At 43.2% G+C, this 288,358-nt stretch overlaps 2 protein-coding genes across 12 annotated transcripts; both read left to right on the top strand.

Moving 5' to 3' along the window:
* The first annotated feature begins 57,036 nt into the window (after nucleotides 1-57,036).
* Nucleotides 57,037-113,530, top strand: LOC115079872 (START domain-containing protein 10-like). 3 transcript variants are annotated; one of them, XM_029583816.1, is made up of 6 exons: nucleotides 57,037-57,930; nucleotides 97,527-97,770; nucleotides 103,751-103,854; nucleotides 104,225-104,342; nucleotides 106,854-106,906; nucleotides 112,568-113,530. In XM_029583816.1, the coding sequence occupies exons 1-6, from the start codon at nucleotides 57,784-57,786 to the stop codon at nucleotides 112,796-112,798; spliced, it is 897 nt and encodes a 298-aa protein (XP_029439676.1). In that variant the 5' UTR covers nucleotides 57,037-57,783; the 3' UTR covers nucleotides 112,799-113,530. The 3 variants fall into 3 exon arrangements, with proteins under 3 accessions (XP_029439676.1, XP_029439677.1, XP_029439678.1); XM_029583817.1 differs by having other exon boundaries at nucleotides 57,045-57,930; nucleotides 97,527-97,674; XM_029583818.1 differs by lacking the exon at nucleotides 57,037-57,930 and adding an exon at nucleotides 85,994-86,077.
* Nucleotides 113,531-147,085: 33,555 nt separating this feature from the next.
* On the top strand, nucleotides 147,086-272,186 carry ARAP3 (ArfGAP with RhoGAP domain, ankyrin repeat and PH domain 3). Of its 9 annotated transcripts, XM_029583253.1 has the most exons (35): nucleotides 147,089-147,239; nucleotides 163,211-163,565; nucleotides 166,815-167,887; nucleotides 189,227-189,288; nucleotides 191,041-191,111; nucleotides 192,176-192,252; nucleotides 195,676-195,942; nucleotides 199,532-199,601; nucleotides 201,282-201,402; nucleotides 204,798-204,985; nucleotides 209,083-209,189; nucleotides 211,485-211,684; nucleotides 214,826-214,911; nucleotides 216,471-216,653; nucleotides 219,248-219,422; nucleotides 220,586-220,717; nucleotides 221,344-221,497; nucleotides 227,768-227,870; nucleotides 231,603-231,801; nucleotides 232,684-232,747; nucleotides 236,565-236,728; nucleotides 237,353-237,565; nucleotides 254,808-254,913; nucleotides 255,381-255,528; nucleotides 255,921-255,989; nucleotides 259,435-259,509; nucleotides 261,242-261,356; nucleotides 261,657-261,785; nucleotides 262,926-263,059; nucleotides 263,586-263,668; nucleotides 264,279-264,314; nucleotides 265,100-265,163; nucleotides 265,705-265,842; nucleotides 268,495-268,533; nucleotides 269,570-272,186. In XM_029583253.1, the coding sequence occupies exons 3-35, from the start codon at nucleotides 166,869-166,871 to the stop codon at nucleotides 270,191-270,193; spliced, it is 5,415 nt and encodes a 1,804-aa protein (XP_029439113.1). In that variant the 5' UTR covers nucleotides 147,089-147,239; nucleotides 163,211-163,565; nucleotides 166,815-166,868; the 3' UTR covers nucleotides 270,194-272,186. The 9 variants fall into 9 exon arrangements, 4 of the variants coding, with proteins under 4 accessions (XP_029439112.1, XP_029439114.1, XP_029439115.1 ...); XM_029583252.1 differs by lacking the exon at nucleotides 163,211-163,565 and having other exon boundaries at nucleotides 147,086-147,239; XM_029583254.1 differs by lacking the exons at nucleotides 163,211-163,565; nucleotides 268,495-268,533 and having other exon boundaries at nucleotides 147,086-147,239.
* Nucleotides 272,187-288,358: the final 16,172 nt, after the last annotated feature.

Here is a 288,358-nt window from a genome sequence, read left to right as displayed (position 1 = left end):
TTCGCGACAGGAAATCGCTCACGGACCCCCGCTGGACCCCCAGGAACTTTTGGCCAGCTTGGGGGGGCCTCCTGACCCCCACAAGACTTGCCAAAAGTCCAGCGGGGGTCCGGAACGACCTCCAGCAGTCGAATTGTGTTGGTCTATGGCCGCCGCCATTTTGCGGCAGCCATTTTGCAAAATGGCACCGGCTGAAGACGACGCGATTCAATAGCAGGAGGCCGTTTCGGACCGCCGCTCTTCCCCAGGGTAATTTAAGGCATTTGGGGGGGGGGATTTAATTTAAAGGGTCGGGGGTGGATTTTAGGGGGTTTTAGTGTGCCGGTTTCCTGCCCTCCCCCTTCCCCCGATTTAGCTACGGACCGCCGCTGGACCCCAGGGTAATTTAAAGCATTTGGGGGGGTTCGGGAGGGTGGGGGATTTAATTTAAAGGGTCGGGGGTGGGTTTTAGGGGGTTTTAGTGTGCCGGCTCACGATTTTAACGATTTTCACGATACTTTACACACCCAAACGGCAACAATACGATTCCCTCCCCCTCCCAGCCGAAATCGATCGTTAAGACGATCGAGGACACGATTCACATCTCTAGTTTTTAATATGGGTAGGTGATGGTCTAACTCTAACAGCATGTGCAATATAATTATAAGGAATTAATAAAAGCATTTTGATTTGAACATGTGTTTGAAAGTATTATAAGTAATTTGGGGTTGTGTAACCTTTTGTGCATATATCTTGAAATTTTATAGGTGCCGGTGTGGTTTGTTTAAATATATATATATATATATATATATATATATATATATATATATATATAAAACAAAACACAAAAAATATATATAAATCACAAAAAAAATATTTTACGAAAAAATGGGTTTACAAAAAAGTAGCTTACTGAAAAATACTTAAATGATTTCTATTACAAAAAAAACATATATCTAACTAGAAAGTGATATTGAAGTAGGATAAAAGCCAATTCATAACTTGCCATCTAAGTAGCAAGCTAACTTGTTAGTCCATTATATAGTGTGCCCATCAAATACAAGATCTTGTAATCATTACTGACATAAAAAACCCCAGCTTGCAAAATAATATTAAATAAATCACAAAAATTTTTAATGTGATCTATATTGAAATCTGTGAAAAAAATGTTTTAAATTTTTTTGAAATGTTTACCTTTTAGTTTTTTTATGATTCTCTAAAATCACAATCCAGTCTTACCTCATAACCTTAACATTTGACTGATAGAGCTTCACTTCTAAGCTATACTTTATATTAAGTGTTCCTATGTTATCGAAAATGCAGTATATATATATATATATATATATATATATATATATATATATAAATAATTTTAATTGTTTCCCTCTCTGCTTAGTAAGGCTTAATTTAAAGAACAAATGATGACATAAAACAATTCTTTGAAGTCTTGTTTTGTTAATCAATGAGGAAATGTCTAATGGTGCAGGTAGTGAATAGTTCTGTTTTTGGTTTTATTTTGCTTATTTGTTTTTTTTTGCAAGATAAAGGAAGGGTAAACAATGCTTGTTTATGGTGTGTTATTGATAGTTGTACACACTTTTGAAGTCCAACAGAAAGACTCATTCTAACAAGTAATGCTTTTGTCTGGAAGCCATTTGCTGTTCAACACTGACAACATGTGGACAGTACTCTAAATGGAGTGGATACTATAAGTAACTTTTCTTTGATAGTATCAGATACTGCTTTGGATTGAAACTGAAAAATGGCATGCTTTCACTTTATGTAAATGATACATTATGTATTCATCCAGGAAGCTAATAAAAGATAAGTGACCAAATACTAATGAAGCTTAATAACTTAATTCATATAAAATGGTAGGTCTTTATTTTGCATACAGACAATGAAGTAAGTCTTGTATCTCAGTCCTTTTGGCTGAGTGAACATAAAAAGAAATGAATTTTATTTTCTTTTGCGCACATAATTTGATATTTGGTTGCTCTCTAATTCAGTCAGCTGAAACAAGCACAGACTGTATTTTATAGCAACAATAAGATAATTTTTGGATAAATTTTGGTTTATTTATTTTCTAGTTAACAATATTAGGGTACCCTTAAACCCTACTAGTATAAAGCAAACTTAATTTAGAGAATAATCAGAAGATTTCTTATTATTTTATTCAGAAAAGACAGGGAATTTTAATTTCACTTGGTGATATTTTAGACATTTTCTTGGTGACACCAAATTTGATCACCTGGGCAAAGACAATCACTAGACGTCATTCTTTTGCCCATTTTGCGTTTTCTTTCTTTTGTGTTCTTTCCATTTTCTTACCTCAAGCACTCACTCTTCATACTTTCCTCTATCTCAACTCCCTACCCCCTCATGTGCTGTCTCCCCTCCCATCCTCTACCTGCTCTCAACCTTTTCTTTCTGTCCCTCCCTTTTTCCTCCTCTGTTCTACTCTTTCCTCTCTTCCCTCTGCTACTCTACCACACTTCTATTTTCCACTCCTCTTTCATCACTATGCTTCTCATCTTCCTTTTCCCTTTTCTTCTTACTCTTGTCCCTATTCTACTTCCCATTATATCTCATTACCCATCTCTCCGTCCTCTATACTCTACACATCACTCTTCTTCTCCCCATTCTACCTTTTCCCTCTCTTCCCTTTGCTGCACCTCATGTTTCAGCTCACTGCAGAACAGTCTTTAGTCCTATGCAGGTGTGACTGCTTCAGGACTCATTCCAGCGTGGAGCCTGGTTGTACCATTCACACTCTCCTCAAGATGGCTTTGCAGATATTAGCCAGTGGCAGGCCAGTTTTCAAAATACTCAATCTCAATCAATGGTAGGACAGCTTTCAAAATGCTCAATGACATTACAATGTGCTCTGACTGCACTGCATTTTCAACTGAACTGGCATATTTTCCTATAGAAAAGAAAAAAGCAAGGATTGTAAGTGTAGGGGGAATCAAGGGCACATGAAAAGAGTAAACTGGCAGAAATGTGAATTAATGATATTGGAGAAACAGTTCAAAAATTCTTTAGGAAAACAAACTTACAGGATAGGACAGACAGACACAATGGAATGATGAAACAGGGATTCTAAGTGTGATTGCATTGAGAACACATGAAAAGTGTGAGTCAGTTTCATGTGATGCTCTGTCAGTGGCAGAAGCTAAAAATAAATCTCTTTTAAATACATAGGGGAATGGTTAAAATGTATTAGAGAAGTCCTTTTCAGCATAAAGGTTACGAGGTTGCTTTAAGAGAATTAGACAGTTGACAGACAATATGGGCCGGATTTTACGCGCGTAGGGGGGTTACGCGCACCGGGCCTATTTTAAAAAGGCCCTGCGATGTGCGTAAAGCCCTGGGACGCATGTAAGTCCCGGGGCTCGGCACGAGCAAGGTACACAATTGTGCACCCCCCTTGTGCGTGCCGATCTCTGATTTTATAACTTGTGTGCGAAAGTTATAAAATCGGGTGTACATGTATGCGCGCCGGGTAGCACGCATACATCTACACCCACCCACCCTTTTAAAATCACCCCTATGTATTTAAAAGAGATTTATTTTTAATTTTTGCATTGAGCATGAATTACCCCAGTCATAGGCTATAAGGCAAAATTATCAAGCTCCGATCTGTGTTTGAAATGTGGTGATGGCCAAGTTCTTAATCTCATGTTGTTTGGTCACGTCCATTAATAACAAATTTTGGCAGAAAATTGCAAGCTTTGTTGGTCAAATTTTAAGACAAACAATTTCATATAATGTGGATGCGGTGCTATTTGATGATGTTTCTCCCTTAGAAATTATTTGTTGGGGAAAAAGACCATTGTATCAGCTTGGAGGGATGTTTCACAGCCGTCTTTCTGGCACTGATGAAATTTACTTCATAACATGATGCAGATGGAAAATTTGGCTAGCCATGCCAATTTTGCAGAGAAAATCTTTTTTAGCCACTTGGGATAGCTATATTCAGAGTCTGCCCACACATTCACGAAGTCTAGTTTTAAACTTTTAGTACTATTTGCCTAGCAACTGTTTGTTGACTTTGATTTGGGATTGTATGGGTGAGGATCCATGACTTCTAGTTTAGTGGGGCAATATTTAGGGAAATAGGGGTTGTAGGGATAAGCGGGAGAGGGGGGTTGTACTGGGCTGGAAGAACATATACATCTTTGTCATTTGGGGATAGGTTTATGTGCCTTTAAATCTTCATTGACATGGGGGTGGGGATGAATGGGAGAATAAAAAATGGAAAATTGTAGAAATTTTGTAACTGTCTTTGAAGCATGGTATGCATAAGGAACCAATGTATATGATGTGCTTGTTTGTTATTTTTTTATTTCAATAAACAGTTTAAACATAAAATTTATAGGAAGAGAACATATCTACAGCAGGAAGGGGGACACATAGACATGATGATTTTATAAGACCAGTTTTCCTATAAGAAAATGGGCTAAAAGGTCAGGTAGACCGTCATGAACTTTGATCTTATGGTATCGTAGAAGCTAAGCAAGTTTGACCTTGTCCAGTTCCTTCTACAGGAAACTGGAGACAAATACCGGTTGCCGCAGGAAAGGTTCTTGGTGTCTCAGGAGGGAGAATTTATGTTTGCTGCTACGACCAATACTTCTTTCTGTAATTCTAGGGTCTTGCTATAACAGCACTATCCCAGGGGCTTTGGATAACCCTGTATTAACTCCAGCTCGCAAGATTTGACTGGACGTAGCGCTTAAAATTATGCACCTGATTTTGAAAAGCATTTTACATGAGCAAAACTGGGTTTTACTCGAGCAAGTGGGGTTTTGAAAATTGCTACAATATGTGCCATGGAATTGTCCATAGGATTTACTCGCGTACGTGCACTTTACTCAATAAATGGCTTTAAAAAAACTGGTACGATAGTATGTTACACTTTTACAAATGTAATAATGCTTGCTTATCAACTGAGCACACTTTAATTCTCATGTATCATATAAACACTTACAAATAATCTCTTATTGTTGTATTGTCAGTCCTATATGTTATCAGCAGAAACACACACATCATACAAACACACTCACTGACAGCACAAGAACATATATTCTGATGTGTGCTTCTGTCCTCATCAAGACTGAGTCCCCCTCCCTTCTCTTGTTATTAAACAGTTGATTAGGGACCAGCCAAGATGTGCTCAGCACTAGAGAAACCAAAGGCTGCAACTGTGGCGAGAAAATGAGCAGCTTTTAAGTTGCTAATTTACTTTGGCTGGCACGCACTACACTAGCCAATATCTTTGAAATTATGTTGAGATTTGCAGCCAAACACTCTCATAAAGAGATTTAGGAGTGTGAGTGAGATAATTAAACTTCCCTTCTAGGAGTATTGACTTCAAACTGAACAGAGGGAAAAATAAGTACATTTTTCACAGTCCCTATAAATCATTTCAGCTCCTCGGATAAGGGTTTCTTTTTATCCTTGCCTACCATTTGTTAACTTTCTCACAGCCTCATAATCATTTGTTCTAGGTGCTCAGCTCAATGTTTGTTCTGAAAAATAAGGAGGATGTGTGATAAATTTTTACAGCCGTGGATGGCTTAGTGAAACTGTGTTACTCTAAGCTGTCCCTTGGTTATCTAAACTCAGTGACTGCAGTTTCCAGCTCTGAGGTGCTCAGGGTAGAGCAGAGACATTACTAATACTGAAGACTAAAAGAGTTTCTGTCCCTGTGCTAACAGCATAATGATACAACAAGCCCATCCTAAAGGAATCCAGTTCTGTTTTCATGGTCTGTGCTAACAGTTCATTTCAGGTTAGCAGTTTTTTCATGGACCAGAATCCAGATCTGATTCTACCATCTTATCTAGTGTCAGTTCTATGCGGACACTAAACTTCCATTCAGATTCCTCCAGCTCACTGTTTCCCATTCTTTCCATGTCCATGGCACATCTACATTAACAAAAAACATTGTGTGGCACACCAGCTTCCATAGAGCAGGCCATATGGGCATGGAGAGGACTCATAGGGACAAAAGAAGAGCTAAAAAGCACTGAAAACCCACTGGCCTCTCTTCTAAATTTTAAAACAAAGGGAGAGAGGGGGTAAAGACACACTTAAACCTATCATGATGTAGCAACCCCCTCTATATACAAGTCAGTGTGATGTGGGGAGCCAGATCAGTTAGTTATCTTAGCTGCCAAAATAGACTGCCAATGCTCAGTGCATGGCATGCTTTCACCATCTGAAAGCCTGCATATGAAACAAAGGCTGGAAGGACTCAAAAACAGGAAAGATGAGGAGTTTCTGTGTGCAATGTATGTGTTGCAGAAAGGAGATCTCAGACATCTGCTGCCTATTAATTATCATACTCCAGTGTTCGTGCCGTAACTAGGAAGAGGAGGCATGCATGACTACAGATGTTCTCAGAAAGGAGCTCCTACATGTTTACAAGCCATGCATGGTGTTGCTGCAAGGCGCTAAGAGCAGAGCCCGAGTGCTGGTCTGGATCTGAGCATCAGGCAGTGATGGCCTGATCAAATCTGAAAGCGCTCCAGTGTGCAATGGCACACTGGTGGGGAAACACTGCTCCATCTCACAAAGATAAAGCTATCCAAAGTTAATTCAAGGCAGGACAAAAGTCCAAATCAAATTCTTTACTCCATGAGGGTCAGTGATGTAGGCCATTCAAAGAGATAGAGAACTTCAGGACTCCGCTAGGCTACTATTCAACTAATAATAGGGAAAGAAAGAGTGTGAGAAACTGTCTCTTATCCAATGTTCCCTGAGTGGGAACAGGTTCATCTCTTCACATTTACACACGGTTTCTTATAGATCATGAAAACAAGGTCAGTACTTCTCTCCCAACATCTACATTAGTCAGTGTAGAAAAGGGCAGGATCACTTTGCACCCAATGCCAAATGAGGATTTGCAGGAGCATGTTTTATGGCCTTTATGCATTTGTCAAATGTATAAAATGAAGCTCTAATCAAAACCAGTGCTGTTGTCTCATTGATGTTAGCAAAATTTCTAAGGATTAGCAATGTAAGTGAGATTGTTCAGTACTTAAGAACACATCACTGCAGGTGCAAATGATACTTCTCTGCCAAGGAGAGCATGATTTCACTGCTACATGTGGGCTTATTTTTGTGGCCCACACATTGGGATCTTGGAAATGATTGTAAAGTTGGAAGCAGTTGAGAATGATGGTGTTACGGGCTCAGACCATGCACACTGGAGCTCTGACCTGGGGAGGGGGGGGGGTGCTAATCTCACTGAGGTTTATACTGGGGCTACCTGAGGGGCTTATCCCATATAAACACACAATTACTGGGATTATCCCTGTGGGCTTGAACCCAGGAGTTTATCCCCTACACAAAGAGCCACACACAGACTTTGATTCAGTACATCACGGTTCCAGGTATTTAGGAAAGTGAGTTTATTTGAGCAAGAGGAGAACAGAACAAATAAAATCAGATTGCACAGAAGTAATGGTAGATACTAACAACATAAGAACATAAGAAATGCTGGGTCAGACCAAGGGTCCATCAAGCCCAGCATCCTGTTTCCAACAGAGGCCAAACCAGGCCACAAGAACCTGGCAATTACCCAAACACCAAGAAGATCCCAGGCTACTGATGCAATTAATAGCAGTGGCTATTCCCTAAGTAAACTTGATTAATAGCTACATAGATATAAAAAGCTTACATTTCCAAAGGATCAGCCTATACCATCATGTCCAAAGCTTTCTCTCCCCTCTCTCTCTTGCTGTCTCTCCTTACATACTACAAATGTTTGTTGAAACCCTCTGGTTTCTTATGAAATTTCAGGCCCAGCTGTGTGGCCTTCACTTCCTCTCTCAGGATTTCTCATCATAGACCTAGTGGAATAACTAAATAAACAGACTCTTGCCCTGTTCGTAAACATTTTACAGTGCAAGACAGTAAATAGTTCACTCAGAGGTTGGCCTACAGCCTTCAAACTAGTCTGTGTTTGGGTGAAAACTCTGAACCCATACGGCCTAACCTCTATATACATCCTCAGCAAAAGAAACAAAAAATGATTCTAACAGATGGCTTTTGAATAAGTTCTAGCAGGTGATCATTTGTACTAGATGAGTGTAAGGACCACTATGTTTCCTTACTCGCAGGTTTCCATTTCAGAGGTGGTCTGCCTTTTTAGACCATCCCAAGATTTTCCATTGTCTTGAAAAGCGATTGACTGAGCTCCCCTTTATAAGTTTGGGGTGAGCATGAGCACTGTGTGTTTTGATTTTGAGAGGAGTAGAGTTTTTTGCTGGTAATCCCAGTATAACCCACAACCTGCAAAGTGGGATAACCAGGGAGAAATCCTATCTTTTGTGCTCTCACAGACCAGAAGGGGATATTTTTCCTGACATGGAGAAAGTGAGTTTGTTTTTTTTCCATTGACCTGCTGAACCTTGGAAGGGAAGCTGGTGGGCTGGCAGTGCTCTGGAGAGAGATTTTGTTGGCAGAAGTAATGGTTATTCCTGTTTTTGAGGGGAGGAATTATTTTGGCCTTCACCTTCCTATCCCATTACTTGATGCACTCATTCTCTCTTTACAACCATGGGGGAAAGGACACTGTTTTACTGGCAGGGGAAGGGGGACCCCCAACTTCTGTGGTTTTTTTTTAAGTTTTGTTTTGATTTCTATTTCATTTGGTTTATTCCATTTCAAATAAACATAATGAAATAACTAAACACAATTAAAAAAACAAAATGAAGAAGCAAAAAAAATAATGTAGTGAACACCTCTAATAAGAACATCAAAATAAATCTCAGAGAAAATGCATCAGAGAAGTACATCAGGGTAAAGTACTTGTTTTTTTACTCAGCTTGTAACTTTCGTTACAATAAAATATGTTTAGGAAGTAATTTTATTGATGGGAGGGGGTTATTATAATAGAGAATAACCATTAGGTTGTTTGATTAGAGGTTCTTCTAAACATAGTACTTCCATCGTATTCCAACTAACTGACATTCTTATGCAGCATCAAGTCATCTTCATCAAAATATGAAGAGGTGTGCTGAATATTCTGATATTCCGAATAAAAATCAATATCAAGAAGAAATGCCAGAGCAGACAAGAGCTTGAATTAATTGGAGAGGTTCTTATGGCCTGGATTGGCCACTGTTGGAAACAGGATGCTGGGCTTGATGGACCCTTGGTCTGACCCAGTATGGCATGTTCTTATGTTCTAAGAAAATAGGAGACTGAATGGGCAAACAAGGACTAAAGGCAAAGGCTTGCAGTCAGAGATGTTGTGAAAAGTTTTTCTAAAAGTTTTCAAGACAATATGAAGTGTATTTTCAAAACATTTACATGCATAAAATTAGCATATTTGTACACAAGTAGCTTGTACTTAATTACAAACTATTTTATAAACATGAGTGCATGCATATTTTCGGAATTGCATGCACATTTGCATGCAAAAAAGGTGTGATTTCAGGACATTCCAGGGTGGGGCTATGAGGCACACGCACGTTTGCTCTTTCATAAGGCTTATGTGCGTACATTTGCCAACTTATATGCATAATTTTGCACCTGCTAATTATCTTGCATAATTGATATTAGACTCATCTATATTCTACTATCCGTTGAGTGGGGGATCTGGATGAACTGAGGGAGTTCAGAGTGAAGAATGAGGAGGATCTCAATGATCCGAAGAAGAGTTGGGCGAACTGGTAGATGTTTCAATTCCTTTCGCATGTTTTAAACTAGACCAACTTCCGCCTGTAAAACAGGGTTTCATATGAGCAAGGCACAATTTATTTTACGCATAAAATATGAGCATGTATGTTTTTAAAATAGATAAGAAAAGTACACACTTTCAATGCATTGTAGATATTCGTGCATAAGGAGATACACGTATACATTAGGAGATACAAATGTAAATATTAAATAATCTGTGCATACCTGATACGCGCAGGTTATAAACGTGTGTAGTTGATTTCCGGGTGGCCATATACAAATGTATATGGGGCCACGCAGAGTTGTTTGAAAGTTATCCTCTCTGTGTTAAAAGCAAAACATAATTCCAAAGTGGCCTCAATTATACTCTCTGTTATAGCTCCATTAATTAGACAATAACTGCTCTGCAACAGAGACTTAATTACTGTGCATTGCAGTCTTAATATGATTACACAGTATTGGTAATTCGTGCACTGTTGAAAAATATCACAGTAACTTCCTGTATTTTAACCACTATGGAATTTGTTAAAATAGAAAAAGTTTAATTTAGAATAATGTTAAGCTTCTGAAACACATATAATGGAGATATGCTTTCTCGCTTTTATAATCATATCAAACAACTCCTAATTTTTATCCTTGGTCTCACAATTCCAAATCATTAAATATTTGAGCATGCTACACCAATACCTCTTAATCCAGATGTAACCTCAGTTTTTGAAGTCTTCACTCCTATAGAAATAACCGCCAGTTCTTATTTACTTAACCCTATTCTGTAGACGTAAACTTTTCATGAAGACTGTAATCTGTAAACACCTGTATTTATTATAAGAATTTGTATTTACTATTTATATTTATTATTTAGCTATTAACATTGTTCTGTTACCACTTGGTACTATTTCTCTCCTTTACCTCAAACTCTAAGTTCCTACTAAGTTAGCCATGTTATTTATACCCAATTGTTGGATGTAATTGTATATTTGTTTAATTGTTCAATCTGTTTGATGTAATTTTCTGTTCCTTGTTCTGTGTAAACCGAAGTGGTATGCACAAGTGCATGAACTCCGGTATATAAAAGCCTTTAAATAAATAAATAAATAAATATGCAATAAATTTCTAGTGTCACAGAATTGTCAAAATGTCAACAAAAACTGCTAACCATCAAAGAGTAGAAATCAAAATCCTCTGTTAAAATATTACAGTTTCATAACATATTGATCTCAGTTATCAGGTCAGGGCAAAATTGTATCCCTGCAGTGAGTATATCAGTGTTACCATCTTCTCTTTAGCTTCTTCAACAAATCAGATCATTGCGTCACTTCTGTTGGACACTATATTTCTCAAAATATAACTTTAAAAACTATTGCAATAGAATGGATATGAATCAGACGGGTGGATCAGTGGCAACACTGTATCCTACCATGTGGAGGGTCCTTGGTTCATTTCCTGGATCAGGTCTTCTGCATCCCAAGTTGGGATGCTGCAAAGGAGGTGTCCACAGCACCAGGAGTGGGACAAGGAGTCACAGTTATCAATTAGGATGGATCTAGAACCTATGATGCAAGGTTCTGGAAGGCACCCTGGTGCATGGTTCCCAACTTCAAGACTATTGCTAAAAAGGCCATATTAGGAACAGTGAAAGGGAAAGTCTTTTAAAAATAGGCAAAAAATCCTCAGGTAGGGGTGAATGAAGATTCATAATGCCAGGATCCCAGAACTGGCTCCAGTGTAAGGTTTGTTTTTTTTGAGTGTTCAGCTTTTCAATGAAATCCATAGGCTAATGCCTGTTAAAGCAACAGTATCTGTTGTTCACTGCAAATTTCTAATTTGCACCAAGTAGGTAGTTTGTTTCACAGATCTAGAACATAGACTTTGCAAAGCTAGACCTTAAACACCTTGCTGAGCAAACAGGATGGACTATTTCGGTCTTTATCGGTCATCATTTACGCCTGCGGACGTTCAAAAAAAAACTGAAGACCTGGCTCTTCTCAAGAGCATTTACTTAAAGTCCCATGCCTGTCCTTACTTTTTAGAACTTAGGTTCAATCGTGTCTAACCGATCGAATCGTGTCTAACCGATCGAAGTTCCCCGTAACCTCTATAATGTACTCCCTGTGCTGATTATCATGTTTTTCCCTTTTTCGATATTCCCTATATTCCACTCGTTATGCTTGTTCAACTACAGTTCTACTCTAGTACAATTTTGTTAATTATGTTCTTATTGTTTGCTGTACAAGGTTTAGTTAAATTATGTTCTTATTGTTTGATGTAATTTCCAACTGTTGGTTCACTGTAAACCGAACCGATATGTACTTGTACATGATCTTCGGTATAGAAAAGTATTTAAATAAATAAAATAAATAAATAAATAAATGTTACTGTGTTGTAATAAAACATTTCAGACATTAAGTAGGCCAATTCACCAATTGGCAGTATCACGCTGTGTAATACACACCAATAGTTTCCCAGCTTTAGAAGCTGCTCTGTTTAATTCATTAGACTAAACTTGGTGTTCTATCATAGAGTTTACTAATATACTGACAAAACAGAGGTTGCTCAGCTCCCACGAGCACTGGGGAGATATGCCAGCTAGTCGGTGCTTAAGAAACTTTCTCTATCATTGTGGCACTTGAACATTTCATTTATTAAAACTTAATATCCAAACCACCTACATAATCAAGTAGCAAATACACATAAAACCACACTTAATAATACAAACCAACAAAAGGATAAAATTATAATAACACAAGCTAGCTGATGACACTGTAATGCATACAAGAATTTATAAGCCTGGTTAAAAAACAAGTCTTTACTGCTTTCCAGAATCAGATAAATTCTGCACAGGTATCTGGGGGAAGGGAGTTTCAAGCCAGATAACTGAGGGAGATGGAAGATGTAAGTGGCCTTTTTTAGACAAGTGTAAAGTACGACAATGAGAGTAAGGTGTACCTGGCTAACTTAACTAGCTGCTCCACGGCTGAATATCGGCCTCAGTGCTTTTAAGAGGAATAATAGTATCTAGCATTATCAGAGCCACAGATAGAACTGTTGTTCTGTTGCTAAACCAAAGAGCTTCAGATTTATTTGTATTGACTTTTAAATTATGGTCAGCCAGCCAATGAGCCACTTGGTCTAAGCAGTCATTCAGATCAGTTAGCTGGAATGAGGTTTTGGTATTTATGAAAGCTGTGATCTGGATGTCATCAGCAAAAAAAGATGTTCTGAAGTCATAGTCTACAATAAGAGGTGGCCAAGGGATACAGTAAAAAATTAAAGAGAAGGGGGGGATAGAATGGAACCCTGGGGAACCCCAAATGGTAGTGACATGGGTTCAGAGGGCTGTTGTACCCATTCCACCTGAAAAAAATGTAATTGGCTAGATGAGTTAAACCAGCCAGAAACTCTATCAGTGAGTCCAATTTCTTCTAGACAAGAAAGAAGAAAAGTTTGTTGATGGTGTTGAAGGCCATGCTCATGTCTAAAAAGAGAGTGAGCATGCCCTTACCTGTATCAAACTGAAGTCAGATGTCATTAGTCATAAGAACATAAGACGTTGCCTTGGGCCAAGGATCCATCAAGCCCAGCATTGTCGTTTCCAACAATGGCCAAGTCAGGTTACAAGTACCTGGCAAGTATCAAAACATTAAATAGGGAATATCCACTGCTTATTACTGGCATCAGTAGCATGGGATCTAAGTCAACAACATGATTAATAGCAGTTTATGGACTTCTTCTCCAGGAACTTATCCAAACCTTTCTTACATCCATCTGTACTAACTGCTTTAACTACATTTTATGTAACACTTTTTTTTTTTTTTTACATCTTCTGACAGCTTAATTGTGCATTGAATGAAAATTAATTTTCTACAATTTATTTTCTAACTTCATGGATTGCCCCCCCCCCCCCAGTCCTTGTATTATCTGAAAAAGTAAATAACCGATTCACATTTACCCATTCAAATCCTTTCATGGTTTTATAGACCTCAATCTTATACCCTCTCAGCTGTCTCTTCTCAAAGCTGAACAGCCCTAACCTCTTTAGTCTTTCCTCATAGGGGAACTGTTTAATACCCTTTTTCATTTTGCTCACCCTTCTCTGTACCTTCTCCAGTGAAATTATACCATTTTTGAGATGCGGCGACCAGAATTGCACACAGTACTCAAGGGGTGAAACAGAGGCATTATGGCATTCTCTGTTTTATTCACCATTCCCTTTCTAATAATTACTAACATTCTGTTTCTTTTTTTGACTGCCGCAGCACACTGAGCTGATGATTTCAATCCACTATGATGCCTAGATCTTTGTCCTGGGCAATAACTTCAAATATGGAACCTAACATCGTGTAACTACAGCATGGGTTATTTTTCCTTATATGCATCACCTTGCACTTATCCACATTAAATTTCATATGCCATTTGGATGCCCAAACTTACAGTTTTGCAAGGTCCTTCTGCAATTTATCCCAATCCGCTTGTGATTTAACTAATATGAATAATTTTGCATCATCTGTAAATCTGATCGCCTCAATCATCATACCCATTTCCAGATCATTTATAAATATATTAAGAAACACCAGTCCAAGTATAGATCCCTGAGGCACTCCACTATTTACCCTTTTCCCCTAAGAAAACTGACCATTTAATCCTACTAATAGTGTCTCAATTGTTTTCAGTGTATGTTATGCAATATTTGTAATATTCAATTATGGATTCATATACTGATATTATTAAATGTTTCTCTTTTTTTCAGATACAACTTAATGTCTGAAAAACTATTTTCTTGGACAACTAAACAACACTATCAGATAAATAACAATGTTAATGTTTCTATCATTACTATAATTGTTTGTATTACTTTGATAAAAGGATTGTTTCTTTGTGTGAACTTTTATCTTTCAAAGAAAGAGAAAATAGACAGTCTAAGGTATTACTATATGTTATATGTTCTTTCTATATTCTCATCTGTATTTTCTGGGGGTATTCCCATTTCTTCACTTTTCTATTTTCTATGTTTATTTCTTGTCATATATATTTGTATTGCTCAGTTTTAGTTTGTAAGTATGCACTCTGCTTCAGTGTTGGCGTACAAGGCTCGTTAGTGCAGCTAGATATTGTATTACTCCCGAGGCAGTGAAGCTTTAGAGGCAAGAATCAGCAGCTAGTTGGCAAAGCTTGGGAACGCAGGCAGTATCTCCACTCTTGATTATGGTATCCAATAGATTTACCTACTATTCTAACTTTTAAAATCAAATAAGAAATGCTGCCTCCCTTTCAGCAAGGTATCTTCCGCCATCCATGGTGGGCATTCCTTAGTGTTGCAACCTTACGCCCAAATTTGAAAAAGGCCCGTGCACATAAAAATCAGGGGTTACGTGTATAGACGGGCCTTGCATACTCAATTTAGAAAGGGCCCGGCCACACACGTAACCGCCAGTACATGCACAAGTGCTGGGCCTGCTGAAAGGGGCGGGGTGGTAGGCGAGCCTGGAAAGTGCCGTTAGACGCTAACCCAAGGAAGCACTTGCCAGCGGCCAGCCAGTGCGCGGAGTTCACTTCTGCTCTGGAGGAGCAGTAAGTATCAAAACAAAAACATTGGGGTTAGGTAGGGTAGGTTTGGGTGTTGGGGAGGAGAGTGAAAGAGGGAGGAAGGATAGGGTTAGGGAAGTTCCCTCTGAGTCCGCTCCTGAATTGGAGTGAACTGGGAGGGAACTGGGCAAGTGACTTGCGTTGCTGCACCTACTCAAATTATAATTTATTAGCCCTGTCTAGGTAAAAGAACAAAAGTTCAAGATGTGCAAGGTTTATCTTATATATCATATAGCAGAGGCAGGGACCTTCTAATTTCCATCAGGAGCTCATCAGAGAGAAAGTGACACAGGCTTCTCAGGGTCAGAAAAATATTTATAAACCTGTCACTCTTTACTTCTCTCCTAACTTCTTTAATTAGTGTGACCCCAACCGGTTTACTTAACCTCTTGATATTAATCACTATTCTTCCAGAAAATCAATGCGTTCTCATAGCAGGCAGTCATAATCTTGTTTAGATTATCACAGCACTTTAGCTTCTAGAAGTTATGTCTAGAATTTTCTTTTAATCCAGTTATAAGATTCAGGGTATACTTTTCAGTACTTAAGCAGCACTCATTAGTAAATTCCAAATTAACAGGTTTATTCATCAAATTGCATTAGGGCCTTATCGCACAATGAATGGGATTTAACGTGCAATAAATGCACAATTGCATGCAAATACGATAATGGAAAATTATGTTAATTAAGGACTCCTACCGTGCATCATTTATTTATTTATTTATTTTTAATTTTTATATACCGACATTCTTACATCCGATGTAAATCATACCAGTTTACATTAAACAGAATAGCAGGAAATAAATAAATAAATAAATTTCCATAGTCTAATACAATGAACAAATAATAATAATACATGAAAAAATAATGCACACTAACGCGGGAATTAACATCAGATTTAACTACACCTTTTTTTGTGCGGTAGAGGGGAAAAACTGTATTTTATTTCTTATTAATATTTATTTTATTTTATTACCATAAGTTAATATGACTTTAATCTATTTACTATTGTAAACCACTTTGATCAATTTTTGTATTGGTAAAACTGTATATAAATATTTTAAATAAATAAATAAACTGTTTATATTGGACCACAGCAGCCATTATTGCAGCTAATATCATGAGTGATAAAATGAGGGCTTTTCTGACACTCACCTACACAGCCCTGCTGGGTCAAAAAAAACCCTTTTCTTACCTGCCCTGACTTCCTAAATCTTCAAAGTTAGGGAAAAGTGTATTAGTAGTAGGTTACTGGCGGCCTTACTGGCCCACTTATGCAATGGAAGTGGGATTTACATGCACATGTGCACATGCATTTCAAATAGGGTGCACATGTGTGCGCGTACACCCTTTGTTATACCACACACGCATATACACGCTTATGGTCATCATAACAGGCACCTGCTGTCATCACTGATGACATCATCCAGACTCAACCTGCGACTCATTGTGCCAAGGGCTTGCCTAAGGTCCCTAATACCTTGAATAGCCCTCAACACACAGTGCAGCATCCCCAAGACTGCCACTACCTCACTGTGCCTCACCCACATGATAATGCTGATTCTTTAAAACAAATATTTGCCACGACCCCAGCCAACCTCGGAAGCTCAGAGTAGCAATGGTAGCCTTATTAGCTGCTCACTCTGGCTCCCGCCCGTCATGGCCTCTCTTTGTCCTACTGCCACTGGAAGCTCCCCAGATTCCTGCAGCTCACCAGCACCAATGCAGCCGACAGCTACTTTCATTTTTACAAAGTGGCCACAACCACTATAGGCAGCTACCAGCTGCTCCTCCAGGGCCCTTCCCACTTTAAAAATAACTTGAGTCCATTCTTTTTGGGCCTTCCAGGCCCCAGCACAATACTGGGCCACATGACAGCCCTACAGGCCACAACCAGGACCTCAGCATCATCTCATTACTTTTATTTTCACGCTATTTCTATAGCCAACGTAGGAAAAACAACTAACAAATTGCAAGACATATTAAAAAGTTGGCAAAATAACATACAAAAGTCGCAAATAAGTAAATGGCTCAAGGCTTGTTCTCCTTCGGAAATATAAGAGGTGTGTTTTTGTATTATTGTCAATGTATCACAAGCATAATGTTCAAGAAAGCAGTAAATGTTTGTATCATGTCAATATATAATCTGACAGGTGAGCTGAAAGTCCCATGCGCTTCCTGTCCATGAATGTACAACAAAAATTAAAATGTGGTCACTTATCTTCAAGTCATTAAGTGGGGGAAGCCCATTTTAGTCCAGTCCTATAAAAGTTCCTAAATACTTACATTTCAAACTATTATTACATGGTTTTCTTTCAACTGCATTTCTTTAAATCACAATTCCTGGCAGCACATTAGAATTCTTATTAGAGCTGAAAGTTTATTTTCAGCGATACAGCAATTCTCACTGAATAGAATTGCCAGATTGCTTTGTGCTTATTGATTGATTGATTTATATAGTGCTTTTAACTAAAACGCATACATACTTGAATAAATACATGTCTTTATTTTTTATTTGAAAGCCTAGAAGTAAGCCAGCTTGGTGGCTCAGTGGTAGTGCTGTGCACTACCACATGGAAGGTCCCAGGCTCATGTCCCATGTGGACTCAATTACAAATCTTGAATCCTGAAAATATTTATTTGTATAATGCCAGTGTACATAATGCTATAAAGATCATTTATATGCTTAAAATATCCCCATCCCAAATATTGTCCAAAAACTTATGTCGACTTAAGCACAAAAAGGTTAAGTAACCCATTCAAGTTAGCACAATGGGTAGGGTTTTTTTATTGTGGTCTCTAGGTTTCTGGCTTCACCGAATGACGGTATATAAAACTCAACAAATAAATAAATTAGGAGTGACTTTTCAAAAGATTTATCCAGTTAAATCAGAAATATTAAACAAATACTTCAGTAAAGTGTTCACTAAGGGCCAAATTTTAAAAGGTGCACGTGGGCGTAGATTTGTTCGCGCAACCCGGCGCGAACAAATCTATGCCCGATTTTATAATATGCACCTGGAGGCTCCGGCCATGCCCCTGTCCCCGGACCGCCCTCGCCCCTCCCCTTTTTGCTAGCCCCGGGACATACGCGTGTCTCGGGGCTTGCACGCGTCGCCGAGCCTATACAAAATAGGCTCGGTGTGCGAAGAAAGGGTTTTAAAGGGTTATGCGCGTATATTACGTGTGTAACCCTTTTAAAATCTGTTTGGAGAAGAACCACTGCTGGTTGGCAAGAGAATAGATGGGTGTGGAGTGCATACCTCCCATTGACAGAAGAGAAAGTGTTTGAATGGAACACATAAAATTGAAAGTGGACAAGGCCATGGGGTCAAGTGACAAACATCCTAGGACATGAGCTCAGAGAGGCGCTGGCAGGTGCATTGAGACAGGTGTGGTATTACAAGATTGAAGAAGAGCAGTTGTAGTCCCACTTCACAAAAGTTGTAGCAGAAAGGAGTTTGGAAACTACAGGCCGGTTAGCCTTACCTCATGGTGGGAAAATGTATGGAGATTCTGCTTAAGAAAAAGGATAGTGAACTATCTACAGTCCAGTGGGTTTCAGGATCTGTGGATTTACTAGAGGAATAGTAACCCATAACATAAAATAAAACTGAAGGTAACAGTCTACCAAAAATATTAATATACCAAAAAGGTATATGAATACCTTTTTGGTATTCATATACCTTTTTGGTATATTAATTTGGTATATATACGTTTAACAAACAATTGAGCCTCAATATTCTGAGATGAATGGCTATATAAGTTAGCTGGATAAGAGTTATCCGGCTAACTTATATAGGATGTTCAGCAGCATGGCTATGTCAAGTTCTATGATAGTTTTCCCCAGGTCTCACCTATGCAGTGTCTTCTGTACATTCCAGGCTCTCAGAAAGGCATAAATAAATGGGGGTCTCCCTACATATACATTTATCAATATTGATACAGAGACTCACTGCTATATATTTTATATAAATAGTAGTTATTTCAACAGCTCAACAATAATATTTCTATTTAAGTCAACCATAAAATACTTTCATATGCTTCATAATCGAGTCCATATTCCAGAACCACTCAATTCCTGTTGGTCTGAAATAAACCAACCCACCTGCTGAATACTGAAACAATACAGGGCAGATAAGAACATAAGAAGTTGTCAAACTGGGTCAGACCAAGGGTCCATCAAGCCCAGCATCCTGTGTCCAACAGTGGCCAATCCAAGTCACAAGTACCAGGCAAGTATCCAAACATTAAACAGATCCCAAACTACTATTCCTTATTAATTAATAGCAGTTTATGGATTTCTCTTCTTTAAACCCAGTTTAAACCCAATAGATATTTTGGTTCCATTTTTACCCACAATGTGGGCCATAGTAAAGTACATCTCTAAGGTAGCTTCTGTAAATAATCAATATCATACAGTAATGAGGAGCTTAGCACCTTCTTTGGGGACAAACAGAATACATATAGCAAAGGAGACAATCAGCAAATACATATAGCAAATATTTTAAAGCATCAAATAGTTGTTTTTAGTATTAGTAGTTTTCAGGAACATAGAACTGACTTTTATCATTATTTATCCATTTGGAAATGTCTATATTTAATCTCTGTTACCGAATATTACTTGGGTTTTTATTCTGGAAGGAGCAGAGTTTGATAAGGCAAGGAAATGTAATTCTATTACAGAGAGCCCTTTGTTATGGAGCTATGGTCTCATCTTTTTTGGCCTCTCATTAAGAAGGGATATTTGGGCACTGCATGTTGAGCTGTCAGTCCTTCTCTTCTTATGAGAAGGAGTGAGGCAAAGGTTCTGTTATACATGTCCAGAGCAAATCTGAACTACCAGGGAGATCAATATTGGGCAATATTGAATCCGAGAGAGGCCGTTGTGGCTGAAAGACAATTATATTGCCTGAAGTCAAAGGCTGGGAATAATATTGCCTCTGACAGTAAATCTTCCTTAGAGAACCAGTTCCTCCTTGTTAAAACATTCTCCCTCTTTTTAAGGGGGGGGGGAGTGTGAGGCTGGAGCCGCTGCTCCACCAAGGATTATTCAGGGGACTCAGCTCCACCAATATTTTTGAGCCTCAGAAGGAGATGCACTGAGCAGTCTGCTTGTGAGGAGCTGGGGGTGGAAGGGGCTAAGCCAGAAAAAGATCCAGAGAGGAGAATCCACAATTTACTTGCTAGGCCTCAGTCTTCCCCTCTCTCCCCCTAAATCTAGCTGCAATAACTCCCTTTAAAATCTTTTTTCATTAAAGACGAACAGAGTGATATTGTGACTTTGTTCTGCCAGCACAAGAATGGAAACTACACACACACACACAGAGTGTGTGAAGACACACACTGTGTGTGTGTGTGTGTGTGTGTGTATGAGATGCTGTAGTAGAGCCAGCCTCTTTCTTGTCCTGCCGCGTTCCTTATCACTGATAAGCCCTGGAGGCAGATCTCCAGCATCCTCCGTCTGGTCACTGACTTATTGCGTTCTATCCCCGATAAGCAAGACGCTGCCCTGAAAAGTATTTTTCTGTTGGAAGTACACCTACAGAAAATAACTTTATTTTCTATATCACTTAAGGTAGTAATGGTTATCTTCCTGCACAAGGACCAGCAAAAGTGAGTAATGATACTTCTTCTCCAGCTCTTTTCAAATATTCCAGTGGAAGAGTCTGGGGTTGGAAGTAGGAAGAGGAACTGAAAAGTAATTTTTTTAATGCATTTATTTATTTTTTTTACAAGTGTTGACTTACAAACTGCCAGTCATTTGAATGTCCAACTTTCTACGCTAAATCCCAACTATGCCCCCTACCTCTCTACAAGTAGAGCTCTTTATTTGCATCCCTTCTCTTTTACAATTTCAATAGCAGTATTTTGTATATCGGTGCGTATTTTGTATTTGTGTAATTCACAGGATGTCTCTGTAGTCTGCTCTGTTTACTGTTTGTAAATAATGCGCTGTGCACTAAACTAAGGTACTACAAAGTAATAAAAAAACAAACACAAGAAGAAAACTATAATTTTAAATGCCTGCTTGCATACCATAGCCCATTGTTTTGGTTTCCAAAAAAAAGAAACCTATCTCTAGGTATTTAATTATGGGGGCAATTTAAAAACTGTCCACTTTGGGATAAATTTTGAAAATGTTGTGTATTTCTACCCCGAAAATATGCATGCATGTTTGTAATGCAGACACATATTTTCTCTACCCTGGCATGTTATAAAAGTATGAAAATATATTTCACGTGGATAATAACTGTAATATAAGAACTCAGAGTTCTCCAAGGAGGTGTGTATTTAGTAAAAAATGCATGCAATCTGCTTATAAACATGCCTTGCAGTCACCATTTCATTGACACCTCCAGCAGTTCACCCTGACTCCCCACCTCTAAACCCAGACCTCCCACTGAAAAACCGTGTTACGTGCGCCGGCCGCAGCAGACCTGCGGCTCGACCCCCTCACCTCTTTCAAAGTACTCCAGCATCTGATCCCTCATCTCTGGCGGCTGTTGGCCACCGGCTCCGTCCTCGGGCCGCCCCTGATGCCTCCGACTCTGCTACAGCTTCTGATGCTCCACGTCGGGCCTCTCCATGTGGCCCACGAGAGTCCCGATCAGTGCCGTGCTCCTACCTATGCGCAAGCGCGCACATCGCTAGTCTTTAAATAGGGCCCACAGCGGGAACCTGGCCGCAGCCCTGGATGATGACGTCGGCGGAGCTCCGGTATATAAACCCGGGCTCCGCTCTCTCAAATTGCCTTTGCAACAGGTCCCCTCGCTAGTCGAGTGCTCGTTGCCTCTTCAGTTCCTGGTTCCCGATTCTGATTGTCCTCGTTCCAGTTTCCTTGTTCCTGTGTTCCTGTTCTTTCTTCTCTCCTTCGGATTGCTGACCTGGTTTGACCTCTGCATCGCCTGACTACTCCGTTGCCTCTCTCCAGCCCTGGACCTCTGCATTGACTGACTACTCTGTTGCCTCTCTCCAGCCCCGGACCTCTGCATTGCTTGAGTACACCATTGCTTTTCTCCAGCCCTGGACACTACTGTTTCGTCTGACCATTCTTTTGACTCTCCTCGTCTAGACCTCAGCCTTGCTTGCCACTGCTTCCAGATTGCCACCAGCCCTGATCCCAGCTTGCTTAAAGATGCCTCTTCAGCCTTTGTCATGGACGTGGTTCATTCAGGCTTCAGCCTGCTCTTGCTCAAGCGCCCTCTGTCAGACTGTGTTCCTATTGGCACCCGGGTCTGCAGGACTCCGCCTCATCTAGTACAGACTGATACCTCTGGGCTGACCTCGATCCACCCATCAACAACCAGTGACAGAGGCCACCTAAGTCCAGCCGGCCCCGGCACCCAAAGGCTCAGCCTGTGGGGAACGAGGGCTGGTATTGGTGAAGCGCCAGTCGGCCTCCGTCCATCTGCCCTCTCTGCCTGCCAACAGTGGGGACCCGTAGGATCCCTCCTATGGGTAGCGTCAACCCCACCTCAGCCCAAGGGTCCACCTCTGGTGCAACAAACCGTAGGCAAAAGACAAATGCAACTTATTTATTTACAGGCCGATATAGTAAGAAATGTGGGAGAGCGGGCGCTCCATGTTGGTGCACAAATAAGGAGGCTGTAGGGAAAATAGTGTGTCCCTAGCACATCCTTATCAGCGGTAAAGGTGGTTGTCAGCGGGTCCAACAACCGATGCTCAATTTTACCGGCATCGGTTTTCGAACCCGCTGATAGCCACAGGTTAGGAAAACAGACGTGGTAAAATTAATTGTACGTTTTGCTAACTGCTGACCGGTGGGCAGATTTCTTTTACTTTTTTTTTTTACATTTTGGTTCCTCTGACTTAATATCGCTAGGATATTAAGTCGGAGGGTGTACAGAAAAGCAGTATTTGTACTATATAGTACTATGTGGAGTTCTAGTCACTGCATCTCTAAAAAGATATAGCTGTATTGAAAAAGGTACACAGAAAGGTGACCAAAGTGATAAAGGAAATGAAATGGTTCCCCGTCTAGGAAAGGCTAAAGAGGTTGGGTCTGTTCAGCCTGGAGAAGAGACATCTGAGGGAGGATATGATAGAATGAGTAAATATGAGGGGAATAGAATGAATAAATGTAAATCAGTTATTTACACTTTCAAAAAATACAAAGACTAGTGGGCACTCCATGAAGTTATTAAGTAGCACATTAAAAAAAAATCAGAGAAAATAATTTTTCACTCAATGCACAATTAAGCTCTGGAATTCAAACCGGAGGGTTTAAAAAAAGTTTGGACAGATTCCTGGAGGAGAAGTTAATAATCAAACAGACTTAAGGAATGGCCACTACTTATCACTGCACGATAGCAGCATGGGATCTTTTTACTGTTTGAGATCTTGCTAGGTACTTGTGACTTGGATTAGCCGCTGTTGGAAAGAGGATACTTGGCTTGATGGGCCTTCGATCTGAACCAGTATGGCAAATTCTTATGTTATCATTTCAGTGCATGCAGGCATGATCAATATTTAACCCTGTAAACAATATTAAGCCTTCTACACTTGCTCCAATGCAGGCAAAATCCAAAACTTTTTCCATAAGCCATCAACTTCCAAATATTGAAATGTAAGAGGATTTTCATAACCAATAGCACAGGGTAATTCATACCTCCAGGTGCTGTTCAACACCAATGTGCTTGTTTATAATCATTAATCCTCTACTTGCTTTCATTTTTTTCAAATTATGTTTGCATATAAAATCATGAGAGAAAAAATCACTTCCCTTGCATGTAGCCCTTGTGCACAGCCCGACATGGCACGGTGTTTCGAGAATGCCTCCCTGCTTCAGAGGTTTCATTCCACCAACGCCATTTTGTCTTCAGGAGCACTGATCTCAGCATTCTTTTTAAAACAGAGAAACATGCACGTCAGACGCAACTACCACATCACCATCCCGATAGGGAACTGTATTTATACAAACTCTGCTTATAAATGCCTGCATAGACTGGTTCTGCATTATAGCACACGTTCAGTGCGCAGATGCACACGTACAGTAAACTCTGTGTGATATATTTTGTGACCTGTCAATGTATGTAGCAGTGAGGATGATTTATCATGCTATGGTGTTTTGAATACCAATCTCATTTATACCTGCAGTATTTATATATCCCATCAGTGTGCTAAATATGGAGACACGCATCCTTTACAGTAACCAGCCAGCTGTTTTTGTAAGAAGGGCCATAGTGGGGACGGAGGGAGATATTTGGTAGAAACCTGTTTCGATATTAACACATACCTAGAGATCTTCGTTTTCAGTTTTTATTGTTCATGGGAATTTATCTGTGTTTCTTACACTGGGACAGACATGTGGAAAAAGGATGACATTAAATTTCCAGTTAAATATAATTTTTGCTCTTGATGTTATGCACACAGATATATTCCCAGGAAAAATAGAAAACTGAAAACAAAGGTCTCTGCACATACCACAAACTGTCAGTTTCCTCCCTAGCACCTGCTGGATAATTTCAGCTTTCTTTTTTTTTTTTACCTGCTGCTAGCTTAGCATGCAGAGCGAGGTATTGGGTATGTTTGGACTTGATTGACCTCTGGCCTTCTTTCCACAGAATCAGCTACATAGCTGAGTGTGCAAGCATGGATTGTGTTTATCTGTCACTGCTGTGGATACTGTTAAGCACTGTGTGTTAAGCAGCTAAGCCACCCTGACTTCTGCTGCTTCCAGGAGCATCCTTTTTTTTTTTTTTTTTGCCAGAAGCTGACAATCAGTCAGTGATATCAGTCTATCCATCTACTTTATAAGTCACCAAGATAAGCTGACTTCACTAGCGCAGCTGCTGTTGGCATAATGTGAAAGTTTCCAGCGGCACGGCAAGCCTCATGCAAAGTGAAGATTGCTGGAGCCTGCATCATAGGGGCTCAGCCAGGCAGGCATTTCAACATGGCTGCCCTGAAAGAAAGATAAATGGCACTCGGTCTCAATCCTTCCATCAGAGCCGGTGCTGCACTCTCAATACAGATGCAGGCAGCTAACGGAGTACAGGGTATAAAAGCTCAAAGAGCACCTTAATTAGTTTACACCTTAGATATCTCAGGTTGTGCCCCATGCAGCTGTTTGCTCTTTCCTTTGTTGCTGTTTTAACCTGATTAAACAATAAAGCTTTCCTTTATTTTGCCCTGATAATTGTTCTTTATTAAAGCATGCAACCCGTATACATGTGTTTGACAACATCATTCCTAAATGCTAGTCAGAAGGCTGCTGAGCAGGGGAGAGCAGCAGGAATATGCTGTAATCATGAGACTGAACCACATGCAGTAATGAGAAGGTTTATTGTATAGGCAATGAAATCAGTGCTCATCACTTGTGTTTTTCCAAGAGGAGCTTTCATGTATCCATTATAGCAGGGGAAATAATACGAATCCTTCAGCTTGGCTCTGTATGAAAGGCAGGCACAATTATGGGAGGGTTTTTTTTCTATCCAATGGTGCCACCTAGTGAACTTATCAGGTAAAACAAGTTTTTTTCCTTATGTGTCTTCTCTCTCAGGTCCATCTTCGGGCCTTATTCAAAAGCACCTTTTTTTCACATTCTGTACCTATGGAAAAAATGTTTACTGAAGATGAATTGTAATCTCTTCTCTGCTCCGCTTCTTGCTTGTTCTCACTTTTTTTTTTTTTGTCTCTCTCTTCTTCCTTCAATAGCCCCTGTGGTTTTTCCCAGTCTCTATCTATTCCTCTCCTTTTCCACTGTATTCCAGGAAACAGAAAGCCTGCTTCTCTATCACATCGTCATTCACTGTCCCCACGTCCAGTTTGCACCTCACTGCCACCTTGTGATCCATGCAGGATTTGTCTGCCATGTAGGATTTGGTGGTGTTGCTCTGTGCTCTCTCACTGGCACTCAAAAAGGAAGAAACAGAAATATGTGAAAGAGAACTGATAGCAAGATGATCAAGCACTGAGTCAGCGTCACAGCACTGATGGTGACAGAGAGGCAGCTGTGGGCCACAGCACAGCTTCAGGAAAAATGAGTGCATTATATCAGCAGGAAAAGAAATCCCCTGCATTTCCTTCAACAGGAGCAATTAGCAAATGATGGCAGAAAAAGACCAAATTGACCCATCCAGTCTGCCCAGGTGTGATTCTTTTAGAATTTGAGTGTGTAAGTTATTCACCAGTAGAACAAGACTGTAAGGCTAATCTGCATACTGTTCCCAACATCCCCCAGGAGCGGATGCCAGAGATCACAGCGAGCATTCCAGGCTTCGAATTCCACAGCCCCAACTTCCAGAAGCCTTGCACCCTTTGCAGTAGAAGAGGACTGGAAGAGGAGCATGAATCTCAAAACTCTCAATCCTTTGAGTGAAGATCAACTTAATGGGGATTGAAGAGGATTGGTAAGTATAGCTTTTGGAAATCTTAGAACTTAAAGTTTGGAGAGAGGTGAAATAGTAGGGTATATTCTTTAGAGTTTGTGTATATCTGAGATAATAAGCAAGCCAGAGGGAGTTAATTCTAGTGTCCACCTTTCCCTATCACCCACCCCTAACTCGACCCTTGATCTTTAGGCAAGAGACACTTTCTCATTAAAAATAAATCAGGCTTTTATCTAAATCATACTATTGCACAACTCTTATTGAGAGTTTAATAATCTCCTTGTAGGTCACTAGCAGATTAATTAGTGAATACACCTATAAATTTAAAATACTCTAATTCCAACTCCATTAGCAACCTAAACTTAACTAGGAACTCAACAACATTAAGATGAAGGCAGCAGTCCAGCAACAAGAGGGGGGCTTTCTAGTCTATTGCATCGAGTGTCACATGTATGATTTTTTTTACCTGCGGGTGAGAGAATGTTCTGGCTCTCAGAGAATGAGCCTGATCTCTGGAGGCTATAGTGGCAGAGAGAAAGGTACATTGATGAGACTTTCAGAGACATAGTAGCCAAGTCCCAAATCCAGTCTGGCAGCCCCGGTGCTGCCTTGGATAAGAAAGGTCTCCCGGTTGGAGATCATCAGCCTGTGTAGCAGGAAGTAATCCTGTATCAAGGACCTGCTCTCCAGGTAATGCATTCTCTTCTCGCACTGAGGACGTCTCCCAGGTCTACTTCCCAGGAGGAAAGGGTTAGGTTGGCCAACAAAGTTGGTGATTTGATTATTAGAAATGTAGATAGCTGGGTGGCTGGTAGACATGAGGACCACCTGGTAACTTGCCTGACTGGTGTGAAGGACGCAGACCTCATGCATCACCTAGAAGGGTCCAGGGTGGCCAGCAGCCTTCCAGTTGCTGGGAACAACTCTCTTGTCCCCACTATCCCCTTTTCTACTGCAGAGAACCTGTCCAGTTCCTCAAAGGTGGGATTATTGGTTCTCTCAGAAGGCTCAATATAAGGTCTCCTCATTTATATCTGATGACATTCATCAGCCCTCCAGTCAGTCAGGCCCACTTTCCATTCATGGCTATTCCTAAAAAGCAAATAAAACAAAAGCTAAAAGAATAATTTAAAAAAAATAGTCCTCAAGTTTGGGAGCTATAATGACAGAACTGTGACAACTGAAGACCTTCAGCAAATCAGTGATTCTGATAAAACAGCAATAATCAATATAGAGCTGAAGGGACTCCATGCTGACATTGTTAGGCGGACATTGAAACATGGCTTGCATCAACAGGGGAATAGATTATAGGGGTGTGCATGGAAAACATTTTAATTTTGTTTTGTTTCTTTTTTCTATTTATTTCATTTTTCATCTGTTTCAATGTTTTGCTCATATTATTTTATTTTTAGTGCATGCTATTGTTTTGTTTTTTTACAGAATATGCTTTTTTTTTTTACAACACACATATTTATAGAAACATAGAAACATAGAAATAACGACAGAAGAAGACCAAACGGCCCACCCAGTCTGCCCAGCAAGCTTCACACTTTTTTTTTCCTCATACTTATCTGTTACTCTTGGCTCTTAGTAACCTTTTGGTTCTATTTCTCTTCCACCCCCACCATTAATGTAGAGAGCAGTGTTGGAACTGCATCTGAGTGAAATATCTAGCTTAATTAGTTAGGGGTAGTAACCACCGCAATAAGCAAGCTACACCCATGCTTATTTGTTTACTCAGACTATGTAATTCAGTCCTTGTCTGTATATAGATCCACTTTTCTTCATTCCCTCCTGCCGTTGAAGCAGAGAGTTATGCTGGATATGCGTGAAGTATCAGTCTTTCTCCCCTGCCGTTGAAGCAGAGAGCAATGCTGGATATGCGTGAAGTATCACACTTTCTCCCCTGCCGTTGAAGCAGAGAGCTATACTGGATATGCGTGAAGTATCAGTCTTTCTCCCCTGCCGTTGAAGCAGAGAGCAATGCTGGATATGCGTGAAGTATCAGTCTTTCTCCCCTGCAGTTGAAGCAGAATTTTGTGAATAGTATATTGTAAAACATTTTAGCACATGATAAAACAACAGAAGCGACAAAAAGGATATTTTGTTATTTGTGCCATTTCAGATGGGAAGAAACACTGAAAGATATAACAATATCTTTGTTGCTTTTCTTTTGTATTCAAATAACAACACATGCCCAAAGGATTATAATTTAATTTGGCAGGAATAAAATCCTGCAGCACCTAGGGAGCATGAGTCAGTTTTGCTGTTCAAAACACATGGCTAAGGATGACTGAATCACCCATAAAGTGATCAAATAAAATACAGGTACTTTTCTGGTGACTTCTGAGCAAGTGTGCACCAATATTTAGTTCTTTACATGAATCAAAAGACCAATTCTATAATTGACTTAATATCACCATTAGCAAGATCCCCATGAGTGACCATCTTTAAATGCTTCATGATAAAATGAGAGTGAGTGTTGACCACAAAGCTTGACCCACCTGCCTAGGACATAGAGGCCACTGGAAAAATGAATGAAAATAGGCAGATACTCTTGGAACCCTGCCCTTAACATTATCTTTGTCTCCACTGATCTTTGCCAGACCAAACCTTAGCATAAGGTCTCTTGGAGACATATTGAATTGGGTTATTGGCATCATTACAAGACACATTTCAAAGCATGTTCCTTATTGATCACAGTGCTGACTGTGGTATGGTGCCAGGTCAGGCTTCAGCCCAGGGAGGTCCATCACTCTAACCAGAAAAGGAATGGCACAACAAGATACCAGCAAAGCTATGGACCCAGAGAAGGCTCAATTATACGCTGGCAGTCAACTGTATCCCTCCCCCATCCCCTGCCCCTGTTTTGAAACAGTAATTTTCAAGGATGAGAAAGTCTGTGGAATCATTTTAACCTGCAGACTTTCCACAAAGCCTCAGACCAAAAAATGTAGGCCCCCATCCTTTCATTTTGAAAATTCTCAGAAAGTATGCACACAAATTTCCCCGCACAGACTTACACCTGTTACTGACATGGCATAACTCGGGCCCGTGGATTTGCATGGGTACCTTTTAAAGCCAAAAGTTTGCACATGAATCCAAACGGTATCCCATCTCCAAGCCCAGAAAGCATGCACAAATGTGCACATGAAATCAAGTTATGCTCAGCATTTTTGCATGCAAAGGCTGGCAGTTATGCTAATGAGGAATTTATGTTTATAAAACTAAGTTTTATGTGCATAATTGGCTTTGAAAACTCAGCCCTAAGTTTCCAGTAGAAATAGGAACAGCTAAGAGAGACTACCAACTGGTTTCATGCATACTTAAATGATATGATCCTAGACACTGAAGCAAATGGTATTACTTAAATCAACGTTTCCCACCCACTGTGCTGTAGCTGCAGTGCAGGTGTGCTGCAAAAAAAAGCCTAATAGGAAGGTGTTGAGGCACAGCTGCGTCTTCATGTTCTTTCCTTCCTGGTCTGCAGGATGCCCTCCCACCAGTGGAGAGGGGTCAGAGAGCTGCACTTAGCTGCACATAGTTAATATGTATCTGGATATCATCAAACAATTACTGAACCAGATGGAACTAGTGATTAACATAGAGAAAACAGAATTCCTACTCTTGGAACGCAAAAACATTGAAATCATCCAAAACCCTATCACACTCAACAACAACCAAAAAATTAAACTAACTGAGAAAGTGAGAAACCTCTGAGTAATAATTGACACAGAACTGAACCTAAAACAACACATATCATTAAAAGTAAGGGAAGGATACACCAAACTCATGACCCTCAGAAGACTAAAACCTCTACTGACAACAAGTAACTTCCGTTCAGTGTTACAAGCTCTTATTTTCGCAAGTACAGATTACTGTAATGCCCTCCTACTTGGTTTACCATACACAACAATTAGACCACTCCAAATAATGCAGAACACGGCCGCCAGAATTCTGACTGGTAAAAGTAAAAGAGACCACATCATGGAAACCCTGAAGGAATTACACTGGCTACTCATTGAGCAAAGAATACAGTATAAAACCCTTTGTACAATAGATAAGCTAATACATAATGAAAATGCTGATTGGCTGAATACTGCTCTCCACGTACACGTCCCTAACAGAAACCTGAGATCAGCTAATAAAGCTTTACTGTCCATCCCCTCAATCAAAACAGCCAAACTAACCCAAGTAAGGGAAAGAGCGCTCTCCTTAGCAGGTCCTATGCTATGGAACTCCATGCCCGTCGAGATCCACTTACAAAGAGACATCAAAACCGTCAGAAAACATTTAAAAACATGGCTATTTAAACAGGCGTACTACAAAGAGAAAGGAGAGTAGAACACTGGGAAAAAGAAAAGCGATTGGCAGCACACCCTAAACACACTACCCAAATCAACACAGGTACATATTCTATTTTAATCTTTAATCTCAAATATCTAGAATAAGATGACATAGTTTCTCTTTTATTCCCGCTCAAAATAAACAGACATAACATAACACATCCAATTATGAGTTTTTATAACTACTTTGTTACCGTAAAGTCTTGGCACATGTATAATGATAGAATTCATAATCTGTTCCAATATTAATATTTGTGTCTTATTGTAAACCGTTATGATGGTACCTAACTTAGTGACGCTATAGAAAAGTTTTTAAATAAATAAATATTGCTGCTGTTTTCCTTTCTGTCAGCTTTCCTCCATTACTGAAATTGCATAGGGCCTTGTAGTCTGGTGAGACCTGCTGGCCCCCTGCAGTTCCGATTGCAGAGGGAAGCTGGCACAGGAGGGAGCAGCAAGCAGCACCAGGTAAGAACTGCTCACAGACTCTGCAAGTTCCAGGACATGGGAGACAGAAGGTACAGCTGAATATACCAAGGGGTGTGGGAGGAGAGGGAAGGTGAGGATGCTAGAGGGTGGAGAAAGAAGAAGGGGAGGTGATGATTCCAGGTGGAGTGGGTGAGAGGGAAGGTGATGATGCCAGGGAGTAGAGTAGAGGGAAGGTGATGATCATACTAGGAGGTAGGGGAGAGGAAAAGGAAGAGAAGAAAATAGAGAAGTGATGATGCCAAAGGAGAGGAAAGAATAGGTGGAATACCTTCTGTCCTGGGAGGGGTACGGCCCAGAGGAAAATACATGGGAACCTGCCTTGAATATCCTGGACAAGAACCTCCTAAGGGCATTCCATGCGTCACACCCTAAGAAGCCTAAGCCCTTGGGAGGGGTTTAGAGGAAGGGGTATGTTGCATTCGGCCGGTTGTGGGTCCATCCCATGACTAGCTGCTCTTACCTCTCTTTCTGGGCAGTAGGGGGTCTGCCGACACCAGCGGGGCAAAGACAGAGCCAGCCATCGTGAAGGCCCAATGTGCTCAGTTAGGGCTGCTGCTCAGCAGAGGGCGTCCCTAGGCACATGCATGCACAACTAGTGCTCCTGAAAAGGGCCTATGGCGGGAAATCCTCCACAGCGACCTGATGATGTCACAGGCCTTCCCCTACTTAAGATATTAACAACCACTAGCCACTTCTAGGGAACTCTTTGATGTTTATTTATTTGTTTTTTCTATACCGGTGTTCGATTTTACATATCACATCGATTTATATTCAACATGAGTGGTGCAGGAAATCGGGCGTTTCCTTTGTCTAATACAATGAACATTTGTAACATGGAAAAGAATAAAAAGAGAGAAGAACGTTAACAAAAGTCAAAGCGGATGAACTCCTATCTTACAATAGTCAGGCGCAGGAATTATATCTTACAATTAAAAATCAAGGCGGAAGAACTTCTATCTTACAGTGGTTGGGCTCAGAAATTATATCTTACAATAGAACCTCTATGGTTGATAAGAGATTAACCAAATAATAAGGGTGTATGTAGAGTGTATGATGTCGGTTTACAGGAGGCTGGTTATTGACTGGGCTATGGGGGTTTGGTCTGGTGTGGGATTTGGTCACGTTATTGTTGCGAAGGCTATGAAATAGCCAGGTTTTAAGATTTTTCTTGAAAGATTGAGTTGACAGATCTGTTCGAAGTTCAATGGGGAGCTTGTTCCACAAGTTGGGTCCAGCAAGTGTTCGTTCGCTTGTTGATAACTTGTGTGTTTCTTTTGGTGACGGTGTTTGTAGGAGTCCGGTGTTTGATGATCAAAGGTTCCTTGGTGGAGTGTGGAGGTGAAGGGGTGGATTTAGCCAGTTGGATTTGTTGTTTTGGAGAATTTTATGTACAATGGTTAAAGCCTTGTATTGGACTCTTTGATGAATGGGCAGCCAGTGTAGATGTTTGAGTAGAGGTGTTATATGCTCCAATCTTCTGCTGTTGGTGAGAGCTCTGGCAGCGGAGTTTTGAAGGAGTTGGATGGGTTTGAGGGAGGATGCTGGGAGACCTCGTAGTAGGGAGTTGCAGTAATCGAGTTTAGAAATCAGAAGGGCTTGTAAGACTGTTCGAAAGTCGTGTGGGTAGAGAAGTGGTTTAAGTTTGCATAGGATCTGGAGTTTGTGGAAACTGTCTCTTAAGATGTTGTTATGTGTTTTTTGAAGTTTATTTGGCTATTTATGATGATGCCTAGGATTTTTACTGAGGAGACTAATTGGTTGTTTGGTTGGTGTGTGGTGGGGTTTGTGCTGGGAGGTGGTGTAGGTTTGTTGGATATGTAGAGGATTTCCATTTTGCTATGATTGAGCATGAGGGATAGTTGAGAGAGTAGGTGTTTTATTGTGGTTAGGTGGGAGTTCCATAAATTTAGGGTGTGATCAGTCGAGTATTTGATTGGGAGTAAAATTTGGACATTGTTGGCATATAGATAGTATATTAATCCTATTTCGTTTAGTAGTTTGCAAAGTGGGGTCATGTAGATGTTGAACAGTGTGGAAGAAAGGGAAGAGCCTTGTGGAACACCGTGGGGAAGGGGTATCCGCTTGGATTCGGTGTCGTTGATTTTGACTTTGTAGGACCTGTTGGAAAGGTATGAGTTCAACCAGCTGAGGGTTGTGCCATGGAGGCCGATTTCTTTTAGCCTGTGTATTAGTGTTTTGTGATTGACGGTATCGAAGGTGACAGAGATGTCAAGGAGGATGAGTAAGTAGGAGTGATCACAATCCAGTCCTCTGAGAATTGTGACTGATAGTGAAAGTAGGAGGATTTTGGTGCTGAGAGATGTTCTGTGTTGCGTCTGTCGCTTCTCGACGCCCTCCTTACCACTGTGGCGACTCCCTCCGGGCCTGATGGACAGTTTGCTGCCACAGCGTCTTCTTGCCATCTTCCTCCCGCGTCCCCAGAGCAGCCCGACACTGTGGATCCGCCATGTTCCTGATGACGTAGGGCGCGCACGCACACTCTGAATGATATACCAGCAAGGGCACGAACCTTGGGGGCGTCCCCCTGAACTGACGTCATCCGCTTCCAATATAAAAGGTCTCAGAAATTGCTAACGGATTGAGTTAGCAAAGGGTTTTGTTACCTAAGCTTCTCTGCCTCCTCGGACTTACCAGGGGTACCCGCTCCTTGGGGGGCCTCGCTCTCTTTTCTCTATTTCAGATTGCCGATAGGAACCGGTACTCACTCCTCGAGGGCCCATGTTCCTGAACACTCTGAAGGTTCTCTACTCCATGGAAGCGATCACAGATACAGACAATTGTGAGTAACCATCGCTCTCTCAGAGCTTTCCCTGGAACTGCTACTCGCTCCTCAAGGGCCCATGTTCCTGAACACTCTGAAGATTCTCTACTGCATGGAAGCTATCACAGATACAGACAATTGTGAGTTACCATCGCTCTCTCAGAGCTTTCCCTGGAACCAGGTACTCGCTCCTCGAGGACCTAACCCTTTCCAGCTACTGAGCTTTCTAAAGACCTTATGTGAGATCTGCCATCTAGTTCTGGCTATGAACACAGTATACCTGTCTACTCACTATCTATAGTTTCTCTACAGCTCAGCTACCCTGGGATGTGGTTCCAGTACCTGAGGGACTTCAGGCCTGCTGGGCGTAGCAGCTCACTACTGCCACCTCTGGTGGTTCTATTACCTGTCTAATAAAAGAATTCTGTGTCTGTCTCCATACTCAAGCCTAGCCGATGGTCCTTCTCAGGATATCCTCCTGGGGACACAGTCATCTGCCATCAGCCCAAGGATTCACCTAGCTACATTCCTCTACAGCTGAGTGTCCTCTCCAAGCACTCCGCTGGTAACAGATGGCTACTTCTTTCCTACCAAGAGCCTTCAGCAACAGATTCATAACAGCTTACTAACTCCACCTCCTTCTGGAGCTAGTACACAACAGATTGCTTTCCTAGCTCTAACACAGAGCTTTCCTATCAAGATTGCTAATTCCTCCCTTCAAAGGAGTTTAACCATAACAGAGTGCTAGCTCCTCCCTCCAGAGGAGCTCGCACATAACAAGAATGCTAACTCCTCCCCTCTCAGGAGTCGAAGCATAAGAAACTGCAGATTCCTTAACAGATTCTAACTCCTATCTGATGTCTCCGCCCATCCGGCATTAGATCCATTACAGATTGCTAACTCCGCAGTCTAACGCGTAACATTCTGAAACCATGTTGGGCTGGGAATAGTTTATTGTGGATGTCCAGATATTCGGAGAGTTGATGGTTTACTATTTTTTTAAGGATCTTGGCAATGAAGGGGAGATTTGATATTGGCCTGTAGTTGGCTGGGTCGGTTTCATCAAGTTGAGGTTTTTTTGAGGATCAGCTTGATGATGGCACATTTTAGATCATCTGGGAAGGTGCCTTGGTCGAGGGATAGGTTGATTATGCTTGCTATTGGTTTGGCAATGTGGTTCGGTATTTGCTTAAGGAATTTGACAGGAATTGGGTCGATGGGATGAGCAGCAGGATTGATGTTTTGGATGACTGACTCAATTTCGGTAGATGCGACGTTTTTGAAGTGTGTCCATTTGAAATTATTTGTGGTTGAGTCTGTTGTGACTTCATTGTCTGCGGTGGGGTTATTTACGATTAGATTTAGAATTTTGTTGTTAAAGAATTGTGCTAACTCTTTGCAGATGTTTGATTTGCGGTTCTGGGTGAGTTTTGAGTTGGTTGGGTGAGGTTATTGACATATGCAAATAGGGTTCTGGGGTTGAATGTGGTGGTAATGTGCAGGGAACTGAGGTTTGATTGTTGATAGTTGACACTGGGGCTTCCCCTACTTAAGGCCTGCTCTGCCCTGAAGCAGATGCCTTGGCTATAGATCAGACTGAGTTGCTGTTTGCCACAATGTTCCTGATCCTGCCTCTGCTCCTGTGCCTTGCCTACATGTTCCTGTGTCTTCAATGTTCCTTTTCCATCTCCTGTGTCACCCCTGCTCTTTGTTCCTGTCCTTCTTCCTTCAGATTGACTCTGGATTATACCCTTGGCTTTGTCTATTGATTGAATTCCCCGGCTTGACTTCGGACCTCTTCTAGACCATCATGGACCATTGCTTGCTTCTCGTCTTCCAGAACATTGCCTGCCCCGACCTCGGCCTCCTTCTCATTTTGCTGTCCACTGCTGGCCCAGACCTCTGTTTGGATTGTATTGTTTCCCTGCTTGCTGGCCAACCATCGCTCCACCCACGGATTTAGCTCAGCTCAGAGGCCCCTGACTAAGTCCAGCCGGCACCGACACCTGAGGGCTCAACCTAAGGGGAACATGGGCTGGTAGGTAGGTGAAGTTCCTGTTGGGCCTCTGCTCCAGCCTGCTCCACCTGCCGACAACGAGGACCTACAGGGCTCCTCCCTGTGGATAGCATCAACCTCATCTTGGCTCAAGGGTCCACTTCTGCAACAGGTGCCAGGAGTTGGGGAGAGGGAAGGGAAGGTGATGATGATGCCCCAGGGGTGGAGAGAGAAAGGGAAGGGAAGATGATAATGCCAGGAGAGAAGGTGATGATGATGCAGTAAGATGGAGGGAGAGGGAAAGGAAGAGAGGAGAGGAGGAGGGGTTGGAGTGGAGGAGTAGCCTAGTGGTTAGAGCAGCGGACTAAAAACTAAGGAAGCCAGTTTTCAAATCCCTTTTCTGCTTCTTTTACTTTGGGCAAGTCACTTTACCCTCTGTTGCGTCAGGTACAAACTCAGATTGTGAGCTCTCTGGGACCAGGGAAACACCTACAGTACCTGAGTGTAATCCACTTTGAAGTGCCGAAAGGCAGAATATAAAAAAAGAGAAAGAAGGTGACTAATGATGATGCAATAAGAGGAGGGAAGGGAGGAGAAGGTGGTAATGATGCCAGGAAGGTGGAGAAATAGGGAAGGAAAGAAGGTGGTGATGATGCCAGGGGGGTGGAAGAAGAGAGAAAAAAAGATGAGGGGAGAGGAAAGAGAAGATGATGTCAATATTATGATGCCTTGGAATTGGGGGAAAGGACTGGGGAGGGGAGGGAGGATGATAATGCCAAGGTGTGCCACCACCAGGGGCATTGTTAGCTCTGGGCACATGGGGCTCATGCCCCGTATCCAAACATCAGTACCCCAAGTCTCAGCCACGGCTCCCACTAATGTTTGTTTCAATTCCTGATTTATCCTGCCTGCAGGCAACTGCACCATTCATTGTTGCTGCGCTGTTGTACTCTTCTCCGAGATCGGGGATAGATCGAGAGAGTCAAGGCTTCTTGTGCTCTGCTGGGTCCCTACTGTTGCATTGCCTGAGCCTGCACGGCCCAAGGAGGAGACTTCTATGTCAGCTGGACCCATACAGCTCAAGGAGGCTGAAGTTGTGTCAGCTGGGCCTGCATGGATCAAAGAGGAGACTGCTGCATCAGCAGGGCCACACAGCTGAAAAAAGTAGACTGCTGCTGACTGCATCCTACACATTCTAGGGAGAGAGAGAATCTGTGAGTGAGAGAGAGAATATATGTGTGTGTGTGTGTGAGAGAGACAGTCAGAGAGCATGTATGTGTTTGTATGTGTGTGACAGACAGAGCGTGTGTGTGTGTAAATGTGAGTGAGAGAAGACAGCATGTGTGTGTATGCGTGAGAGAGATGCTGCATGGACCCAAGGAGGTGATTACTGTTGTCTGTATGTTTTGGAAACAGAGAGAGCATGTGAAGGAACATATATATGTGTGTGTGTGTGTGTATGTTTGAGAGTACATATAGAAGAACGTGTGTGTGTGTGTATGTGAGAGAGAGAGAGAGAAGAAGAAAATATCTGTTCACCTCCTCCTTCACTAATCCATGGCAATCTTAGGGTGACTGGAAATCAAAAGTTCCCAGATTTGGAGAGTGGGGCGTATTTTTTATCCTCATTTGTTTTCATTATTTGGTGTTATTTGTTTTGTCTTCTGTTTTGAAATATTTTGTGTTTTTTATAGTAATGATTTTACTGTTATAATATTTTGTATTTCATAATATATTTCTTGATTTTATTGTTTGATGTTTTATGTGGAATGAGGATATTTGTGTTTTTTCCATTTTTTGCACTGCATGCAGAGTCTGGCTTATTGCGCTTTCAAGTTGAGTTTATCTGCATGTTTCTATTTATATTTTAAGGTCTCTTTAGTCTGTGCTTGGTGAGGATTTGTCTGTGTTCTGCATGTGTAACCAAGAATTATTCTCCTAGCTTGTAGTTGCTGTGTAGCAGCTTGGTTTGTTCTAGTTTCCTGGTGTAATATTTGCAGTGTTGCCGTAGGGTTGTTATTATTTGAGTGCTAGATTTTAGTGCTATTTTTGTACAGAATGTTCACTATATTATAATTGTAATGTACTATTTTCAGAAGATTCATTGCCAGGATGTTTTCTGCATCAAATTAAAGATAGCATAATTTTCATATCTCTACAAAACTATAACCCGGAGGCAGTTTGTAAGTGGTTGTGCATTGTACTGTGCTGTGGCTGGGTCCCTGCGCCAGCTGTGACTGCACCTTAAGAAGAGGTCTATGAAGGGTATGGATAATTGCTGTACTCATAATATTCTTTTAACATTGGGAAAAATGAACAATGCATCCATAATACACTTGTGCATACACAATTAATGGCATGCATGCATCTATGCAGCTTATGCTCCATCATTCTTATGGTGTTTCAAATAGATTCATGAGTGAATCACTCATGAATCTATTTGAAACATCTGTTGATCCATCTGTTGATCCATCTGTTGATCCATCTTTGATAGTCTTGTTGGTTCTGTTGATCCATTGATAGATTGTTCATTGCCACTGTCCTGGGGATGCTAGAATAGAAGGAACAGAGAGACAAGAGAGAAAAAGTAAATTCAGGGGCAGTGGTGACACATTTATGCAAATTTATGCAAATGATGGGAGGGTCAGGTGTCTCTCCCCTTGCTCCAGTCCTCAAGTGTCCAGTCCTGGTCTCTGTAAAAGTTGAGGGGTGGGGTGTGGAAAGAAGGAAAGGTTCTATGGGCTGTGCACCAGATCTTTGAAATACCTAAAATCACACCTGGCCGCCACACGACAAAAAGGTTGGAAACCACTGACCTAAATCAACTCTAAGCCAAAAGTCTCTGAGAGAATTAAGAGCAGCCAGTAACACTTGTAAATTAGATACTTTGCTAGTTGGGCTCAGATTTTGGTTTTAGGTAGCAGAGGTAACTGCTTCCCATGTCATATTCTGAAAGGCACCAATGCCAAATGGGCCTTCTGCCTCTGTCTCTTAAATCTGGTGCCCACAGAATTAGCAACAACTTGAAAGTAAGCGCAGGGCCTGTGAGCCAGCGTGGCATCGCCTCCCCCTCCTCCCTAGCAGGCCTCCTATTATCACAGAAACCCATGCAAAGGGCAGGAGCACCACAGGGTCTGTGAACATGTGCTGACTCACAGGTGCTGTGCTGACTTTTGTTCACTTTGTTGCTCCTGTTGCAGGCACCCATAGGATCTCCTGAGATGATGGGGGGATGTGATGTGGGAAGAGGGCAAGAGAAGAGAGGAAGTGCTTTCAAATCTCGCTCATGCAAATTAATCCAAAAAATATCATCCTGTCTGGGTAGTCTTTGAAGACAAAGTTGAGAATGATTGCATTAAATTATAGATTAAAAACGTTAAGGTGAATTTTAAGAGAGATGCGCGCGCACAAAGTAGCAGATGCAAACGCATATAGTACATATTCACGCAAGTGTTATTTAATAAGCCTCAGGCATACACACGCAAGTACTGGTGCCCAAAACTTGTGTAAAAAAGGCATTCCTGGAAGGGGCTAACATTTACATGTATAAATTGCTATTTTATAACCAGCGAAAGCAGGTTACCTGCCAGTATTTACACCTGATAATTATCTGGTGTAAGTCAGAATAAAACTCTTTATAGCCAAATACTGAAAAGGTGAGGGGGTCTGTTAAACAGGGGATTTCAAGCAGAAGAATCAGGGGGGACCCTAATGACCTAGAGATAGACTGGGCAAACTGGTGAACTAACTGGTAAAACTGGTGATTTCCTTCATGCATGCATATTATAAAATTGGATGATTTAAACGTGTAAAAGCCGATAACTGCTAAGGAAAATACAACAATTACATTTCCTCATGTAAACGATTAAAATTCGGAGCACAAATATGCACACATAGTAGTTGTCCGCCTCTTCTATGGATAATTTTTACTTATCCGACTAAATGGCAACAAAGCAACCAATTATTCAGATAAGTCTCAGAAAGTGCTACATAGTCAAAAGCTATTCATCTATCTTACTTATCCACCTATGCAGCTCTTATTATTTTAATCTATCCAGCTATTTAAATGGCCAGATAAGTCTTAACAGCTCTACTTAGCCAGATAAGTTGCCACAGCACTACTTAGCTAGACATTTGTCGCCACCTAACCGGATAAGTAAAAACTTATGCGGATATATTTAAAATATATGCCATGTATTTTTTGATACATGAACATTTTGTTGGGTAGACTTATGTGTATTTTATATAGTGTGTGCACATTTGCATTCATGAATAAAATGCATGTGCATTCACACCCTTGTCCATATACCTACATATATGGGTGCACTCACATATTTTTTAAAATTACCCTCCCTATGAATATGAGGGACATGAAAAAACCTTATATAGAGAATTTATCATGAGTAAAAATGCGACTGATTGAGACTAGATTACAGAAACTGAGGTACATGACCTTAAGTCTCACTTACCACTAACTTTTGGTTCCTATGAATTTATGTAAATGGCTTATATGGATTTATATAATGAAAGTGAGACAAAAGAAAGGTATTCTTCAGTTTTTACTGATTTTGAATTAGTAAACGTTTTGCCATTAAAACCTATGCAAAAGTTTTCACATGAAAATTAACATATCGTATTTCTTGTAAGAATATTTGTGAAGACAGGGGATAGAGAAGGTAAAGAGTACAACAAAAGGTCTTTTTTTTTTTTTTTTTAAATGAAAAACCTAATCTGGAAGCTCCCACCTCACCCTCATCTGGAGGATGACGATCTCCGCATCATTTGCCTTCATAAACTTAAGCATCAAATATCAAGATTATTTCACTAAATACTAATATTTAACATGTTTTCTTTTAAAAACAGCCAAAAAAAACCCCACAAAACCAGTATGTTTCATCCCAAAAGAAATGAAAGGAACTATTCTTTCGATCATGCACGTTTGTCTTAGTGGTGTTGGTAGAAATGGATAACTAAAGTTATGATGTTGCCGTTAAATAATCTTTGATTTGATCTTTTTGTTTTGGACAATGTTAACTATTCCTGCAGAAGCCACTAGGTGCCAGTCTCATTCTGTATTGACCAGCAATGATTATTGTGCATTGCATCACTTTATAGTCCCTGAGAGAGGAAACATCTGACCCTTCACAATCCTAACGCATTCAGTTTCTAATAAAAAGCTAAAAGAGAAAAAAAAAAGAGGATAACGTCCTAATCTCCTATTAATATGCATTAGAATAAGGAAAAAGTATAGAAAGAGAAAGCAGAAAATGAATCAATCTAATGAACCAATTTGTAAAGGTGTCCCAGCAAGAGATTAGGAAATTCCAACAATCATGGTCACATAGAAGTAGCTCCTAAATCCAAATGGCTATAAGCAGCAGAAATACCTTCACAAATTAGCATAACCTTTCAGCCTTTCGTATGTATTTATTTATTTGGATTTATTACTCGCCTCTTTGAATAAGAAATTCATTTACAGTGAGCTACAACATATTTTAAAGCAACTGCTTATTAGAAAGCATCATAGCAGGCACTAGAGAGGTAGGTTTCACAGCTTAACAGGTCCAGTCCGAAAGGCAGACAGAACGAAACCTGAAGAGATGAAAACATCACTATAAGAAATGAGGTCAGGGATGGCCAATGCTGGTTCTTGAGAGGACAAATCTATGATTGAGGTAGATATGCATGCGCTGCCTCCATTGTATGCAAATCTATCTCATGCATATTCATTGAGGATGTCTTGAAAACCAGGCCTGTTGTGGCTTTCAAGGACTGGAGCTGGCAATCCCTGCACTAGGTTGCAGCCATAAATTCCAGGTAATCTTTACTGGCGCCGGGCAGTTTATAGTAATCAGTTTAAGGTACTGCGAAATTGTGTAGCACAGTTTGTTAGTCTTTTTAAGGCATGGAGGAAAGTCTATGTATCTGCTTTCCATGGTGGAGGTAGTTGTGGTTTTAGCATTAAAGGCCTGATGGAATGGCCGGGCTGTTACTTGCTTCATGAAGTGGGAGTAGTTCTGCATCTGATGGAGCAGGTGCTGTTCCCAAGAAAGTTCATTGATGGATATCCATTCTTTTGTCAAAGGAATGATTTAAGGAGGCTGTGAATGAGGATCTTAGAGGTCTGGAAGGCATGTAGGAGGCCAGCCTCTCTCATGTAACGTGGTCCATTTTCTCTTAAATCCTTGACGATGAGCTTCAAGGTTTTGAATTTGGTTCTATAGGAGATTAATAGCCAGTGTAGTTTTTGTAAGACGTGTGTGATATGTTCATGTGGTTTGCATCTCTCTATCATTTGCACTGTGTAGTTTTGTATTAACTAGAATTCGAGGGGGGGGGGGGGTTTGGTACTCTAGTCTGGTGTAGTATACCATATATGTATAATATGTAGTATACTACACCGGCCTCGTTATGATTTCTGCAAAACTGCTCACCAGCAGGAGGAAGGCTGTGGTCATGGTGTTTGATATCTTGTGTTGACAGTGCAGTAAAACAGAGCACCTGCTGTGACTCTCACTCCCATAGTGAGCGGGCGGGTCTCCTTAGGGTTTATGGTTCTCTCAGCCTCGGTATTAAAACAGAAACTTGCCCGGCACAGTTTCAGGCTCACAATATACCGTCTATATGTGGCGTTTTCAGTAGTCATGCTATTGCCTGCATAATGAGTCGCTCACTCGAAAGTCAGTTTGTTCAGCGGATTTATAGCTAATTAAATGACTTCAGCATCAACCTTTTAGTCTTCATTCCCAGTGTGTTGTTCAAAGAATAAATTACAACACACTTGAATAGTACTTTACAGGTCCTGCTACAGCTCACAGACAATTAAAAAAAATATTTTACACAATAGATTTTTTGTGATGTCTATAATACCATGGTTCCCCCTGAGGAAGCCTTAATTGGTGAAGCAAGGGCCTTGTCAGGGCTGTTTATCTGCCAACCTGGGACATCAGAGATCACAGTGTATTTTCCGTGTGTGTATGAATGTTAGTATGTATGTGCATGTTTTTGTGTTTATACATTATGAATAATTTGAAAATGTAACATCTTGAAGCAGTGATATGTAACCTACAAACTATTGACCTGTAATACTGTACTTGTCCATATGTAGCATATAATGCACTTTACTAATTAACTGTGTAATTTATATGAGACAGCATTATTGTTAGAGTCCTGTAATGTTGTAGTAGTAGACTTTGTTCATGTAGAGCTTGATACAGCAGGCATTGCTCATTTATTTTAATGTGGTTATTTTTTTGAATATATTTTTTTTAATATTTCCACATTAGTTCATCTTTTTCCTTTTTTGGAAATATTTGTGTACATCACACAGAGCACTTTATTGATTAGATACATTGCCCCATTTCTATCATTTTCTATATATTTATGATATATATTTCACTGTACCACTCCTGCAGCTGAAACTAGCTCACAGTAGTATTTGGAACTAAAGTCTGTAACGTGAGCAAAACATGGGCCTGCCTAACCCAGCCAGGGACTGGAACTGGATTCATTATCTTAGCTACAATTCTGAACTGAATACAGCTAAAGTCTACACATGATTCAAAGAATAAAGACTGGAATCCATAGCAAAGGTCATGAGATCCAGTTATTCATCGCAAACCAAATGTTTTCTGAATAGAAGAAGCAGGACTAAAAATTGTAAAATTATATTCTGGAGAATGTATTTACCATGTTTTCTGAAATAAAAAAAGTACTTATGCTTTCAATTTCTCCATCTGTCCATCTGTAACACAGCATTCACAGGCAGGGAGTAGTGATAGTCAAGTGGATCAAGTGAGAACATAGGGGCTGATAGGGGAAGATGGGACACAGCCAACATGGATTTACCCAAGGGGTGAAGGGGTGAATAAGCATGTGGACAAAGGTGAACAGGTAGATGTGGTGTATTTGGATTTTCAGAAGGCATTCAACAAAATCCCACATGAGAGGTTTATAAGAAAACTAAAAAGTCATTGGATAGGAGGTGAGGTCCTTTTTGTGGATTACAAGCTGATTAAAAGACAGCGAACAGAGAGTAGGATTAAATGGTCAGTTTTCACAGTGGAAAAAGGTAAACAGTGGAATGCCTCAAGGATCTGTACTTGGACCGGTGCTTTCTAATATATTTATAAATGATCTGGAAAGGGGTACAATGAGTGAGGCGATCATATTTGTGGATGACACAAAATTATGCAGAGTAGTTAAATCTCAAGTGGATTGTGATGAATTGCAAGAGGACCTTGCGAGACTAGAAGATTGGGTTTCCAAATGGCAGATGAAATTTAATGTGAACAAGTGCAAAGTGATGCATTTAGGGAAAAATAACCCTTGCTGTAGTTGCACAATGTTAGGTTCTGTCTTAGGAGTTACCACCCAGGAAAGAGATCTAGGCATCATAGTGGATAACACATTAAAATTGTCAGCTCAGTGTGCCTCTGTATCGCTCCATGATGAGATCGTACTTTGAATACTGTGTGCAATTTTGGTCACCACATCTCAAAAAGGATATAGCTGCACTGGAGAAAGTGCAGAGAAGAGCAACCAAAATGATAAGGGGCATGGAATGGCTGCCTTATGAGGAAAGGTTAAAGAAGTTAGGGATGTTCAGTTTGGAGAAGAGACGGCAGAGGGGGATGTGATCGAAGTCTACAAAATTATGAAAGGACTTGAACAAGTTAATGTAATTTGGTTATATACTCTCTCAGATAATAGAAGGACCAGGGGGCACTCCATGAAATTAGCAAGTAGTTCATTTAAAACAAATCAAAGAAAATTCTTTTTCACTCAGCACATAGTTAAGCTCTGGAATTCATTGCCAGAGGATGTGGTTACAGCAGTTAGTGTACCTGGGTTTAAAAAAGATTTGGATAAGTTCCTAGAGGAAAAATCCATGAATTGTTATTAAGTAATTAATAAGCAATAGTAACTTGAGATTTATTTAATGTTTGGGTACTTGCCAGGTATCAGTGACTTGGATTGGCCACTGTTGGAAACAGGATACTGGGCTCGATGGACCTTTGGTCTGACCCAGTATGGCAATTCTTATGTTCTTATGGTCACAGTAGTGGTCCAGCAATAGAAGCAGTGGGGCTGGTAGGATCCCCAGGACCTGCCAACTGAAGAAGAGGAAGAACTACCAGAGGAGGAAGTAGTTGCACTGGCAGGGTTTCCCAGGCTTCACCAACCAAAAATGAGTCACAGCCAGGTGCCTAGGAGGAGGGGTTATAGCTCCCGGAGCCTGATCCTACACCCATGCCCTCTGCTCTTTCTACACATAATCTACACCCCCCCCCCCTCACCCAATTCACATAGCCCACCACACCACACAAACTGTCATACAAACACACACCACCTACATACACTTACACACTCCCACCCACACACCCCTACTCCCCACAAACCATCTACGTACATACACACTCCCTCCATGCCTCACCAAACCTAATACTCATATCCACCCCATCTCCCCACACACTCGCCCCCCTTAGTCTCCTCCTCAAACACACCTTCATCCACACCCCTACACAAACAAAGTCCCATTCAACCATATACCCACCCTCACTCCTACTTCCCCCTTGGAGCAACTGCAAGACATACAGACACCCAAAGCTTTTGTAACACACACACCACACACACACACAGGGAGCAACTGTAATACACACACGTACTCTAATACACATGCAGATCACGGAGTCATAAAATACGCTCTTTTAATTTGCCATGCAATTTTAAACTCATTTTTTTCTTTTAATGCAGGCTCTTAGTGTTGCCAGTTTTTAATCTCTGCATATCTCTACATACTGCAAATTTGCTTTGGATATTATGCATGACTGTGAAAAGTGAAGAATTGCAATGAATAAACACCATTAATGGCACATAAGAAACTTAAATTGATGTCCAACTTCACACCCAGAATCGATTCTGTTTGTACTAAGTTCCATTCCATATGTATAATAAAATCCTAATATATTGTTATAATCCCTGCCTGGTGAAGGTTTTACTAGACTGGTCTCATGGAGTTCCATGGCTACTTTCCAAGTCTTTCTCCCATTAACACAAGGTTCACCAGGGCCCTGAGACAAGCTCTGGATTTGTCAGTAGGCACCCATAAGGCCTGTGCCTAGGGCAACAAACATATAGGGGCAATCGGCTAGCTAAGATTTGCTGCCTTCCATAAGAACATAAGAAATTGCCATGCTGGGTCAGACCAAGGGTCCATCAAGCCCAGCATCCTGTTTCCAACAGAGGCCAAACCAGGCTACAAGAACCTGGCAAGTACCCAAATACCAAGAAGATCCCATGCTTTTGATGCCAGTAATAGCAGAGAAAAGCCCTCTGCTATCCCGTAACAGACCATTACAGGAGGTGGGAGCTTAAAAGCACCAAAAGTGCTTAGCGACAGCAAAATCCTAAATCCATCCCTGCCCGGGACAGGGTTCTTTTTCATTGGAGGATGGGTGGTAGACATAAATCCTCCAAGGCCCAACTCCATTTGTTGCCCTGGGGAGGCAGCAGTTCACTTTCACCTTTTGATAACCCATAAAAAAATGCACTGCTGGCAACTTTTTTACTGAGTGATGAGCCTTCTTTAAAATGCAGACAGTGCTGCTTGACGTGCTTTGCTTATGGACTTGGCCATACAAGCAGTCCTGTGCCTTTTCCCTTATGTCTGTGTATCAGTACCCCAGACCGTAAAGGTCAGGGCCCCGTGTTCGTTGTCGTCTGAATCCAATTCCTCTTCAGGTGGATGAGGTACTAGAGCTTCAATATTTTCGTGATAGGGTGGTCTTGTGCATCCACCCAAAGTTCTTGCCTAAGCTGGTGTCAGAATTCATAATAACGTTAGATATGCCATCCTGGGTCAGACCAAAGGTCCATGAAGCCCAACATCCTGTTTCCCACAGTGGCCAATCCAGGTCACAAGTACCTGCCAGGATCCCAAAAGGTTGATGCAGCGCATGCTGCTTATCCTAGGATCAAATAGTGGATTTTCCTAAGTCCGCCTTAATAATGGTTTATGGACTTTCCTTCCAGGAACTTGCCCAATCCTTTTTTAAAACCCAAGTACAGTAACAGCTTTTACCACATCCACCAACAACGAATTTCCGAGTTCTAATATGTTTGTACTTTTTGAAAGAGTAAACAACCAGTTCACATTTGCCTATTTGACTACACTCATTGTTTTATAGACCTCGATCATATCTTCCCTCAGCTGTCTCTTCTCCGGGCTGGAGTCCTAACCTCTTTAGCTTTTCCTCATAGGGCACTTGTTCCATCCACTTTATCATTTTGGTCACCTTTCTCTTACCTTTTCTAATTCCGCTATATCTCTTTTTTGAGATGCAGTGAGCAGAATTGCACACAATACAGAAGATGCAGTCACACCATGGAGCGATACAGAGGCATTATGAAATTTTCTGGTTTATTCTCCATTCATTTCATACTAATTCCTAGCATTCTATTTGCTTTCTTGGGCACCACTGTACACTGAGCAGAAGATTTAAACATATTATCCATGATGATATTTAGATCTGTTTCATGCATGACGACGCCCAATGTGGATTCTTGCATTATGTAGCTATAATTTGGGCTGCTCTTCCTTATGTGCATCACTTTGTCCACATTAAATGTCATCTGCCATTTGAATGCCCAGTCTACCAGTCTTGCAAGGTTCTCTTGAAATTTCTCACAATCCCCTTGTGATTTATTTATCGAGTTTTATATACCGTCGTTCGGTTTCGCAATCACAACGGTTTACAAAGTTTCGATGTTTAACATAGTGTCCAAAAGAGTCATGCAATTGTTAACATAGATATTGTATGCTTTATAAACGTAGTTTGGATGTCAAACTATACAGGTTCTATTATGTGCTTGCATTGGTTCCACATGTTTGCATAGGGTCAGTAGGAGGGAAGTAATATCTGAGAGTCATTGGGTGTTTTGGTAGGCTTTGGTGAACATCCAAGTTTTTAGTTCTTTTTTGAAGGTTTTTAAATTTTGCTGTGCTCTAAGTTCGGTTGGGAGGGTGTTCCAGAGTTTGGGACTTCCTAGGGATATGGCTCTCTTCTGAGTTGAGGTAAGTTGTTTGGAACGCGCAGGTGGAATCTTTAATAGACCTTTGTTAGCTGAGCGGAGGTTTCGGTTTGGAGAGTGGAGTTTTATAGATGTACTTAGCCAGTTTGTTTGTTTTTCGTATATTATTTTGTGTAATATGGATAGTATTTTGAATTCTATCCTGAATTTTATTGGGAGCCAGTGTAGTGATATAAGTGTTGGAGTAATGTGATCGTGTTTTTTAGTTCCTGTAAGTATTCTGGTGGCTGTATTTTGGAGGATTTGGAGTTGTCAGTTGGTGGTGAGAGGTAAGTTGAATAGCAGGGAGTTGCAGTAGTCTAGGTTGCAGAAGATGAGTAGTTGAAGGACTGTTCTGAAGTCGTTGGGGGAAAGGAAAGGTTTTAGACGACGTAGGGTTAGGAGTTTGTGATATCCATCTTTGATTTTAGTAGTGATGTGGTTCTTGAAGGATAGTTCATTGTCAATTATGACTCCTAGGTTGCAGGCATGAGTGACAGGGGAGATTGCTGCTTTTTGGTTCATTATGTTGAGTGGTGGTAGTTGTTCTTTCTATCCAGTATGATTATTTCTGTCTTATCGAAGTTTAGGATGAGTTTCATGTTGGTTAGTAGTTGCTTTATTTTGGTGAGGTAAGTGGCTGTTTTTTTGTAGGTGTCTTCCAGAGTGTTGTGTATTGGGATTAGTATTTGGATATCATCCGCATATATGAAGTGGGTCAGTTTAAGGTTTGAGAGGAAGTGGCATATCGGGAGAAGATAAATGTTTGAATAATTTTGGATCATCAGCAAATTTGATCATCTCTCTCATTTTTCCTATCTCTAAGTCATTTATAAATACTGTATATTAGAAAGCAATGGCCCCATTACAGATCTCTGGAGGCACTCAACTATTCATCATTGAAAACATTGACCATTTAGCCGTACTTTCTGTTTTCTATCTTGTAACTAGTGCTCAGTCCACAATAGAACATTGTCTCCTATCCCATGACTGTTTTATTTCCTTAAGAATCTCTTATGAGGTACTTTGTCAAATGCTTTCTGAAAATCCAGGTACACTATATCAACTGGCTCAAATTTTCCACCTTTAAAAATGTAGCAGATTGGCAAGGCAAGGCTTCCCTTGGCTAAATCCATGTTGGCTTTGTCCCATTAAACTATGACTTTCTATTTGTTCAGTAATTTTGTTCTTTATAATAGTTTCAACCATTTTTCCCAGCACTGATGTCATCTTAACCAATCAATCGACCTTCCAAACGTTTTTCCTAGGCCACATGTCCACCGAGATAAACAAGCACTGCACAGTTTGGACTGCACTGCACTGCCTTGGCTTTCTACCTGAATCTGACTGAAACCTATAGAAAGTCCACCCAGCTTTTTGTTTCTTTTGAAACTAGCATACTGGGGATAGCCATTGCCAAACAGTCTTTATCTAATTGGCCAAGAGATTGCATTTCCTTTTGTTATGCTTGGACATGATTGAATCTTGTGGGCCATGTCAAGACTCATTCTGATCAAGACATGGCAGCATCAGTGGCTCACCTGTGATCAGTCCCCCATGGAGGAGATCTGCAAGCTGTGATGTGGATTTCTCTCTGCTCATTCACATCTCACTATTGTTTGAACAGAGATGGACGCAACAGTAGGTTTAGACAGTCTGTCCTGCGGAATTGTTTTTGATGTATAGTACCCAACTCCTTTCCCTCCTAGGACCTGTTGTTTTTGTTCGAGGCTGCCCTCATAGAATAAGTATAAATGGAAAAAAAGGTTTGTTGCCGACAAAAATATAGTTGTGCCTGCTGGCACTTATTGTTGTTTCCCCTTTTTTTTCATTGAGGGCAGCCTGTAGCTAGGGATTCCCCACAGGTAAGGATTGCCATCCTGCTTGTCCTTGGAGAAAGCAGAGTTGCTCACCTGTAACAGGTGTTCACCAAGAACAGCAAGATGTCAGTCCTCATGAAACCTGCCCACCTCCCCGTGCAGTTGGTTTCTGTGTTCTCTCTGCTAAAATACAAGATTGAGGGGACTTCTCATGAACCCATGGCATTATGATATGCATGGGCATGCTCAGCGAGACACAGGCAAAGTTCTAAAAACTTTGACTCAAGTTTTCCGAGCCAGGCTCTATCAGATGATGTCGCCTGTGTGACATCATGCTGTCCTCAGAGAACACCTGTTATGAATAAGCATCTCTGCTTTATCCAGACAGACTTTGGGTCTCCATCTATTAACTCTTGGGCAGATCAACATGAAACAGACTTTCATATTAGGATTTCCTGGGCACTTCCAGGTGACACGGACTGGTCACTGTCAGATACAGTATGCTGAAATCAGTGTTAATTCACAAACACTAATTGGGATTTGAAACCAGTCTTTCCAAGCTAAATTGCCACATCTTAATAAAAATAAATCAGTCTTTTTTAAAAAGCAGTGTCCATGAATTGCTTTATTCTTACACAAAATCAAAGTTATAGTACAAGAACCAGCAGTGTCTTCCTCACCAATGTGCATAAAGGAGCTATCAGTATGGGTGAGCGAGTTGGGATTTTTTTTTTTTTTTTACAGTCCCCAGGAAATCTTTGTTTTGGCTTGTCCACTTAGAACCACTAGTCTGCCGGTTTGTAGGCAATTGTCGACTGGAAATCAAACTGAGACCAGCATCCCATATATATATGCATATTGAAGCCTGTGCAAGGATGGGGAAATACTGTGAAGTGTAGGAAGTGCACAATACAGATGTGTGGTAGTAGTGATAAAGTATATTATGACGACCTAGTGACTAAAATGAGAAGGTTATTGAAGTGAAACTTAAGTATAACAAACTACTGTCCTAGCCTCTAATTACCTTATATCTGATGTGGTGTTGACCTAGAACATGTATTTGCTGTTGGGTAGACCAAGATTAAGAATAGTGACCAAAAATATGAATACTGCTTTTCTAAACCGTTGTGATCTTCATTTGGAACGACGGTATATAAAATGCCTAAATAAAGAAATAGAGACTATAAGAACATAAGAACATAAGAAAATGCCATACTGGGTCGGACCAAGGGTCCATCAAGCCCAGCATCCTGTTTCCAACAGTGGCCAATCCAGGCCATAAGAACCTGGCAAGTACCCAAAAACTAAGTCTATTCCATGTAACCATTGCTAATGGCAGTGGCTATTCTCTAAGTGAACTTAATAGCAGGTAATGGACTTCTCCTCCAAGAACTTATCCAATCCTTTTTTAAACACAGCTATACTAACTGCACTAACCACATTCTCTGACAACAAATTCCAGAGTTTAATTGTGCGATGAGTAAAAAAGAACTTTCTCCGATTAGTTTTAAATGTGCCCCATGCTAACTTCATGGAGTGCCCCCTAATCTTTCTACTATCCGAAAGACTATATGCTAAGCTCGGGTGTATTATGTGGTAGTAGAGAATGGATTTACTTTTCAGAGAGACAGGGGCGGAGCTGGAGAATACAGCCAGATGGAGGGGCGGAGCTCAATTTCCAAATGTGAAAGCAGAAAGTGAAATGGAAAATACAGAGAGAGAGGGGTGGAGCTGGATAGTGGGGCAGAACTGAGGAGTACAGGAAGAAGAAGGCCAAAGCTCAATTCCCATACAGACAGAGATGGGCAGGAGGGAGGGAGGTGGAGCTCAGTTTGCATACCAGCTCTGCAGGTGAGAGGTAACTTTCCTCTTTATTATAGTTATATATAGTATAGCTATAAATGGATAGATAGATAGATTTGCTGCCAGCCATGTCTTGAAGAAGTTGAACTGGTGACCTAAAGTGCAGACTGCACATTCCTGTTCAGTCCACTGAACCCTGCTCCTATGCATGCTCGTGACCACTCAATGTAAAATATTGACTTTAGAAAGATATGTACTTTGTAAACATGTCCAGCATCAGACTTTACTGCAGAATCAGTTACTAACATATAGTTTTCAAGGTTGAAGAACACTAGTCAAGACTGCTCCTGGAGCTTTTTTCATTTGGCAATGTGGCTACCTGCCTAACCTTTTGCAATATTTATTCACAGAAGGGCTGGAGACTGCATGAGCTGGCCTCCCAGTGGAGGTGGCAGGGGTATAAACAGTCACAGAATTCAAGGGGTAATCACAGAAGATCTTTCGTTGAGAAGAAAGGAAGGGAATGCCAGAAATCAGCTTAGTATTGTGGCACCGCACCATGAAACGTATTGTGGGCAAACAGGATGGGCCTTGTGGTTCTTATCTGCCATCCCATTTTCTGTTTCTGTGAATTGCCTCCAGCACTTCTTAGTTTCTCCTCTTGTCTTTTCAACTTGCTGCAGGACTGCTTGCTACAGACGAGGTATTGTGATTACACTAAGGGCCAGATTTAAGAAGCAGGCAAAAACTTTTACACTGTTTTTCCTCAAAATGCTTTCTTATACTTTTTTTTCGCTGTCTCTCTTTGTTGGAACTTTTTTACCTTCCAGAAGTTATAGGAAAGGGAAAAAGATGCACCATGATTCTTTTTTGCATTTTGTGGCCTAAAGGTTCTTTCATGTAATCCCTGCACGTTGGGGCATTAAAACAGTTTGACAACTTCTGTGTTTGTTAGAACTGGGGAAGAGGGATCGAACCAATAAAATAAAAGTTGAGAAACCTATTGACTTTTGATTCCTCAAGAGAAAGCTCCAAGTGGTCTTCCATTATTAAAACACCTCCAATCAGACTCAAAGAACTTTGAAGTGGAAAAGGAGGCAAAAGCGCTTTCCTGTCCCATTTGGTTCGGCTGAAACATCTGACACTCGACGGGCAATTCATTTCCTCCTCATTAGAGGGGAAAGTTAGGCTGCGACCATATTGAGCTTGTTATTAAATGCAACCCAATATTTTCTTGAGCCGAAACAAGGTGAGGCTACAAATAGCCTGTCCACAATCCAACAAGAGATTAGAGGGAAAAGCCAATTAATAACTGGCCCGAAACAACAAATTGAGCGTCTTTTGAAAGCTGCTGTGTATCAGAATTCCAATTAAAGCCATTCCAGGCATTGCGCAGCCTCCTCGGGAGAGAGCGATCTTTCTAATTCTAAACCATTTTCTCAGTGATACTGGCAGCACAGAGCAATTGATGAACCTTTTTCTTTCCATGCTTCATTCTTGTGCATGCACAGTAGGTGTAGTTTGCTGCTGGTTTTAAGGAAGCAAGGTACAGGAGTCTCACAAGTGTGAAGCGTTTGGGAGGCTGGGGGGGGGGGACGGGGGACTGCCAGAGGTGCGCCAAAATCCTTTAGGAGGGCAAGCGGGAAAAGACATTTCCATGAGTAAAACAAGAGTTGTATAGAAACAGAGGTGCCTTCATGTGTTTTTGAGATGTGTTTTACTCATATTTTGATGCTTTGTACTGTATTCTGATTATGTTTGCACCTCTGTCACCCGCTGAAATTTGTGCGTCAATGGAATTCAAATTGTATAAATAAATAAATAAATAAATAAATAGGTGGGCTTGAAGACAAGAGCCCGCCCTCTACGTGGGTAAACTTACAATCGCAGCTCCATTACCCCTGGAACTTTACCCATAGGGAGAAGAAACATTCCCGGAGGCAGGGGCTGGAGAGGGGCCCTGCACTTATTTGTTTATTTTTTATTTTATTTAACAAACTTATGTGGCCCCCGTCCTGGACAGCTCTTGGGTACTAGGGGGGAGTATGGACCACGCCCGTCCTCATGACCTCCTGGGGTTTCCCACACAAGAGGGGGGGGAAAAAAAGAGTCTTTTCAAGGCCCTTAGAGTTTTAGCTCTCTCTGTGGCTCTTCTGCACGCAACTCCAGTAGCACAAATGCCCCCTCCCCCACTCAAAACTGTTGTTCAGAATAAAAAAATCTTTACCGCAGACTCATTGCAGGCGAATAAAACAAAAAAATCCAGCAATACCCTGGAGAGTAGTGCATCACTCTGTACACAAAGTCCACGGAATACAAAACCAGACTTCAGTCTCTTCCATGTGCTTCTTCTCAAACAGATCAGCTCTTGGGGGTAGGTACCATTCCCATCTGGGCACTCCCAGTACCGTTGGAATAGCTGAATCTTCTTCACTTCTCTGTTTTTCTCACCTGGTTCCTCAATTTCTTGATCGCTCTTTTAACTCTGTGGATTTTCCTAACGCTCCCTGGGACCCTCATTCGGCAGGCGCTGTGGAATCATTTTCTTTAAGGGGCTCCTCAGCAGCAGAATTTCCTCAGGAACACTTCTTGCGGGGACTCGTGCACAATGGTGGAAGGGTTCCTCCACTGCTACACGCCGCAGACTTACTGTATGTGGCTCTGAACTAAACGTGGACTCCCCAGGTGCTAAAAAGACTTAAAACACTTCTACATTTCCACGACTTCAGGACTGTCCTGCAAGCCATTCTATTTTCCAAGATAGACTACTGTAACTCCCTACTTCTGAGTCTCCCCGCTTCCACAACCAAACCTCTTCAGATGCTCCAAAACGCGGCCACTAGAATCTTGACAAATACCAACAGAAGAGACCACATCACGCCCATTTTCAGAAATTTGCACTGGCTACCAATAAATTTTAGAATACTACACAAATCCCTCACCATCATTCACAAAACCATTCACAACCAGGTCCCTATCGACCTTCATTTCCCACTCAGACTCCACACATCTTCAAGACCTATCAGAGAAGCTTACAAAGGAACTCTGCATGCCCCAACAACCAAATCCACCCATCATGCAGCCACTAGAGATCGGGCCTTCTCAACATCGGGACCAGCCATCTGGAATGCTACCCCCCAGATCTCAGACAGGAACCATGCCTTCTGACTTTCAGAAAAAAAACTCAAGACCTGGCTGTTTCAACAAGCCTTCCCCTAACCCAATCCACCCCTGTCCAATCCCTTGATCCTGGCAAGCCGCTATGCTCCCACATTAGTCCTCGCCTCGCCTTCTCAGCCATTCTACAGCTCGTATACAAGTGCCACCTAATCAGTGCACTCCATTTCTGACCCCGTATATTCTTGTTATAGTTACTACGTTTATCTTCTGCTTCTGGCTTCTTCATCTCCCAAGTTTCCATGCCCCTGTTTTATTGTAACTTTTTGCCTCTTCTTCTATGTTAATGATATAACCCCTTGTTCCATGTATACCGATATGATATGATCTGTATCATGAATGTCAGTATTAAATAAATAAATAAACAAATAAATAAATAAATAAATAAATAATTCTGCTGAAATCTAAAGCTCTCAAAACCCCATAGGCCCCACATTGAATGCCATTTTTGTGTAGCCCCCTCATCCCGGTCATCTCTTGGGCACAGGATCTCATAGGGCCACACCTTCCAGGAATCCCACCTGGGGGGGAGACAGTATTTTTAAAGCCCTTAGGGTTTTATCTCTCTCTGGGGTTCTTCTGCACACCAGTCCAGTCACACCCAAACCCCCCCCCCCCCCCCAATCCTCTCCAAATAAAAAGTTTATAGTGCAAACTGGTGGCAGGCAAACAAAACAGAGTCCGACAGTACCCTAGAGGGTAATGCACCACACTGTACGGAACGTCCAAAAATACAAAACCAGATCTCAGTCACTTCCACACACACTCCTTCCCAAACAGGTCAGCTCTTGGGGAAGGTACCCTTTCACATCCCAGTACCTGTTGGGTAACTGAATCTTCTCTCCTCTTTCTATGGACATTCCCAGGCAGACTGCTCTGCCCTAGGACTCCCTGATGCACTCATCCAGAAGACGCTGTGGAATCTCCTCGGGAACGTGGTCTTTCTAACTCTCTCTCTCTCGAATCTCAGAACTTCTTCCTTCTGGATCCCTTCCTCTCCCAGGTTCCTCCTTCCATGGAACCCTGAACTTCTCCTTCTCCTCTTCTCAAGGCCTTCTCCATGGAGGGATAAGGCCTCCCAAGTGCCCTCCGCAAGGAGAGACACCTGCACCCTTTCAGCCCTGTTCTGAGGATGCAGCCTTTTCATTCAGACTTGCAACTCCTCCTAGGGCACACCGACCTCACACTTAGGGGCAGGGTCTCGGTGGAGACCTTTGACTCTCACAGCTGGCAACCAATCTGTTTAGGCCACTAATGCTATTCCACTAAGGGGCAACCCTGGTAGTAAAGAGTCAGACTTGGGCACTCCATCAAACGTATATACCGCATAACCAGTAAAAACGATTTTCTAAAGTATGCGTGTATTTTTTTGTGGGGAAAACTACCTGCGCAAATTAGCAGGCGTAAACGTGTGTGGATAGTTCTCCTGGGATCCTTTTCACCCATGCTTTCTCTTTGAAAACTGGTGCAAAGGCCACAGGTATAACAACAAAACAAGGATTTGGGGCAAACGTATTTAGAAAGTCACCCGTTTAATGAGCACTCTAGTCTGTGCTACTGTGCACTTATCAAATCTTAAAAAAGAAAATTACCAATTAATTGCTTTTGATTTAACAAATTAACTAATAATCTTTCTTTTTCATGATGAGCTAGACTCAGCCCTTTGCCATGGGTTTGCACCTCTCGCACAGAATACATGTGTGCCGGAAAGGAAATCAAAAGATTTGGTAGTAACAGGACATGCACATGTCTGGATGGATCACAATCCTTCATGTCTTGCAGTAACAAGTCACCGTGGGTCCTGCAGATTAAGGGCTCTGCTTATCCTGCAGTCATGAGCCTGGCATCACATGGTGCAATTTACAGAACTTGCTGATGCTCCTAGATGGAGATTAGTTGGATTCAATAACTCTGGGCTGCTCAGTCAGAAATCGTGTTAGAAAGAAAGAGGGAGAGAGAACCGACGGAGGGATGGGAGGAAGTGGGAGAAATGGGCCAGTGGAGAAATGCTAGACACCTGTGTGATGTTACCTACTGAATAATATAAGACTAGAGCTTCTGGTAACAAGGGGAATGAGATACAAGTCAACAAAGACCCGCGGGACATCTGAGTGCACAGCAGCTTCATTAAGAAGGGCAGGGAAAGGAGCCGTTCATATCATTGCAGAGTGCATGGAGGGGGGAGAGTAGGAGCAGCAGGCAAGACCCTCCAGCCTGCCCGGGAGTTCCTGAGGTGAAAGAGCCGGCACTGTTGCAGCCGCTGCTGTCGGTTTTCTCTAGGGAGGAGCCCCCCAGAGGAAGGTGTGCAGGCAAACTGCAAGAGTAGGGAAGAAATGGAGTGAAGCAAATCGGAAATGAGCTGAGGTCTGACTTCAAAAGTATAAGCGGGGCCAGGGAAAATACTCATTTGGAAACGGAGTCTTAAAAAACTCTTGCTGTTTTTGGAGGAAAAGGTTTTTTGTTTTTTTTTTAATAGAAAAAAAGTAAATTAGCAAAAGAGAATCCAAGGGACCTGCTCTAAGTTGTGAAAGAGGCCAGAGAGGAAGAGAAGAAAGAAAAACTATTCTGAACAGCTGAGGCTGGTTATACTCCTCACACCTTTTTTTGGACCCCGTCGTCTGCTTTCTCAGTGGCCGGCAGGCTTCCCTGGATCTGGTGGGCTCCGCATTGGGAAGAGGAAGGGGAAATGGTGCACATCCCAGACGATGCAGACTTCAACTCCTTCAGGGAGCAGTGCGAGAGCCTGGAGGGCTGGCACATCCAGTACAACAAGGGGGGAGTGACGGTCTGGAACCAGCAGGAAGAGGAGAGCAAAGCCGTCCAAAAACTGAAGGTAGGAGGTCAAACTGCAGGGGTGCAGCGCTGACTGGCAGCCTTACAGTGCAGATAAGTGCGGTAACAGAGGCTGTTTTTTTTTTTTTTTGCGCGCTGCGTTGGCTTGTTTTCATAGCAGATGTTCCGCTTGATGTACAGTGGTCGTTGCGCATGCAAGGCTGCTTTCGGGTTTTGTTTTTTCTTTTCTTTTCTTACTGCTGTCAGTGTATCCAAAATATCCAACTGCGCCTGAGGCCGCAGCACTGCATGCGTGCTCTCCCAGCCTCGGTGTGCGGTTCCGGTCCGTTTGGGGCTCATAGCTGTCTTTAAAGCATTCAGCTGGTTTGCAGGCTTTCCCCAGAGCTCAGGAGCTGCTCGCTCTCCATGGAGCAGGGATGGTGAACTCCAGTCCTTCAGTACTGCAAGTTAGTCTGGGTTTCGGGACAAACGCAGCTTGACTACCCCCCAATAAAAGTCAGCGGTATAGTTTGGTAATATCCCTAGAACCAGGTTTGCTCCTGTCATTCCAGGACCAGAGTTCAAGTTCATCCACCCTGTTGGACCGGATAGACCATGCCTTTTCCCCCCAGAGAATTCCTTACCATGCCTGGCCCGTAGTTTCAGTTTGTAGACAGCCCAGGTGTCCTTTTGTTGACCATTTCACTTGTTTTTCTTTTTCTGGCTCCTTTTCAATGGGCTTTGTCTTTTCGGTTGTGTGTGTGTGTGTGTGTGTGTGACCATACTGTAAAAATTAATTCCAGCTCCGTTACTGCTCCCTTCTGTTCTTTGCATTTACAGCCACGGCTCTCTCTCTCTCCTAATGTACAAAACGCTGGTGACATTTTAGTTTGCTGACTGATTGGTTTCTGGGTCAGTGGGAAAACTCAATTCAATAATCAGTACTGAAAGTAATGCAATTATTGTTGGTACTACAGGGCTCCTCTGAGATTAAGATACAAAAGCTCCATATTTTATCCTCATAATATTTGTTTAGCAGACATTCCTTTTGAGTTTAGTGGGTTTTAAAATTTGTAGATAATCTATCCCCCAGGGGTTCTTCCGAGACTGACTGTAGGGGACGACTTTTTTTTTTTTTTTTTTCAGTAACATCAGCTCTAGCTATTGTTCTCTGCTTTGAAGAATAGCTAATAAATAAGTTAGCACATAGCAAAGCCCTACTCAGCATCTCCGATGCACAAAAATTGCCTTTCCTAAGCCAGACACACCAGTTCCCTGGTGTCAGGATTCACATTCTCGGGTTTCAAGGGCTGCAACCTCTATACACTGGCACTGATGTTACAGTTCTTTTTTTTTGACCTGGCAGTTTCCTCCTGCTATTTGGGGCTTCCAGCCCAAACAGAACCGACTTCTTTTGAGCTATGGCTTTATGTCCCTTCATTCATAAGTGCATGGAGATTTTTTTTCCTATTTCTATAGTTCCCCCCCCCCCCCCCCCCCCCCCCCCCAATCCCCAATCCATCGCAGTAACAGTGGGCCCGGAAAATGCAGCTCCTGATGGAACCGCAGATAATGTGGCCCCTAACTAAAGCCACTGGGTGCTGCCACTGAGTGATGGCTGAGACTCCCTCCCCCTTCCCTTGCCTCCACCGCATCCTAAGCCAAGGACCAGAAGCCAGGCCCAGGGATGAAACCCAAGCCTTCTCCATGGCCAGTCTTACTGCCACAATTCACACGATTATTGTTTATTTATATTCTGTGTATTCAGTAAAGCATTTGACACCGGTTAGACATAAGCAGAAATGACGCCAAATCCACTGACAGAAGGGAGGTAGTTTCCTGTCTCAAAGAGAAATTATTGTATCATCAAAGAAGTTATAGGGTTAAAGTTGGAACATCTGAAAGAAGTAGGATGCAAACAATAGTATGATGTTGTATGGGATTTAATTACTCACCTTCCCAAAGTCATGCTCATGGCAAGTTACAATTCAGGTAGAGTAGGTAGATCCTTACCCCAGGGTCGTAGGATCTAACAGGCCGATACTGTAAAGTGTGCTCCAGCGGAGCGCGCTGTTAGCCCGCGTTTGGCAGTGCGTTTTTGACGTGCTAGTTTTACCCCTTATACAGTAAGGGGTAATAGCACGTCGAAAACGTGCGGGCAACCCCCCCGGAACTAATAGCACCCACAACATGCAAATGCATGTTGATAGGCCTATTAGTTATTCCTGCGCAATACAGAAAGTAAAATGTGCAGCCAAGCCACACATTTTACTTTCAGAAATTAATGCCTGCCAAAGGCTGGCATTAATTTTGGCCAGCATCGGAGGCCCCAAAATTTTAAAAAAATCAAAGATTAAAAATAAAAATAATAAAAATCTGCCCGCAGCCCATGGGTTGGAAGACGGACGCTCAATTTAGCTGGCGTCCGTTTTCCGAACCGACACCGGTAAACTTGAGCGTTGGCTGTCAAACCCGCTGACGGCCGCCACTTCTGTCAAAAAGGAGGCGTTAGGGACGCACTAGTGTCCCTAGCACTTCCTTTTACCGTGGGCCCTAATTTACATACCTGGGCTTTCTGAATCACGCGCCCAGAAGAGTGGCCTGTGCGCGCGTCGGGAAAGCGAGTGCTTGCCAGCTCTCCCATGCGTTTTTCTGTATCGGCCTGATTGTTTATACCTGGAGTAATGGAAGGCAAGGTCATTTGCCCAAATTCACAAGGAGGGTCAGGGGGAGAAGTAGGATCTGAAATTGTCTTCTCTGCTTCTAACCACAAGGCCACCCTTCCACGCCATGGTTCATTCATCTAGGTTCAGGCAATAAAATACCAGTGCACTGGACTGTACAACCAGCTGAAGTACAGCAAAGAAAGGAGGATGTTCAAATATTAGAACATTTACTGATGAGAGTGTGTGTGCCATAGTTCTGGGGGTACCATGACGATCACACCTCTTTCTTCTTCCTGCCTACATTACCCAGAATAATAAGTTGTGTCACATGGGCTTAGCCAGATGGAAAGGAGGAGTTGCAATTGATGCGGCCAGAAAGAGTAGGAGCAGTGCCAATGTGCGTGGCAAGAAGGAACAGGAACAGTGTTGGCCCACGCCCTTGGAAAAAAGAGTTCCATCAGCTGCATGTGCTGAAGGTGGAGGTTACTGCCACTTGTGTGTTCCAGAGGGAGGGAAGAGTGAGTGAGTGTGAGTGTATAAGAATAAATACGTGTCATACAGTGTGTGTGTATATATGAGAGAAAACAGTTTGTGTGCAACTTTCTTCCCCAACTAATCAATGACAATCCCTAGGTGAATGGGAATAAAAACTTCCCTGGTATGGAGAATTTTTTAAATTCTTATTAATTTTAATTCTTGGGTATTATTTGATGAGTCTGCTTTTTGAAAAATTTTCTTGGTTTTTGAGATCTTTTTAAAAAGTTTTATGAGTTTAAATATTGAATGATCTATTCAGCAGCTGTTTTGAAATATTTATTATTTTTATTATTATGGTTTTATTATTATGTTTGATGCGTTATATTTCCTGATTTTTTTTTTTATTGCTTTATGAGGAATGGTGGCATTTCTGTTTTTCCATTGTTGTGCTGCATACAGTCTGGCTTGTTTCAGTTTCCAGTTCAGTTTTTGTTTCCATTCTTCTGTTTATACTTTATGGTCTCTTTTTTCTGTATAGGATGAGGAACTGTCTGTGTTCTGCATGTGTGACTGAGGTTAGGTATTTGCTAGCTTTTAGTTTCTGCATAATCTATAGCAGCTTGGTTTGTACTGTTTTCCTAATAAGAGGTGCATTGGTTTTTAGGGCCTTGTGTAATATTTGCAATATTTCCTTTTCATAGTAGGGTTGTTGCTGTTGGAGTCTAGCAGTTAGTGCTGTTTTGGCATGGGAAATTTACTGTATTGAATTGTAATCCAGTTTGCTCATGGCTTTCTGTGGACAGAACCCACACCCAAGGTGCTTCACAACAGGCCTAATACCATATTGGTTCCAAGTATCTATATGTAGGGGGTTTTGGTTGGTACCACATCGGTGCAAGTCCTTTTTCATGTAAAATTGGTTATTATAAATGCATAATTTTTGTGTCCAGTGAGGACTGGGAGGGGAGGGGTGCAAGGCTATAAGGTTTGCCTAGGGTGCCTAATACCCAGAGAAAGTATGCCACACCTTCACCCATCTCTCACTTCTCCAGGGGGGCAAATACTGGAAAAAAGAGTGAGTTGCAGGTCATAGGGTTACTGGGAGGTAGTAGGGAAGCTAACTTCCTAGAAGAAATATCACTGACAATCTATTTGCCACTCCTCTGGGAACTCTGACCCTTGCTTTCTCCCTTCCCTGCCATTTCAAGTCACCAAAAGAGTCAGACTCCAAGAGGAACCCCCTCTCTCCTCCTTGATGATTTGACCTGTGCTGTGCCGTTCCTTGGGGAGGTGAGGTGGTGGCGCGCCATCTCATCCCTCGCCTCAAGCCACAGATTTCCTTCAGCCACCCCTGATACAACATAACACACTCAAAATGTATCTTTAGAGGTGAAATGCACAAAAACATAGGGCATGTACCCTAAGGAAGGAAAAATTATTTTGTGATGAAAAACTTGGGACTTTTCCCTCTAGTCGCCAGCTGGCCCATTCTGCTGACCATTTAAGGAAGTGATTTAAAAGTAAAAGGGCCCCCAACTAGGTTGATCAGGAGGGAGCACTCCAAGGAAGGAAACATTCTCTTCCACGTAAACCACGCTCCAGTTTCAAGAGAACATAGATCAGGGGTGGCGAACTCCAGTCCTCGAGGGCCGCAAACAGGCCAGGTTTTCAAGATATCCACAATGAATATGCATGAGAGAGATCTGCGTGCCCTGCCTCCATTGGATGCAAATCTTTCTCAGGCGTGCTCATTGTGGATATCCTGAAAACCAGGCCCGTTTGCGGCCCTCGAGGGCTGGAGTTCGCCATCCCTGACATAGATTATTTTATGAAAGCTTTTTCTCTTCTTCTCAGGAATAGCTGATCAAGCTATTCCTGAGAATAGTTTGTCAAAACTATTGTTTTGTCGAAGGGTTTGTCAAAAATAATCAAAGCAAAATTACATGGATAGTTGTGCTTTGTTGATTGCCCAAGAAAAAGTATCCACACAAGTCAGAGGCTGCGTTTTTGCTTGAGTACTTTTCTGAGGCAAACTTACTTGAGTTGTTTTGATTATTCGAAACTACCTGCCCAGTGCCTCTCCCAACCAAACCCCAGCCCGGGACTCCTCCAGACATACCTGGGTAAAATTACCCACATTAGTGACATACATGTAGAAGGCAGATAATAACCAAAAAGCCCATTTACACATTTTGTCTGCCCTCTAAGGAGGTAATTTTAAAAGGAGTTACATGTGTAAATGTAAAATGCTATCATAGCAATTTTAAAAAGCCATTTACCTACATAAAAGTGCACCTACACATGAATATCCTATGGATAATTCAATGTCATATTCTGTAGCAATTTTCAAAAGCCCACTATATAGGTAAAATGCATTTACATGTGTAACCCCCAATTCTGCATGTAAATGCTTTTTAAACTCAGGTGCTGAGTGTATATAGTGGTGTTCTTTATTGCTAATACCTATCCAGTAATAATTTATATTTTTTGTGCACAATAATGCCCATCATAACAAAGAGGGGTGTGTTTATGGAAATTTGTGAATTACTGCACCTCATGATAACTTACTGCATTTTGAGAGAGAGGGAGAGAGGGAGAATCTATTTACAAGGTGCTCATAGTAGTTAAGTATTTATATCTCTATAGGAGGGCCATCTAATAGGTCGAGGTAAGGTATTAAGGTGGTTTAGGGGCCAGTTTCGCATGTAGAGTGAAACGTATGAACAGCACAATACACCTTGGTGAAGATTTGGAGTGACGAAAGTCTCACAAAGATGAAATTTTGTACTATGTTATCTCGCCCTAACTTGATGGGACAAGTGCAAAGTGATGCATATAGGGAAAAATAACCCATTCTGTAGTTACATATTAGGAGCTACCACCCAGGAAAGAGATCTAGACATAGTGGATAATATATTGTAATCATCAGCTCAGTGTGCTGCAGCAGTCAAAAAAGCAAACAGAATGTTAGGAATTATTAGGAGGGGATGGTGAATAAAACGGAACATGTCATAATGCCTCTGTATCGCACCTTGAGTACAATTCTGGTCGCCACATCTCAAAAAAGATATAGTTGTGATGAAGAAGGTACAAAGAAGGGCGATGAAAATGATAAAGGGGATGGAACAGCTCCCCTATGAGGAAAGGCTGAAGAGGTTAGGGCTGTTCAGCTTAGACAAGAGACAACTGAGGGGGGGATATAATAGAGGTCTTTAACATCATGAGAGGTCTAGAATGGGTAAATGTGAATTGGTTATTTACTCTTTCGGATAATAGAAGGACTCCATAAGTTAGCAAGTAGCACATTTAAAACTAATCAGAGAAAATTCTTTTTCACTCAGTGCACAATTAAGCTCTGGAATTTGTTACCAGTTAGTATAGCTGGGTTTAAAAACGTTTTGCATAAGTAGTTGGAGGAGACGTCCATTGCTATTAATCAAATTGACTTGGAGAATAGACACTGCTATTACTGGCATCAGTAGCATGGGACCTACTTAGTGTTTGGGTATTTGCCAGGTATTTATAGCCTGGATTGGCCACTGTTGGAAACAGGTTGCTGGGCTTGATGAACCCTTGGTCTGACCCAATATGGCAATTTCATATGTTCTTAACAAATATGTTAAATAAATAAATAAGCACATACATAGCACCCTATTTATAAACAGTGTACTCTAAAATGTAAAATGAAATTCATTTGTAATATTTTTTTCATTTTGTTTTGAAACAGTACAAAATGAAGCAGCCTGCTTTGTTGCATTTTTTTGTGTCATTTCAAAATGAATACACATCTCTGTCATATATATCAATGTTTTAACAAGAAATGTAATATAAACAGGGAGGGTAACTTTCAAACAATTCTGTGTGCCCCAGTATGCTGCGTGGAGATCTACTATAATATTTTATGACCTGTATGTAGCAGTAATGCGCAGATTGTAAAATACACTTAGGTTTACCCTCTAACACAATGGTTCTCAACCCTGTCCTGGGGACCCCCCCAGCCAGTCGGGTTTTCAGGATATCCACAATGAATATGCATGAGAGAAAATTTGCATGTTATGGAGGCAGTGTATGCACATTTTCTCTCATGCATATTCATTGTGAATATCTTGAAAACCCGACTGGCTGGGGGGTCCCTAGGACAGGGTTGAGAACCACTGCTCTAACATATACGTTTCCCTATGTGCAAATATCTGCAATGCATTGTAAGTGCATACTTTTCTTACTTATTTTAAATACATGCACATATATCTTTTACATGTGATTTGTTCATGTAAAACTCTTTTTTACATGAGAAGAGGCATGGGGGTGGCTTGCGGGAATGACAGCTACTACCTGGAGATTAATACCCTTATTCAATAAACATATACACAGTTAATGCGACTCCAACTTTGCTCTATGCTTCAACGGCAAGAGGAAATGTGAAAAAAAGGATTTGCATTCACAAAAAAGCGGGGGAGTAGCTTGCTTGTTGCGGCGGTTACTACCCCAAACCAAACCAAATAAGCCTGATACTTCACTTGCAATGCATATCCAGCATAGCTTTCTGCTTCAATGGCAGGGGGAATGAAGAAAAGAGGATTTATATTCAGAGCGCAACCAATAAGGACTGAATTACATAGTCTGGGTAAACAAATAAGCGTGGGTGTAGCTTGCTTGTTACGGCAGTTACTACCCTGAATCAATTAAGCCTGATACTTCACTTGGAATACATATCCAGCGCAGCTCACTGCTTTAACAGCAGGGGGAATGAAGAAAAGAGGATTTATATTCAGACAACAACCAACAAGGACTGAATTGCACAGGCTGGGTAAACAAATAAGCGTGGGAGTAGCTTGCTTTTTGCAGCGGTTACTACCCCTAACCAATTGAGCTAGATACTTCACTTAGATGCAGCTCCAGCAGTGCTCTCTACATCAATGGCGGGGGGTGGAAGGTAAATAGAACCAAAAAGTTACTAATAAGGGCCAAGAGTAACAGATAAGTATGAGAAAAAAAAATAAGTGTGACAGCTTGCTGGGCAGACTGGATGGGCCGTTTGGTTTTCTTCTGCTGTCGTTTCTATGTTTCTATATGGAAGTCAGTATATTTTAAAACATGCACATGTAATTGAAATCACCAGTTTGCTGAAGCCTATACCAATTCAGCCAGTCCTTCTCCAGGTCATTGAGACCCTCCTAATTCTTCACTCTGAAATCCTCCTCCCCTTACCCAGACCTTCCATTCAACCAATAGTAGACAATGAACAAGTCAGATATAAATTGCACAAGATAATTAGTAGGTATAAAATTATGTGAATAAGTTGCCAAATGTACGCTCAGCCTTCAGAAGCATTCTCCCTCATAACATAAATATTATTTTATTCAGAAACTATGCATTTCTTTATTTTGGACTCATGAATCACTTGAGGCCATAGCACTAAGTGATGCACAATATAAAACATACATAAAATGTAATTAGACAATACAATAATAAAATAAACATAAAAACCCAACTCTTTCCTGACTAAAACAAAGCCTAACAATTATTCATGACCTGGGTACCGATAAATTAAACTGTTTCCTGACATCAAAATAAAATAGTGCAACCACAGAAGGCATATTTTGAAAGAAATCTAGATGAGCCAAAGTAAATCAGGGGGAGGATAAATTTCAGAGGCATTTTTGTAGATAAACAGAGATTTATCCATTTCAATTGGCTGTCCTAAAATTGCCCTATTAGTGTCCCGCAATGCATGTACTTTTAACCACATTTAGGAGAGGTTTACCTGGCGGATGGCTTTGAGCGGGATTTGGGCATAGACTGTGTTTTTCAAGTCTATGTGAAATATTTTCCTTACAAAATCTTACCCACCCAAAAAGGAAGTGCAAAGGTCTGTGCATAGTTTGCACCCGCAGCAAGATTCAAATGGAAAGTCCATTGTGTGGCTTCCTCTTTGAAACTAGGCCTAAAGTCCACAAAGCAGAGAGTCTGAAGATTGCTCCACATGTTAACCACCTTAAGTCTCTCGGTACCTGCAGAGCTGGCAGGAATGGGACTCTACTGGATAATATACATTGCTTGCAACTTCGTCAAGACCTTTTGTGTTGACTTTGCAGAAGACCAGCGAGCCTTGTAACTGGGGATCTACAATTCTTCTTAGAGAATTCCCCAACTGCATAGATGCAACATGTTTACATTAAAGAGCAAATATGTAACAACAGCATTAGCACTGTAATGCAATATAAGCATTTAAAAAGTAATTAGACGCCAATGCTCACATATTAGTGTTTACATTCTGAAACAAGCTCCCGTTTTAATGTGCATTAATTTGGCAAAGGAAATTTGATAAGATCATTATCCAAATGAGTCCATGTTGAGAAAGCAGCAAAAGCAAATGTTGTTTGGCCAGTATTAGTACTGATTGTGGGAGCTATAAAATGCAAATAATTAGAGGGATGCAATGTAATTAAGAAATTTCATTTGGTACAGCAATTATATGCCATGGATAATGGAAAGGTAATTAGTGCAATATTTGTGGACTTAGCAAAATTAGTTGACCTTGTAGAGACATTTCAAAATACCGTTGAGTAAAATGAGTATCTCAGGCATGAATATTTCACATTCTGTATTGCCAATATTCTAGTAGCTTTATTGGTGCTGGGGAAGTTTAAATTCTCTGTAGGATGTCACACCATTTATTGCACCAACATGAAAATTATCCAGTGATGTTGTCTCTGGGCTTTCATGACCACTTTGGACCTTTCTTTTGATGTTTTCTTCACTTCTGAAGGTGGCAGCAACATAGTCTTAAAAGATCACAATATTATCTTTGGAGTCTGGACACTTTTTTTATGTTGGCTCAATAAAAGACATAACAAAAACAAGTGAGTATGCCACAATTTCCTGCCTCCCAACTCAAATTCTTCTACAGCACAGCTTTTAGAAAAGAGATGACATCAGACGTGGTGCTTGACCAAATTTATTTCACATGATCAAGAAACTACTACCCTCTTGGCATCATTTGCCAGTCTCTGGTGTTTTAAAACATTTTTCTTCTCTTTTTTTTTTCTCTTTATCTTGCACATAACATTGAATCATACAGAAACTGCAAAAGCAATGCCACCTGTCAGTCAGTAAAACAATGACTCAGCTATGTAGCTTTGAAGTCATCCTTTATAAACGGATAATCCTGCTCTAGTCGCTCATAAAGGTCTTCCAACAGAAGATATCACATTCTGCAAAGAATTCAGCATAACTATCTCTAAACTAGTTGCTTCCATTTACATAAGAATCACATTAGCAAAAACCTATTCTGAGGAACACCTGACAATAATAAACACTTGTTATTAAGGCCAAGGACACTCTTTGGATGTACCAGTTTATTAACAGATTTTACTGTACTAAATATTTTCAATATTTTATTTTGAACACATACAGAAGACAAATCTCATAGGAAACAATTTACAGAAAAAAGCCTTTGGTGAACTAGGTCTATAACTCACAGATTACCACTGCAAACAATGATCACACAAGTGGTAATTAATGGCCTGTAGTTGCAATCTGCACAATTCCAGAGAATCCCAGAAGTAATAGAGATACTAGTGGCCAACAGATAATTTTCATTTTTCCTTTTACTATTGATATAAAACTTATTGTAAATTGGTATGATCTAACTTAGTCTGTACTAATGATGTACTCTTGCTTTATATGTAAATGTCAAATAATCAAGTTACATGAGGCAGTAGAGTATATACGTAGAAAGGTTTGGCTGCTGGCATTCCTCATGGCTCAACATTATTTTCGGCACTGTTTAATATATACTTATAACTACTGTGCAAAGTTCTTTCCACTATGGGAGTGCAATATATGATCTACGTGGTCAATATTCAGTTTCTCATTCCTCGTGAGGTAGGAGGGCAGTTCTTTTGTAAAGGCTGTTAAGATGTTTCAAGCAGATGTGCAATTGGATGATAACTAATGGATTGATATTAAATTCGCAAAAAATAATGCTGGTATGCTTTGGGCAGGCAGGTCCTTCAGCAGCAGAGATTGAGTTAAATTTAGAAGCTCAAAAAAACTATGCTGCATATAGTAACTGAGGCATGTGACTTAGGTTTTATACTAGATTCTCAGCTGAGTATGAAAACTCAGGGTATTCTCTGTAGGATGTGACACCTTTTATTGCATATCATATATTATGAGTCCTCAACCAGATTTTAGGTAAGTAATTCAGGTTGTGATATCCCCTATGTTTGATGATTGTAATTCATAGGTTCTCTCTCTCCAGAAACAATCTACAATGCCCTTCTAGTAGTTAGCTATTTACATCTCTATAGGAGGCCCACCTAGAAACTCGAGGTGAGATTTAGGTAGTAGTGTAGGGGTTGGGGCCACTTTTACATGCAGAGTGAGATGTACGAACAGAACAGTGCGCTCTTGTGAAGATTTGATGTCCTTCAGAGTGAGGAAACTCACACAAAGATGAGATTTGTACAATGTTCTCACCCTAGCTTGATGGACTCTCTACCTGGGTAACATCAAACTAGGTGAACTCGTTTTATTATATTGTATTGTCTGTAATTTTATGTATGTTGATTTGTAATCCACATTGGACATAATTAATGGAGCTTTAGAATAAATACTTTTAAGGAAAGAAAGGAGAAAGCCACCACTGTGCAACAAAATTTCAGCATGATATTTTAGAATACATTTTTTTAATATAATTATTTTTATTAGAAACAAACTAAATGCCCTTCCTTAGAATGGTATAATCAACAAATTGGAAATCCTGGAATTAATCTAAAATGGATTGAAAGCTAACCAGGTACACTTTTGTACTCCCAGCAGCTAGGCAATGTAGATTCCAGGTCGCACTGCTATTGGCCAGTGCCAGCGATGCTGGGGCTTGCCAAGGGAAGAGGCTAGTGGACATAAAAGGAGGAACTAAGTGATGTGTTTGTTTTCATGCCTCTTGACCCCGCACTATCACCTTATGTATTGCCACAGAGTGGCTTTGGCTGAGGGCTCTCACCACCAGAACCCCCATTGCATCTGAAGCCATGCTTCGGTCCCCCTTTCTGCCTTCTCACTGTTACAGCCCTGGTGGTGTTGCATCACTGCAAAGCATGGCCCATCCTGACTTGTTAGGCCTAGCTCTCTTTAGTAGAGCTAAGGACAGCTGCTGCTGATCTGTTCACCACTCCTGCCTGTGCTGCCAGTTCACTTCCCCTTCTGGCTGGGCTGCCTCATAGGCTCATTAAGGTAAAGAGTTGTACCCTTTGCCATTAGCAGCAGCTCCAGAATACTGACACCTGGCTAGAAAGGTGGTTGATCAGGAAACATCCTTCCTAGAAGGGGTGTGAAAGCTGTTGCTTCCCTACACTTTTGCATGACTTCCCCAATACACTGATAGAAGAACAAAGTGGCATGAAAATCCCAAGGCACCATGAGAGGAGCAAAGCAGTACCCACAGTGGCAGGAACACCTCTTGGCTCCAAGTGAGGGGCAAGGGGTACCAACCAAAGTTGTATGACCACACCAAAACACTCCAGTATAATCTAGAGAGAGGCAGATAGGGAGGAGCAGGCAGAACACAACAATGGAACAACAGCACAGCAAGGACCTAATCCAGGAGAGAAGCAAGGAACGAACAGCAGACCAGGCAACAGCAGCAAGAATGGCAACTAGCAATAACACAGCAAGGTGCTCAGGCTAAAAACTGTGCGCATTGGTTCCCTGTAGCTGTGCATTCAGTCTTCCTGCCGTCTACATGGAAATTCAGGGAAACTAAGCAGAGGGAGGTTTATTTTAATGAAGGACAACTTTTCTACCAAGTCTGGCACCAGATTTTCAGTCTGACTACTCATTACATGATTCATCTGAATCGGTACTTTCTCTGAATATCTGGGGCAAACACGGCTCAGGAGGAGTCATGAGGAGCATGGTGCTGATTTTGGGTGCTCCACTCCTACTGCCCCTGCTCCTCCATTGATGATGCCATCCTCCACTGACCGCCTTCTTCTACCCTGCACCATAGGAACAGAGATGGGAGTGTGAGCAACTGGTAGACGCTCTTCCAGCTTCAGCTTCTTCCTACCTGACCATACCACTGGTTTCCCTCTGCTATAAAGATCTATTTTTATCTTGGGCACAAGACTCCTAGTATTTGCACTAATGCCGTCATCAGTGACTTTGCTTGTGCTGGTCTTTTCTCCTTGTGGATGAGATTGAAATCCTTCCTTCTTCCTTTGCATTGTTGTTTCTACTACATAAGAACATGCCAATCTGGGTCAGACAGCATCCTGTTTCCAACAGTGGCCAATCCAGGCCATAAGAACCTGGCAAGAACCCAAAAACTAAGTCTATTCCATGTTACCGTTGCTAGTAATAGCAGTGGCTATTTTCTAAGTCAACTTAATTAATAGCAGGTAATGGACTTCTCCTCCAAGAACTTATCCAATCCTTTTTTAAACACAGCTATACTAACTGCACTAACCACATCCTCTGGCAACAAATTCCAGAGTTTAATTGTGCATTGAGTGAAAAAGAACTTTCTCCAATTAGTTTTAAATGTGCCACACGCTAACTTCATGGAGTGCCCCCCCCCCCCCTAGTCTTTCTATAATCCTAGTGATACATTTTATCTTTTTCTCCCTGTGGCTTGATGGAATTTGAAACACTCAGTCACTAACAGCACCTAGGAGTTTTTAGTGTTACAAAATAGTATACTGTAGTAGTGTGTACATCAGTACTAGTATAGAAACATATGGACAGCAGAAAAAAATCAGACACTTTTACTGCAAAGCGTGCCACATATTATTCTACTTGCTGACTATGACAGTGTAGACTTCCACTAGTAAATGATACTGGCTATGGAAAATGGGTCACAAACACTATAGCCAGTGTATACTGTCTCCTTTTTCCATACACAGAAAGTCAGAGAGAACATAGAAAAGAAAGGATGGTGTTCTCCCTGGCCAGTAGACACTGCAACTGGTAAAAACAGATCTCTCTCTGCACTGCACACAGAAGCACGCTCATAGTAATGCTCGTTCAATGATACAGTAACTCTGTAGCAGTGAAATGGCAGATTGAATTGCAGAGTCTCCTCTAACACAGTAACACTGTGGCCACACTTTGCTCTGTTTCCAAGTCTTCTTTTAAACTTTTTCTTTGGCTGTGAGAGAGAACTTTGGAAGCACCTGCCCACATGGCCAGAACAAAGAGGAGTCCAGTCAGCCACACAGGTCAAAGGAGGAGGCTCTGCCGCTTGCACATTCTGGAGGGGGAGAGTGTGTGTGTGAAAAGACAGTGAGAGACTGTTGGAGTGTGTGGCAATGTGCATATGTAACAGAAATAATGTGTGTGAGTGAACACATATGAGGGTGAGTGTTCATTTGAGAATGAGAGAGAGCATATGTGTCTGTGAGCATGTGTGAGTGTGTGAAAGTTAGAGAGAGAGAGCATATGTATGACAGTAAGCATGCATGTGTTTTAGAGGGTGTGTGTATGTGAGAAAGAGAAGAGAAAGTTTGTGCAACCCCACTCCCATCCAATCCATGACAATCTCAGGGTGACTGGAAATCAAGAGCTCCTGGGTATGAAGAGCAGGGGATTTTTTTTAGCTTTATTAATTTGAATTATTGGTTATTATTTGATGTCTCTTATTTTGAAATATTTTATTGCTGTTTGGGAAATTAAAAAAAATTTATTGAGTTTTTTTTTATTATTGATGTCATTCTATTAGCTGTTTTGAAATAATGTTATTACTATTCTGATTGATATTTATTGTTTGATGTTTTCTGAAGAATAATGATGTTTCTGGTTTTCCATTGTTGCACTACCTATAGAGTCTGGCTTGTTGCGGTTTTCTATTTATACTTGATTGCCTCTTCTGTATTTAGAGAGGGTGTGTGTGTTCTGTATGTGTGACAGAGATAAACTATTCTGCTATTGTGTAGTTTCAGTTCAGGGATCTATAGCAGTCTGGTTTGTTCTGCTTTCCTAATAGGATACATTGGTGTTTTAGGGAATGGTGTAATATTTGCTGTGTTGCTTTTTCATAAGTAGGGCGGTTATTGTTTGAGTACTGGCAGTTAGTGATGTTTTGGTATGGGAGGTTTACTGTATTGTAATTATAATTCATTTTACTCATGACTTTCAGTCAAGCCCACACCCAACACGTCACAATAGGGTAAGAAACCTACACCAAAAACTCGATACGATACAAGTAAAAGAGGTGTACTGTGTAGTTTCACTCTTGAGTTTGAACATCCTCCTTCAAAACTGCTGTTCGGACTTTAAATTGTTTTTAGTTGTACAATAGGGTTACTACCATATGGATTCCAAGTGTCTTTTCTTTCCCTTTTTTTCAAGGTTTTCTGGTTGGTGCCATGCCCCGCATCAGTTAGAACGATATCACTGATGACAGGAAGATCAGGCCTGCAGGCCCACACAGGATTATTTTTTTTGGGGGGGGGGGGTTGTTTGTTTTTCCTCCACTTAACTGGCTATGTAATTTGAATATAGACAGTTGGGGATAAAGTTATCTGCATAAGTGCATCCGGATAATTTTAGATCTGCTCTCATCACTAATAGCCAGCTAAACTTAGCTGGATAGCACTGATATTTACTGCTATTCAGCTAAGTTAAAGCCCTGCGCCTGGAATACCTCCTTATTTATCCCGATAAGTTATAGCCAGTAATGACTTACCCAGCTAAAATCTGGACAGCAGGGGGTGAAGGACATATTCAAACCCCCAGGTTTGTCCAGCTAAGTACTCTTTTGAATCCTGACCTCAAGATGTTTCTCCTGCTTGGTGCGTATCGGTATCTCACGTCCATCCCCTCTGACCCCCATTATATACCGTTGGCTTTCTTGGTTTTATGCACTCTAAATGTCAATGAATATTTCCAGATAAATTTTTGCACATATCTTTACCTGGCGAAGTTCAGGATAGCTATTTTTCTGACCAGTCTTACAAGTATAATTTTATCAGGCTGCACGTAAAGCTTAACCACACCCTGGGAATGCCTCCAGCCCCACCTCATTTTAGGGAAGTACATTTTGTGCGTACAATGAGTTACACATGTCAGGGAGACTCCAGATGTGCCCCTTGTTAGTATGACAGCAGTGGCCTCCGCAGGCCTGGTCGCTAGTAGTGATGTCAGTGTTGGTAGATGTGATTAGTGAATCTCGGCACTCCCCAAAGGAAGGTTCCCTGCGATGATAACAGTCCTATGTCCAGATGAGTGCAGGGGAGAATTGTGAGTGCCTTTCGAACAGGAAGATGCTGGTGGTGATAAGTGCCTCTCCCACTAGGGAGGTGCTGATAGAGTTTCTGTCCACAGGGAAAGGACCCAGAGTTGGGCCCCTCTCTCGACCAGAGGGGTGCTGGAGCAGGAGTGTTCCTGTTCTAGGAAGGTGGCTGGAGCTCAGGCTCAGGGCTGCCCAGGTCTTCAGGGAAAGAAGGATCTTTGCATTCAAGCGAGGGGATTCCTGTTTCTATTGCAGTTCTGTGTTCCGGAGATCCAAAGAAGATGGATTGCTTCAGACAGAGGGAGCCCTAGAGGCTTGCCCTTTGGGAAGTTCAAAGAGAGAAACTGCCTGCCAGAGGAATTTCCTACCTAGTAGCTGACTGACCAACCAGAGGCTCATCTGGTTGGGAAGGTGGAAGAATTAACCTGAAAGATGAGCCTCTGGTTGGGAATTAACCTTCCCAACCAGAGGCTCATCTGGTTGGGAAGGTGGAAGAATTAACCTGAAAGAAAGGAAGGAGAGTAGCATCTCAATACAGATTCTGGGGAAGAGCCAGGAGAGGAGGGTCCCTGTCCCATAGAGCTTACCTGTTGAGCATGTGAGGTATTAGTGATAATGTGAGAGAGGGAGTTGTTTGTGCTTTAGACTTTGATTTTGGAGTCAGTGTGCTTTGGGTCAGTGTGGTGATTTTCTGATGAGCAGAAGAGCACCTGAGAGAAAAAAAAACCCCTAATGATTTTGAAGAGTTCAAATGTCGTCACCCCTCACCCCCATGCGGGAACCCCAGGTGGCCTTGTGGCTATGCCTGGCCCAAAAGCTGACTGGGATGGGGGTTGCACAAGCACAAAATGTACTCACCGAACAGAAGGGGAATTTCATCCCTGAAGATTTGTCCAGCTCACTTCCAAAGTTAGCCACACAATTCTTTAGAATATTGACCTCTCTGTTTCTAACAACTTGAGCATGATTGACCTTGATTCTCATTCATAAGTTGTTGGGTTTTCTTTTTTTTGTATGAATCATCTCTAATTTCCATCTGCCATTTTCTTTTTGAAACCATTAACGTGCTTTTCAGTTAGGGTCTTTACTGTGTTGAGCTGCTGCAGATTTGGGACTTGTATGACTCAGGTTAGAGTGAAGCCCACTCGAACGAATTTGGGGGTAAATGATCAATTTGACTTGATTTGCATCCAGCTCAGCACCCTAGGTCAGCAAAGAGTCATAAATCCCATGCTTCCAAGAGGCTCTGTTCTCAAAAGGGTTTTTTTTTCCAGTTCGTGTCTGTGACACAACTCTGACAATAGGACTCTTGTCGTCTAACTGCTGAAAAGATATTTTTCATCATAACTGAGTGGGATGTCTAATACAAGGAGCTACAGAGAGCTCATTATGTCTTTCTGAAGCCTTAAAGGGGAAGCTGGAAGGGAAGGACACACATAGTCTAGTCAGCGTATTCTCAAGCCAGTATTTCAGTGCAAAGTGAACTTTCGTTATCCCCCGTGGAATGCATTTAAAAGTAATTCCATGCTTGCTTTGTGGGGAATTTAAAAAACGACTGCATCATAAATAAATATAGATAGAGGGAGAATAATTAAGGGGAACACATCTGTTACAGGCAGTAATCCTAATTTTCTACTGTTTAACCCTGAGTATTACTGAGTGAGACAAATATCAAAAAGAAATGTAGTCTGCTCACAGGTAAAGTGTCTATGCAAGAGGTCAGAAGAAACTTTTATATAAAACTTCTAGAGGCTTAGCCATGCTAGTCTGATGTAGCAAACATGGCATAGCTGGTAGCACCTTGTACACTAAAAAGATTTATTGAGGTTTAAGCTCTTCAGGACTAGAATCCACTTTGTCTGACTTGCAAGGTCACTCCTGATAATTCAGGGAATCCACCCAGTCTTGACTTCTTGAATATTTTCAATATGGACGTCAGTTACATGTGTCTAGAAAGGTATGTATTATCTAATGTGGGCCTGGTCGCAATTATACTGCAGGTCACATAAGAGCAAAAGAGGTGCCATGCCGGGCCATGCCAAGGTCCAGTGAGCCCAGAATCCTACCTCACACAGTGGCCAGTCTGGATCATAAATACCCGGCAGATCCCAAAAGTAGCCCTATTGAGTTACTCACTCCCATGCATAGCAATAGCTTTCTAATAATGTTGTATAGACTTTTCCTCCAGGAACTTGACCCTGCTGTGCTTGTCGCTTTGACCACATCCTCTGCCAGCAGATTCAACAGCTTGATTGTGTCAATTTGTTTCAAATCTGTTGGGTTTTAGTTTTGTGGTATGTCCCCTTGTTCTAGTATTATTTGAAAGGGTAAATAGTTGTCGTTTGTGTTCCCATTCCATCTCACTCGTGACCTTACAAACTCGTATCATGTCCTCTCTCAGCTGTCGTTTCCAAGCTGAAGAGCCCTAACCAGCACAGCTTCTCATCATAAGGGATGCATTCAAATCCCTTTATCATTTTAGTTGCCCTCCTCTGCAGCTTTTCTAGTTCTGCTATGTCTATTTTTCAGATGGGGTGACCAGAACAGCACACAATACTCAATGTGCAATCGCATCATGGCGCGATATAGAGACCATATGATGTTTTCTGTTTTATTCTCCATTCCTTTTCAGATCATTCCTAACATTCTGTTTGCTTTTATGACCTTCGCCACACACTGAGCCAAGGATTATTATTATTATTATCCACAAGGACTCCAGGTTCCTTTTCCTGGATAGTGACTCCCAATACAGAACCCTGGAGTTGGTATTAATTTTCCCTATGTGCATCACTTTTCTCTTTTCCACATAGGGAGGATAACCTTAAAACATGTGCAAGCCTGCCCATATGCACGGCAATATGGATGTGCACGTACATGCACGTGTATTTTATACCGTGCAAGCAAATGTGTGCACACTAAATGAAATACATGTACTGTAAATCGACCCCAACATATTTGCATTACAAAAAATGCATGGCATGTTTTTAAACATAGCTGCCCAAGTTTTGACTTATCTGGCTAAGTGACAACAAATATCCAGCTATATAGGGCTATGGTGATTTATCCAGCTAAATAGAGCTGTTTAAGACTTGTCTGGCTAAGTAAGATAGCTGAATAAGTAAAAGAAAAGTGCTATTTAGATGGACAGGTAAAACAGGGGATAACTAGTGTTTGACGACTTATCTGAAAAAGTGGCGGTCATCTGCTATGCGTGTGTATTTGTGCTCCTAATTTTAATCATTTACCCAAGGAAATTTAAGTTGCGTAATTTCCTTAGCACTTGTCGGCTTTTATGCATGTAAATTATCAAGGGAATGACCAGTTTTACCATTTAGTCCACCAGTTTGCCCAGTCTGTCTCTGGGTCATCAAAACCCTCCAGGTTCTTCAGCCTGAACTCCTCCCAGTTTACCTGGACTCCTCACCTGGCCAGTATTTGGCTATAAAGAATGCCATTCTGACTTACATCCGATAATTAGCAGGTGTAAATATGCGCAGGTAACAGCTTTACGCACGTCACATTTGCAGATTTTAAAATAGCATTTTTATATGATCATATTTATTCATGTACCGTTATTTGTGCGAGTATGTTTGAGGTTTATAAAACAGCACTTGCGTGAATATGCACTACCTGTGCACACGTGCTCATTTTTATGCACGCAACTCTTTTAAAATTCACCTTTAAATGTCCTCTGCTATTCAAATGCCCGGACTCCTAGCCTCAAAGATCTTTCTGTCCTTTGAATAATTGTTGTCATCTGCAGATTTGATCACCGCACTCATTATGTGTCCTATATAGCAGGATGCACAGCAGCTGGCAGAATTAGGACTTCAGGTTCAAAAGTGCTGAATACAAGATGTGCTATTGGATCAGTTACTGCTGCAGGAGAAGAAAGTCTTCATATGACAAACCAATCATTTGTGTCATTAGGGAGAAAGTGTCTCTGTCCTAAAATTTCTGACAAATTGGGTTGCAGATATTCTGTTTAATTAGGAATATCCAGTTACCCTTACAAGTTGAATCCTGCCTGATTCTCAAGGACCTTCGCTTTCAATTTTTATGTCACTTTTCCTGCAAATGTTTCAGTGTTTATAACAATAAAAACAAAAAAACAGGGAAAATATGTGGAAAATAATGACTCATTTTTCCAGGTAAATATCATTTATTTTCTTGTTTGTAATAAACGCTGATAAGTTCCAAGGAAAAATAAAATGAAATCTGCAAGCGAAGGTGCCTGCTGATTTGAGTTGGCCCAAAATCCAATCTGAATTAGGCAGTACACAACCTCCATTAAAACTGGTTTGCTCTTCCCTAACTTTTATGAGTTAAGAAGGTTCTTTTCACTTTATTTGCACTCTGAATTGTTTTCTCTAACAGTGTAAAAGATAGAATCAAGCTCTGCATATGAACTGTCAGCATCTTTGCTTAAACTTTTCCGTTTTAAAGAATACTGGTTGATAGCTATAATCAGTTATTATGACAACCGCAATCGTTAGCACCAGTCAGCTTACAGCTAACCATTCCCAAAATGTGTCAGCTGGATTCCTTCTTGGTTCACAGCTAGGAAGAGTCCCACCTGCTTTTATGAAATAATGGCACCATGAAAGATTGTGTGCAAGAGCTATTGTGGCAACAAGAGTTGAGACTGGCTTTCATTTTATTTCCCCAAGTATATGGAAGTGAAAATCCTTCGTGTGTGGTTTGATTTGTCTTTAACTATAAGAAAGCATATTAGTGCTGTAGTTGAAGCCTGTTTTTCCCATCTCTGGAATATCGTTGTTTTCTGGATCTAGATGATCGTCATACCCTAGCATAAGCATTCGTTATTTCGTTCACTGCTTATTGCAATTCTCTGCTGCTTAGGTTACAGAAGCATCAAATTCATAGACTTCAATAGATCCAAAACACTGCTGTCCAAATGATCACTAATATGAAAAATTGCATCCTTATACAGCCAGTACTCAAGAGACTTCATTGGCTACCAGTTGCCTGTAGCTTGGATTTTAAATTGTCATGTATCTTTCGTAATATAGAAACATAGAAGTGATGGCAGAAGAAAACCAAATGGCCCATCCAGTCTGCCCAGCAAGCTTTCACACCTATTTGTTTTCATACTTATCTGTTACTCTGACCGCTGAGGTCAGGGCCCTTATTGGTAACTTTTTGGTTCCATTTCCCTTCCACCCTCACCATCGATGCAGACAGCAGTGCTGGAGCTGCATCTAAGTGAAGTATCTAGCTAATTGGTTTGGGGTAGTAACCCTACTCCCGTTTGTTTACCCTGCCTGTGCAATTCAGTCCTTGTTTGTTGTCTGAATATGAATCCTCTTTACTTCATTCCCCCTGTTGTTGAAGCAGTGAGCTGCACTGGCTATGTATTCCAAGTGAAGTATCATGCTTAATTGATTTGGGTTAGTAGCCGCCGTAACAAGCAAGCTACACCCATGCTTATTTGTTTACCCAGACTATGTAATTCATTCCTTGTTGGTTGTTGCTGAATATAAATCATCTTTTCTTCATTTTCCCTGCCGTTGAAGCAGAGAGCTATGCTGGATGTGCATTGAAAGTGAAGTATCAGGCTTATTTGGTTTGGGGTAGTAACTGCCGTATCAAGCAAGCTACTCCCCTGCTTTTTTTATGGATGCAAATCCTTTTTTCCACATTTCCTCTTGCCGTTGAAGCATAGAGCAATGTTGGAGTCACATTAACTGAGTGTATGTTTATTGAATAAGGATATTAATCTCCAGGTAGTAGCTGTCATTCCCGCAAGCAAGCCACCCCCTTGCCTCTTCTCTTCATTCACATCCTCTAGACTTTATGGATCAACAGTGTTTATCGCAAGCCCCTTTGAAATCCTTCACAGTTTTGGTCTTCACCACTTCCTCCGGAAGGGCATTCCAGGCATCCACCACCCTCTCCATGAAGAAATACTTCCTGACATTGGTTCTGAGTCTTCCTCCCTGGAGTTTTAAATCGTGACCCCTGGTTCTGCTGATTTTTTTGCAACGGAAAAGGTTTGTTGTTGTCTTTGGATCATTAAAACCTTTCAAGTATCTGAAAGTTTGAATCATATCACTCCTGCTCCTCCTTTCCTCCAGGGTGTACACATTTAGATTCTTCAATCTCTCCTCATAAGTCATTCGATGAAGACCCTCCACCTTTTTGGTCACCCTTCTCTGGACCGCCTGGACCGTAATATTCATGATCAGGCACTACAATACTTAACAGACATCATTTCTTATTATCAGCCAGTCCAAACTCTTTGATCTTCACAGCAAGCAATACTTGTTAATGCATAGGCTAATTTAATTTAAATTAAACATAGAGCATGCTCATGTATTGGTCCCACCTTGTGAAATGTGTTACCATTGAACCTCAGACTGGAAAAAGATTGCCTGACTTTCCAAAAGCAATCTAAAATATTATCCTTTCAAAAAGAATTTACTGAATTGTAGTTTTTGTTGGGTGTAATGTTTGTTATGACTTATTTGTTTACTTTGGTTATTATATTCTATTGTATTTATGCTACTGCTGCACATCACCTATGGAAAAAGGCAATTTATAAATCCAATAAATAAATGTAAATAATAAACATGATACTGTGCATGCACAAACATACCTATGGTGTGCGCAATGTTCCAGATCATTCTGCTTTTTGGCACTTCAATGCATATTACATCCAGGTAGTGTAGGTATTTCCCTATCCCCAGAGGGCTTACATTGAGGGAGGGTAACTTTAAAACAAGCGCGCGGGCACCCATACGCATAGTTTTCACTCATCCACTACAGGCCCTCTGGACTGCCTCTCCCCTTCTCACCTTCTGCAGCCCCTCCCCCCGGATGCCCCATTTGCCAAAAAGCAAACCTTCAGTCTTGCATCCCCACCCCAGATATTTTGATAAACTCTACAATCATAACGTTCTCCACCACCACCCATCCCAGGACAATCCTGTAAAAACACATAATTGAACATCATGCTTTAAAATATTAAACATTTATTTATTGATTGATTTTAGACATTTATACCCCTCTAGACCCAAGGTTATCAGTAGCTTACAGAGAAAACATCCATAGTAAAAAATAAACAATAAATAAACATATGATGTCAACGTTAAAAACAGTAAAATTAGATAAAAATAAGTGATACAAAATAAAAACAGATAAAAAGAATAAAATAGGTAAAGTGACCATTTCCATTAGCCTGACTGCCTCAGAAAAGAGCAGTGCCTTAAGCTGAAAGATTTTACACACGTTTCTTTCCTCAGAGCCTCTGGTAAATTGTTCCACAGTGTTGGGGGGCCATTGTAGCAAACATCCTTTGCTGAGACTCATGAAGCTTGCGGTAGCGGGATTAGGGGGTGTCCAAAAGTGATTTGTCTGCCGAGCGCAGGGCCCTTGAAGGCGGTATATTTTTAAACGTGAGCGGACACGTGCTGAGAGCTTTATATCTCGGAATCAGAACCTGAAATCAAACTCTCCAAGCGACAGGGAGCCCGTGTCCATTATACAGAACGGGTGTAATGTGCTCATAGCATGATGTCCTGGTCAAAAGTCCAGCAGGCGAGTTCTGAACTGCCTGGAGAGCTTTAATAGAATAATGGGAGAGCCCTAGATAAAGTGAATTCCAATAATCCAACCCATTAATAACACATGCCTGATGTATGGCTCCAAAGTCTGCAAACTCAAGATATGGTTTTAGTTTTCTCAAAATAAGTCTTTATAACCGCATCTTTAATCTGGAGTTTGAAAGACAAGTCAGAGTTCTAAGTTCTTAACTCTATTGACAATCCGCCCCTTCAAAGTGAAATGTGGCAGGAAAAGTAGAAGATGAACAGCTCAACCTAATGATCTCACTTTTAGCAAGATTAAGACTCAGCTGGAAGATATACATGTAATCTGTAATTTTGGGGGGTAAACTCCAAAACAAAATCAAGAATTACATAAATGTGTAAATTAAAAGAATTCCATACTACAATGGATGAACAAAATCTCTGTAATGACTGGCTAGGCTGAACTCGGATGTTTCTCCTTACTACTCACCATAAATATAAATTCAAATTCTATTGTCACCTCAGTAATAGCGATTGCATTGGCCCACATAAGCCAGAAGAAAGTAGAGGTAAGCTTGCAATGATCTGCACAGGCCAAAATGAGGAGGTGGCATGTGGCTGCCCTCCCGTCAGCTGGTGCAGAGGGGGGAAGAGAAGAAGGAGAGTGTTGGGGGTGGGAAGGCAAGAGGATATAGCAGTCACTAGTAGCCTAATGGTTAGAGTGGAGGGCTGAGAACCAGGGAAATCAGGATTCAAATCCTGCTTCCCCACTAATGCACCTTGTGACCTTGGGAAAGTTACTTTACCTTCCGTTGTCTCAGATACAAACTTAGGGCCTGATTTATTAAGGCTTTTTGCCTGTTCTGTGTCTATGGGAAAAATGTTTAGTAAATGAGGCCCTTAGATTGTAAGTTCTCTGGGGAAAGGAACTCACCTAGGCTTGGATTTGTAAAGGCAAGTAATTAAATCTGAAATCCAAATATGGAAAAAATAAAAGAAGGCTCATCCACAAAAGTTTGCTTACAGCCTTAAAGTGGCCGGGGTCATGTTCGCACCTTTGAGATATTGCAGCAGGGATGGATCACCTCAGGAGATTGCTGGGAGCTCTCTCTCTCTCTCTGCCTTCTACCTGACCAACAGGCCGATACAGTAAAGCGCAGCCGTGGTTACCCGGGTTTTAACCTGCTTTGGACGCACGTTTTGGACGCGTAAGGCTTACCTGCGATTCAGTATCGGCTTTTACGCGGCCTTACCGCTTGCCGAAAAGGGTGTGTATCCTTTTCCGCCCGCCGCATGTATATGACATGTTAATGATCGGATTAGCTATTCCCTCCGATACAGTAACGTGCACCCAAATTGTCACCCTGTTAACCAGCTCATTTACCGCGTCTTTAACCTGAATATTTACTGCCTACCCTGTCCCTGGCGTTAGTATAGTGTTCAGTCAGCTTCGTACCGGACAGCGGTTGAGAAATGCTTGAAATGCTCGGCAAGGTCGTGGCTTGGATGTCCGAGGTCGGGCACTCAAGGCAGCGGTGCCTACAGCTGCCTACAGCATTGCCTACAGCGGCTTGGATGTCCGCTGCCTTGAGCGCCCAGCTGGACATCCAAGCCGCGACCTCGGACGTCCAAGGTCGCAGTGTCCATGATCAGAGGCACCGCTGCCTTGAGCGCCCGGCCGGACGTCCGAGGTCGCGGCTTGGACGTCCGGCCGGACGCTCAAGGCAGCGGTGCCTACAGGCGGGAAGGTCCATGAACAGAAGCCACGACCTCAGACGTCCAAGGTCGTGGCGTCCGTTCATGGACATTCCCGCCAGTTCTACCATAAAGGGTTTCAGTCTCCTTTGCTTTCAGATTATTCTCACCTCAGTATTCGGGGAAGGAACCCAGAACAGAAATTACAAAAACTCTCACCTCTGTTGTAGAGGAGCTTACATCCCAGATATAAAGCCCCATCTCCTTTGATCGACACCTCTCCCAAATCAATCAGGATTCGGAAAAGGCTTCGACCCGAAGGCAGCAGCAGCCAATCAGAGTTAAGGGGTGGGTTTGGCTGCTTGAGTGAAGCGCGTGGGTAGTATGGCGGCCGGAGGTACTGCTGTGTTTGTGGGCATTCAGCACGCAGTGTGAAGAAATGTGTAGCAGCTTTAGCGTCGTGGGAATGCTGGAGTTATAGAAACGTGTTTTAAATACTGTAGCCGACCAGGTAACGCTCGAGGGAGAAATGTATTTTTGATGAACAGAGGCAGCTGGTGTGGCCTTCTCACCTGTAATCAGCCACAGCCTGAGGACCTCTTTATCAGGCGAATACATCCGGGCGTCCATGATCGGAGGCACCACCCACGCAAAGAAGACTTACCACGCCGCAGGACTGACTAAGACTGAAGAGGACTCCACATGGACGCATGGAGTAAGGCATGCTGGGCATGCTCAGTGTGCCAGTCAAAGTTCTAGAAACTTTGACAGAAGTTTTCTGTGCCAGGCTCCATCTGATGATGTCACCCATGTGTGAGGACTACCATCCTGCTTGTCCTAGGAGAACAGGTTCTGCAGGCCTGTGGCAAATATCGAGGCAGCACAAGAAACCAAAGATTTACCACCTTCTTCTACTCAGAAGGGGATTTTTCCCATACAGAGGCTGAAAAGTTCAGCCACCAGTGCTATCCTTGATGTGACCATTGGGGCCTAAACCAACACTCCCCTTACCTTGATTCTGTTAGGGCTGAAGCCTGTGTCATCCCTGCCACCCTAAAGTGGTCCAATGGGCAAACGTCTGCCCTACCCCTTCCCAGTGTGGCCTGTGTGAGCAGAAGACCTTTGACTGGCCACCCTCCCTGATCCGTCTGTCACTCCTGATAACTGGCTCACCTCCTCTACATCTCAAGGCCCAACTAGCACTTTGAACTGTGCAGAACAGTATAGTGCAACACAGTTCAAAGAACATCAGGCCCTGGGCAGCAAAGAAGGATGCAGCCCAAGGCACTGTCATGCACTGCCTCCTCCTGGGCTGGGAAGGCAATCTTTGGGGGAGTAAAGAGGGGCTGGGAGATAAGGAGAATCAGCTTGGGAAGGTGGGGCGTGTTATAGATGGAACAGCTGTATCTCTTTTATAAGTTAGGGGAATGTGAAGGGTAAGTTAGGAGTTTTGCCTCAGAGTTGGCAGACCTACTCTGATGACGCTGGTTTTCCTCTTCTGATTCTAATAGTAAGCTGTAATTTCTACCCTATTCCAAACCATGACCCTATTCCAAATCATAGCAAAACTGCATCAGCTTCTTCATCTTCACTCTCCAGAAGCTGTGTTAGTTTTTGTTTCCTGCTGGCTGTGCTTAATTGTGTTAGACACAGTCCATGCCTTCATAGGGCTCATCTCAAGTTCTAGTAAATTATGAATGAAAGATAATGAGCCGAGGAGATTGAGTTTCTGCCCCATTGGAACATGGGGCATTTACTTACTCAGAGACAAACCGGATCTTGTCCAGTCAAATCATTCCATCATTGCAAGGGATGTCTCTCCCTCATTTACAATCCTGTGTCCCACACAGACCCACTATTATGCTAGATTAGCACTGAAAAGTTTCTTACAAAAAAATTTTTGAATCATAAAACTAAGGTTCTGGAAAACTTTACTCAACTTTACTCAGATCATTTAAAGATTTCCCATTTATTATTTTATTAAAATATATTTTATCTTGGCTTGCTGTCTTAAGTGCACTTAAGCAGAGTAAGAGCATAGTAAACCGAAAACTCAAATGTTGACTGTTGCTCATAGACTAAAGTCTATGCTACCATCTATCTGCTGACAAGCATTCTATTTTTTAGCCTAATCGTGCCTTTTCCCAGCAGTAGTGGTCTTCATTGTGGATTCTCTGTAAAAGACATTAAAATGAGAATGGATTCTAAGAAAAATCGATAAGTTTAGCAGTTCTCTGACTTATATCTTCCATGTCAGTGCTTCTCAATCTTTTCTGTTTTGTGACACACATTCAAGTTTGCTCAGTCCTCATGGCACATGGCAATTTTGCACGATTTTTCCATCGACAGGAGGAATGTAGCACTTTTTACCTGTATCTGGTGCATCTCATGTTTTAAATTTTATTATGACTGTGCTCTTGTAACCCGCCCCGAACTTTGGAGGGTGCGGGATATAAATACTTTTAAATAAATACAATAAATAAATTCTTCCAGCTTCAATCTGACATCTGAAACCTGCGAGATTAAAGGGCCCCAACACTCATTCAGACATCATATTGAAGCTGACAGAGGAGGCACACACAGGTAAGAAATTCTGCTCTTCTCCTGCCAGTGGGAAGGAAGGAGGGAGGGTAAGGTTCTGGCGGGTGAATCTGGGACACTTGTTCCCTGCAATGTGAGTAATGAGTGAGCACTTCATTTTGGCAGGAAGGAGAAATTCCGTTGGACTGTACCCTTCGAAAATTATAGTAATCTACTTTCAAAATACACCTGCAGGCACACTCTTAAGTTTTGCTATCACAAAATATTTTTAGGCCCACTACAAAGCCTCTGTGCTGGTGGGTACATTCTGCTTAAAATCCAACTCTTCCCAACATGAAAATTCTATGTGGGAGACATGTCCAGGTCAGGCATTTTGAACTGTGTCCCAAACATTTCATACTGATTAAAGTTCTCTGTCAGGCAATAAGATTCCAGCCTTTGGTGTACCTGGCTTGCTTTTCAGACTCAGTGTTTCTTTTTCTCATTCACTGATTCTCTCTCTGGTGTCCTCTTTCCTTCTTCTTTCCTTCAGACTGGATGTGGTAATATGTCCTCTTCCTTCAGCCATTCTGCTCTTTCCTTGATGATCTCCTTCCCTCATTCCTCCTCCTCCTCTCCTTCCTCCATGCCTCTTTCCGTTTCTACATCATCTCCCAGGATTCCCCCACCCACAAAGCCAAGGTCTTCTCTCTCTCTCTCTCTCTCTCTCTCTCTCTCTCTCACCCCATCCCCAGCTCACTCTCCTCTTTCTTTGTCTCCACCATTACAGGTTCTTTGTCCCTCTCTGTCTACATAATAGTCCTCTCTCCCTCCAGCCTGGGTCCCTTCTCCCTTTGTGCCCCCTCCCATCCCTGGATCTCTCCTCTGAGACATTTCTCCATCTTCCCAGTACCTAGTTTCCCTCTTTCTCTATCACCCTGTCCTTTATATCGTAGTAAATGAGGGCAAAAAAAGAGCCAAGTAGTCCATCCAATCTGCCCTGCAGGATTTGATTGATTGATTATGGGTAGCAATTGCCACTCCATGCAGGTTACTCCCATACTAGGTCCTCCCTCTCTCTCTCTCTCTCTCTCCCTTCTCCTGCTCCTTCATATCCCATCCTCTTTCTCTCTCCCGCCTTTTTCCCTCCATTGATATGGCCCAGCTTGCCTTTCCAATTCTCTCTCTGTCCACAGTCGGTGGGAGTAGCAGTGCATAATATTGGAATCTGCACACCTCTTCCCCCAGGCATTCACCCTCTTCTCCTCTCACCTCCTTCCTCTTCTCTCCCTTTCCCACAAATCAGTTTTGCCTGATTGGAGTTCTGGGTGATTCCCTCCATTGCTGTCAGCTGAGTTTCAAGTCCCTGCAGCACAGACCTCTTAAGGCCTGTGGCTAATGACTCTCTCCATGTAAACAGAGCACAGCAAAGAAGAGCCCTGTATGTATACCTGGCAGCACCGTAGAGATGTGAATCGGAACTGAAATCCAAACCGATTCTGGTTCCGATTCACATCTATAGAGATGTGAATCGGAACTGAAATCCGAACCGATTCTGGTTCCGATTCACATCTCTAGCAGGCAAGGGTGGAGAGTGCACAGGTGTGGAGGGGCAGGGGCCGGGAGCAGAGGATCTTCTCTGCAATTCACCACAGCTGTGTGGGCTCCTTGCCCCTCCCCTCCAGTTTTCATTAGCGCTGTCCAGGTTGTCATGGAGACAGGAAGGCGGGGCTGACGCAGCCAGGAGGAGGTTTGGCGCACTGTCCAATAGAATCAGAGCTTGAGCCCAGGGAGGAGGATCATCCTGGGGCTGCCAGCACTGTAGCACAGGAAGAACTTTCCAAAAGCACACTGCGAGAGAAGCGCTGCTCTAGAGAGATAACAGTATTTACAAAACTTATTACAGTCAGAACCCTCTTGGGAATACTGATAAAATCAGATGACCCATCACTAAAGAAATGCACTGCTAAATGTTTTTACAGCTTGAATGCTGTAGATTTTTATTTTGTTTTAATAATTATTATTATTATTATTACTTACCAACTTATCTGTCTTGCATTTTCATTCATGGGCTAAGCAGTGACTCATCTGTAAGTCTCACATGGCTATAGCTCTGATTTATATCCCAAATGGGCAGGAAAAAAAGAGTGCAAAGATTGCTCAAAGCCATCTCCGGATCTTCAAATAAGCTGTCCGTTCAGTTGTTTGTACCCAGCCAGGCAGCAGGCCTCCGCTGCAGATGAAGCCAATGAACAAACAGACTGGGCATTCACAGAAAAAAAACAGAAGCTTAGTAAAGGGCAGAGTCCTAATTACTTGCTATCAGGTCTAAGATCTTATCAAAAATTCAAGGCCCCTAATGAGGGCCTGATGACACTGCATTCATAACAGCTTGGCGCTTCCTGCAAAGCAGCAATCAGCCCCAACCTTAGCAGAGCAGGGGAGAACAGCATGAATAATAAACTGCCTCACTGAAGACCTGATATCTTGCTTCAGTTCAAGGTGCCAGGTTACTGGCTCCAGTTACCGCTCATCTAACGCACGAACTTTTTTCCGTGCAGTGAGGGGATGGCAAGGCAAGGGTTGATTGGAATGGAAATTTGCCCCTCCCATGACCTGACTGAGTTCTGGGTTTGGTTTAAAAGGAATTATTTTCTATATTGCAATTTACTAAGAAAATATCATTACGTTCTGAGTGTCTGCTGACATGCATTGTAGGTAAAAAAACAAAACAAAAATGCTATCAGAGCAAGGCTGGCGGCTGCAGGGAGTGGTCGTGATCTTGGCAGCTGGAAGTGCTTGTCATTGGTACCGGGTGGGTGGGGAGGGTGGGGAGAGGAGTCGGCCTTCCTGCTCAATTTTCACCAAAAGAGAGGGGAAAGGGGGAGGCTGGTGACCAATGGTAAAGGTTTTCAAGTGTTAAACTTTAGTTGGGAGGGGTTTTGAGGGATGGAGATGCTAAGCTCAGTGGAGCCCATATTTCAAATATTGGGTTGGGTCAGAGATCTGGGCCTCTGGGCACTCTCTGCACTATTGTTTTTTTTTTTTTTTACACCAAAGCTACTTAACTGGCTATGTTCCTTTGATTACAGCTAGTTAGGCCTCAATTTTACCAGGATAACTTTTAACCTAACTGTCTATATTTAAATATAGCCAGTTAGCTTTAAAAGTTATCTGGCTGAAGGTAGCTGCATAATTTTATTTGGGGAAAGTCAGCAGGACGTTTATCCCGCTGAATATTCAAGACAAGTTATCTGGCTTAAGACAAGAATATTCAAGACAAGTTAATTATCTAGCCACATACCTTGTCCGCTTGCCAGATTATTGAATATTGGACTCTCAGGCATTTCCAGACCTGCACCAAAACCTGTTGACACTCAGGGATGCATAAAAGTCCTTGAATTCTCCCACAAAAGGATAGCATGATTTTTTTACTTTTCCTCTCCTTGTTCTCATGTTTCATCAACATTTCTGCACTGTCTTATGCCTGCTACAAGGCCTTGGGTTCCTTCAGTGCTGAAGCAGGACTTCTGATCATTCCCAAAGCCTGTTATAAGCTTCCTGGACATGACCTCATTATTTTAGTAGAATTCTTAAATTTCCCATGTACTTGTGCAGCCTGGGGCTAAAGTAAATATTTGCAAGACTTACTCCCAGGACCTGAGTCAGGAGTTAAATAGGAAAATGCTGCAGTAGCTGAATAGGCAGGGGAAAAAAAGGATAAGGAGGAAGGACCCTGCAGAGCTGTTCATTTCACAGAGGTGGCAGCAGGAACTGGCGCCATGCTGCAAGAAGAGAGGAGCACTGGGGTAGTGTTGCCAACTCCTAGAAGAAAGTCACTAGAAGGACTGTAAACAGTCTCCAGACTGGGTAAAAAGTAGCTAATGCCATATTGTGCAGTGACATCAGCATAGCTGGTGAGCCTAAGATAGGTGGGGAAAGAAATGGATGACACTAACACATACATTCTCCTGCTCTCTCAGAAACTGGCCCACACATATTTTCATTCTCTCAGTTACGCACATTTCCTTAGACATGCTCAGATACCGATGCGCTCTCAGACACAGACACATGCTTACTCAGACACACACACTGTGTCTCAGATACACACATGCTTCTACTACAGCTTATGTGCTCACTTGCAGGCTGATGCAATGTCCGCGCGGGGAAAAAACAGGCGCTCATGATCGAGCGCCTGCTTTCCTAACACGTGCCCATCCACCTCTCCCTGGCGCATGATGCAGTAGGCTGACGAGCCGCTGCGTTAAAAAGGAGGCGCTAGGGGAAATTGTGTGTCCCTAGCACCTCCTCGACATCAGGCACCCAGGACAAGAAGCTGTGCGCGGGTTAGGAAAACGACTGCTCAATTTAAAAGCGTCTGTTTTCCTAACCCGTGCACAGTCACAAGTTAGAAAATAGTCACTCGTAAATTGAGAGTTCGTTTTCCTAACCTGGCCGCTGTCAAGACATTTTTTTTTTTCACATTGCTGCTTTCGGTAGCTCTGGGACTAGTGATAAATTTTGAGAGTTAAAATGCATACATCGGGTGCATTTTTTACATAAGGGGGTAATAGCTAATAGCCTCATCAACATGGCATTTACATGTGATAAGCACTGTTAGCTCTGCGCTTGTTTGGTTGCGCGTTTTCGACACGCTGATCTCCTTATTATATAAGTGTTTATGGACGCGCGTCAACCGGTGTGCTAGCCTGAGCGCATGGTATTGCATCGCCCTGTTAGTGAGCGTCCTTTCTTTTGGACTGGCTAATCAAGAGCCTCTAACATTATTATGCAAAGTTCCTCACTCGCTGCTAGCCTTTATCCAGCTTGCAGTACCCACGTTACCCTTCCTCCTCCCTCTTCAAGATCGGCGGAAGTGAGAGGGAAATAGTGCATTCCTGAGGTGCATTGATCATGGTCCCAGCCAGCATGTTGCTTCAAGTGAGGAGTTTGTGTGGCCAACATAAGATCAGAGTCTTGCAGGAGCCTGACCAGTATATAATAAACAAAAGAGTATTCTGGCACTAATACACTTTAGATAAGTCAGGAAGTAGGAGGGCATGCTTTTGTGGTACATAGAAATCATGTGAAACTCTTGTTGTTTCCTCTCTTTCATTCTGAGGTGTTTTTTTTAGATTGAGAACATGGGGACAAATTGGAACCTGAACTAAACCTTCAGCACCATGATGCTGGGGTCGCCACTGGAGTGTTACATTTGTTAAAGTCTTTATATTCTCCTGTGCTTATGGCATAAATCCTAGCTTCTTTCAGCAGATATGTAGCAACAAAGTAATGACGGCAGCTAAAGACCAAATGGTCCATCTAGTCTGCCTACTCTAGAATTTTTTTAAAGAAATACCTTTAGCAGAAAGCATGGGGATTGCTACTCTTAATCAATAAACCTTGATGCTTTTAATGCAATTTGTTATTTAAAAAAAAATGTTTTTCAGCTAGAGACGTTGTCCATTATAGCATTCAGTTAAGACTGAGTAACACCACGGTGTAACAGAAAAACATAAAGATTCAATAAATTAAACAAAGTGAGAATGGAGGGGTCAGGAGTGGCATTGGTTTAATGCAATTGCAGCATTGTTCTCTGCTTCGATGGCAGGGGGGGGGAAAGGAATTGGATTCAGATAACAACCAATGAGGGTCCTGAATTTAGGGCCTGGGGTATTGATAAGCAGGGGGGTAACTTGCACAGAGCAGCAATTACTACTCTTAACAGAAGGCATGGAATTTACTGCCCTTAACCAATAAGCCTTGATGCTTTGACACAACTGCAACATCAATGTGCTTTGGCGGGCAGGTGGGGAAAGGGGAATTGGATTAAGATGACAACCATCACGGGCCCTGACTTTTATGGTCTGTGGTACTGATACACAGACATAAGGGAAAAATCACGGGACTGCTTCTACAGCCAAGTCCATGAGCAAAGCACGTTCAAGCAGCATTGCCTGAATTTTCAAGAAAGCTCAACACACAGTAAAAATGTTGCTAGCATTCATTTTTTTAAGGGTTAACCGCACCGAGCAGCAGTTACTAACCTTAACAGAAACATGGGGGTGGCCTGCATGGAGTGGCAGTTACTACCATAAGAAACTTGCTGGGCAGACTGGATGGACCATTTGGTCCTTTTCTGCTATCATTGCTATGTTACTATATAAAACGGAAAAAAATCCCTGGTTGGTTACACATGAAGCCAGATCCCAGCCCTGGTTCTGTCTGAGCTGGAAGCCCAAAGGAGCAGGAGGAAAACATCAGCTCGACAAAAAAAAAAAAACATGTGTAGTCTGTGAAAGGGTTGCATTATGCCACAGTTATTCCCACTGTAATGGACACGAGCACTGTATTTTTACTAAAAGAAATATATCCCTACTCCTAGCTTTAAGAAGAAGCAAAAATAAAAATGTTTGTAGTTGATAATCCTTTCAACACTCATTGACCCTTTGGACCCTAATGTCCTTTGGAAAATTTCATAACACCAAATATAAATCGGTGATGGATAAATCAGCTGTCAGGCACCGAATGGTTAACAGGTCCATAAAAGCTTGTGTTGACGGACATCGAAAACGTTAGGGCCCTGGTAATACAAAGCTGCTATTGATACGTGTAGCCACCTTATTCCTTTATCAGATGTCCACTGAGGTGATGTTTCTTTGCAACGCAAATAATGGAATTAGGTGGATTAAGATCAAGAACATTATTTCATTTAACAGGACTAATAAGGCTTACTCCATTTGATGCCTAATTGCATTCCTCTCATGTCACTTTCCCAGTCATTGGTTTAAGAGGACGGCCCTCCATCCCTCCAAGCGCAGGGATGAACAGGTAAAAGGTTTATTCTCTTTCAGGCCGATTCAGTAAAAATTGCGGGAGAGCGGGCAAGCGCCCGCTCTCCTGTGTGCGCATTACCGTGCAATACAGTAAGTAAATTTATTTAAATTAGGACCGGCGGTAAAAAGAGGCACTAGGGACAGTAGCGCGTCCCTAGCGCCTCTTTTCAGACAGGAGCGGCGGCTGTCAGCGGGTTTGACAGCCGATGCTCAATTTTGCCGGCTTCGGTTCTCGAGCCCGCTGACAGCCATAGGTTCGGAAACCAGACGCCGGCAAAATTGAGAGTCCGGTTTTTGAGCCACGGGCCTATTTCAAATTTTTTTTTTTTTTTTTACTTTTTTAAACTTTTCGGGACCTCTGACTTAATATCACCATGATATTAAGTTGGAGGGTGCACAGAAAAGCAGTTTTTATTGCTTTCTGTACACTTTCCCGGTGCCCAGAGAAATTAAAGCCTACCTTTGGGTAGGTGCTAATTTCTGAAAGCAAAATGTGTGGCTTGGCTGCACATTTTACTTACTGAATCACGCGGGAATACCTAATAGGGCCATCAACATGCATTTGCATGTTGCGGGCGCTATTAGGTTCGGGGGGGGGAGGGGTTGGACGTGCGTTTTGGATGCGCTATTACCCCTTACTGTATAAGGGGTAAAGCTAGTGTGTCAAACGTGCGTCCAAATGCCGGCTAACAGTGCGGTCCGTCGGAGCGCACTGTACTGTATCGGCCCGTTTATCAGATGCTCAGCACATTAATTCTCAGGCACTTTCTCATCTGATGAAGCCAATTGTTATATCGGAACGTGGCAGTGACTAGGAACCACCCATGCAGAGTCCCTGCAACTCAGATGCTGATTCAGAAAAATGTATTGGCATACCAATTTGTATATGTGGATGCATAAAGTGGTTAAAATAGAAAGGAAAATGAGAGAAAAACATGCATAAACGTGATAACAGTAAAATAAAATGACAGGGTACAGACAGGAGAATAAAGCGGACAGTTTCCAGGTTCTGGTGCTGGTCCCTATTGTCCCTGGTCAGATTACTCTTCTGGCCTGGCGGCAGGGTACAACACACTTTGCTGCTAGAGCTGCTGTTTCTCCTGCTTCTCCCAGGATTATGCAGAGTTTTATCTGCTCATTCGTTACTTTTGGGAAATGTGCATCTCTGTTTCTGTTGCAGAGTCTGGCCCGCAGAGCTTTCTGCTGTTCTAGCTTACCTTTTCAGCAGTCATTGCCTCCTGGCCTCCATCCTTAGCCCTTTTCTCTACAAATCCCATCTCCATTCATTCTCTCTTCCTTTCTCTCCATCTCTCTTGTGTACGCTTGCAGACAGGCCCTCCCTGCCTCTCCCAGGTTTCTCTCATTTCTCTCCTGCTGTTAGGCTTTCTCCCACACAAATAACTAAGGCATCACAGATTCTCCTGAAGGTTTGTACAGTGGAAGGTTTTTAGGGGAAGTGGTACTGCTGGATTTTCAAATTAGGGTGATCTTCAGACTTGTAAAAACATGAAAATATGTTCACATGTGGATATGCATCCTTTTTTGGGACTTTTGGGTGTTAAAATGTAATTGAACCTATCAACAATGAGAATCCATCACGTATACATAGTCTCCCTCTATTGTATGTTATTGACTCCTCGACAAGAATGCTCTATTTGTCCCCGGACTCTTTCACACACACAACATCAGACAGTACAACTCATACCCCAAAAGCCTCTCCTTTTCCTATCCTATATTGCATGTTGAAAGATTTAATTGTCATGGACCTTCCTCCTCACACGCAGAGCTGCATCTTGGCCTGTCTTGTTTTGTTTTGTTTTTTTTTTTTTGTTGTTGTTGTATATCTTTTTATTAAATTTTCCGACATTACATAACCAGGAAGTACAGTCATTTAAACAAAATAGTTCAATATGTGGTATAGACATGCTGCATATTTGAGTTACCCGGCCTCTCCCAATTCATTACAGCCGAGCTGAAAACGAGCAATGAAACAGTCCCTGAGCAGTCTCCACCACTGAGCAAGCAAGATTCATCCTCGATTCCCAAGGGCACCTTCTAATGCAGCTGAGAGAATCAGAGCATCCTTTTCAACCTCAAGCGAAGGGCTACCGCGGCTGTAAACAGGTCCCCTTTGCCCTTACAGCCTTCTGGCCCCAGGGCATCCATTTCTGCCCAGGGACCTTGGCAGGCAGTTCCTGCTGGGGTGTGGAATGTATGGGTTTGCCCTTCCTGTACAGCAAGGTTCACAGGAAGTGGGAGCTGCAGGATGCTGCCGTGGCTCTGGCTTATTGACACAATGCTGCTTATTGATTGGGAACTCTAGTTAGTTCCCCTCGCAATTAATGACGCCATGCTTTGTCCTGCACTGTTTATTATGTCCATTCCTTAATTATGCACTGCCTACCAGTTGGTCTGCATGAGCACATCAAGGTTTTATGTTGCATAAATAAAGCCCTTAGGCATCCAGGTCCTGTTGTTTGCCTGTGGTGACGTCTGTCAGACAATGTCCCATTATGAAACCCCAGAGGTTGAGACTAGCTCAGAGATTGTCTTGTTGCTGGTCTCCACGTTGGGGATATTATCCCCAAGGGGTGTAAGGTTCTGCCCAACATTTGTTGTCACCATTTTAAAGATAAACACATTCTTTACTTTGTTCAAAATAGTTTATAGTTGTTTTTTTTTAGCCTAGTTTGGAAAATTGGATTGTTAGTTTATTTTATGTTAGTTTGGTCATTTACATTGTCAGCCTATCTTTGTTTTATTTCCATTTGTCTTATGCTGTGTTCAAGATTGTGAACATATTGTTGTGGTCCACCAAGCGTTGCGGATTGGTGGAATATAAATGATTTTAAAGTAAAAGGTAACGGGCCTCTCAGAGGGTCGTTTTCAAAGCCCTTTCCACGGAAATGGGATTCGCATGGGGGCCCGTGTACTTTTGCCCACGGTGTGAAGAGGTGTTCTTGGGGGCGGGGTTTGGGATTTACACACATACTTTTTGGCATTTTCCAGTCTGCGCGCATTTTTTACCCAGCAAGTTCTGTGCATAAATCAGCAGGTCGAACTGTGTGCGAGTAGTCTGGATGGGAGAATTTTTAAAAGAGCAAGTACGTCCGTGCTTTCCCTGCTGTCCCTCCTGCATCCCAGAACATCCCTCTTTCACTCCATCCCAGAAGATTCTGCTCTCCATCCTCTTCCCCATCCCCCATCCTCAAGATCTCCTTTTTCTCGTTCTCTCTTTTCTCCCATTCCTGAGATCACCTCTTTCTCCTCTCCCTCCCCCCAACCACTATCTGAGATCTTCCTAACATAAAACCTCAAAAGAACTGACTATATTATACAGATATACAATCAAACTTGGAAAATGACTTCATTTTTATTATGGAAAAATGCATTTGCATTATTTAAATTTATGAACTACTACAGAATTTCACAAACTTTGCTATAGAATTTTCTAATTTTATTACATGAGCCATCCCTGAGCTGCTGCAGTAAACTGAGAGTTGCAGTTTAGCTGTACAACACCTTGAAAATAATTGTAATTAGCATATTCAGTACATAAAAGAGGTCCATTTGCAAAAGATTTGTCCAGCTAAATTTGGAAGTTTGGTGGCAAATGTTCAGAGTTTAAATTAATCCCCTGCTGCATGAAGATATTGTGTCCTGGTAAATTGTCTGCACGAAATGTCCAAAAAAAGAGTTGAGGCTGGAGGCAGCCCCGGGGAACGGTAAAATTGCAGCCAGTCAGCACCTCCCAGTTATAGTTATGCTGGTCGGGGAGAGAGGCTGTCTTGAAGTTACTCAAAGATAACTTTATCTGGATAAGATCCACTGAATATCCAGATAAAGTTATCTGGATAGCTTACCAGCACTTTAAATACGGACCTCTGTTTTAATAAATGATGAAATGCAGAGGCACATGGAGATCTTATAACACGAGTACACAAAACAAATACAGAAATGTAAAGAGCACGTAAACAACACAGCAAAGAAATGCAAGGAGGCACTCACAAAGCACAAGCATGTATGATTACAAGGAGTGCATGCATGTAAACACATGTTTAGGAGAAGGTGTATTTGTTCATAATAAGCAGACTGTTGGTAGTGTAACCACAGAGGAATTTACATATCGGGGTAACTTTGCATAGCCCATATTATTTGCAGTCCACGCGGGCACTTTTAGCCCCGTACATTGCAGCCACTTTCCAAAGGGAAGCAACGTGTGTTAGACCCTTTTGAACATGAGAAGCCACAAGGTGCACCTGCGAAAAGCATCCAAATGCTTGGCACCTGTTCTTTGTGCGGGAGGCTGAGAGGGAGTAACGTTGCGCGCATACATCTGAAAATGTCGAGCACCTGCGCTTTTTCTCCCTCACCTAAATGCACACCACGAGGATGCCTCTTTATAACCCGGTTAGAAGTACGCCCATTGTGAAAGTGATGTGCGTACTTGTGCCCGGCCAGGCGAGGGCGACCGTGCACGCTCTACAAACACGCATATGATGCAACATCAGCACCTATAATCACAGAGGCATATTCGTGCACAAATGCATGCCACCATGGAAAAGCGCTCGTGTAAACGCAGACATATAAACCTACATTACATGCACATCGCCAGGCAGTAGAGTGGGCGGTGCACTAATTGATTAAATCCTAATATCGGCTCTTTTATTTTTCAGATGCGAATCGTATGCAAGGATGTCTCTGCCGAGACTCTCTACGATGTCCTCCACGACACCCCCTACCGCAAGAAATGGGACACTAACATGATTGAGACCTACGATATCGGGAGACTCACAGTCAATGCAGACGTGGGTTATTATTCCTGTAAGGATCCTTTCCCTGAAACTGAGGAGCCTCCAAGAGATATCCAGGCTACACTACTGTTACAGAACTACTACTACTACTACTACTACTACTACTGTAGGCTGAAGCTTGTGTCCTCCTTTTATGTGAGGGAGTCCGGGCACTGAGAGGAAGGGAATTTGTCCCTCAATGTTTGTCAGATCTCTCTCTCTCTCTCTCTCTCTCTCTCATCCTCCTTTCACTTTTACCTTTCTAAGGCTGAAGGAACTAAGAGAACTCATGGATCCACAAAAGAATTTAACATCCTTCCTTGAATAGTCAAGAAATGCTTACTATAATGGGGAAAATCTGAAAGCTAAAGTAGCTTTATACCCAGCTTGCTATCCAAAGCCTTGCAGAGAATTATAATATCACAAAGAGTTTGTTTCACCCACTCTGGGGCAGGAACTGAGGCCCTGGCAAATAAGAATTCAGGGAGACTGGTGAATAAAAAAAGTTGCCTGCTGATACAGTGGCGTACCGAGAGTTTCCGGCGCCCGGGGACCAATGCATTCATGTGCCTCTCCAGCCCCCTCCCTCCCTCCCCCCCCCCCCCCCCCCCCCATCTTTCTTGTACTAATGTTTAAGGTCACATAAAATCAGTGGCGACTCTAGACAGAATTTGTTTTTTGGGGGGGGGGAGCCAAAATGACTTTTCCTCATATCACACTCACCGCCATAGCATGGCCCCCTGCTTTAAAATTGGCTATAAAAAAAAGTCTTAATAAGAAAGTTCATAGGGTCTTCTGTGTAATTTTAAAAAGCTGGCTAGTTCACACTTCTAGTAAAACTACTATTAGAATTTTTTGATAGCCTCATTCAGCTAATCCTATATGGCTATGAGAGTGAAGTCTGGAATGTATACAGGAAGGGACAGAATATCAATATAAACCCTGCATGTCCAGTTCTGTAACTCGCTGTGCATTCACAGACTTTCCCCAACTATGGAGCTTGGATGTTTCCCTTACAGCTCATCATACTAAAAGATATTTTTAAATTCTGGTGTCATCTCACAGTAATAACAGCACAAACACCTTCCACTGCCAGACATGTTGTGAACTAACACGAACCCCGCAAAAAAGACACTCAAAATCTATACAGCAAATCTATCATAACGCAAAAGTAGTAACACCAAGGACTCAAACAACAAGAACCTTACCTGTGAAAAAGTACAGGTAAATTTTACACTTGTCCCAGAATACCAATACACCACCAAATGGGGAAACAAAACAAACCTGATTTCTAAAGATCCCTACACAGACACTACATGCTACAGAATCTCTCTCCTTGGTTACATGCATAGAGCAGACAGATGCTCACCAAATAAAGGATCACAAATTAGAACCAACAATATGCAGACAAAAACTGAAATGGAAACCCCAAGAAGTCAGACTCAGTGTGTAACAGTGGAAAAATAGAACCACGATTCTTCATAAAACAAATAAAATCAAGAAACATGAAGCAGAAATTATAATAGTAAATCCATACTAATAATATTTTAATACTGACAAATAGAATAACTTCTATTAATTAAAATGATATACATTTTTAAAACATTTCCCAAGCACCATAAAATATTTAAAAACAGCACATATATCAAATAGCACCCTTGCTGTCCATACCTTGGAAATCTTGATTTCCAGTCACCCCTGAGATTGTCGAGGATTAGGGGGCCCGCACAAACTTTATTCTCTCTCTCACACATACTCACAGAAGATTGGAAATTCCAGTTCTCACAAAAAAAAATATAAATTCCCCCTCTACTCTACATAAAATCATGATAAATCTTCCCAATTTCCCTGCAACTAAGTCAACCTAATACTGAATGTAAGCAGACACTATTCTAAACACTGTCCCTTCTAGCTATAAATGAAACAAAAGGTCAGGAAATACTTGAAACACACTCATTTCCCTCAGTACAAAATAACAAACCACTTCTTTCTCAGCACTGCTATATAATTACTGTTTAATAGACTATGGCTATGAGAAACCTTCCCATCTATCTGCAACTGCTCTTTCCTTTGTGGTAGCAGCCATGTGGCTGGGGTAGGAACCTCTCCTCATTGGTATGTCCTTCTGTCTTTTCCTCACTCTGCCTGTCTGACTGTACACAAAAGAGAACCATTAACAATCAATCCCCTGCTCCTCATTGGCTCTGATTCCAAGAACTACCATAGGTCCATTCAACTCAATTTTTCTTCTGTGGAAATATCCATTTAATCCTAGCAATTGTAGCAAGGTCCACTTGGTGTCGCTGCAGTTCAGTGTATAATACCACTGGCTTCCAGCCATGGTACCCCCCACCCCCTTGTAGTGGAGCCAGAGGGTAATTTATCATTTGCATAGGTGAGAAGGACTTCTGTAGGCTTCAAAGGAAATAATTTGCATTGGCCCCTCTCTTTCTTGACCAACAAAGGTACTGCCAAGTAATTCACATAACCATTTGCCCTTTACTCTTCTTCCCTTTGCAGTTTAATTCACCTTTGCTAGTCAGAGCAAGAACAATAATCTTAAGCTTCTGGTTTACAATTACACATGGGGATTGGAGAAGACTGGGAGCTGTTGCGCCCCCTCCCCCCCCCCCCCCCCCCCCCCCCCCCCCCCCCCCTTGGTTCACCACTATGCTGACACCTGAAGCAGAGGCTTCACAGGAGGCTGAATAGTGGTGATTTTGGGCAATGATAAGCTTATAAGGAGCAGCAGGGCATGCAGGTAGTTTTGTACAAGGCGAATTTTCAAGAGGAAGCATTTTGCTAAAAGAATGCATGGAAACAGTATCCACCACGTAGATTGGAAAATCCAAATTTTTGTGCACAGTCAATGCTTCCAACCTAAACACTTTTCTGGGAATGATTCTTTGCTATGTTGGGGCTAATTTTCATCAATTGGAATCTAGCTCTATTTTCCCAAGTTAGATCCCTTTGAAAATTGTCCTAATGATGCAGTTCATGCCCGCCCTGCTCTGAACCATGGAATTTTTTTTTCATTTCCCTGTGCATGAGCTTCCTTATCCCTTCGCCTCTCATATACACAGGAAAAAAAACAAACTGTATTACAGAGCAAGTATCTATATGAATTCCATCTCTACCATCGCTATCTTAGATAAAGAGCTGTCCTGTTATAACGTGCCATACTCGGATGGTTAAACACATTTTTTAAATTAATTTGAGGAAGCAGCATTCTACATTCCCATGTAGAGGTCTGACAATTCCAATGCCCTTAAACTAGAGCAAAGTAGCAGGGCGAAAAGATGCTCTGTCTATCGCTAGATGGCATATCATGGAGTACCTTCAACAGAGAAGCTCCTGAAATGAGGATTCTCACAGCGCTGTCACAATAGGCCAGCAACACATACACGGGTAACATATAAAATGATCAGCTTCGTTCTAATAACACTTTCATACCACCCACCTTCTGAGGAGCTGGGACCCTTCGAGGCCAATGAGCTAACCCACAAAAGTTTGCTACGAATGCAAATTACGTTCACAGCAAACACTGGCATAGAAATTAGCTACAGGGCAGCCAGCAAAAAGAATAACTTCACTTCACTGAGAAGTAGCTGCCTTTTTAGCAAAAACCGAATTTAAAGAAACTTTCACCTATAGTGGGTTATGCCTGATAGTTTGCTATTGCAAATTGCCAAATATATGGAAACTTTCACAAATAGGGATTCAGGCAAGCTTTCCATGTGTGGGAGCTTCCACATTTGAGTAAATGAGCCTCTTTGGGGCCGATGTAATAAGCCGCACTGAGTCTACTGCAGGTGTTCATACATGTTTTAGCAAGGGATTTTCTGCACTAGCCTTACTGGGTTTGTAATACGACTTTTAGTGCTAAAAATGCCCACCCTGAAAGACCCGCAGTATGAATAGTGCACTCATGCTAATTGCAGGGTAATAAGCCAGTTAGCTCTTACCCTGCAGTGCAAGGAAGCATGCTGGTGGGGAGGGTGCCTAGCGTGCCTCACGTGCCTCCTGGTCAGAGGCAGGAGTTAAACGTTTCACAGTAGACTAGGATGGCACCAAACCCCACTCAGACGGGCAGGGCAGGTCAAGTCTGCTGGGTTGGCCTGGCGAGTTTCCCCTCCCTTCCCAAACAAGCTAAAACCCTTCTCAGGTCGCTCTCACTTGTAAATAGAAGGTCAGGTTGGATCAAGTTGGCCCTTCTGCCGCTTGGCTTCCACTATAGTTTTCAGCATGAATCTGCAGTTCTATGGGTAAGCAAATAGCCACTGAGTAAAACAAAGGGTGTTTTTTTACTTCAAGCGTGCTTTTTTTAATTCATGGGGCATTTGCATTCCATTAACTTACTGCAGCGCACGGAGACCCCCTTTTTTTTTTTTTTACCACCAGCGCTAAAATTGAACTCCAATTTCAGCATTGGGTTTTATTACGTTGGCCTCTTTGTAAGCTATCTGGCATGCTACGCCTGCAGCGGACCCTTTTCCGTCCTCATCTTTCTAATCTGCTCCCATCTCTCTGGGCTTCACAGCTGTCTCCTCTGGCCCGAGAAAATGCTAATGGACAAGAATGTGGTGCAATGAACACCTTGCTGACATCAGGGTCGGTTCTTCTGTTTGGTGCTCCCGAAGCAACTGCCTAGTTTGTGTAAATATTTGGGGGGGAGGCAGCGAGGCAGCGAGGCAGCGAGAACCCTGGAACCTCCAGACGCCGCCTACTCACTTTTAGAGCACAGCACACCACAAGCAAGTTGGGAATGGGAGGTACGGAGATAGCGAAGAAGCTGGCTGGGTGGAGAAAGAGGAATGCTGAGTAGGAGAGAGTAAGGTGGAGAGTAAGGTGGAGAGAGAGAGAGAGAAAAAGCATTCGAGGCAGGTAGGTAGTAAGAGTGAGGATAAAAGGGCAACTGCATAAAGGGGAGAAAGAGACTGGAGCGATGCTGGTGTGCTGAGCAGAGAGTGAAGGGGAGAAAGAGAAGGATGCTAGTGCGAGAAGAAGAGAACCTGAGTACTGTGGGCAATGCAGGAGTGGCAGAGAGGGAGAGGGAGATGCCAGGCAGGAGCTGCTGTGATAGGCAGGGGTGTAAGGAGGAGGGCTCAAGATTAATGATTCATTTGAGGCACCCGGTACCCTTGGACTGGCCCTGGCTGACATTTATTAGTGCAATGGGTAGAAAGCCTGTGGTGTGGTCATCGGGGTGGGGGGGGGGGGGGGCTAGTGGATGGATAGGTGCAATTGTACAACTCTTCAAAGGCAAAGGAGTGGTGGAAGAAGCAGCCAGGTCAACATGGGGTAGCTATTATTAGCTATCAGCAGGGACAGAAAGTAGCGTGCAATGAAAAGCTGGAAACTATTGAAGGCAACACCTACGCCACTAAGACCACACTGACCCAGAATGGGGCTTTTCTCGGACTCTTTCCTGACCCTTTTTATCTGATTGCATTCCATTCCAGACAGAGTAAAAGCCATGAATGGCCCAGACCGACTCCTGCGATTTTCCATGGGAGCAAAAGAAAAAAATACACTTTTTCTCCCATAGGGAATAATCAGACTTGTGCAGGCCATAGGGAGGATGGCAGAACTTACTTCTGCTTTGAACTGGAGAACAAATATTCAGTGTAGAAGTCTCACGTGGCAGACATAACCTTTTGGGCAGCAGTGGAGGCAGAGAGGAGCCTGATAATTAGAAAGTACAGGAGGGATTTGCAACCTGAGCCCTCCAAATATCTCTATTCAGGCTTTTCTGAATAACATTTTGACACAGCAATTAGCGCTAAACTCCCCCTTTTGTGACTTGGATATTCAAAAACGGCTGATATTTGGCTACTATTTAGCCAGTGGAGGCCTCGACATGAAACAAGCCCAAAGTATCTGAACAGAATCAGAAATCAGACTTATAGGACCCTACATACTAAGCAGGTGTCTCATAGATACAAAATGTCCCTTAAGTGCATGCAGCCCATAGTCTTTATGATGAAACCATTGATTATAACCTTTTTAGATGTCTGGCTTTTTACAGTAGTCTTAAAGGAAGCCTTTCTTCCATGAGCAGCTAAACTGAAAAATCATGGAAATTAATGGAAGTTTCTTGCTTATAGGGAAGTGTCCGAGCCCACTGAAGAACAGGGATTTTGTAACACTGCGGTCCTGGTTACCACTTGGCAATGATTACATGATAATCAATTATTCCGTCAAGCACCCGGTAAGCTTTACCCCATGCATTTTCTAGGGGGTTCCACTTAAATTAGCATCTTCAATAACGTAGTTGCTCGTACATCCATATGTTTTGGTTAGGGTTCCTGGAACTGCTGACTGGATGCCAGACTGAAACTTTTCTGCTTCTACAGAAGCCTGGTTAACACTCGGAGGCATTTAATCCTCCGGCAGGAATACACAATTGCACTTGTATTTTACATTCTCGAGCCTTGCACTGCGCAGTCTTTTAATGCAAAGAAATCCAAGTCAGGATGTGGTTTACGTCCGTCAGAATCAGGCTAAGAAACTAAAATGTTCTTTCTCCATCTTTGGACCATAAAAAGACTGTTTCCTTATCTTTTTTTTTCTTTCTGCAGAAGTACCCTCCCCGAAAAGATTTTGTAAGAGCTGTATCTCTTCAGACAGGCTACCTAATCAAGGCTAATGGATCCAGCGGCTGTGTCCTCTATTATCTGACCCAGGTTGATCCTAAAGGTAAATGTGCCTTTGATTTTTGCAGTGCAGGTCTAAAGGTTATCCACATCCTCATCATAGATGTTCTCTGCACTTTACCATGATCTGGAGCTGTAAGGAACCGGAGGTAGAAGTTTGGGATAGGTACGGTTACGGAGACAGCTGAATCCAAGTGAGTTAAAACCAGAAGCATTACCAAGATGAGGAATAGGGAGTGACCTGATACGGAAGACCCAGGTTTGATTTCCGAGCCCAGCTTCTGCTCCTCGGGCTGGCAAGGGGTGGGGAAGCTGCAGAGGCTTCCCTCACAGCCTACAGGAGAGTGACTCGGATGTCACACAACAGTAACACGTATTGCTGAGATTCAGGACCTATATATAACAGATTGCAGAGAGAGCTCCTATCTGTGGCCATGGGCCAAGAGTCACAATATCTCTGGAAGGAGTGGGCTAAATGCAAGGGTTAACAATGGAAAACACCGACATCTGGCACCATAGTCCCATTTCCAAATGAGCCAAAAGAGCTGTAAGAAGCTGTGGGTCCACAAAATGAGGACTAGGATTTGTATCATTTGGCCACCAGATGGAGATGTTTCTAGACATTTGCCATGCACCTGCTCTTCCTCCTGGTTATTTTATCCATTACTAGCTCCCTTGCTAAAGACGGTGATTATTATGTTGAAATGAACAGGCTAAATGACCCCGAGCATTGCAAATGTAGTATGTGAGAAAACAAGGAAACTGCAGATATGTCATTTCGAGGAAACGTTTGATTAGATTAATCTATTACTACAAAAAGTATGGAACAGCAGTAACGTGAAGGTTGTGCTCCTACCCGCATTGCTGCGATGCTTTTCTTAATGGTGCTTCAACACCGAGCAGTTACAACACTGCTCTGTGTCCACAGAGGCTCTTATCTGCATTATCTACAGGATGCTGGGCTAGATGGACCACTGGTCTGACCCAACTTGGCTATACTTATATTTTAGCTTTACGTGCATAAGTGGTTTGTATTTATTAACAACTGAATTATATTTTCCCCTTTTACTATGCAGCAGAAATGTCCACTGCACACACTGAAAATGTAGAGACATGCTTTTTAAAATGTAGACGTATGTAGGCACATCCAAACTCCTCCCCAGTTCTGCCCCACAAGAATGCGTCCTCTCAGACCGAGTAAACATATGCATACGTGATAAATGCATGTACGTTTACTGGCGTAGCAGGCGGACGATTCTACATGTAACAGACTGCTTTACCTCCAGAAATCCTTTTGAAAATTACCCTTCCTATGCAAAAGGTTCAGTATCAATACTGAATACCAAATTTAAGAGAGTTTAATTTTCAACCATGTGTTCTCTTTGTCTACATCCTTACAGGATTTCAGTGCATTAATCTTCTGAAGTCCATTTCTTTTGTAAAAGACAAAAGGATTTTTTTTCGCCCCAGTAAAATGACCATGGTGTGTCTGCATGCAAGTCTTTTGAAATGCTGACTTAGTTACTGTAGGTGACACCTTTTGAATGTGAGTCAGATGATCTGCTTTCTTCCCTTTCACTCATTTAATATAAAAAAAAATAGAGTTTCCAAGTACAGCAAAGGAAAGATTCTTTGTTAGAGAGCAGATTCTATGATGGTAAGAAAATTATACATTTGCAAAATCAATGAACACTAAAGGCTTTATTTAGGTCTATTGCAGCCATCTTCTGGGGTACTGACTACAAACATTTTATCTCACACTCTGGGAATTAGTACCTGTTTGAAAGCTTCTTTCCCTTCAGCTTTTATTTCCTGATGTACTGTTTACATAACAGATTATATGTGCTTATATAGTCTTTAGTAGTGTCTGTTCATTATTGTTTCTATTGCCATGGTTTCCACTGTTCACTTTTGGAACTGGAATGAAATATGAATTTTTGAATATACATCACATACCTCGTCTGGGGACTGAAGAACTGCAGAAAGAGAATTATTAATCTGCTCATCTAAATCCCCAGCTACTGTGGACTATATATTCCCATTAACACATTTATACCTTGTGGGGCAGATCTTCACATCTACGCCCGATTTTATAACATGCGCACGGCAGCACGCACATGTTATAAAATTCAGGGTCGGCGCGCGCAAGTGGTGCACAATTGTGCAACTTGTGAGTGCCGAGCCACGCAGGCTTCCTCCGTTCATTCTGCCGCCCCCCCAGCCCTATCTAAACCCCCCCCCCCCCCCCACTGTTATCATTGAAATTATGCCTACCGTTATCATTGAAGTTACGAGGCCGGCCTGCTTCGTAACTTGCATGCGCCGGCCGGCCTCTAATTTTGAATGAGAAGCAATCAGCCCAGCTTTGAAGAATTAATTGTGATTTATTGGTTCGTGATCTTGCACATAAAGAAAAAAAAGTCCCACATGGCTCGCTTAGCTAAATGTTTTTAAAGACCTCATGCTATGTGTTTGTAGAATCGGAGCCATTTTTGTCACAGATGTGTCGAATGTGCAGGCCGGTAGTAGTAACAGACATCTTGCTTGCTCACAGGCTCTTTACCAAAATGGGTGGTGAATAAAGTCTCCGAGTTTGTGGCCCCAAAGGTAAGAAAACCTCATTGCTCTTCAGCCTGTTTATTCTAATAAGGAAAAGAGCAATTTCCTACAAAAGTGAAAGCTAGAAACGCTTCTGGAAATGCAGCAGGTGAAAGTGGAGGAGGTACAGGAGATGCTAAGATTCAGCATTAATGGGCAGCGTATGCCACAATAAGGCATCACAGAAGACAAATTAACTTTCTTTTTACATAGACACAGCTGGCATTAAAGAGATACAGAGCTAATTAATGCCCACAGCACATATTTTGACACTTCCTTTCCCACACACACCAACCCCCCTAGTTGCTCTCCAATTTTGTCAGTGGGAAAATCTGACATAGGAGCTAAACAAACAGGATACCCAAGAGATTTGAGGTTTTGAAAGAGATGATTTTCGACTACCAGTTCACAGTAAAACAGAATGGTTTTCCTGTGACAAATTAATCTCATCCTTACAAAATAATGCAACAAAACTTTTCAAAATAAGTTACCTAGTGTCACTATATTTCCATTTATTTTTATATCCTAAATCTAAAGGCAGCCCCCAAGGCAGATGAAAACAATCAAAAAAGAACATAGCATCCAAAACAATCAAACTTTGGCTAACAAACACTAACTCAACCCAAAGAATACCATTTTTTGGCATTTTTAACATTTTATAGATTTAGCCCTGTTCTCCATTTTCTATCTTTTAACCAATTGTCAATCCACAATAGGATGAAATTTAATTTGGAAAACTGCAGTGATGCACATAGGGAAAAATTAATCTCAACTACAGGTACACAATGCTGACTTCTGTATTGGAAGTCACTAACCAGGAATAGGACCTTGGAGTCCTTGTGGTCAATACATTAAAATCCTCAGCTCAGTGCATGGTGGCAGTCAAAAAAGCAAACAGAATGTTAAGAATGATCTGAAAAGGAATGGAGAATAAAACACAATATCATATTGCCTCTGTATTAATCCATGGTGCGACTGCACCTTGAGCATTGTGTGGAGTTCTGCTCACCCCCATCTCAAGAAAGACATAGCAGAACTAGAAAAGATGCAGAGAGCAACAACAATGATAACAGGGTTGGAACATCTCTCCTGTGATGAGAGGCTAAGCCAGCTCGGGCTCCTTAGCTTGGAAAAGAGATGGCTGAGAGGGGACGTGATTGAAATTTATAAAATCATGAGTGGAGTGGAACAGGTAAATAAAGGATGGTTATTTACCCTTTCAGATAGTACCAAAACAAGGGAACACGCCATAAAACTAACACCCAGCACATTTAAATCATAGAAAGCACTTTTTCACTCAGCGCATTATCAAGCTGTGGTATCTGTTGCCAGAGGACATGATCAAGGTGACAAGCATAGCGGTGATTAAAAGAGGTTTGGACAAGTTCCTGAAGGAAAAGTCCATAACACATTATTGGCCAGATAGACTAAAGAAAGCAATTGCTATCCCTGGGAGTAACATGAATTAGATCTACTTTATGGGATCTGCCAGGTCCTTGTGTCTTGGACTGGCCACTGTCGGAGACAGAATGCTGGGCTCGATAGACCTTGGTATGACCCAGCATGGTCATTCTTATGTTCTAAGCTAATTTTCTTTTATTCAGTACTTCTAAAGCTTTTATATTCTTCAAAAATACCAATACTATTGCAATCTTATTTCTACTTTCTTACAACATATATCCAAAAAGATAAGGGGAAGGGAAATAAACTTTTCAGATTCTATTTATTTAAAAAATGTTTCTCATTTGACTTCTTAAAATGGTTTTCATCATAAGGCCCTTTTAACCATTTAATATCAAACTAGTATTGTCAACTTGAAATGTTCATTCTTTTTATTTGTTTGTTTATTTGTTTAACTTCTCCTCCTCATGTAGACTTCAGAACACCAAAATCCACACTGCCCGAAGATACAATTTTAAAAACACAGGACTTAAATCTCAATATACTAAATTACTTGCAGTTACACTGTAAACAAACTGCCTGTTTTGAAGGAAATACATAAAACTCAGTTGCTAACAGACCCAGGTTTTTGGAGGGAGACTATAGGCTTGACCTGAATTCTTGAAATTAAGCTCTTTGCGGAGGCAGGCATTGTACCTGAATTATTAATAGTGCTGCAAGGTGCCGTGAGCATTATTTGGATATCCAGTGTATTTATTAATTTAAGTTGACCCTATAGCTCCATGTTGAAAGGAACAGACTGAGCCAATTCCAGTTGCTATATTGCACGTCTGGACTTGCAGTTCCAGTTTTTCAAGATGCAAAGCAAATAAAACCAGGACTGGCTCTGCCTGTTCCTTTCTTCCTAAAGCTGTACGTCTCCCTAATTTAGATGCATTTAGGTATTCCTAATGCTGATGACCAATGGAAAGGGCAGGACTCAGTGCACTGGAATGTGAATTTGGAAACCCAGAATAGGGTAAAAATTTGTCTCCAAAAATGGTTTCACTTGGCAGCTACGTAAAACCCACGGAACAAGGGGCAAACCCTGTTCCCCCAACCCTGTTTTTTATATTCCCCCCTCCCCCCGCGCCCTTATCATCCCACTCTCACCAGAACAGAGCGGCCTTTTTTCTCACAGTCCCTATGAATTGTCCACGTCTTCTTCATTGGAAATGAAGGAACAGTATGCCGGCTTGATCGCCCTACAAGAAGAGAAAAGGAAAAAAAAAAAAAGAGAGAGAAAGTGATCAGAGCTCGCGGAGAAAATGTTTTTAAAAGTAGGAAAACACAAAAGATCGCTGGCTGGTAAAATGGGATTGAAAGAAAGCAGTTTTCTTCCTCTCTGGGATCTCCTCTTCTCCAGATCAAAGCAGCACTTGAATTTCCATCTTTAGGGAGTAACATCCCAAATCGGTAAAATCAACACGTCTCCTTTCCAAGCCCCTCACGTGACGTATGGCTGTAAAACTACTTTATGAAACTCAATATTGTATCTTAGTTCCTGCCTCGTTAAATGAATGCTGAGCAGACATTCCAAAGGCTTTATATTAGTTTAAGAATGGGAACCTGCTCATGAATTAATTAATGCAATGTTATGCCATATAGGGTGGAAATATCAGGCGGAGGCTGGCAGACTAAATACCCACACACAGTTTGCAATTCTGAATGGAGGTTAAATGTCCAGTGTTTAAATTAACTCCCAGCTGCCTCAGTAAGGCAAACTAAGATAGACTCGATATTGGTTGTGAAGAACAAAGACACACACACACACCCCCACACCCACCCCACTGATATCATTATTATTTGTATTATTATTATTGTTGTTATTTCTCATTTGCAGCTCTCAACACCTAAGACACAAATCGAACCACCAATAAGCATTAAGCAGACACTTGACGCCAATAGTAAAAAGCAGTATAAAAGAACAAGTGTTAGAAATGTTTGGTACAGCACTGAAGAAATGGAATTGAGCATTAAGGGTAGAGAAACTGAAGTGCCCTGCATGGCCAGCTTTTCGGAGCTTCTCCTTTGGTTCACTGCTGAAGGCTTCGGTTTTGACCCAAATTTTTGCAAATCTCTTAAAAACTCTGTGAGACCTGGTTAGAAAAGCAGAGCAGCAGTACAGTGCAGGGCTGCAAAGGGTGGAGCTGGCCCATCCTGTATTACACCAGCAGACGTGAGACCTGCTCAGCCGTGGCGTATCCATCACCAGAGAGCCCAAAATCTAGAAATACTCTGACATTTAGGGAGTAATTCTGTAACATCGCACCTAAGTTAGCCAACAAAATACGTGCAGACATTGAGAACATAAGGACACCATTTTTTTTTTTTTTTTAAAGTGTCATCTGTGCTTTGAGGGACTAGACTCCAAAAATATCACAAAATCCATACTGGAAGTAATCTCTGAAACAACTGGCTAGGCAAATGTTTTCCCCCTATTACTCACCATAAAAAAAAAAAAAAGAAAAAAGATTGTTTCCTTTCTTACCTCAGTAACAGTGACCCATACTGCTTCCATTCCCAGGTATTTTGTGAAGAAGCACAGAACCCTGCAAAACAAACGTCACTCAGAACCTATATAGCAAACCTTCCATCCCAAAACAGCATTGACTCCCAGACATCAAAGAGCATCAATCCTACATATGAAAAGCGGGTACTCGGACATCACTACTCCTACCACTACCAAACATTTTTATGGCACTACAAGGTGTAAGCAGCACAGTACAAATAAACAGAAGGGACAGGCCCTGCTCCGAGGAGCTTACAATCTATTTAAGCAGACCAACACGCGTTTGGGGAGAATAAAGGATAACATTTAAAGTCTCAAAGGTGGGGTAATAGGTGCAGTTTAATTGAAGAGGGAGACCATTTTATCTCATTTCCAGACTGAAGTAATACAAAACCCTGCAAAAAAAAAAACAAAACAAAAACACAGAGCGAATATGTAGCACACTTCCTATTACGAAAACAAAACAAGTAGGACTGGTACAGATCCCTACGCAGAAACTTCATGTTAGCAGAATACCTCACCTCAGTCACACATGCAGAACACTAAATACAGACTGAGAGAGCACAATTAGAAGTAGCAATCTGTAGATAAAAACAGAAGTCTTCTCTGCTCTGCCATCCATTTCAGCCTCACCCCTCCCCTCCTGTTCCCAACACCACAGCCTAAACCATGGGAACAAAACTGAAAGCTTAGGTCGTGTCAGAGGGATAGACACATACAAGACGAGCGCACTGTTTAACCCATGGCTGGACGTGGGTTTTGGATACGCGTATGCAATTCCTTATTCTATAAGGAAATTAGAATGTCCAAAGCGCGCATCCAACCCCCTGTGAAACTAATAGAGCTCACCACGTGCAAATGCATGTTGATGAGGCTATTAGCTATTCTCCCCAGATCAACAACAACCAAAAATGTGTGCCCGACCCTCATAAATTAGCGCCTGCCCAGAGCAGGCGTTAATTTCTGAGCAGCCCAAAAAGCGTACAGAAAAGCAAAAAATACTGCTTTTCTGTACTTCCTCTGACTTAATATTGTGGCTATATTAAGTTAGAGGAACAAAAAGGACAAGAATGTTAAAAAAAAAAAAAAAAAAAAAAAAAAAAAAAAAAAAAAAAATTTTAAATGCGCTGGTGGTTCAATTAACAAGTGTCCGTTTTCCTAACTATGGCTGTGCACAGGTCAGGAAAATGGAAGCTCGTAAAATTGAGCGTCCGTTTTCTTAGCCCGCTGACAGCCGCCTCTCCTGGGCTTCTGCTCCCAAGGAGGTGCTAGGAGGGCACATTTGTCCCTGGCACCTCCTTTGCAGTGTGACACCCCCCCCTCATTTAAATATTTGATTGCGCACCCAGGAGAGGTGGCTGGGCGTGTGTTAGGAAAGCTGGCGCTCAGCCCCGAGCGCCCATTTTCCGTTCCGATTTATTGGCTCGGCCTGAATGCGATTCAAACTGCTTAAAAAAAAACCTAAAATATAAAAAATAAACAAAGCCATGGTGAAAAGCAGTACTTGGTGTGGCTGTTTGTGTGCAGGAAAGACGCGAAGACAAAGTGATTAATAGCACTGACGGCTTTGTGGGATTGCGCAGCTGTCAAAATGTATTGCTGTGCTGGGACTGCTGTGGTTCTTTGCTGCCCCTCAAAAGCTCGCACCCCAGGCAATCTCCTAATCTGTTTAATGGTTAAACCAGCCTGGATTCATCCTGCCTTTACATATTTTGCAGGCCATGAAAAAAATCTATAAAGCTGGATTAAAGTACACGGAGTGGAAGCGAAAGCACAACCCCGAGTTCAAGCCCTGGGTGTACCCGGAGCAGAATACGCTGCCCAGTGTTGACATAGCTGAGCTAGCGATACAGCATGCACATGAATTGGAGAACATTGACGAGAGCGGTGTGTCCGAAGAGAAGATGCACATCAGCGACGAGGAAGACGGCGACTCTAAGGAAGCGTAATGGGAACCAGCTCCGGCTGCCCGTATCCCTCCCAACATCATGCTCTGCTCTTCCAAAGTCTTCTCTTCCTTTACAGGAGTGCTCTGCCGCTTCGAGACCTCTCTGCCAGCCATCTCCAGCCTTCTCCTGTAACTCTCTCTCCGTTCTCTGAAACTCTCCCCTGTCGCAGGCAAGGTTTTAACTCGACATTTCTTCAGTTCTTGCACTCGCTGTTCCCCAACCTCCGTGACTGAAAACCTTTTCCAGGCCTCCATCCCGCTAGCATTCCAGTGTCCATCCATTTCAACCAACCTTGCCTTATTCCAAACCACCTGCACTTTCCTTGGGAAACATTCAGTTCCTGAAATCTTCCTCTGTCCCTTCCCTGCCAATCCAAAACTCCTCCAGTGTTTCTCTGTATCTACAAAGACCATCTAGTTCCCCGCCCCCCCCCCCCCCCCCCCCCCCGCGCCTTCATTCGGCTAATACTTCCCCATTAACCTTCCTCTTCCTTCACAAAACCTCTGTGCTGTCTAATCTCACTTCTCTGAAAGGAGGTGTGAGAAATGGGGAGTTAATTGAAAGGGCAAGCCTGCTCAGAAACCACAAGTAAAAACAATTCTTTCAAACTTTATGTAGACATGTTGGCCTGCAGCAGAAGAGGTCAACCAACTCTGGCCCATGGATGGGCCTGGTTTCCTGTTGCTTTTGTTTATTTTTTTTTAATGTTTGAAATAAATTACTAGTGCGTCACTTCTGGTGTTTCTGCGGGCCGGCTCCTGTACTGCTCGGGGGGGGGGGGGGGTGAGTCACTCATCTAGGCCAGAACTGCTAGTTGCCAGGGGCTCCTAGGTGCAGGGTGCGAGTGACAGGAGAGAAGGGTGAACACTTACTCCAGTCCCACAGTCCCACCGTGAACCCAAGGTTCTGGATTTTCCTCCCTTAAGGAGGGAAAGAGAGTCATTCTCTGAGCTTCTGGAGTTACAGTTTTTTTTTCTCTGATATTGAGAATGGTAAGCTATATTCTTACTTCTGGTCAACAAAACCATATTTTGCAATTACCATGTGTGTACTCCAGAATTTCACTTCAATGGAAGGGTACGGTGTCTGCCACCAGCTGTACTTAATGTGTTAATCCCCATGTTTCCGTTTCTCACAAAATAAAAGGAAAAATGTCAGAGAGAAAAATGTTGTTTGGAGTACATTTGACTATTTTGCTGAACAGGTTAGAGGGGCCATTTAGTTATTCTGTAAATGGGACTGAAAATGGCAATTTCGAGTACGAGTGGCAGTCTGGTTTCTGGAGGAAAGGGGAGTCTTTGTAGGGTGTAATACCTTTTAAAGGACCAACAAGAAAGGGGATCTATTCACCCTGCAAAAAGCGCTGAGCATGGCCCACATTCTTTATTACCTGCTGCTAGCAGATGCAGTATGATCTTGATGATGAGTCTTGCTATCCTTTCTGCTTCCGGACCGAAGCCCATATTTTCTGAAGCAAAAGGAATGGCACGAGGTGGAGCTGGCTCTGTAACAGGTACCCGAAAATTGACAGTGTACCAGCATTCTGGGCCACCAACAGAAATTCTCAGGCCCAAAATAGAAATAAGACCCTTTATATTCTCATAAACCTGTAATCTGTTGCATTCTACTCCTCTCCCCTGCCCTCCAGTGCCCACCTGCCTGAGCCTTCAGTCACTCTGCCTCAGTGCCGTAGCTAGCCCATGGCCAATAGGCGCCAGATACCAAAGGCACCACCGCCACCAGCCACGCCACAGACGCTGCAATCTCCCTCCCTCCCACCCTGCTAAAGCACTGACAGGCATGCAGGCGCAGTGCTAAGCGCCTGGGAAACAGGGGCAGTGCAGGCAGGCAGGCAATGGAGCAGCAAGTAAGGAGGCCGTCTGCCGAAGAGGATCCCGGGCGAGCGGATCAAGCCAGCAGCAGCAGCAGCAGCATGCCCATTCTGTCACTTTCTGTGTCCTCTCCTGCAGCTAAAAAGGAGCAGGTGGCAAACCCTTCGGGCTTCGCAGACATCAGAGAGGCTGAGCAGTGCAGGCAGCAGGTATCAAAACGCTTGGGGAGAGACAAAGCGATCTCGGTATTTGGCTTGAGGGGGGGGGATGTTGATTGCATTGGGGGATGCAAGAGTAGGGGGTACCTGGGGGACAGGGAGAAAGAGGGCAATGTTCATGGCATCCTGGTGCTAGACTAGAGGGTGGCAGGAAAAGAGAGGGGGGAGCATTGTTGGGTTGAGGGGGGAGAAAGGGGAGGATGGTGAGGGCCTGGAGAAGAGGCAGGAGGGACAAAGTGGGAGATATTGGTGCTGGGCTGGGCAACTGCCAGTGTGAGAGCCTACGTGTGTGCGCCTACACATGGGAGTCAGTATGTATGTGGGGGGGGGGGGAGAAAGGGGAGGATGGTGAGGGCCTGGAGAAGAGGCAGGAGGGACAAAGTGGGAGATATTGGTGCTGGGCTGGGCAACTGCCAGTGTGAGAGCCTACGTGTGTGCGCCTACACATGGGAGTCAGTATGTATGTGTGGGGGGGGGGAGGGAGAGTGTGGGTGGGTGTGTATGGGAGAGTGCATGTGTGTGTGTCTGTGTGGAGGATAAAGTTTGTTCACACCCTTCCCCCAAAACCAATCCATAACAATCTCGGGGTCAAAGTGACTGGAAATCCCAAGTTCCTAGGTATGGAGAGTGGGACACTTTTTAAAATCCTATTTAGTTTTCCTTATTGAGTGTTTGTTGTGTCTGGTGTACTGAAATAATTGATGGTGTTTTGGAAATTTTTAAAAAATATGTAAATGAGTTTTTAATTATTGGATGTTATTCTGTTTGTCAGCTGTTTTGAAATATGCATGTTTTATTCATATGGTTTTACTATTAATGATTCATATTTCTTGATTTTATGGTTTTATGTTTTTTTTTGAGGAATGGTGGTGATTCTGTTTCTCCATTGTTACATTGCAAATAAAGTCCATCTTGTCACGGTTTCCAGTTCAGTTTTGTCTGCATGTTTCTATTTAATCTTTACGTTCTCTTTATTCTGTATTTGGTGCATTTATGACTGAGGTGAGCTATTCTGCTAGCATATAGTTTTAATGTAGGGATGTAGAGCAGATTGGCTTGGAGCCTGGTGTGATATTTGCAGTGTTGCCTTTTCATACTCTTTGCGTGCTGGCACTTAGTACTCTTTTGGAATGAGAGGTTTACTATATTGCAATTGTAATTCAGTTTCCTCATGGCATTTTGAAGGTCAAGTCCACACCAGGTGTGTAACAATAGGCCTCGTACCACTATGGGTTCCAAGTCTCTGTCTTTTCTTTTTTTTGCAGAGTATCTGGTTGGCACCACAGTAATGCATGTAAATATAATATACATGTTGTAAGCAATGTTTTTCAAGTACAACCTGTTATAAATGCACAATTTTTCATTAATTACTGTACCTCATAGTTCATGTTATAGCTAGGAAGATGAGGCATGCACGATTCCACATGTCCTCAGAAAGGAGCTGCTATGTGTTGAGACACTTTTGTTGCTGTGAGGTGCTAAGAGTACAACTCAGGTACTGGTCTAGATCTGAGCATCAGCAATGGTAACTTTTCTGTGGCATCAGGTCTGAAGGCACCCCAGTATGCATGGTACACTGCTATAGTTCAGTGTTGCTCAAGCTGGTCCTGCCACCATTGTATGCTCAGATCTCATGGATATTCATGTTTTGAAGTTAATTCTGTATCAGGACATTTTGTAGTGAGGCTTCTTTTAACATGAATGACATCTATCTTCATGAATTCTATCCAGGATAATTATTCAAGGTGGGGTTTTTTGTGATTATATCTGCAGGTCCTTAACTTAAATTACCTGACACTTTTCAAGGACTGTTCTCTTGGAGTGACAGGATGTAAACACCTTGGTCCTTGTCCTGGAACGAATCCAGAAGTATCCTGGATACCTTGGCCAGCATCTCTTTCTGGAAGGATCTGATGATGAAAAGAAACTTCTCTAGGCAGTTTCTAGAGGATTTTCCATAGATAATTGCAGTTAATTGTTTCAGAGGTCTTTTTCAGGTCAATAAAGACTACGTATAGATCTTGGCTTTACTACAAACACTTCTCCAGAAGTGTGTCTTGTAATGGATGGAGTTTGTGTCACTGTTAATAAGGTTACACCAGACTTTGAGCTGGGTAATGGGGTCTGAGTACTGCAATAGTAGGGACTGCCACAGGACGGGACTGAGGAGCATTAGCAGAGCTATTTGTTGGGGGCTTGTTACTAGGATAGCAAAGAGTGCTACAGGGTAGAACTGAGGTTCTGTGTTTGACTCTGCATGCCCAGAAACTTGAAATGCTGTAAAAAGAAGTATGGATAACAATACATTTTATTACGGGAAAAGGGAGCAAAGAAGATAATAAAGGCTGCTGCAGTGTGGACTAAATGGCTTCTTTTAGACAAACCAGGAACATCTACCGAAGTGGAGAACCCATGTCAACCCAGGAACATCTACAGAAGCGGATAACCCATGTCAACCCAGGAACATCTATAGAAGTGGAGAACCCATGACTACTTGAGAGTGAACATCTCTGGAGATCTGCACAAAGCACTGAAGATAAATTTCTACCAGATCAAACTCCAGCTCTGCAAGTGACTGAGATACAGAAAGCATACTCCTTCAAAACACATTGCTAAACCCAGGAAGGTGAGGGACTGGGAATTGATTTCAGTGATCCATCAACATGGCATATATCATCAGACAAAATCAGATGCATTCCCATCAAACATGGGCCAGAGCATAGGAATCTTAAGCAGTATCCCTGTTCCAGCAACGGAAGGTCATTCCATAGTGAATGGATGTTTAAAACACCAAAAACCAATGAAAAACAGCAAAGAAAAAGGCTTTTTTACAGTGAAAGCAGAAAGGCATTATTTTGTTTCCCATGCCTCTTGTTCTCCAAAGATTCATCCTCTTTATTTGCCAAAAAAGTTGAAGGATTTGCAAAATGGAAACAGCTTAATCCCAGAATACCCAATCATGAATCATCAACTGCTGTACATCTTGGAAGATTTTTGAAAAAAAATCTAGTGGCCAGAGGCTTATTGATGATTGCTTGCAACGTCAGTTTGATTCTGAAGTCTCCAAATGGCATCATATTCTGAGAGTCATTCTGTTGGCAATAATTTTTCGTGCCCAAAATAATAATAGCTCTTCGTGGCTCCTGAGAAAAATTGGTGACCCAACATGTGGCATTTCTTTGAACCTTATTGAACTAGTAAGTCAGTATGACAGTACTTTTGAAGGAACACATAGAAAGCACCAGAAAGGTTCTGTTTCATACTTTTCACCCCAGATCCAAAATGAGTTCATCAGCTTCTTCACTTGAGATGTAAGAAGCAACATAATAGAAGAAATAAAATTAGCTAAGCACTTTTCTGTCTTGTTTGACAGCACTCCTGCATGTCACATAAAGATCAAATGTGCCAGATTATAAGATATGTCAAAATTACAGAGCATCAGTGCTTGCTTGAAGAAAGGTTCATTGATTATATTGCTACAACTAGAAAAACAGGAAAGGGGCTTGCAAAGGAAATAAAAACAAAACTGGATGCAGATGGTTTGAATGTTCAAGATATTCGAGGCCAAGCATATGATAACGGAGCAAACATGGCTGGAAAATATGAGGGGGTGCAAGCTGAACTTCTGCAAGAAAATCCTCTGGCTAATTTGTTCCTTCTGCTGCTAGCAGTGCATGCATCTTCTGCATATGTTGCTATGGTGTCATTTTTCGGGACTGCTCAGAAACTCTATACAATGTTCTTGACATCTACTCCTCGATGGAATAAAATGATGGACATTTTGGACATTTCTCTGAAAAGCCACAGGGCCTCATTTTCTAAAGTATCTCAGGCCTGCGATACTTTAGGGAATGAGGGGTGGGGGGCTGAAACGGGGGGCGGGCCTGCGCTAGCTGGCAGCAATCACACCATCGTGGTGTGATCGCTGCCGGTTTCGCACCCAATAGCACCACCATAGAAGGTGCAGCTATTGGGTGCGAACTCGGACGCGAAAAGGGCCTTACCTTTTCATCGTGCGCGGCGTCTTTGCGGCATTGGCCCTGGTGACGCCCCAACTCCTCCTCTTCCGGGGCCAACTCCACCCCCATTTTGGTATCACACACAATAAGGGACGTTTCACGTGTGAAACGTCCCTTATCGCGTGCGATCTGGGTGGAAAATGAGGCCCACTGTGACACGGGTGGTGTACATGCTTTAGAGTCACAACTTCAGGAAGTAGTTGAAGGAGTTGAAGAAATCTCCAAGGATGCAAACTTTGGTGATTCTGTATCAACTGCCCGCTTTCTGCTCCAAGAAATGAAAACCTTCCAATTTGTTGTGCTGTTGACCAATGTGGAACATGTTTTTGAGTAAACTGGCACTTATCAATAAAGAACTTCAGGAAAAATCACAAGACATCAGTCGAACAGCTAAACTTACAAAAGGACTGTGCCGGGCTTTTCAGGATTTTAGAAGCAATGGATTGGAAATGGTAATGAAAAAAGCGGCTTCAGGTTGTGAAAAAATGAACACAGCCTATTTTCAAGCCAGGCGAAAGAGAAAAATCAAACAAATGGCAAGAAAGGAAGCCGAAGGCGAGTTTCCAAATTTCACAGCCCCAGATACGTTCAGATTGCAATTCAGTGACGCAGTGGATGCAATATCTGCCCAAATCAAGAGAAGATTTGAAAATGTTTAATGTGTTGCATCTGATTTTGATTTTTTAACTGGTGGAAAGTTATTCTCACCACCAAGTGTAGATTTCCAAAGGTGTGCCCAGCACTTGTGTGACTCATACACTGAATTTGACAACACTTACTTTCTGAATGAAGTGAATTGCTTCAAACATCAAGCCAAAGAGTTGTTGTCTAGTGACTTTGAAACCTTAAACCACCTGGACATCTTGAATGGTATAGTCAAATGGGATTTCTGTGAGACATGCTCTAACCTATGGGGCGGATTTTAAAAGGCCCCGCGCGCGCCGGCAGCCTATTTTGCATAGGCTGCCGGCGCGCGTAAAGCCCCGGGATGCGCGTAAGTCCCGGGGCTTTCGAAAATGGGAGGGAGGGGGCATGTCCGGGGGCGTTCCCGAAACGACGCGGCGTTTCGGGGGCGGGCCCGGGGGCATGGCGCCGGCCCAGGGGCGAGGTCGAGGCCTCCAGACCAGCCCCCGGGACCGGAGGACAAAGCGGGGCTGCCAGCCGACGCGCACAAAGTTACGCCTGCTTTCAGCAGGCGTAACTTTGCCGACAAAGGTAAGGGGGGGTTTAGATAGGGCCGGGGGGGTGGGTTAGGTAGGGGAAGGTGGGGGGAGGGCGAAGGAAAGTTCTCTCCGAGGCCGCTCCAAAATCGGAGCGGCCTCGGAGGGAACGGAGGCAGGCTGCGCTGCTCGGCGCGCGCAGGCTGCCGATTTTGCGCAGCCTTGCGCGCGCCGACCCCGGATTTTATAAGATACGCGCGGCTACGTGCGTATCTTATAAAATCCAGCGTACTTTTGTTCGCGCTCGCGTATATTTTGAAGATCTACCTCTATGGCATTAAGGATTTTTCTAACTCTACCAGTGACTGTTGCATCTTCTGAAAGGAGTTTTAGCAAACTTAAAATAATCAAGAACTACTTATGGTCAACAATGGGACAGACAAGGCTGATAGGACTGGCTATTCTATCCATAGAAAACGACAAGTTAGAAGAAATTAATTTTGATTCTGTTATAAATGATTTTGCTCAGATGAAGGCCAGAAGGGTTTCCTTTGTAAGAAACTGTACTGCAATCAACAGATCAATAATGTAACTTACTCTGCATAATTCCTTATTTCATTCTTTATTTAAATTTATGTATATTTATTTTGTTTTCTGCATCCTTTATTCCTCGTGTTTCTGAATTTCATTTTTTTTCTCATGTTACATTTATTTCCTGTAACAAGAAAGGAATCATATCCTTACAGACCTTAGGGTCACACTTGTGACTACTTATAGATTATAATGCTAATAGTGTTATGGTTTAAATTTAAAAAAAATTAAGTCTTCCAGCTTTGGGTGTCATGTTATGCATAGGGCGAGGCTGCACTTTTTTACTTGGCTATAGGCGCCAAATTGCCTGGCTACAGCTCTGCTCTGCCTTATTCATCTCCTGCCATGCCTCTGCTCCTTCCCCTCCCTACTACTTCAACTCTTCTGATGCAGTGGAGGCCCCCCCCCCCCCCCAGTGTTCCCAGCACTAACAGCAGGAGCAGTCAGTGGGTAAGCTGGCCTGTGCTCAGTCCCCATAGTGGCCCCTGTCCCCCCATGGCCTTCCTGTTTGGGAGAGGGGCAGTCAACATACACTGCCTCAGTCCTTTGCTCATACTTTTGTCACTCTTCAATGGTTGGAACAGGATTAATTTGCTCGAAGAGGTCTGAACAGGAAAGGAGGAGAAAGTATTGGGGGGACCATAAGGGCGATGGGGTGAAAACCCCCAGGAGGAGGTGGAGGCTGTTTTTATGGAAGGCTCCTGACTTGACAGCTTGAGCTGAGGCCCCAAGAATCGCCAAGCCCAGGATAACTGTATGGGCACTATTCTCCCCCCCCCCCCCCCCCCCATTGCTGGCCCTGTTAATATGTTAGACAGAGCAGCAATGACAAAAATTTTTAAAACGGCTTCTCTTTTCCGATACAAATGCTTGCCTGCTCAGATACTTATCTAAGGGCTTTTCTTTTGCTGTGACATTTATGCTTGCAGTTGGGCCATTCCACTGTACCATATAGGGGTTTCCTCATTTTAAACAAATTTGACATTTATATAGTCAAGCATCTCTGAGTGTAAGATATACTTATCATTAGGTGCCTTTCTGCTATGTCGTTTTAATAGCCTAAACGTCCTATGGCACCAAGTTTAGGAAAGAAATTGCTAGTCTATCAGTCCTAGTTTCCTGTATGCATAGTTCATTCTAAAACATCATAACTTGACATATTCCATTAGAAAAAATGTCATATCCAGCCTCAAGCATTGCAGCACATATTATCTCAGATGACTCCTAGGTATGAGGGAGCCCCACTGCATCTGCAGGCTTGTAATCCTGCTTTTGTAAGAGAAACTGGAACTCATTTCCTGCTTACAATGGGACAAAACCAAGACTGGCTCAGCCTCTCCCTCATGACCTTGAACTATGTGGTAGTTGTGTGCACTTGCTTTCTGTGGGAGCTGGTGAGGGAGAAGTCCTTCTCCCTACTGACCTTGAACTATCTGGTAGTTGTGTGCACTTGCTTTCTGTGGGAGATGGTGAGGGAGAAGTCCTTCTCCCTACGGACCTTGAACTATCTGGTAGTTGTGTGCACTTGCTTCCTGTGGGAGGTGGTGAGGTTGAAGTCCTTCTCCCTTGAACTATCTGGTAGTTGTGAGCACTTGCTTCCTGTGGGAGGTGGTGAGGGAGACCACTGGACTGAGAATCACTTATCTTTCTCCACTGTTCCCATGACCTGAAGTTTCTGTGAGATGAAACATTTAACCAGACTTTGTATTTATCCTCAACTTGGGATGGGGGGTTGTTTCTAATACAAGTAATAGCTTGGAGAAAAATGTCATTTTTTTGTTTTATTTCAAAAAAAATCTAAAGTCGTGTAGTTGTGATAGTCCATTTGGAACCCATTTGGAATCCATAGATATAAAGGTCAAGAAACAGGTTGTAGTCAATACTTTTTTCATTGGACTAACTTAATACGTTTGTTCCTAGCTTCCAAAAGCTCTACTCCCTTCATCAGGTCAGTGCAAAATGAAGAAAGCATGATGTTGCCTGAAGATACAAGTAAGGAAGATGAGTTTGAGTGTTTCCAGAGAGGTAAGAAAGCTGAGGGAGACAAATAGCAGAATTTACAGTTACAGGACGGCTGTCTGGTAAGGGGTGAGGACACCAACATTATCCCTATTAAGGCCCTCTGTGTTTGTCCCATTGTCTCTATTGATGTAGTGTATATTATCCAATGCAGAAAAAAGGAAGAGGGATGCCACGGTGGTGAAATGGATCACTGCAAGAATAAACCTTTTAGACATGAGGCAGCTCATCTCAGAGAAGAATGAGGGGATAGCCCCATGGGAAGACCATTTCTGCAGGCCAGACCCCTGCACCATTCATCAGGACACTGAAAGGAACTTCAAAGCTACCCGAGTACATAACCCGTCCGAAATTAAAATGATCAGACGCTTTGAAGCAAATACAAAGGGACTTAATCGAGACACTGGTTGCCTAATTCTTTACTAGACAGTCCTTTTGTAGCTGTAAATTCTGCTGTCAGTCCCCCTTGGCTTTCTCAACCCTCTGAACACATCACTTCCCTCCCCAGTCCTTTTATTTTACAGCTCCTACAGCTTTGCCAAAAAAAAAAACCACTGCCATTGTAATGCAACCTGTAATTTACTTCTACATTCAGACAACCTCATCCTTAGCTCATTTTGCATTGACCTGATTAAGGGATCCTAGCTTTGTTTCTACAAAAATCAAAACAGAACTGAACCCTTGCTGTTAAAAATAAATAAATAACACCTATGGACATACAGGGCCCAATATTCAGAACTGGCTGGTTAAGTGACTTAGGACTGAGTTTTCTAGGGTCACAGTCTTTAAAGAATGTGGCGGTAACGGGGGGGGGGGGGGGGCTGCGAAAGCCGGCAGCGATCGCACCTCCGCGGTGCTATCGCTGCCGGCTTTCGCACCCAATAGCGCCATCGTAAAGGATGGCGCTATTGGACATGCTACTAGCAGCAAAAAGGGTTCTTACCTTCTCGCCGCCAGCGAAGTGTCCGCCCCGACGACGCCCCGATCTTCTGGGGCCGACTCTGCCCCGATCTAGCTATCGCACGCGAAAAGGGACTTTTCTCGTGCGATACGCTATGAAAATGACCCCCCCATAGCCGGTTATGACTAATCTGGCTAATTCACGATGTATATTCAGCGGCACAGCAAAGCCACTGAATATATTTATTTATTTATTTATTTACTTATTTATTTATTTATTTAGGATTTTTATATACTGACATTCTTGAAAAAAATATCAAATCATATCGGTTTCCATTATAACAGAACAATCGCGGCTAAGCGTTACGTTGAACAAGGCGTCTGATGAAATACAAATAAATAGAACAGCGATATACAAATGAATAGAGCAGCAAAATACAAATAAAAATAAAAATATACACGTATATGCGCGCACTTCGCCAGATAAGTCTACCCGGCTACGTTTAGACCTGCTGCATGGGGCATCTAAACTTAGACGTAAACTTATGTGGCTAACTCCAACATTGAATTGCTGCTCTGTTTAACACACTAGCTGGGCCAGCGATGGGGGCAGGGAGAAATACTGCCCATCCAGTTTTCCTGGGCTTGGCAATTCTTGAGGCCTCAGCTCAAGTAGTCAAGTTAGGAGCCCCATAAAAATGGCTTACTCACTCAGCCCCCCGATCTGCCCAGTACACGCCTGCTTTTTGTGGGTGTTTTAGCCTTATAAGAGACTTATACGGCTAAGTGGCAGCCGCTGATCGTAGGCGATATTCAGCAGCCGCTACTTAGTTGCATAAATCCCACTTACCGGCTAAATAGCCCTGTACACGTTTTGTATATTTGGCCCATATAATAATTTATATGCCTGTCGCTGGGATCTCTGCCCATTTCTTTCTCAGGCAGAGCTGCACGCACTCTTTTGAGGCTGTCATGGCAGCTCATCTCGTAAATGGATGTCCCACAGCAGCGCGACAAGTTGTTAATATTACTGGGAGTTTTTCTTCTCTGTTTAACAGCATGGAAAAGATTCTGCTGTCTAAGAACGGTAATTTTTTAAAAAGGAATTGTTTGAACATTGTGTTTGACTTGCAACGGTTTTAAGTAGGATTCCGCATTTATTCACTGCTGTGACATCTGAGCAAATAAAACCAAATTACGGTGTGATTTCTTTTTTCAATTAGGCAATAAAATGTGTGAAGCAAAGTCAAAGCACTCTGTGTAATTTTTCTACCAATTAATGAAGCATGTCAAGGCTCTTAGTATAAGAAGTCTGAGCACTTCCGCGAAACATCTTACAACCGGCATGGATTCAAAAATCTACTCATTGGTGCTGCTGGCTGCCTAGGAGCTATATTTTTTGATCCGGCAGTTTCGTCCTCTTCCCTGAAGCTTCCATCTCAATCCAGCCAAGCTGCTAGTAAGTTAGGGTCCCGTGATCCTTCATTCTGAACTACTCAGCGCTCTTACAAACTCAGTACTCCAGCAATGGTGGAAATATGACTTTACAAACAGTGCCATGCAAAATAAGATGTACGGGCGAGTAACATACACATATCCACACATAAAATACTATACACCCAGTATATAGCGTAACATCTAAGAATAAAATCCATAAATATTGCACAAGTTGCTATAATCAAATGCATTTAGGCACCATAGTTGGAACCTGGTTATGGTGTAAGGAGTTGCACAATGTTAGATTCCATATTAGGAGTTCCCACCCAGGAAGAAGACCTGGGCATCATGGTGCATAATACATTGAAATCATCAGTGTGCTGCGGCAGTCAAAAAAGCAAGTAGAATGTTAGGAATTGTTAGGAAAGGAAAGGTGAATAAAACAGAAAATATCATAATGCCTCTGTGTCGCTCTATGGCGCTCTCTCATTCCAGCTGTCTCTGTTTTCCCCCAGCCAGGCTCATGCAGTCTGACCCTATTGCATGTACAAGATGAAAGCCTGATTTTCTTCTTAGGTAAACCAGAAGTCCATAAATACAATGTGGCAAAACCAGAATTGGATCACCCTGTTGGGAAAAGCTTGAACTACCGGGCAACCCTTCTTTGATCTCTCATTCTTCTGCCTCCCTCTCTTGGACCTCTCTGTATTTGACACTCCCTCTCTATGCTTCTATTGTCTATTTCCCCTCTTTCTTTTTTCTGCTCAGTTTTCTTCATACAACTGCAGTTTGTACTTATAGTTATAGCATTTCCTTTGCCACAGCAGCTTCCTCCTGTTGCTTTGGGCCTCCAGCTCAATCAGAACCTGCTCTAACTGGGGCTGCTGTGCCAAGAGTCTTCATTTGCCACTACTGGGGGTGGGTTCCAGATTTTTAACCCAACCATGGCAGTGACAGTTCTCAGTGAGGGGTGAAAGACCCTCAGTTGTGCACTCTAATTCATGCCCGTAGCAAAATAGTTTCAGCATGAGGCTTGTGAGAGACTCCATCTGCTGCACCCCAACACCAGCCAGCCTAAGCAGCAGAGGTTGTACCTTGGGATCTGTGCCTGGGACCTTATATGAAATCTATGAGTAGCTGCCATTTGTGCCTTGGCCCTGTTCAGCCTTGGATCATGGTCAGATGGGAGAGGAGTTGCAAACCCAGTGTTTTGGCATGGTGGCCAGAGAGTAGCATGCTGCTGGATGTAGCCACTTGGGCCAGACACCAATGGAATCTTTTCTGCCCTGAGACTCATTACCCAAAACTTTAACTAAACCTATTGGGAAGTCTACACCTCTAATGCAGAGAAGCAGGGAAAGATAAGATACCTGTTCAGCACGGACAGACATATTGATTGTATCTAGACTGTTTTGTCTAAATATGCATAAATATTTACAAAGCCTACCACAGAAAAATAAATTAGAAGTTATTGGGAAGATAAAAATGTCAGTGTGGGGCACTGATTGTTTGACAGAGTAAAACATCAAGAGTTCCCTCCCCATCGTAGGCCCAGGTCAACTTCTCTGTGACCCACTATGACAAGGAACCTTGTGCCTATGTGTAATACCTAAACCAAGCATTGACTATGCTGAAAAGACAGAATAAAAGATGTTGTTAAAGCTGAAAATGTACTATCCTACAGGCATCATTAGTACAGACTAGAGTATCAAAACTGACTTGGCACGTGCTCATGAAGAAGCGCAACAACGAAGCCTGCCACTAGGGCTATGTCGTGCACCTGTCGGCACCAACACACAACTGTAGGGGTGGTCTTCCATAGAATCGCAATTACAATCTTTCATCTACCTCACCACTCTTCCCTATCCCCATAATCACAGGCCAAGGTTGCTACTGTGGTGGAACCATATGGCAACTGTTCTATGCTCCACAAGTGAGAACTCTTACCAACATTAAATTAACCAGCATGCATCCTATCCTCACTACTACTACCACTCTATTCTTTGTACTCATCAATGCACAATCTATCATGAAAAAATCCACCGTCATCTATGACCTCCTTGCCTCCGAAGCCTATGACTGTTTATGTGTCACCAAAACCTGCTTGAAAGACTATGACACCCTGATTCTTAACCACTGCTGCCCACCCAACTTCTCATATTTACATAGACCCAGAATAGGAGGTAGAGGAGGAGATCTGACTGTATTCTTTAAATCCCATCTGAAATTTGTCCCTACCCCGCCCCACTTGAGTTACTATGTCTAAAATCCAAACACATGAACCTTTGTCTGACCTACAGCCCTCCTGGGCTCCTTCCCATAACACTCTCCCCCTGTGTGAAGCAATCCTTAATCTAAACTGGAATCCATCAACAACCATAATCCTAGACAACTTCATTCTCCACCCACCAGCCTCACATATTTCAACTCCCACCAATACTGTGTCCGATACCCTTTGTTCATGTAGCTGGAAGCAAATCATCTCCTCCCTCACTCACAAGAAAGGCAATTGCCTGAACCTAGTATTTGTAGTATTTGTAACCCACCCCCTCCCCAAGACTTTACATTGCCTTTCCTCCCTCTCTATTTCTGTAAATGTTTTATATTGTACCCCGCTCTGAACATAGGAAGGATGGGTGATAAATGTTTTAAATAAAATAAAATAATTAGGTTTTAGTGCTGGCAAGAGGTATCACAGTATTAGCAGTGGAACTAAGAGTCCACATTTTCTACAGGAAATTATTATACTGTAGAGGTGAAACCTTCCTCACAGTGCCTGCCAAGGTGCTCAGTGCTCTGATACGAGTCAAGCTAGGACCGGTAATGAAAGTGGATAGGGACACAGGATAAATGATTTGTATATCTTTGTCTTAATTAAAGCATAAGCTTAGGGATTTCCTCATTTTGTTTATTTATTTTCTGCTTTTACAGACATTTCAAATCAAACTACATTCAGGTACTGTAGGTATTTTCCTATCCACAATGAGCTCACAATCTAAGGGGGTCATTTATCAAAGTGCTATATGGCGTTTTTGCATGCAAAAAATGCCTTTAACGCATGCGAAAACACCATTAACAAGTGCGAAAGCACCATAACACATGGTGCGATGCAAATGAGAAAAAGGGGAGGATATTGGAGCAGGATTTGTGGCCAAGTGAGCTGGACTCACAGTTTTGCGAAGCCGTATTGCAAGGCTTTAACGCAAATTTTAACTACACCTTTTTCATTTGCGTAAAGCCGTGCGATAGGGCTTTATCGTGTGTTGCAATGTTTTCGCAAATGCTGCTTTTAGTGGTTTTAAGCTCCTGGAGAGCCAGCCTAGCTAACAGGGCCCTCCTACAACCACTGGGGGGGAGAGAGAGAGACCCTACACTAATACCTAAACCTCACCTCGAGTTACTAGGTGGGCTTCCCATAAAGATATAAATACCTATCTAGTATGAGAGCATTATGGCTAGGCGCTCTATTGCTCTCTCTCTCCCTCCCCCCTGTCATGGTTGTAGGAGGACCCAGGAGCTGAAAACTACTAAACATGGTCCCTCCAGTGGTTGTATGTGGGAAATACAACAATTCTGGCACTTATCGCAAAGTGCAAAAACATTATTGTAATTTGCGCTAAGCGCTTCACATAGGTATTACCGCAAATTGTGATAAACTGCCTATTACCATAAAACACTCCTCTTTTCCTATCACATGTGATATTTAGTGCATTTTGATAAATCCAGGCCTAAGCTTGTACCTGAGGCAATGGAGGATAGAGCAACTTGTTCAAGGTCACAAGGAATGACAGTGGGATTTGAACTCTGACTAACCTGACTTGCAGCCTGCTGCTTGGACCATCAGGTTACTCCTGGAAAGAAATGTTTAGTCCAGTGGTTCCCAACCTGGGGTCCATGAGACCATCAGAAGGGAGGCAACCAAAGTGCAACTGCTATGTACAAGCAGACTGACTTCCTCTCTGAGGAGCTCTGCTTTAAGGTTGCTGCTGCCTAATCCTTCATTGAGAGGAGGGGAGGAGGATTGCAGCCTCAAGAAACCCACACCAGCACAGAGTGGAGGTTGATTGTCACTATGAAGAGTAGAGGAAGCGAACTGCCACCAGCACATTCATCAGCTATTGCTCCACATGATCAGAGGTGGCATTTCTTCTGGCCTCTCCTACTTTTGTGCTCTGGCTGCCCTGACAGAGGAAGAAAAGCTGCACTGAGTAAGTGGTATAGTCACAGTAGGGGGGTAGAGGGAAGGGGCCACAGTGAGGAGAGGGCAAGAGTGAGAGCATAGGAGTGAATGCACTTGGAAAAGGGCCTTAAGAGGGAGGAGGACAGGAGGGAAAACTCTTGGGGGAGGACCAGAGAATTTGCTGCAAGAGGAAGAAGGCAAGAGGGAAGGCACTTGGCACTCAAGAAGGGGCCTTGGGAGGAGAGAGATGCAGGGAAGCCACTTGGGAAGGGGTCATAGAGAGGAAAGAAGGAAGGAAGGTACACTGGAGGTTAAGCACTTAGGAAGGGGACTTGAAGGGGAGGACCAGAGAAAGGGCCTCATGAGAAAGAGCATGGAAAGGAAGGCATTAGAGAAAGGGACATGGGTGGGAATCAGCAGGGCAGGCAGGCAGGAAGTGGATAGGACAGGAGAGTGAGTACTAAGGAAGGGTTTACGGGGGGAGGGCAAGACAGAGAACCAGAGAAGGGGCTGTAGGAGAAAGAAGGAAGGAGAGCAGTCAGGAAGGGACTATGGATGGAGAATAACAGTGCAAAAGAGAAGACACTTAGGAAGAGGCCATGAATGTGAGTGAGTGTTGTAGCACTCATGAACTGGTCATAGGGGGAGGCAGGAAGGAAAGCACAGTTTATATCAGAAACCATTATTTAATATTAAGATGTGTACATGAGAAATGATTCTGGTGTGCACATTTATTGCATTCATCAGTTTTCTCTATGGCATGTAACTGCATGTAAAAATTAAAGCAGAGCATGTGGGGGTCCACATTATTTTTGGTGGTTGAAAAGGGTTTGGTAACCCCAGTTTAATCCTTAGGCCCCCTCAATTTGTTAAATCTCCATATACAACAAGCAAAAGTAGTTTTATACCTTTCCAATGTGCACATTCACAATTAGCTGTCAGCATAGGAGCTCCCAATGGACCTTTTTCTGTAACCTGCTGATGTTCCACCATAGACTTAAATGAGTGGCATTATCCATCTTGGACACACACACACCCCATCACATTATTTCCATTTTTTGTATAAGCAGCTCTGTGAGTCATAATGAAACTTCCTTTGAAATAAACAGGAAAGCATTAGCTTTGAATGCCTGTTGGGTTTCAAAATAAATAAATAAATAACGCGAAATGTGACCTCTCTGCCTTTAGGAGCCTGTGATGTAAGCACTAAACAGAAGAGAGATAATAAAGTATTGCCAATGAATGAACAGAATTTAGAAGGGAGGATGGGAGATGGCAGGATTGATGGGGGAAGAATTCGGGACTCCGCTGGAAGAAACTCGCTTGGAAACGAGGAACTGAGATACTTGTTTGGGCCGTGGATAACTTGGGACAGTTCCAAGAGGCAACTGATGAGGTTTCCTGTCTGGGATTTTGCATCAAGGACCCACCCTAGTACTGTGGCTCAGGTTGGAGAGGAAATGGGAAGCTGCTGTTCAGCCTCAGATAAGCAAACAGAGCTGACCCAGTGCCAGAAACAAGCAGGGTCCCAGTGCTGATGTATGGATCCATAGGAACTGAAAGGAGATAGGGACAAGAGTGCTCACGCTGGAGACAAGTCATCCAAACAGATTTCTGCTTTGGAGCTTTTCATCTGCTTTGGCATAAATGCTAGGAATACTAGACGGCTTCGTGCCATCAAGGAGAGGTTAAACTAGTGCCAGTTTTAACTTATGGACCTATAGTCCTATGTTTTTGTTTTTTGTTTTTTTTGGGGGGGGGTTCTTTAATAATCTGCAATTATAAGTTGCAATGGAGCAAAATCAGGACTGGATCCATAAGTTCTTAATTACTTGGAGTCATCTGCTTCACAATTCAGTACAGTTATTTCAGTGGGGAAATTCACAGTAGGGTGCTTCCAATGAAAGCACCATCTGACTTGCATTTTGGTGCATGTTCATAGCTAAGGACACTACAAGGTTAGGGCTTAATTTCTTGACCCTTCCTTGCTAACAAATGTCCAGAGTGGTTTACAGTAGATAACAAAGAATGTAAAACACAAAAATAACATAAACACAACATACAAACAAACATGTATATAGCCCTGTAAATAGCCAGTTACAGTCTTAATGCTTTAATTTCATTGCCTCCTGTTCTATGTATACTCCTCCATGTTCGCCCTCCCTGTTGATTGTACTTTCAGCCTTTAAGTTACAATGTGAACCGGTATGATGTATGCTTACTAATACCAGTATATAAGAGTTTTTAAATAAATAAATAAAATAAATACAATATAAAAGCAGATTATAATAATGTAAAATTGGATACATCATAACAAAACCAGCACAACAGGAAATCCCTCTAAACTCCCTTATGAGGGCCTTGCCAGATAGGAGTTCAACTGACAATTTGCTCTGAAAATCATTTTAACAATTTGTCAGCTTATCTTGCCTTCTCTGTCAATAACTATATCTAAATATAGAAACTTAATAAAATAAAAAAATATTTTTATGCTAAAAAAAATCCATGATATGAAATTTAACCTGAATATCTTGTTTTCCATGGTACAAAACTTGATAAAAACTAATTTAGAGATTCAAACAGAAGATAACGAGATATCAATAAAGAAATGTAATGAATTTGCAAACTTCTTTAAAGAAAGCAATCCCAAAACTAACAAATAGATTCACACAAACACAAAATCAAAACTTAGCACTACAAACCTATGACATTACACCTTGGAAATCGTTTGATAACATATCCATCATAGAAATTAAACAAATAATAAATAACATGATTCCAGCAAGCCATCCATTAGATGAGATCTCTATATAATCATTGAAAACAATAACAAATATTGTTTCACCATGTATAACCAAAATGGTGAACCTATTCTTAAAAGAAGATGAATTTCCATCACTATTAAAAAATGTGCATCTGTAAGATCAATTTTAAAGGTTAATAGCACTGATACCAAAACATTAAGTAATTTTAGGCCAGCCTCAACCCTGCCATTTACGCAAAAACAATTGAAAAAGTGGTACAGATACAACTGGCCGAACATCTTGAGTAAATAATATATTATTTCTGTGGCAATTTGGTTTCAGAAAGAACTCCAGTACTGAAACCATACTGCTAGCTGTAGATATTGTTTGCAGATTCATTGCAGGCCAATCATATTTTCTTATATTATTGGATCTGTCCACCGCATTCGATACCATAGACCATGCCATTATGATCCAAAGGCTGAGTGAGATCAGATTAGCCATGAAAATTCTGAATTGGTTTACATCCAATTTAAAAAATCATACTTACCAGATAAGAATAGGTAGTGCATTTTCATACACAATTATTATGGCCTCAGGAGTACCTCTTTGTTTGCTATTCTTTTTAACATTTATATGTTACCATTGTGTATGTTGCTAGAAGGTTTAGGCATTAGTCATTATATCTATGCAAATGATGTCCAATTCCCCATCGAAACAGCAACTGTATAGTCTCCGAAGATGTTAGGAATTTACATATATGTAATACAAAAACTATTATTACATATGAATATGGTTTTAAATAACCAAAAAAACAGAAATCATGCTATTAAACAGGAAAATTTCAACCATGATGCCAATAAAATTCAAAACAGAATCCTTTCAAATAGAATTGACTGCCTAAGCACAAGACATGGGCATAATAATTGACAATAATCATAATATGAAGAAACATATCAATAACAAAATTAGAGATGGATACAATAAATTACATTTGCTAAAGCGTTTAAAACTGTTACTGAATCATGATGATTATCGTTTAGTATTGCAAACTCTAATATTATCCAACCTTGATTACTATAACGCGCTCTTACTTGGTCTACCTGAAAGCACAATAAGACCACTACAGTTATTACAAAATGCTACAGCAAGGGTTTTGACAAGCAACAAAAAATACAATCATATGACGCCAACACTCATATATCTTCATTGATTGCCTGTCAAATATAGAAAACAATATAAAGTATTATGTCTGCTGCATAAAGTAGTTAACACTGAAAATTCTGAATGGCTAAGTGCCTCCCTACATCTGTACACTCCGCAACGGAACTTACGTTCGGCTACCAAAAGACTCCTAGATATACCATCTATACGAACCGCACATCTAAGCAAGCTAAGGAAAGAGTGGTTTCAATAACAGACCCCCAAACTATGGTCCCAAGTGAATTAAGAACACAAAAGGGATCTTAAATTATTTCAGAAAGATCTCAAGACATGGTTATTTCATCTTGCCTAGGAAAGTAATAAGGTATAATGAGAGAGCTGGAATATAGTGGCAAAGTCTTTTAGAGAGAAAAAAAACACATCTGAGTGATAATAGACACTTTGATGATGTTTAGCTCTAAGACAGAAAACTTAAAATTAAGGAATTTATTTTTAGATTGCTATTACATAGATAATGATGATATCTGTACGGTTTACAGATTGGTCTTATTATATGAGCGTGATTTTAATTTTACTGTAAACTGCCATGATTGCTCACAAGGCGACGGTATATAAATAAAATTAATAAATAGCATCTTCAGGGCCACTCTGAAAGATGCTAAGTAAGTAATAGGGAAAGCAGGTACTCACAAGAATCTCTACCAGTCAAGTGAGCCCAATAGCCATAATACAGAAGCCTTTATTTGAGCACCCCCTTCAATAAGCTTCCAAGGTGCATTACTTTAACTGCTAGCAATATTGCATATATTTTTTTTCTTTACTGTGCAGAAAGCCAAAAGTAGACATGGAACCTGGCACTACTCATTATGCAGCACTTAAATAATCTTACAGTTTAGACATTATTTTCTATGATTTTGAGCAGCTCCCCTTCCATTCCTATTTATAGATGCTGTGTGCGCTATTTGAAAAGCACACAGCCAGCTTCCTTTTCAGCACCTCTGTGGAACTGGACTGGAATTCCAAGAGAGACAACTTACTGCCAATCAAATGCAACTGATGTCACATGGCCAGCTGATTTCCCAGTGGCTAGTGGCATCACCAAGGTTTATTGCCACCTGAAACAGCTAGCCATTGTGAATAAATTGCAGTCATTCACATCATAAGCACGCCGATTGTCAATAAAATATAGAGGGGAATTTTCAAAGGAATTTACATGAGTAACCAAGGCGTCGCCTGAGACTGAAAAATTGCCCTCACCTTACTGGCCAAACCTAACCACTGAGTTTTGCAAGGCAGCTCGATTTTGCTGCAGGAAAAAGGGGGTGTTTCCAGGGGGCAGGGAGAAAGTGCAGAGGCTATGTGCGAGGATTTGATTTTCAAATCCCCCTATGTGTGCTTTCCTGTCTGACCCTACCCAGAAGTAAAGCAAGTGCAAAGTTTGTGGATACTTTTCCACCAGCAGATCTTGAAGAAACAAAGTTTTAAAGGGAAACTACCCTGATAAAAAAAAAAAACGTCAAACCAATGACATCTCAGGTACTGTTTGCAGATGACTTGAAGTTTTATAGCTCCTGTGATGGCCATTTAGCAGAACAATTCCGGGTAGTGCAGAGTTTCTCAGATGATATTAAGATGACATTTAGTTTGGACAAAGGTGCAAAGGCACTTTTCATAAAGGAAAACTAAGCAAAACTGAAAACATGTCCCTGACTGAAGATTGCAAAATAAAGAATCTGGAGCAGGAAGGCATAAAAAAGTGCTGAGAAATGATCAGCAAAGAATACTGCAGGAGACTGAAACTGGTATTGAAAAGTGCTTATCAGCACAGAATAAAATATAGCTATTAATCAGTTTGCAATCCTTGCACACTAATATAGCTTTGGAATAGTAGATTAGCTCCATAAAGCTCTTCAAAAATTGGATATAAAAACAAGTAAGCTCCTTCATGCCCATTAGATAATCGATAAGAACCCGTGTATGCTGAGATTGTATATCCCTAGGGCTGAGGGTGGTATGGGTCTTATAGAAATAAATTATACCTACAGAGCTATAATTATAGGCGTTCAGGCATAATATAATGGCATCAACAGACCCAAATGCCCCAAAAGTGCTGAAGTCCACCCTCCCCTATCCCTACTGTTAGGCTTGGTGGCTTGCAGAACCCGCTTCACTCACCCCGGATGCCGCCGATTTCCTCCGATGCTGGGCCCTCCTCTGCGCAGCAGGAATGCCGCCATCGAGTCAAACTCCATTCGTGCCACACTGCTTCCTATATTTTATGGACTCTGTGGCAGAAAACATTGCCACGGCCCCATCCGATGCCATCAGACTTCACTCCCACAGACATTCAGTGCCTCAGCAACGTGTCTCCCTCATTTGCAGTATGTGTTACCCCTGCGTTCTTGGTTTCTCTGCATTCCTGTTGTTTCTGCGTGTTCCTGGTTCCTGTCTCTTCTTCTCCAGCCCTGCCTTGTCCAGTCCTGCCTTCTCCTGCTTGTCTCATCCAGCCTTGTCTTGTGCAGCCTTATCTTGTCCATCTTTGCTCCCCTTCTCCTTGTCTCATCCAGTGCCTTTGTGTGTCCATTCTGGCCTGACCTCCTGGTATTGACTTCTTGCTTTTGACCTGCCTACACTTGCCTGCTGTCTGGACCTGACCTCTTGCTCAGACCTGACCACGTTTGCCTGCCACTCAGACCTGATCACGTTTGCCTGCTGCCTGCCCCTGCCTGTCTCCGTATCTCCAGCATGCTGCCTGTCCTGACCATGGTGCGCTCTTGGCCTCTTGCTCTCTTCACCGCCCTAGGGCCCCACCTAAGTCTTGCTGGCTGCCAGAACTCAAGGGCAGAGTTGGCTGGTATAGGTAAATGTCCAGACTATCCCACTACAGGGCACATTTGCCAGCTGCCAGCATAGGCCTCATGGGTTTATTTATGATGCTGCATCAACTACGCCGTAGCACAAAGGGCTCACTCCCATGCCAATTATTACAGAACATAAGAACATAAGAAATTGCCATGCTGGGTCAGACCAAGGGTCCATCAAGCCCAGCATCCTGTTTCCAACAGAGGCCAAAACCAGGCCACAAGAACCTGGCAATTACCCAAACACTAAGAAGAACCCATGCTACTGATGCAATTAATAGCAGTGGCTATTCCCTAAGTAAAATTGATTTAAAGCCATTAATGGACTTCTCCTCCAAGAACATATCCAAACCTTTTTTGAACCCAGCTACACTAACTGCACTAACCACATCCTCTGGCAACAAATTCCAGAGCTTTATTGTGCGTTGAGTGAAAAAGAATTTTCTCCGATTAGTCTTAAATGTGTTTACTTGCTAACTTCATGGAATGCCCCATAGTCCTTCTATTATTCGAAAGTGTAAATAACCGAGTCACATCTACTCGTTCAAGACCTCTCATGATCTTAAAGACCTCTATCATATCCCCCCTCAGCCGTCTCTTCTCCAAGCTGAACAGCCCTAACCTCTTCAGCCTTTCCTCATAGGGGAGCTGTTCTATCCCCTTTATCATTTTGGTTGCCCTTCTCTGTACCTTCTCCATCGTAACTATATCTTTTTTGAAATGCGGCGACCAGAATTGTACACAGTATTCAAGGTGCGGTCTCACTATGAAGCGATACAGAGGCATTATGACATTTTCCATTCTATTAACCATTCCCTTCCTAATAATTCTTCACATTCTATTTGCTTTTTTGACTGCTGCAGCACACTGAGCCGACGATTTTAAAGTATTATCCACTATGATGCCTAGATCTTTTTCCTGGGTGGTAGCTCCTAATATGGAACCTAACATCGTGTAAATACAGCAAGGGTTATTTTTCCCTATATGCAACACCTTGCACTTGTCCACATTAAATTTCATCTGCCATTTGGATGCCCAATCTTCCAGTCTTGCAAGGTCCTCCTGTAATGTATCATAGTCTGCTTGTGATTTAACTACTCTGAATAATTTTGTATCATCCGTAAATTTGATAACCTCACTCGTCATATTCCTTTCCAGATCATTTATATATATATTGAGGCCATGAGCTCGGCGGACTCTTTCCAGGTCTTCATCATTGCTGGTTAAGCCAGCAATTGAATAAGCTGGCTGGATATTTTCAGGGCATGGCTGTGCGTTCAGCTCCTCCAGTTCCTGCTCCAGCAGCTTCGCCTGCTACTACCACGCTGCACCTGCCTCTACTTCCAACCTGAAGGGAAGTCGGCTAGTATAGGTGAAGCTCCAGTCTGTCCCGCCACAAGGCATGTCTGCCAGCTGATGGGATGGACCTAACAGGTTCGCCTTATAGGTGGTGCCACTCACCCCTCGGCACCAAGGGGTCACCATCATCTATTCCCTTGCCAGTGTTATACCTACATCCTGTCAATAGAATACTTCTCCCATTTAGCCTGCCTCTCCTCCCTACCCCTACCCACTGGCTTATGCAAGACTATCTTGCATCTGACTGCCCATTCTACTGCTTTGCTCCAAATATTTGGAATAAAATGCCAGTATCCCTCCATCTTGAAGCTTCTTAATGTTATGGTTTAAATGGTGTTTGGGTGGATTCTCGGGTACTGTGGCAGATGACCACGCCCATGAGGAGGAGTACTGGGCTAGACGCAGGATGCACAAACACAGTGTTAGTTCTTTTATTGTTCAGCTTGAAGTATACCACCAGAGGTAGCAGTAGTAAGGTAGTCTGGTTGTAGCAGTTTCAGAACCCTCGGCAGAGGGGACCCTTCTCACCCCGTTGATATAGGGGAATTCTGGTGTAGGTTTCCCAGCAAGGCAGTACTGTGGATGAGATGGACTGAGAATTAGATTACTCACTAGATGGTTGCTGTAGGTATGTGATTCCAACAGATTTATTTATTTATTTATTTATAACTTTTATATACCGACATTCAAATGAATATCACATCGGTTTACATTCAACAGGGGTAACAACTTAAGTGAAGGACCGGAAAAATAAAAGTTACATCTAACAGGGGTTTCAGAGGAACTGGGAAGAGGAAGGAAAGATAGGAAGAGCTAGAGAGAGAAGATAAGTGGGTAGATTACCCGGAACTATATTACATCACCAGATTACATCGCTATATATTATATTGTAACACAAATTGTATCACCAGATTATTAAATTACATCACCAAATTACATCGGTATATATTATATTGTATCACATTAAGCTAAAGAGACCATATCTTGGGTTATTGATTAATAATCGAAGAAAAAACAATTGCCATGAGTTGAATTTTGTTAACTGTTGGAATAATACAATTATATTACAGTGCTGACTCTATTATGAATCTAGGTGGTGGTAAATTACAATTATATTACAGTACTGATTCCATTATAATTCTAGATGGTGAGGGTGTGGTAGGGTTAAGTGAAAGCTTGTTTATACTCCGTTATAATTCTAGATGGTGGAGGTAAGGTGGGATTAAGTGAACGCTTGTTTATACAGCCAGGTTTTCAGTTTTTTCTTGAAGGTGGTAGTACAGTGTTCTAGGCGTAGGTCAGGAGGCATCGAGTTCCAAAGAGATGGACCTGCAATTGAAAAGGCTCTTTCTCGAGTGGAGGCGAGATGAGTGTATTTAGGTGAAGGGATTGATAAAGATCCTAAATAGGCGGATCTGGTTGGTCTGTTAGGGGAGAGGTACTGGAGAGAGTCATTGAGCCAGTGCATCTCTTCGTTGTGCAGAGTTTTGTGCAGAGGTTGAAGAAGATGGTACAGGCACCGAGGCAGGGAGAGTAGGCCCTTGAGGAGCGAGTACTTCATCCCTGTAAGGCACCTGAAATAAAGCAGAGGGCCCCCGAGGAGCAGGTACCCAGGTTAGAAATTACCCCGAAGGGCAGAGAGACAGCTTCCAGCAGAGGCAAGGAAGCGGCAGAGTAGCTTAGACCGGCCGAGACCAATCTGTTGCTAACTCAACGAGCTAGCAAATTAGTACAGGCTATATACCCGGATGGCGTGACTTCAGTAGAGGGGAACGCCCCGAGACGTGGATGGCATGCACGCGCGCACCCTAGTAGACCCTTTTACTCAACGCACAATTAAACTCTGGAATTTGTTGCCAGAGAATGAGGTTAGTGCAGTTAGTATAGCTGTGTTTAAAAAAGGATTGGATAAGTTCTTGGAGGAGAAGTCCATTACTTGCTATTAAGTTCACTTACAGAATAGCCACTGCCATTAGCAATGGTAACATGGAATACACTTAGTTTTTGGGAACTTGCCAGGTTCTTATGGCCTGGATTGGCCACTGTTGGAAACAGGATGCTGGGCTTGATGGACCGTTGGTCTGACCCAGTATGGCATTTTCTTATGTTCTTATGAAGAGCATGGCGGGAGGCAGCACCATAGCCATTCTGGGGACACCGGAGAGGTCGGCTTGTAGACGTGGCATTAGCCATTTTCCCAAGGTAAGCGGGAGGAGCTGTGAACAAGGTGAGGCAAATGGTGTGAAGCCATCTAGCACCGACGGATGCAACACTTAACTTCAGAAATAAAGCAAAGGCTTGGCAGTATAACCTTGCTAAACTCATCTTTAAAGTCTATGTCAATGGTGTCCAGACAGCAGCAGAGACTCCCTCTTATCACTTGACTACTGGAATTTGTTCACTTAACTGTATCCTCTATCCTCTGCATCTCTGCCTTTATCAACACATCCATTTGAGGGCATCTTCCATCCCCTTGTTCCCTGATGAATCTAGTAGTCCCCTCCAGTAAGACACCTTGTTACTCCTTTATTTAACCACCTAAATCCTTCTTCAATCTTCCTCATTATACCCTTCTTGAAATACCCCTTTATGCCTATTTACCAAGATACAAGAATTTTAGTACAAATTGATTGTGATCTGTCTTGAGATCAGCTTGGTTTAGATGGAATATCAAATGTTTATAAATAAACACTGTAACAGCAATACACCAAAAGACACTGGGAGCAGAACCTTAATAGAATTGAAGTGAATGAAAAAATTGTGATCACCTGGGACATTCCCATTCCAACCGACAGGAAAACTGATTCTCGAAAACTGGATATTTTGGTAAAGGAGAAGAACATAAGAACAGCATTGTTGATAGAGGTGACGATACCCAGCGACTATTCTGCAGATCATATGGAAAGATCCTTAAGTGCCAAGAGATGCAATTGAGACCAAGAAAATGTAGCAGAAAGATACAGAAATAATTCCAGATACATTGGATGCCACTGGCCTGATTAAGAATTTTTAAGCGCATCTTGCTATGTTTCCTATACAGATTACACCCTATGAACACCAGAAGGAAGCTTTCTTTGACACAATGCAAGTACTAAGAAGGGCATTAGCAGTAAATACAAGAGATTGAGATCATCCCCAATGTGCCATGGCTTACGAATGAGGTTCATTCCTGTCAAGGTAGGCACAAAACAAATCCATTTGGAAACACTGCCCATCGGACATATGCCCTGATAGTGTTTTAAATATTATTAATTGTGTTCTTTTTATAATTTTTGTTTGGCATGTGGGTGCCATGTTTTAAACACATCTCATGTCATTTTGACAGCTTTCTTGTCAGCTGCTTCATCAACATCTGAGGTGTCAGCTGTTTATGCCCTGACATAATGAGGATTTAAATTTGATACACCTAGCTCATTGGACTCCATTCTAAGTTTTCAGACAGATGTAGATGTTGACATGTTGCGGCTATATTTGGCAATACACCAGTTATGTTTTGGTTACAGTTGGATTTCTCCCCCTAACTAAGGCTATTTAGGGTTTGCTATTAAACACTTTTGGCTCATGGGTGTTTTGTTTGCTAAATTTTACAGATATATTTGCTTTTTTTGCACATTCTTAATAACATATTTTTAGGAAGACTGAATGATTGAAATATCCTGGGTTGATTAGGTTGCTAGATGAGCCATGTTCCATTGTGTTTTTCTGATAGCTTCCTTTTCACTTATATATTCTTTATGGGGTGAATATACAGATTTTGTGGATTTTTTTCTTTCCTGTCTGCAGTCTACCACATCAGAAACTTTCTTGTTTCCAATGGCAACAGTAAAATATGGTTGGCCTACATTATCCAATCTCATTGTAACAAATACAGCCATCTGTGAGATACAAAGGTCAACTGTCAGTACCCATTCAGTACTGTATATAAGAGAGATCAACCATTTTGCTAAAGCACAGTAAACTTTAGGAAAATGGTTGATCCCCCTTATATACGAAGCATCATGAAATAGCTTAACTAACAAAAAGGCCACTTGAACAGGCCCTGGCACCCACACCACAGGTTAATCCTTGGAAAGCAGACAGCATGGAAGACCAATTCAGCTTCAAAACATGTATATCCAGAAGTTATACCTGGCTTCTTTCTCATGATGCAGAACACAACCAGGTAAGGAAAGTGTACTGTAAGGAGCTAGCAACCTCCAGGTTATAAGATGGAAATAGGAGAAAGATGGGCATGGACAGAGGAAAGTGCTGGTCTTGTGAATGAGAGTGCCTCCATCTATGTCATGGCCTTCTGCCAGAATGCCTGGCTCTTTCAGTTGGCTGCTTATAAGCAAGGAATCTAGAAGACAGATAAGAGAAGAGGCAGAAGAGGAGCTCTGATCACTGCATCATATACCTCTGCCAAAAAATATGGCCAGGAGTCTAAATGTCTGCAGCCTCTTCACCTGCCTTGACTTGACTATGAGCCATCTAGTGTACAATCAATTTGTGGAACCTGTTGCCAGAGGATATGGTGACAATGACTAGCATAGTGGGGCTTAAAAGGGGTTGGACAAGTTCCTGGAGGAAAAGCCCATAACACATTATTAGCTACATAGACTAAGGAAAGCCATTGCTATCCCTGGCAGTGAGTAACAAGAAATAAATCTACTTTATGGGATGTCAGGTACTTGTGACCTGGACTGGACATGTCGGAGACAGGATGCTGGGCTCAATGGACCTTAGCCTGACCCAGCCTAGCATTTCTGTTCTTATGTACCCCTCATGCATAACACAGTCCATGTTGTTGCTCTAAATGAGCCACCTATTCACATTAGCACTACCAAAACCTTTATCCACACTCTCATCACTTCCTGCATCGACAACTGTAACCTGTTCCTCCCAGGCCTCCACTGAACTATCTCTCTCTACTACAATCTATTCCAAAATTCATCTGTGTGACTTATCTTCATCAAAATTACCCCTCTTCTCAAGTCACTATATTGGCCCCTTAACTGTTCCTACATAAGTTCAGTCTTCTCTTAGTTACCAACAATTGCATTCATTCTGCAGCATCATTGCCTCTCCTCCCTTATCTCTCCCCCTACACCCCACCTGATGAATGCCACTCACTCGGCAAGTCACTCTTATCTATGCCCTTTTCCTCCATTGCCTGCTCCAAGTTGCTGCACCATATGTCCAGAAGACGTCCAAAGTTTCTGCATTATGCGCCTTCTCTGGCCTTATTTATATCCAGTTTAAAAACCAACCTTTTTGAGGCTGCTGTTAAATCTTAAAGCCCTGGCTCTGCTGATCAAACCCTTGTTGGTTTTAATCATTTTCCATAATAAATTAAACTCTCTAAGTCTGTTATTTGTCTTGTTTGCCTGTCTTTTATATATATATATATATATATATATATATATATTTTCAATCTTCCGAAGCCCGATTCACATCCCTATTGGCCACTGTTGGAAACAGGATGCTGGGCTTGATGGACCCTTGGTCTGACCCAGTATGGCATATTCTTATGTTCTTATGTTCTTATACACAGTCCCTTTTTGAGTGTATAATTTGCAATATTACATATTATGTTCTTCTGTTGTTTTCCATCAGGTACTGTTCCTTTTCTCCTCTTCCTGTTTTTCCCTCTCTTCTCTCACCCCTTCTCTCTTCCTCTCTGTTCCCCTCCCCCCACCCTGGTTTTTTGTATTTTCCTCCTTCAGTTATATTGTAAACCAGCATGATGTACCCACGAATGTTGCTATATAAAGCTAATAAATAAATAAATAGTGGAATTTCTACCTTAGCAGTATTCACTTACACACACAGGGGCTGTAGACTGCTTTGCTTCTGGTCAGTGTATACTCACTCCCTTCCGGTTTGGCAGAGCACTTTACAGAAGCTGTCTTCCTCCTGGGGGTGTTGTGATTCTGCCTGCATGCAGCCTCCCAACCACCAGAGACCCTTGCGGAGCTGCTCTTACCCTCTCACCACTCGTAGTCACTGTGATCCTATGACTCAGCAGGGACCAGACTATTTAACCCTGTCTCTGGATATGCTCAGGGCCTTGTCATCCATCAAGTCTGCTCTTCTCCTTGCTTGGCCCCACATCTCTAAATCCTTTGTAGATTTCTTAAGCCTTCATGTTCCAAGTTTGCTCTGTGACTTCCCTAAGCCTTCTTGTTCAAAGTTTTGCTCTGTGGCTTTCTCAAGCCTTCTGCTTTTGCCTTACTCAGTGATCTCACTAGGCCTTCTGCTTTTGCCTTGCTCTGTGGCCACCCTAGGCGTTCTGCTTTTGTCTTGCTTTTGTGTTATCTGGTTGGTCTAGTCTTTGTCTTGTTTGTCCTGCCCTGCTGCAATATCCCAACCTACTCCAGTGCTCCAGGTTCCAGCCAACTCCAGTGTTCCAGGACCCATCCTGTTCCAGTACCCTAGCTTGCTTCAGTTTGCCACCTCTCCCTGCATCTGGTTCCAGATTCCAGTTCCACACCTGCTTTAGTTCCAGCCATGCTTTGGCTCCAGTCTCCAGTCCAGCACTAGCCTTAGTCCAAGCCCCTGTCTGTCCTGCCAGCCGCCAGAACCCAAGGGCTCAACCCGTGGGGGAGGTGGCTGATATAAGTCGAAGATTCCCTAGCTTAGTTATGTCTTGCCCTGTAGCCCTGGACTGGTCCCATAGCGGTTCCCCAGCCTAGCTGGGTCCTCTTTCACAATATGAGACATAGGGGCTTCCTGAACTCAACTGGGTTTGCACTTTTCTCCCAGCCCCAGCTGGGCCCCACCCACAAAGCTCTCTCCCTCTGTGGGATTTAAGGTAGACCAGACCCCATGCCTGGTCCTGCACAGGTTTGAAGGAGGAAAACAGGGTTACTCTGACATACAACTCCACCATTGAAGTGGAGAGCGATGTAACAATTGCATCAAAATTAGGAAAGATAATTGATTAAAGGTAGTAACTACTTTTTTCCAGCCGTTGGCTCTTTACTCAATCAGTCTTTCAGATGTTGACGTGGACTTCAGATGTGTTCACTGTGCATCTGGCATACAAAATAATAACACTGGCCTCGAGTTGATGGATGGCCATTTTGAAAATTTGGAGCAGTGGGGCAGGAGCAACTAAGGATCGTGGACCCATTATGGGATAAGGACTGGGGTGGAGGGAGGTTGGGTGGTCCTGATGGATGGGGGGATCCTGGAGGATAGAGGGATCCTGGTGAATAGGGGGGCAAAGGCGTCTTTGTATAAGCATGTTTGGAGGATGGGAGGGGGGGGGGGGCAGGACCAGGATCTAGACCCAGAGTTCTTTTTTAAACTTTGATTGCAGCGGTGAATCTTCAAAACAAAACAAATGTTCAGAATGAAATTTCATTCATTTTTTTCTTTTCTTCCATTTTGAAAACAAAATGAAATGAAATAGGAAATGTTGATGACATTTCCAATTTCATTTCAAATGACAGCACATCCCTAGCAACTAGGTCTGTGTGGCAGGCTGGAAGTTCCGTATTACCTAGAAGTCCTAGTGGAAATGCAGGCATCCACCTTGCCGAGTTTGTCTGGCAGGCTGTGCAGGGGACCTATGAGGCTGGATGCTTGAAAACTGCCTCATTAGTACTTTTAGCTCTTTAGATTACAGAGCCTTGTAATTAGGCATGGGAAAGGTGGGTGGTGGAGGGAACAAAGTGAGATCTTGTATACTTTTATACAAAGGAGGAAGACAAAAGAGATTGTCCTGGATAAGGAGAAATCTTGCAGGTGATCATGCTGTGTGGCTGGCAGCTGGGATGTAGCCTTAGCAGTATGCATAGAATAACTGGACAGATTGGCTGGACTAGATAGTCTTTTCTGCCATCATTTATATGGTTACTGTACACAGAGGTTTCAGAAACAGGGAAGTGACTCTAATCTAGCTGTTGCATGGCATCCTTGCTCAATGCATGCACTTGACTTCATATTTTGAAATGATCTGAAAGTTGTTACACATGCCAGCATACAGATGTGCACTGAATACTATCAATGCCCCGTACAGAAGCAGTATGTGTTCAGGATTTTTCACCTCTACAGATGGAGAAACTACATTTGTTGGCCTTCAGTACAGACCCCCAACACGATGCATCAGATATAAAATTCCCTATATAGTAATATTCTCTACATGTATGCTCACACAGCAGTGATTTGGTTCTGCCACACCTTCTAGCTGTGAGTGAAGGCTTTGTAAATAGGACGTCTTCCTTACATAGTCAAGCTCAAGGAGTGATCAGCAGCAATGTCCCTGCATCTGCAGTGCTTGGAGAAGCAGGTAAAGTGGCAGAAGGAAGTAGGCTGGAGTCACATGATCACTTTTGAAGCTCAAGTTACTTCCTCTCCTACAAGACAAAAACTATTAAGAAATCATTCTTATTTCTCTCTCTCTCTCTCTCTCTCTCTGTTTCAATGCCTCTGTATTTAAAAAGAAAAAGTCAGATGTGTAATTGTATACAACTGAAATTGCAGGAAGCTAATAGGGCAAAAATAACTAATTGGGTTGGAATTTAGGACTTCCCCCATTAATCCCTTCATCACCTTCTAGCACCATAGTATCCCTTCCTAAAAAACATACACAAACCTTCCCTAGAGCATCATTATCTAGGGGTAAATGAAGAGCTAAGATACAAATCATGAACCTTCTAAAAAAAAAGAAAAAAACATAATTCAGAAATCTATTCATGCCTTTGCTGCAGATGTGTCTCTGGCACTGAGCCAGGTCTGTCTCCAAAATCTAAAAAGAATTACCAGTCGGATACAGTTTGTACCTATTCAAAGTCCTTCCTGGCCTTATTTTATGATTGTATGTGTGTATGTATTTATTTATTTAATCTTGAGATTCTGCCTCATTCCAATTAAAATTGGTCAAAGTTCACAATCCATAAATCCGATAATAAGCGCAGATAAAATGCAAGGCACCTGGGCTGGGAGACAGTTTGACTAGATCTGACCACACTTAGGAATGAGAAAGTGCCAGAGCCAGCACCGGGACTGCTGTACCTTTAATTCGTTGTATTTGTCGTAATGGGTTTTGTTTTATTAGTGGTGGTATTACCTGTGCTTTGTGTTATTCCCTCTGAACAATAATTTGGAAACAGTGAAATATAAGAATGAATACAATAAATACAACATGAACCTTCAGGGAAAAACGACTGAAAAGGGAACTAACAAATGTAGAGGCGCAAAGTGAGCAAGATGAATACTGGAGCAACTGGGACAGGAAGGCACCTTAGAAAGAAACAGCACAAGTACCAAAATAAGTGATCATGGAAGGCAGAACTGGGCAACCTGGCCAACTATTGGATTTGCTCAGTCACTTTCTTTTCCTTAAGAAAGCTGCATGTCCTCGGGGCAGCTTGAGCCATTTCAAGGGATGCAACAGCAGCCAAACCGCCAGATGTGGGCGAAGAAGGTTTCCCCAGGAAAGCTGGCGGGCAGGGATTTGGGAATTTCTCCACTAAAGCAAGAATATGCCCTGGGAATCGGGGAGGGGCAGTGAAAGGCAAGGCAGAGGGTCCGGGCCAGGTGTCTGTGCAGGGGGGGGGAAGGTTGCACTGAAACAGCCTCATCTATTCCTTCCTGGCCCTCCTTTTATTTCTTTCATCGCGCGCTGTCCCTGCCCTGACACAAAACAGGAAGTCCCAAGCCGTAGGCTGTTCCCAGCACAAGCGCGATGGATGGAAAATCCTCTCTCCCGCCTGGGAAGGCGGCTGGGATCCGGCGGGGGGGGGGGAGCATCGCGCCGAGCGCTGAGCTGCAGGAGGAAGTGCGGACGCTGGAGGGGAGGGGAGGAGGGAGCTGGGCGGCCGGCGTTAGCGCCCGTGGGACAGGATGTGCAGGCAGAGCAGCGCCTGAGGCGAGCGGCTCGGGAGCCTCCGCAGCTCGGAGCCGGGGGGGAGAGGAGGACGCCGGGGCTCCGAGCAAGGCTGGATCGGGAGCCGGAGAGACTCCCAGCGGGTAAGGAGCACGGCGGGTCCGGGGGCTTCGCAGTGGGTGCTGGCACGGAAGCCCCGAGCGCCCCATGCTGAAAGCCGCGCAAGGCACCGCGTCGCCCCCCCTCCCCGGAGAGTCTTAGCTCGTCTCCATGCATTGCATGGATCCATGCCCTGGCTCTCTCGGTTCCTTCGGATGCTGCCAGCCCTCTGCTGTCCTTTCTCCGTCGTGGGTGACATTTCCCAGCACGCAGCCGCCTTTCCCGTTTGCAGCCTGTGCGCAGCGCTGGGTCACCTCCTAGCCTGGCACACGGGCTCCCCTTCCCATTCAGCGCGGAGGCGGGCGCGCATAGCCCCCCCCCCCCCCCCACCCAGGGCTGGCACCTAGGATCGCACCACCTGCCCAGAACTCAGAGATGCCTTTGGCAATCTGTGGCCTCCCGTGGCAAGCCTGTGCCTTGCCTGGATCCCCCCCCCCGGTTTGACTGCCTGCAGGAACCTGTTGTGTTTGGGGCTGCAGCACGGACCGATGCAGGGATCCGGCCGCGGCAGAGGCTATCGGGGGGGGGTGCCCGAAGAATTGCTTGTTGTGATGGTGACATTTGCCGACCGCTGGTGTTTTCTTGATTTTTATCACAACCCCCTTGGGATGTGACGCCTTTCACAAATAATTCAGAAAGGCTGGCGGTGGGGTACAAGCTTTCAAGGTTGCATGACTGCCTTCTTTAGATGCGATGAGAGGACCTGGCCTCTGCACAGCTCAGGCACTGCAGCCTCTTCTTACTGTGGTCCAGTAAGAGGCACTGCAGCCCACAGAGAGGGCATTTTCCCTTCTAGGGTGAAGGGCTGGAGTGGACCATAGTTCCATCCATTCGAAGCGCCTGAAAACAGTTCGCCTTGCACTGAATTGCTCTGGTGGGCCTAGTCCAGGGATCTGAAAAAGCGAAGACTGAAAAGTTTTCCCATGTTACGTCTTGGTGAAATATTTCTTATGACAGCAGTGAACCTCTGACCGCTGATGGGACCAAAAGCCTGAAATGTCCCTCCCCCCTCCCCTCCCTTCCCCCCACTCCTAAAAACCAAAAGAAAATCCTGAGCCTGATTTCAGCCGTGTTTTGTTGGAAGAGTTGATACAGGGTCGGGCATCTTCCCCGAGACATTATCAGGACACAAGGTAGGGCAGCATGGGAAGAGTGCTTTAGCAGTACCCTCATTTCACTTTGGATCCTAATTGTAAAGGTCTCATTGTATAGCGTGGTGCGCCTTAGAGAGAGAGAGAGAGAGACTGTTTATTCCATGCTTATACCGTACCAAGCATGTCAGGGTGATGGTTACTGTTTTTATTTCCAGATTCCGCGCTTACAGACTCCTGACGCTGAGAATATAATAGCCAGCACCCAGGCTAGCGTTACTGTATTCCTGGCCGGTTATCACTTCCTGATTGCTCTGGCCAGCATCCTATCACAGCATTGGTGATATATTATTTTCCAGTCCCACAGTCTGTGATTGAGGGGAGAGGGTTTTGGGAAGGAAGAGATTGTTAGTCAGGCTGTGAGAAATCTGACTCAGTCTCTGAGCCCTGGGAGCGGAGATTCCCTTGGGCAGAGCACCTCAAAGACAGCATCGATTTTTGTCTTTAAAATCTCTGATGAGGCTTTGTGTCTGCATGACGTTTCCTTTAGGTGCCATCGCTCTGCAAGCCGTAATTCCTGGGGACTCTTAGGAGGCAACATTTTCAGCTACTGGTGGGCTTGCAAAGTTAGCCAGAGAAACTCATTTGGCTGTTGGGCTATTCAGCGGGGCAGAGTTGCCATTGAAGGTACCCAACTATCCTAAATTCAGCTGGATAACTTTGTCCTGCTAACTTTAGGACTATGCTATAGCAGTGTTTTTCAACCACTAGTCCAGGGTCTGGCAGCCGGTCCCTGGCAGCAATTTTCCTGATCCAGGGAAAACCAGCCAGTGCAGGAGGAAGCCGACCCATGTAACAGCTGCCCTCTGTGGCCACATAGATACCGGCTCCTATCTGGTCGCCTTCAGCCACAAGTGGGTCATTCTCTGCCGCCCTTATTCTACATCTCTAAACCATCGCGTCAAAATGTCCTGACAGTAGCTTCATTCCGGGCCCCATAGCACGGCACACTGCCACCGCTTCTGGGTGTGGGGGCAGACTGCTGGCGCTCTCGGGCACTGACCAGCTGATTGGGCCAGCAGACTGCAAGCATCAATTCCCTTAAAGGGATGGCATCTACCCCCCAAGTCACCAATGTATCTTTATCTGCCAGAATGCAGAGACTCAATTTTCCCCCTCCCCCATGCTCTGCTTCCAAGAGGCACAGTTTGTTTGTCATAATTCTTGTAATTAAAACTTTTTATTGGGGGGGGGGCTGTGTTGAGACTAGGGGAGACTCCTGACAAGGGGAGCGTGTACCCACCCCCCCCCCACACACACACACACACAAACACACATTAACCACTGAGGGGATCCCCATGCTCTTCAGATACAGGAGATAACTCCCCCACTCTTCAGGTGTCTCCCCCATCACTACCAGCTGCCTCCCCCCCACCCGCCGGTCCACATCAGTTTAGGAGGTCCGCCAACCAGTATCTGGCATAAAAAAGGTAGATAATATGCGCTCTATAGCACGATCAGAGTTAGCCGAATAAGTTAGTCAGCTAGCTTGGAATATAAGAATTAGCCAGATGACGCCACCCTGGCTAATTCTTATATTCCGAGGATAGCCTGCCAAATTTTAGCTGGATAATGAGTTATTTGGCTAAAATGTAGCCAGAGAAGTGGCAGAAATATTCCAGAGTCGGCATTTAGCTGGGTAACGCACACTGCCTCTGAATATAGAGTTCTGCTTTCTTTAGAAGATTTTCCTTCTTTCTGTTTTATTTCCTTCTCCTCTCCCAGGTTGCTTTGAATGTGGCTTCATTTTATAACAAAGGAGCAGGTTCTGCTGCCTTGACCCCCCTGGAGTCCACACCATCTCTGCCCTCTGGGGAATGTTACAGCACAGTCCTCACAGATTGTACAGGAATGCTACTCACTGCGTAATTCTGCCAATCCACCTGATTCCATTTTGAATCTTGAAAGTCAGAAGATTTCACAGATCCAAATTTAAAATTGTGAACCCTTTTCTTGGAAATTAAAATACAAAAAGGACTCCAATTTTTAAAGAAAAAAATGGAAGTTAGTTACAGTCACTTCCATATTTTTTGTGCTGTTCGTATATACCATTTTGGGGTATTTATGGTCTCCAGATTAACAGAAGCACAATCTTTGCTCACTCTCACGGGCATGTTTCAGCAGAATTTAATTCCCCTAAAATGTGTTCCCTCATCCTGCCCACTTTCAGAGTGACCGAGAAGGAGCATGGACAAATCCGTTAAGGAGTAGCCCGCCCGTTCAGGACTGGGCTGCCAGGCCACAGGTTTCAATCTAACCTTGGTTTTCTAATTCCTATAAAAATGGAAAAAAAAAAAAAGACAATAAACTAAAATATCAAGACATAATTCTCAAAACCACATCATCAAAATTATAGCCAAAAGTGCTCACATTCATTCATTCATTTCAATAGTATATCACAAAGAACATATCGTGTTCAGATAAATGAGCAGAGAAACAGCTAACAACTCTGGCAGTTCAAAGCAATGGTGGTAATCACCCACTGGGCTGAGTATCCGGACAAAGTTAACTGGACAATGTTGTCTGTTTACTTTGTCTACACATGAGCTCTAATATCTAGCCCCTAAGTAAATAAGTGATGTAAATGGTGTGCAAATGAGACTGTACAGAGGCTGAACTGTGGGCAAGCATTTTTGGCTTCGTGCCCATATTTCATTCTGATCTCAGCTCAAGAATGTTCAGTGTGGGTTTCCAGATTTTTACTATAAGGAATTAATGTCATCCTAGTGTAAGTTCCATGTCCATTGGGTCAAGTTGAGTCCATCCTGGTTTTATGCCATTTCGTGCAGGAAGATATAGTTCTAATTTCATAACTATGTGATAAGGAGATGACCAGAGCCAGAGGAATGCTAGGATGCATAGGGAAAAGAATAACCAATAGAAACAAGGAGATAATAATGCCTTTGTAAAGGGTGTTGGTGCAACTTCACCTATACTATTGTGTCCATTTCTGAAGGCCATGCTTCCGAAAGGATATAGGCATTAGGCAGTGTAAAACAGTCCAGAGAAAGGTTTCCAAAATGATGTAGGGTATATACCAAAAGCCAGATAATGAGTTACATGACATGTAAGGGCCTAAATATGTATTGCTTATTTATTACTTGGATTTCTTACCTGCCTTTTTGAATAACAAAATTCACCCAAAATGGAGTACAGCATATTAGAATGGCAGCTTAACAATTCTGGTCTGAAGAAGGTGCACTGCACAGCAAGAACTAAATGAAAGATAAATCAGGTTAGAAAACGTTAGTTTGGTGACGGTGAAAGGGTATGTAGCATTATCGTATGTTTATTGTTTATGTGTTTTAAGTTTTAATTTTTATATTTTTAAGTTTCCTTGTTTTATGTTGTATTGTTGATTTTATTTTATTGATATTTGTATTTGTTTTTTTTATTATGTTTTTAACAATTATTTTATTTAGTAATCTTATGGATGTTCTTTTGTAGCCTGCCCAGATGTAATCCAATGGAGCGGGAAATAAATGCATTAAATAAATAAATATATAAGTTAAGATAATGATGACTACATTTAAACAACACCTCAGAGAAACAATAGCTTGAGACTGCAAATTCAAGGCACTCATGATGGTGCCAGGCAATTTATTGCAGTCAATTAAATTCAGTGCATCTGAGGGGCAGATTTTGACTGCTGTCTCGGGTGGAGACAGTTATGGGTTCGGCATTAAAGGCTTGAAGCAGGAGTAGTCATGCATTTTTTTGTTTATTTAGCTATGTATTTATTTTTATTTATTCAGTGCATTTGGTAGAACACTCTGGGGAGAGAGTTCCACAGGGTAGGTGCTGCTATCAAGAAGCATCAGCGGCGGGTATCTGTAGCAAAAGCTTTTGAAAATTGCTACTATATATGATATTGAATCATCAATAGGTTTTACCCATGTTACATGCACTTCATGTGGAAAAGTTAGCTTTTGAAGCTTGTTACAATAGTATGTTACATTTACATTTTGCTTTGAAAAATACCCTGAATATGTGCAAGAAAGAATAAAATAAAGAGAAAAGGTAAAGCAAGAACTCCACAGTGGAAGGTTGGACCCTCCCCCCAACCAAAATAGCATTCCGTTGCCCCTAAGTGAGGGATATGTTATAATGGGGAATGGAACATAACAGGCAGGACGATACAGTACAGTACGACGCTCTATTACCCCTTATTCAGTAAGGGGTAATAGCGCGTCAAAAACGCGCATCCAACCCCCCCGAACCTAATAGCGCCCACAACATGCAAATGCATGTTGATGGCCCTATTAGGTATTCCCGCGCGATTCAGTAAGTAAAATGTGCAGCCAAGCTGCACATTTTACTTTCAGAAATTAGCGCCTACCCAAAGGTAGGCGTTAATTTCTGCCGGCGCCGTGGAAGTGCACAGAAAAGCAGTAAAAACTGCTTTTCTGTGCACCCTCTGACTTAATATCATGGTGATATTAAGTCGGAGGTCCCAAAAGTTAAAAAAAGAAAAAAAAAATTGAAATAGGCTCGCGGGTTGAAAACCGGATGCTCGATTTTTGCCGGTGTCCGGTTTCTGAACCCGTGGCTGTCAGCGGGCTCGAGAACCGATGCCGGCAAAATTGAGCGTCGGCTGTCAAACCTGCTGACAGCTGCCGCTCCTGTCCGAAAAGAGGCACTAGGGACGTGCTAGTATCCCTAGCGCCTCTTTTTACCGCCGGCCCTAATTTAAATAAATTAAATTACTGTATCGCGCGCACAGGAGAGTGGGCGCTCGCCTGCTCTCCCGCGATTTTTACTGTATCGGCCCGAAGGTTTGCTGTGATCCCCGGAAGGGCTAGGGATTATTTATATATAAGTTGTATTAGTAATAAGAAAGACATCTGGAACTAGAAAAAATACATTTCTTCTTGATTAAAAGAGCACTCCCACATACAGGAGTGTGAAGAGCTCTTGCTATGCACTGTAATATAAACGTTGGTGAGAGGTATTTATTGGCTGCAGAGCATTCAGTGCTCTGTGGATATTCTTAGACCGATAAATGAGCAGAGAGGTTTCTTTGCTGGCTACTTCCCCTGTTCATCTTCCCAGCCGCCCATTCCTTGGTAAAAGATTGACAGCTCCCCTGTTGGGTGCTTTACATTTATAACAAATAATGTCCTTTGGCAAGTTTGAAAATTAAAACTGAGCAAATCAAAGAGAGATACATGACCTCGGGCTTTCCACTGAGACATAGTCTGGAAATTTAAAATGAGAAAATTGCAAATGAAAAAGAAGGTCTATTGAAGTGATCTGTGGTGATAGCTTTACAGCGCCTCTTGAACGAGGACCTAGAAACTGGTGGACATGGAGAATGAATGACTGGATTTTGATGTTCCAAATGACCTTTGCCCTGACCTCTTCGTAGCCTTTCCCCCGCTGCCATTCCCCAGTTATTGCTTTTCTGTCCTCTAATTTTTATGTATCCTTCTCTTGTTCATCGCCTTCTTGCTCTCAGTGCTGCTTCTTCTTCTATTTCTAAATCAGAAAAATCAGGTCCCCAATTTCACGTGCCAGCTGACCTCCCTCTCAGGGCTCTGTTGGCGAGGAGCAGCATGGGACAGGCGTCTTCTTTCTTTGCTTTTTACCTCTGAAATCCCCTGATAGTAACGCCCAAGGGCCTGGCAGGGCAGCCTGAAAATATTAGAGCATTTCCTGCAGAAACCAAGGAATCCCAGAGGGAAATGAAGGGAGAAGGCTTTTTTTTTTTTTGTTTGGGTGGGGGAGGAGAGGCGGACAGGAACTTTGGAGAAAGGGCCATGTGGGAGAAAGAGAGTGAGGAAGGAAGTATGCACTGAAACAATAGCTGGAAACAGAAAACTTGGAAACTACTAGGAAACTGAAGAGGCAGTACAGACCTTTTCATTTCAGGGCAGCAGTGATTCAGAGGAATAGCACATTACACACGTTCCTGCTCGTCAGATCCCTAAAACACAGGGACCTGCACATGAGCACAAAGGGGACAATGTAATAAGGGGCGCTAACGTTAGCACAGGTTTTTGCTCCTGTTTTAGTGCACACTTTCCTGCAGTAAGTTCATTCTGGTACTTAACAGGGATTTTAACTGCTAAAATATGTGTGTTAAACCAGGAGAAAAAGCCAGCGTTAAAATGAGTGCGGGTTCATGCAAATCCCATTTAAAAGAAGGCATTAACTATTCCCCAGTAATACAGGGAGGTGCATTAGAGGGCAGACAGTTTATAGCACAACGCTGGAAATTTAACTCCTGTGTCAGGACAGGAGTAAAACTTCATTCACATTTCTAGTGGCCATGTTATACTGTTGCTGTGCCCAGTGCGGTAGTGTCTAGCTGCTCCTATTATACTGAACACAGCAATAGAATAACTTTGGGCACTAGAAATATGTTTACTCTACCTCAGATCCAAGAGTTTCATTTCTAGTGTAAGCTCTTGAGGCGGGCACCTACAGTTGAACAGTACACTGGCGCTGGGCATCCCAACTCTACCCTACTAACTGCAGTTCCCAATCCCAGGGAGCTTACACTTTGCTCAGCTAGCTGGAAGTGCCCACTCCAGAGAGAACATTTTTTGCATCCAAGGCCATTCTGGCAAGGACTGGCAAGGAAATCAAAGCATAAGCTCTCTGGGGCATGCACCTACAGCTAGCTTAAAAAAGCATAAACTCTCCAGGGTGGGCGCTGAGGTTTCTAATGTGGAAATGGGTAATTTGTTTAATAGGCTATGTCCGATAACAGGAAATACAATTTAAAATCTTGCACAGAAGCTATTGTGTATCAGATCAATTACATAAAATGGGTCAAATGGCCTCAGATATATGTGTTAAATGCAATATGTTTAAGGCTTCATTGACTCATAACTTTCTGTTATGTGTGAAGTTATTTGATTTCAGGGACGTGGTCCTTACTTGTATAGAGCGTGTGATGTCAGTTAAACTACCTTGCATTGCTTATCTCAAGTGGATTATCAAAATTTGCCTGCATTGCTAATTTGTGAGCATTGGTAACATTCCCCCTCCATGTCACTTGTGATTTACATAGATGCAGGATTGGATATTGTTTTAAATGCAAAAAATATCCAAAAACCACTTCCTAAAAGCTATTTGGAAGCTTGGGATCAGTTCTGTGATCTAGTGCCAAGTCGTCGTAAACTGAGATGATATCTGAGATTGCCAGGATTCATTGCAATTATATTGTGAGTATCTGAGTGGGTGTGTGGATGGGTGTCTTGTTGTGTTCAGTGTTGGCTGTCCTATATGGAAAACTTTATTGTCAAATCTAGCAAACAAGTAACATAATCTCATAAATAAATAAATAAATAGATAGGGCAGCAATGAAGAAAGGCAACAAATGTAACCTGTCACTTTCTAGTTTGTTGTACCAACTGCACTGTTTAAGTGTGTTACATTTAATAAAAACAATATATAAAAAAATATACACTTTCCTTTGCTGCGGGGGCACCTATAGCTGAACAGGACACCAAAGTTGGATGCATGGCGCCACAGTGCATATCGTTCAGCTGAAGATGCCCGTCCCAGAGAGCGTATGCTGTGATTTTTCCTGCCATGCCTTGCGTGTGAGATTGGTGCTGTGCATCCCAGCTTGTGGGCACAATCTCTCATTCAAGGCCATTTTGACAAGGAATGGAAAGTAAAATAAAAGAATAAGCTCTCAGAGACGGCATCTGCAGCTGGATATGCAAAGCATAAGCTGTCTGGGTGGACACCAACAGCTGAACAGTACCCACTTTAGCACTGTGTGCGTACTGTCCAGCTGTTCAGGAGCACAAAGTTAACCTGTGGCCGGTGCCTGCCTCAGAGAGCTTATGTTGGACATTTAACTCCTGGGTCTGAGGTGGAACAAACTCACCTTTCTGGTGGCCAATGTTGGCTGTTGTTGTGCCCATTGTAGTACTCCATCTCAATCCCAGGAAGGTCTTAAATTTCCAATGTAAATTCTCTTCAGCTGAAACCTACAGCTGACCAATGTGTAAGCTCTGTCGGGCAGGTACCTACAGGTGAATAGTACGCCATAGTTAAGATGCACCTCACTAACGTGTATACTATTCAGCTGAAGGTGTCTTCCCCAGAGAGCTTATGTTTTATTTAGCTATAGGTGCCTGCTCCCCGAGAGCTTACACTGCAAACGTAACCCATTCTTTGGTCTGAGGTGGAATAAACTCACATTTCTGGTGGCCAAAGTCATTTCTGTGCTTGGTGTGGGTAGAAACAGCTAGACTCATATGGGCATAGCAATAGAATATCATGGCCACTAGAAATGTGAATTAACTTTTACTCCACCTCAGGCCAAGGAGTTAATAAAACACAGGAGTAAGGAGATAAGTGACTGAAGTTGGAAGGAGTGTGACCAAAATGGCCTTGCATGCAAGATTGGCACTGGACATCCCAACCTGGGCACAATCTCACATGCAAGGCCATTTGGGCAAGGCTTACCAAGTATAACCAAAGGGTAAGGTCCCTGGAATGGGCAACTACAGCCATCAGGGATGCACAGCACCAGCAGTAGTTGCCTATCCTACAGTTTTCCCTTTGATTACACTTAGCATGCTTTGCCTAATGACCTTGCATGTGAGATTGTGCCCAGGTCAGGATGCCCAGTGCCAGTCTTTCCTGCAAGGTCATTTTGGTCACACTCCTTCCAACTTCAAGCACTTACCTCCTCACTCTTGCTTTAAAGCATTTTTTTGCATTAGTGCAAATTTTTCATCTTAACTCAATTTTAGTGTGCTTTTTTTTTTTCATTTAGCTTGCTTTTTTTTTTTTTTTCATTTTTAATTCCTGCTTGATTTTCATCCCGTTAGCTTACTACATCCCATGGGGGCCCCCTGTTTTTAACTCACATGTTAACTAAATTCTGTGCTAAAATTCAACTCTGCTTTTAGTGCAAGTTTTATTACATCAGCCCCAGAGAGAGGTGAACAGGGCAGCCTGACGCTGACTGGCAAGGGAGCTGTCCTGTTCAAAGAAGAGCGTTTGCATACATCTCCAGTTCTAACCTTTCACCAGTTGTGTAATCTGAAGTAAGGCGCTAGTTTCCACAGAAATTAAAAAAAAAAAAATGCCAGCACACATCACAGGACCTGCAATACATGGGAAACATTTAGTACAAGGCGATCCTATCCACATGCCTCCTCCTAATATAGACTACATTATTAGTGCAGAAAACGTGAAGAGGAAAGCTACATTGGTGAAACAGGTCAGAAGTTTAAGACAAGAATAAACCTACACAGACACAAGATTACATATCCCAGAGACGAGAAAGGTAACACTTTTGTGGCTGAACATTTCTCAGAGGCAGACCACTACATCAATGATCTGACAGTGCACTTAGAGGGAAATTTCAGAGCTGCTCAGGAATGTAAGATATTCTAAATTAAAATGATCAAAGAGGCCTAAATGGACATTGGTTCTCCTGTATTTACTGCTTTGAGTTTTAAAACCTCCTTTCTGAGAAGCTTAATGCAGTGAGCTATCAATCAATAATAACAAGAAAAAATTAACAAGATATATAAATATATTAAAACAAACAGGTAACAAGAAATAAAGCATCACTCAGAACTCAATAAAGTCATTAAAACCATAAAACAGCAGAAATAAAAAAAAAATACAGATATAACTATACAATTAAATACAGCTGTAAATTTTTCTTTTTGTCTCTTCACAAACATATCACCACCAACACCCTCCTTTTATTTTCTAACTCTATATGGCTTTAAAAGTAAACCCCACCATGCCACAATTATAGTGCAGCGTGCAATGTATTTATTTATTAAAGCAACGTCATCCTTGCTTCACCCTGCACTGAACTGATGAAGGTAGCAAAGCTCACAAAAGCTATATACTGTTAGTTTAATTTTAAAAAGTGTTTGTTGACTTTTATCTCTATGTGCATGTACAGAAACAAGGTTTAGCCTATGCAAATATCTTTAGGGCTGTCTTGAACTTGAAGTGTAATAGAGTCAGAGTGCCTATGAATGTAGTTAGCACCATGGACATGGTTCCTTCTGAACTTTTCATTCACAATTTCTGTCTTATCTTTAGAATTCAGCTTTCCCTATGTTGTTGAATGGGAAATACAAAGCTTGATCTGTTTATTGGTATAGCTGCAATGGAAAAAGCACAGAAAAGGGCAACCAAAATGATAAAGGGGATGGAATGACTCACCAGGTTAAAGAGGGGAGTCATTTACTAAGGCTTTTCTCCCATTCTGTGTCTATGGGAAAATGCTTAGTGAATCGGGCCTGAGGTTAGGTCTGTTTTAAGCTTGGAGAAGAGACAACTGAGGGGAGATATGATGGAGGTCTATAAAATCATGAGTGGAATAGAATGGGTAAATGTAAATTGGTTAGTTACGCTTTCAAGAAATACAAAGACTTGGGGACACTTCATGACGTTAGTAAGTAGCACATTCAAAACAAATCGGAGAAGTTCTGTTTCACTCATTGCACAGTTAAGCTCTGGAATTCATTACCGGAGGATGTGGTTAAGGCAATTAGTGTAGCTGGGTATAAAAAAAGGTTTGGAGAATTTACTGGAGGTGTCAATAAACTTTTATTAACCAAGTAAACTTAAGAAATTATCACTACTTATCATTGCACAATAGCATGGGATCTGTTTACTGTTTGGGATCTTGCCAGATACATGTGACCTAGATTGGCCACTGTTGAAAATAGGATGCTGGGCATGGTATGACCCAGTATGGCATGTTCTTATGCTGGGGGGGTGGGAATATAGCATCCATACAACACCTTCCTTTGAACATATCTGTGCTGTATTGTTTGTAAAAGCCTGCAACTGCTCTTCTGTTTTCAATGGAATACTTTTTCTGCTTTTATATTATTTAATCTCCCTTCTGGCATTTGTGTTTTATCACTACTTTATTGTATTTGTTTGGCCAATACTGTATATGCTGCTTTATTAATCTCCTTTCCTTTTTTAGGGGCCTATTTACCAAAAGATGCTAATGTGAGTGTTTGACTTAGCAAGTAAATGATAGCTCCAGTCATTAGGTGGCAGCCAAGTGTATTCTAGTTGTGAACTCATAGCTATGTAAGCTACATATGCAGGCCCTAGGACCAGAATAAACCTGTGTTATACCCTCAGCCTCTCCTCATGCTCTCTGGGTGATGACACAAGAGTTGTTGGCAGCACAGATTATATTAAAAGCTTCAAGAGACAGCACTGTTCCAGCTAATTTAACAGAACTATTAAAGTGATTTTTTATTCAAAAATGTTCAACATTCAACAGACTCATAGCCTCACGGAAATGTGAAAAAGCTAAAAATAATATTCTAAAGTTAAGTTATGGTTGGGGCATTGAGAGGTAATGTGAAACATATATATAACTCTTGTCCAGTTTCTACTCTTAGAGACAATAATAGGAATGAGAGATCTGGATCTTAAATTTCTCTTGGAGAGATTTCTCAGTGTATAAAGTCAGGCTTCCATTAGATTGGATTATAGCAAGACGAAGAATATTAAGCAATAGCTTTATGGTCTTAGAGGATCTTGTGGATACTATTATGATAACTTCCAGCCTTTGTTGTGATGAAATGCAGTGGCTTATGTTTATCAGTCTATTTGGTTTATGAGAACATGTCCACCTATGTCTGCTAACCTGCAAAATGGCTCTGTCAGAACTGAAGAGATGGAATTGGAATATACTGTAGGTAGGTGCTGTATTAATATAGTAGAATAGTAATTATGACATAGTAATAAAGACCAAATGGACCATCCAGTCTGTCCAGCAAGTAGCTTATGCTTGTAACTGCTGCTCCATGTAGGTTACCCACAAACCTTCTGTTAAGGATAGTAACTATCACTCCGTGCAGGTTTCCCCCATGCTTTCTGTTAAGGATAGTAAAAACTGTTCCATGCACCTTTTTCTTCATTTCCAACCTGTAGCCTCTAGCAATCTGCAGTACTTATCGCATGCCCTTTTGAATTAATTTACTGTTTTCATCCTCAGCACCTCATCCAGGAAGGCATTCCAGTCACCCACTACCTCCATGAAGAAATATTTCCTGGCGTTGGTTCTGAGTCGGCCCCCCTAGAGTTTCATTTTGTGACTCCCTAGTTCTTCTGATTTCTTTTCCAATGGAAAAGGTTTTTGAAGTTCATGCATCATTGAAACCTTTCAGGTATCTGAAGGTCTGTATCATCTTTCACCTATGGAAGGGAACCTTATGGAAAAGTACTGTAAAAGGAACAAATTTTAGGGCTAGGTAGACCCAATTAAGATAGCCAAATGATAGAAGATTAGATTAGGTGGGCTCTGAAAGGTCCAGGGAGCAGTTAGTCCATTGTCTATGGACCATCTAAAAAATAAATAAATAAATACATCTATCTATCTATCTATCCCGTGCTTGTCCTCTCTTGTTTGCTCACTCCAAGAAATTTCTCTTGGAGTGGAGGAGTAGCTTAGTGGTTAGAGCAGAGGGCTATAAAGTAGGAGACCCGCGTTCAAGTCCTGCTGTCACTCCTTGTGACCTTGGGCAAGTTACTTTACCCTCCATTGCCTCAGGTACAAACTTAGATTATAAGTCTTCTGGGGATATCCACTTTGAAGTGGCTGCAAAAAGTGGAATATAAATCTTACTAATGCCCCTTCCTCAAGCCCAAGCTTTCTGTCATGTGACACAGGCTAATACCTCTTATCTACCCACTTAGTTTTTGGAAGGGAAGGCAAACATAGGTGTGAGCTGAGGTTATTTCCTTTTCCCTTTCCCCTTTCGCAAAAGTTGTGCTCCCCATTTAAAAGGAGCAGCAGCCCTCAGACATGTCGAGTCTCGTGCATTAGGAGGAGTCTCACACTCCCGCGCCGTGACCCCCTCCTCTCACGCACATATCTGAGACGGTTGCGTGGGGGGGAGGTTGCAAAGGCGGCGTTAGCAGCAGCAGCATGTGCAGGCTCTCTTTCACACACACACACACACACATACACATACACACATATACACACACACACACATACACACACACCAACATTGCGAAGCCTCCGGGTCAAATCCGGAGAGTTCCCAGGTATGCGCGTGCATTCGGCCACCGAGAGGAGGGACAGCAAAATCATTAGTGGGAGCCCCTGCCTGCCGGGAGCCCGGCGGACCCCCATCCTGCCATGATCTGAAGAGAGGTCATTGGGACCGCGGCAGACCCCATCCCGCTGCAGCCAAAGGGAGGAAGAGGCCCTGAGAGTGTGAGTGTGTGTGTGATAAGTGAGATGCTATCACACACACAATGTTAAACATCCCTCATTTTTATAAACTCCTAACACGATTTGAAAAATGACCCTGTTAGGAACCTAAATCAAAGCAATTGCAGGTCTAACTCTACACCCCTAATTTTTATGGCCCTAATTTTAGGTGAATTTTCAGTCAAAAACTTTGGCTGCTGAAAATTTAGGAGCTCAGCTTTTTTTGAATATCAGACTTATGAAGTTTAACCCAAACTCAAACAATCTGTGACTTCTACTGAGCATCCTACTGGATATGCCATCCTGGCCTAAACTGGGTTCATTCAGGTCCTTCTCCCCTCTGCCTGGGTATGCTACGTAGAATCCATGAGATCACCAGGGCCTAGGGTTGCTCAGATGTTTTCCATCGAAGACAAGAAGCGAAGGGCGGCAGGAAGAGTGAGTCTGTCAGCTTATGCCCCAGCAGCTTGCAGAGCACACAATGTTATCTTATTTGTTTATTTTAAATTCTGAAAGTACTCTGAGGTTTAATGCTAAGACTGCTTCCTTTGACCTCTGCCTGGGTGTTCAGCTTGTGACCTCTCTCATGCCCTGAATGAGCAGCAGCTCACGTTACAGCCAAGGCCCATCCTTCTGCCTATGCATCTCTCCCCCTCCGGTTCCATCTAATAAGCTCAGCATCTGAGAACTTTCTCCGGTCAGGAGTGTTATATACATCATAAGCAAAGAAAACGGCTTTGAATCAAGGCTTTGATTCTCGTCATGCCTGAAAGAAGAAGCTGGGTGAGCTTTGGAAAGTAAAGGTGGGGAAATGGTGGTGGTTGTTGTTTATCTTTGTACATTGAGAGGAATTTCCTCAAAGATTCACTGCCAAAATAAACAGGAAATGCGGCAGTGGTTTTCTCTGTTTGTCTTTCTTTCAGTTCTTCACGTAAAGTAGAATGACTGTCATGTTATTTCACTTAGATTTATATAAATGTTCAGCAAACAAATTGTAGGAGATATTGTAATCCCCCTCTTTGGAGAGCTCCCGGAAAGCAGGCCCACTGTCTCATCCGAATCTCCTTTCTCCCCCTCTAACACAGCCACAACTTCACTGGGGTGCCAGGGTTCTGCTGGCAGGGAGGACGAGCCCTCAGGGACCTAGGCTCACGGGAGTGGGGACCCTTGATCAGTCTGTCACGTTCTCCTTGGTCACTCCCACTAACGTACCCACTCCTGGATGTCTTGACAGCTGTTTCATTGGACTAGAAAGAAACAGGATGGACACTTGGAATGGTGTTCGAAAATATATATTTGACCAATGTTTTGCTAAGTTGCAGTAAATTGCGTATGGGTTAAACTTCATAAGTCTGATATTCCAAAAAAGCTGAGCTCCTAAATTTAGGCACCTATTAGGAGGAAATTCCAAAATCTTCAACTCTCTTGGTGCAATCCAACAAAACTCCAAGTGCCTTATCCTTCTCACTCCAATCCCTCAGTCAGTGTCACTTCTTGGTGTCAGGAAAGTCAGAAATAATTTGCTTCTCCTTTGGGTGGTAGGAGATTGATGGTAAAAGGTTTCCTTCCAGCAAAAATGAAAAACTAAAGTCTTCTCACTTAATTCTCTCTTCAGGTACAAATTGCTGCTGGCCCTTCCCTCCTCTAGAAGTAGGGGTGAATTCCCTCTTGATCAGGAACAGGCCTGAAAACTCAGCAGAAAAGACAAAAACTTCTTTCAAGAATCTCTTCTCCTCTCTCCACGGATAGTCCCTTCCCATGTCCTGACGGCGCTGGCAAAGAAGGGACCGCACTAATCCACTAATTAGGCCATGAGGACTCTCTCCTTCTCCTCCAAATCAAAAAATACCACTATCAGCACCCTGCACAGCCAAGGCAGAGGTGGCAATCCCAGCAGCCTGGATGAGGGAAATCTTAGGGATGGTCTGAAAAATGCTGGTCCATGTACTGAGCTAAGGGCACCTCTAATGGTAAGGGATCAGAGTATCCTTTCCAATACCTTTTCGTTGGACTAATTTAATACATTTGCAGGTGGGACCATACTGCACACTGCCATTCAGAAGACCCACTTTCTGCTTCCTGGGTCAGGAGGGACTAGCGGGAAGAAAGTCCCAGTCATCGTGCAACACCTAAAACCTGACATCTAATATTTATTTATTTATTTTATTTAAAAACTTTTCTATACCGTCGTTAAGTTAGCTAACCATCACAACGGTTTACATAAGGGCACAACAATGAAACATATGGGTAGTATAGATTACAAATTGGTTATGTGCCATCATAGTACGGTAACATTTCATAATTTTAAACTAAGTGTGTATGTTAAGCTTGTTTGTTGGGAACATGTTAGGCGGTTTGGTTTTACCATTACTATGAATAGGCAGAGTTAAGGCCAATGCTTGCTGGGTTCTGGAAATAGCTCTGGTGTAAGACCCCCAGCCAAGGACTGCTGCTGCAACGACGAGGCGAAGTGAGTTAGAAGGAGATATAAAAGAAGGCTTATGGTGCCATAGTCCAATCATAGTCCAATAGAGAGCAGTCTTGTTTGAGCTTGAGGTCCAAAGGAGAAGGAAAGGTAGATTTTTGTTGGAAAATATGCACTTTCAACCACACTGCAAACTCATTCCTTGGGAGTGGGTGTTTAAGTCAAGGAAGGAAAATGTATGTGCGTGGATGCCATTTTAATATGAAACGCACTTTTCCAGCAACTGCCTACCCACAGAAAAAGCAGATGCAAGTAATCATACGTACTTTGTACCATGGCAAGTTTCAAAGTGAAAGGATGCACATACTTTGGCTTTGGAAATTAGTGCAAAGTCCAGGAATAAAAGGTATGGGTGTGCTAATGTGAACATTTTAAAAATGACCCCCCCCCCCCCCCCCATCCGATGGGGCCTGGCCTATGGATCAATGACGAGTTTTGTGCACTGCAATGCAGAAGATCTGGACTCAAATCCCAGGCTCTTGAGGATGAGGGTGCTGAGGAGGCAGTGTTCACATTCGTGGGGATGGGAGCTTCGGCCATCCTGCAATGGTGACACCTAGTGGCCAGATTTAGAGTTGCTTTTAGGCGGATGTTGGAAGGAGCTGTGGTCTGTGCGGTCTCTGGCTGAAGACGGTTATGGCTAAAGACGGTTACTGCCGTTGCTGGGTTGAGTTGGAAGAAGGATATAAGGATAGTGTGAAAAATGCCAAGTAGTTACAAATTAAGTCTTATGTTGTCATAGCCCAATAGAGCAGTGGGTTCCCAACCTGGGGTCTGTGAGACTATCCCAGAAGGTCCTGCAGAAGAAAGTTTATCTAGGGAGAAAATAAGCAGGCTGCTGCTACCTGTGATTAGTTGAGCTGCTACCACAGGTGAGGCCTATTACGGACCTGAAAATGTCACCCCATGTTGCTGCAGACCAGGAGGGGAAGGGACAGAGAGAGGCTATTCCCAACCATTAGAATCCTAAAAGCCACACTGCCACATGTTTAGCGGAGGTGGGAAAGACAGGCACTGATTGCAGCCCTTGAGAATCATACCCCACTGCTATGCATAGTGAGGATGTGGGGAAGAGAGGGACCGATTGTTGCTATCAGACCCTGTGCAGCCTCTGCTGCACACTGAGGAAAGCAGAGGAAAGCTGGGTTGTCATAGCAACGAGAAGCAATTCCCACTACTGCCACCAGCTCTGCCACTGGCTAAGAGAGGGAGAGGAGAGCTGCACCAAAAGAGTGAGTAGAATGGCTCAAAGGAGGAAATGGGATTTGGGGTGACATTATGAGGGGAACGACAGAGGGGAGAAGGACTGAAGGAAGAAATGGAGGATAAAGAGGGAGACAGGAATCTATTATTGACCTGGTTAAGGGTAGTGAGAATGGATGGCAGCCTATCAGGGGAGAGAGGGATAAGACCCCCAGGAACCATGGTGGAGAGAGAGGGAATAGGACCTCCATGGACCAGGAGGGAAGGAGGGAGAGATGGCTGCTAGAGATCAAGGAGGAGGGAGGGAAAGACAACAGCCAGGTGTTGATATGACATTAAACACAAAACTTATTTAGGAGGCTCACAGGCAGGCATGGAGATCTCCTTAACCTTCTTCCTGTAGAAAAGCAGACTCTTGTTTTGCTTTTTCTAAAATCGAAATTATTTTGTGGCTATCATTTTCTGAATGCATTTGTAAGAATCCTATACGAAAATAAAAATATAAAAGGAAGGCAGGCTAAAAGGAGGTCGATTTTCAGGGAGGGCTTGTTTCAAACGTTTTATGTGGGTAAACACTTGTTTACCTACGTAAAAAGGCCATTTTCAAAATTACTGTTCCCCAACATTGAGGGTAAGAGAGCCTACGCTGTGAACAGCATGCAGATCTTTACCTGCGGGGGAAAAAAGGAGCAGGGCTAGGCTGGGAGAGAGAAAGGACATGCAGAGATTACATTTTGAAATCCTGGTGCACACGTTCATGCATGTACTTAGCACCTGCCTCAAAGCAGACGAAAAGTGCGCAGGAACAAAGGTCCTGGCTTCCTGCGCCAGCCCGAGTTTTCCAATGCTTCCCTTTGAGAATCCGATTGCAGGTCTGCAGGTGCCAGCGCCAATTTTCTGCCAGGCCATACCAAGCTGCCAACCTGGAGCCTTGGCTTCCTGTGCCCCATCGCAGTTGGATTGGAAGGTAGAATGGCCTCAGCCTTCAGTTGTGAGGGTAATTTTAAACAGCTTTGGAAATTCCCATCCCTCTATATTCAGTTTAGATCAAAGGCTTATGCATTCGGAACGATTCTGGAGTGCATCTCATGGCTTCTTTTGTTATGGCACGCAAAAATGAAAGAGAAGCGGGTGGGGTCCACGAAACCTTTTGAAGCTGAAAAGGCAGTTTGCGTTCCCTGAAGGATTGGGAACCCCTGGAAGCCCAAAGGAGCAGCAGGAAGCCGCCAGGTTATAAAACAAACAAAAGCATAAATCCTGGTCTTCTCAGTTAGACCAAGGTTTGTATATTATTCTCATAACTTAGGAGAATCGTTGCAGATGATGGTGGGAATTGGTACATAATCCCCGTGCATGGGTGAGCTATTGCAACTTTATCATTCATCTCATGTGCTTTAATGGACAAGATAGACTCATATTTCTTTATATTTTATTTTTCTCACTTTCTTTAATATTTTGGCTTAGGTCCACTTTGAACTATTTTTGTTTTTTCCCTATGCATTCATTTTCTATTTCTTTTTATTTTCCATAGGGTGAACTGATGATGATCTGCAAAATGACCACTTCTTTCTTCGCTGCTTAAGCCATGTACCTAAGGAGCCTCAAGGCCATGACCTCACTATGCGGTGAGGACATAGACATTGCTGGTTGGCTCTCTGCTATCCATCTGGAAAAGTATCAAAACAACTTCAAACAGCATGGCTACCACACAGTCAAAGATGTCCTCTCCCTGGATAATGAGGCTCTCCAACAGATTGGTATCACAGCTACTGGTCACAGAAAAAGAATCTTAAGTCGTGTACGGCACATTTCTAGGGAAGATGAAACTCAACTGGGTGCTCACTCAGAGAATCTGGAAAATCCAAGTAGTTTCCGGGCATCTGGGGATGATGCGGGTTGTGGCAGTGGTGGTGGTATTGAAGTACTCCCAGCTCCCACTGAAAAGACCGAAAATAATGCCGGTTTTATCATCTCCAGCCTAAATGCAAATATGGAGAAAAAAGCCACGGAACCCATTGCCAAACCCGTTCCAAAACCTAGAACGGTCTTCCATAAACCACTTCCGGCAGTGAAGCAGGAGCAAGTTCTTGCCCCAACCCCGGTTGCACGGACATCGGTACCTTCACAACTAGTTGCTTCTAGCTCTGGAGGTAGCTCTAATGACTCGGTATTACTTGAAGGATTTGCTGCGGACAAAAGCAACACAAATCTCGAGGATTTTGACTGCTACGTGGAACCATTCACTGAGGACATGGAGAGGGGCTCAAATGAGGTCACTGTTCAGGCTGTATCCTCAGGAGATGGGAAACCTTTACATTCTGTCACCTCTGTCCCTTCACAAGCGCAGAAAGCGAGCCACCTGCCTTCTCTACCAAACCACAACCTCTCAGGTCAGACACAGACAAGTGAGCAAGAAATGGTATCAATGTCTTTGTCATCCCCCTCCAGCCCTTCTTCACCTCAATCGATGATACAAATGATATCCAATGAAATTTATTGTGGCATTCCCTACTTGGTCAAATGTTCAGAGGGCGTAGACATCGTAGCGAATGCACTTACTCCTGATCCACCCGGACGAGAAGCAGCCTCATCAGAGAAATCAGAGTAAGTTTCAAAGTTTGGATGTTTATTGAGAAGTGTTCTCCCATCACGCTGTGTAAGTACTTTTGCAAAAATGCATTTAACAGAAAGAGTATAATATGAAGCAGAAAAGAACCTGGCAACCTATAAACAAAGTAACATTTTAATATCTGACACGATATTGAAATCAACCGCCATATAAGGAAATACAGTGTTTGCTCACTATTTTAGAAGGATTATCACTTTTAACTACATTCAAGTGCTGTTTTAAGTCATTAGAGAGAAGATTGGAAAATGCTGTAGGGGTGAATTTGATGAATGTAAGACCAGGGCTTTTTTGTAGGGGATATTTGCTGATACCCACACCTTTTTCCTCCACCTGCTTAACTTGCCCTGTGGTCCCTCAAAAATTAAAAAAATGCACCCTGCATGTGAGTACTGGCACCTTTTGGTCCAGACAGAAATCACTGTGTAAGACTCAAATGCAGTTCTTAGTGTGAGGTCCTGGTCCTTGTTCTTGGTCAGGATTGCCTGCTGTAGTGGCAGTACTCAGAGTCCATGGGAGTGGAGGGAGGATTGTACTGAATCTAGTCATTTTCTTGTTGATGTTTCTTTAAGAGTGATCAATACAAGCAATGATGTTGTGTGTACTTGTTGACGGTACATGACCATGACATTGGTCTTAGTATGTAACGAGATAAAATTGTTTTTCAGTAGGCCATGTTCTGTTAGCAACTCCAAAAAATGGTTTCAGGATCTTTTGTTGAAAAAGCTGATGGCTATGATGGATTGATCCCACTCTTTCCAAAAGAAAAATGTACCTTTTATTTTCAGAGTTAAATTCTTCCATATTGGTGCCTCTAAGGAGAATTTGTATGGGATCTTTGCTATTCCTTGTACCTCCCTATGAAATCATTTTAGTGGCCCACAGCACTGGGTTATTAGTTTTGTTCATTCCATCCAGCACTGTTAGTTTCCAGCAGCTCATGCCCCAGATCCACCCACTGAGGCTTTTCTCCATGTATATTTACCTTTGCACAATGTGCAAGATGAAAAGCCCAGTAGTAGTACCTGGGGCATGATAGGTCCAGGCCTCCTTCCTCCCAGGGTGCCCACAAAATCATTTTTCTAAGTTTTCTTATCCCATAATCATTTAGAATGTAGATTTCTCTATCTGATTAAAATAATTTTGCAGAATATACAAAAGAAAGTGAGAACACACTTGATTTATCTGTACCTGTGGGATCATTTTAATCATATTAATCCTACCTAACAGTGAGGTAGGCAAGTCCACCCGTTTTTCCACATTGATTTTAATTTTTGTATCTTTGATTTAAGCCCTGTGTCAGGAGAATCCCCAAATATTTCGATGTATTTACTGCATTTACTAGAGAGATTCATGGCGTCTCCCTCACACTCCTAGAGCCTCCCAGTTTTAGTTAATTCAGATTTTGACCAGTTAAACAAATAATTCTATTATTTCCTCAGTATGAGGGAGAGAAGAAGGCAAATCCTCCAACATTAACAATAATCCATCTGCACAAAGAAGGAATGCTTGCTCTCCTTCTCCAATCCTGATTCCTGTAATTTGTGCTGTTTGTCTAATTTTAATCACTAATGATTCAATAGCCATGGCAAACAACAGCGATGACAAGTAGCACCCTGGCATGCTCTTCCTAACCTAAAAGTTTGGGATGCTGTTGCATTCGCAGTAACCTTTGCTATTGGCTCCTTTTGCATTGTTTTAATTCAATTGATAAATTGATTTAAAAAAAAAAAAAAAAGACCACATTTTTCCCTAATTCCAAACAGTATGTTGGGAATTATTAGAAAGGGAATGGTGACTAAAACGGAAAATGTCATAATGCCTCTATATCGCTCCATGGTGAGACCGCACCTTGAATACTGTGTACAATTCTGGTCGCCACATCTCAAAAAAGATATAGTTGCGATGGAGAAGGTACAGAGAAGGGCTACCAAAATGATAAGGAGAATGGAACAGCTCCCCTATGAGGAAAGACTAAAGAGGTTAGGACTTTTCAGCTTGGAGAAGAGACGACTGAGGGAGGATATGATAGAGATGTTTAAAATCATGAGAGGTCTAGAACGGGTAGATGTGAATCGGTTATTTACTCTTTCGGATAATAGAAAGACTAGGGGGCACTCCATGAAGTTAGCATGGGGCACATTTAAAACTAATCGGAGAAAGTTCTTTTTTACTCAACGCACAATTAAACTCTGGAATTTGTTGCCAGAGGATGTGGTTAGTGCAGTTAGTATAGCTGTGTTTAAAAAAGGATTGGATAAGTTCTTGGAGGAGAAGTCCATTACCTGCTATTAATTCAGTTGACTTAGAAAATAGCCACTGCTATTACTAGCCACGGTAACATGGAATAGACTTAGTTTTTGGGTACTTGCCAGGTTCTTGTGGCCTCTGTTGGAAACAGGATGCTGGCCATAATGGACCCTTGGTCTGACCCAGTATGGCATGTTCTTATGTTCTTAAACAGGAATTCTACTTTGTCAAGGATAGGAGACCAGTATATCCCTCTGAGACATGCTTGTCTCCCATATCAAATATGATGCACTCTGAGTATGATCTGCAGAGAATCTACCTGCAATAAATCCCACCTCCCCTGGGTGAATTATGTTTGGAGCCTTTGTGCTATTATTTTTGTTAGTATTTTTAAATCCTCATTAGGGAGGGAAGTGGGTCTGTAGCTAGAACACTCTAAGGGGTCTTTCTCTTCTATAGGGATGAGCATCAGAATAGTTTGATGTATAGTTTGAGGGAGATCCTTCCTCTCCATGCAATCATTAAATAGGTTTTGTTATTTCTGGAGCCAGAACACCTTGAAACGCTTTATAATATTCAATTTTAAAAACCCATCCTTCCATGGGGACTTACAATTTGGCATGCATTTAATAACATTCTGTGGCTCAGTTTCCCCAAAAGGAGCCATGAGGTGAGCACTCTTCCCAGGAGAACTATTTAGAAAATTCAGAACCTCGCAAAAGTTGTAAAATCCAAAATTTCTGATGGATTGTTATGGTTTTGAGGTGTTGGAGTGGATTCTTGGGTAATGCGGTGATGACCACTCCCATGGAGAGGAGCCCCGTGAGTAACCGCAGTACTAGGCTGGACTCGAGACACGCAAACACAGAAGCTGTGTCTTTTATTATACAGCTGGATGATACCACCAGAGGTGGCAGTAGTGAGCTGATCCAGTAGTAGCAATCCAGGGACCCTTGGCAGAGGAGATCCATCTCACTATGGTAGATGTTAGCAGCACACGATAGTATAGGGATTTCCGGTTGCAGGGTCCCAGTGCTGAGCTGTAGATGAGACAGATTGACAAAGGTTAGATTACTCACTAACGGGCTGATACAGTAAAGTCCGTGGGAGAGCAAGCAAACGCCCACTCTCCCGGTGTGCGCACAGGCCACTCTCCTGTGCACGCGATTCAGTATTCAAATTAGGGCCGGCAGTAAAAATAGGTAAAAAGAGGTGCTACGGACACTAGCGTGTCACTAGCGTGTCCCTAGCGCCTCTTTTTGGACAGGAGCGGCTGCAGTCAGCGGGTTTGACAGCCGACGCTCAATTTTGCCGGCGTCTGTTCTCAAACCCGCTGACAGCCACGGGTTCGGAAACTGGACGCCGGCAAAATTGAGCATCCAGTTTTCAAGCCGCGAGCCGACTTCAAAATTTTTTTTTTTTTTTAAACTATTTGTAACTTTCGGGACCTCCGACTTAATATCTCCATGATATTAAGTCGGAGGGTGCACAGAAAAGCAGTCTTTACTGCTTTTCTGTGCACTTTCCCGGTGCCCGGAGAAATTAGCGCCTACCTTTGAGTAGGCGCTAATTTCTGAAAGCAAAATGTGCGGCTTGGCTGCACATTTTCCTTTCTGAATCGCGTGGGAATACCTAATAGGGCCATCAACATGCATTTGCATGTTGCGGGCGCTATTAGGTTTGGGGGGGTTGGACGCGCATTTTTGACACCTTACTGAATAAGAGGTAACACTAGCACGTCGAAAATGCGCGTCCAATCACGGGTTAACAGTGTGCTATGCCGGAGCGCACTGTACTGTATTGGCCTGTAATTTGGTAGCTGTATAGATGGAGATCCCAGCAGGCAGAAGTAGTTGGATTACAGGCACCAAGCCAGGGAGAGCAGGCCCTCGAGGAGCGAGTACCTGATCCCAGATAGGTACCTGAAAGAAAGCAAAGGACCCACGAGGAGCAGGTACCCAGGTTAGGTGAATACCCCGAAGGGCAGAGAGAGCTTCCAGCGGCAGCACGGAAGCGGCAGAGTAGCTCAGACTGGAAGCATTCCAATCCTTGCTAACTTGATTCCCGCCATGACGTGGATAAAGACGTGGGTGGAGTGCACGCGCGTGCACCCTAGGAGGCTCTCAGGAGAAACATGGCGGATAGCCTTGCCATTGCCGTTCCGGGGATGCCGGAGAGAGCGGCATGTAGACACGGCAGTAGCCATCTTTCCAAGGCTAGCGGGGGGAGCAGAGAGAAAGGTGAGGCACAGAGGTTGAAGCTGTCTGAGACCCACAGATGCAACACGGATGAAGGATCTGAAACTATTGAACACAAATTTTACTAATCTGCTCTGGATCAGTTTACTTTAGTTTTAAATTAGCATCACTTACTGGAATAATCCTATCCTTCTCCTTAGATAGGCAAGCATTTTACCCCTCTTACAATATTTCTGAAAATATAGTGTTTACATCATGTGCGGAAAGCTGCATATTCCATTTTTCTTTGTAAAAATTCTATTCAGTTCATATTTCAGCTGGATCTGCTTAGTCAAGTGGGCTTGAGATGGAAATCTATGATGCATTCGTTCACTTTACTTCCCTTGTCAAATTTAAAATATCCCCGTTATCCTCCTGCAATATAGCTGAAGCTTGAGATACTAATAGCCCACAATTGACTGCCTTATCTGCTCCCAAATGGTCTGTACACTGCGGTCTTTTTGTATCATTTTCTTTAAAATAATTATCTAGAGCATGAGTCATTGCACCACACACACTTGATATGTTTTGTAGACTGGTATTAAGGCATGATCTTCTGAAGGCTGGGGTGGAATACGTAAACACCAATACACAGAAACCAGAGCACAATCTGAGATTCCCCCTGCTTCACTTTTAATTCCCTCCATACTCCCTTGAATAGAGTCCAATACCATAGCATATCAATTCTTGAAAAAAGATTTATGCCTCCCCGAGAAAAAGGTATAGTCTCTCTGTGTCAGGTGGTACAGTATCATTCATACTTAACATAACAGTACTCCTTGTAAGATCCTTCTTGAAACATGATGTGGTAGTGTATTTTGACCAGATTTATTGACAAAAGAGTCTAACGCTAGGTTAAAGTCCCCCTAATAATAATGTTCTTGCGGTTAATATTTTTAAGTACCCTAAAATGTTTTTCAGCAGGAGAGAGGAGCTACATAATCTGAGCTGGGACTATAATAGGAAACCAGAAATATAATTCTCCCAACAAATATCCCAGCCCAGCTACCTTCTGGATCCATAAATACTTGCTAAGATTGAAAACTCACACAGGGACGATAATTTTTAAACTGGCGTGCAGGCGTGCATGTGCGCATACTCGTTTGCCCACACACAGGGACACCGCTATTTCATAGCATACGCACTTATATGCACACATGTTATAAAACAACCTGGCTGCACGCACAGGTGCTCTGAATTTTAAGCGAGCGCGCGCCTATGCGCGCAAATCCCGCTTGTACTTCATAAGTGGGGAGATTTTAAAGGATCACACACTGATGCATTTGCCAGTTTTACCAGTTAGTTCCCAGTTCACCCAATTAACAGATAGGTCCTCCAACCCCCGCTGGTTTGATAGCCTGTACACCCCCAGTCACCCCAGACCCTTTAAGCCCCTCCGAAATGGCTCGTTTTGGGTTTTTTTTTTTGTTTTGCTGACACACCATCCATAGCAGAAGTAATGTTACGCAGAAGTAATGTTATGCGATCCGGTGCACGCCGGGGGCCTCGGCGTGCACCGGATCGCGTAAGTATTTACGCGCAAATTTCTGATTAGAGTCCTGAAATGCCCAGGCCCCGCCCCTTTTTGAGAAGTTAGGCGATGTGCACGCAGCGGCATTGACGCGCGCTTTTGGGTGCCTTTCAAAATCTGCCCAGCGAGTGCAAGCCTGACATATTCGCGCGGCCCCCTAATTTCAGTGCTCGTCGGGCTTTTACAATTCACCTTTAAACCTATTAAAAATCTCTGTGCCTCTTTTCTTCCTCGTGACGGAGCTGCTATGCATCTGTGGTCACCCACTGATGCCTCAGTTTATGTTCTAGCAGAGTTAGATGCAGTTCATGGAACAAAACTATCTACCACCAAAGAATTTAAGCTCCTTAGGATTGATAATTCCATTCATATTCCAGGAGAAAATTGTATACCTTTGCACACTCATATTGGGTTTTGTCATATATTACTGTTCCCAAGAGCTTCATATTCTTTCTCATATAAGTACAAGATGAAATAAAATGCCAGCTTGGCAACAAGTTTAAACTCTTCCTTCTCTAAATTGGTTTTCCAGCCTTCTGCCCCTTCCTTCCCTTAAACTCTCCCAGCCAGCGCCTTGTAATCCACCCATTCCATGTTCAATTTTTCCTTACATTCTTACGCCCGCACCTCCCAACGGAAGCCGTGCAACCCTTGGAGAGGTATCCTGTCCTCATTTTCTTGATGTTGTTTACAGCTAACATTTCCTGGCACTGAGTCATTTCACAAACTGCAAACCTTAAAATGTATATTTTCATTCACCTACCAAGATGCAACGTTCAACGAATCAGGTAGCTATGTCACATCTAATCTTTGCATTTGCAGTTTCAGCTACCATTTAACAATTTTCATATTGACTTTTAAATTTCAGCTAAACTGGCAACGGTGGTTTATTTGGCTTGCAGTATCTCAAACTCAAGCCCATGAGTTTGTCCACATATGCAGCACTGTGTTTGAAAGGATGTCATGAGCTTTCCTGAATTTGGCTTCAGTCTGATGCTACTTGGTTGTAGTTGCACCCTCAGTGCCAACATCATCTTGACCTTCAGACACGTGACATTACATTTTGTGCCAATTAATCTGAGATTCACAAATCATTTGAATCCTGATGCTCGCATAGTGCCTGAACACTATCATATATGGAAATTGAGCTCCACCCCTCTCTCTGTACTCTCCAGCTCTGTCTGCCCCTCTCTCTCTCTCTGAATTGTCCAATCCCCTGTTACCCAAGCTCAGCCTGCACTCTCTACTACCACACTTCTCAATTTCATACTTCCTACAGTATTTCCCTGTCCTTGGACGGGCTTTTACTACTAATTAAAATATAATTGATTAATATAGTGATTGTTTCAGTGATTAGACACAGTTTCTAAAGTAGCACAGTGGATTATTGACCACAAGTTTGCACAGATTTAATTCAGAGCAGTCAATGTAAATTCAGACCTCTTAATTATGAGTTAAAGTTTGTTTTCTCATCACACTAGCAAGCAAAAGTTGAAGGAGATGAGTAACTTCTTGCTGTGAAGACATTTACATCTGTGTGCAGATCAGGAGGGCTTAGCAGTTGGGCCCTGGTACCTTTGGTTAGTGTCCGTTTGCACTGAAGATCAGGCAGGGATGCAGGAGGGACTCTTCTGGTCCCAATAATATTATCTGTTGGGTGGAAATTCTCTCATGTCAAGCTCTCTCTGATGATGAGCTTTTGGGATCCTTTGTTTCACTTACTTTTATGCAAGTGTATAAGCATACTACATGTACTGTCCATGTATATGGATGAGGGCCAAGCACAGCTCTCTAATTGGGAGTTTTATACTTTTTTTATAAGAAGTGAAGAGTTCTTATGACCTGCATGGTCAAAAAATGACATTAGCGATAAGAGTCCTCCAATCTCTTTGTTTCAAGCTCTTTGTATCCAAGCTGTTTATTTCAAGCAGAGCTAACAGTAGAAAGAGTGGTGGCAGTGCTAAGGATATGTTTTACAACCTAGTTATTCTTTCTGCAAGGCCTGCATTTCTCAGTTTTGTCTCATATAGAAGAATGTCCTTAATGCTTTGCTGTCCTTCTTCGTTTCTTTGGTTAAGAACATAAGAAATTGCCATACTGGGTCATACCAGTATGTTGTGTATTTGGATTTTCAGAAGGCGTTTGACAAAGTCCCTCATGAAAGGCTTCTAAGAAAATGAAAGTCATGGGATGGCAGGCAATGTCCATCAAGCCCCAGCATTCTATTTCCAAACGTGGACAATCCAGGCTACAAGTACCTGGCAAGTACCCAAACGCTAAGTAGATCCTATGCTACTGATGCCAGTAATAGCAGCGGCTATTCCCCAAGTCAACTTGATTAATAACAATTAATGGACTTCTCCTCCAGGAACTTATCCAAACCTTTTCTTAAACACAGCTACACTAACTGCACTAACCACATTCTCTGGCAACAAATTCCAGAGCTTAATTGGGCAGTGAGTGAAAAAGAATTTTCTCCGATTAGTTGTAAATGTGCCACATGCTAACTTCATGGAATGCCCCCAAGTTCTTCCATTATCCAAAAGAGTAAATACCCGATTCACATTCTAGACCTCTTATGATTTTAAAGACCTCTATCATATCCTTCCAAAGCCATCTCCAAGCTGAACAGCCCTACCTCTTTAACCTTTCCTCATAGGGGAGCTGTTCCATCCCCTTTATCATTTTGATCACCCTTCTCTGTACTTTCTCCAGTGCAACTATATCTTTTTTGAGATGTGGCGGCCAGAATTGTATTCAGTGCTCAAGGTGTGGTCTCACCATAGAGCGATACAGAGGCATTATAACATTTTCTGTTTTATTCACCATTCCCTGCCTAATAATTCCTAACATTCTGTTTGCTTTTTTACTGTCACAGCACACTTAGCAGACGATTTCAATGTATTATCCACTAAGATGCCTAGATCTTTTTTCTGGGTGGTAGCTCCTAATATGGAACCTAACATCGTGTAACTATAGCATAGGGGGTTTTTTTTTCCTATATGCATCACCTTGCACTTTTCCACATTAAATTTCCTCTGCCATTTGGATGCCCAATCTTTCAGTCTCGCAAGATCCTCCTGCAATTTATCACAATCCGCTTGTGATTTAACTACTCTGAATAATTTTGTATCATTTGCAAATTTGATTACCTCACTCATCGTATTCCTTTCCAGATCATTTATAAATATATTGAAAAGCACCAGTCCAAGTATAGATCCCTGAGGCACTCCATTGTTTACCTTTTTCCACTGAGGAAATTGACCATTTAATCCTGTTTCCTGTCTTTTAACCAGTTTGTAATCTGCGAAAGGACATTGCCTGCCATCCCATGACTTTCATTTTCTTAGAAGCCTTTCATGAGAGATTTTGTCAAACGCCTTCTGAAAATCCAAATACACAACATCTACCAGTTCACTTTTATCCACATGTTTATTAACCCCGTCAAAAAAATGAAGCAGATTTGTGAGTCAAGACCTCCCTTGGGTAAAACCATGCTGACTGTGTTCCATTAAACCATGTCTTTCTGTATGCTCTGTGATTTTGATCTAAAGATCAAAAGCACTGAAGTCAGGCTCACTGGTCTGTAGTTTCACGGATCGCCCCTGGAGCCCTTTTTAAATATTGGGGTTACACTGGCCACCCTCCAGTCTTCATGTACAATGGATAATTTTAATGATAGATTACAAATTTTAACTAATAGATCTGAAATTTCATTTTTTAATTCCTTTAGAACCCTGGGGTGCATACCATCCAGTCCACACAAAACACCTTTCTTTAAGATATGCACAGAAATTATTCCTACACTTCCATCCTGAAAAAGAAGTTTTGGGGCCTGGGTCCCTGCCGTGGCCTTCCCAACCCCCTGCTGGAGTCCCCATACAGCCATACAATATAAAGGCACAGACCATGCCTGAGGGAGGTGCAAAAGTGAAGTCACTTTGCTGCTGGCCTCAATGTGGCTGGAGTAATTAATAATCCTACCTTGCATTAGGACAGGAGTGAACAGGCATCACGTCTGCTCTTTGGACCCCCAGGGGGATCCACACAGGGGTAAATAGAGGCAGGGATCCTCCCTGGCCCCAGCAATTCTTTCCGGGGCTGGTGGAGTGTTGTAGGGTGGGATGAAGTCAGAGAGGGCTGGGGGGGTGAAGGAGGTCACAAAACCTTGAGGAGGCCTATTTTAATAATTCTTTTTGTTTTGGGATGCTTTTTGGGGGGAAAGTTGTTTTTTTTTTTGTTTTTTGTTAAGCAAACCAAACCAAAATAAAATCATTAAACTAACTGAAAAAATACCCAAAGAAAAACAGCTCTCATAACTAAAAAAACAAACAAACAAAAATCTTAGGCCTCCACATCGCTAATAAATATATTTTTGTGATATTATTTGATAAAGTTAAAGATGAAAGTTTGATTCAGGTGCTGTAGTTTTCCTAGTTTTCCTTAAGGGTATAAAAGTTTTGGTTTTTTTTAAATGTCAAAATCATTGCTTTGTAGCTGTGGTAGCCATCCAGCTTTGACAGCTAGACTAAATATATTCTGTCTGAAAGCTCCTAGAAGCGAGTAAAAGGCACAAAGGTATTTTGGTCACCTTGTGAAAAAGGGAGGGCATTAATGAGTCATTTATAGTGACTCCTAAGCTCCAAATCTTTTTTTCAGGTAACGATAAATACTAAGGGGTTCATTTTAAAAACCATTGGGATCTTGCAGGTCTGAGGGTGCTTGATACCTGCAGGCCTACAGGCACATTTTCAAAGAGAAACTCCCTGAAGGGTTTCCCTTTGAAACTGCAGAGCTGGCTGCCGCCACAGATACTGACTGTGCAAAGCCTGTGCTCTGAATCATGCATGGGAGTTTCCAAATGAAATCCAGGCGCATTGTCTGCCGGCTCCGCCTTTCCCCTTTGCAGCATGGGGAAAGAAGTACCCATGCCGTGAAGCAGAGCTCATGCGTTTCCCACAGAGAGGAAGCATCGTTTTTAGCCTTCACTTTTACCCGGGTAACTGCTTAGTTACTGGGGTAAAATCTTTGAAAAGAAATTGTCCTATAAATATTTTGCCACATATCTCCTTTTCCAATCCGGTTTTTAGCTCTATTCACCCTCCACAGGCCAAAAAAGATTTGGACTGAATTAAGTCTAAAAATGATGAATCTAGTTTTATACAATTTGTAAAATCATGTAACTTCTATTTATTTCTGTTAAGTGGGTTTTCATTGGAAAGTTTACAGCTTAACTTGATTTGAAAACATTTGCTTCCGAGTCCTAAAAGTCTCCTGCTGGAGTAGTTTTCTAATTCAACCTTCGAGTCACATGGTCTAATTACATATCTGGGTCCGACAGGTCCTGGAGTGCTGCCGCTCCGTGTGTCGCTCTTTTCTGTATGCTTGCTCCACAGGACTGTGTGCTGCTTGTGCGGAGTTTGAACTGCGATATTCTGGTAACTATACTGGCCCTCTGCCCCAAACCCATCCTGGGGACACCACGGCCAGTCATATTGTCAGGATTTCCAGCCTGACTGTGGATGAGATAAATTTGCAGATGATGGGTCTCCAGTGCATGCAGGTTTCTCTCGCACATACTCATAGTGGATATCATAAAAACCTGACTGACTCTGCAGTCCCCAGGACTGGTTTGGGAAGCCCTGCTGTAGGTTACGAATCCTTTTATTGGACTAGCAAACTGAGGGCCTCATTTTCTAAAGTTTCGTTGGCCTGCGAAACTTTAGAAAACTGTTCTAATTGGGGGCGGGGGTCGAAGGGGGGGGGCGGTCCTGTGCTAGCCGGCAGCGATCACACCGCCGCGGTGTGATCGCTGCCGGTTTCGCACCCAATAGCACCACCATAAAAGGTGTAGCTATTGGGCGCGAAGTAAGACGCGAAAAGGCCCTTACCTTTTCATCGTCCACAGAGTCTTTGCGGAGTCAGCCCCGGTGACGCCCCGACTCCTCCTCTTCCGGGGCCGACTCCGCCCCGATTTCGGTAGCGCAGGCTGCGATAGCCTTGGTAAATAGGGCCCTAAATTGATATAGTGTAGGAGCTTTTGACGAATACATGGATTCTTTCTTTAGCTGTGTGCACATTTTATTTTTAGGTAAACAAAGCATTTTTCCTATAGATACAGCTGAGTCAGCTGAGTGCATCTGGCCCTCTGAGCCGGATTTATCAGGTATTTTTAAAATGTGAAAAACTCCTAAGCCTTTTACGGGTTGTGCATAGGAAAGTTACCAGGTCGTATGAGGGCAATCTTCAAACAGTTACACCAGGGCAATTAAGCAGTTACCTGGGTAAAATTGGTGGCTGATAATTGCTCTGTAGTTTTCAAAGATCCCCATTTCCATACATAAAACACTGCTTTACCTGCAGAGATGGCTTTACAAGTCGCCCTCAAAGTGAGCAGTGTAGCACGGTAAATAAAATCCTTTCTTTCTCCCTTTGTCGTATGGGCACTTTCCTTTTTGTAATCAGGATGGGTCTGGGTCTCTGGTTTCCACTTTCCTTTTGTTGCTGTTCTGCTAAGTCATATTTCCAAGGAGTGGAGGAGCAGCTTTGTGTTCAGAGCACTGAGCTGGGAACCTCCCTGCTGATCCTGGTGACTTTGCACAAGTCACTAAACCCTCCGTTCCCTTAGGTTGTCAGCCAAAGCCTCCTGTACCTGAGCTTGGATTTAGAAAAGAAAGTAATTGAAGTTAACACCCCTGTCTTCTCTGCTCCTTCCCCACATCTGTCTCTGACATTGATCTTTCCTTTATTTTCTCTCTTTTGTGCTTCTCTTATTTACTCGTAGCTTGATTTCATCTCAGCTCCCTCGCCCTCCCTCTACAGGCTCCCTCTTTCTTCCTGTCACCTGCCTACCAGATTTCCATCTCCCACTCTCTCTCTCTCCTCCCAGTCAAACCAGTCCGAGCTCTCGCTCTGCCGTCTCTTCCCCCTCTATCTTTCATCCCCCTCTCTAGTCTCCCATTTCCACCCCCGCCCCAGCCCTCATCTGCCTTCCTCTGACTTTCATTTTCTCACCAGCCCCAACTCCGTTACTGTCACTCGTCCCCTCCTGGCATCCAGACCCTTTCTTTTTTTCTCACTCCCCACCCGACTTCTCATTCTTCTTCTTTCATCTCCTCCTCAGCTCATTTTTACTTTGCTCTGCCCCCTCATCTCTTCACCAGTGATGCTCCTTCCCTGTCACTCAACCTCTTCATGGCCTCCAGCCCCTTCTTCTGTCTCTTACCCCTTTTCACTATTTCCCTTCTCTCTCTCACTCACTCCCCAGTCCCCCTTCACAGATTCACACCATCTCGACATCCTCTCCCACCTTTCCATACCCTGTCTCACACACTTCATCCCATCTAGCACCCCCTTATAAATACATACTGCCCACCCACCCTTAGTACCCACTGCCCCCAATCCCTGAGTCTCTCAGTCTCTTCCCCCATCCTCATTCAATCACTGAGTTCTCCCCCATCCTCGTCCCCACTTAATTACAATTCTTCAAGCCATATTTTTGGGGGCAGGGACACTTTCTACCTCTGGCCCCCTCTCCCCCATAGCGATACCACTGCACTAGTCAAATCCCCTTCCTCTCATCCTGGGCCCCCTCCCAAGGTTCGTACCCTCTCTCTCTCACACCTCCCATTGCCAGGATCACCCCCCCCACCTCATTCCCCTTTCAGTACTCCTCCTCCCCCTTTTTACAACTCACTTTCTCCGTGCCCTGGGGGAGTACCTTGAGCCATCCCCTCCTCCTCTGCAGCCAGCAGCGGTGGTGATCATGACCATGGGGGGGGAGGGGGGAGGGAGCACGACCTCCTGCTTTTCCAGGTCAGGCTGGCGGCAGTGGGGATCACAGCCATGGGGGAGGGAGTGGGATGCATCATTTCCAGTCCAGGGTGGTGGTGACAGTGATTGCGGTGTCAGCGCAGGTGGGTACAGGATGTGCTGACGGTGACTGTCATTTGGGGGAGGGGGTGTATGGGGAGGGAGACAGAGACGGCATACGCGCAACATTTCCGGCTTGGACTGGCGGTAAATGCCAGGGGCGGGAGAAAATCAGCGGCGAGGATGAGGGTTTCAGGTGCCTGCTTCCCTGCTCTGCACCCTCGCTGGCAGTAGGCACAGGTGGCTGCTCTAGAAAGCACAGGCTCGCTGTCTGTGTCAAATTTTGGGTGGCGCACCAGTGTGCCATGACCCCCAACCCCCCCCCCCCCCCCCCCGATTAAGAAGCAAAGCTCTAGGGCGCGTAAAGAGTCGCATTGGACCCGCAGTTAAAACAGTGAACAGGACTCTAGTGACATCCGAAATTCAGCTTTACGTTTGGTTCAGAGCCCTTCAGGATGAGAGGTGAATCCTAGAAAGGAAAAGAAGTGGCTGAAATGATGCAGGAAGTGGGAAAACAGTCTGTGCAAAAGGGGCGGCTGTGCCGAATTATGATAATATTCATTTTGTATCCAAACATGGTATCAAAGCATTTTGCAATCAGAAATACACTTCAGAAATACTCATGGGGTTACATCAACTGATGTTTTAGGCTTGAGCATTGTTTAACTATTTCTCCGTTGGGTGGAGAGGAAAGCAAAATATTATTATTATCATTGCACAACTGTGCTTGGAAGACTGAAACAGGTAAAGATAAACATTGTCGTCCGTTGTCTTAGCTTGCCAAGAGATATTTTAAAGTTAGGGGGGTTTTTTAGCAATAGACAGGAAATACTCTGATGCCCCTTGGTCAGAGACCCTCAGGGCTGTGTAGATGAGCTGAGTGAGGTGAACCAGGAAGGACATGGATGGTGCTTTCCTGTTCTTGTTGCTGCAGGAAAGGGTGGAGGTTAGTATGCATCTGTCCAGGGACAATCACAGGAAGTCTTGATCTCACTGTCAACCCTTTGATATGGGCTCTGCATCATCCATTAAAGGAGCGGTCCATGCTTTAAATATATCAGTTTCAAGAAAACAAAGCTTAGTACCTGATCTTGTCAGATGGGGTTGGGTACTACTTGGAGGCTATAGAATTAATAAGAATTAACACTGCTCCATCTTAAACGTTTTTTTTTTTCCTCCCCCTGGTCAGAAGCCTATCTCCTATTAAACAGGACATAACAGAGCCGATCCCATGACTCGGGCTGCAACCTTCCACACTGTAGCATAGGCGATTGGGTTCCAATCCTCGTCCATGGGCTGGTAGGGCCTTGGTGTTGGTGCAGTCGGACCAACGGAGAGAGGGAAGACGATGGATGATGCTGTGGTAGTCCTGCTGAAGGCTCACCTCTGAGGAGACCTCTTTCTGGCCATTAGGGGGTGGCAAGTGTCTGCAGAGCCATGTCATCTGGGGTAGGGGGGGTTAAAGATGGTAAGTTTAAAAAGGGGGAGGAAAGCAAAAATATTAAATAAGCAAATGATATATCAAGGGATTTGTAATGGTTTAATATTGATTCCTTCTGAAAGTTTGAAATCTTAGAGGTCAATATTCAGTGGGCTGGGGGACACATAAGTGTTCTGCTGAATGTACCCAGCTATACTTTCCTTGGTAATTTTAGGGCAATTAGTTTTCGGACTAGACTTCCCCAGCTGACTTTCATTGGGTAGCGCTGAATATCGACGCTCGCTGGCTAAAATGCAGTCATTGCTCCAGAACTCCCTCCAGCAGGGACCACCTTCGGTGACCGAAAGGGTGGGTAAAATCATTCTGCAGCCCCGGTACAGGGCTCTTTCCCCTGGGGAATAGCAAGAGCTTTGGAGCCCAAGGGCAGACTCACACACCGAATCAACTGTCCTCTCCCAGATTGTGTTCCAAAACAGAGAAAATAATGTATTTTAAAGTCTAGAAATAAAAGTCCATAGGAGACAGGAAAAATCAGCACATAATCCAGTTCACCCAAACAGTAGATACAGCTTCTTAGTCGATTCACAGGAACTGACAGTGGTTACTCACTCTTCTCTCATGCAGCTTGAGTCACCAATTAAAAGAAATCTCTGACAATCTACTTCAGGGCCTCGTTCTTCCTCAGTCCCCACAGAAAGACAGGGAACCCTTTCGCCTTTCTCTTCTCCAGAACAAGGATTGTTGTCCCATGGACTAAGGGAAGATCCCTCCAGCTGATCTGAACAATGTGTCAGAGAGATGTAACAGGCCTCTCCCAGCAGATCAGTGCAGCCCCAAGGACAGGCAGCACACTGAGGATGCTCCTCCTGAGCTCCATACCAGACATCTTACCCTCACAAGAATCTTCTCAAAATTCACAGAGCTCCTCCAGTGCCGCGTGGAAGACGCTCTTATATTCCATACCAAACCCATCTCCTCTGGAGGAAGGAATCTCCTATCCTTCACTCCTTTAACTCATACCTCATGAACTTCCCCTGACCCTCCCTCTACTGAATGATTCTACATTTTACTAAATGGCACATTTCTAATCCACCTAGACAGGGGTCATTCGGGTAAAAGGTTACCTGGGTAATGTTTCACCCAAACTGAAATCTCAGGCTTGGTTGAAATCTCAGGTTCTAGAGTCTCCTGTTCTCTGATGTTAAACTGGATCTTTTGGTTGGAAAGTCCACATTGCAGCAAAAATAAAATCTGTATCCCCTTCTCCCAGACAGGAATGGTGACAAAAATTCCTCCCAACAAAACTTCTTTTCAACATCAACTTTCTCTCTAGCAAAAGGAAAATGCTGTCCCTTCCTGTATTGTAGGATAGGGGCACAGATCCTCTTTTTCCTGCCCTTCTCTAGGCAGGAGTAAAAATGCTCCCAAAGGCAGACACGGGAATCCACAAAACTCTTCAAGAAATAGACGCCTCAAAAGTGCTCCAACCTGAGACCAACCCTACCAGACCAATTGGGTATCAGGCTCTGGGGCCTGAAGTTGGGACACCCGTCTAGAGTCTCCTTCTCCTCTAAACTCCAAATCAAAATCCCTCTCTGTCTGCTGACAAATCTGAGCAGCCTCACTGAAGGTGCTTGTCAGGGACAGTCTGCTCGGTCTCCCTACATCTTAACTAAAAGGTGAATTTTAAAAGCCCGGCACATGCAGCAATATAGGGGAGGCGCAAAAAAAATTGGGCTTACGCTCACTAACCCTATTTGAAAAGCACCCAGATACACGCATAAAACCCACTGTGTACTCATCTGCAAAGTTTCCTAAAAGGTGCAGGATGTGGGCCAGGCATGGGTGTTTTGGGGCCTGGCCAAGAGATGTGCACTTAAGTACTTATACACCCTGGCATGCACCGAAGTCTTCTACTATGGAGGACGTGTATGTAATAAGATAAAATGATCAAGCCATTTCTGAGGGGTTTAAAGGGTCTGGGGTAAGTGGGGGGAATCTAGGATCTCAAACCAGGGGAGTTTGGAAGACCTGGCTGTTAACTGGGTGAACTGGTGGAAAAACTGGTAAAATGTGCAATGTTAAGGACAAATGCCCCTTTTAAAATTTCCTGACTTATTTGTTAGAAGCAGGATTTGCACACTCATGTGCATGTCCACATAAAATTTGGCACACGATTCTGCACAGCCAGGCTATTTTATAACATGTGCACATATATGTCCACAAGTTATAAAATGGCCATGTCCCTGGGCATGCGCCCACACACACATGCCAATGTGCGTCCGCACGCTGGTTTGAAAGTTAAGGACCTCTAGTGGAGACCTAGGGGGGTCTCTACATAAATAAGAGAAGGATACATCAAACTTATGACTCTCAGAAGATTAAAACCACTACTAACGCCCACCAACTTCCGCTCAGTCTTACAAGCCTTAATCTTTTCCAGTACCGACTATTGTAATGCCCTCCTACTGGACCTGCCATACACCACAATAAGACCATTACAGATTCTACGAAACACAGCGGCAAGAATTTTAACTGGGAAAAGTAAAAGAGACCATATCACTGAAACCTTAATAGAATTACACTGGTTACCCATTGAACAAAGAATACAATATAAAGCTTTATGCACCATTCATAAATTAATTCACGACGAAAAAGCAGAGTGGCTGAACACAGCCCTCCACGTACATACCCCCCACAGAAATCTAAGGTCAGCAAACAAAGCACTGCTAACTATTCCGTCAGTCAAAACAGCCAGATTAACACAAGTAAGGGACAGGGCCCTATCCCTAGCAGGACCTATAATATGGAACACCATGCCGGTAGAAATCAGATTGGAAAGAGTCATCAAAATATTCAGAAAAAATTTAAAAACATGGCTATTTAAGCAAGCATACCACAAAGAGAATCGAGAGTAGAACCCAGGGAAATGTTAGTTGCGGTCAGGCAAACTCCCACACACACACACCTTTCTTCTTAAAGTGTGTCTTCTCTCCTATATTCTAAATTCTTCTTTTTATTTTAAACAACAAAGAACTAGAGTTAAGTAACACCAATCTTATAGCGGAGTTAGAAAAAACTAGACATGACTTATAACACTCACCAAATAGTATTTATTATGATATTATGTTACAGTATTTTTTTATGGCATCTGTTTAAGAGTTAGAATTCTAGACAGTTTATACAACATAGTTTTTGTGCCTTATTGTGAACTGTTGTGATGGCACCTGCTTAATGACGGTATAGAAAAGATTTTAATTAAATGAATAAATAAATAAGTGTCCTTGAGAAATTCTTCTTCAAGTAGAACAGCATTAGCAAGAAATGGAGTTTCACCAAGATTAGAATCAGTGCGGAATACCGCTTTATGGAGTCAAATAATGATTCAGTTTCACCAAGACCAGTACATACTTCATCAATGCCAGCATCAGTACGAAATGCCAGGTCACAGATACTGGTAACAGTGGTCACCACAGCTCATCTGAGACTACGCTCTGTGAGGATCTGTTTCAGGGAGAACCTCATCATTGATTCATAGAGCCAAACTAAGACAAGAATCGGTAAGGAAGCTCATTGGTGAGGAATGCTGTTTTACAGAGTATCATTCTCCAAAGTCAGACTCAATAGAGAAGGTTATGTCACTGACGGAAGATACTACATCACTAATGGTATCAATGAGACATACTTCTTTCTGAAAACTGGCACCAGTGAGAGATCCTGCTTCAGTGAGACCATTATCGATGGAGAATACTACTTCACGTAGACCACCATCATTGAGGAATTCTGCTTCACAAACAGAACACCAATGGGAACTATAACTTCATGATGACAGCTAGCATTAAGAATATTGCTTCACTTGGACCAGTACCGGTAAACAATCCTGCTTTACCACAATCAGCAAAAATAGAAAAATTTGCTTCATCAAAATCAGAACTGATGGTGGGAATCATGTCACATAGAATAACAATAGTTAGGAAAACTGTTTCATTTTAAAGCTCCTGCTTCAGCAAGAATACTACCAGCTGAGTCTCCTTAGAGCCTCACTGAATAAAAATATCACCCACTTGTCTCAGTGATGAAAGACTAGAGCAGGTTTTGATGAAGCCGAAGTACCTGTCAGTGCGCGTCCCTTGAAGTAGGGTTTCCTATTGGTACAGGTCTCAGTGAATCAGTAGCCTTGTTGAGGATGATCTGCATAAAGACGGTTCACAAACGCAAGCAATAGTGAGCAATTCTTCTTCATTGAGGTCACAAACATATGCGTTAACTTCAGTGAGCAATGGTTTTTCACAGTGTCACCCAACAATAATCAATTATGTGTCATCCAACAATAATCAATTATGTTTCACCAAAGCCAGTGCAAACAGAGAACATGACTATAGTGGCCCTATTCCATTGGGTAATCTAGCAACATCATCAAAATTAGAAATCTTGCTTCAGGGCCTGCCTATTAGCTCAGTGGAAAGTGCTGTGCATTGCCATCAGGAGGGTTTAGATTCAATTTCTGGGCCCAGCCTTGGCTCCCTGAGCCAGCCAAGGCTGGGAATGCTGAGGAAGTAGCATTCACAGCCCAAGCAGGAGGAATTCTCAGCCATCACTCAATGGCAACAGCAGCTAGTGGCCAAACTTAGCATCCAGATTAGGGAGCCCAAGTTTGTGCCACCTGGTCGAAGACTGTCATTGTGATGACTGGGCTGAGCTAAATGTTAGATACAAAAATAGGGGGAAATATCCCTTATGAATGTAGACTCATGGCATTGCAGTGCAAGAGAGGATGATTCTGACTGAGTAGAAGTCCAAAAGAGCAGGAGAAAACTGCCAGGTCAAAAAAGAAAATCTTGCTTTTATAAGGCAAGTATCAATAGATAATTTTTCACTGTTAAGGAATGCTGAGTCACCAGGACCAGGGCCAGTAGGGAATGCTGGATAACCCAATCTGGAAAAAGGAAAATGCTGTTTTATGAAGACCAGCACTGATGAGAAATCCTGCTTTAGAAAGACAGATGTGGGGTGAGAAGGTGCTCCTTACTCTCCAGTTCTCCAGGTAGGAACAGTGATTCAACCAGAACCACACCAATTAGGAATGCTGTCGCAGCAATAATGGCAGAGTCAAGGAAAGAAAGATGTCCTAAGGGAGTATCCCTCTGAAGAAAAGAACTGTATAAAGTAGTTGAACAAAGAGAGCAGAAACCTGTTTAAACACCTGTTTGGTGTTGCAGTAGTTGAGTGTACTCATGGCTCATCAGGTACAACGTCTAGTTCAGTTAAAAGTAAAATGTCAGCCTAGTCTTTACATAGTATTTCTCATTTCTCTACATCATTAGTACACAACATAATTTGGGAAATCAAGCCACTTCTAGGACCATATGGCACCTCATTTTCATGGAATGTCATGTAAAGGCTCTTGGACTACAGAGCTCCTGCCAAGTTACAAAGGTCATCCCAGGTTTAGTTTTTGTCATTTTCATGTCAAATTAAAGCATGACTAAACACTTTTTGAAATGAATTCTGTTCTTATTAAGTTTATTATATAAGCAAAATTAAGAATAATAATAGTACATTACAATCCTTGCTTAATGGTCTCTGTAAATCAGTTTGAAATGTATTCATTTGATTCCAAATATTGTTTGACTAAACGTGTTCAGCATGACTCTGTATAAGTTTTAAGCTCATTTGTAGGAAATGAGAACGGAACTGTAATTTATTTAAAGAATAACATTATTCTGCCCTACTGGGGATGGCCATCATCATTGTTTTCAATAACATTGCATTGTCTTGAATCTCAGTTTTGTTTCTTTGAGCTTTATTCAATAACGTTTATTCTTCCATTTGCACAAAATGGGGGAAAGTATTTTTGACTAAGCCCTTTGTGTTTGTACTGAACTTGACTTTGATGTGGATTCCTGTGGTTATATGGAGAGTGGGGAATGTGTGGGGCATAGGATCTGGGTTGACATCTGATTGATGTGCTTTTTGTATCTTCTAGATGTCCAGAATGGGCAGAGTTGCATATGCCTATGGTGCCAGAGAGACCTGCTAGTAGTCTAGGTAAGGAATGGGCACTCATACATCAAAAAGAAACTTTATTTGTTTGTAGATATATCTTTATTTTATTTGTTTATTTAATCATATCTGTTAATCACCTAGCCACAGTGGCTCCAGGCGATGCATAAAAAGGAGCTGCAAGAATATGCAGACATAACATGGCAAATGTCATCATACACAATAAAATGTAAACGTCCACTTATGTGATTACAATAGAACTGAACCACAACCTATTTCCCCAAAACCACTGTATTCCAGTGTACCGAACTATGCAATCACAATAACAAAAATACTGGTACATCAGGTATATCTTAAACACCTCACAGGTTTATTTAAGCCAAACGTATGTAGGCCCCTTACTTCGAGGGTCTGTATAGTATGACAGACTCTACTATTGTATAGGGTCACCTTACTTTAATTTTTAATCACTCATCAGTCCTATCTTTTTTAATAGAAATTTCTCTTTATAATAAAATCCATCATTAACTATTAGACTATGTTCATAAATTGCTATCAGAGATACCAATACTCATCCACTCCAAATGTTGGTAGTTGACCCGTCTGGTCATTCCCCGACACAGCTGTGTTTCGGACCTCGTCGTCCTTCTTCAAGGGGTGTTCTTCAGTATCTCCTTCCACAAATATTTTCACGGAGCCCGCTTTTATTTATTGGCTAGCTTCTTCTTTGTAAATCCACGACAGCCCCGTTGGGCTGCGTCTGCTCTTAAAATGCCAACTCCCTTCGGGAGTTGAGTGATGAGTGATTAAAAATTAAAGTAAGGTGACCCTATACAATAGTAGAGTCTGTCATACTATACAGACCCTCGAAGTAAGGGGCCTACATACGTTTGGCTTAAATAAACCTGTGAGGTGTTTAAGATATACCTGATGTGGATACAATAGAACTGAAACATAAATAACTGAAATGATAAAAAATGCAAACCAAACAATAATAACTGCAAAAACAATACAGCATACGAGTAATGCACCAAAAGTAGAGGCACGTTGGTCTAGAATTCCAACCAGCGTGCATATAAATGAAGGGCTGCCTGAAATAATGATTCTTAAGTGCACACCTGAACCTTTTTTCTGGCACAGAGCCAGGGGAAGAGAATTCCGTAGTGTATGAGTAATAAACATAAAAGTTCTGGCTCTGGTTTTAACCTATCTCCCTCCCTTAGCAGCTGGAAGGCATATTGTTTCTTCTTTATGAAGAAGAAATGTGCAACTCATTTTCCCATAAAAACAAAAAAAAACAAAACCTTGGGTGATCAAGAATTTTTACCTGGCCAGGTAAGTATGGGCACAGTGTCTTCTGTTCTAGAGTTTGTTTTCATTACCCCACTCCTGGTTTTCTTTTTCTTTTTTTATCTGACACTAGTGCTTAGTAAAGGCTTTTCTCACATAGAGGGGAATGAATAAGGTCCAGATATACCCTTTCTTGTGAGTACTAAAATTTTGACCAAAACTGGCCGAAGAGAATTTTCAGAAGGTGGCCCTGACTATGACCATTCTTGATGCAGATTGGAGGAATCATGTATATCCCTAATTAAGTGCAGTATAGTAAAATATTGACTCTATCAAACAAAGATGGACCTAGTGAAAGTAGCCCAAGCTCAGAGAGTACTGAACTCAGTTCTCCACCATATCTCCCAGTTCCTCCAGTCTACCTTTACTTTGAGGGGAGGGAAGGCAGGTGACCCAAAAGCAATGTAAATGCAAATGTTGTTGGAATGTTCCTTTTCATACTTTTAGTGGCAGAGGAGTCCATCAGCCCCTACTGCGAGACAGCACTCAGTAGAACCTTACAACCCCCAGAACAGAAGGTAAGGAGCTTCTATAATGGCACTTATAGAATGGGAATACTGTTTATAAATTATCAGTTTGTCTTATAATCGAAGGTGTCTCATATGTACTTTGGGCTGGATTCACTAAAAAAAATCAATATTCAGAAAAACTAGTGGGCAGCAAATTTATCCAGGGAATGTTACGTGTGTAACTTTTCACAGTTGTTCAGCAGGACTTACGCACACAAGTCTCCTGCTGAATATACCCCGGTAAAGCTATTTTTCCAACCAGACTTGTGTGCCTAACTTTGACCAGAGAGCGCTCAGTCTGTGCCCTCACTGGCTGAAGTTTAGCCCCGCCCCTGAACACCTCCACGGATACCCTTTTTTGTCTCTACATAAAGTTGCGCATGCAGAATTTATGTGGTTGGTGGGGGGAAATTTTTCAAAACTGCTTTTGAGCATATAATTCAAAAGTTATGCGCACAAAGGCTTTGGATATTGACCTTTAAGCTAGGATTGCCAACTGGCTTCAGATTTTCAAGACAGGTTGATACAGTCCTGGTTTTACCCCGCTGCATGCTGGGATTTATTCTGAATTCCCTATTCCACTCCCTAAAAAAAGCAAGGCTATAAGTACCTGTGTGCAGGGAAGTAAAACCAGGACTGGATCAACCTGTCTTGAAAATCTGGAGCCAGTTGGCAAGTCTATTCTAAGCTTTTTTCCCCTTAAACACAGAATGGGAGAACAGTCTTTATAGATAAGGCCCTTTGTGTATTGAAAATTCAAGGATGTAATTGTGTTAAGGGCATCATTTTTAAGGTATAGAAAATAGCTTTTGCATGTATTGCTACTTCCTTAATAAGGATATAGTTGTATTGCATACCAAACGAGCTGATATTCCCTGCTAGGGTGTAGAGATCTGTGTGTATTAATCTGCATTCTATAATATATGAAGAAGGGGAGAGAGGAGAGGGCAGGATTTATTACCTTTTAAATGTGTGCAAAAAATGAGATATGAACAGATGGTGGGGGAGGGGAAAGGGAACCATGTCACTGTGAGAGGAGAATTCAAACTGAATCTCATTCAACTCCCACAAAGATCGCAAAGAATCCAAAAGTGCAAGCATGCACATCTGGACCAGAGTTGATTCAAGCCAAGGAGAGCCATCAGACTCGGTAAGAGAAGTTCCCTGTTTTCTTATCTTTTCAATGGTCTTCCGCAGATCACAACATTGTAGAATGACTGTAGATCATATTGTAAGTTAGTATGCACTCCTGGAGTTGTTTCTGATGGTATAAGTGTTGTCTTCAGTATACTTGGATGAGAGAACTCTGTGATGAGTGAAGCAAGAGGCATTGTTCTATGTGGTCCAAGCTCTTTTGCAGAAACACCCTTCACCTGTATCATATTGCAAAGCAACTGTGTATTTCACTTTTGAGGTGCTTTATTAATGTTTGTGTTCCAAATGTAAATACAGTTGAGAAATGTGTTCCCTTGCTGAGTTGAGTAGATTAGTCCAACTGTTTAGTGGCACAAAGCAACACTATACATGTAATCAAAAGCAAAAAGCATATAAGCAAATTCATTAATCTAATGGACTAACTAGTGACTACCTACCTCCAGGATACTTGACAACATAGAAATGATGGGTTGATGATGCTAGTGGTGCACATCTCTGAAGAGTGCAAGACTGAGAAAAGCAAGTTTGCTTATCTGTAAATAGGGTTCACCTTAGAGATCAGGATGGATCAGTCATTATGTGTGAGTGATGTCCTCCGACAACACCAACATAGACCAATCACCCAAAACTCAGTAAATCTTTGCAATAAATTTTTAGAAAAATCAAAATGGCACCAATAGTCCCTGTCACATGGTAAGGGCAAAGGGCCATCAGTGCCATTTTGATTAGTAGCAGCCGATGGCCCGAAAGGGGGAGATCGCTCTCGGGACTCCGCTGGACCACCAGGGACTATCGGTAAGTCTTAGGGGGGTGATCGGGCAAGTCTTGGGGGGGCGAGAGGGGGGGATTGCAATTAATTAAATTTGAAGGGTTGGGGTGGGTTGGGGTTTTGTTTTGTTTTTTAATGTGCCCTTTCTCCCCCCCCCCCCCCCAAAAAAACCCAATAAGAAAACCACACAAAATTTCGTATGTTTTCCTATCATTTCATCGGCCCCCTGAAACGCAATGAAATAGGAAATATCCTATTTCGTTGCAAACGAATGCACATCGCTACTAAACACACCTCCTTTTTTTTTTAGCCAAAATAAAAAGTTAGCTGGTTAAGTGGCAGCGGCTGACCACAGATAAATGTTCAAACAGCACTGTTTAGGAAGTTAAGTCAAAACATAGCCGGATAAATGGTGTTGAATAATGACCTCCTTGTCTCTGCTGTACAGTTACTGTAACATTGGGGGAGGGGGGGTGCGGATGCAGATCTCACACACAAACTTCCTCATGTGAGCTAGGAGTCTCTTATTCAGCTCATCAGGAGAAGTGAAGTGAAGGGGGAAGTGTTTTGGAGAAAGGAAATGGTCTCTTTACATCATCGAGCCATGCAGTTGATCTTATTCCTGATAACCCTGGGTTACCAGTTATGAACAGAGGATACTTTAAATCTGAGCAAAATTCTAGAACTAAGGATTCTGAGTCCCTGCACCTTCACAGGAGAGGAATCTTGACAAATTTCAATCAAATGCTGACCAGGTGTCAGCCCTAAGTTCAGAGGTACGGTCAGTGGTAATTTTCCAAAGGCAAAAAAAAGAAAAAAGTTACCAGGCCTGGGCCAGCTGCATTTTTCCACCTTCCATTTTTTCCCAATGGGGGGGGAAACGAAGCGAGTTCAAAAAGGTTCCAGATCGGTGACAAAAAGTTCCTAGTTGGCAGCCTGGCACAATCTGACAGAAAATATTTATTTATTTATTTATTTATTTATTTAAATTCTTTTAATATACCGATGCTCAAGACCAGGTCTTATCGTACCGGTTTACAATAAACTAGGGGGGGTAAACCAGTTAACACTGAAAGCGAAAGTTACATTACAACAGGGAAAGTGGAACAGGGCTGTTAGAAAAAAAAGGGATAGATTAACGATTTCTAACTGGAGAGCAGCGCATGTAAGCAGAGAGCTATTGCTTACATGGTAAAAAATTATATACAATTTATTATATACAATTTATTATATACAATATACAATTATATACAAAATAGTCACTGCGTACAGTAGAGAATACGGTGTCTGGTGTGGAGGTGTTCCAGTTGAAAGTGAGCACAAACAGAAGCTTTTCTAAAATGTATTTGGTGGTACGACATGGGGGAGAAGGGGATTGGGCATGGGAATTCATGAACTCATCTACTCAGGATGATGGAGATGCAAAGAAGAAAACTTGGATAAGAAGCGATATGTATGATGTGGTTTCTAACCACGAATGCCGGTATAGAAAAACCCTAAATAAATAAATAAATGAATGTATGGCTGTCAGCTAGGAATTATAATTAACTGAGTGGATAGGAAAAACTGCTCAAACTGGATGGGCCAATTTATTTTTATTTATTTAACTTATTTAATTTTCTCCCTTTTTTTATACCATCTATCATCTGTGTAGGTGGTTTACAAATTTTACATACATAAAATTTTAAAATAAATAAAATACAATGCCAATACAAAATAGTTTAAAACATACAACATGAATAAGTGACTCTTGACCTTCCCCTCTAAACCCTCTTACTGCTTAACTCTTCAGCCCTGTCTCTTTACCTTTAGATATCATTATAAGCCTCCTTAAAAAGCCAATTAGTCTTTTTCTGATGCCATCTGTAATGCTACTATGTAATTTCATTATTTATTTGATGCACTTATCAAGGATGTCATAGAAGCCATCAGGGCTACAGTTAGCCACAGACAGCAGTACAGAAAGAATGAGAAGGGATATGATGGATGGTACAGGGATGTATTGCCTTGGGCAGTGCTGCTCAGCCTGAGCACTGGGACCCACACAAGCCCATTCAGGACCTTCCGGACGTTTTTGCTCCATAGAATTTAAAAAATGTAATAAGCCCCTGGTATTATGCTGTATTTTAATTTCAAGATTTAAATAAACCTAACATGTCCTGCCTAAAAATCCACCTTTTTGAGGCAGCTTCTAAGTCCAAAAATTAGTCCTCCCATAGCATGGCCTTGTTTCAGCCAGTTTCTATAATGATCAAGTTCCTGAACCTCATCCAAAACTCAGAGGACCTCTTACTTGTCTCGTCTGTGTGTCTTGACTAGATTGTAAGTTCCATGGTGCAGAGACTGTTTCTTAGAAATATCTGGAAAGCGCTGCATATGCCTTCTAGCGCTATATATATGAATTGTTATGGTAATAACTGGCTGTGGCTCTTTGAGACTCAGGGTGCTGCTAAAATAGCAAACTGAGAGACAAATGTTGAAATGTAATGTCACTGATCTGATGGAATCTCTGGTCCTCAGAAGTCCCCACAACAGGTGTCAAGGAGCTAAGCTGGTGAAGCCTTGAGAAAATAAGGAGGAGAGGGAGACCGTCGTAAACAGAGATCTTTTGGGATCTAGTACAACTCTGCCCCTCTCTTTCTATTACAGAGACAACACTGAAACTAACGGTGAAAAGAATACGGAGCAAGAGTGCAAGTTCCAGCTCATTGACTGGATTGTGCAAAATGAATTGGAAGGTTATTCCACGGTAGAAGTTCCCCAAACCAACAAGGACAGGTTCAGCCTCCCTGCTCACCTTTACCCAGACGAGGTCATGGAAGACTTAACAATATCTCCTTATGCCAGCTTCACTTCCCTCTCCGACTACTCACGCCCGGTGCTCAGCGGCTGGCTAGATAAGCTCTCTCCACAAGGGTAGGTCCAATGCAGATCTCTAAGGCTGGATGGAGTTTGTATTTCTCAGCCAGGGGAGTTCCAGAATCGGAACTGATAGTTTTGTTAAAGGAAATGATGTGATTGGATGGAAAAACCACTTGATCATGTTCATTTTATTTTTGGACTATCAGCCCTAGACATGCAGCTCTTTCCTGGTCAATATATTAATGTAGACATATATATTATGTAACAAATGTTTGAAATTCACAAAAAGCAGTCACAGTGAGTTCAATATTCAGTGCCACCTAAGTTCTAACTTAGCCAGATAAGTTTACAACTGCTATTCAGTTGTCCTAAAGTTAGCCAGATAAACTTTTCTGGCTCACTTTAAGAAATCAGAATACATTAAGTGGCGTGGCGGCACCACTGAATACCTCAACCAAGTTAGCTGAATAAGTTTATCTGGCTAGCTCGGGCAGCCAGATAGTGGCTGAATACGGACAACAAAGGGTCTAGGCATACAAAGAGCCAAGTTAGGGCTTATTTATGTGGTAGATCATCAGAAACAGACAAGACTGCAGCTTATACCATACATTGTACTAATGTCCTGGAAGTATCCATGACTGGGAGTTAATCATCGTGTTATTAGCACTGAGAAAAATCCCAGTGATGAATAGACCTAATGTCACATTACTCATCCTGATGCACCTCCTAAAGAAAAACTGCCAACATTGACTTCTTACAGTTAAAAATGCGTTGCTATGCTGTTCTGGTCAATGTCACATTATAATAAAATTTAGAACGCACAGTTTTTTATGTCTTGTGCAAACAAGTTCTCTGGGAAACTTTGAGTAGACTGTGCTACTTCTTGCTAATTTTCAAAGGGAATGTAAATATCCTATACAGGCCACCCACTTGTCTTTACCCAGCTCACTAATCACCTTTTATCAGAATAAGTCACCTTTTTAGAGAAAGTACAAACTTTTATTTATTCCACAAATATTGCTCTCTCAACAAATAAAATCACTCAAGAAACATCCCTTAATTTCTCATTCATACCAACATACCCCATTCACAGCTTTACCCCATTCAATTTGTGGAATAAATAAAAGTTTGTACTTCCTCTAAAAAGGTGACTTATTCTGATAAAAGGTGATTAGTGAGCTGGGTAAAGACAAGTGGTTGGCCTGTATAGGGTATTTACATTGTAATTGACAACAGGCGTTGGGCGGTTGTTTCATATTGTTAATTTTCAAAGGGAACCTGCCTGGGCAGTAGCTAGCAGCATAAAATCTCCAGTCAGTGAGGATGATTTTGTAATTGTGCAGGTAGGGGTAAAGTCTACGTGTAAGTTACATGCAGGGCATATCTTCTGCAGGTTAACTTATGTGCATGGAGGAAAAGCCTAGTGCTTAGAGTAGCGGCAGGCTGAGAACCAGGGAATCCAGGGCTCCATTCCTGCTGATGCACTCCTTATATTTACATTTACATTTATTAAACTCAACACAATGAAGGCCTGAGCAAAGAACAAAAATACATACATAATAAAATTAACATCATAAAATACAGTGATAATAAAAATACAAAATCATATAAAATTAACTTCAATTATAAAATTAACTTCAAGACACTCCATCATCCACTGCCTCAGGTACAAACTTCAGGCCCTATTTACTCAGCATTTTGCCCATAGACACAAAATGGGAGAAGACCTATACTCTAGGTATTGTATTGAGAACTGGGAAATACCGACAGTACCTGAATGTCACTCACCTTGAACGATCATGGAAAAGGTGAGAGCTAAATAAAGTAAATAAAGTTTCAACTCTGCCTCCCCCTTCCCCCGGGATTCCTCCCCTGAGTGCGTGTAAAAATCCAGGTGAAATCGGGTTATGCCTATAACCATGTATGAGCCCCGGGCTGTTTTAGAATAGTCATTTCCACACCTGTTAGTATGTTTTATCCCAGAAGTGGTTTTGAAAATTCATGCCCGAAGGTGCCGACGTGCTTTGTGCGCTTCAGCACACGATCCCGGGAAGGGCTCCTCGCCATCCGGCTGACAGTGCACGTGCCATGGAATGCCAGGCCGTGCGGGGGAAATTTTCAACCAGGTACCTAGCTGTGCACCCAAGGAGGTGACTTTGATATCTGTCCTCTAAAAGGGACTTTCAGCTCAGCCATTTGTAAAGACAGCTGGAAGGAAGTCTTCTCCTAAGAGGCCAGTTTTCAATGTCGTTTACCCTGCTAACATTTTCAATCCTCTGTTTTGTCCCTGATCAGCCAAGCACACAAACAGCAGGTGCAGAGTGTACGCGCCGTGTGCTTACTGCTGTAAACACTTGAAAAGCACTGCAGCTCAGCCAAATTCAGATGGGTCAGGCTCAATCACAATCACAAACCACTGGAATAATAATTAGGGATGTGCTTTTGTTTGTAACTTATGTGGTTTCCTGTCATCTTTTAAATAAAATGACAAAAAGCCCACAAACCTTTTTTGGTTTTGATTTTCGTGCACCCATTTTGATGTAATGTGCAGTAAAAAAACGAATCAAATGAAAAAATTATGCAAAACAACATTTAAAAAAATCAAAATAAACTAAAAAAAATGAAACAAAAAAATAAAATAAAATGAAATTTGTTGCCACGTACAGCCCTAATAATAATAATGTAAGACACCAAAATCTAACACACTAATTCCCAAATCTGTCCTGGGGGACCCCCAGCCAGTCAGGTTTTCAAGATATATGTGCAATGAATATGCATGAGATAAATTTGCATACAACGGAATGTTGTGGATATCCTGAAAAAAATCCAACTGGCTGGAGGTCCCCCAGTTGTTCGGGAACCACTGATCTAGTATTGTTAGACATAGCCTTAACTCATTGCATTCCTTGGTGCCTTAACTTTTCATTTCAGCTCTTTGGAGGCTCCATGCTGCAATGCTAAGGATACCTAACAATTCAATCACTAAGAGCTCTCACCAATCTGTTCTGTCCTTGTCTCTTTAGCATATGCCATTTTCAGTGCAGACAAGACAGCGGTCCTTACTTAGGCACAGATCAGATAGCAAAGATAGCTGGATAAACTTATCTGGCTAACTTTGGAGGCATATTCAATAGTGCAGTCACTTTATTGAATATAGACAGCTTTAAAATTAGCTGGCTAACTTTAGGGCAGGTCTTTGTCCTGACCAGGCTTAGCCAGTTAAGATATCGAGCTAACTGAATGTTGGCTTACTCAGCTGGCAAACTAAGGGCTGGATTTACTAATACCCCTAAACTTAGCTGGCTAAATTCTAGCTGGCTGTCTTATTAACCGGCTAGAACATAGCTGGATAAGTACCCAAATATTCATATAGTCAGCTAACTTCTTAATTAGCTGGCTAAATATTTTCGAATATGGACCTAGACAGTTGCCAAAGCTGTTAACTAGCTTGAGGAGAAGTAGGAGTTTAGCTCCTAGGGCCTCAGAAACTGAGCTTCAAACAAGGGCCTTGTTGTTTTCCTATAAAATTTGGGCCCTGGAATCTTATGGAAAAAAAACCAAAATCAGTTTTTGTCTTTTGTTTTTTGCTTCTTAAAATTTGATCTGCAAGTGTTATAGAGCAGATTTCTTTTGTCTCTGGTAGGAATTATGTTTTCCAGAGAAGATTTGTCAAATTTGATGGAAAGAAATTAATGTATTTCAGCAATGACAAGGTGAGAAAAATGAGATTATCTATTTCTTTCAGGTTGCAAGAGATAAATTAGCATGGAGTGGAGACAGTGCATGCAAATCTCACTCATGCACAGGGCTTAATTTGTGGGGGGAACAGATTCAGGCAAGAGGTTAGGGCAGCAGGAGTGTTCGGCTCCAGCCCCTCCCCTTCAGGCAGCCTGCAGGGAAGAGGAAGAGAGGTTGTTACCCTGGAGCAGACAGAGCAGAGAAGAGTCACTCTGTTCCCTTAGCTAGCCCCTATCGTCTTGTTGTATAGGGAATAGGAGGGGGAAGCGGTGATACTGAAGCAGAGACTGCAGCGCAAAGAATAAGTACAAAAGGGGTTGAATGAGCACAGGTTTGAAACTTATGAGTAGCAGTGCAGGCTTCATGGCTTTGATGGTTAGTTCTACAGATCATAAGTTTCAAATTTGTGTTCGTTCAACCTCTTTTGGTCTCTGTTACCCAGGTCTTAATTTATGGCAGAACAACCCAGAATGGCCTTCTGCCACCTTTTGTTCTGGGATTTTCTGGGTGGAAATCAGTTCTAGATCCCCTTGCAGAAAAGAGCAAAGCCAGTGATGGCATTGATCACTTCTGGCTCCCCGGGCCCTAGAGGAAGCAGAGCAGAGTGTGTTCAAGTTGCTTTGCCTTGAGACGGGCGCAGCTACATGGCCTCGATGTTTGCACAATATCCTGGCACAGTTGAGGATGCCACAAGGGAAAACGGCCAAGATCAAAGAGGCAGGAGGCGAATGCCTAGCAGCCCCACTGTGTGCTCATGTATAAGTTTGAGAGCAAGTGAGGAGAGAGAGAGAAGAAAAACCTGACCTGGGACCCTCCCCCTCGCACAGGGTCAAATCCATCTCTTGCCCATTTCCCCCACTCCACTCCTCGTCCACCCTGGCCCCCTTCCTGCTCCTCAGTCCCACTTCATCTTTGTCGACAAATTCATTGCAGATATCTTTAAAGCCAAACTTGCTAGGGGTCCCCCAGGACAGACTTGGGAATTATTGCTCTACCTCTTTTAGTCTTGCTGAGATCAGCGATGCAATGTTGGGCTGTCTGCTAATGTCCCTTAATTTTGAGGAAGGTGGTCACACTAAACCATTAAGTATGCTTGGTGGGGGGGGGGGGGCAGATAAGTTACGATGAGTCTGGGGAGTGCCTTCTACTGAGGGGGACATGGAATTGGGAGCAGAGGGGCTGATTTTTTTAAAAGGGGGATTTGGGTAGGGGTTGGGGGTGGGGTGCCAGCATGTGACTTATAAAGTTTATTTTTCCTACTGTATTCACTTCTGAGCTGCATCTAGAGATGGTGGAAAGGTGGGCAGGGGGTCTCTCAAGATCCATGAGTGGGTCTTTCACATTTAGGGGCACTATTTTTCGCCTCTTGGCCCTTTAAGCACCAGGCCAGGAGCATCGGGATGCGCATTATGCATGCAAGCAGCTCGTTTCCATACCTGCATTATTTTGCCAAAAATATCACGCAATAATGCCTTAATAAGCTTTTTTCACAAGATAAATGCTTATTGCGGCTTATTAAATGAACCCCTTAAATTGTAAGCCTTCTGGGGCAGGGACCTAACTTCTGTACCTGAGCTCAGATTTGGAAAGATGAGTCATTAAATCCAAAATCAAAATCCAATGTTAAATGCAACTCCTCTTCTGAATCATTACAGGAAGTGTATCCGAAAGGAGTGATCCCGTTGGCTGTAATTGAGATGGTTCGGCCTGCCAAAGAGAACAAGTTTGAAGTTGTAACAAGTCATAGAATTTTTGTCTTTCGAGTCGAGAATGAAGGTGAGAAAAACTACAAACTGCCTTTTTACTTTATTTCCTTACCTGTCCTCTAAGCATTTCCTCTGCCACATCTGCCTCCTGCCCTCTCCTAGTCACGCCTTCAGATATTTCCACAAAGTCAGAAAGCTCCAAAGAAGGAAAGAGGAATGTCTAAGGTGACCCTTCATGCTGTGTGCAATGAGCTGGATGAGTCTCGGAAGTCTGGAACCCAGCACCTGGGTCTGACTTGCAGACAGAGAACCAAATTTGAGCCAGAACCAGTGCCGGTCTCCCTGTATTAGATCATGGTGTATGCCACGTGGCTCAGTTGAGTGTCTTATGGAATATATCAAGGTGCATAAACATAATCCACTTGGAAGTTCCTGAAAAGAAGAATAGAAGTAAAAATTAAAAATAAATGTTATGTGTGTGTGTGTGTAATCCCTGGGTGGTATAAAACCCAGATACTGGACCCTAAAGGAACCTAATCAAGGATTTGATCCTACTTGCAACAGTTCTCCAAGATTAGCTTACATTTCTCATTGGTCCAGGGCTCCTGGTGGGGAGAAGCTTAGCTTGAAGGCCCTTTTGTATGTGTCACAAATACACAGCCCCTTAGGTCCCTCGGTATACAGCACTAATAATCTCTAAAGTCTATGACAGCAATAAACACACTGGAAGCTGAGTGGTTTTCAATTTCTTTTACTGCTAATTAATGAAATGGATGAAAATGTAATGTTTACAGCCTTTTGATGTTAAATGCAATTGATTTACAGGTTACAATTAATACATTTGTGACCTTACTCTTCCAGTAAAAGTCTTTAGAATAGGAAATTCCTTAATGATTTAGCTCTTTCATCTTTACCATTCATCAAATTGAAGAAAGTGTAAGCCTTCTCCCAATTTTTCAGATTTCTAGCAGATTCTTCCCATTGTGTAATAGTCAGATTGATAGTCCCAATTACTTAACAAAATGACAAGTTCCAATTTTTATACCTCTTACGAAGTCTTTTCTATTCTTTTAGATCTGGTTAAGGTTCAGACAGCATAGCTGGGCTTAAAAACGGTTTGGACAAGTTCTTGGAGTAGAAGTCAATAAACAGTTATTAATCAAGTAAATTTAAGAAATAGCAACTGCTTATAACTGTGTGATAGCAGCATGGGATCTGTTTACTGTTTTGGATCTCACCAGGCTTGGTCACTGTTAGAAACAGGATACTGGGCTTGCTGGACCATCGGTCTGACCCATTATGGCATGTTCTTATGTTCTTATCTCTTTCTGGCAACACCAAGTTGGCACTCTCCTCCCAAGTGTAACATCCTTGAGTCAGTAGTAAAAATACTCTTGAAAAATATCTTAACTCCTTCTCTCTGGCAATGGATGTGAATCCATTCCTTTGCAATGAACACCAGGTGAAAGGCACCTCTTCCTCCGAATAAACAAAATCTGAGTCTCTGGGTCCTGGCGTCCTCAGTCAATAAAACACAGACAAATCTCTTAATAGAAAAGGGGAACCAAAGAGAGAAAGGAAGAGTGGACAAAAACTTTCCTTCTCCAGAAACAAAAGGTCTGCAAAACTCTGGATGAAAAACAGGGCCAAGACACTCTGTTTCCAGCCTTCTTTACCCAGGTCTCTGTGAAGAAGACCCTCAGAGTTTTTTGCCCACAAAAATAATCAAAAGAGACACTGCACAAACAGGACTGTCCCTCAGAAGGGGAACTGTGGAAAAATGGAACTAAGAATCCACACCCTAAGATGGTGGCAGGAGTATATATACTGCAAGAGCATACCATCTGCTGCTCCCACTTGGGGGCGTGATAACCCCACCTCTATTCACTAATCTCTCTGATCCTCCCCCAGAAAGTTAGTACACTCCTTCTGGTAAGGAAAACCAAAGTTTCCTTGCATGTGTATTTTATAAAGCACAGTGATGCCTACTGAACATTTTCTGGAGAGTATGGTGATGGCAAAAGCCAGAAAGATACTTGCATGGATAGGGAAAGGAAAGGTCAGCAGAAAAAAGGAGGTGACATTGCCCCTCTAAAGTCCCTGGTGAGACCTCATTTAGAATACTTTGTACAATTCTGGTGGACCCCCCCCCACACCTTCAAAATGATATAGGCTGAACCGAGTTGATCCACAGAATGGCTACTAAAATGATCAGTGGTCTTCATTCTCAAGCATATGGGGACGGACTTAAAGATCTAAACATGTATACCCTAGAGGAAAGGTGGGATAGGGGATGTGATAGAGATATTTAAATGCCTCCAAGATATCAGGAGGTGAACTTCTTTCAATGGAAATGAGGCTCTGGACTTAAGGGGTCATGGGACAAGGGTGAAAGAGGATAAACTCAGGAGTAATCTAAAGAAATATCTCTTTACAGAGAGGATGGTGAATGCATGGAACAGCCTCCCAGTGGAGGTGGTGGAGACATGGACAGTATCTGAATTTAAGAAGGCATGGAATAAACACCGAGGACCTCTGAGGGAAGGGTAGGGATTTTAGAACTGAGCAGTTGCTGGGGATGGGTAAGCTAGATAGGCTGTATGGTCTTTTTCTGCCCTTTGTTTCTATGTAAAATATTTTTTACCATACAATGACCTTATAACAGAAATCATCAATAACTGTAATTTATAGAATAGCATACAAAAGTCCCTTTTTCTACTTGAAGTTTGTTTCATCCCACCCACATCACGAACAAAAGTCCTAGTGGCCATTTAGCAAAGTGAATTGTGGAGTTCCTCTCTCTTTGACCTTATGCTTCTTTTTGCATTTCATATTTTCTTTTTCTTGTTTTAAAGAGATCCCCAGGCATAGAACAGCAAACAGCTTCTCTGTGACCTCTTGTACACAATATCAGTGGCCGTGTGGCACCAGCAGCCTTGCATCGTCCTTGTAGTAATTGAGAAAATCAGTCAGCATAGCAAGAAAACTACAGGGCCGCCGGCACTTTGCAGCTCGTATGTAGGGAGCAGGAGATCATGGGAGAAGGGGCAGCAAGGGTATAGATAGACTGACTTCTCAGAATGACAGTGGCATTCTGATTTAGTCCACCAAATCCCTCAGCTAAATCCTTTGGCACCCTTTTTTCTTTGTCTACCGCAGCTTTTCCTCCATAGATCATTATAAGGGAGACATTGAAAGCATTTAATGCTTTCAATCTGGAAGTTAAGGACTCAATCTGAACCTCTGAGATCTGAAAAATGGAGACCGTTGCAATTTCTGGATACTATCCTTCAATAATTCTGAAAAAAAATCTAACACTCACTGCTTCTCCTCTTTTCCTGCCTCTCCTGCTCACAGCCTCTCTTCTCCCCTTCCTTCTTCTCAACTGCTCCTCCTCGGAATTATTTTCATGTTTCATGCTCCCTCCATCCTGTTCATTTCTTATCTTCCTGTCTTTTTCTGCAGCTCAGAGGAGCGAGTGGTGTACAACTCTTCAAAGCAAGGTGAAGGAACACCGCTTGGTATTCCCTCGGTCACGCTGTGGCTCCAGCGCACACACTCAGAAGTCTGGCTACCTGGAACTGAAAGGTTATAAATCCAAAGTTTTCACAGTTCTCAGCATGCACGAGTTGTGGCTCTACAAAAATGAGCAGGTGAGGAGGTGGAGCATGATGTGAGTGGGAACCCTCTGCCAGATCTGAGAAAAGGCTAAAGAGGTTTTTCTTTCTTCTGTCAAAAGACAATAATTTGGTTCATTCTACTTCCCTATCCACTGGTCCTATGATGCTTTTGGAAATGGTAAGAGGGGTTGGAGCCTTCCAATGAGAGGGATATTCCTTATTATGTTATGATTCACAGGCACAATCGATGCTCTCAGATGTCTTTGGATGCACTTTTTCCTAAAGGATTTTCCTTTCCAGGTATTCCTCATTAATGCAGGGAAAAATTAGTACATTCACTTTTGTTTCTGCTCGCCAACTGATTTTGATCCTAAAAGATTATGAAGAAAGTGGGTTTCCCATGAATACTAGGATTAATTCCATTTTCTGAGGACAAGCAGGATGGAAGTCCTCACATAAGGGAGACATAATCTGATGGAGCCTGGCATGGAAGTTTCTAGAACTTTTACTAATCCTCTTTGAGCATGCTCCGGCATGCATTTTACCATGCATCCATGTGGGGTCTCCTAAGTCTCCTCTTTTCTGTGAAACCCATATTTTCACAACAAAGTTTCTCTCTCTCTCTCTATTTTCTCCTGCTGGAGGTTTTCAGCTGTTTTTGGCTGTTTTTTTCAGAGTTAGGATTGTGCGGTTCATGCGGGGTTCCCCCAGATCTCCCCTCTAGAATCTTAAATCCAAGTCACCCCTGCCCTCCAGGTACCCTTCCAAATTCCTTGAGTTCAAATTGTTCTCACCAAGGATGCATCCTCCTTGGGCTGGGGAGCCCATGTAAATAGGCTTAGCACCCAGAAGCTGTGGTCTGCCCAGGAACATCTTTGTCAGATCAATTTTCTGGAGTTCCAGGCAATCAGGTACATGCTGTGGGCTTTCAGAGATCAGCTTCCAACAAAATTGGACAACCAGGTGATGATGTACTACATCAACAAGCAGGGAGGTATGGGCTCATATCTCCTGTATCAAGAGGAGGTCCAGATATGGTCCTGGGCCCCGTCCCATGGCATGGGGCTTAGAGCAACATATCTGGCTGGAATGGAGAACAGGATAGCAATTTCTGATCTTCTACCTCTGGGGAAGCTCAGATGTGGATCTGTTCATGGACCGATGGAACAGGAAGGTTCCTTGGTTCTGTTCCATGTACAGGACGCATGGCAAGCTAGCTTCAGATGCCTTTGCTCTACATTGGAGCCAGGGCCTCCTGTGTGCGTATCCTCCAGTTCCACTGATAATGAAACCTTTGAAGCTCAAGGAGGACAGAGGGACTATGGTACTCATAGCCCCTTGTTGGCAGAGGCAACTCTGGTTTCCACTCCTTCGGGAGATGTCCTTCCAGAAACCAGTCAGACTGGGGACTTTCCCAGATCTTATCACCCAGGATCAGAGAAGGTTGCAATTTCCCAATCTTCAGACCCTATTACTCACAACTTAGATGCAGAGAGGTTAACTTTGCAACTCCTCAGTATATCGGAAGATGTGTCTACTGTCCTTGTAGCTTCCAGAAAGCCTTCCACCAAAAAGTTCAACAGACTGGATGAGGTTTTCTGTGTGGTGTGAGCAAAAGACCATAGACCCTTTCTTCTGCTCAACACAAAAACTACTTAACTACCTTCTACATCTCTCTGACGCTGGTCTCAAGACAACTCTGTTAGGGTTCATCTGAGTTCAATTGGCACATATCACCACAGTGTAGAGGATAAGCCCATCTCTGTACAGTCTATAGTTGTACATTTCATGCGGGGTCTGCTTCAGTTGAAGCCTCCCCTAAAGCTCCCACTGTGTCACGGGACCTCAATGTGGTTTTAGCTCAGCTGATGAAAGCTCCTTTTGATCCACTGTGCTCCTATGTCCTGAAGTACCTGACCTGGAAGGTTGTATTTTTGGTGGTGGCCACTTAAGCATGCAGAATTGGTGATATCCAGGCCTCAGTGACTTATCCACCTTTCACTAGGCTTTTTCATGATAGGGTGGTCTTGCGCACACACCCTAAGTTCTTCCTAAGGTGGTATCAGACTTCAATATTAATCAGTCCATCATCCTGCCAACATTTTTTCCCAGGCCCTATTTGCACCATAGCAAACCATCCATGCACAGTTTGGACTGCAAGAGATACTTAGCCTTCTGTCTGGAGTGGACAGAAGCCCATAGACAATCCACCCAGCTTTTTGTTTCTTTTGATCTGAATAGACTGAAGATCGCTTTCCAATTGACTAGAAATCTTCATCTTCTGTTAATGCTAGACTGGATTGCATCTTGGGGGTCATGCCAAGGCTCACTCTGTTAGATCCATGGTAGCATCAGTAGTCAAGTTGTGAGCAGTCCCCCATGGAGGAGATCTGCAGAGTTGCGATGTGGAGTTCCAACCACTCATTCATATCACATTACTATTTGAATAGGGATGGCCAAAGTGACAGCAGGTTTGGTCTATCTGTCTTTCAGAACTTGTTTGACGTTTAAAACCTAACTCTGTTCCCATTAAGGCCTGTTATTTCCATTTGGGATGCCCCCGTCCTGTTAACAACAAAATGTTGTTGCTGTTGTGCCCATTAGCACACATTTTGTTGTCCTTGTTTTTGTTGAGGGGGCCGCCTATAGCTAGGGATTCACCCATGTGTGAGGCCTGCAATCCTGCTTGTTCTCGGAGAAAGCAGAGTTGCTTACCTGTAACAGGTGTTCTCTGAGGTCAGCAGGATATCAGTCTTCACAAGACCCACCCACCTCCCCATGGAGTTGGGTCTCCACTTCATGGGTTTTATTTCTTTATTATTTTCTTCTTAATTCTATGTAATAAGACTGAGGGGATCCCATGCCAGAGCATGTTCAGAGAGGCTTAGTCAAAGTTCTAGAAACTGTGACATAAGTTTTCTGTGCTGGGTTCCATTGGATGATGTCACTGACATCCTGATGTCCTTGGAGAACACCTGTTACAGGTAAGCAATTATGCTTTTCTAAGATTTGTGAACATGTTTCCTCTTTTAAACTTTACCACACCACTTACTTCCTTGGATCTCTTTGAACATATATTAGTATCAATCTAAATAAAGCAGCATTTCCTTCATTTTAACTCTATTTTTTTCTTCCCCACCCTTTATTAATTTTTCTCCCATGTCCTCTCTTCCTCCCCAATGAAGTATTGGATGAGGCAGATATCCTAGCTGGCCAAGAGCAGGAATGGAACCACTCTCATGGTTGATCAGTCCAATAGTTGCTATTGACCCATAATGCCTGCCCATGCCTCTGACCATCCAGGGCCTGTGCAAGAGTATTTAGCGACCTATATGAACTTTTGGTCATGCCACCTCACCCCCCCCCCCACCTTACCAATTGGTGGCAGCTACAGCATAGTGCTCCCTTCTTTGTGGTATTGGCTCTGGCACAGCCCCCCTTTATGCCTCGTGCTGTTGGTGTTTTGTCACTTCTAAAATATTGGTGCTCCAGGTGACCACCTAGTGGAAGCACTGACCCTGTGTGCATCCATCTGCCCTCCCTGTTGGGGGTCCAACCATATGACCTCTGTGACACATCCAAACACCAATGGTCTTAAATGCTGGAGAACTTAATTAAATTTTATGCAAAAACACACTGTGTACTCACCATGCCACGGAGCCATACCACACATCATTATTTCCAATATTTTTTTTCAACAGTTTGATATTGTGGATTGTCGCTTTATATAACAGAAAATGCTAGTATAATGCCCAAAACCAGTCAATATCCAGATGAGGTTGTTTGGGCTTGCTATTTGCAATTAATCAAGAGAAAACCTTTCGCTTGAGGTACTTTAGAGTCAACATGTTCTCTAGACTGTATATCTCCTCTTTCATACAGAAATTCATGTACTTTTTCAGCATCACCTTATTCACAGGATTTTGCTAATTGTAATATCCACACGTTCTGCCCTGATCAATTCCAACCTCTTCACTTGCCAGTACCTTGTTTTGTCTGAATAGATGAAGGGAGCTAAAGGTTGTGTGCTGTACTCTTCACAAGGTTTGAAAGCTTTGATGTTGTGGTTTAACTTGCATGCCTGGCTTCCAGATTTAACCAAGGTCACACTGTGTTTTGATTATTTACAGTTCTTTAAAATGGGTATCGGAATTTCTGTGATTGAGATGCAGGGCTCCACCATCCGAGATGCTCGGAACAAGACTTTTGAACTCATCACCTCACAGAAGATCTTTAGGTAATCAGCAGATGAAGGAGCCATGCTCCTCTTCCTCATCCCTTCCACACCTCCATTCCTTCCCCTGGTGTTTTATTCCCCCGGCTCTTTTTTCTTTTTCTTTTTAAATCTCACTTCCATCCTCCAGAAATCCTCAACATTTCATCTATTCCCTTCCCTCTTTCACAGATTCTTGGCCATTTTTCTTCCTCTTCCTCTCTCTAGGTTTATCGGTGTTTAGCACCCCTCTCAGGTAATACAGATACAATGCCGCCAAGGAAGGCGGCAAGCCTCGCCTCAGTAAAGAATCCCCCTGCACCTGTGTTCAAAGATAGACAGAGTGGCAGTGGTGAGTTACCTTAAAGACAGTGAGATAGATGAGCCCCGCACCCCACCTGCTATACCTTTCCCTCTATTTTTCACCAGGATCCCCTTCCCCACACCACTCCTGGGAGTAGGAGGAAAAATCACAGCACCAAATGAAAGATTTTTGCTTTTTACTGACACCCTATAACTGCATTCAGGCATAAGAAAAATTGGGGGAGGGATAATGGAACATAGGTCAACAAATTAACACAGCAATAGGAAAGAAATACTGAAGTAAAAGGTACAAATATAAATGATGGTAATATTATAGGCTAGTTAGGTATGCACGTGATTAAACATTTATCAAACCACAGCTAGTACTTAACTACTGGGTACCCAGGAGATTTATGAACTTTTAATTACAGTCATTGGGGTAATTTTGAAAAGGATTTATGTGTTTAAAACTGGGTTTTATGTGCATAAATGCACTTTATGTGCATAAGTGGGCTATTGAAAATTGCTTCAGTATAAGCTATAGAATTGTCAATAGGTTTTATGTGCATAAATGCACTTTAAGGGCCTGATTTTAAAAAGCTTTTGAAAAGTAGTACAATACATGCCATTGAATTGTCCACAGGATATTCATGTATAAATGCACTATATGCACATACATAGCTTTTTAAAATTGCTACGATTGTATGTTACACTTACACATGTAATTCCATTTAAAATTACCTCCTAAAAGGTGAATTTTAAAAGCCCTATGCACGCCGAAGTTCGGATATGCGGGAATATGTTGGACCGGCGTGCGCCAAGTGGATTTTAAAAGTCACCTGGATACACGCGTACATGCTGCTGTGCACACAAATGAAAAGCTTTCAAAAAAGGGCCTGCGTCCAGCGACACGGCTATTTTATAACATGGGCGTGGTCTGGGAGGGGCATGGACATTCCTGGATTTTAACTTGAAATTAGCGCATAAATACTTACATGCACTGGCACACACCGGGGTCCCCTGCCGTGAAAGTTTACTTCTGCTATGGATGACGTGAAAGTAATAAAACAAAAAAAGCCTAGACAGATCAGCGGGGTTTTAAGGGTCGGGTCTAACAGGGGGGAAAGGAAGGCTATTAAACTATGGGGGAGTGGGGGGGGGGGTTAGAAGTCCTATCCCTTAACTAGGCGAACTGGGAACGAATTGGTAAAATGGGCAATGATGTTGGCACGCTTTTTAAAATCCCCTCACTTACGCAGTAGAAGTAGCATTTGTGTGCACAGGCATGCACACAAATGCTGAAAGGGGAACCAAAGCTTTTTTTTCACCGGAGAAAGCACAAATCTGGCTAACTGGAGTGAAAGCTTCTTGCAGTCTCCAGATATGTCCTTATTGTTTGTATGGGAAGAATTGAGATCTGGCTTCCCTTGCAATGAGAACTGTAATCTTGTAGTCCCCAAATGAGAGTTAGGGCCTTAGCGTCCCTTGGCTGAGAATGTGGAACTTATTATCTTGGGAATGAGAGCTAGAGCATTGCCACCTCTGTTGTCAGAGCCAGGATCCTGAAGTCTCTAGCATGAAAGATGGGATCTTGCTGTCACTGGAAGGTGTCATGGCAGTGTTAGAGTGTTTCATTATCTGAGGTGACAATTGCAATTATGCTGTCTGTGCCTGTGGCACCTTGCTGTCCTTCAGGTGAGATATGGGGCAAGGCACCATTTAGAGTGGGAACTGTCATTGTGCTGTCTCTGGATTGAGAACTGGAGCCTTTCTGTCTCTGTACCGAGAGCTAGGGCCTTCCAGGCCCTGGGCTTAGATTTGAGGCCTTGTGGTCTTCAGTGTGCTAGCTAGGAGTTTGCTGTCTCTGAGATGGAGCTACAGTCTTTAGGTCGCTTGGAAAACAGCTGGAATCCTGCTGTCTCTGGAGTTAAAGCTCTGATTGTAATGTTTCTATAAGATGCTTTCATGAAATGTTGGATGTTCTTCATCTGCAAGATGTGATGGGCATTTCTTTAGTTTCACAGCAGACTCAGAGCGTGAGAAAAAGGAATGGATGGAAATTCTCTTGGACTCGATCTCCGAGACGCTCTCTGATTATGAAGTGGCAGAGAAGATATGGTCTAACAAAGCTAATAAATCCTGTGCCGACTGCAGGGCTGCCAACCCTGACTGGGCATCCATTAACCTCTGCGTGGTCATCTGTAAGCAGTGTGCAGGTCAGTGCATGCAAGGCATAGAGAAAGTGTGTGTCTGCAGATTATCAAAAGAAATCGTAAAGGTCACTCTGCAGGTTCTAGAGAAACAGGACACAGGTCACTATGTATAGGTTAACGAAAGAGGAAGGGTACAGGTCAGTGTGTGAGGTACAACAGTGTAAAAGGAAAAACATTAGAAAGGTGAGTATTAGAAAAACTTTTGAACCATTGAATCCAACCACCCTTTTTGATATCTTTTCAGAGTTATGCTATCTGTTTCGTGGAAGAAGTCTGTAACCTTGGCATTATTTTGGACTGTTCACGTTCAGATCTTGCATAAAAAAAAGTAGTACAATTCCTATTGGAAATGATGCATCCTATGCATACTCAAACTATATCTTGAACCATCAGACTTTAGAATTATTCTGGAGTGCTTAGTGATTACTAAACTGGACTATTGTAACTCCTTCTACTTGGATCTGCCCAAATATTCTATTAAGGCCCTTCAGGCGATACAGAACAGTCAAGATTCTAAAAAGGTACATCAAAGTTCAATCACATTTCTCCAGTTTTGTTATCTTTACCCTGGCTCCCGAAAGAGTACAGAATCAAATTTAAGGTCCTTTCCTTGATACAAAAGGCCACGAGTAGGGATGCCCCAGACAGCATTAACTCACTGTCAGAGATCTACCAGCCAACTTGCACTTTAAGATCTAGTGGTCAGTGCTTGCTGGACATTCCGAGCTTTTGCACAATCAGAGTGGTCGATTCTCGAAAAAGTATCTTTATGGTAGCTGGCCCAACATAGTGGAATCTTCTCCTAGTGGAAATCCGCAAGGAAATTAATACCAAAATATTCAGAAAGCATCTTTAGACATATCATTTTAAGGAAAAATTTTGATACATTATTATATGTTGTTTTATCTTAAATTGTCTACAATGTCTTTATAATGTCTCTGATTTTTTTTATGAATGATGTCTGATTTTTTTTTTATCAGTTATCTTATTTTTGTTATATTTGATGCTGTGAAAATTATGTATGTTAGTACTTGTGAACCGCCTAGACCGGGCTTCCCCAACCTGTCCTGGGGACCCACGGCCAGTCAGGTTTTCAGGATACCCACAATGAATATGCATAAATTTACATATCATGGAGACTCAGTGTATGCAAATGTATCTCATGCATATTCATTGTGGATATCCTGAAAACCTGAATGGCTGTGGGGTCCCCAGGACAGGTTTGGGAAGCTTTGGCCTATACCCTTGGATTCACTGCATATAAGACTTTTAAAATAAATAAAAATAAATGTAGCGGGCTTCAATAAAGTCAAGATTGATGCAAAGCTCTTTAGAAAATGAAACTGAAGGAAAAGAGGTCATGTTAGAAAATGTGGAGGATGGAGGCTCTGAAGAAATACAGAAAACACTTTTTCTTTAGAGAGGGCTCTATGTGCCTGGAATAACTTACCTGCAGAGGTGGTGCAAAGCAAAACTGAGAGAGAATTTAAGAGTGCCTGGGTCAGATATAGGGAACTGAAGAGAAATGGAAGCCCTGGGTGCTGGTTTATGTACAGGAAATCATGATGTCTATCCAGAGTGGTATGAGAACCAAAAAGGAGCAATGATAAAACTGACTTGTGTACATCTGGCAGTGCTTAAATATCCTTAGTCAGAGCAGCATAAGGACAACTAGGACAGACTGATTGGACCAAGTCATCCTTAACTGCCAGTGTGCACTATGAGATGTATTTTCAAAGTGATAGAGCTGCTTAACTATGGAGTTAAATAGCTTTGAATGCATACTGCTGCTGAGTAGCTAAATTGTTTCACTTGGCGGCCATATTTAGCCAACCTCATTCTAAGCATCTTTGAGGCAGGATTGGGTCGGAGAAGGAACTTAGCTAGTGGCTAGTACTAATTTTCTTTGCTAGCTTGTTAAGTGGCTACTCTTGTGCACAGGAATCGCAGGATAAAGGCTGCACATGGACCCCAGCACACAGCGAAATCTGCCCATCCTAGTAACTCAATCTGAAAACAAAGGAACCCCCTCCAATAACTACATCTTCTTGCACACAGCAGTTCCTTCCCCTCCATCCCAGCAGCCCAATCTGATAAAGAACACTCCCTATCCCAGTCTAGGACTCCGCCCCTCAACCAGGCCTGGATTTAGGCACACAGGGGGGGGGGGGGGGCAGCAGGCGAGCTGAAGATTTGCAGACTCCCAGCTCTGCTGAATCTCACTCATCAGAAAATAGGAGTGGAAGGTTGATGTTGGAAGGGAAAAAGAGCAAAGAAAAGCCGCTCTACTTCTAAATCTAGCCTCTAGGTCCACCCCCCCACCCCCCCAACCGCATCTCTGCTGCCTACGCCAACTCCTCCCTCCCTATCATTCAGAGAAATGAGGTGAGGAGGAGAGCATTGGGCAGATAGAGCAGAGCAATGAAGGCTGTTCCTTAGACTTTCTGCTCTTTTGTCCCTTGTCTGGGGGAGGGAGGAAAGGGGCAACAGCATCACTATTGCCTAGGGGTAGCAAAATGCTAAATCCATCACTGCCCTCAACAAGGTCTGGACTAGCAAGTGCCACTCCTTTTCTTTCCTTTCCTACTATCACAACCCAACCCAAGACCCTTGGTGGTCTGGTGTCCCTTCCCCCTCACTCTCAAGATTTTACAGGCTGTATGCCCCTCAGCACCTCCCAGACCCATCCTTTACACTTTGGAGGTCTTGATCCAAATACTGGCAGAGAAGGTAGTACCAAATTCAGAATGGCGCCATCTGACCTGATGCCTTCCTATGGGAGGCATTTCTTTATCAGATTGAGACTTGGAATTCAACTAAATCTAGCCTGCTAGATTTAAACTGAGTGCTCTACTGAAAATCTACTACTGGGACACCATGTTAGGTCTGTCTGTAGACTCCTGAGAGAAGTGTGCAGTTCAGGGTATGACGGTTGCAGAAATGGACAATGTTCAGGTCAGGGTTTACAGGTGACAGGGGAGCCATGTAGAGTCCAATGTGTGCAGGTAACTGAGAGAAACGATGTGCAGGCTAGGTATGAAGGCCATAGAGTGGTCTCTGGAAGTTACGTGGTTGAGTTATTTTTTTCAAGTATGGAAAGTTTATAAACAATTCTGGGCTCTTATCTTTTTTTTTCCCCTGCAGGTCAACACCGAGGCCTTGGCACAAATATTTCCAAAGTGCAGAGTCTGAAACTGGACATCAGCATATGGAGCAATGAAATTGTCCAGGTACCGAAATCCCTCCTGTCTGCCTGTACCCCTGGTTTCCAGAACCAGCAAAACTCTGCTCTGCTTCCCCTTGCCCATTGCGCGGCGTTAGGTGCCCTATACTAGGTTCTGTACACAGGACGGGCAGAAAAACATTGCCACTAACTGGTGGAAAGGATTGTAAAATACTGCATCATGCCATCATTTTCTTATCCTATGCAAAATTCAATGCTTTTCTTTAATTTAGGAAGTCAGTGTGATTCAGGCTTTTCTTCAGAAGCCTGAGGGGAGATTTGGAGACAATTCTGTGGCCAAAATTTTGAAATTCCTCAGCAGTTCTGCAGCATGTCTGCATATGTCCACATCCTGCTATTTAAACGGCAAGAAGATATTGCATTCTTGTTGGTTTTTAGTAGCTGCGTATCAAAAGTTATGTTATTAACTCTTTGTTGGTAACAATCAGTTTTGATGTGCCTGTTAAAGCACAGGTTTCCTGGCTGTGATTACGAGATAAAGCCCAAGGATTTTAGTTCCCCCTTTCATTTGGTGCATCACAATCCTAAGGATGAACTCCAGCTCAAACAATAGTGATTTGATTTATTCAAAAGACCATGACTGCCCCATCTATGTTTATTACTCATATAATAATGATGCTAATAATACAGGTATGAAAGTTTGTATCTGATTCCATTTTATCCAAATAGGATCCAAACGTGGCTTAGAGCTCTGAATGTCAGAAACGTACGGTCAGTTATTGAAAGGATGGATAGCCTGGTAACACAGAACCGGTGCCCAGACTTTCTGGAACTTTCTGTAGGTGGAAGCAAGAAGGAAGGAATGGTCTTCTCTTTTATCACTCGTCTAAACAGAGGCAAAAGCCTTCTCCAGCTGAGACAAATATCAGTGGCAGAAGAGATCTGAATTGGTGTCCTCCTGCTCAGTAGTCTGCCTCCTGATCTGTATTTCCTGCATATGGCCAAATTACCCCGTTGTCGTTCTGACGTACCTGAAAAATAAGGACGTGCGCCTGAATTTTCTTATGCTCACCTTTTTTCTCTCGCTTTCTGTACTTGCCGCGATCGGATGCATTGTATAAGCCCATCTCGTGTGAAGTGTGCACGGGCCCATGTGCATCGCGCCATGGGCCCGTGCACATGGGCCCGTGCACACTTCACACGAGATGGGCTTATATAATGGAGAAACGGCCTGCGTTTTTTTTTCCTTTTTGAAACTTGAAGCTGCAGGGGCCATGCACTCAAACAGCCTGGGTATTGTGCGCTGCTGTTTCAGCGGGCGGCTGAGCGGGCGCAAAACTGGCACGTGTGCATTTCAAAATCCATGTATATGTGCGCTATTTTACTCCCCCCGACCCGAACACCTCTCCAGGTGCGCCTCTTCTTTATGGGCACTAGGGAACGCACCTATAGGGGTCCACCTCTGGTTTTTCAGAGTGGATTTATGTGCATTACCTGGGCTGCTGAAAATTACCCTCTTCAACCTTTCTTTTTAATTTTTAAGGCTTGGAAAGTTTATTTGCTGAGCCATCTGTTGACGTTTTATTCTCAATTTTTATTTACCAGCTATTTATTGTCTTGGGTAACGAAAGAGCCAACCGGTTCTGGGCAGCTCGGCTCCCGGCGTGCGACGTGCTTCATCCCAATGCCACCACGGAGCACAGGCGTGACTTTATCATCCACAAATACCGAGAGGGCAAGTACCGGCGACCACACCCCCACTTCAGCACGCAGGAGGAGATACTACAGGTAATAAACCAGGGTCTTGGGCTTTGGACATCTGCCTGACCTTAGAGATACATGCATATGCAGATATACACATATACATGTGTGTGTGTGTGTGTGTGTGTATGAGTGTGTGTGTGTGTGTGAGTATGTGAATGTCCTAATATAGTACAACTTTCCTGATGCTTCTCTTCCTCTTATGTAAATGAAAGAAAAGCTGCTGTTATAGCAAGCAAATCCCTTCTTATAGTAAAAAAAAAAAAAATCACTCAACAGAACAAGTTATTTAATGGAAACATTATTTTAAATATAACTTTCCATTATTATTTGCAAAATTAATCCAGTGCAGAAAGCACTCCAAAGAAAAAGTAAACAAAATTGTATTTATTATACTGTACCTACCATCTAACTGATGTTTTGATCCCTAGACTCGAGCCTTCATCACATTTAGGGACCGAAACGTTGATTAGATGGTACATACAATGTGATAAATAATGTAATGCTTGGCTGCCATGGCCGATTCTTACTCACCCTGGGACGCCCCTGCCAATGCAGATGCTGCTGCTATGCTGCCTTCCTCCCCAGTGGTTCCTAGGTGTGCTTCCTAGGCACGCTGCTCCTTGATAGGCCCCGCAGTGTGAAATCAGGACTCGGGCCCCAGGTATTTAAACTCCAGTGATGCACTCAAACACCACCTCAGCAGCAAGTCCTCCTGCCTTGCAGTGCATGTTGCTATCTTCCATGCCTCGTTTCTTGCCTTTCCTCGTTGTCCTGTCTAGCCTTGTTGTCCTGCTGTCTTGCTTTGCCTTGTTCCTGCCTTGCCCTTCCCCTCCGTTGATTGCACTGTCCACCTTTCCTTGTCCTGATCCTCAGTGTCTTGTCTCTCCCTGTCTTATCTGCCTTGGCCATGGCCTGATTCCTGGTTCTGACCTCTGCTACGGGTACTGACCGCTTCTGGATTGCCATCTGCCTTGACCCCAGCTTGGACATAGATACTGATTGCTTGCTGCCTGCCCTGACCTTGGCCAGGACCCGGATACTATCTGCTCTCTGCCTATCCCGACATTGGCCTGGATCCGCACACTGTCTACTCACTGCCTGCCCTGATCATTGCACGCATCTTGACTTCGCCTAACCACTCCTTGCGGGACTTTCGCCTAAGCCCTGCCGGCCCCGGTGAGGAATGATTCCGGTCTAGGTGAAGTTCTAGTTTCAGTCCTACCAAGAGCACATCCACCAGCTGTCGGATTGGGCCTATGCGTCAACCATACCACATTTCACATCCGTGACAAATACATTACTTGTTTATGCTCTTTTTGATGCGCCTGCTGCTACTCAGTTAATTTTGATCCTATTTTGAAAGTTTCATGATTTCTCTGGTAGCCTTTCATTATTTGCAAACTTATATAAAAGCTATGATTTTCAATGTATATCTACACGATAGCAGTAATTAGTAATATTACGCCAGTGCTGCAAATCAAAGTACAATAGAATGGATAGCTGACTCTTCTGATGGAGGTATTTCCTCTGCATGTAATCCTTCCCTTCCCTTTTCAATCTGGTTGGTAGTTAGAGCGATGGTGCCATTTGCCTTCCCTTGTTTCTTGAACCTCACGGGACCGATTTTGTCACTAGAGGCGCGAGTTCTCGATGGCGGGGGCCTGGGCAGAGTAGGCAGTGGGAAAGATGAACTGCACTGCTCTCTCCACCTTGAGCGTTCTAGTGAGGGACTTATCTCACCTCAAGGGGTTGGATGAACTGACGTGGATGAAGAGGAAACAAGGGAGAAATTGTTTGCCTTCCTTTCCAAGCTTTGAGTCAGGTCCCAGTCATCTCCCTGGATTCCAGTTCAGCAGCACTGGCTTTTCTGATAGGGAAGTTAGAACTCCTGAACTGGTCCCTCACTCAAAGTGCTGGAAAAATAGTATTTCAGTCTCGGCTATATGTGCAGACCACAAAAAAAACCTGCAAATGCTTTCTAAAATGTAAGTTGTGAGCAACCTAGAAATGCCTAGAAGATCCCTCAATCCACTATTGAATGCCCAGAAATAAGCTCCTTTTTCAGCGTTTTACACCAGAGGGCATACATTGGTGCTAAAACTACATTATACACTCTGACTCACACATGAGTTGTGGTATGAAGGTGTATTGTAACATGCCAGGTACAGAGAGCCTCTGTTCACACTGAAGACATCATTGAAAATACTGGATTGTAATGTACATATTCAGATTCATTCCCACATTTACTGTGCACTGCCATGGGGTTGTTTCTAGTTAGAAACATTTGAATAAGGTTAACTTAGAGCAGGATTGTCAACTTCTACCATCCTTAACCATCCAGTAACCTTGTAAGGATCTCATTTCTACTCAACTACTAGACTGAGTTCCTTTGAACTAATTTTCGTATTCACGGTGTTTGTGAAAATCTGAGGGGTAAATACTAGAAAATAGCTGTTATGAGTTGATTTGGTAATTTGCCTGCTATGGTCTAATGGGTTAACATTGAATTCCATCTTTTGGCACCATAGAGTGCTTGGTACAGGTATGCAGCCGTTGCCCACGTTCCCAAAACTGTGACTGCTCAGCAGAACAATGGAAGGCTTGTTTGTATCTTTTAGGCACTCTGCGCTGCGGTGGCAGGTCCCAGCCTGCTGAAGACTGTCATACAGTTCTTCTCTGATGCAGAATCCGTGAGCACTGCAGATATGGGGGGCTCTGATGCTCCTACTTCTCCCTCGCAGGTTTCGGACCCTCGCTGGACTTTGGAAGGTAGCTCCCACGGAATGTACTGTGGTAAGCAGCGACTTCGTTCTCCCTTGGTTCAATGCTGGATCGGAGCCTCATACAAATTATCCCACAATGCTATTCACTGATAAGACTGTCTTAGGATCTCTTACGTTCGGGACCCACTCTAGTTCATACTGAGAAAAGAGCTATCTCCATGCAGCTAACCCACTGAATCAGTTCTGTTCCAAAGTAACATGGAGATAAGCTTCTCCCTCCAAGGATGTGCATAAAAAAAAGTGTTTTGTGATATGTTGTTTCATTATGGATTTCTGTCATTTATTTTACTTCATTTTCCCATGTATATTGTTTGTTTCATTTTAGTGTGTGCTGTATTTTTACATCATGCATAATTTTACAATGCACATGCTTTGGCTGCTCTTTTTCTGGTTCCAGTCTACAAGGAAGCAGATTGCTTCCACCCCCACCCCCTTGGTTTTAATGCATCAGTCTACTACATTTTGAGAATTGCACATACTGACAGACTTTAATGCATGCTAGAATGACATAAACATCATAAGGGAAATTGCATTCATTCTTTGTGTTGGACAGGAAATAACACAAAAGAACATATTGCTGATGTTTGCACTTCTTTGTAAAATGACGGCACATCCCCATCTCCCTCCATGACTGAGAATTAGCAATCGGCACCATTAACCTCTATAGATTTAGATGTACTTTGTCTTTGGAAGGGAGGCTGTTTTATACCTTTAATGTCTTCATCTCTCTTATTATAACACTGAAACAGTATGTCACTGTACCTCTAATTTTTTGTAACGCCTTATTCTTACATAGTTGATACCTGTCGGGGTTAGAGTTTAAGAAAATAATTATTCCTGAGGGCGAGAGCTTCATGTTAAGGTAGACTAAAGAATTTATCTTTGTTCTGTTAGATTCATTGAAGCTCCATAGTGACTCGACTCCAACAAATTGTTTTCGTAACTTCATCGTGACTAACTGAGAATGTTTTGTTGAATGATGTCGGTGTTTTTAGAAATACTGATTTCATCCTTAGGTGTTCTCTTATAATTTAACAAAGTTATCAATGATATCTGTTCAAGGACTGTACAACTACTTTTCCCATCAAAAGTTATGTTGGGATAGAACTTAAGATCTAACTTCATTTAGCCAAGGGGAATCCTTTTAACATTTGGGTGTTTTGTGTTTCGCAGAGAACCAAGCCCCAGATAATTCAGACCAGACCAGGGTGTATGATGAAATCATGCAGCCTGTGGTGCTTTCCGGGTATCTCTACAAGACAGCAGCCATTACCAAGCTTGCAACCACCAAAAAGACAAAAGATGGTATGCCTGGGACACATAGGGCGCACATTAGGGCAGACAGTCCCTGAGATCCGGGAAAGAATATGTGAAGGGAGGCAGGTAGAAGGGTTACAAAGGGTAGTATGATGACTAAGATAAAATGGTGATATTAATATCCAAGTAGACAGACAGACTCAGCTCAGGCAGGAAGGAAGAATTTTAAAGCCATAGTCTGTGGAGAATGTTCTCAAGTTGTGCCTCATTCTAAATATATGACATCCTAGTTGATACTAGTTTTCCTAGAATAATGGATCAGATGGGCCTGGGGTTTCTGAGCTAGCTTTCAAAATTTAAAAGTAAGTGGGATAAACTGGAAAGGTATTTTTAAGAGAATGGGAGCACATTGGAGAAATTGTGGCAGGAAATGAAAATATTACAGAAAAAGTAGAAGTCAGTAAGACATAATAGTAGAAAGAGGCATTGTGCAAAAGTGATAGATAATGATAAGAGCGTAATAAGTAGCCAACAAGGAAAAGCAGAGATGTGTAGAGGGAGAGATTATAGGAAAGTGTTGGACAATAAAGCAAGGCTATTGGTAAGGAAAGGGTGTATGAAATAAGTCCAATATATATTTATTAATTGCGATTGTTTCTTATTGACTGCCATAGAGTTCCATAAACACTGGTGTAGCTTGGAAAGATCCCTCCTCTTCTATGAGAATGAGAAGAGCATTGAGCCAGTTGGAAGGATCAACTTATCAGATGTTGTGTGTTTGGGTGTGACAAGGTTGGATATGGTGTCGAGCCCAACTCCTGCAGAAAGGTATGTTGGAGTCGTCGTTGATTTCCCTTTCTGCATTTCCTATAACAGAACTCTGTAACCCTCTCAAGGAGCATAGATAACCCTCCCCAAAGCCAATTAGCCGGTTTAACAGTATGGTGTAGTCCACCAAGATCATGTAAGTATAACTTGTGTAACTAAGTATGATATTAACTGCAGTACATATGCAGTCACCCCAAGGCTGCTTAATTATAGCATAAATGATTACTCTAATCCCTTCCCCCCATGACTTTATAGTGAAGCTTCTGTGTGATTCTGAGGATTAATGGTAGCTTTCATATGTTAGTGCCTGTCTTCTGATTAGAGGAAGAGCCTCCACTGCACCGCAAACTTGTCCTAACACTGCCATCTACAATTTCCCAGTTGGATTCCCTACAACCAAAATGTCCTCAGGTTTAGAATGTAGAGAGCCAGATCAGCTGTAATAAACTAATGCAGTTTGTATTTTAATGGCACTCCTACTGTACTCCAGTGCTTTTTCTACTAAAAATCCAAATAAAAAAAAAATCAAGACTGCAAATTCTAGAATTCAGTGGGATACAGTTTAAGAAACAAGCACTGGATCATCCTGTCAAGTCCGATTGTGCTCACTAAGAAGCCATTGTAATAAAGTGTTAGTAAAAAATGTGTGCTAAATTGTCTTTACCACTGTGCTAAAAAAAACCTCGTTGTTACCATTGCAGTAAGCTAAAAGGTCCATATCCAGCTGCTGGCTTGCTGGGATATAAAGTGGCATAGGTGTGCTGCTGAATCTTAAAGTTAGCCTGATAAGTTTATCCAGCTAACTTTAGGACTGCTCTTTGGCTGACCTACAGTTATCCAGCTTAAGGGCTTTTTTTCATGGGGTGCATGCTGGTACTGAGTGCCGGCACCTTTTCCTCCACCTGCTTATTGGCCCTCAATAAAACCAAAATTATTGCAAACTTCTAGCTATATTAACAGAAAAAATATGTATACATATACGGGCGGATTTTCAAAGCCCTGCTCGCGTAAATCCGCCCGGATTTACGCGAGCAGGGCCTTGCGCGCCGGCGCGCCTATTTTCCATAGGCCGCCGGCGAGCGCAGAACCCCAGGACGCGCGTAGGTCCCGGGGTTTTCGGAAGGGGGCATGTCGGGGCGGGGCCGAACGATGCGGCGTTTCGGGGGCGGGGTGCGGCGTTTTGGGGGCGGGCCCGGGGCGTGGTTTAGGGCCGGGGCGTTCCGGGGGCGTGGCCGCGCTCTCCGGAGCCGCCCCTGGGTCCGGTCTCGGCGCGCGTGGATTTACGTCTCCCTCCGGGAGGCGTAAATCCATGGATAAAGGTAGGGGGGGGTTTAGATAGGGCCGGGGGGGTGGGTTAGGTAGAGGAAGGGAGGGGAAGGGGAGGGGAGGGCAAAAGAGCGTTCCCTCCAAGGCCGCTCCGATTTCGGAGCGGCCTCAGAGGGAACAGAGGCAGGCTGCGCGGCTCGGCGAGCGCCGGCTGCCCAAAATCGGCAGCCTTGCGCGCGCCGATCCAGGATTTTAGAAGATACGCGCGGCTACGCGCGTATCTTATAAAATCCAGCGTACTTTTGTTTGCGCCTGCTGCGCAAACAAAAGTACGCGATCGCGCAGTTTTTCAAAATCTACCCCATAGCGAACCAGAAGAATATTTCCTCTAATCTTTAACACTGGCAGATATTCCCACAAATCTGGAGAAAATGTTAAGGAGCTTCATACATCAGGCCGATGCACTCATAGGCTTTAGTAAACAGACATGATGCTTATTTTGCTGCCCATAAGGTCCTAAGTAAGTCAATTCTATACTCTTTACTTGACAAGTGGTATATTAAATAATGTTTCAAGCAAATCCCATGGTTAAATATTTTTTAAAATCTTTGTTATAATGCAATGAAATGCATTAACTTACATGATATCCCCAACATGGGTCTGTGTTTCAAAAACTTGTCCTGTTCTACAATACTCAGCATTTCCTCTCTCTATTGATGGTGTTTCTATAGACCAGTGAATAGACATGGATATTTAAGTATGCTTGGCATACACTGCTTTCAGTCATGTCCTTACATGTGTCTCATTATGATAGGCTATACGCTCGTTATTGCAAGACACTACATTGGTCACCATTACCACAGGTCATATTAAAAACATCAAATCAAGGAGTAGCTTTCAACTTCAATACTAAGAAAATCATTGTTGTATCGTGTTTAAAGAAAAAAATCCAAAATTGTTCCCTTTCATTCAGTCTTGCCTCCTGATCACCTCCCTGCCATGGTTCTCGTATGTGTTCTATGACAGATTCTGCGAATGCACGAATCTGCTTAAGAGAATGCGGTACCTTCGGAGCATTTGCCTTTTGAGTTGCACTACGACTTTGCTGTTCATTGAGATGTGATTTCCCAGATCTTTTCGTGTGTCCTGTATATTTTCATGAGCGGGGCTCACTGTGGCATCATAGACCACCCAGGACATGGTACATCTGGTGTAATCATTTACCTCAATAGTCTGTCCAGATCCAGGAAGTGTCCGTGCTGTGCCTGTGACGGTGCTTGCACGATGCGAGCACTTACCACACGGTCAATGTCTTTTTTTTTTGTTCTGAATTTCGGTCCACCTTTTGCATAGGCAAAGTTGCCCCCTTAAAAAAAACAATCATCCAGTGCCACTTACACTTTCTGTCCTTGTTACCTCTCTTCTGTGTGGAGAAGGGACTCGGGGGGGATGACTGCTGCCCGGGAAGGGAAGTGGGGAGAGAAGAGGACGGATGCTGGACCACTGGAGGAAGAGAGAGGGAATCAGCCTGCTTGCTGGGAGGAGGGAGATGAGAGAGAGTGAATACCCTAGGTGGGGGGAGGGGGGGAGGAGAAAGCAAATAGTATGAGGTGGGTGAAAAGTGTTATATTAGGGCTGCCATTGTTCTTTTGTGTGCATGTGTGAGGAAGGTCTTATGTTGGAGCTGCCAAGCCTCTGGCATTGTTGTGAGAAGTGAGTGTTTTGTTAGGCTCCAAAAGGACCAGACAACAACCATAGGGAATAAAAGCCTTTTCCTTTAGGTTTAGTAATTTGTATATGTCAGCTTAGGGGATGTGAATGTGCAGTTTCTCTCATATCTTTGCATGTTGTATGACACAGAAGGAAATGCATTTCTGCTTCGATTTCTCCAGTAATGTATGAGGAGACTGGCTTCTTGGGGTTTCTAGTTCAGTTTTTGTCTGCATATTTCTATTTATAATTTGTGGCTACTTATTCTGTATTTGCTGAGAGTCTATCCGTGCTCTGACTATGTGATCAAGGTGAGGTATCTGTAGCAGCTTCTTCTGTTTTCCCAATGAAAGTGTGTTGGTGTTCTCAAATCAGGTGTAATATTTGCGATGCTGTCATTTCATAGGCTGTACACTTAGTTTCAGGGGACAGGGCCATGGGCATGTCCCTTCCCATTTCGCCCCCAGGAAGGGCCCTGCACATGAATACCAGCACCGTTTTTTCCAGAAATAAAGCACTGTCCGTCTATATTAGCTGGACCAAAAATTGGCATTATCCGGCTAACTTAACCGGATGAAACCATTCTGCCCCAGTATGCCTCCAGTCTTGGAAGTTGTCGGCTTTAAGGCACGCAGCTAAGCGGGTTTTAAAACATGCTCGCGCAAGGGACAATTGCAGTTTCCTATGAATCCACCAGTTGGTCCAGTCTATCCTGAGGTCATCCAGACCCCTCTGGTGGTTCATCCTGCATGCCCCCCGGTTTCCCCAGAACCCTCATCCTGTTGTGTAAGCCCCAAATCACAATTTCTGTAGCCTTTCTCCTCATCAGGAACGGAAATAAATTTACATGGCTAACAAGGCGCTACACGCTCGTGCGCGGCCCATGTACTCGCATTTATGGGCTTTTTAGCACGCGCAACGCTTTTAAAATTTGGTCCTTAATGCTGTAACCCCCCGGGCTGGGTAGTTCCGAATAGGGGCCCAGGGCACACATCTCAGTTCAGCTATTAAGTGCTCAATTCTTAAAAAGACAGAGTCTAGAATTCCCTGTACGAGGGGAGAGGGAGGGGGAGATTAACTTCTAAGCCCTAATGAGTTACTTGACACAAATCCACCCTTTAAGTCACATGTAAACAGCACTAATGATCTCAAGTTGGAAAAAGCAGCAATGATGCTGGAAGCTGGTCTGGTTTCCAACTCAATTTTACTGATAATTTTGGAGAGCCAAAACCCACAACTACTGCTCCACGCTAAAAGAATTGGATTAGTCTTTCTAGTAGAGAATCCTTTTAGGTTCTCTCCATTGTACCACAGAGCAATCTGCATATAGTTAGAGGTTTCTATTCAGTGCCCCTCTATATCTGGACCAGGCTGGGACCCCCAAGCCCATGGAGCTTTGCTCCAGGTCTCCAGTGCTAGAGGGACCTAGCACTCCAAACCAGGGATTCTTGTTCTAGGACCCTCATGCATCAGGACCAGAGATCCTGAACTCCCTCTGCCTAGCCCCCATTCAGATTACTAACCCGCCCTCCATATGAAGCCATCCACCCCTACCTATCCCCCCATCCACTCACTAATGAGACCTTTACTAACCTACTTTCCCCACCCACTAATGCAACCACCTTACAGGCCTCCCTATAGAATGGCTCCTCCTATCTTCCTGCCGGCCATTATAAAAAAGGCAGTGATTCACGTGGGTCACTGACTTCAGTTGAACAGGCACTGTTTCTAAAATGGCTAACGAATAGGACAGGAGGTGCAATTCTATAGCAAATGTAGGGAGGAGTCTGTAGGGTGGGTGGAGGTAGGATACAGGCTGGGTGGATTACTGAGTGCAAGGGAAGATAAGGTAGGCAGGGGGGTGGGTTAGTGAGTGAATGGGGGGCTAGGTGGGGTGGGGATTCTGGAACTGTGGTGCTCCTGGATTCAGGCCTTCCAGGTGCAGGCATCCAGGACCTGGGACTCAGGTACGGTCTCCAGATTTGTGTCTCCCAGACGCAAGAGTTTTGGTTTCCGAGGTCATGGAGCTAGGGTTCCTGAGTGTGGGAGTCCTGGACATCAGGCTCCCGGACTCAGGTTTCCCAGCTGCGGGGCTCCTGAGCTCCCGATTCCCCAAGACATCGGCATCCCAGGCTTGGGATTCCCGGGTACAGTGGTCCTGAACTCAGCTTTTCCAGGTCCCTAGGCTCTAAATTGAGGCTCCCAAGCCCAAAAGTCCCCAGCTTGGTGAACCCAGGACTGTGGTTGGCTGTTATTTTTATTTTGACTTCAATTTGCTTCCATTAGAACTAAATGGAAGTTAAAACTTTACTTCATCTTCAGGGCTGTAGTAAACAATCTGCGTTGAAGGTAAAGTTAAAAAAACAAAACATTAATTTATAGATCACTTTCTTAGGTTGGAAGTAAATCCATATGCAGATGACTCCTGTGCATTAGCATAGAAAATGTGCTCAAGCTAGCAAGCTGCTTTAGCGCACCTGCATGAGTCATTTTAATGCACCTTGTTACGTCAGCCTCTAAATGTAAGATCAGTTTTAAAACTCTTTTTTTTTATGCTAATAGTAATAATAAACACCCTGTAGTTCTAGCTGACCTTGAAGTAAATGCCCTCTGCTCTGTGAAAGCCTCAGCTTTGTCCCAGTGTTAATGACCCAAGGTGTACAGTGTAGCCCAGTTCAAAAGTGGATACGCTCCATAGTGCTGCACAGCCTTCTTCAGACCGTACAGGTCAGGGTAACTAGGGGATAAGGGTATATAATCCAGCTTTATGTGATAGCAGAACTTCCTTAAAGAACAAATGATGCAGTCACACAGATGGTTCCTGTGTGATTAAAGTTATCAGATTGTTCCAACAGCTGATTGTTTTTAAAATGATTTCAAGAAGGAGGATTGTTTACTAGGCACTAGTATTTATTTGCAAAAGGTTTGCGAATGTGGGAAATCAGATGATGTCAGACTTACGTTGGTGTGAACGAGGACAGGACCATCCTTTTGAGGCAGCTGGGAAATGGGAGGTCACTCAAATCCTTTCATCCCTGTGCAATCTGATTTTAGCAAAACTAGAAGCCGTGGCCATGCTTAAGTGCAAAAGAATTTTGCTGGACTCCTGGTTTTCAACTAGGGAGTTGCAGTGAGCTCAGCCCTGCAGTCGCACAGTGCCCTCCCGTGGGACTGGGGGCTGCTGTGCAGCTCCACGTCCGAGTTAACTCAGGAAGTTTCAGCCAAGAGCTAGCAGGAGCAAAGGCTGCCAAGGGAGACATTCTTGTGTTTGATTCTTGTGTTTGTGTTTTGCAGGTTTCGTGAGACGTTTGAGATTTTTCTGTGCTCTGAGAGAATGCATCAGTTTGGGACAGACAGTACAGACACACTCCAGGCCTGGGCTAGCGCCATCGGAAAGGTGAGAGGAGGAGAGAGGCGGTGCACAGGGAGGCAGGGCCTTTTCAGGGATAGGTGCAGGGGCTTAGAGCTCGTTTTCCCTTTCTCTGAAACCGGTATGTCTCACTCAAAGATACACACACACGTGCTTCAATTTAAGAGGCCAATGTACCAAACTGAGAAAAAGTTTATGCACTATTTGTGAAACAGCGTACAAAATTGTTGTACTGGGACAAAAATACAAATAAGCCTCGTAGAAATATAGCACCTAAAGTTTTTCTGTAGGAAATTTTACAAAACAAAAAAACCTACACCTCTTTGAGATGTTATGTCTTTGCAAAATCGGCTCTGTGAAGTAAATTTCATGTGTAGTTTTATTGCTTGCTAATAGCTAATGAGCTGCTTTGTGTAATTTTGCATCACAGCTGCTCATTAACTATAAATTTAAATAACCTTTTGTACTCTAAAAATTACACGCAAAAGTTTCCTGTTTGCAATGGAGGAAAACTTTGCAAATCCTACTTTGCAGCTAAAGCAGGAAGAAGTGCACACTGTCGCAAATAATGTGCACCGTTTTATTCATTTCTTTAAAATGTTTCTGCTCCACACTAATCCAATAACACTGAGCATGGTGCATTACAATAACAAGCTACAGCATCGAGATAAAACAGACCATCATAAAATACAACAACAGCAAGAACAGATAAATAAGAGCATATCTGTGAAATCTTTGGAGCTGCAGAGGAGCAAAGTGAAGCTAAGTAAAAACCTCTAAAAGCAAGAATGCTTTAAATGTTGTTATTTATTTGCACACATATATATTCCACACAATCCTAAAATAATAGTACTCTGTGGATCCCAAAGCACATTCATAGTATATAATACAATACTGCAAAGAAAGAATAAACTGATATAAATTGTAAATTGTCATAAGGAGTAATCGTGTTGCTCACGTTCTCTGAGTTCACTTAGGGGCAGATTTTAAGAGCCCTGCTCGCCTAAATCCACCCAAAACCGGGCGGATTTAGGCGAGCAGGGCTCTGCGCGCCGGTAAGCCTATTTTACATAGGCCTACCGGCGCGCGCAGAGCCCCGGGACTCGCGTAAGTCCCGGGGTTTTCGGAGGGGGCGTGTCGGGGGCGGGCCCGAACCGCGCAGCGTTTTCAGGGCGTGTCGGGAGCGTTCCGGGGGCGGGCCCGGGGGCATGGCTACAGCCCGGGGCGGCCCGGGGGCGTGGCCGCGCCCTCCGGACCCGCCCCCATATCGCGTCCCGGCGCGCTAGCGGCCCGCTGGCGCGTGGGGATTTACTTCTCCCTCCGGGAGGCGTAAATCCCCCAACAAAGGTAAGGGGGGGGCTTAGACAGGGCCGGGTGGGTGGGTTAGGTAGGGGAAGGGAGGGGAAGGTGAGGGGAGGGCAAAAGAAAGTTCCCTCCGAGGCCGCTCCGATTTCGGAGCGGCCTCGGAGGGAACGGGGGTAGGCTGCGCGGCTCGGCGCGCGCCGGCTATACAGAATCGATAGCCTTGCGCGCGCCGATCCAGGATTTTAGCGGATACGCGCGGCTACGCGCATATCTACTGAAATCCAGCGTACTTTTGTTGGCGCCTGGAGCGCCAACAAAAGTACGCCTATTCGCGGTTTTTGAAAATCTACCCCTTACTGTTTTATGTAATGGTTGTTGATGATGTAAACCGGAGTGAAGGCAGCTAGCTATACCTCAGTATATAAAAAGCTTTAAATAAAATTAATAAAATGCTTTTAAAACTGAACATAAAATAAGTCCTTTAAAAGCCTCTCCCAAATAGACCTTCTTTCTAAAACGTTTTAGGTCCAGTTCCTGCCTTAGCTCATCCGGGAGTGCATGCCGCAGAGTTGGCCCCATGTAGGGAAAGGCTCTAGAGCGCGTAGTTTGTTGTCTAAAATTACACAGCAGGGGCCAAGTGAGCATATTTGTCCCAGAGGAACGCAGCGTTCTAACTGGGGCATTTCTTCGACCACATAGAGAATTACCATACATACGCGCGCACATGGACACACGATTTTATAACATGCGCGCACCGGCGCAAGCACGTTATAAATTCCAGGGCAGCGCGCGCAAGGGGGGGGTGAAATAATGCAACTTTCGCGCGGCGGTGCATCACGGCCTTCCCCAGTTCCCTCCCAATCCGCTCCAATTAAGGAGCGGACTGGGAGGGAACATCCCTACCCCCCTGCCCATCCTCTCTCCCTCTTCCCCGTAAAACGGCCTACCTTTTTTTTTTTTTAATTTATTTCAGAACTTACGCCGGCTCCTGAGCTGCTGGCGCACGATCCCCTGGCACAGCGGCAAATGGCTGCTGTACCAACCGCCTCAAGCTCTGCCCTTCCCCGCCCGCTCCTTTTACGAGGCCCCGCTCTTATGCGCGTAACAGGGGTTACGTGTGCAGCCGGGCCCCTTCTAAAATTTGCGCACAGCGCGCACAAGGCCCAGCCACACGTATAACCCCCGGATTTTACGTGCGGGGGGGAGGGGGGTTTGAAAATTTGGCCGTGATTTATTAAACTTTATTCCACAGAATAGGGAAAAAGTCTTAATAAATCAGGCTGTAAGTCTGCACTGAAAGTAATGAAGGGGGAAGTGACTTGCCCAAGGTCACAGGAGCGGCAGTGGGATTTGAACCCTGGCTTCTTGTTACCTAAAACTTAAAACTTCTGACAGAAGGGATTACAAGTTGCTGCTGATCAACCAGCCACACAGCCCAAGCGGAACATCAAATGATAAAAGGTTTTTGAGATACTCGAGTCCATCATCTTGCAGGGTCTGAAAAACTAATGTTAGCAATTCAAATTTGGACCTGAAGGTTATTGAAAGCCAAAGCCCGTTTTTCAGCTTAGGGGTAATATGCCCTCTTCTATGACTTCCTGTGATAAGAACATAAGAAAATGCCATACTGGGTCAGACCAAGGGTCCATCAAGCCCAGCATCCTGTTTCCAACAGTGGCCAATCCAGGCCATAAGAACCTGGCAAGTACCCAAAAACTAAGTCTATTCCATGTTACCATTGCTAATGGCAGTGGCTATTCTCTAAGTGATATGCCGAGCTTCAGCTTTCTGAAGTACCCGGGCAACCTTTAGGGAAGTTTTAGGTAACCTAAAACGCAGGGAGTTACAGCGGTCAAGTGAGGTTATAACTAGGGCTTGTACTACTGACCAGTATCTCAAACCTCTATCAAGAGTTAGTTTATAAAAGGCAGCCTTTAGGACTGACCTTATCTGTGGGTTAAAAGTTTGAATCTAAAATCATGTTCTGAGCCAAAAAAAGGGAAGGACAGACTCTTTATCTGCAACTGAGGCATCTCATCAGGAAATGGCAGAGAGCTCACCCAAAATACTTCAGTGTTTGCAGAATTTAATACAAGCTTATTTAGATTCAATTACTCATCAATAGCATGCAAGAAGGCAGTTAAAGAAGCTGACCCAGATTGAGCAGATGTTTAGATAAGCAGGGCAAGTTGAATACCATCTGCATAAAATGTATTTTAAAATTCCATAAGAGACAACCAGACTCCCCAAAGGAGCCAAGTAACAACTGAATAACAAAGTGGATAAAATTGACCTCCTGCAGTTCACCCGATAATATTGTTTTAACGGATGAAAATTTGCCATTTTAGTGCATGAAGTGGATTTTGCAGAGCTTTTCGCGCTGGGACTGAAACCTGGCTCGTGCCCCTGCCTTGACTGCCAGTAACCCGCTGTCGCTCTCCCTCCTCCATACAGTGGTTCTCTCCGCTCAGTTGTCACTGCCTCTTGGGACATGAATTCCAGCGAGTTGGGAAGTTGCGCTACAAGGCCATGCTGAACCCCAATCAGTGGAAGGAGGGCTTCTTTCTGCTGCAGAAATCCCATCTCTTTATCTGCCCGGGAGAGGACGGAGCAGCAGAGGACAGCGTGAATCTCCGGAGGCTTCAGGAGCTGAGTGAGCAGGGTGATAGGAGTTTCTCGGGGGAGACTGGCACCCCCCGAGTGCATGGACTGACCTGTGTTTGTAAGCGTGTGAAATTGCGCAACTCTAGAATCGTGGAAGCCCATGTTCAGCTGCTGTCCGGCTGAGCTAGCTGGCCAGAGAAACATATCCAGCTTTGGCAAGCTATTCAGTGGCGCAGCCCTTGCTTCTCAGTATATCCGGCTATCTAAAAGTTAGCCGGATAAGTTGAGGACAGGTCTCCGGTGCAGCCGGAAGTAACCGGATAAGTTATCAGAATTAGCGGGATAACTTATCCAGCTAACTCAACTCGTCCCTGTTACAACCCCCACCCCGCCCACCACTTAGCTGGCTTAACTTATTTATCTGGATAAGTAGGTATCCAGCAAAGTGGTGGCCACTGATCTTGGGCAGATATTCAGCTGCCTTCACTTAGCCAGACAAGTCAAAACTTATCTGACTAAATGGTGCCGAATATGGACTTCATGGTTCTCAATACTATCCTCGAAAAACCTCTCCGGCTTTCATGATATCGTTAATGAATATGAGTGAGCTATCTCTGTTAAAGCCTGGATCTCCAATATATGCACATGTATTTCATGCACCTCCATTATGGATATCCTGAAAATCCGAGCATTAGGTGCGCCTCCAGGACAAGTACGAATGGAATATGTCTAACAGAATGTATGTGCATGTTTTATATACTTATACCATAGTCAGGTGATATTTATAATCCTGTGATGGTGTCTATATCTGTGTTTAGGCATGTTATGTGCTGTAAATAAATAATATGTGTCACAGTAAGTCTGCTTTCCAGCTTCTATGTACTGTATTTACCTCTGTCTAACCCTATTTAATTATCTATTTTTTTAATAGCTGTTGCCCCTCAGACAGAAAATTCAGACAAGAAGGAGGTTCTAATCCTTGTGGAGAAGGGAAGGTGAGTAATATGCACTTGTAGTTTTTTTCCACTTAATTTAGAGTATTCCAGTGTGCGCAAAGTTACACCTTCCCCATCCTATAGTAGAACTTGCACATTGCTACCCTTGTGTTTGCTTTGCTATGTGACCCCTGATAAACCCTGTGACCAGTCCTGCTTAATAATCCCACCAGAGAAATCGCATCTCATATTTGAAAAACAGAGCAATGTAAAATTTAAAAAATTGTAATGCAAACATTGACAGCTAAAATATACCATAATAAAACAAGAGAAAAAACTAAATAATTGTATGATAAAAATATGAAATAGAAATATACAATAGAAATTCATAATGCTAACACCGACAACTAAAATATACCATGCTAAAAAAATAGAAAAAAAATGAGTAGAAGTGAGACCATAGTCCATAGAATAGAACATTGCAGGAGTCTAATCTAGACAGAACGAATAAGTGAGTAAGTGTCTTGAGGTCAACTGAGTCCAAGAAAGATTGGAGTCGAGGAATAAATCATAAGAAAAAATAACTTTGCATCAGGGAAGTGATATGATTGGTAAACTTTAATGAGTCAATTTTAATACCTAGTATGATAATAACATCTTTTGTCTGAATGTTAGTAGCAGAAATGGAAGGAAAGGGAAGTTGAACAGCAGTATGTTTCCATAAAAACCAGATTCCTTAAGATTTGTCTACATTGACTCTTTGAGTTTGAATAGTTTAAGCCAATTGGCGACCTTTAGTTAAACAGATACTGAAATGTGTAAGTGAATGAGAAGATTCTGGATCACAATTTGCAATAATCTGAATATCATTGGCATAGAAATAGCCTGTATATCCCAAACTTAATTAGGGTAGCAAGGGGGGGGGGGGGTGTCCCAGTGAAGACTGAAGAGAACTGTGAGGCACGCCAGAGTCCAAGGAACTGAATGGGGAAACTATGCAGTTCCAAGTAACACTATATGTATGATGTTCTAGAAAAAACTAATCAAGGGTTTTATCCCGTGCACCATTTTCAAATAATCTATTAAGCAATAGCTGGTGATCAACTGTATCAAACACTGCACTCATATCCAAACAGGACTAGTAAGGCAGCACTGCCTTAGTCTAGACATAAGCCAATGTCATTGATCAGACCTGCAAGATTCGTTTTGGTACTGTGCCCCTTTCTATACCCAGACGGCCACATTTTAAATCCCCCGCGCGTGCAAAAAACGGGGTTACACACATGACCGGGCCTTGCACTCACCGCACACATCTTCAAAGGGGCCCGGCCATGCACGTAACCCCCGTTACGCGCCGAAGTGCTGCGTCCAGTTAAAGGGGCAGTCCAGGGGGCGGGGAGGGGTGGGGCTGGAGGCAGCCAGTACATCGTCCATTTGCCGCTGTGCCGGGGCAGGGATGGAAGGCACGAGCAAGTTGCTACTGCTCCGTTGGAGCAATAAGCAAGAAAATAAAAAAATCAAAATGTAGGAGAAAGGGTTTAGAGGGTGGGGAGGAGAGGGGAAGGTAGGAAAGGTGAGCTAGGGGGGTAGGGAATTTCCCTCTCAGTCTGCTCATAATTGGAGCAGACTATGAGGAACTGGGGAAGGCCGGGATGCGTCGCTGCGTGGGAATTGCGTAACTGCTCCCCCTCCTTGTGCGCTAGCCGCTCGTATTTTATAACATGCGCCTGTTATAAAATACGCATGTCCATGTGGGCGGCCCGGGTCCCACGCACTTCGTTTAAAATCTACCCCATAATGTTTTGCATGCAGAGCCATGGTTTTATTACAAAACAGGAAAGCTGAGATTCAGCTACCTTTTCAATGATCTTGGTAAAGGCTGGTAAATTAGAAATAGGGCAGTAATTCTCTGGAAGATCTTGATCAAGGTGTGCTTTTTAAGAATGTGTCGAACAATAGCTGATTTGAGTGAGGGAGAGACCCGTTTCCAAACTGGTGTTAATGATGTCTCCCAATGGGGACATTAAGCGTAGTTCAAGGGATTTCAACAGTTGAAAAGGTTATGGGTCAGCAACTGAAGAGAGAGGATTCATTTGATTTAGCAACAGTGAGAGTCCTGCAGAAGTGATTCTGTTAAAAGCTGACAACCTACTGACAGGAATCACTTCTTTCTGAGTGGAGGAAAGAAGAAGTAAAGGTGGAGAATCATCTTCTGAAGTGGTTTTGGAAGAAAATTCTGCTCTAATCTTTCTCACTTTAGAATCAAAAGTGAGCAAGCTATTGCCTGAATATCTGCCCACCTGGGTCCCCGTGGCATCGCTGGAGAGTTCCTGGCCACCACTGATCTGCCAGACCCAATCTGGTTGGTTTCTGGGGAATGAAGGCCTCTGGTTCCAATGCAGCTTGTGGCCTACAGTGTTGCTAAGTTGCATTTCCTTAGTAGTTGGATCACAAAGCTAGGAACGTGGAAGCTCCGATTACATTATCCTGTCCACCAAAATTGCAATCTGAGTAAACCATAGAACCTTCCAGTGCTCCAATACAAAACGATGAAAGCTCCTCTCAGATTGGGCAGTGTAACCACGTGAATGATTCTCTACAGGCTACACCATTTGTTGGGTACACTAGCAGCATAAATTACATAATAAATATTTAGTTAACTAGAAATAGATTTTTCCAAAGGAAGATTGGGTGCTAATATGCCACTAACAAGGGACGAAATCCAGTTACATCCCTGATTTAAAAAAAAAAGATAGAAAAATTCCAGGCAGTGATCAGTATTAGGTGCTGTTGTCATGTTTTGGGAGGTTTGAATGTAAATGGCTGGGATGTTGAGACTTACAAGTTCGTCATGTATCACTCCAAAGGGCTGGCCCTGTCGCTGGTAACCCCAATGAGCAGGCCTCTAGTGAGCTGCCTTGAGGCGCTCATCTCACTGTGCTCTCCAATTTCCTGGCTTCTTTTGGCCATTTCCTATTGCGCTGCCTCCCACTTCCATTTGTCCTCTCTGATGATTGAACCTTGGTGGAATCAGCTCCCCCTTCTCTGTCCTCCATACTCCGAATCATCTGTTTGTCTCTTTTCTGTCCCACCCACAAAACTCACTTATTCTTTCTCTCCTGTCCATTCATCCTCTTGCACCTCACTCATGCTTTTATAAGGAATCATTCCCCCCATTGTTTCGAGTTTGTGTGAGAGCGTTACTCTTGTGACTATTCATCAAGTGCTAATAATAATGATAGAAGTAGCAGCAGCAGAGTTTCTGTGTAACCTTTCCGGCAGCCAGCGATGTCTGTCCCAGCACTACATTTTCTGGTGGGAATTGCAGTGCTTCCTCATGCTTTAGCCTTTGGTTGTCAGTACTTTTCCACGTTGGTAGTGCATCTTAGGGAGCCTGCAGGATGTAGACATAATGTTGTACATGGGCGCCACCTGCTGCTGGCAGGGATAAGAAAAGCTGCCAAGCAAAATATTCTTAGACGCAGCAGGTGAATGGTTCAGGACTGAAAAATACACATTGATGATGGATAATGGCAGCAAGACCCATCCTCTATGCTCGTTTTACCTTTCTACTGCAATACCACAGAACCTACTAAATCTCTTGCCACACCAGTAAGAATCTTTTGTGCTTGTCCCCAGGCTTTCTAGTGCCCTGGGAAAATAGCACAGTGGTATATTACTTCTCTCCAAAATACTGCTTCCCCACCACTTCCTCCTTTACCTTCTGATTAGAGGTAAATGGGTTGGGAGAAAACAGTCAGACCTTAATTCCCAGAAGGGTGTCGTTTTTTTCAATGTTATCACGTTCTACGTGTGACCCCCAGTTCTAATTTATTATTTGCTTGGGGTTTTTGTTTTTTTTGTTTTTAATCTTCAGGACACTTTACCTCCAGGGAGTGACACATCTGGACTTTCTGATGTGGTGTGCCGATATTAAGGCCGCTGCGGGCGGACGAGGAAACTCTCTACGAGAACAGCAGCTGAGCAGGAATGATATTCCCATCATAGTGGATAGCTGCATAGCCTTCATCACCCAGTACGGTATGCAGGAGAACATCCATAGAAAGGGGGAAGCAGAGATGAAGTGTTTGTGTTCCAGGGAGGGCCTTCCCTCTCTCTCTCTCCCCCCCCTCTAGTCTTTATTGATCATTTGGTTCTGACAGCCCTTCTTTTTACCAGTTCACTCTGCAAGAAGAATGCGTGTCTGTTTCTCACTCAGTCTCACTCTTTCTACACGGGTTGATCTTTCTTTTTATCTCCAGCAGCCTCTAATTCTGATGCTCTACATTGCCTGCTGGTGTCTTCCTGCCTCTGGTTTTCTCCACTGTGAATGGCTGCCACTGTCAGCTAGCTCTCCTAGGCTATTTGTTTCTCTCATACATGACAGGCAGTCACTAGATAGTTCAGCATCTACAACAGATGGTGCCAAGGAAGGCTTGCCCTGTGAGATAGTACCATACTTTAGATAGACTGTGCCATCCCGTTCCTATTTTTCACGTACGTACTGTTTTCATGTGATACCTTACAGAAGACAAAATCTACCACTGTTCTATAACAGGTTGGCTGAGACAGCAAGGGCAATTTTTTTTTTTTTTTAAATTGTTCTTTGATGACATTGATTTTGGCAGAACCATCAGTGTCTTCTCTTCACATGTGTGGTTCTAGGTCTGAGGCATGAAGGAATTTATCGGAAGAATGGTGCCAAGTCAAGGATCAAACTGCTAATAGAGGAGTTTCGTAAGGATGCTCGGAATGTCAAGCTGCGCATTAGCGATAATTTTATTGAGGATGTCACGGATGTGCTGAAAAGGTTTTTCCGGGAGCTGGAGGACCCTATCTTCACCTCAGAACTGCACTGCCAGTGGAAAGAAGCAGCAGGTAATCCTCGTCTTGGTTTTCTTCCCTCTGTGTAGCGGCAGTATGTGCAAGATCTGCTACACACTTTGCAGACCAGAGCCCACCCAAATGACCATGATTTCTCTGGCAAAACACAGCCATTGTTTGCTATTACCTTCTGCAGCCCACAGCACCTGCTGCTCCTGAGTGCTCTCCCATCCAAGTCCTAGGCAGGCTTAACACTGCTTCTCTTCCAACATCTGACCAGATTGGGCTCATTCAGGGTGAGGATGTAGGTGACGTTTTTTAACTAGCCAGACTACTGGATTATTGGGGGAGGAGCACTGGTCTGATGAAAGGCCCTGAGATAGATGTGGGGCGAACAAAGCTTCTGAACAGCTGTTTTGTTACTTTTCTCCTCTATCTCCTCAACATGTTCTCCGTTCCCCCTCCTCTATTCTCTCTCACTTTCTCTCCTTTTTGTCTGTCCTGATTCCATTCTCCTTTCTGTCTCCTCTTCTGATTGCCCTTCCCAAGTTATTTTTTCATTCCACTCTCCAATTTTTCCCTTTTTCCTCTCCTCTTCCTGCCTGTGCTTTCCTTTGTTTCTCTGTCTCCTTACTTGTCACGCAGTACTTTACTTCTGTTTTTCCTTCTCTTTCTTCTGTCTCCTTCAGCTTCTCTCCCTCTGCTGTCATCTTTCCTCTTAATCATTTCTGGGACACTGACAAAAATGAGAAACATTTCAGAGTATTGAAGGAGGAGGCCAGGATCTATGGGGAAGTATTGATGAAGCGTAAGTAGACCTGACTTTTCACCTTGACTCACATTTACAAAATAGGTTAACTCTCATCATGACATGAAGCATGGGGTCATCCCCAGACTATAAAACTAAAAAGAATATGTGAAGAAAGCACACAGAGACCTGGCCTTGGGAATACTTTCCAGTATAGATTTGTTTTGTGTACATGCTCCGCCTCATTATGGTTTTTCCAGTTGTTGCAGCATGTTCCATCCTTAGTATCCTGATTACACAGTAAAAATATCTCCTGGAAAAGAAGAGACCAGGCTGCTTCAAAATAAAACATTTAATTTAGTTAAGATCATATTTAGGTGTCTTGTACATTTGCCTCTAAGCCCTCAACTGTGTTGGAGGGAGAACAGGATCTATGAAGGGGAGTGTAGGTGTGGGGATGTGTAGCTATGTTGGGGGCAGGTGTTTGGATGTTTGTACATGTGGGGTGTGTGGGTAGGTGTAAGGGTGGGGTGTAGGAGTGTGTGTGTGAGGGTTTATGTAGGGAAACATGAGGTGGTAAGGGTGTGCTTATCTATGGGGAATGTTTGTATGTGTAAACTTGGGTGGATTGTGTGTGGGAATGATTTGGGGGGCTTGGGGACCTGTGTAGGTAAGGAAGTGAGTATCTGTGGCGGATGTGGATGTGAGGTGTATGTGTGTGTGTGTGTTGTGGGAGTCTGTGCACATGTATGTAAGGAAGGTTGTGTGGTTGTATATTTATGTGTGTCTGTAACCGGTTTGCCTGTGCAGCTTCATCCAGGGTTGCTATGGGTCCAGGTTCAAATTAGGATGGGGGAAAGATTAACTTCCTGGGACCCTGCCGTCATCAATGAATCCAGTCTTTGTTGCTGGATGGGGGTGATTCGTAAAGCTAAGGAGGTGTAAGAGGAACAATAGCCAGACCCAGAAAAAGAAAAGTAACACTTGCCAAATGTATTCACTGTCCATTCACCAACAGGCAACACAAGAAGGAGTAGAAATAAAGATAGTCCAAATGGTGTTCAAAATAAAAGTCTTTGCTGCAATTTGAAAATGAGAATCCAACCAAGTATGGTAAAAAATCAAAAACAGCATGAGAAAAATACGAATCAGAAGAATAATGGCTGTCTTATCCATTTTGTTCCTCCTAGATGTTACTTGCACCTCTGCACCACCATCCATACTCAAAAGTCCTTCTCCTTGAAGGGTAGGGTATCTTAAATGTAGCTCCAGCATGACCTGATCCAAAAAGATAGAAAAAAATATTGCCAAATAGAAAACACAGTTCTTAAAGGCAAAAACAGATCTAAAACATTCAATCAAGTCTTCAAACTCCAACCCAACTTCAGATGATCCCGCTGACCTGGAACAGGATCTCTTCTTTCTCCTTACCCTTGCTCTTTACTTGATGCTTTAGCAAACCGAGTATCGGGAGGTTGCCCTTCCGTTCAGACTGGTGAATGTACAAAATCTCACTGGAAAACTTCCCATTGCTTGAGCAGTCTCTCAACAGATTGACCAAGGTCAAAAAGCAAACTCCTTCTCCTGCTAATCAGTCTTCCAGATATGAGGCAAAGATCAGTCAAACCTCTACAGCACCTGATGAGCAGAGACCCACCAACAATCTCCTTCTTTTTTCTCCTTCCCACTATATCACTGAGCATGCTCTAGAGGGATTTACTTCCCCAAAAAGATGGAGGTCACAGCCAGGGGAGGATTCTCAAAAGACAAAAATCTCCTCCCACTGCCCATGGAAAATTGGGGAAAATGTTAGTAACAGGTAAAGCCCACATGTGGTTGTGTGGGGAGGTAGGTGAAAACTGGTGGGAAGGGAGTGTAAAATGCACTATTTGGCTCTATTATTCTCTGGCTGCTTCAGTTATTTTTCTCTACCTCTTTCTCGCTCTGAGTTAGGAAACTGCTGGAAGGGTGATTGGGGCTTTTTGAATGGCAAGCTCTTCAACATTCTGAAACTTAAAACTAATTCCCTTAGAAAGCATTGGGGATATTGTGGGGAGGATTGGTTCTTCAAAACCACTGACCCACTGTTTCTAGTTTTTTCACTCAGAGATATTCCCATTTTTTCCTGCATGCAAACTTTTGTGGCTTTTCATCCCTTGTTTGGAGAGTTATTATACCAATAGACAGACAGACAAGGATCCATGTCACATAATTCTTTCCAGCATATGTTGGAAAGCATAAAAAGAGGTCAAAATCAAAATGAATTGAGAAAGTCAAAATTCTAGAAAAGGCTGTTGGCCCACCAGTCAATTTGCCCAGAGTCGGATTCAGGATTTTGCCGCCCCAAGGACTTTTGATGAGTCTACCCTGCCACCTCCTGTAAGGGTCTGTTACAGGGGCAGTTCTCTGCTGAATGAGATTCAGCAAAACTGGAATGAGATTCAGCAAATCTTGGCCATCCTGCTGCCTGAATATTTGCCATCATAGGCACAGATATAATGGGTGCCTATTGACAAATACAGGGCTGGGTTTGCCAAATACCCACTAGTCGCTTTCTGTAAATAGCACTCCCTGAGATACATTTAACGATAAATGTAGCAATGTAATGGAAGATATAAATGTTCAAAGAAGGAAATGTACCATCAAAAAAGTAATTATCGCCTACGTATGAGATCCTTGAAGATCTTTCAAGGGAGAATAGCAATTTGTATGGTTATTGCTAAATTCAAGAACTATAGTCTAGAGAAGTGTTTTCCACCCTTGTCATGCCCAAGGCACACCTATGTTAACAACAATGTGTCGTATACCAACCTTCACAGAGGAGGCAGTGCAGACATGGAGAAGACTCAAATGGCCAAAAGAAGAGCTAGGAAAATGCTGAAAGCTCATCAGTATCTCTTACAAATTTTAAAACAAAGAGAATGCAAAGATACACATGAAGCCATCATGATGGATCAGCTCCTTCTTTATATAAGTGCAGGAGAAGGAAGAGCTCTGTGTGGTACGAGCAGCCAGCTCAATTAGTTACCCTGGCTGCCACATGCAGCTATCAGATTTCCTTCTCTGCAGTGAACCCAAGCATTCAAAGTGAGTCCAATGCTCAGTACATGCTCTCTCCCCATCTCACTCAGCCTGGGCATAAGATAGGCTGGAAGGACTCAACAAGAAGGATGATGAGAAGGTGCTGTGTGCTGCACAAAATGAGGCCCTATTATCTGTGCCCTGCATGCTGCCCATTCATTACCACATTACAGGGCTCATGCAGTAGCTAGGAAGGTGGGATATGCATGGTTATACATGCATTCGGAAAGGAGCTCCTACATGTTTAAGAGTCACTGCCAGTGTCTCTCGTTGCTGTGAGATGCTGAGAGCAGAGCCCAGGCGCTGGCCTGGGTCTGATCATCAGGCAGTGGTGACCTCTCAGTGGCATGCCTGAACAAGTCTGAAGGTACACCAGTGTGTCATGACACATTGCTTGGGAAACACTGGTCTAGAGCTTAAAAAATTGTGGCAGAAAGATATATGGTAACTTTGATGAATAAAATTGATCATAGGAACATAATATGACAGCAGATAATACCCTAAGGCTTATCTCTTCTACCCATTTTTTTTCTTTTCCCCAGCAGTGCCTTCCTGGCTGCATTGGGCTTCAGCTCAGTCAGAGTCAGGGCAGAGGTCCTGATATGATGAGCCTTCATTGTTAATTACTCGCTGATTCTTTCCTCTGTTTTATATCCTGCCACTTCCCCTCTCCCCATACACCCCCAATGCATCTAGTCCAATCGTTGCAGCTAGGGGCCAGGAGCCATACACCAGGGCTCTTTCTGGAGCCATGCAATCATGGGCCCTGAATCTGGACACTAGGTGTCACACTTGAGCAATTACCATGACATCCTCCTTCTCCCCCTCCACCCCCCCCTCCGCCCTGCTTTGACACATAGAAAAGAAAAAATAAATTAGCACACTCACACTCTCAGAGTACTTGCTAAAGGATATTGCAATAGCATATTGAGAGTGTCTGATACCTCTTAGTTCAAATTCTGTATTTTGGTCTATGCACTTGATTGAAAAAATAAATTGAAGTTGTGCATGATGTTTCTTTTTTGAACATTCAGGTTATTTAGAAACTATTGATGTCCAATTTATTTCTGGTCATAAAATAAAGATTATTGTTAGTGAAAGGAAATTGAATTAAATGCTAATCAGAAATTAATGAACGTTCACATATATGTGAAAATAAGCCTTCTACATACTTTGCCTTGCTGGACAGCACTGTACATAAAAAATAACACATTTCAGTATTTCACAGTTATAAAGCATTATTCTCCACTAAATCCATCCTAGGGTAGTATACACTAATAACACTATACAATACTGTTGTGATTCTGCCCTGTTTGGGCAGCCTCTCCACCTTCTTTTCTGCCGTCTTCAGCAGCCCAGAGGCTGCTGATGATCTTCAGCATGGCTGGAGCAGTGCTACTATAGCCTATGCGGCCCGCAAGCCGCTGACCTGCCTTACACGTGGCAGGAGCCGTGCTGTGATTGCTAATGCTGCCCAGAGGCCACCGACAAGCTTTGCTGGCCTTGAGGCCTAGTTCTTCTTCTCCTGCACTCTGCATTGCAGCAGGGCCGCTGTCCAGGGTCCTGCTCTGCTTCCTGCTTCTCCCTAAGGGGCAAAGCTGTGCCTCTCTGCCCTTCTTAAAGGGCCAGTGCAGGTCTGGTTCTTTCCTGACTCCTCCCTGAGTGTTTCCTGCTTCAGCCTACAAAAGGCTTCTTCCGTCAGTCTTTCCTCACCTTCGCAAGGAGTAAGTCCTCCTTAGGACTCCTCGTCTGCTTCTTCTCCTAGGCACTCTATTCCCTGTGGGATCCCGTGTCTTCGCCTTTGTTCCATGTTCTGGTCTCTGCATTTATGTCTTGATGTTCCTGATGTCCAGTTGTCCACCTGTTCCTGATGTCCAGTTGTCCACCTGTTCCTGATGTCCAGTGTTATTATTTAGGAATGGGTGGCTCCTTGGACCGGTGGCAGATGACCATGTCCCCGGGGGGGGGGGGGAAAGATCCCGAGAGGGACCACCGGTCAGGCTCAGAGTTAGGAGACAGACACAAACTAGTTCTTTTATTAGATAGTATACTGAACCACCAGAGGCGGCAGTAGTGAGCTGGAATGCCTGGCTGGGCTGTAGTACCTCAGATACTGGAACAGCGATCCCTGGATGCTGAGCTGTAGAGAAACTGAAATATAGTGAGTTGGCAGGGTATGCAGAGTTCATGGACAGAACCTGGTGGTAACACTCACACAATGTCTCATAGAAGCCCAGGAGCTGGAATGAAGTAGACCCTCAAGGAGTGAGTACCTGGTTCCAGGGAAAGCTCTGAGAGAGCGATGGTAACTCACAGATGTAGTAGGCAGCGATGACTTCCAGGCAGAAGTGAATTCCGAAGAAGTCCGGGAATGAGGGCCCTCAAAGAGTGAGTACCAGTTCCAGACTGCAACCTACAAAGTAAGAGAGAACAAGGCCCCCGAGGAGCGGGTACCCCTGGTTAGTCCGAGGAGGCAGAGTAGCGTAGATAGAACGAATCCTTATCCTTGCTAACTCGAGATGTTAACAATTCAGAGACCTTTAAATATCTGAAGTGGATGATGTCATCTCAGGGGGACACCCCTGAAGTTCGCGACACTTCTGGTACTTGAGGTAGGGCCGCGCCGCGCGTGCCCCTATGCATCAGGTCATGACTTGTCTTGTCATGTCTTACCCTGTCCTGCCTTGCTTTGCCTGTCTGTACCTTGCCATGCCCTGATTCTTCATCTGCCCTGCAACGTCTTGAGTCTTCATCTGCCCTGTAACGCCTGATGTCTTCGTCTGTCTTGCCATTTCTTGTTCCACATTCCATCTGCCCTTGTCCTCTGTCTGGCCTGCTGCTTACCGCCGCTTCCTAGTGGCAGTCCAAAAGGGCTTGGAACGGTCGGAGGACCATTCAGAGACCACCATTGCGTTGGTGATCTCAAGGAAGCATGCAGGTCCGGACGAGGCTCAGGGTAAGGATGTTTCCCCGCAGGGGCACACATCTCGTCCCACGCTGGAAAGCGCCCCCTGGTGCTCTCTTCCATCTGCAGTGCAACATATACAATAGTATACAAGCTAGACAGGAAGGCTGGCGACAGAGAAATATGAGACCACAAAAGATTACATTTGTATACATAAAGAGTGAGAAGTTGTACATGTGCACGCGATGCAAAGAGCTCCTGGCTCTCAGAGAACGAGTCCGATCTCTGGAGGCTAGAGTGGCAGACCTGGAGGAGCTGAGGGAGACAGAGAGGTATATAGATGAGACCTTCAGGGACATAGTAGTCCAGTCCCAACTTCAGACTGGCAGCCCTGGTGCTGCCTTGGAGGAAGAAGGTCTCATAATGGGAGAGCACCAACCAGATGTAGCAGGAAAGGATCCTGTAGCAAGGACCTGCTCTCTAGGTGATGCATTGTCCTTTCGCACTGAGGATATCTCCCCAAGGCCTACTGCCCAGGAGGGAAGGGTTAGGTCGGCCGTCATAGTTGGTGATTCGATTATTAGGAATGTAGATAGCTGGGTGGCTGGTGGGCGTGAGGATCGCCTGGTAACATGCCTACCTGGTGCGAAGGTGGCGGACCTCACGCGTCACCTAGATAGGATTTTAGACAGTGCTGGGGAGGAGCCGGCTCTCGTGGTACACGTGGGCACCAACGACATAGGAAAATGTGGGAGGGAGGTTCTGGAAGCCAAATTTAGGCTCTTAGGTAGAAAGATTAAATCCAGAACCTCCAGGGTAGCATTCTCTGAAATGCTCCCTGTTCCACGCGCAGGTCACCAGAGGCAGGCAGAGCTCCGGAGTCTCAATGCGTGGATGAGACGATGGTGCAAGGAAGAGGGATTCAGTTTTGTTAGGAACTGGGGAACCTTTTGGGGAAGGGGGAGTCTCTTCCGAAGGGATGGGCTCCACCTTAACCAGGATGGAACCAGACTGCTGGCGCTAACCCTTAAAAAGGAGATAGAGCAGCTTTTAAACTAGAACAAAGGGGAAAGCCGACAGTCGCTCAGCAGCGCATGGTTCGGAGAGATGTATCTTTAAAGGATACTAATGATGCACTAGAATTAGGGCATCCCGACAGTGAGGTTCCAATAATTAGAAAAGTAGTCCAAATGCCTGTAACTAAAAACTCACCTGAGCTAAAAAATTCTAACTTATCCCTATCAATTAAAAAGCAGAATAAAAATACAATCAAAAAACAAACTTTGAAATGTTTGTATGCTAATGCCAGAAGTCTAAGAAGTAAGATGGGAGAATTAGAATGTATAGCAGTAAATGATGACATAGACTTAATTGGCATCTCAGAGACATGGTGGAAAGAGGATAACCAATGGGACAGTGCTATACCGGGGTACAAATTATATCGCAATGACAGAGAGGAGCAGTCGGGAGGAGGTGTGGCGCTTTATGTCCGGGATGGCATAGAGTCCAACAGGATAAACATCCTGCATGAGACTAAATACAAAATTGAATCTTTATGGGTAGAAATCCCTTGTGTATCAGGGAAGACTACAGTGATAGGGGTATACTACCGTCCACCTGGTCAAGATGGTGAGATGGACAGTGAAATGCTAAGAGAAATTAGGGAAGCCAACCAAATTGGTAGTGCAGTAATAATGGGAGACTTCAATTACCCCAATATAGACTGGGTAAATGTATCATCGGGTCACGCTAGAGAGATAACGTTCCTGGATGGAATAAATGATAGCTTTATGGAGCAAATGGTTCAGGAACCGACGAGAGAGGGAGCAATTTTAGATCTAATTCTCAGTGGAGCACAGGACTTGGTGAGAGAGGTAACGGTGGTGGGGCCGCTTGGCAATAGTGATCATAATATGATCAGATTTGATTTAATGACTGGAAAAGGAACAGTGTGCAAATCCAAAGCTCTCGTGCTAAACTTTCAAAAGGGAAACTTTGATAAAATGAGAAAAATTGTTAGAAAAAAACTGAAAGGAGCAGCTACAAAAGTAAAAAATGTCCAAGAGGCGTGGTCATTGTTAAAAAATACCATTCTAGAAGCACAGTCCAGATGTATTCCACACATTAAGAAAGGTGGAAAGAAGGCAAAACGATTACCGGCATGGTTAAAAGGGGAGGTGAAAGAAGCTATTTTAGCCAAAAGATCTTCATTCAAAAATTGGAAGAAGGATCCAACAGAAGAAAATAGGATAAAGCATAAACATTGGCAAGTTAAATGTAAGACATTGATAAGACAGGCTAAGAGAGAATTTGAAAAGAAGTTGGCTGTAGAGGCAAAAACTCACAGTAAAAACTTTTTTAAATATATCCGAAGCAGAAAGCCTGTGAGGGAGTCAGTTGGACCTTTAGATGATCGAGGGGTTAAAGGGGCACTTAGAGAAGATAAGGCCATCGCGGAAAGATTAAATGATTTCTTTGCTTCGGTGTTTACTGAAGAGGATGTTGGGGAGGTACCCGTAATGGAGAAGGTTTTCATGGGTAATGATTCAGATGGACTGAATCAAATCACGGTGAACCTAGAAGATGTGGTAGGCCTGATTGACAAACTGAAGAGTAGTAAATCACCTGGACCGGATGGTATACACCCCAGAGTTCTGAAGGAACTAAAAAATGAAATTTCAGACCTATTAGTAAAAATTTGTAACTTATCATTAAAATCATCCATTGTACCTGAAGACTGGAGGATAGCAAATGTAACCCCAATATTTAAAAAGGGCTCCAGGGGCGATCCGGGAAACTACAGACCGGTTAGCCTGACTTCAGTGCCAGGAAAAATAGTGGAAAGTGTTCTAAACATCAAAATCACAGAACATATAGAAAGACATGGTTTAATGGAACAAAGTCAGCATGGCTTTACCCAGGGCAAGTCTTGCCTCACAAATCTGCTTCACTTTTTTGAAGGAGTTAATAAACATGTGGATAAAGGTGAACCGGTAGATATAGTATACTTGGATTTTCAGAAGGCGTTTGACAAAGTTCCTCATGAGAGGCTTCTAGGAAAAGTAAAAAGTCATGGGATAGGTGGCGATGTCCTTTCGTGGATTGCAAACTGGCTAAAAGACAGGAAACAGAGAGTAGGATTAAATGGGCAATTTTCTCAGTGGAAGGGAGTGGACAGTGGAGTGCCTCAGGGATCTGTATTGGGACCCTTACTGTTCAATATATTTATAAATGATCTGGAAAGAAATACGACGAGTGAGATAATCAAATTTGCAGATGACACAAAATTGTGCAGAGTAGTTAAATCACAAGCAGATTGTGATAAATTGCAGGAAGACCTTGTGAGACTGGAAAATTGGGCATCCAAATGGCAGATGAAATTTAATGTGGAAAAGTGCAAGGTGATGCATATAGGGAAAAATAACCCATGCTATAATTACACGATGTTGGGTTCCATATTAGGTGCTACAACCCAAGAAAGAGATCTAGGTGTCATAGTGGATAACACATTGAAATCGTCGGTTCAGTGTGCTGCGGCAGTCAAAAAAGCAAACAGAATGTTGGGAATTATTAGAAAAGGAATGATGAATAAAACGGAAAATGTCATAATGCCTCTGTATCGCTCCATGGTGAGACCGCACCTTGAATACTGTGTACAATTCTGGTCGCCGCATCTCAAAAAAGATATAATTGCGATGGAGAAGGTACAGAGAAGGGCTACCAAAATGATAAGGGGAATGGAACAACTCCCCTATGAGGAAAGACTAAAGAGATTAGGACTTTTCAGCTTGGAGAAGAGACGACTGAGGGGGGATATGATAGAGGTGTTTAAAATCATGAGAGGTCTAGAACGGGTAGATGTGAATCGGTTATTTACTCTTTCAGATAGTAGAAGGACTAGGGGACACTCCATGAAGTTAGCATGGGGCACATTTAAAACTAATCGGAGAAAGTTCTTTTTTACTCAACGCACAATTAAACTCTGGAATTTGTTGCCAGAGAATGTGGTTCGTGCAGGTAGTATAGCTGTGTTTAAAAAAGGATTGGATAAGTTCTTGGAGGAGAAGTCCATTACCTGCTATTAGGTTCACTTAGAGAATAGCCACTGCCATTAGCAATGGTTACATGGAATAGACTTAGTTTTTGGGTACTTGCCAGGTTCTTATGGCCTGGATTGGCCACTGTTGGAAACAGGATGCTGGGCTTGATGGACCCTTGGTCTGACCCAGTATGGCATTTTCTTATGTTCTTATGTTCTTATGTTCTTATGTTCATTAGGGCAGACATAATATTCCATCACCTACATTGTTTATATTGACAGCCCTCAGTTTGACATGTATTTAGTGTACCCAATTATGTGAACTGCTGTGCATTTTGCAAGCCACAGTCACTGGTCTCTGTCTACTGCTCTTCTGGTCAAATACTGGGACATAGTCTGACTAACTATGGTGAAACTGCAGCATTTGCATCACAAGCCCTTCCACCTCTTCCTTCAATTCATCTATCCAGAGCGGTATCATGACATGGACTCGGTCCCACGATGGTTACGCCTATGTACACCAGTAAGTAGCATCTTTCTATTATGAAACATAATGGTGTTAGTTTATCGATAATTGATGTGTCTTATTTTTGAAAAGGGGTAATGATTGTATAACTTATATAGCTTATTATGTAGTTGTGCCATAATTGTGGTGATACATTGTCCATGCTTTTTCAGATAGACACAGATGAAGTCATCACCCTCATATTGGTATGGGATACCAGTGAAGGCTCCTTCCCTCTCCAGGATAGAGAAGATGAACAGCATGATGAGAGGTACTTTGGTGGCTGGAGGAGTAGCCAAGGGAATAAAATGCCCTTGGTGGATATATGTAGTTTGTCCTTTTACCTTTGTCCTATTCCTTTCTCAACTGTTTTCAAGGTTATAGGTGTATGTATGGATGATACTTTCTTTTTTATGTTGACGATCATTTCTAAGTTTATCATGTGAAGAAATGAGCATTGTGTAGAGACTGGAAAATTGGGCATCCAAATGACAGATGAAATTTAATGTGGATAAGTGCAAGGTGATGCATATAGGGAAAAATAACCCATGCTATAGTTACACAATGTTAGGTTCCATATTAGGTGCTACAACCCAAGAAAGAGATCTAGGCGTCATAGTGAATAACACAATGAAATCGTCGGTTCAGTGTGCTGTGGCAGTCAAAAAAACAAACAGAATGTTGGGAATTATAAGAAAGGGAATGGTGAATAAAATGGAGGATGTCATAATGCCTCTGTTTCGCTCCATGTTGAGACCGCAGCTTGAATACTGTGTACAATTCTGGTCGCCGCATCTCAAAAAAGATATAATTGTGATGGAGAAGGTACAGAGAAGGGCTACCAAAATGATAAGGGAAATGGAACAGCTCCCCTATGAGGAAAGACTAAAAAGGTTAGGACTTTTCAGCTTGGAGAAGAGACGGCTGAGGGGGGATATGATAGAGGTGTTTAAAATCATGAGAGATCTAGAACGGGTAGATGTGAATCGGTTATTTACTCTTTCGGATAATAGAAAGACTAGGGGGCACTCCATGAAGTTAGCATGTGGCACATTTAAAACTAATCAGGGAAAGTTCTTTTTCACTCAACGCACAATTAAACTCTGGAATTTGTTGCCAAAGGATGTGGTTAGTGCAATTAGTATAGCACTAACCACATCCTTTGGCAACAAAAAAGGATTGGATAAGTTCTTGGAGGAATAGTCCATTACCTGCTATTAAATGAGTTGACTTAGAAAATAGCCACTGCTATTACTAGCAACAGTAACAGGGAATAGACTTAGTTTTTGGGTACTTGCCAGGTTCTTATGGCCTGGATTGGCCACTGTTGGAAACAGGATGCTGGGCTTGATGGACCCTTGGTCTGACCCAGTATGGCTGTTCTTATGTTCCATGCTCCTGTGGCACCAAGATCACTTTGGGCATGTTGAAAAAGCTTTTAAACGCAGTTGCCGTAAACTCTGTGCCACAAGCCAGTGCTATGTTAATGTACAATGTTTCTATTTATGAGATTTGTGTTCATGTTTGCAATTACATACAGTATGTTTCCTATGTAAGCCGCCTCATGCTACCCTGTAGAGTTTCAAAAAAAATAAGTAAATAAATAGTCCTGGCTTTAGGGTAGGGCGTGCAAGGACGTCGCTACCGTGCACCGTGTGATGAGGGATGCGGCCCGCTGGGCTGAAAGTACGCACATATGTTTCAGTATGCACGAATATTTCCAGTGCAATGCAAGCCCTTCATTTCCCTACCTATTTTATAAACATATGTGCAAATATTTTAGGTGCATAAAAAATGTATAACCTGTGCATGTAATATCCCCCAATTTGTATGCAGTGGCAGATAAAATACTTACTAGCGCACATCCTTGAAATTGCCAGTGTGCCAATATGTCCACCAGGTCACCTGGTCCATCTCCAGTTCACCAAGAATTTTTAGCCTTCACCCTGAACCCCCACCAGTTCTTCCACTCAAAAGTCGCAAACAAAAGGCAAGTCCGATATCACTTGTGCTTGTCAATTAGCAAGTGTAAAATGTCACAAACAAGTTTGATAATTTATATGCATCTTTCTTTTATAAAATAGCAACCTACGCATGTACCTCTTGACCTCACCCTGGAATGCCCCAAACTATCCCTTTGCTGTACCAGTAAATTTGCTGAGGAGGCCAATATTTAGGGACTTATCCGGTGGATAATGGGCAATTTGGGGCTACTTATCTGGATAAGTGCCTATATGCCGACTTCTCCGGTCGGCATATAGTCTCTCAGTGAGATCTACTTGATAGGTCTAAAGTTAGCCAGATATAACTTGCCTGGCTAACTAGAACTTACCTGGATATATTCAGTGGCATAGCCATGCCGGTGAATATCCCTTCTAAGTTAGCCGGATAAGTTATATCCGGCTAACTTAGATATCCAGATATCTCTGAATTTCAGGCCCATGGTATTCATAAATTGCATGTACGCAATTACATGCTACTTATGTACGCATATGCTACTTTTCCATGTTTAACTAGTCATGGTATGTCATGTCTTGGTTCTTTTCTTCCAATTCCATTTCTAGTAGCTCTGTATTTGTATGCATTTTGTCAGAATGGAGGCTATCCTTACCTCAGGTTCTGATGCTTGATGTAACAGTGTTAGCTGTTTGTATGTTGCTGTGCTTTCAGCTTCTCACGATACTAAAACATCATTATGTGCCATTCTCTGCCTCGTCATCTACTCTCTTCTGATCGCATTTTGTTATAGCCATTAAATGCTAATGAGTTATGGAGGTGTAAGACTCTTCTGTAGCAAATTATTTTTTCCTTTCAAATCTACAGTATTGTATTCTTCTGCTCAGCAGAGATGAAGCCATGAGAGAACCGGTCCCCCATATTATCAAGAAGCAAGCAGACAGCTGAAATGCTGGACTACACCTACTTTCCTCCTGCAGACTGACTGGATGAATAAAAAAAATGTTTATACATTCTTGGGTCAGGTGTTTTCTGTTGAGTTCTGTAGAATGTGGTTATATACACATATATGTAAATGAATCTAGGATAGTTTGATAAGTGTTCATGAAGGCTGACATAGAAGTATGTTTAACAGTATTACATATGGTCATAAGCGCAAAATGTGCTTGAGAACGGTTCTGTGGGATTCCTTTATTGTGTCGCATTACTGTAAATAGAGTAGGATTTGCATATGATCATAAGGCACATAAAATAAGAATCTTGGCACCAATGGTTCTCCTGGAACCTAGTCTGTGGTTGAGTAGCTAGTGAAATGGATTGGGCTTAGAGGGGAGAACAGAATGAGCCTGATTTCCCCTCTATGACTATTAACTGCTCTCTGCTAAGTAAATCTGGCTATCCATCTTCAAACCTTCCTTGTTAAACTCAAGATCTCAAACCCAAACTGGGATCCGCATGGCTAACGGGCTGACCCTCTGCCAGGCCTGCAAGCTCCCAAGGCCAACATCCAAGGATGTTGGAAGTTGAATGGTCCTCCGACCATTCTGAGCCCTTTCAGACCTGCTGCGAACAGCATGGAGCAGCAGGCCTGGCCTGAGGTTGAGGGCAGACAGAGGCCTTGACACGTAGATAGGACTATGGTCGATGCGACGGCATCACTGACAAAACACTTAGTTGATGCGACGGCATCCTTGATGAAGACACTGGGTTGATGCGACGGCATCCTTGACGAAGATACTTGGTACTTTAACAACAAGTGGGCGGAAGGACAATTGCACTGTCTCTCAGGGTGCCCTACTCAGGCCACCCACAGGACTGAGTCACGGACCACCCTGTCCCACTGCGCGCCCTACACATCCCTTGCAGGCTGGTCATGGACCACAAGGAGAATGGGACAGCGCAGGAAAAGTCGAAGCAAAGAGGGACTCCAATGACGAAGCCGGTGTCACCCGAAGCTCCCTCTAAGGCTGGCGGGAACGGAGGCTCCGGAGCGCAGGGACCAATCCCACCTGCAGCCTGCACCAATCTCGGGCATACACCATCCGGGAACCACAGCTCTGCAGGAACAGAAGGCTCAGGAGCACCAGACGAAGACACAGGGAAGAACATCCTGGAAGGCGGGCACATCAGGAGGTGGAAGATCATGACGAGACATCAAAACATGGACTGGGACCTCAGGCGGAACACCAAGACATGAAGACGTGGAAGAAGGCAGACGAGACGAGGAGCTCCACGAAGAACAGGACCTTACAAGACTCTGGCAGACGGGAGCCTCCAGAGGGAAGTCACGCTGATGCAAGGCAAGGAACAGACTGACGAAGCAGCCCTTTATAGGGCTAAAGGAGGAAGTCCCATTAAAGGTGGGGCCAGCACACTTCCTGTGCCTGGCCCTTTAAATCAGGGAGAGAGGCGCGGGCCGGCACCTAGGAAACAGGAAACAGGGGCTGTGCAGGACAGAGGACAGTGGCCTGCACAGCGTCTGAGTTCACTGACAGGCAGGGCCTGAGGAGCAGGCCCTGACGTCAGCAGCGGCTCCAGCCGCTGCGAGGAGCCCCGGGGTCGGCTCCAGCCACCGGACCAGCCCAGGGATGCGGCCTTAGCACCGCGAAGATGGAAATGACATCCGGGGCAGTTCTGGCCCCGCGGGGAGGAGCAGAAAGGCCGTGGCTCCGACTGCGGCGAAGAAGAAGATCCGGGGCGGCCTCCAGGCCACGTAGGGGCAGGAGAAACTGCGGCTCCAGCCGTGCAGAAGGCCCGACGGTGGCATCCTGCCACGTCGGGTGAGGAAGGCAGGCATGGTGAGTAAGTCTGCTCACGGGGGAAACCCGCGGGCAGTGATCATAACAGTTCCTCTTTCCAGATCATTTATAAATATATTAAAAAGCATGAGTCCCAGTATAGATCCTTGAGGAACTCCACTGTTTACCCTTCTCCACTGAGAAAACTGAACATTTAGTCTTACTCTCTGTTTCCTATCATTTAACCAGTTTGCAATCCACAATAGGACATTGCCTTCTATCCTATGACTTTTTAATTTTCTCAGGAGTCTCTCATGGAGCAATTTATCAAATGCCTTCTCAAATGCTCACCATTAGCCACATGTATATTAACCCCTTTAAAACACCAAACTCCTATGTGGGAAATGTGATTCACATCCCTAATTCTGTAGGCCTCTCACTTCATCCCCCCTCTCTTTACTCACACCTCTGAGGAATCTGCCCTTCTCTTCCCGACGTCACCCTTCCAGCAGTGTGCAGGCTTCCCCAGTCTCCTCCATGCTCTGACCATCCTTTTGGGGTACTCCTAAGTTTGGAACCACCCAGCCATTTCTTCAGCATCTTGGCTTTAGGCCACTTTCCTTGAAGGGAAAAGCCCCTGGAGGACCCCACTCCCTCTTGGGAGGGTCACCAGTCCCACCATCCGATGATCTGGCTACTCCAGGCTCCCTACATGCTGGAGGTCACTCTCTTCCTCCACTCCCTACTCAGAAAGGGCAATTCCTGCCAAATTGACCCAGAATTTATTGCTTCCCAGGCCAATCCCCCAGCAATCATTTCCTCTCATCTCTCTTAAGGGGACACCCCAACATACCCCTTAACACACAGATGGGTTAACACAACTAAGTAAAACACAAAAATCAGTTGCTCAGTATCACACCAACCAACAACATTTCTATCCCAAACTCTTCACAACAAAGATAAGAGTTGGGCTCCCCCACCCAAAATGTCTTGTTCTAGTATGCAGGAACATGAGCACAATTGAGGACCCCACCACATGTCAAAATCACTCCCAGAGGAAGTAATGGGAGTGGTGTAGCTCCAGCAGAACAACTGGTGGTTCCTCCTCCTCCTGCATTCTGTTATTAACCCTTTTGAACCGTGAAAATAACTTTTATGTGTCAAATGTCTCTTGAATACAGTATATCCATTTACAACATTTGCTATTTGGTAAAACCTGAATATTTTTTGTTCTTTGCTCTCCTGGGGCCAAAATGAATTTGAGTGGGTTGAGCCCATAATTATTAGTGCTTGCTCAGCTTTGTGATCACAACTTTTTCTTTAGAAATCCCCCTGAAACCGAAGCGGCTGGAGAGATACAAGGAAATAATTAACCACTTGCCCAGAGTGAACCGGACAACGCTGGCTGCTCTCATAGGCCATCTTTACCGGTAAGTCCATTCCATCTTGTTAGGCCTGTATACACAGAGCAGCCAGGTTATTTCACTAAATGGGCCATTGGTTTTATATTCACTTCTAATACTGCATTGACAACATAAACTTGGAATTCCAAAAAACTAGGTGCCAGCCTTCAAGCGTTTTAGAAAGCAAGTTGTAATCTCCACTGGAGTGGATTTACTTTTCAGCACTGACTATTAGAATTTGAACTGAGGCAATGAAACCTTTTGGAGAGCAGTTCTTAATACAGATTGCACGGCGTGAGCTGGGAAATTTTGAAATCCCGAAGTTCACTGAGTTAAAACATAACCTTCCCTTCCGTGGTGATATCTAAAAGAGAATGTGGACTGGCACCAGAGATTCCCCAGTGACTCGGTGAGGTTTTTAATGTCTTCTGTTAATTCTCTTTTCAAGCTCTTTTTACCTTTCTCTCCCTCCTCTCCTTGTTGTGGGGTCTCAGGGTGCAGAAATGCGCTGACCTCAATCAAATGTGCACCAAGAACCTGTCACTACTGTTTGCTCCCAGCCTCTTCCAGACAGACGGGAAAGGAGAGCACGAGGTGAAGGTGATGGAGGACCTGATTGATAACTATGTCCGCGTGTTCAATGTAAGTTTCCTTCCTGCCCTCCTCTCCCTCTTTCTAACTCCCTGTGCATTTTCTCTGCTTTTCTCTCCTCTTCTGCCCCCCTTCTTTGTCTCTGTTCTCTCTCTTTTTAATCTTTTTACACTCTATTCCTTCCTCCTCTAAATTTATTTCCCTGTTATTTTTCCTCTGTTTTTACCTTGTTATACTGTTTGTATCTCTTTTTCTGTCTCTTGTGTGTTTCATTTCTATTTCCTCACAGCCCAGTATTAAGGAGTAGCACGCCCTACTTAAAACTGCCTGTGTGGAGAAACGAATAGTTTTAAATAACATCAGGGCAGCCTGATATCATGCTTATGACATGTAGGCCTCAGTCCTAGCTGTGGTATTTGTATCTCATTTTCTGTCTTTTCCAGATTGATGAGGAACAGGTGACTCAGATGGATTTAGAAAACAGCTTGATCACAACTTGGAAAGATGTGCAGGTAACTGGGCTTTTCATATAAACCTGTTTCTTCCCATCTATGACATGACCCTTCCTCATCTACAGAGTTTCATCTACTATGTCCCCTCCTCCCAGCCTCCATCCTCCCTTGCCCTTCCTCCTTCATGCCATTATCTCATTCCTATGAACATAGTTCTTTCTTTATCAATACTATTTCTCCCAGCCCACATGCTCTCACTTCCATGTTTCTTTCTGCTCCCTAAGTTTGGCATGATCTATGGTAGTGGCATCAATGATCAGGGATTTGTTGTTTGCAAATGGCAGTACACTAGCAGTCCACCCACTGGAAGATATTAGTTTATTATAGACCAGTTTACCCAGGCAATTATACGCTTTGGGTTCACCATCAGCCTGAGAAAAAAACCAAGAGGTCATATACCAGCCAGCTCTACCTAAGGCCTATGTCAGATGCCGAACAAAATATAGCTAACAAATTCTGTTATCTCAGAAGAATCCTCTCTAACACAGCCAATGTTGACAATGAGATTATAAATCACATTGCCAAGGCAAGCTCTTTCTTTCATAGAATCTGTCATCTGTGGGAAAAGAGAGGGATTTGATTGCCTAATAAGATCAAAGTGTGCCAAGCAACAGTCTGTTCACATTGCTTCACAGTCATGATTCCTGGATATGCTGTACTGCAGACACCTCAGGCAACTTCAGCAGTTCCATCAATGCTTCCTGTGTTGCAGTTTGATGCTGCTGGAGAAGATAGTGGATGCTTGGGCCGGCCTACCTAGGGAGACAGGGTAGGCCGGGGGGCGGAGCCACAAGCTGGAAGGGTTCACCCAGGAACCAGGGACCCCCCGGGAGGAGCCCGTAGGGTCCCGGGTCCTTGGGACTGGGAGCTGTCTACAGAATGTCCAGAGGCTGAGATGGGCGTAGGCCGGGACCAGAGCAAGCAGAATGAATAGGAAGTCCAAGGTACCCGGAAGGCAGGGGACCGGCTGCACAGGGCCGAGGGCCGGCTGAAGGCAGGGCAGCGGGTGGCTGCGGAGTCTGTAGCAACCGGAGACAGAGGCAGGCAGTGGGTGAAGCGGGGTCAGAAGTAAACCGGAGTCTGAAGCAGGCTATAGGCTGAAGCGGAGTCAGAAGCAGACCGGAGTCAGGGGCTGGCTGCAGGCTGAAGCGGAGTCAGAAGCAAACCGGAGTCGGAGGCAGGCAGCGAGCTGAAGCAGAATCAGAAGCAAACCGGAGTCGGAGGCAGGCAGCGAGCTGAAGCGGAGTCAGAAGCAAACCGGAGTCGGAGGCAGGCAGCGAGCTGAAGCGGAGTCAGAAGCAAACCGGAGTCAGAAGCAGGCAACGTGGAGATCAACAGGAACGCAACTGAGAACAACTAAGGAGTTGTGAACCTCGTTGCAAGGCGTTGAGAGAGAGTCTGAACGCCGGTTATATCGGGACTTGGGCGTGATGTCAGCAGCGTGGGCGGGGCCGGGCTTCCGGGAGCTGGACGCTCAAGAGGGACGTCCTCGCGCATGCGCGAGACCGAAGGGAAGCAAGCTCATAATGGCGGCCGCCACGTGGAGTGAGAGAAGCCCCCGGGGTCCGGAGCGGGTGGAATGCGGTGATCACTGAAGCGGAGGTAGGCGGGCCTGAGCCCTAACAGAAGGGAAGCGGTCGGGACCGCAACATCCTGATACATCTTTGTAATATAAAGTAAGAAGACAAAATCTCCAACAGAGAAGTCCTTGAAAGGTGCCAACTTTCCAGCATAGATCATAGAGAAGACCACATCTTAGACTGAAGAACACCTTCAAGCACAATCTTAAAATCTGTGAGGTAGACCTCAACAGTTGGGAGGATATGGCCTTCAATAGGGTCAAATGGAGGCAACTTTGCCTCTTGGCCATCCAAACCTTGAAAACCAAGCAACTGCAAACAGAAAAAGGAAAAAAATAAAAGAGAAGAAAATCAAATTCTGCAACTCCACCACCTGCAGAATTTAGCTGCATCACTTAGGGTTGCCAACTGAATCCAGATATTCAGGACAGGTTGATGCAGTCCTGGTTTTACCCCATTGCATAATGGGACTTATTCTTATTTTCCTATTGCATTCCCTAAGAAAAGCAAAACTATAAATATCTGCATGCACAGGAGTAAAACCAGGACTGGATCAACTTGTCCTGAAAATCTGGAGCCATTTGGCCACCATAGCATCACCTGCAATCTCATTTGTGAATCAAGAATTGATCCTCTATCCCATCAAAGGGCACATAAATAAACTTAGTCAAAAGGAGTTTTCATTATCATTAGAGACTCTGTCATCCAGTTTGGCTAGAATACTGTCAGGTTATTAGGTTATTAGTAAACCAGCTCCAATCCAGATTTCAACCAGAGCTTTATACAAGGCAGAAATTCCACAGATGTGTCCTGGCTTACACTTGTGGGAATATGACTCACAGATCTGCTCTAGGTGCTTCCCACTCTGCCCTTTAGCCCTCAGATTGCCTGGAACATGGTAATGATCTCAGCAAGCCCTTTTGTGAGCCCTGAGGACCAATTCCATTCCTCAGGGATGGCATTGGGAGTCTGGGTGAAAGCAAACCCTTCTTGCTTGTTCCATTTTTACTGCTCAGATGTACCCAGTGACTTCTGGGCAGAGCTCCAGTCCCTTTCCTCAACCAAAGAGATGAGGTTTTAGATATTTATGAAATTGCTTCGAGATTATAATTAGCATGAGTTGTTCTGAAAGAGAATTCTAGAAATAGGTCTGGCAGTAGAAAACATCCTGTCCTTGGTCTCACCTAGACACGCATAGCATAAAGAAGGTATCTCTAATAAATAGGCTTTTATTAGATGATCATAGTGATCTCTGTGTATCAGTGGGTATCCTCCTTTCCATGTATTTCCATGTCTGTAGCACCATATCTTTGTGCATTTCCATGAGTTTCTTTCTTTATGTGTATTAAAGTCTAATGTGTTCCCTACTGTGGCCATGTCAAGAAGAAGGAAGTAAGAATACAACAGAAAGCCCAGGGATGTGAGCAGATTAGAGGGAATACAGTTACAAGAAGAAAAAACTAAGCAGAATGCTAGATGGAATTTTGGGAAAGGGGAGGACTGTAAAAGACAGAGGGAAGGAAGAAGGGAATGCACCAGAAAGCGGAAATACTGACCAGAGTTGCCTGGAGGACTCAGGAGATAGGAATAGACTGAGGGGCAGTAGAATCTTTCTTAATTGCAATCCAGAAGAGGGAGGAACTAGCGGATCCACAGCATTTGCTAGTTCCTCCCCCTTCATGAAGAGGCCCAGGGAGGTAGCCAGCAGGTCATTTTGTGAAGATCTATCATATATACATATGCTCTGCATACTGTCCTTCCCTTGTTAGCATTTTAGTAACTTTCCATTTGCAGTGAATGTCACTGTGTAAAATGTATAGTATAAACAGCTCCGTATGTTCCTCAGTTTGTCTGTCTATTGGCAGTTGTCACAGGCTGGAGATTTGATCATAGAGGTTTACCTGGAAAAGAAGCTATCTGACTGTTGTGTCACTCTGAAGGTCAGTGAAAATATAAGTAGCCATGGCTTGTTACTTGTTGGTTTAGCTTAGACAGTACTTGCAATCCCCTTCTCATGTATTTCTACTGTGCTCATCTGCCATCACTGAGGCCAGCTACAGGGAAGTATCAGGACAGGGTCTGGGGAAAATTGAATGTTTGAAGCTGGTTTTAAATTTAATGTTGCTGAATAAATAGATCCTGAACCCTTCAAAATCTGTTTGATGTTTTGTGGATAGGGAAGGCCAATTGTGATCTTCCTGCTCCAACTCTTTACTTTGATGACCATATTTTACTTACAAAAGCCAAAGTAAAAGTTTCGTGGATAACCCTTGATTCAGGTGTAACTATGCAATCTCATATTAATAATGTTGTGAGATCTTCTTTCTACCAACTTAGATAGGTCCGTAGTCTCCAGCAATATTTAACCAGAGATAATTTGGCAACCGTGATGCATGCAATTAGAATGAGCAGTTTATACTCTATTGTAACGTTTTATATATGAGTCTACGTAGGAAATTGCTGGGCCATTTACAATATGTTGAGGACATGGCTATGCAGAATTTGTTGGGTCTGAAGCTGCTTGGTTGTATTACTCTACCACTAAAGAACTTTCATTGGTTACCTGTCTTCTTCCATATGCAGTTTAAGGTGGCTATTCTAGGTTTTAAGATTCCGCGAATAGGCCTACTTTTGTTTGCGCTCCAGGCGCAAACAAAAGTACGCTGGATTTTAGTAGATACACACGGAGCCGCGCATATCTGCTAAAAACCTGGATCGGCGCGCGCAAGGCTATCGATTTTGTATAGCCGGCGCGCGCCGAGCCGCGCAGCCTACCCCCGTTCCCTCCAAGGCCGCTCCGAAATCGGAGCGGCCTTGGAGGGAATCCTCTAACGCCCTCCCCTCACCTTCCCCTCCCTTCCTCTACCTAACCCACCTGCCCGGCCCTGTCTACTCCCCCCCTTACCTTTCTCCGGGGATTTACGCCTCCCGGAGGGAGAAGTAAATCCCCGCGCGCGAGCGGGCCTCCTGCGCACCGGGCCGCGACCTGGGGGCGGGTACGGAGGGCACGGCCACGCCCCCGGACTGCCCCGGGCCGTAGCCACGCCCCCGTACCCGCCCCCAAAATGCTGCCGACACGCCCCCGAAACGCCACGACGACCGGGCCCGCCCCCCGACACGCCCCCGACACGCTCCCCTCAGAGAACCCCGGGACTTACGCGAGTCCCGGGGCTCTGCGCGCACCGGTAGGCCTATGTAAAATAGGCTCACCGGCGCGCAGGGCCCTGCTCGCCTAAATCCGCCCGGTTTTGGGCGGATTTAGGCGAGCAGGGCTCTGAAAATCTGCCCCTATAACTGGTACCAAGGGAGGGGAGACTGGCACATAAGAAACCCATGCTGGGCACATCAGGAGCCAGACATAAGATCCAAGCTCCCGGCTAGTATTAAAGATTTGGTGGTGCAGGATGGTAAGAATGCATTTGACATGGGTGAGAGGGGAGGGGGAATGGTACAAAATTCTACGGCCCTAACAATATTTTTTTTTTTTTTACTTTGGAGGCAGAGGGTTTGGAAGGTTTATCAGTTAAGTGTTTTGAGTGGTACGCTGTTGGTTTTATATCAGTAGAGTCCCGCATGAAGGGATATATTTTATTGATCTGCATTATAATCATGTGGTTTGAAAGATTTTACATTGTCATAACATGTTTCTGTTTCTTATCGCTATTTTTGTAGGTATCACCTACTATGACAGCAGAAGAGCTGGCCAATCAGGTGTTGGATATGCGGAATGTGGCAGCAAGTGTTGACATCTGGTTAATCTTTGAAGTGATGGAAAATGGGGAATTAGGTCAGTGGTATGGGCATGCAAATTCATTTGGAGGGAGATAATTGATGGCAAATTGTTATTGTAATTTTTGTAGATGGAGGAGCATCAAGAAGTGGGCAACTCCACCTTATTGGTCTGTAAAGATGTAGGGATAAATTAAGAGTATTCTACTTTAATTAGTAGAGCTGGATTTGAAAGCAATCCATCAGAAGATGTACAGACTGTTATTTTCATTATAAAAAGTGTTTCCTAAGAACAGTGTCCTGACTCTCATCATGAATTGAAACAGTGGGATGTCCTCTAATTCTTTCATTTCCACAGAACGACCTCTACATCCAAAGGAGAAGGTCCTGGAACAAGCCCTCCAATGGTGTAAGCTGCCAGAGCCAAGTTCTGCCTATCTGCTGGTAAAAAAGGTTTCTATTGGAGAAGGAGGTTGCCTGTTTACAGGTAAATGAATGACACTGGACAACTTAGTGACCTAAAGAGAAACTCATTCTTAGCTATCACAGGTTTTCGTCTATCTGTGGTCTTCTCCATCCTTCCACCACTAAAGTCCGTTTGTGTCTATCCAATGCAAGCTTGAATCCTGCCATTGTTTTGGCTCCTATCTCCTCTACTAGAAGTCTATTCTAGGTGCCCACCACCCTGTCTGTGAAAAAGTACTTTCTCACATTCTTTTTATAACTTACCTCCCTTCAGGTTCAGATGATGACCAGTTGTCCTTGAGTTTTTCATTCTATGGAAAATACTTCCTTCTGATATTTTATTGAAGCCTGATAGATATTTGAATATTTGTATCATATCTTCCCTTTGCCTTTTTCTTCTAGAGAATACATCACTCTCTATGTCATAGTGCAGGCCAGGCACCATTTTGTGGTGCTCCTTCGGATTGCCTTTCTGAATGTACATTCTGGTCTATTAATATCCATGTCCTGATTATCACGGAACTGTGACTCAGTTACTGCAAACACATCCATGACCTCTTCCACCTTGGTGGCTTCAAGGCCAATGCGTTTGTTAGAGAAGCTACAAGCATTTGCACACATGACCTTCCCAACTGTTTTTCTCTCTTGTTTCCTGTTTGTTCCTTCCTAGGAATTGCACCAATCCTCCTACTATCATTTGATCAGTCCTCTTGCTGTATCCAGTTCACAGTTTTCTGCTTTCCATGCGGTTACTTAGAACCCTTCCTTGTTTAGAGAAGTATCATGGTTTGGATTTCATGTTATTAATTTTAAGAAATTGTATTTTCAAATGGTATCTTTCAGAGTTAGAGTTTAACAATACCAAGATGTATGACAGAAGGTGTAATGAGAATGATACAGATACACAGTATTCAGTCAACTTAGTGGTGGTGAGCTTCACTCCATCAAGTTCAAAATGTAGTTAGATAATCTAAAAAATGATTTATTAAGAAGATGCAAGGAAGAAAATCAGTGTTTTGATTTGCTCCCTTGATGACGATTCCTGAATAGGAATGAAAATGTTGCTTTTCCTCCACCTCTATAAATGTATTAATTATTTATTGTCTGGAGGTTTTCAGAGATTTTTTTTTTTTTAATGTGCATTCTGTCCTTTCTCCTTCAGGCGCAAAGAGAGAGAGTCCTAAATGTGGTTTATTGAAGTGCCGAGAAGAACCCCCCAAACTGCTGGGATGCAAATTTCAGGAGCGATATTTTGTCATCCGGGACCGCAAGCTACTGCTGCTAAAAGAAAAAAAGGTAACCCAAACAGCTGAAAAATGTCTTTCTGGACTGCTGAATACCATATTTGTGCTTCCTTTTCTGACAGTGCTGCGTCCTCCCTCATTCTGACCAGGCCGAGTTCTGTTCCCCCTAACACAGAGGCTTCTCTACTATGGCTGTGTTGGGATTTTTAGCCATTGGGGCTGTTCTGGAGATCTTCTCCTTTGCTGGGGATCTCCCCCCATTATGGTAATGCTGGCATGTCCTCCATTGTAAATGCAGAGGGGTCTCCTACATCTTTGTTTTTGACTGCATTATTGCCTCCCTGCTGTGGATCTGTGGGAATCTCTTTGCTTCCTGTCATAATTGAGTTTATCCCCACGTTAGCTGCACAATGTCTTCCATCATTCCACATGCTTGGTTCTATCCAGCTGGTTTAGTGATGCGTATATTTCATTCGTTTGGGAGTATGCTAATTTGGTCAATTTATATTGCTAGGCTTTAGTGATATTATATATATGCTCCTTGGTGAAGTATATATATTCTCTTTTATTTTTTGTAGAGCTCGAAGCCTGAGCGGGAGTGGTCTCTTGGTACTGCAAAAGTTTACATGGGCATTCGGAAAAAGCTGAAACCACCTTCTCTGTAAGTCTCCAGTTCCTGGATTTAATGGAATGCCAGCAACTCAAGGGTTCCATTTTTTTTTTTTTAAACCAGCAGTCTTCTCCTGCTCCTTCTAGGCTTCCAGCTCAGTTGGAATCAGGGCTGGGATCTAGTGCCATGTCACCTCTACAGCTCATGAGGAGTCACCAGTTCTCTTGATAGTCACATCACATTTTATGCCAGTTTTCAAGTTGAGCTAGCCAGCTAGATCCACCGGAGTGAAAATCCCTCCCTGCCGAGCAGCTCAATATGGGTGACCCAGGGGGCATCTTTAAACTTGCACACATAAACTGGCTTGTCGAATCTGCACACATACATTTTCTTCCAGCAATCTACCTACAAAGCTATAGGCAAATTTTCAATGCCAAACTACCCGGGTAGTTTGTGTTTGAATGTATCCCTAAATTTATGGGGGCACAAGCTACCCATGTATTTCACATTCACACAGTGAGTTTTTGAAAACTGTCCTCTTATTTTGGCTAACCGGATATCTTGCCAGTTCTGTGTTTTAATGGTCTCGTTTGTGTCTTTTGTAATATTTATTTTCTGTCACATGATTCACAGTGTTTGTATTTTCCTCATTGATAACCAGGTGGGGCTTCACCGTATACCTGGAAAAACAACAACTGTAAGTATTTTGTCCCTTTGACTTGATATCTTAACTTCTGTCCGAGTTGTGTTAATCAATGGAAGTGACTCTGGCTTCTTGTCTCTTAGTATCCCTCTATCATCTTCTATGGAACTTCTTCCTATTGTTTTTATTCTATGGTCCCACAGCAGGCTTTCTACATAATCTGATACAAGGGTCATATATCGTAACAAAGCTATAGTCATATATTGTAACCATAGCTCCCAGTAAGCTGGGTTTATGAGCGATCGCTCATACATTTCAGAGCGTCGCTCACATGCTTATTTTCTTTGTGTTGTATACATAAATGCAATGCTAATACTGGTGCTCAAAAATTGTTGATTTAAAAAAATTGTTGCTCACATGAAAAAAAAATACACACACCTAGTCACTCCTTGTAAGAAACAAAACTACTGTTCTCAGAGTCATCTACAGAGCCACTTAAATGGGGCTTACATAGTTTTTCCAAAATATTCAGGGTCTCTCTCCATGGTTATTTTTCTTTTTACATAGGATCTGATTATTTGTATTTGCTAAAGTCAACAAATCATTTTATAATGGAGATTTTTCTAAATCGCAAATTTAGATGACTTGTAAATTGCAGTAGCTGAGATCCTAGCACCCTCTCCATACTTCTGTTCTGCACTACAGAATGTGATCCCTGATCTACCTCATGGGTTTTGCAGAGTATGACATTCGTCCTGGCATCATGCTCCCCAACTCGTTCCACGGGAAATAATTATCAGTATTCACAATGGCGCTACTGTGTTTTTCTTCTTCTGCAGGTATTTATGTTGTATGGGGCAGTCAGATATGTGGGACTGGGTCACCAGTATTCTGAAAGCACAGGTAATTTCTAGCACTAAATTCTGAAAGGGATCTCAATGAGTAAGATAATTAATGATGAAATGGTGGACATTGCAGGCTAGTAGAATACCATATTATTCTGCAGTAAATGGTGGAGTCTTCTTGTATCCAACCAAACCTGATGTTTACCTAAATCTGATTGTAGCTATTAACGAAAAAGCTGTACTGTTAGCATTGGCTAATGGAAATAAGCTGTGAATTTGATCTCTGGAAGTAATAGTCCTTGAATTTGGACTCTAGGCCATTCATGTAGTAGACTTGATGAAATCAGCTACAAAATTGCCAGAGCAGATTGACTGGGCCAGAGGGGAATATAGTCTGGTCTCTAACCCAGCTGGTGATGATGTTGATGAACCTCATGATAAATTTAGCAGGATTTTCAGATGAAAGCAACCTGCACATTTGGACTTTGAACCTCCCTAGAGATTTGGTAGTCTTAATATTGGTGGCACTATAGACGTTATCTGTGAAATTCTTTTTTTATAGAAAGTGTGCTGTCATCAGTTATTCATTTGTTTTATAGCATGATGACCTCCGACCTGTGATTTTGAGGCGCCACTCTTCCTCTGACCTTACCAAACAGAAATTTGGCACCATGCCACTGGTTCCAATTAGAGGGGATGACACCAATTCATCGATGGTGTCTGCCAATCAGATGCTAGTAAGCCACCTTAAACTCTTTTATTCAGCATTTGAGAGGAAGGAACTTTGTCTTTATAGCTTACTTATGTGCGGAAGTGTGCATATACATATTGTGAAGGTACACTGTCGTGTTTATCCGGGCTCAAGTCTATTTCTTGTGCTTCTTCCATTGGCTAGTCTTAATAAAGATCAAGCTGCGGCTGTGTGTTCTCGAGGGACAGGAAAAGAAATGAGCATTTGCAACATCTCTGAAAGACAGAAGGAAGTAATAAATGCCAGCACAGAAAGAAGTTAGGGGCAGTCACTGCCAAGGGAATGGTTTCAAAAGTAAAACTGCTGTGGACCTTGTACACTTTCATAAAATCGTACACTTTTTATCTTTTGATCATAAATAGGGCCTGAAGCAAGCCTGCCTGGCATAGCAGCCAGCTGATCTGGTGCAGTTAATACACTATGGGGTAGATTTTCAAACCGCGCGATTTGGCGTACTTTTGCTGGCGCATCAGGCGCCAGCAAAAGTACGCGGGATTTTAGTAGATACGCGCGTAGCCGCGCAAATCCTGGATCGGCGCGCGCAAGGCTATCAATTCCGTATAGCCGGCGCGCGCCGAGCCGCGCAGCCTACCCCCGTTCCCTCCGAGGCCGCTCCGAAATCGGAGCGGCCTCGGAGGGAACTTTCTTTTGCCCTCCCCTCACCTTCCCCTCCCTTCCCCTACCTAACCCACCCGCCCGGCCCTGTCTAAACCCCCCCCCCCCCTTACCTTTGTTGGGGGATTTACGCCTCCCGGAGGAAGACGTAAATCCCCGCGCGCCAGCGGGCCGCTAGCACGCCGGGACGCAACCTGGGGGCGGGTCCGGAGGGCGCGGCCACGCCCCCGGACCGCCCCGGGCCGTAGCCACGCCCACGGACTGCCCCAGGCCGTAGCCATGCCCCCGGGCCCGCCCCCGGAATGCTCCCGACACGCCCCGCGGTTCGGGCCCGCCCCCGACACACCCCCAACACGCCCCCCTCAGAAAACCCCGGGACTTACGCGAGGAGAGATTGAAGAATCTAAATATGTACACCCTGGAGGAAAGGAGGAGCAGGGGTGATATGATTCAGACTTTCAGATACTTGAAAAAACTTTAATGATCCAAAGACAATGACAAACCTTTTCAGACGGAAAAAAATCAGCAGAACCAGAGGTCACGAGCTGAGGCTCCGGGGAGGAAGACTAAGAACCAATGTCAGGAAATATTTCTTCACGGAAAGGGTGGTGGATGCCTGGAATGCCCTTCCGGAGGAAGTGGTGAAGTCTAAAACTGTGAAAGACTTCAAAGGGGCGTGGGATAAACACTGTGGATCCATCAAGTCTAGTGGGCATAAATATAGAGGAGGTGGTAAAACACTGCACGGAGCGGCAGTAGCCACAGAGGCATTCACGGAGCGGGATGCCAGTGGTTTGTGTTCCACCTTCACGGAGCGGAAGGTTGGAGGGCTGCCATCTCCAAAAAAACAAAAAACAAAAAAACAAAAAACAAACAAGCAAAACAGAGGTGGGTAAGAGTATGGGGCAGGGGTGTGGCCGTTTATTGCGGCAGTTGCTACCCCTGATTGAGCTGGATGTTCATTAGGATGCGGATACGGCACTGCTCTCTGCATTGGTGGAGGGGTGGAAGGGAATTGGGGCCGGAGGGTGCTGGAAGCCAATAGTGACGGGGGAGGGGGAGAAAAAAAGTGGTGGGGGGGAAGATTAAAAAAAAAATGGATAAATTGCTTAGCTTGCTGGGCAGACTGGATGGGCCGTTTGGTCTTCTTCTGCCGTCATTTCTATGTTTCTATGTTTCTATGAGTCCCGGGGCTCTGTGCGTGCCGGTGAGCCTATGTAAAATAGGCTCACCGGCGCGCAGGGCCCTGCTCGCCTAAATCCGCCTGGATTTGGGCGGATTTAGGCGAGCAGGGCTCTTAAAATCCGCCCCTATGGTTAAAGCTATGGGCAGCTACATTTTCAATTACAAAAAGCAGTAAGATTACAGGTCTGATTGCAAAAAAAAAAAAATGTTCATCTCTGTATATGCTCTGATTTCCCAGATAATAGGATTTTATACACTTTATTCTCAGGTTAGAAGCAATTCTTTGGTGTAGTGTTCTAGCATCCACAACGGTCCTGGAGTAAACTTGATTCTTTGCATTTTGTGATGCCTTTCATTGAACTGATAGAACATTATCCAAAGGTGGCGGTGCACATGACCCCAGAGGACACGTGACATGTGGTCATATCTGAAGAACACCATCTGTGGATAATTCTTTCACTGGCTCATAAGCTTCAAAGAATTCGGTTTAGAGCCCCAGCAGCTCATTTACTTTCTGTTTCTATCTAGGGCTGTAGCCGCTTGTGGCTCTGATGTTACACTGCCTCATGTTGGTAGCTTATTCTCTCTGTTTCTCATTATCTCCTTTTTTTCTTTTCTTTCTCTTTCTGCCATGCCTCTGTACCTCATTCTCTCTCCTCCAATCTTCTTTCTTCACATCTCCTTCTCTCTCTTGCTTTTCTCATGCCATTCTTTGCCCTCACTCCTCTTCCTCTTGCTTCTCTGCCTTTGAATCATGCTGGTTTTCCGCTTACCTTTCCTTCCTACTTCTCTCTTCCAATTCCTTTTTTTCTCCTCCTCCTCTCTCCCTCTTTTTCAGCGTCGGCTGCACACACGAAGGACGCTCTCAATGTTCTTTGTAAGTATTTGCATGGTGATTTGCATGCTGTTCCAGGATGCTTCGCATGTTTGCTGCACTCTGGCTCTTCAACTTGACTTGCCTTGTCCCCGGTGGTGGGAATGATTAAGCGAAAATATGCAGAGAATGTCACGTCGCTCACCTCACCCTCAGTGTGCCTACAGCCAGCTGAGCGGCCAGATCTAAAAACCTAAAATTGGAAGGGAGATAGCACAGAAAAAGAGGAGGCTAGGAGAAAGATAGAGAAAAGGAGAAACAAAACACAAAGTAATGAAGAAAAGGGGGAAAGAGAAATGGATATAAAACTAGAGCGGGCACAAAGTTTACCATCATTTTGTATCCAGTATAGCAGCTTAGGTCAATGATGTGCACAGCTCTTCGCAGGTGCTTCAATCCTCAGCTCTGCGCAGCTCCTCTAACACACAGCACTAAAACAGATGATGCAAATAAAGTTTGCTGGGCCCAGTCAACACAGCTCCACTGCTAGAGGTTTGGTCTGCGGCAACAAACATCTATGCTGATGTGGCTGAGGCAAAGCTGGATTGCCCTTAGTTCTTCTGACCCTAGCGGAAGAGTCTCCCCCACCTGTAGTCTCATCTTATCAGCTACTCCTCTTCTGTAGGGTCATCCCTTCGAGAGTTGGAGGTGCAGATGGAACACAGAATAAAAAAGGGCTTAATCCTTCTCTTTCTCTTTGGAGAATTGGATTCCTCTTCCTAGTCTGCATCTTTGTCCTAGTCTCCTCTTCCAAAGGTTTTCCACTTATCTTTCAGCCGCTATGGCATGAAAGGAATGGTCTTTGCATAAAAACATGATTGAGTCAATGGGCAATTATACTGCATAACATCCTATTCAATGCAGACATTGCTTAAGTGCTCCCTTTTTAGAAAGAACAGACTTCCCTTAATTGCATAGCCAGGTGGAATTATATTGAGAGACAGCACCTGTCACAGCAATGCATCCAGCCTTAGTAGCAGAGCTTTTATTTCTGGAAATGGTTTTTACTATACTGTGTGATGTTCTGTTCCTTTCTTAGCCGATGAAGATGCACCAGGACTCACTGGAGGAACAGAATGAGAAGGAAATGACTGAATCTGAACCTGTTTATGAGGAAGTTGGAAACTTTACAAACCTGATTCCACCAGGGATGGACAGCAGTCTTCTGGCTGACCTGACTCAGGCACCTCTCCCAGAGAGAACAAGAAATCCCATCCAGAGCTCGGATCAGACAATAAGTACAGCACCCATGGAGTCGCACCCAGTGAAGGCTCACTCCCTGGATAGGGGCGTCAGGACTGACTTTGCTAAGACACTTTCCCTTGAAAGGGGCTTCTGCATGGATCCTGTTAGGACCTCCCCTGTAAACAGGACCACAGAGAACAACCCTCCAAAAACGGCTTCTCTCGAAAGGAATCTGAACCTTGGGCCCATGCAGGCCGCTTCAGGAAGAAGTCATCTAGGCAAGAGCGCTGTGGACTTTGGCGCAATGCGCCCTCTGTTCTTTGAGCCCCTCCCTCTTCAGGACCCTTCAAAGGCTGCCCTTAGGAAGAAGAGTGCCCAGTTGCCCTCGCCAATGCAAGACAAACTGATGCAGGAGCTCAGTACAGTCATTCAGAAAAAAAGTGAGCCTGAAATAGGGGCAGGGCAACAGGTCACATGACCCCAGAGGAATCTTTCATTTCAATCTGGGATTTTGCTCCTCTGTGCTGTGATTCCTGAAGATCCTTTCCCTCATGTCATTGTCTGAGCTCATTTAAATGTAACCCAGTGGTTAAAATAAAAGAAGGGGGAAGGGTAACATTTTTTTTTTTAATATAATAGATGGGAAAAATGCCTTAAAACGGAGATTTGTGGTAAAATTGGCTTTCACAGTGTAGAGTTTCTAGCTCTTAGTGGAAGATGTCAGCTGATTGGGACTGTCATAACCCATGCTGGAACCTAAGAGCTTCTGGAAACTGTTACTTTACTGTATCCATGGTAACCCAGGTTCTTCATGCTAAGCTGACAGGACAGTTGTGACAGTTGGGATTCCAGTCAGAGAGTGGCACTCGAGAGAGACAGAGCAGAAGGGGGTTTTTTTATGTCCCAGCTCTACCAGAGCCTGCTCAGAAACTTTAAAAAGTGTTAGAAAGCACAGAGAGGTAGGCACACAAGAAAGTGTATGAGTATTGTGTGTGTGTGAATGTAGGCAGATAGTTTTAGTATTGGTGGAGTCAGTATATTCCAGGTAAGAGTCAGGATAAAGACAGTTAATCCTGTAAGAGTAATAATTGTGGCTGCAGCGCGTGTGATTGTTAGCAACCGTTTATAGAAAATTCATGTGCTATCAGAACCTGATAAGAGTGATTGTGAAGTGAATTTCTGTTCACACACCTGGTTATACCACTGCGTATATCCTTGCTATATCTCTATTTCTCTGCTATCAAGGAAAACAGGAGAAATTAAAGTCCATGAAAGGACCTCTGTTACATGATAACTGGATCTGTGGTGAAAGGAGAAACAGACAGCCTCAGTAAACTGTGACCAATTGTCTGGCAAACTAATATTGGGTTTAAGGATCAATTTTCACTGCTAGTCAAGTGGCTGGTAAGGTAAATGAGTACCAGAACTCCACTGTAAGAGCTATATTGATGATAAAGATATAGAGTGCAGTATTTCAAAACAGCATCTCCCACCCAGTGTGGTCTGGAAAAAAGTGACCTGAAGTAAGTGTGTGAGTACAGTGTGTAATTTCTGTACAATACACATAAGAAACTACTGAAGCAATTCCTCTCTGCATAGGTAGAAGAGAGGGAAATTCAATTATTTTTATATTTCACTCACTTAGCTAGCCAAGTTCAATAAGGCTTCTAGACCACAGCTTGAGGGAACTCAACTAGAACATTTGCGGAAGAGACTGTCGGTGCCAGTGTAATTAGGAATACACTATTTCTGTTATTTAAAGTTTAGTTAGGCAAAAAATCAAGCCAGGAGGCTACGCTCCGCAATTGGGTCTCGTGACAGGGTCCTTCCAGTTGCAAAATCTGTGATCCCTATCAGCAATTTAGCCAGCTACGTTATCAAGCATCCGTGACTGGGCCAAAGATTGACTGCAGAGCAAAGGAAACAGCTAAGTCTCATGCAACCCAATACTTACACAAGGAGTGCTAGAAAAAAAACTGAGACTAAACTAATTACCGACCCCGATTCAAATATTATAAAGAAAAGGAAGAGAACACTTACAGAGAGTTACAGTCTGCAATAGAGACAAAAAAGACAGTATCACACATATATAAGGAAAACCATCAAATAACAAAGGAGAGTAACAGTTTATACTTACCGTCTTCAGAGACCGTGGTTATACTTTATTCCTCTGAAACATGAAGTAAATGCAAAGACTCAGTTTCTTTAAGGAAAAGCAATAAAGAAACATACTTTTCAAGAGAGAGTAAAGAGGTTTGTTTTAAAGAGACCAACTTAGCTGATAAACACTCTTTCAAATTAAAGAACCGGTTCTTTTCATCGGTAAAGATGCAGTTAGCTGTAGGAATATAAGAAAAGAAAAGTGTTCATTGTTGATATTGACGGTGTGGATGCTTTATTGCATATTTAGTCTTGCAGACTTGGTAGAGTGGAAGAAATAAATGTCAAGCTTAATGTTTGTTTATATATAACTGCAGTCCATCGGAATTATTGCTGTTTAAAAACTCCGTCTTCCCTCTCTACCCCGGGAGACTGCCTGGCTGGGTTCTGTCCCGTATTTCTTTGGAAGAAAACCCAGCAGGAAGAAGAACATCATATTTTTCCTCTCTCAATCGGTACTTTGATAACATCGGTTAGTGCCCCTCTTATTACCCCATTAGTTGAAATTTCTCACTCAGCCACCAAAGAGGGAGAGCCACTACCATGAAGTGTCCAATTGGTGAGATAAATGCCACCTTTCTGATTCTGAAATGGTTTGTAAAATGATTTTTAGTCAGATGAAGACTGAAGGGAAGGCAGATGATTTATAGTGGTATTGCAAAGGGAAGTACTTATGGTGGACCCTTGCTGCTACCTCCCTAGGCACTCATTCAGTGCTGGAGCTATGCCGCACTCCTCCCCACCCCCAGAAACCCTCCGAGCGCTGCACAGCTCCAGCAGGGACCCTCACAGCGCAGTGAGCACCAGGGGACTGAGCCAGCACTGTTAGGCCTTGGCCCTTGCAGAGCAGCCCAGAGGGCAGGGGCCGGTGAATGCAGGCTTAGTCCCTGCGCTCACTATGCTGAGATCCGAGGGAGCAGTGGTGGCATCAGAGGGATGGGCACCCCTGGATGTCCTGGGCAGGATTGCAAGGTGATAGGGTGCAAGTATTTTGCTGTGGACTTCATCTGTGCATGATGAGCTGTAATTCCAGCCAGAGTAGATGGTGTGATTGTATACATAAGAACCTGCTTCATGTACATTGCATAACGTTCAGGCAGCCCCTGTAATAAAGGGATTGGTGTCTGCTCCATCAGTATCCCACTGAATCTAGTTCCCTCTGCTCCTTGTCTCTTTTGTTACCTCACTTCTCTTCCATCTCCATCTTTCCCCATTCATTTGTCTGTCTCCCTCTCTTATACGCTTCCCGATTTCTCTCCTTGATTCTTTCTAACTTTACCTATTCTTGATCTTAAAGCTAAAATGTTGAAAAGTGGATGCTGGAAAACAACAGGAGTGGAAGCAGCAGTGTACTGGAACCAGTGCTCCCTGTTTTCCCGGGGGGGCTTGCTGAGTTTGAGCCCAGCATGCCATGCACCTGCCAGAGGCCCGAGTTTCCCAGCATGCAAAGGTGGCAAGAGGAGAGTGAGGGGCAGCAGAGGACTGGAGCAGCTGCAGGAAGAGTAGCAGCAGCCTAGGCAGCCGGGAGAAAGCCCATAGAGTGCCGCGAACCTGGGTAGGCCTTCCTTACTGTGAACCCAATTTTCTGGGTTAAAAATTTGGGAGTCAATTTTCAAAAGTTTTAGGAGCCCCTTTGAAAATTGACTAATGTTGAGCACCTAAATGTAGGGGTCTGCTTTCACGAGGATCTTAAATTAGAAACATAAGAAGTAGGTGGCTAAGAAGTGGGTTAGGGCGGGGATTTAAAAAATTGGCATTTTGCGCTGATTGTCAGCTCCAGGCACCTGACTTTGCTGCCTTAAATGAACAGCAGGTCTGAAATCAGGGACTTTCGTTTATTAGCTTCCTAAATTTCAGAGAATTTTCATTTGAAAATTTAGGTGCCTGTATTTTGGCTGCAAATCCACGGAAATTTATGGGATTAAAGTTTAGGCACCTAAGTTAGGAACTGGGCATTTTTGAAAATATGCTCTAAAGTTTTGTTAACTAAGACCCCGCTAGAGTTGCAGAGACCTTAGGGATCTCTATGATATTTAGTATAACTGTGAGAAAGATGTATTTTAAACTATTTCAGTGAGTTGATCGGAGCCCATTTGGGTCTGTGGCGTGTGGAAAAACTGTGCATTTTCCAACAGAAAGCTTTACTCGGTATTCATTCAAACTAGAAAACTGGTTTGGAAAGCAAAATATCATTAGATATAGAAGTGAAAGATGCACTTGGTGATGTGACTGAACCACTCGGCTCATTTGCTCACACAAAACAACCATTTATCATTGATGATAGATCTTCTTTCTTATGGAGAAGATGACTCTCCTGGGCCCTCTAGTGGCACGCAGAAGCTCTTCACGCTCTCTAGGTAACAGTACAAAGGAGAACCCTTTGTGCAGTGCCCAATCAGAAAAGTGGAAAGGAAAAAATATTCACACAATGCAAACAGTTTTGTGGCAATTCTGCAATTTCTTGAGCTTGCAAAGACAGATTTCAGCTTGTACCGCCCCCCAAAAATGGCAAAAGCAAACATGTCATTCCTTTTCTCCTTTCTAGAACTTAGAAAAAAAGTGAGCTGTATGGGGTGAGGTAAGCTCCTCACTTCACTTTCCGCATCCTTCTGTAATGGTTTTGGTTTTTAACTTTGGAGGAGAATCTGAACTATGCGAATAACCGGGCTGAGACTTCCTTTTCTACCTGTGGCTCTCACACTGACCTCCATTTTTCACTTTGTCAGAGGAACCCCCTCTGTAGGTTTCTTTCTTAGGAGCAGGTCTGCACCTTTAAGACTCGCTCTTCAATTCCTAGCTCAGGATTCCTTCTCGCATGGCCTCCTTAGATTACGCATTAAATCTATTCAGCAATCTTTCTGTAACTCTCGGCCTCCTTCCATCCCCTGTGGACACAGCTCATGATTTAGGAACCTCTCTTTCCCAGGGCAGGCCCTTCTCTTTCCTCTCCACTTTCTCAGGAGCCCCTTCTCCTCTCTGAGGCTCCTGCCCCCATCAGGGGAAGGCTCAGACTAAGCAAACTTTCCTCACTAGAGTTCTGCATTAGTAAAGCATCCAGGACTGGAGCATGCTCTGTACCAGGGAATGCAATTACTCCTCTTTCACTCTTCAGTAAGGGCAAGGGGTCTCTGCATGAACATTAATGGAAAGACTATTCGATAGCAAGATTTTATATATTTTAAAAACTTTAAATCAGCCAAGCCTGAAAAGTTACCCTTTAAAACTATATTTTATTCCAGTGAGAATGCTCTTTGAGTAATGTGGGTGTTTTTGAATTCAAATAAGAGGGAGAAAAATGTTTGATTTATTTTAGTGAGGAGTTCTAAACACTTGATTGTCCAGCATGCTGAGACAAATAGCGAAGGTCAGATTGTTAAAAAAAAAACCAAACAAACGTTTGGATTTGATCATATATAACCTTTTAGCTAATGGGTGGCAGGTTTTTATTTGTTAATCTCTGTTCCACCCAATGCTTTTACTCTAGAAAAAAAGTTGCCAGTACTCACATGCAGGGTACAGGGTGGTCCTTGGGGGGATAGGTCCGACCACCCAGAGCATCTGCCCCTCCATATTAACCCCTGCCCCCTGCAAACAGCCATAGAGCCAAACCTGATATAAAGAGAATAGTCAGTCTGGAGGGTAGCTAGTAAAATGATAAATCATCTTCATCAGAGAGCATATGGGAAGAGACTTAGAAGATCTAAACATGTATACCTGGAGCAGTGGTTATCAATCCAGTCCTCAGGACATACCTAGCCAGTCAGGTTTACAAGATGTCCACAATGTATATGCATGAGACACATTTGCATATAGTATCCATGATATGCAAATTTGTCTCATGCATATTCATTGTGGATATCCTGAAAACCTGACTGGCTAGGTGTGTCTTGAAGACTGGATTGAGAACCACTGCCCTGGAGAAAAGGAAAGAAAGAGGAAATACCTTCAAGAAATAAATGCACAGGAGGCGGGCCTCTAACAACAGAAAGGAGGCCCTGGAATGAGGGATCATGGGATCAGGGGGAAGGGAATAGACTCAGGAGTAATCTAATGACATATTTGTTTACAGAAAGGGTGGTGGATGCATAGAACAGTCTTTCTGTGGAGGGTGGTGGAGACAAGGACACTGCGTGAATTCAGTAGAGCATGGGACAAGCTCAGAGGAACTCTGAGGGAGAGAAAGGGGCTATAAAGTTGAGCAGGAGATGTAGGGAGACAGACTGGATGGACTGTGTGCTCTTTTTCTTTATCATGTTTCTTTGTGTCTATGCTTCTATGAAAAGGCAGCATTGATCCCTAGAACACCAATATACTCCTATTGGGAAACAGGACAAGCTGAACAGTTAGAGGCAGATTTTTTAAAAGTAGGCCCGCACGTACTTTTGTTCGTGTGACCGACGCAAACAAAAGTACGCCAGATTTTAATAGATACGCATGTAGCCTTTAAAATCAGGGGTCGGCGCGCGCAGGCTGCCTCCATTCCCTCCGAGGCCGCTCCGAAATCGGAGCGGCCTCGAAGGGAACTTTCCTTCCAACCCCACGCACCTTCCCCTCCCTTCCCCTGCCTAACCCACCCCCACAGCCCTATCTAAACCCCCGTACCTTTGTTTGAAAAGTTACGACTGCCCGAGACAGGCGTAACTCACGTGCGCCAGCCCGACCGCCAGCGCATGATTCCCTGACCCAGGAGCAGTTTCGGAGGCCTCGGCCACGCCCCTGAAATCCCTCCGGGCTGGAACCACGCCCACAGCCCCTACCCCCGGATGATGCGCTGTCGCGACACGCCCACCCGGCATGCCCCTCCCCCCCAGGAAAGCCCCGGGACTTACGCGTGTCCTGGGGCTTGCGCTCGCCGCCGAGCCTATTCAACATAGGCTCGGCGTGCGCAGGGGGAGCTTGAGGCAGGTTTTTGGGGGGTACGCGCGTATCTTACACGCATACCCCTTTGAAAATCTGCCCCTTAGGGATCCCTAAACAGAAACTACACACCAGCCCAGGGGTAGGCAACTCTCATCCCTGGGTACCACAAATAGGTTTGGTTTTCAGGCTATCTATAATGAATATGCATGCGGTATTTTTGCATGCAAGCCTCCGCTGTATGCAGATAAACCCATGCAAATTCATTATGGACATACTGAAAACCAGGCCTGTTTATAATACTTGAGGACAAGAGCTGCCTACCGCTGTGCTAGCAGAAATCTGCACCTCAGTCATACATGCAGAACACAGACAGACATACACAATAAAGTGACCACAAAGTATAAATAGAAATGTGCAGACAAAAACTGAACTGGAAACCTCAAGAAACCAGACTCTGCATGCTGTGCAATACTGGAGAAGCAGAAATGTCTTTCCCCCTGTTCCATGCAAAATAGAAACATAACAAAGATGCTGCACATTCACATTGCCAGAGCTGGCACATTCAGATCTCTAAACCACAAATCAAGTGCTTTCTGGACTGAACATTCTGGTCACCATCCTCCCACAACCTGCAAAGTCTCCACTCAGATTTTAATTTTTTCTTAGGTATTCATTTTCCATTTTTCTAGGTTTCCTCTCCACTCTGATTTCTTTGTTTTCTTCTCTTGTCCATTATATTTTTTTAGATTTTTTTTGCGATGTTTCTGCTCTGCTGTCTGTTTCTTCTTTGGCTGATCTCATTCCCAGGTTCCATTTTTTTTCTATCATTTTCCTGATGTATTTTATTTATTTAATAATATTTCCATATCGCTTCACGGATTAAAAGTCGCTCGAAGCGATGCACGTCATATGAAGAACAAATTCAATTGAGAATACATTTCAAAATAAAATAATCAACAAATTAAAATAAAACAAAACAATACACAATCTAAATAAAAGGAAAATATAAATCATGACCACGGATCACACACCTCAATACCTACGTGATGACAATAGCCACATCAGCTGTATGGCTACTCAATGACAGCCACATCAGATATTACAAGACTGAGACATAAACCAGGTATTCCACATTCTTCTGAACTTTTTTACATCAGTTCCCTCCCTTAATTCAAGGGGGAGATAGTTCCAGAGTGCGGAGGCACTCCCTACAAATGATCTTTATGGTTGGAAACTTTTCACAGATGGAATTTGTTTCTCTTTATCCTTTCTCGTGGTATTAAACACACTGTTCCTTTCTCCCCCTCCTCTCCTCTCACACATACGTCCCTCTTTTTCACCACACTTTATTCCCCTTTTGATAACACACACCTCTCTCTCCAACTCTTTCACACATACATTCCTCTCCAGGTCCTCCGGCAACCTTTACCTTCATATAAGGAAGCAGAAGCAAGTTCCAAACAGTTCCAAGTTGATGATCTGGCAGAAAATCACCACAACCCCTCCCCATCTCTCACACACATACCCCTCGCCCTCTTCCTCCTCCTCACACACATTCTTCCCCAACTCTCTAACACATGCACACCTTGCTTTCCATTGCTCTCTCACACACCTGCTCTTCCCATACTCCTACACCCCGCTTCCGTCCCTCCTCTCTCTTCTCCACCCACCTTCATTCTCTCGCCTTCCTTCTCCTCCCATCTCTCCCTCATTTTTCTTCTTCATCCCTCTATTTTCCCTCCATTGTCTCTATTTTCACCCACCTCCTTCCATTCTCTCACTTCTCTATCTCTCCCTGCTTTCGATGAGAACATAAGAAGTTGCCATGGTGGGTCAGACTGAGGGTCCATCAAGCCCAGCATCCTGTTTCCAACAGTGATACAAGTACCTGGCAAGTATCCAAACACTAAGAAGATCCCATGCTACTAATGCCGGTAATAGCAGTGGCCATTCCCTAAGTCAACTTGATTAATAGCAGTTTATGGACCTTATCTCTGTTCCACCTCTCTATCTCCCCTCCATCTTTACTTTTTCCTACTTTCCCTCCTTTGACTCTCCTCCACTTCTGCCTTCTTTTTCCTCCTTCACCCTTCTCTTCCTGCCCTCATTTTTTCTCCTCCACCCTTACCTTCTTCTCTTTCTCTTCCACAAACACCACATCCTGTGCTCCAGGTTGCACGTTTACATTTGAGGACCAGCAAGGTCATGGGAGCAGGTGGTAGTAAAGGTGCTGGGAATTCACCCTGGTATATAACTGCCTGGAAAAAAAGCCCTGGTCCCGCCATTGGGGGGGGTACTTGACTTCTTTTTTTAAATCACTAACAGGTCGATACAGTAAGGCCGCGGTAGAAACAGTGTGGCAGTGTCAGGCGCACCCTTCCTCCCCGCACGCACAGTTCTCTTCACTAAGTCCCCGATACTCTCTTCTAATTGCATGCAAATGCATGCTGCGGCTGTGAAGCGATAGGGAAGGGTTATGCCCGCGCAACCCATTTTACTGTATAGGCGCTTAAAAGAGCACCTATACAGTAACCTGGGTGCGCTGGTACCTGTCATTTCAAATGTCATTTCAAATGACATTTGAAATGACAGGCACCGGGAGGAGGGAAGCGGGGAAGCGGCGAAGCGGCGAAGCGACTTACTTCTTGCTGTGTCTCTCCTCCTCCCGGAGCAGGGCGCGAAAGCAGCCTTGCTCCGGGAGGAGGTGGGACACAGCGGCGAAGCAAAAAAAAAAAACCAAAGGTGCGTGTTCGATCGGGCGGGTGGGCACGTGTTCGATCGGGCGGGTAGGCGGCAGCAGCGGCGGCAGAGAAGAAAAAAAAAACCAAAAGCAATTTTTTTTTTTTTTTTCAAAAAGCAACAATTTTGGTTTTTTCCAAAAGCGACTTACTTTTGGGATCTGTCAAGATCCCAAAAGTAAGTCACAAAAGTAACTTACTTTTCTGAAGCCATCAGGAACAAGATCGTAGCTCCTCCCGATGAAGACGAAGATGGCCGCCTGCACGGGAAAGCGTGCAATTGGCCGCTGAAGACGTGATGTCACGACGTTTGGCGTCACGGGATGTGACGTCACGTCTTCAGCGGCCAATTGCACACTTTCCCCCGTGCAGGCGGCCATCTTCGTCTTCGTCGGGGGGAGCTACGATCCTGCTGATGGCTTCAGATCCCGGGGGGCGGGTGGGCGCGTGTCCGGCTCCCGCCGCTGCCTGGATGGGTGGGCGCGTGTCCGGCTGGATGAATGTCCGTGCGATTTTGGCGCTCATGGCATGAGCGCCAAAATTGCACGGGCATCCATTCCGGCGGGGGCCGTGCATTCATCCAGGCAGAGGGAACCATGGGCCGTTTTCGCCACCGGTTCCCTCTGCCTGGATGAATGGCCGTGCGATTTTGGTGCTCATGGCATGAGCGCCAAAATCGCACGGGCATCAATTCCGCTGCTGCCCCCGGATCCTGGATGCCGCTTTTTTTGCTTCTTTGCTGCCCCCCCCCCCCCCCCGCTGCCGCTGCTGCCCCCGGATCCTGGATGCCGCTTTTTTTGCTTCTTTGCTGCCCCCCCGCTGCCGCTGCTGCCCCCGGATTCCACTGCCGCTGCCGCTTACCCGCGAAATCGGGAGGAAGGGAAAAGGGACTACCGTAGCAGGCCCGAGCCTTGCTACTTTTTCGGGTTTTTTTTTTTTTTTTTGCTTCGGGAGGAGGGGACCGGACGGGGCTGCAGGAGACCGGACTGGGGCTACACCGGACGGCTGCACCGGGGACCAGGGCAGGTAAGCAATGTTTTTTACACTACACTACACTAACTCCTACTAGGGGGAGGTGGTAAACTAGCACGTTAAGGCCGCGGCAGAACAGCGGGTTACTGAGGAGATAATATCAGCGCCCATTACAGTATCGGAGGGGAATAGCTAATTCCTTCATTATACAGCTTTTTCGTTCATTTACATGCTGGGTGCGGAAAGGGTTAGGTGTTTATTTTAGGAAGCGCTAAGGACGCGTGAAACTGGAGACTGTATTGCTGGACCGCCTTACTCGTCTGTATTGTGCGCTCCCAGCACGTTACAGACGGGGAATCTTTAACTGAACGTTACTGTATCGACCTGTAAATGCAGCCATTGTAGGGGCACAGGAAGGAGCATGTCTTTTGAGAAGAGAGCACTGCTGGTTGTAGTGAATGTCTGAAGATTGGAAAAATGCCTCTCTGGAAGGGGTTTTTCACTTCTCTGCAGGCTGTCGGAAGAGATGCAGCTAGAGGAGGAGAGTGCTCGAAGAGGCACCCCTAGTGACTGCAGAAAGCTGCTTGGCCTACCGGGTCTTGAAGTAATGGCAATAGAGAGTCAAAGCTGAGTCTGCAAAGCATCAAAGGTGGTAACTGATTACTGGTTAAAAACATTAAACTGCATTAGGGTACAGAATGGAATTATTTGCTAGAGTAGGGGTGCGAACAGCCCAGTAGCAATCAACAGAGAAGAGGAGACTGGTTTACTTATATTTTATTCTTAGTTCAATGCAATCCAGCTAGTGCACACAGAGAAAAGGCAACTCCAGCCTGTGTAATCCCAGAATATAATTACGGATCACAGTGTTGGCCAGGGTTTTCTTTAGGTTTGGGGGTCCTGCTAGTATAGGCGGGATAGTCCTTGGCTCCAGTACACCAAAGACTTTGAAGGAAAGATCGGAGGTCGCGAGGGACAATCATGGAACCTGAAAGGACAGCTCAGTTACCGGGTATTGTCATCCCATCCCTTTTTTCACGCCACAGGAGCAGTTCCTGAAAGGGGTTTTTTTTTATATACATAAGGACACACGAGTGCAGAGCTTCGACATTTGAAATATAATTCTGATCAGAATTATGGAGAAAAAAAACCACAGTGACTTAAACAGATTTGGAAGTGCGTTGCAAATTTACCTAAAATAGAAATTGAGGCAAATGTAGTTGAAACAAAAAGCAATTGCACTTGGGGAGCAAACCTGGAAAGAGGATTCACTTAATTATAAAGAAAATTAAAGTTAAAAGATTAAACTTTACTTGTTGAAACACCCCTGCTGGGTTTAGTGTATGGGTATAATTTTGTGAAGCCTGGGTTATAAGAAGGCAAATTACTGACTCTTCTTGCTGTTATCCCATCATTTTTGCCCTGCTTTTCTTCCCCCCGAGAGATTCATTGGCTGTAGTACACACGCCCGATCTACTGTAGTACACAGTAGATCGGGCGTGATGGTGGAAAGGTTGCCCCTTTGTGTAAATTCCCAAGGGTAACAGGGAACCAATTAATAATAAGAGCAGTGAAACTTCACCACCATGAGGAGAAGTTCCTGTCCCATAAAGCGCTTCGCAATACCTTCTGGTTCTTGTCCGCTTTTTGGTGCTTTAAATCTCTAGCATCTTGTAAAATCATGCTGCTTTGTGAGCCTTCTTTCTAAAAGATGCAATTTGTAATTATCTGCATAACCCACTGAGTTAGGACCTAAATCCTTAGGTTAGAAAATTGCTCCCAGCACAGCAGCAAAATATAGCCTCATTGAGTCCCGGTGAACCTATATTTAGCTGCTAAAAAAGCAGGTGTTCCCAAGGTTCATGGTGTAGTTGAGGAAGGAAACTATGCACATGCATCTGATTTTCAAAAATATGCACATTGTTTACCACATAGATCTGCACTATCCTTCAATGAGCTACAGATCTATGCATATACTTCTGGAGTTTCCCCGATTACATACTTCCCATCCAGCAACCCAATCGGTGAAATCTGCCTCCCCCTGCTCCTTTGTGAATCAGCACTCACTTCCCTCCACCATCCTTCCATCCCTGAGCTGTGTGTAATTCCTTCTACCCTGACATTGTCCCCTCCTGGGCTCCTGAATTGTCCTCCCCCTACCCATGTTGAGGCTGGGGTGTGCCTTTCCCGCTAACCCCATTGATGTACATCCTTTGTGGCCTCCTAAAAACTCATTGCCTACCATTTCAAGATGTCTGACAAGAGGCCAGCTGCAGGAGAGAAACTATGTTCTTCCTGTCTTGGTTGTGTCAAATTCAAAATGGAGCTAGCTCAGTTGGTACCGCATTATGCCCGACAAGTACAGATATGATTAACAGTGCAGCATCAATTCAGTCAGCCTTTCACTGGAGACCTGTCAATGGTAGGAGATGAATCTCAGGAGATGGACCACAGGGTTTACGTAGGGTAGTGGGTGGGAGAACACTAGATTTCTAGGGACCAACATTGGAGATGGGGGAGCATAAGCCTCAGGAATTTACAGTGAGAGCACTTACTGGCACTAACCTTGTTGTTCGGGGGGGCCACAGCACTGATTCGTGGACTGCAAGGGACTGATCTCAGGGAAGGAGTGTTGGATTATCAGATCTGGGCTTGGGGGTGGGGGATAGAGGAGAGCACCCATTTGGGTTCCCCACATCTGGACAGCCTGAGCCTGAGTGCCTCACACTTGTGCAGCTCAAGTCTGGACTCCCAACCGGGGCAGCCCAAGTACCTAATCTGCATACCCAGCCAGCCCAAATATAAGCAGACCACATGTTAGGTCCCTTTAAGGGGACTGCAGCTGCCAGCTCTGGATTATGATGTCTGATTATGACATCACCACAGTAGAGATTTTAAACCCTGCAACTGCTTTCTTTCTTGGTCTTTGCAACAGATTTCCTCTGTTGCTCCTAGGCTGCGTTCCCTGTGCTTCGGTGCAGTGCCTCCAATGTCTCCTGTGTCTTCAAGCCTCCAGCGTCTCCATGTTCCTGTGACCGTCACTTCGTCTCTTCGCCATCTGCCACAGACCTTCTGCCTGGACTACGCTGTCTCTTCGAGAGGTTGGTTCCTATCTTGCTGGGTGAATGCTCCGAGTACCCGCTCCTCGGGGGCTCTTCCGCATTCGTAGGCTATCTGCTCTTTGGAGGGCCGTCCTGCTTGATTCTTCAGAACCAGATCTTGTAAATCTTCTGCTCGCCTTCGCCACCTCCCAGAGATGAGTCTCATTGAGGGGTTTCCTCGGCGGTCAACATCTCTCGCTCCTGCTCAAGGGTCCACATTTACAACACCACACCCTCTAGCCCATTCTTGAGTGAGATTGTTAGTATGGGGCTGTGTTTGTGGATCTCTGGTACTGGGAAAGAATCTCTCTACCTTGGGAGTCAGGTGTCCCAGGTCACTCGGGACTTGACCAGGGAGCCTCCATTTGTTTTGTTTTGTTTGTTTAAATCAATGGTCAGAGATGGAAATTAAACTTAATTTTCACCTCTAACCATTAAAGTTAACTTCAAAGTTAACTTTACTTCCATTTTAATATACTTTTTTACTTCTGATTTAGCACACAATTTTAACGAATCTGCACTATGCACCTTATTACATCAAATATAAAATAACTGTAGTAAAAAAAACAAAAACCCACTAAAAATGTATATGCTGATTCTTTGCCACAGTCTCATTTTATATCGGCTTATCTGTGAGAAAGTTCTTTGTGGAATTCTGCACACGTTAAACATTACTGAAACGAAAGCTACCATGCAACGAAGCAGAAAGCATCTTATCTCCATGGATATTTTTTTTTTGCTTGGCATCATGTTTTATTCGGATGCATATCTGCTATGCTTGGATTTGGGGAGAGAAAGTCTGCACCATGCTGGGAATTTGCAGAGATCCCTTTGTCTTTTGGTTTGTCAGATGTACAGCAGACTCATTTCTAAGTTATTTGAATGAAGAGGGGTGCCCTTCAAAATATATGTATGCCTTATTTTTCACTGGATCTTAAAGCTCAGATTTCTCTGACCTCTCCTCCTAGCTCTTTATATAAAGGTATTGCTGCATTTAGCTGGAGTAGCTTAAGTTGGTAAAGATTTGATGAGAAGAATAGAGATTTTTTTATTCATGTTTTAGAAACCTTTTATATTGCTCAGAAAGCTATTTTTTGTCTTGGTAATCTTTTTTTAGTTATACTGAAACTTAAATATTTATGACTTATTAAACTCAGAGCCTGTACGTTATAGTACGTATATTATTCTCAAGTGGATTTTTGAAGTCAAGCTTAAGTCTGCCAATCAATAGGTGCTTATAAATTATTGAACTATGCTTTAAAGTGAAAGCATTGAAACTGCAAACTAAAATGCAAAGAAAACCCACAAGTATGCAACGGACACTAAGGAGGTTCTCTGAAACAAGAATCTAATGAAATGAGGCAGAGCACAAAAGGATAAAGGGCCCGGCACCATGGAAGAGTGGAGAGGCGGAAACAGGCAGCCAGAGCTAGAGGTCAAAGCGCTGGGCTCTAGAACTAGCAAAGGTTCTGAGCCAAAAAACGTTTATTCCTCACTGCGTTTGAGTCCTTAATGAATTTCTTCATTTCCCTATGCTGTTGAATTAGCTACAACCTAGACACCTGAACTCCTGGAGCAATACAAGAATAGAGTCCTTGGCAAAAGTTAGAAAATTCTGCAGTGCATTTTTCAAGATTCTACAGCAATTCTGCAGCCTATTTGCACAAATTCTACATTATATAATGAGAAAATCCACATTATTTATTTAAAAAATCTTTCAAATTGTAAATGTTCCTTTTCAAACAAATAAGGGGTGAATTTTAAAAGCATTGCTCGCGCTAAAAGAGCCATATATGCAAATATCTGTCCTGCAAGCAAGTAACGCATATTTTAAAAGCCAGAAATTATGTGCTTATATACACATGCGTGAGTTTAAAAAGGGTTGGAAAAGGGGCAGAGTTGGGGGCAGGGCATGGGTGTTCTGGGGTGGAGCCAACAGTGAAGTGTTAGCCATGCATATTTACCACTGCTCCTGATGAGATGTAAATCTGCAGCTATCAATGTTTAGGTCTAGATTGACTGGGTGAAAGGTGCATGCCAACTGGGGGGAATGCAGGATGAAGAATCGGAGGGTCTGAATGACATCGAAATGGACTATGAAAACTGGTGGACTAATGGTTAAAACTGGGCATATCCTTCACGTGAGCATATTTTAAAATCTACTTCCCTGTGCACGTTGAATCTGACCAATTCTTAAGGAAGATAACTCACTTTACAGCTGCTTGAGTAACCTCTTAAAATTAGGGGCACACATGCACGCTAGGCGTATTTTAAATCATAAGCGTGTAAATGCGTGCATGATTTAAAATTCAGGTATTTGTTCACTTGCGTGCATAGACGCATGTGTATGGGCGCCCAAGCGCTTGTTTTAAAGTTACCGTCTATATTTCTATCTTTTCTAGATATTTTCTTTTATTCTTTTTTATAACTTCTCTTTCTGTATTTCAGTTCTTTTTCCCACATTCCTGATTTAACTTAATTTAAGTTTTTTAATTTAATTTTTAATTTATTTGACTTATATTCCACTTTTCAGGCACCTTAGGGATTTCTTTTACATTTCATGCTTTTTCCTTTCTCTCACTTCGTAACATTGCCTTCCTCTCTCATCGCCCTTCCCTCCAGCTTCAGATTCTTCTTCTGTCTTTTCTTCCTCTCCAACCTCTTGTTCTTTACTCCTCCAGAAGGGAGGAGCTAGCAATCTGTTTTGCATCAACTCCTGAGGTAGGAGGAGTTAGCAATCTGATATGCTCAGCTCCTGTAGAGGGAGTAGTTAACAAACTGTTAAGGTATAGACTGCGGAGTAGCAATCTGTATGAATCTGTAGCTGAAGACTCCTGATGGAAAATGAATTGCAAACTGTTACCAGCAGAGCTCTTGGAGAGGACACTCAGCTGTAGAGGAATGTAGATAGATGGATCCTTGGGCCGATGGCAGATGACTGTGCCCCCAGGAGAATATCCTGAGAGGGACCACCGGCTAGGCTTGGTTATGGAGACAGACACAGTTCTTTTATTAGACAGGATAGTAGAACCACCAGAGGTGGCAGTAGTGAGCTGATATGCCCGGCAGGGCTGAGTCCTTCAGGTACTGGAACAGCGATCCCAGGGTTGCTGAGCTGTAGAGAAACTATAGATAGTGAGTAGACAGGGTATGCTGTGTTCAGAGCCAGAACTGGAAGACAAAACTCACATAAGGTCTTAAAGAAGCACAGTAGTTGGAAAGGGATAGGCCCTCGAGTGAGTACCTGGTTCCAGGGAAAGCTCTGAGAGAGCGATGGTAACTCACAAATGTCTGTATCTGCGATAGCTTCCAGGCAGTAGAGAATCTTGAGTGTCCAGGAACATGAGCCCTCGAGGAGCGAGTACCGGTTCCTATCTGCAATCTGAAATAAAGAAAAGGAAGCAAGACCCCTGAGGAGTGGGTACCCCTGGTAAGTCCAAGGAGGCAGAGTAGCGTAGAGAGACAAGTCCAAATCAATCCCCACTATCAATCCTTGCTAACTCAATTCATTAGCGAATACTGAGACCTTTTATATTGAAAGCGGATGATGTCATCCCAGGGGAACACCCCCGAGGTTCGCGCCCTTGCTGATACATCAATCAGAGCGCGAGCACGCACCCTACATCATCAGGCAACATGGCGGATCTGCAGCGTTGTGCCGGTCCGGGGACACCGGAGGGAGATGGCAAGAAGACGCCGCGGCAGCTAACCATCCGTCAGACCCGGAGGGAGTCCCCATAGAGGTAAAGAGGGCGTCGAGCAGTGACGATGCAACACCTCTCCAACCTCTCCCCCGATCCAACTTCCTTCAAGCAATCTTCCAACCCTCTGATCGCTCCCTCTCCCTTCTCATACATGCTTACCTTCCTCTTCTCTAATGTCTTCCCAATCAAGTATTCCTTTCTCATTCCCTCCCCTCTCTATGTTAAGTGGTCTCTTTTCCCTTTCTCTATTTGACCTCCTCCCTCAAGTAATTTCCAATTCCTCTATCAAGTTTCTCCCCTTCCTTAAGAAGTCTCCCTCTTCCAGCCCTCTCCCTCCATCCATGTTCTCTCACCCATCCTCGCCTCCAATTACCTCCCTGTATTGCTTCCTGATGCGGCTCATGCCTTCCCTTTCCATTGGTCATGCCATTTCACCTTTCTTCCTTTCCTCCTCTCCACCAACCTCAGCGCATGCTACTACATACACACACACACATCTCTTCAGGAACTCATGGTACCAATCACCACCAAGAAACTCATGTGGCACAATATCTCCCCTTCTTGCTATTACAATTCCTCCCCACCCCCCAAATAAGTCATGCTGCTCTATAACATTCCATACCCTATTCATCTAGTATGCCCCTGAAGAAATTCATCTCTGTCAAGGTTTCGCTTGTTATGCAGTCTCCCCATGCCAAAGTTCAACCTGCTGAGCAGTCTTCCCTCCACCAAGGGTCCTCAGCACACCTACAGCCTTGCCAAGTACCTCCTTGCTGGTCACATTATACCCAAGCCTCAAACCTTCTTAACCCAGTCTGCTCAAAGCCTCAGTTCCTTTGGTTCTTTGACCTGGCCACTATTACCTTGGTACCCTGCTCCTTGCCTTGTGACCTACTCAGGCCTTTCCTTGCCTTCTGGCCTACAGACCTTCTGCTCTATGACCACCAGGCCTTCTGCCTTGCAGCCTCCAGGCCCTCTGTGTTTTCTGTTTTGTTTTGTCCTTGTTCATGTCTGGTCTTAGTCCTGTCTGTCCCAGTCCTGTCTTTGTTCCTGTCTTTGCCTGTCTCAGTTTTTGTATTCTGTGTTTGTATCCAGTCCCAGTATTCAG

This window comes from Rhinatrema bivittatum, chromosome 18, assembly GCF_901001135.1.
Source record: "Rhinatrema bivittatum chromosome 18, aRhiBiv1.1, whole genome shotgun sequence".
Lineage (NCBI taxonomy): Eukaryota > Metazoa > Chordata > Amphibia > Gymnophiona > Rhinatrematidae > Rhinatrema > Rhinatrema bivittatum.
The sequence above is the reverse complement of the archived record's forward strand: the minus strand, read 5'-3'. Positions and strand labels throughout refer to the sequence as shown.

Coding starts and splice junctions, on each gene's coding strand:
- LOC115079872 (XM_029583816.1), top strand. CDS start 57,784: ATGGTGCACATCCCAGACGATGCAGACTTCAACTCCTTCAGGGAGCAG. Junction 97,771..103,750: donor CTACTACTACTACTACTACT/GTAGGCTGAAGC, acceptor TCTTGCTTATAG/GGAAGTGTCCGAGCCCACTG. Junction 104,343..106,853: donor GACCCAGGTTGATCCTAAAG/GTAAATGTGCCT, acceptor GCTTGCTCACAG/GCTCTTTACCAAAATGGGTG.
- ARAP3 (XM_029583252.1), top strand. CDS start 166,869: ATGTACCTAAGGAGCCTCAAGGCCATGACCTCACTATGCGGTGAGGAC. Junction 219,423..220,585: donor CTCCCACGGAATGTACTGTG/GTAAGCAGCGAC, acceptor TGTGTTTCGCAG/AGAACCAAGCCCCAGATAAT. Junction 265,843..268,494: donor TGTCTGCCAATCAGATGCTA/GTAAGCCACCTT, acceptor CCTCTTTTTCAG/CGTCGGCTGCACACACGAAG.